Source organism: Ahaetulla prasina, chromosome 4 (assembly GCF_028640845.1).
Source record: "Ahaetulla prasina isolate Xishuangbanna chromosome 4, ASM2864084v1, whole genome shotgun sequence".
Classification (NCBI taxonomy): Eukaryota; Metazoa; Chordata; class Lepidosauria; order Squamata; family Colubridae; genus Ahaetulla; species Ahaetulla prasina.
Window position 1 is genome coordinate 71,258,506 of NC_080542.1, and position 288,358 is coordinate 71,546,863.

General features: G+C 42.1%; 2 protein-coding genes across 10 annotated transcripts; one reads left to right on the forward strand and one right to left on the reverse strand.

Moving 5' to 3' along the window:
* Nucleotides 1-27,299: 27,299 nt before the first annotated feature.
* MATCAP2 (microtubule associated tyrosine carboxypeptidase 2) lies at nucleotides 27,300-50,159 on the forward strand. Of its 2 annotated transcripts, XR_009154783.1 has the most exons (8): nucleotides 27,300-27,693; nucleotides 33,351-34,024; nucleotides 36,461-36,604; nucleotides 38,684-38,816; nucleotides 42,080-42,385; nucleotides 42,653-42,750; nucleotides 47,738-47,927; nucleotides 48,450-48,585. XR_009154783.1 is itself a non-coding variant. In XM_058179599.1 (7 exons), exons 1-7 carry the CDS (start codon nucleotides 27,669-27,671, stop codon nucleotides 48,609-48,611), a joined length of 1,542 nt encoding a protein of 513 aa, XP_058035582.1. In that variant the 5' UTR covers nucleotides 27,300-27,668; the 3' UTR covers nucleotides 48,612-50,159. The 2 variants fall into 2 exon arrangements, 1 of the variants encoding a protein (XP_058035582.1); XM_058179599.1 differs by lacking the exon at nucleotides 47,738-47,927 and having other exon boundaries at nucleotides 48,450-50,159.
* Nucleotides 50,160-52,742: 2,583 nt separating this feature from the next.
* Nucleotides 52,743-206,276, reverse strand: EEPD1 (endonuclease/exonuclease/phosphatase family domain containing 1). 8 transcript variants are annotated; one of them, XM_058179595.1, is made up of 8 exons: nucleotides 206,127-206,276; nucleotides 204,140-205,107; nucleotides 100,404-100,455; nucleotides 83,628-83,738; nucleotides 75,960-76,094; nucleotides 70,079-70,211; nucleotides 54,452-54,646; nucleotides 52,743-53,220 (listed from the first exon to the last, which is right to left on the reverse strand). In XM_058179595.1, exons 2-8 carry the CDS (start codon nucleotides 204,988-204,990, stop codon nucleotides 53,021-53,023), a joined length of 1,677 nt encoding a protein of 558 aa, XP_058035578.1. In that variant the 5' UTR covers nucleotides 204,991-205,107; nucleotides 206,127-206,276; the 3' UTR covers nucleotides 52,743-53,020. The 8 variants fall into 8 exon arrangements, 5 of the variants coding, with proteins under 5 accessions (XP_058035578.1, XP_058035580.1, XP_058035579.1 ...); XM_058179597.1 differs by lacking the exon at nucleotides 206,127-206,276 and adding an exon at nucleotides 205,679-205,878; XM_058179596.1 differs by lacking the exon at nucleotides 206,127-206,276 and adding an exon at nucleotides 205,602-205,878.
* Between the last annotated feature and the right edge of the window lie 82,082 nt (nucleotides 206,277-288,358).

Consider the following 288,358-nt stretch of genomic DNA (forward strand, 5'->3'; position numbering starts at 1 on the left):
ATAAATCCGTAACGGTCCAACTGGAACTACCTAAATCTCTCAAAAGAATTCACCCAGTTTTCCACGTTAGTTTGCTCAAACCTGAGCACACATCCCCCTTTAGACCAAATCCTACTAAGGCCCCTGTACCTATCCTCATCAACGGGGAAGAACATTTTGAAATTAAAGAAATTCTAGACTCTAGAAAACATAGAAATAAAATCCAATATCTGGTAGCATGGAAACACTTCCCTCTATCACAAGCTGAATGGGTTAACAAAGAAGATATGCAGGCCCCCAAAAAACTGGCACAATTTTATAACAAATATCCTGATAAACCCTAACTTTTCTTTTTCTTTTCCAGGACTAACGTCCTTCTTTCGAAGGAGGGCTGAATGTCAGTCTCCGCTTTAATTTAGTGTATTTCTCCTACTAGATTATCTGACTATTTTATTACCTTGTTAAAAGTTTGCTCTACTGATTGTCTTACATGCTTTATGGAGAAGGGGGGGGGGAGGTTTTCACTGTTCCCAGCGTCGGCTGACATTGTATGTGGGGGAGAGGGGAAATGCCATTTTCAAAACCAGAGGTTTGAATTGTGTTGGCGCGTGAATGTAACGGCAGCTGCTGATTCCACATTCCATTCGGAAGATTGACAGAGGGAGAATATCGGAAGTGAAACTACACGTGGCTGAGGAGAAACAAGACATTGGACTATTATTGTATGACCTCTAGTAGGGGGAGGATTCAGGAGAGAATATGACTCTGGGGATTTGATTTACTTCCAGTTCCAGCTTTGCTTTCACCGCATCCAGACTTGTATGATAAAGATTACCAAATTCTTCAACATGATGAAGTTGGGTTTTTATTTTCTCAAACACTGATCTGGGGCAGGCTGTCATGTATTCATCTTCCAGTCTGATGCCCAATAAATAGCTATACAATTTCTTCACCAATCTTTCTTCTTTTCCTGCTAATATCTTATCTAATTCTGTTAATTCTTTACAGAAACCATATGATTTAGCATCTTTCTCATATCTAGAATGTATCTGCACTTGTGAATACCATGCCATATCGATCTCTTGATGGTTCAATACTTGTTTAGTTTTGAGCTCCCCCTTTTCATTCAAAAATATCTTTATATCTAGCGATATTTCCCATGTTGATAACGTTAGGGTGAACCAGTGCTTCCATTGTTGAAAGCCAAACTGGTATCCTCAAATAATGTTGCTCTCTAATTTTCTCCCATACTAACAATAATGCATTCGTTATGTAATGTATTTGAAATTAACTCTGTATTTTCCCATACCACAAGAAGGCATGCCATCCCAGTTGTAAGTCGTGCCCCTCCAAAGTCCATATATTTCTCAATACATTCTTTCATCCATGTGAATGCTGCAGCCTGATAATACAGTTCTCAATTTGGTAATCCAAAACCTCCTCTACTCCTTGCATCCTACAACATTTTTAGGTTAATTCTTGCTTTTTTCCCTTGCCAGATATTTTAATATTATTTTATTAAATTCCTCAAAATATTTTTTCCCAGTTTATCAGAATCATTTGGATAAACTCAGCAATATATTCATTTTAATTGTAGCTATTCTTCCTATTGCTGATAGTTGCAGATTTTTCCATTTATCCAGATCTATTTTAATTTGTTGCATTCCTTTATAAAATTCTCTTCATCATGGATCAAGACTGTCGAGTCCAACCTTGCCAAATTAGGCTTCACCCCAGCTTTAATCCTCAAGATAGACTATGATTTAGCAAGACAAACCTTGTGACAAAGGGTGGAGGACATTGACAGGTAGGCACTTAGGGAAAGCTCCGCTGTTTCTAGCTCCAGATGCCATTATATGTGTTGTTGCTCCTGCCAGCTATCTTAAGTCAGTTGGAATCAGCAAACCACCGGAAAGCATTTGCACTTGCATGGTGCCATGCGCTTCCATTGGCAGTACTGTATGGCAAGTAAAAAGCATATCATTCATGAAAGAATCTGTCCCTGCGGCTCAGGAGAAGTGGAAACTGTGGGTCACATGCTCCTTAGATGTTCCTTTTATACAGAGATTAGGAAAAAACATATTCTGCCAATAACTGCTAGGTATTCTTGCTAGTCTGACTTCCTAGTTGCCAAGTTTTTTCACTCTTTTTTAAAAAGAAGTATGTATGCATATATGTATGCACTTACTTTTACAATTCAGACAATAAAAACATGCTGGACAAATTTCCCTCCCACCAGACAGAAGTCCAAGGTGTTCAGAACTTGCTGTGCCAGCCACTCCCAAATGCAATCCCAGAAAGAATCCATTTAATTGATCAGTTACAATTGTGAATGAAGCAAAGAAATAAAACTTTACAATGAATTTCTACCCTCCTCCTATAGTCTTTACAGCTGTCTTTTGAGGATTGAAAAGAGTCTTTAGTCTCTAGTTCTCCATCTCAGGGTCCTTTCTTCCATGTCTGCTGGGTGGCATTAGGCTTGGCATAGTGGTACGGGTGGTCAGTCAGGCTTGGTAAGGTGTGCTCCACTCCGGTTGCTGTGATGACTTTCAGGTGGAGGGCTGGATCCAAACCCAATTCTCTGGCTCAAATGAATGGAAAGTCTCCTCTGGAGGAAGCATCTGCATCAGTGTTATCTGCTTCCACAGGTTGCAGAGTCATCTGTGCAGGGCTGAAAGACATAGAGCAAGACCCCCTCCCCGTTTGTGGGTAATCTTCCCAGGAAAGGCATTGTAAGTGGATTAGAAATGGGGGGATGGAGGGGGGGTGGCAGATAGCTTGTAGGCAGAGTTTGAGGGGAAAAACCCATCAGCATTATAGTTATTAAACAGATTAAGCAATTATAACAAAATGGAGACATCACAGATGAGGAAGGCAGAAAAACTGGATTCATATCCTTCAGAAAAGGATGGACAGATAAAATCATTTAAACACACAGTAAATGCAAGAATGAATTTTTTCCTGTAAATGAACTTAAAATGTTCCCTCATAAACTTGGGCTGTATTTAAGAGTACACAGAGGGAAGGAAACTTCACCCTGTTCGGCCAGGCAAGCTCAGTGTGAAGGCATTACCGTTGCTTATAATAATAATAATAATAATAATAATAATAATAATAATAATAATAATAATAATAATAATAATAATAATAATAATAATAATAATAATAATAATAATAATTTAATTTGTATACTGCCCTTCTCCCGAAGGACTCAGGGCGGTGAACAGGCAGATAAAATACAAATACACACAATAATTAAAAACATCCCTTAAAAAACTAATTTAAATGCCCAAATGTTAAAATAACATACTCCCCCATAAAATCACAAAACTTTAAAAACCCATCAAATAAAGATAAAAATCAGGCTAGTCCAGCCATACGAAATAAATAAGTTTTAAGTTCATGAAAGGTCCTAAGGTCAGGTAATTGTCGAAGTCCGAGGGGAAGTTTGTTCCACAGGGTCGGAGCCCCCACAGAGAAGGCCCTCCCCCTGGGGGCCGCCAGTCGACACTGTTTGGCTCCCTGAGGAGTCCCTCTCTGTGGGAACGTACCGGCACCCTGAGGAGTCCCTCTCTGTGGGAACGTACCGGACGATGGGAGATAGAGGCCGGCAGTAGACGGTCCCGTAGATAGCCCGGTCCTAAGCCATGGAGCGCTTTAAAGGTGGTAACCAATACCTTGAAGCGCACCCGGAAAACAACAGGTAGCCAGTGCAGTCTGCGCAGGATAGGTGTTATGTGGGAGCTCCGAACCGCTCCCTCAATAACCCACGCAGCCGCGTTCTGAACTAGCTGAAGTCTCCGGGTGCTCTTCAAGGGGAGCCCCATGTAGAGAGCATTGCAGTAGTCCAGGAGAGAGGTAACGAGAGCATGAGTGACTGCATAAGGCATCCCGGTCCAGGAAGGGACGCAACTGGCGGATCAGGCGAACCTGATAAAAAGCTCTCCTGGAGACGGTCGTCAAATGGTCTTCAAAGGACAACCGACCATCAGGAGCACACCCAAGTTGCGTACCTTCTCCATCGGGGCCAATGATTCACCCCCGACAGACAGCCGCATCTGCAGCTGACTGTACCGAGGTGCCGGCATCCACAGCCACTCCATCTTGGAGGGATTAAGTTTGAGCCTGTTCCTCCCCATCCAGACCGTACGGCTTCCAGACACCGGGACAGCACTTCGACAGCTTCACTGGGGTGGCCCGGGGTGGAAAAGTACAGCTGAGTATCATCAGCGTACAGTTGGTATCTCACCCCAAAGCCACTGATGATCTCACCCAGCGGCTTCATATAGATGTTGAACAGGAGGGGTGAGAGAATCGACCCCTGCGGCACCCCACATGAGGCACCTTGAGTCGATCTCTGCCCCCTGCCAACACTGCCTGCGTCCGGTCAGAGAGGTAGGAGGAGAACCACCGATAAACGGTGCCTCCCACTCCCAACCCCTCCAACCGGCGCAGCAGGATACCATGGTCGATGGTATCAAAAGCCGCTGAGAGGTCTAATAGGACCAGGGCAGAGGAGTAACCCCTATCCCTGGCCCTCCAGAGATCATCCACCAGTGCGACCAAAGCTGTCTCAGTGCTGTATCCGGGCCGGAAGCCGGACTGGAATGGGTCTAGATAGACAGCTTCATCCAGGTACTGGGGTAGCTGACATGCCACCACACTCTCTACAACCTTCGCCGTGAAGCGAAGATTGGAGACTGGCCGGTAGTTCCCTAAAACAGCTGGGTCCAGGGAAGGCTTCTTGAGGAGGGGTCTCACCACCGCCTCTTTCAAGGCCGCGGGAAAGACCCCCTCCCGCAGAGAAGCATTTGTAATCCCCTGGAGCCAGCCTCGTGTCACCTCCTGAGTAGCCAGTACTAACCAGGAGGGGCACGGATCCAGTAAACATGTGGTGGCATTCAGCCTACCCAGCAACCTGTCCATGTCCTCGGGAGTCACGGGATCAAAGTCATCCCAAACCACCTCAACAAGACGGGCCTCAGAACCTCGCCTGGATCTACCCAATTTTGATCCAATCCGTCCCGAAGCTGAACGATTTTGTCGTATAGATAACCGTTAAACTCCTCGGCACGCCCTTGTAGGGGGTCCTCCCGCCCCTCCTGTTGAAGGAGCGAGCGGGTCACCCGAAACAGGGCGGCCGGGCGGTTATCTGCCGACGCAATGAGGGAGGAACGAGAACGCCGCAACCCTCATTGCCACTAGGTAGGTCCTACTATAGGACCTAACTAGTGTCCGGTCAGCCTCAGAGCGGCTGGATCTCCAGGCACTCTCTAGGCGTCTTCTCCGGCGCTCCATCTCCCTCAGCTCCTCGGAGAACCAAGGAGCTGGTTGAGACCGACGCCGGGTCAGAGGCCGCAAAGGCACGACACGGTCCAAAGCTCCAGCCGCGGCCCGTTCCCAGGCCGCAACTAGTTCTTCAGTCAAGTCGTGGGCCAGGTGCTCGGGAAACGGCCCAAGCTCCGTCAGGAACCTCTCCGGGTCCATCAGGCGCCTGAGACGGAACCAGCGCATTGGTTCCGTCTCCCTGCGGTGGTGGGTAGCGGTCAGAAAGTCTAGACAAAGGAGAAAATGATCTGACCATGACTAAATCATTTAAAACCAGATCATTAGATCACTGGCCAGAGATAAAAATCAGGTCTAGGGTGCCTCCCCCGACGTGGGTAGGGCCATCAATTAACTGAATCAGGTCCAAGGCCGTCGTGGAAGCCATGAACTCCTGAGCTGCCGAAGATGCTACGCCGGCTGATGGCAAATTGAAATCCCCCATGACCAACAGTCTGGGGGTTTCAACTGCCAACCCGGCCAGCAACTCCAACAACTCAGGCAGGGCTGTAGTCACGCAGCAAGGAGCCAGGTACGTGATCAACAAGCCCACCTGAGTTCTACGACCCCACTTCACGTAGAGGGATTCACACCCAGCTATCTGAGGCACAGTGGTTTCCCTCAGCTCGAGACTCTCCTTAATAATAACCGCCACCCCTCCACCCCTACCCTGGGCCCTCGGCTGATGTTATGCTCGGAAACCTGGTGGGCACATCTCCACTAGGGGGACCCCCCCTTCGGTGCCCAACCAGGTCTCCGTAATGCCCATAATGTCCGCGGTCCCTTCCTGAATAAGATCTGAAATCAGGGGGGCTTTATTAACCGCGGACCTGGCATTACATAACATCAGCCGAAGGCCCAGGTCCCGATTACTCTGGCCACTCGGGTCACGGGAAATTCCTGGGGGGCCGGAGCACGCAATCGCTTGTAAACAGCGAGGGCGAGCCCCCGAAACCTGATGTGGCCCCCCCTTCCGTCATATCTGCCTCTCCCACTTACCGTAGTAATAGCTCGACCCTGACAAACTGGAACGACACCCCTCGCCACAACCCCAGAACCTATTAAGTTACCGCCGCGAACACATGGTGGACCTAGCCCCCTCCCTGACGGGTTTTCCCCCCCACCCATCCACCCCCCCCATTAAAATTCCCATTAAAACTCCCCTTTAAAAAACGGTTAAAACAATTAATTAAAAATCCCCTAAGTCTCCTATTTTTGGCATGCCACCTCTCGGGGTTCCAAAACCCGTCCTCAAGATGGGCCCTCGATAGTGTAGGGGGCCAAACCCGCGAGAGAGGGGAATCTCGCAGGGCAAGAAGGTCAGCCGCTGTGAATGTCCGCATAATAAGAGTCCAGCAAACAAGCCCATCCTGGACCAATCAAGATGATAATTGATAATTCCGGCAATTCCGGGTAAGAACAGTTGAGAAATAGTTCTTGGGCGGTAGATGAATAACACCGCCATGATTCTGTCAGTTTCACCAACCCCTCATTCTACAGTCCTGGGGGTGGTTAAAGGAGGAAGGGGGAAGCTGTTACACTGTTAGGCCAGGGGCATCCACTAGGCCAGGCCGCTCAGCCGCTAAGCCATGTCTCTCCCAAAGTCCAGGGGGGGGGAGCAGGATCTTAAAAAGGTCCCCCCCCTGCAGGCGGTCCATAGACGTCCTTTAGGTGGTAAAGATGATAGAGGGGACATCCACTAGGCCCGAGGACAGGAGGCAGGAAGGAATTTGCTTTTTTGGTGAATGAACTTAAAAATGTCAGATTGAGTACAGATGGGATATTCCAACTGGTATAATAGTATACTATGAATGAAAGCACATAGTCTTAATACAGTTGGCAAAGCACGAGAGTTTTATGCTCTAAGCGGCACCAGAGATTCCAACAAAGCAAAGATTGACAAGAGCTGCCGTTAAACATAAAGAACAAGAGGAAAAGGCCCAACAGGCTCAACTTGCAACTACTAAGACGGAAATAGTGGAGGAGCAAGGCCCAAAGAAAAATATGATTTGCGGCTGGTGCTTCAAAAGTTGGTGATAATGGCAATAAGACTTTTATCATGGAATGTTAATGGTTTAAACTCACCACAAAAGAGAAGAAAGACATTTCATTATTTGAAGCAATTTAAAAGTGATATTGTATGAAATACAAGAAATACATATGAGAATATTAGATCAGAAATATTTGATAAATGCAAGGTTAGGAAAACATTTTGTTGCCTCTGCTACAGAAAAGAAGAATGGAATAGTTGTTTATATTAAGAGTAATTTAACTGCAACATTAATTGAGGCGGATAATCAAGGAAGATATATCGCCATTGAACTTTTATTGGAGGGAAGAAAGATACTTTTAATAGGAGTTTATGCACCAAATCAACAAGAAAAATTTTATAAGTTTTTACATAAAAGAATAACATCGTGGGACTATAAAACTCATATATTAATGAGTGATTGGAATGGAGTGATGGATATTCAGAAAGGTAAAAGAAGTCTTAGAAATATTTCCAGTCATGTTAAATTGCCAAATATTATTGAGCAATATACGTGATTTAGATCAAATAAAAGGAATTAGAATTAAAAATCAAGACTATAAGTTAAGAACGTTTGCAGATGACCTGGTTGTTACTTTATCTCAACCAATACATTCAGCCATATATCTAAAGGAGACAATTGATCAGTATAGTAAGGTATCTGGGTTTAAAGTGAATCAACAGAAGACAAAAATGATAAAAGAAAGAAGAACTAGAAAGAATAACTGGATATGAAATAGTTAAAAAGGTCAGATACCTAGGTGTATATATTACAGCATTGAATGTAAAATTATATAAAAATAACTATGAGGTATTGTGGGGAAAAGTAATTAAAGAAATGGAGAATTGGAAGAAGTTACAATTATCATTGTTGGGAAGAGTGGCAGCTATAAAAATAAATGTTTTGCCTAGATTTTTATTTTTGTTTCAAATGATTCCAATATTGAAGAAAGATGCAAATTTACAGGAATGGCAAAAAGGGATTAGTAATTTTGTATAGAAGGGTAAAAAACCGAGAATAAAGTTAAAAATAGTGCAAGATGTTAGAGAAAGAGGGGGTTTAAAAATGCCTAATTTGAAATTGTATTATGATACAGTTGCTTTATCTTTAATTTCTGATTGGATTAATTTAACAGAGGAAAGGGTTTTGAACATAGAAGGTTATGGTTTGTTATATGGTAGGCATGCATATGTATTATATGCTAAGAAAATTGATAAGATATTTAAGAATAATATGGTCAACAAGTGCCTTGTTGAGGGTTTGGAAAAAATATCAATATAAGTTAGATGGTAAGATACCAATATGGGCTATCCGCAGACATATGATAGAGAATATAAATATATTACAAAAAATGGAGGTTATTACTTACAAAGAGCTTTTGATTATGGAAAAGGGGAAATTACAATTAAAATCCAGGGAGAAATTGAGGGATGAAGGGAGAAATTATACGTGGTTCCAGTATGGACAATTGCAATCTAGATGGAAAATAAATCAGAAAATTGGTATTAGACAAAGTGATGATAACTTGGTAAAACAAATAAACGATCAAGGTCAACAGCATATAAAGAGATTATAGAACTTATTGGTAGAAATTGATTCAGAAATGGAGTTGGTTAAAGATTGTATGGTAAAATGTGCACAAAATTTTCAACAACCTATAATGTGAGAAACATGGGAAAAAAATTGGATGAGGAATGTTAAATTTACACAAGCACAAAATTTAAGAGAAAATTTTTATAAAATGTTTTATAGATGGCATTTAGATCTGAAAAAACTGTCGCATATGTATCCAAATGTGAAAGCAAAATGTTGGAGATGTGATTGTGAGGATGCTACTTATTATCATATATGGTGGATATAATCCAAGCTTTTTGGATTAAAATATGGTGGATTGTGCAGAACATTTTGAAGAAGAAGATCAAGTTTGTTCCACAGGAATAATTCCAGATTGTATTGTTATAGAGACAAAATTGATTTTGAACTTAATAACTGCTGCGAGGTTATTGATTGCACAATATTGGAAGAAAGAAGACTTACCTACAATTGGAGAATGGATTAGTAAAGAATCATATTAACAGAAATGGCAAAAATTTCTGCCTATTTGAAAGACTATTTTGGAATGGAGAAAGTGGATCGATTATATTCAAAATAAGTACCAGATTAAAAAATACCAATTAGTTTTTGAGTGAAATTAGGATTTGCTATGTATTAGAGTTTAAGAAAGAAGGGTATTTATAGTGTGAAGGTGTGAAATGATTGAGGATTATGTTTTATATTTTATTTTAGATTATGTTTGTTAGATACTATACCCTGTATTCTGTTCTGGGAGGGGGAGGGGAAATGGGGCGGAGGGGGGAAGATTAGAAATTGATTGATTGCCATTGTACAGGAATAATTGTAGAATTAAATAATTTGGAATGGTTTCCCTTTCTCCGGAAGGGAAAGGGTAGGGAGAGAGGAACAGAAAGAAGGAAGAATGTAGGGAGGGAGGGAGGTAAGAAAGAAGGGAGGGGGAAAAGAGAGTAGGAGGAGAAGAAGGAGGGGAAGAGAGAGGGTTAGAAAAGATGGAAGTGGGAAGGAGGAGAGGAAGTAGGAAAGTGAGGAGGAGGAAGGTTGGGGAAAGTAGAAGATGGTAGTGAAGGGTAGAAAGGATCGGGGAAGGGAGTGGCGGCCGAGCAGGCCTGATTGAGCATAATTTGCATATAGGATTGAATGTCGGATAAGTTATTGTACTGTACACTGGTCAAATCATTGGAATTATTATAGAAAATAAAAAAAAACTTTTTTGGAAAAATCGGTGTGCCACAGACCTCTTGACAGTTGAGAAAGGTGGTTTATGTCTATTCTTGGGAGAAGAATGTTGCTTTTACATGAACAAATCAGGAGTAGTCAGAGAAGTAGCAAAGGATTTACAAGATAGGGTATCTAGAATTGGACAAAGAGTAGAAGGTACCGATGCATAGTTCTCATGGCTACCAGGAACTGCTTGGGTCAAGCAGATATTATTCCTGTTGTTATGTGGAATTGCAGGTCTTGCCTTTATTCCTTATGTAATACCTCTGCTCAGACAAATAGTTATCAGATCTGTAAAAGAAGTAAAAATTGAGAAGGAATTAGTAGTACAGAAGGACTGATGAGAAATAAGTTTGCCCCAGATCCCCAGTTGGAACATGAAGATCCTGACGATGGAGTGTAGTACGAAGAGGAACCTGGGGATTGGAGGAAGTGCCTGACCTTACAAACTGTTTTGCTTTCTTATCTATAGCTGTCTTAAACTGACTGTAGGAAGGAAAAGGGAGGAGGCCAGTTTAAAAGTATTAGCTTTGCCATATGTTATGCTTCTCTAGGTAAATACAAACAAGCTTAAAGGTGAGACTCAATTACTGATAAATAAATCTATAAATAGTCTCAGAGGGGGGAGTATAGCAGGGTACAAATGAAGGCTATAAAAGATTGCTTTTTAGATAACCAAAATGTGTGAAGAGAATAGAAAATGTCAGACCTTGACTTCACAAGTTGTGCAAGCATTGAGATAGCCACAAGATTACCTTGAGATAGCCACAAGATTAGCTGTTGAAAATATAGGCATTTCTTGCAAGAAACCTGTAACCTCATCCTGGAGAGGAGGGGGGAGCAAGATATTTAGCTGCTTTAGCACAGCAACAGGGAGCTATAACCAATCAATGCTGATATGCTGTATTTCCGTGTTTTTTTCTATTTTTGAAAAGTATATAACGGCTTGTTTTTCCATTAAGAACTTGTTCAGATGTTGCTACGGCTAAATTGCTCTGAACCTTTGCACAAATAAATACAGCTCCTTTGATTTCGATGTCTGAGTCTCGTTATTCCTGCAACAATTTCATTCTAAATTTTGATATGATTTCTGAAAATAAGGAATGTAGAATTATAATGGCTGAGTATTTGATCCCTCGTACATCAAAAAAATACAAAGCTAAGGGATAAACAAATAAAAAACAGATTTGAAAAAAGGAAAAAGAGTAAAAGTGTAGAAAGAGAAAAAGAAAGAAAACTGAAAAAAAATGGCTTCTAACTTTCTTTGGTACAGATATAAGTAAAAAAATATATCAAACTCTTACTCTAAGACTAACATTTGTCTACATTATTATCATAATCCCATATCTAATCATCAAAGTCCAGATCAACTTTTAATTTCAGTTTCTCACAAGAAGTCCAGTAATGGTTCATATCGCTTTAATCACTATTTCTTAAGGAAACCACAACTGATTTGTTTAATTGCACCAAACTCTGCATAAAACAGGAATGAAAAATCCTAAACTCTAATCAGATAGATAGATAGATAGCTTTATGGATTAGCCTAAATGCCATATCAAAGCACAAGGTTCAAACATATCACCAATAAAATTAAAAATAAGTGTATACAAACAATTAAAAATAAGAGTAGGGTAAAATACAATAGTTATAGGATAAGATACAATATAATGTAATACATAAATATATAAAATGAAATGAAATGACATAAAATTATACTTTGGCATCACCTTTACAAGCTACCTCAATCAGTGCAAAAAATGCAGATCTCAACAGAACCATTTTGTTTAAGTACTGTGCTGTGTTAAATGTTATTTTCAAGTTCTGGCTGCACATAAAGTAAGTTTTTTCGATATGGGGATCCCAATGGATTATTTGTTTGATATATAGACCAAGCTACCTGTCTCTCACCCCCTTATACAAGCAACAATCAAATAGGATGTGAGCCAAATCTACTACCTCTGCCGCTCCGTAAATGCTGAGATGGTCATTGTAGAGTATAGAATGGAATCTCCCATATCTGACCATTGTGTCAAGCTGCTTGAATCTCGCTCATGTAACACACAAAATCATCTATTGCAATATCCTTCCTATAAAAGACTACTTCAGCTTCAATCACAATATTACAAGAGCAAAAAATAGATTCAAGCTAAATGTCAACCGCTTCAAACTCGATTGCAGAAAATATGACTTCTGTAACAGAGTTGTTAATGCTTGGAACTTATTACCTGACTTCATAGTCTCTACTCAAAATCCCCAAATCTTCAACCAAAAACTGTCTACTATTGACCTCACCCCATTCCTAAGAGGACTATAAGGGGCGTGCATAAGAGCACAAAAGTGCCTACCGTTCCTGTCCTATTGTTATATATATATTTCTTTCTTCAAGATATGATATTTTATCTATAACATTTGTTTGTGTATACTGTTGTGATAAAAAGAAATTAAAAAAAAAAATCTCCCCAAGATATTTTGGCAGTTGTAACGCAGTGGCTTAGTGGATAAGATGCTGAACTTGTTGATCAAAAGGTCGGCAGTTCAGCGGTTCGAATCCCTAGTGCCGCGTAACGGGGTGAGCTCCCGTTACTTGTCCCAGCTTCTGCCAACCTAGTAGTTTGAAAGCACGTAAAAAATTCAACTAGAAAAACAGGGACCATCTTTGGTGGGAAGGTAACAGTGTTCTGTGCGCCTTTGGCGTTGAGTCATGCCGGCCACATGACCACGGAGATGTCTTCTGACAGTGCTGGCTCTTCGTCTTTGAAACGGAGATGAACATTGCCCCCTAGAGTTGGAAATGACTAGCACATATGTGTGAGGGGAACCTTTACTTTTACCTTCAAATAGCTGTCTACTTGAAAAGTATGTTTGTATTTGCTCAGCCATTTCAAGTTACCCACCTTACTAAGGATAGCTATATCATCTTGTCCTTCTATATCCTTAATTCTTTGAGCAGCTCTTTTTTTAAACTATTCTCCTGTTATGCAAGACACAGGAAGGCCACAGCTTCTTACAAAATTTGTTAGTTTGGTGATCCAGGAGATTTGTGATTGTAATTTTATTTGCTCTAGTAGACATAACTTGGGGAGTCTATCAGTCTCCATTTCATTGACTTTGCACCAGTAAGTTATATGCTCTAATTTTGGATAATGCATGAAATGTATGAATTCCCAATTCAGTTTTAACTGCTGCAGCAGATATTCTTGGATCTACACCCAAAATAGATCTCAAATATTGGGACTGTGTTTGTTCTAGGACTATGGTTGAGTATAGACCCCAAACCTCTGCTCCATACAAGAGCATAGGGGTAACCTTAGCTTTATATACTTTAATTAATGGGGCTAAGGACCCTGGGTAATTATGGTTCTTTAGTTTAAGCAGTAAATTCAAATGGGCTTTTGCTCTAAGTGTACTCCATTGATGATGGCAAGCCAAGATCCAGTCTTGGAAAAGGTTACGCCTAAATATACAAAAGTGTTAAGCTGTTCAATTGATTCACCCTCTAATTGCCACCTACATCTCTGATGATGTTTTTCAAACATCATTATTTTCTATTTAGATTTACTAATGATTAGGGAGTTATCCGGGCAATAAGAGCTGAATCTTCTTAATAGCCTATGTAATCCTACTACCCTATTTCCCCCAAAATAAGACATCCCCTGATAATAAGCCCAATCGGGCTTTTGAGTACATGGCAATAAGGGCAAGTGCTTATTTCAGTGTTCAAAAAGATATAAGACAGGGTCTTATTTTCAGGGAAACATGGTAGTGAATATGATAATAAAATCGAATCATCAGCATAAAGCAAACCGTTACAGTAAGTATTTAGGATCATTGGCATGTGTACCATGGGATCCTTCATTAACCCTGGCAAGCCATTGATATATAAACTAAATAATAATGGGGCCAGGATACACTCTTTCCGTACCCCTTTATTTATGTGAATTCTGTTAGTCAGAGCCCCATGGTAATGGGGTTACCATTCCTCACCCTCAAACAGATAGTTGTATAAAGAACTTTAATCAAAGCCATCAGTCTAGGTTCTATTTTAAGAGATGTCAGTTTACTCCGTAGTACTTCTCTATTTACCATATCAAATGCTGCTGTAAGGTCTATAAAAACAGCAAACAGGGGTCTCCTCTTATAGGCATATTCAAGACAAAGCAGTTATCAATAGTGGATCGGCTTTGTCTAAAACCTGCTTGTACTCTGAGGATATTGTTTTCCTCTACGCAGATTTCAATTCTGTTCAATTCTAACTAACCCTAAACTCTAATCTAGACCCATGCTTCTCAACTTTGGCAACTTTTAAGGTGCATGGATTTCAATTCCCATAATTCCCAAGGCAGCATGAAGTTTGTCCATCTTAAACTTGCCAAGACTGAAAAATGCTAATCTACAGATAGGGATTTTTTCATTCCACTTTTACTGGTCCTTCCTTACTTATAAGCAATCATAATGCAAAATCCTCACTTCCACCCCATCTCAGAGCAAAGATAATGCAAATCCTCACTTCCACCCAGGGGTGAAATGCTCCTGGTTCTGACCGGATCTGGAGATCCAGTAGTGATCATGGCCGGTGGTTCAGCGATCCGGTAGCAATGGCAGAGTGCAGCTCTGCCCACCCGCCTGGGTGTCATTTCTTTCCTGGTTTTAACCAGGAAGTAATGTGTTTTTTACCTTCTGCGCATGTGCGGCATGTGCACTTCCGAAACGGTAAAGAAGGTTTCATCTCTGCTTCCACCCCGTTCCAGAGCAACCACCATTCCCTCACTAACCTGCTCTACAGCTCCATTCTCCTGTATGCAGGGCAACAAAAGAAGACCATGTGACTACCAGTTTAAAAGAAGACAGAACTTCAAACTTCTCAGGGGAAAAAAGATCTCGTAAAGTTGGAAGTTCTGACTGAACTGACTGATCAGCCTCCCAACTGATTGGCGCGGCCAGTCCATTGTCGCCTTCCAGCTGAACAGCGTAGCTCCCAAAAATGCCGCTGCAGCCTTCCCAACCTGAATGGCAACTTCGGGGGCGGTGGCAGCCAATGGTGGGATCAACTAGTTTGCTGAACTACACAAAAAATTAACAACAGGTTTGGTCAAACCACCGCAAACTACCTGAATACCACCACTGTCTGTGAGTTTCCGTTTCCTGCAGTGCTGTACTGCAGCTGGGGTTTTGTTTCCATTGCTTTAAATTGCTGTTTTTAAATGGGAAAATTTAGTTCCTGCTCAGACCTCTTGCTATCACAAGCCTTTCAATAAAAGCTCCTTTTGGAACAACTGCAGTTTCAAGAGTCCTGCTTTCTTGAGAAGATTGGAGAGGCAAGACCTTACAACCTCACAGCTAACTGCTATAATGAGGACCTGTCCCTATCAGTGACTTTCCACATAATGGTTTTATGATTTCAATGTACACAATATAAAAAAGAGCAAAGATGCTTTTATAATCAAAAAATTACTATCGGGCTTGGATGGATAGAGGAGCAGGGAGGAATCAAATGTTATTTGATTGTTATTGTCATTTAATGAAATAGATTCTTTCTAGTCAGGTAAGCCATATTCACCATGTTTGAAGAGAGAAAATGTCTACCATAAATTGAATTTGAATTTGAATCTAGACAGAATTAAAAAACAGCAAAAATGTAGTTTTTAAAAAGTTTTTGCAGTGAAAGACTTCCAAAACAGAAATACATTAAAACCAAACGTAAAATATTTTTAAAAAGCAGAGAATTTTCAACTTAATCCAGAATTTCATGAAGTCTTGAATGTCTTGGCTTACTCTCAAAGCTCTTGTAAATGTTAGGGAAATTATAATTTTTGATGTTGCCAAAGGGACCTTTATTAAATACAAAAAGAGCATTTTTGTTATTTTGAATTTAATTAAATACAGTTTTTGTCCTAGATCTCTATTTTTTTCTTGCCTTCACCTCACCTATTTTTGAAATGACCATTAGAAAGCCACTTTATTAATCTTTTTCTGATAAAGTGCTCTTGCTACAAAAGTTTAACAATACACCATGTTGCCCTGAAAATAAGACCTCCCCAGATAAGCCCTCCCCCGAAAATAAACCCTCCCCTGAAAATATTTAACTGCATGTGTAGCGGGTCCCCGCATTTCCTCTGGCTAGGGTTAGGGAGACAGAGCTGGAAATCAGGCAATAGGATCCCCGTCTTGCTCTATGTGGCCCAAAATAATAAGACGTCCCTGAAAATAAGGCCAAGCGCTTATTTTGGGGTTCAAAAAATATAAGACAGGGTCTTATTTTGGGGAAAACATGGTAGTCCTATACACTCAGAAGTCCTGTTTACTTCAGTGGATCTAACAAGTTGATTCATAAGCTGATAAACTTAAAGAAACAACATTTACATTCTCTAAGCAAATTCATTAGGGTAGATTGTTTTAAGAGATGAATGTCACTTTGTCCCTAGTCATGTATAATTTAACTAAATTTCAAAAGTGAAAGATTCAATTTGTTGCTTAATGTTACAACACAATGCTGCCATAAGTATTAGAAATTGGAAACTTAAATGTCTAGGTATAATGATGTATTAATGTGTTGACATTTAAATTTATAAGATATAGTGGAATGGAATACATAAGTTTTCTTATCTTAAACCTTAACATGAAATAACATTTCCTTATAAGGTTCATAATACTCTTAACTGTTCAATAGGAATGATAACTGCAGTTTTCAAACAACTCTAGCCTTCAGAAATGAAGAAGCCAAGCCCTCGGCTCACTATATTAACCGAGAAAAAAAACCTATAACTACTACATTTAAATGTATTTAAATGTATTTAATGTATTTATTTATTTATTTATTTATTGTTTATATTTATATACCGTCCTATCTCCCAAAGGACTCAGGGCGGTTTACAGGCATTTAAAAGCAATAAATACAATTCTAAAAACAATTAAAAAACTTATTCAAAAGCCTAATAATTAAAAATATAAAAAATTAAAACCCAAGTTAAAACCCACAAACTAAAATCTAACTCAGTCCTGCGCAGTTAAATAGGTATGTTTTAAGCTCGCGGCGGAAGGTCCGAAGGTCCGGAAGCTGACGAAGTCCTGGGGGCAGTTCATTCCAGAGGGTGGGAGCCCCCACAGAGAAGGCCCTTCCCCTGGGCGTCGCCAGACGACATTGCCTCGCTGACGGCACCCTGAGGAGTCCCTCTCTGTGAGAGCGCACGGGTCGGTGAGAGGTATTCGGTAGCAGTAGGCGGTCCCGTAAGTAACCCGGCCCTATGCCATGGAGCGCTTTAAAGGTGGTTACCAAAACCTTGAAGCGCACCCGGAAGGCCACAGGTAGCCAGTGCAGTCTGCGCAGGATAGGTGTCACACGGGAGCCACGAGGGGCTCCCTCTATCACCCGCGCAGCCGCATTCTGGACTAACTGCAGCCTCCGGATGCCCTTCAAGGGGAGCCCCATGTAGAGAGCATTGCAGTAATCCAGACAAGACGTCACGAGGGCGTGAGTGACCGTGCATAGGGCATCCCGGTCTAGAAAGGGGCGCAACTGGCGCATCAGGCGAACCTGGTAGAAAGCTCTCCTAGAGACGGCCGTCAAATGATCTTCCAAAGACAGCCGTTCATCCAGGAGGACGCCCAAGTTGCGCACCCTCTCCATCGGGGCCAATGACTCGCCCCCAACAGTCAGCCGTGGACTCAGCTGACTGTACCGGGATGCCGGCATCCACAGCCACTCTGTCTTGGAGGGATTGAGCTTGAGCCTGATTCTCCCCATCCAGACCCGTACGGCTTCCAAACACCGGGACAGCACTTCGATTAAAACAAAAAAAATCTTTATAAGCCACTATAGCTATACCATACACACTGCTATAAATATATATGTCAGTGTAACTCCAATAAAGTTTTTTGTCATTGGTATCACTAACTGAATGCCAGAAAAAGAAAATAAATCTTACCTCAAAATTTATGTTCATACATGAATTCCCATGTGTATAAGATACTTTGAGTGACAAAATTGATGTATTGTGCACCAAGCAATGTTTTTTTTTCTAACACTGAAAAACAATGATTTCAAACCTGTATCTCCTTAATAATTAGTGCTTTATTTTATTCTTTCTCAGACAGAAACAAGTTCAAAGAGACAGACCATAGTGTTGCTATGCCTATTTCTTTGCACATGATGTGTGTCAGCACATCATTATCTCAATAGTCCAAACAGGAAGGCAAACATTGGATAAAATGTTTACTTAATAGTGCTAGAAAAACTACTATAGAAGAGATATATACTCTATGAAACACAAGTTCAAAGGGTTTACCTATCCCTAGAACTCTAAACTACTTTACTAAACTTCAAAAGCTCCATAAATCATGATCTATTTGGACTATTTGCATTCTAGATGCTGTTTCTATACCTCATATTCCCTTTGCACATCTGCCTGCAACCATCTTGATGTATTTTTCTTCCACTCCTTCATCTTACCATATAAATTTTTAGGCAATTGGTAGTGACCTAATAAGGCACGCGACACCAAAATCTCCACTGAGATTTAAAAAAAAAACATTCTAAACTAATTGGTTTTATTTTAATTTTAAGTAACACTCCCAACCTAATGGAAATTAAAATGGTGGCTGGTCCATAAAACAAATGAAAGCATCACAGTTGCTCACTAATGTCTGCAGTTGTCATTCTTCCCTGAACATATTTGTGTGTGTGTGTGTGCATGCGTGAACACACAAGTAAGAGGAAGAAAGTATTCACATATACATATTACTATGCTCTAGTCCAAAATGTATTTTTTTTCATCAACTATATTCAGGGTCAATGCAATGCAAAAGCCTTGCTATAAATATGGAATTGAAGATAGGACAATTAGTGACCAAGTAGCTATTCTAAATCTTTATAGTTGACAAATGCCATATCCATATTGTTGTGACCCAGGTTCCTGGACCCGGACTCCTGGACTCGGATGATTCAGAAAGTGAGGGAGAAGACCTGGCCAACCCTACTTCTCTTGAGCCCTTTCCCTCCCTGGCACCCACTCAAAGGGAGGAGGAGGGCCGGCAAGGCCTGATTCTCTGGAGCCTTCTTCTGATTTGGCAACGCCCCAAGAACAGTTTTGGAGTGATGCAAGATTACGTAGACGTGATCGGCGTGCGCAGCAGCGGAAGAGTTGGGACAAAGCCAAGTCATAATTGTCATGCAGTGACATCTGCAGAGACTATAAATAGGAGGCGGGACTTCCTGGTTTTTTGTCTTGGACAAAGCAATGAATTGGCGCGAGCTAACTGTCTCAATGGAGGGAAGAATATATTCGTGAGTAATTCTGGCCTTATCTATAATTTCCTCGTTATCTCCAGAAACTTGGCAGGCCCGTGGGTAGACGTGGCCAGGATATGTATCTATGTAAATAAAAGGAGAAAAGAAGGCCTCTGACTGACTCTTTGCTGGGAATATTAGGGGGAGGGAAACAGAACATTTTGTCCAAGACCTGACTAAAACATCTTCCACCAAAGATGGATCAGCAGCAGGTACAGCAGCAGTTAGAGCAGCTACAAGCGGCTAATCAACAGCTCCAGCAGCAAGTGGCTCACTTGGCAGGCCAACTTGCTGCCAGGAATGTGCCTGCAGCCCCCCCCCCATCCTCCCACTCCTCCTCCTCCTCGCAAGTGCCCGATAACCGTGCCGGATAAGTTTTCTGGGCAGCCTGAGATGTTCCCAACCTTCTTGGGACAGTGGCAGCTCTACATGGCTATGAGGCCAGAGGATTTCCCAGACGACTGGGCTAAGGTGGCCTTCGTGATTAACCTTCTTTCCGGCTCGGCTGCTCGATGGGCCACGCCCCTCTTGCTCCAGGACAGCCCCCTGCTGGCGGACCAACAGCGTTTTTGGCAGCACCTGCGCACCATGTATGAGGACCCCGTTCGAATGCTGACGGCAACCAGGCACCTTAAGGAACTCCGTCAAGGGAAACGCCCCCTGCAGGAGTACATCGCCGAATTTCGTCTTTTGTGCCAGGACTCTGACTGGAATGATGCAGCGCTGGTGGACGCGTTCCAGGAGGGACTCTCAGAGGAATTGCAAGATGAGCTGGCCCGCGTGGAGGCGCCGCGGACCCTCGACAACTTGGTGCCCCTTTGTCTCCCCTCGATGCCCGTCTGCAACGGCGACCGTCCCGTCGCACCCCCCGGGATCCGCCGTCGACATCTGCACCCCCACTTCCTGCACCACCAGCACCCAGGGTCGCCCCACGTTTTGTAACCGCTGCGGAAGAGCCCATGGAGTTGGGAGCGGCCAGACCTCGCCTGACAGCCCAGGAGCGGAACCGGAGGCGCCAAGGGGGATTGTGCCTGTACTGTGGGGAGCCTGGCAACTTCGCCGCTTCTTGCCCCAGAAAGCGAAGTGGGGCACGCATGCCGGTCCCCGAATCACAGCGTGACCAATCGGGAAACGGAGCAGGCCCGACCTCGGGGAAACCCTAGGTCGGGCACGTACTAAGCCCCCACTGGACGTTGCAGAAGTAGACTCTGGGCCCCCTCGGCATCTGATTCTGGACACACGGATATGGTTGGGGAACCAGTCGGACGGGCTCCAGGCGCATGCGCTGGTGGACTCAGGGGCCACAACAAACTTTATGGACCAGGCCTTTGTGACCCAGTTTGCGGTCCCCGTGGTTCCGGTGGACCCTCCGATGCGGGTAGAGACAATTGATGGGCGAGAAATGGTATCCGGCCCCATTAAATTTGCCACCCAGCCTTTGCGCCTGGCTATTGGGGACCATGAGGAGGCGATCCAGTTTTATGTCACAGCGGACCTTCATTTTCCCTTGGGTTGGCCTGGCTTCGGACCCACGATCCTCAGGTGGCCTGGTCGCGGAACGCCATCTCTTTCCCGAGTCTGCAGTGCGTCGATCACATCCGCCACACCTGTGCCGGCCAGAACGTCCCCACCGCTGCCATCACCTTGCCTCCTGAGCTGACGAACTTCGCCAACGTGTTCAGCGAGAAGGAGGCGGACCGACTACCCCCGCATCGGCCCTACGATTGCCCCGTGGACCTTCTGCCCAATGTACCACTGCCTGTGGGACGCCTGTATTCCATGTCGGAGCCCGAGTTGGCCGCCCTCAGGGACTTCCTGGACAAAAACCTGGCCCGAGGGTTCATCCGGCCTTCAAAGTCCCCTCTCTCGGCCCCGGTCCTCTTCGTGAAGAAGAAGACAGGGGACTTGCGCCTATGCTGTGATTACCGCCAGCTAAACGCCATTACGGTGCGGAATCGCTACCCCCTGCCGCTCATCCCGGAGTTACTGGAGAGGTTGCGGGAGGCCACGATCTTCACCAAGCTCGATCTCCGGGGGCCCTACAACCTGGTGCGGATGTGAGAAGGAGACGAATGGAAGACGGCATTCGGCACCCGATACGGACACTACGAATACACTGTCATGCCATTTGGGTTGACCAACGCTCCCGCCGTTTTCCAGCACTTCATGAACGACGTGTTCCGAGACATGTTGGATCGGTTTGTGGTTATCTACCTGGTGGACATCCTGATTTACTCCTGGTCCAGGGAAAGCCACCTTCGACACGTCGGTCTGGTTCTGCAACGCTTGCGGGAGCAACAACTCAATGCGAAGCTGGAGAAATGCGTCTTCTTCCGGACTTCCATAGAATTCCTCGGGCATATCATCTCGCCGGAGGGCATAGCCATGGACCCATGTAAAGTAGGCTTTGTGTAGCTGGGAAGCCCCTTGTCGGGTGAAGGATGTTCAGCGCCTGCTGGGCTTCGCCAACTACTACCGGACCTTCATCCCGGGCTTCATCACACTGACGGCTCCACTTACCCAGCTCCTCAGGAAGAAGGTTGCGTTCCGGTGGGGTCCCCCGCAGCAAGAAGCATTCACAGCCCTCAAGAAAGCCTTCGTCACGGAACCCGTCCTGAGGCATCCCGACCCGCTCCGGCCTTTTGTGGTGGAAACGGACACGTCCAATGTGGCTCTGGGAGCGGTGCTGCTACAGGCTCCGACGAATGTCGGCACACTTTTTCCCTGCGCTTACTACTCCCGGAAACTCAATCCTTCTGAGCGCAACTACACTATCTGGGAAAAAGAGTTGCTGGCTATCAAGGCTGCATTCGAGGGTTTGGCGACACCATCTGGAGGGGGCCCGACATCAGGTGGAGGTCCGAACGGACCATCGGAATCTCGAGCACCTCACCACAGCTCGGAAGTTGAACCAACGGCAGATCCGGTGGTCGTTGTTTTTTGCCCGGTTCAACTTCCGCGTGACCTACATTCCCAGCGGTCACAACCGGAGGGCGGATGCCCTGTCCCGCAAGCCAGAGTACCTCTGCGCCAAGGACCCCCTTCCTCCACGGACAGTGCTGCCGGCAGAAGCCTTGGCCGCAGCACGGGAGCCAGTGGACTTGCGGGCCCAGGTGCGAGAGGCGCAGCGCCAGGACGCCTGGTCGCAGCAAAGGAGAGCGGAGGTGGGCCCCGCATCTCCTTGGACCTTGGAGGAGGACTTACTCAAGTTTCGGGGGCGATTATATGTGCCCACAGGACCACTCCGAGCCCTCGTCATGACCCAGTGCCACGACAACCCTGCAGCAGGACATTTTGGGTTCTTCAAGACCCACCACCTGGTGACACGGACCTTTTGGTGGCCCCGAGTGCGGCATGATATACATGCCTATGTGACATCCTGCGTACCGTGCCGGCAAGCCAAGGCGCCACGGGGGCCCCTCCCGGGCTCCTCCAGCCCTTGCCGACACCCGACAGACCCTGCGGGGCGATCTCTATGGACTTCCTGACGGACCTGCCGCCGTCCTCTGGGTTCACCACGGTGCTGGTGGTGGTGGAGGACATGCTCACCAAGATGGCACACTTCATCCCATGCCGCGGACTGCCCACAGCCGCAAAAACGGCCCGTCTCTTTCTGCAGCACATCTTCCGCCTCCATGGTCTACCGGACAGGGTGGTTTCGGACCGCGGAGTTCAGTTCACAGCCGCTTCTGGAAGAGCCTGATGGCCGCGTTGGAGGTGCAGGTGTGTCTGTCGTCATCGCACCATCCGGAGACCGACGGGGGTACAGAGAAGGTCATCGGTATACTGGAACAGTATCTCCGTTGCTTCATCAACCAGCAACAGGACAACTGGGCCGACTACCTGTCCCTGGCAGAGTTTGCTTTAACAACTCTCAGCACACCTCTACTCAGATGACCCCGTTCTTTGCCAATGTGGGGTACCATCCGCGGCTCTTCCCTCTGGCACCACCGGACTCTCCTGTTCCCGAAACGCCGACCTTCCTGACGGAATTGCATGCGGTCCAACAGTTGGTACGTCAGCAGCTGAATCGGGCAAAGGAGGACTACAAACGGTCCGCCGACCGCTCCCGACGGGCAACGCCCCCGCTGGCAGTTGGAGACCGGGTGTGGCTCTCCACCAAACACCTCCCGTCCGACCGCCCGGTAAAGAAGTTGGACCACCGATTCATCGGCCCGTTCCCTGTCGAGGCAGTCATCAACCCAGTAGCCTACCGACTGATCCTGCCACGATCCATGCGGATCCACCCCGTTTTTCACCGGTCCCTTCTGGTTCCTGAGGCCACACCGAGTCCCCTTTGGTGCCCAACAGCACCCGTCACTGTCGCCGAGGACGGATCGGAGGAATACGAAGTCCACAGCGTACGAGACTCCCGCTGGCTGAAGGGTCGTTTCCAATATTTGATCGCGTGGAAGGGATACGGGACTGATTTCTCCTGGTAGATGCCTCCGACGTTCATGCCCCTGACCTGGTGCAGGCCTTCCATGAGCAGAATCCAGCCCGACCGCATCCCGATCGTCAGCCCCAGGGGAAGGGCCCTGTGGTGAGGGATAGTGTTGTGACCCAGGTTCCTGGACCCGGACTCCTGGACTCAGATGATTCAGAAAGTGAGGGAGAAGACCTGGCCAGCCCTGGTTCTCTTGAGCCCTTTCCCTCCCTGGCACCCACTCAAAGGGAGGAGGAGGGGCCGGCAAGGCCTGATTCTCTGGAGTCTTCTTCTGATTTGGCAACGCCCCAAGAACAGTTTTGGAGTGATGCAAGATTACGTAGACGTGATCGGCGTGCGCAGCAGCGGAAGAGTTGGGACAAAGCCAAGTCATAATTGTCATGCAGTGACATCTGCAGAGACTATAAATAGGAGGCGGGACTTCCTGGTTTTTTGTCTTGGACAAAGCAATGAATTGGCGCGAGCTAACTGTCTCAATGGAGGGAAGAATATATTCGTGAGTAATTCTGGCCTTATCTATAATTTCCTCGTTATCTCCAGAAACTTGGCAGGCCCGTGGGTAGACGTGGCCAGGACATGTATCTATGTAAATAAAAGGAGAAAAGAAGGCCTCTGACTGACTCTTTGCTGGGAGTATTAGGGGGAGGGAAACAGAACACATATATTGAAGATTATCTCAACTACATTAAGATTAGTTAGCACAGTGATGGCTAACCTTTTTGCTGTCGCATGCCAAAAGTGGGGGGGGGGTCGTGTGTTGAGTGCCCACACCTATAATTCAGTGCCCCCTGCTTTTGGCATGCAACGGCAAAAATGTTACCGGTGGGCCCAGTACGCCCGTTTTTTGCCCTCCCCAGTCTCCAGAGGCTTTCTTGGAGCCTGGGGAGGGTGAAAACAACCTCCCCCCACCCCCCGAGGCCCTCTGGAGATCGGAAACAGCCCATTTCTTGACTTCTGGTGGATTCTGAAGGCCTGTTTTTCACTCTCCCCAGGCTCCAGAGCTTTCCTAGAGCCTGGGAAAGACAAAAATGGCCTCCACACCCCCAGAGGCCCTCCAAAGGCCAGAAACTGCCTGTTTCCTGACTTCCGGTGGGCCCACAAGGCTCAAAAATTAACTGGCCAGCACGTGCATGCATGCTGGAGCTGAGCTAGGGCAACATTCGTGTGCCCACAGATATGGCTCTGTGTGCCACCTCAAATATCAACCATTTACTTTCATAGAAAGAGCTTCAGCCATTTTCTTGGTTATGATACAGTAGTTACACAATATTACAAATCATAATAGACTAGACTAGACTAGACTAGAATTTTTTATTGGCCAAGTGTGATTGGACACACAAGGAATTTATCTTGGTGCATATGCTCTCAGTGTACATAAAAGAAAAGATCATCAAGAATTCTAAGGTACAACACTTAATGATAGTCATAGGGTACAAATAAGCAATCAGGAAACAATCAATATCAATATAAATCGTAAGGATATAAGCAACAAAGTTACACTCATAAAGTCATAAGTGAAATAAAAATCATAGAAAGAAATAAAAGTTAAAATGAGGTAATAATAAGGAAACCAGTCTGTAGAACTGCCAAGCCACAGGAAGTTTTGTCATGAGTATCTTTTGTATATGCAAATATTCTAATTTTGTATTTCAGATCTTCTTTGATTCCACATGTTTAAACGGTACTATTTTATACTACATTGGGCAATATGCTATCTGTTCATCTCCAAGTCAGTAAAATTTTTATAACTTTCTGGAACAAAACTACCTATGGTAGATTGTGATAATACAGTGGACTTTTAAATTTACTGATTGATGGTGAAAGAGATAGGTTTTTCTCTTTCAGTTCTGTGAATGAAGAAATCTACTTCTTCTCCTGTTACATTAATTACATCTTTTGCAACAATCTGAATATAGCTCAGTATCCGGTCAAAGCCAGATATTATACTACTTTTAAAATTCTGAATACACTAATGTATGACTATAAAAAGAACAATTAAAATTCTACTTAAAATATATATAAAATAAGTGCTAAATATAAAGTGCAGTTATCAAATTTTTATTTTTATTTATTTTATTTTATTTATTTATTTTATTTTTCGCATTTTTATACCGCCCTATCTCCCTAGGGACTCAGGGCGGTTCACAGCCAGATAAAATATACATATAAATAAAAAATAAAACATCAATTAAAAAACTTATTATATAAGGCCGAATAATTAAAAATAGCAATACAAATAATAAAACCCCATTAAAACCAAATTCAAAATTTAAAATTCTAGTCCAGTCCTGCGCAGATAAATAGATGTGTCTTTTTGGTGGACTGCAGATTATCCTTTATCTTTATCTACAATGTATTTATTGAAATTCAACAAAGTAAAAGCCCACATTTTGTGTTAAGAAAAATTGGTATATTTGACAAGAAAATGCTTTACATATATGTATAGTATGAGCCACGGTAGCACAGTGGTTAGAGTGCAGTACTGCAGGCTACATATGCTGCCTGCTGCCTGTCTGCAATGTGGCAGTTCAAATCTCACCAGGCTCAAGGTTGACTCAGCCTTCCATCCTTCTGAGGTGGGTAAAATGAGGACCCAAATTGTTGGAGGCAATATGTTGACTTTGTAAACCACTTAGAAAGGGCTGTAAAGTGATATATAAGTCTAAGTGCCATAGTTATTGCTATTTTTCCAATAATAATTAAAAAGAAGACAGCAAAGACCACAGAAATTACTTGAAACTATTCTGTTCATCATCTTTACAAGTTTATGTATTTTAGCCTTCCCAAAGCTGGTATCCTTTAGATACAATATGCTGGGACTTATCTAAAGCTCATCAGGTTGGGAAAAGTTGTTTTATAATCTGCATATGAACTAAAAGGATGTTTTAAAAACAACACTGGAAGTCCTTCTGAACTAGGCTGTAGACAGCGTATAAATTCCAAGGATTTTAATAGCTTTATAGTTTATCTATAACTAAAGTTCCCCCCCCCCCAAATATTAAACTTAGACCCAGTTCACATAATTATGCTTATCCCATTAAAGTGTTCTATCTCAAGTGTAACATATTAGCTTCCTAAATCAAATGCACTGACCAACTCCTAAAGAGCCTACGTGACTGGGTTTCGCCTTTCTCCGCAGGACAGTACCCTTCTCACCCACCGATAGGTCTTCGCAGCGAGTTACATTTCTTTTGGAATATGCAAACTCCAACCCCATAACTATCTGGAAATTTAATCAATTTTAAAAACACGTTTATGCGACCATAACGCAGTAGCTACTTGGCCCGCTGATCCAATTCTCCGTTTACGGCAACCGTAATTCTCCGTTTACGGCGACCGAAAGACTTATGTCCCTCGGCGCATTGTACACTGGGAAACGTGGTTTTCGATGAAATCCTGAACTACTAGTCGCACTGCGCATCTGCAAGGTGTCGTGGTAACATTCCCCTACGGGAGCTGTTCTGTGATTTGCGGGAAATGGGGGTGTCCTAGCAACTAGGCTAGCCAGCAGCTACTGACGATTCCAATGATCCCGTATAAAGAAACGACCGGGGAGGAACGAAAGGCAGTCTGTCCAGCCGCTGCTCGGAGCTTGGGAAAGGAAGAGAAGCGGCCTTTCGAATTGCTATTGCTGCTGTTCAGCGCCTTGTTCCAAGGTTTCAGTTTTGACAGAAGTTCGGGAACTTCTGTCCCTAGTTCTCCTTGGTCGTGCTATCCAACTGTCCCCTTGAAGCTGCCCCCGAGATTTTAGAATAGTACCCTGATAAAAAGTGAGAAGACCCTTTGCAACCCACACCTCACGCACCGAAAGATGCTTGAGTCTATTCGAGTCACTGGTGAGTAACAATGCCGCCGTCTTTTGTTTCCTCATCTGTCAGATCTTCATAGTAAGATTTCTGATAAAACGGGGGGGCGGAGTAGTGAGAGAGACTTGGATCCAGCATCAATTACTGCAATCCGAGAAAACCGGGTGAAATAGGATGCAAATTAATCCTTACCATTTGTCCTATTGGTTTTAAATAGGTCCTCTTCAAATAGATCGTTTGTGTAGCAATGTGTCATTTCTGAGAATTTAAATCCAGGGAGCAAGTAGGTCAGTACCATGAACTCTGTTGAGTAGAGTAATATGGGCTTGACTTAATTGAAAATATATCAAGTCTACATAGTAATGATTAAAAAAAGGACATAATTTCTTTCGAACTGGGAATTGTTTTCTCACATAAAATACCTAATGGAACAATATCTGTTTAAGTAAATTGCTTTACTATTTTCAAGATTGATGTGGTTTTGAGGGGTGGGGGAGATATAGAACATTATTGTAGTCTGACACAGTTTGCGCTCTCTCTCTTGCTCTCTTCCCCCTCCCTCCCTCCCTCCCTCTCTCTCTCTTATACACACACAAACACACCCATACATTTAAATCTATAGAAATAAACATTGATCTGTCTACAGAAAAAAGAGGGAATCCTTTTCTCTCTGCATTAAACCGAAAAACTCTGGGATCTACTATGGAGAAAGATTCATGGAAAGATTATTTGTTTTCCTCCTTGTACACAAACAGGTAAATTAGTAGCCATGCTCTATATAGTTGTCATTGTTTGCAACCATGTTAGGTCTATCAGTTCTAAACTTCATATATCCAGACTACAAGATGCCATCACAGCATTGTATATCTGTTTGCTGTCATCAAATGCCTATCTGGATGTTAGCAACCCTGCTGTGTAGATAAACCCATCACCTTCTTTTTTGTCCAGAGAAAAATATTTCCTTTGCTGCCAGATTGCTTTATTTTCTCTTCTGTATAGAGGGAGAAAAACTTTCCTTGAGTAGGATACGATTTCAAGAGATGAAATTTTGTGGAGTTCTCAGTTCATTTTTTGTATTAAATTACTCTGCTTTAGGAAGCCACTTTGAACAGGTTGCATGAGTTGCAAGAACTCTCTGTCTCTGTCTTCCTCTCCTATTACCGAATTTATATATTTAAATTCAGTAATATTGTAAATGTTCCAGTTGCAGCTATTCTTGTAAAACAGGGAATGCTAGTACCACATTGTCCACATTGTCCCCTCAGATACTTCAAAGAAGCCATCTTGAGGAGAGAGATCTCACCATCTGGCATCTAACTGTCCAAACATATTTATTGGCTACAAAGCACAAACCTATATAATGCCTTCTTTCAGAGGGTTGTTTTTTTTTTTTTTTGCTGTTCTAGATCAGCAGTCCCCAACCTTTTGGACACCAGGAACCGGTTCCATGGAGAGAGGTTTTTCCACAGACCAGAGGGGGCGTGGTTTTGCATACTGTCTGCATCCAATGGACAAGGCTTTGCTTATTTGTGAGGCCCAGTTTCTGGCATGCTGTGGACCAGTGCCAATCCATGGACGGGGGTTGGGGACCCCTGTTCTAGATGGACTGGCCTTCAGATTTCCTTTGGTCTTGTTATGAATAACTCTTAATTTCATTCTTTTCATTTTGGTTTCACCAGTATTCCACCAAGAGTTTTTATTCTCATCAGTGTTGCTTTCAGGATCACTGAATCTACTGAGTTTTTCTACCTCATCAGAATGTGGCAATCACAAACCAAGGAAAACATGAAATTTTAGAGTTGAAATGAGATATAAATTAGATATTTTTTTAGAAAATTAGTAGATGTACATGAACCAGAATAAACAACTTTAACTGAGGAGGTTAAATTATATTATTCAGGGCATGTGATTATAAAAGACAGTGATGGTTGCTATCGGTTCACGCTGGTTCAGGCGAACTGGTAGCAGCACCAGAAAGCTCCACCCATCTGCTCAGACATCATCAAAAATGCTCTGCGCATGCGCAGAAGCTCTTGCGCACTCACAAAGCGAGCAAGCTCACAGGTGCGCTCCCAATAGTGAACAGGTAGCGAAGAAAATTGAAACCCACTACTGTAATTGTAATTGTAATGATTCCAGAAAGGAAATAATAGTGTGTTTAAAAAAAAAAAGTGTTGGCTGTAACTATTAAAATTAGTATGTATCTAGGGAGTGTTGATATTTGTGTAAGCAATTGATACTCTCTTACTTTAAGTGTAATCTACAAGACTGAGGAATGGTATGGTAAAATAAATTGGATTAGATGTTAGGTGCATAATCCAATATTGATGTAGTACAACTAATAGGTGATTAGGATGCAAAAGTTGGAGAAATGATGGAACTTGGAATTATTGTGATTAAGAAAACACAGTAATGTTGGAGACGATTAAACTTTGGTGTGGATAATTGCTTCAAGTAATATAAACATAGTGAATATTTGGTTTTCATTGTACGGACAACATCTTAATAAAAAACATTACACATCAGGAAGCAGAATATTAAAAAAATACACCCAGCTGACAGATCTCTTCCAAGTAAGGATTGTGGAATAGATCTTAGGTTGGTGTTAAATATATGGCTTAAACTTCTAAACTTAGAAAATTAAAGGCAGCAAATATGCTGGCATGATTTGAAGTACAGGACATTGTCAGAATATAATAGCAATATTAGGAATATGTTTAATATATATAAAAGAGAACCTGAAGTGCTGTGGAAAGACCAAGAAGACATTAAGAAAACCAATACAAAAAATATTCGCAGAATGTTAAAGACAAGAAAGCTCCTAGTGGCTTTCAGAAAAAAGCTTTCTTGATAGTCAAAGAATAAGGATTAATCTGCTCCACAGAAAGAGAGGCATGATAGGCAATTTATCAGCTATCAGATAAGAAAGAATAAGGTACAGATAAATATTTAAATAAGAGCAGAAGTACTACATCTTTATGTTAACAAATATGGAAAAACAAGATTCTATAGTTTAGAGATTGGAAAATATTAGTGTAGACGCACCAACAACAGAGATTCAAGAGATTGGGTAAATTAGCAATCGATCTAATTTATAATTTTGTGAAGTTCCATTATGTGTTATGGATGTCTTTGGTAAATATATATTTGTAATTTCAAGCTCTTTCAGTAATAAGCAGCAATGGACTTATTGTGATTTATTTTCACAGTAAGCATATGTTAGTTGTTCTGAGCTCTGTGTTAGCAGATTGTGATTATTTTTACACCATAAATTCTGATTTGGCATTGCATTTGTATCAGCCCTTTCTCATGCTCCTGTTTCTGAACTCCAGCTATAACACTCTTGAGATACAGGTCCAGATGATTTTCCCTTCTGTTCTCTTTCAAGTGTATGTGTGTTCCCTTATATTAATTATCAAGGCCCTTTCCAACATTTTTAAAATTAGAATTAAAATCTAATACCAATTAGATTTTCTAGACCTTTGATTAAATGGTAGTTTTAGTTTCCTTTATACAATTTTGTAGTCATATCATTGCTGAAACTCTTGATAGAAATAGTTGTATGTTGTAATAATTTAATCTATTGGTGTTTTTTTACATTATGCTTTATATGTGTTATAATTTCTGGGTATGGTAATAAATCAATTCCATAGTTAAAATCAAGAAATTAAATAATTGAATGCATTTGCATAATACAGTAAACTATTACTTTTTTCTAATATTAAATAAGGTATGGCATTTACATGAGCAGATCACCATGTGGCTTGGGTATGATTTCAGTCATTCTGTTGTTATAGAATGAAAAGATGTCTTGTGATATCATACATTATAATCATAAATATATTTTACTAATTCTTCTGCTGAAATATTATGAATTTGAATTATGTTGAATTTTAACAATGAAATAAACAAGGATGAATCAGGGGAAAAACAAGAGAGCTAGAGTACCACTAAGTAGATCCATACAGGTAGTCCTCAACTTACAAACAAATCTTTATTGCTAAGCAAGACAGTTAAATGAGTTTTGCATCATCTTATGATACCTTGCTGCCATAGTTGTTAGTTGAATCACTGCAGTTGTTAACTTAGTAACACGGTTATTAAATGTATCTGGCTTTCCCATTGACTTTGTCGATCAGAAGATTACAAAAAGTGATCACATGATCCCTACGACTTCAACCATCATAAATAAATGTCAGTTGCCAAGCATCTGAATTTTGATCAGGTGACATGGGAATGCTGAAATGATCTTAAGTATGGAAAACAGCCATAAGTCACTTTTTCAGTGCTGCTGTAACTTCGAATGGCACTCAATGATTGGTTGTAAGTCAAGGACTACCTGTATTATATTTATCTTATCAATTATTAGTATTATCCATAATGTTTGCCCTTAATAGGATAACAATATACTACAATAGGCACTTTGTGCTAGATAGATTTATAGATAGGAACTAGAGTTAATAAGGTATGATCCAAACATGTTCTTAATGCAATACTTGCCTTGATTAAATTCAAATTTAGTAAATGGGAAAACTGTAACATACTTGTTATTGAGAAGGAAATATAACAGGATCAGTTCAATTTATTGTTCTTCAAATAACAGAAGGAGGTAGACCTTACTCATGTGTTTCAATATTGCATTCGTATTCCCACTCCTACTCTTTTTTTGCTTTTCCTGTGATAAAAACATTGTCTATAACATTCTAAAGCTGAATAAAATAGTGCCTTTAGTGTATACTTTCTCCAAGTAATTTTTCTGATATATTCTCCCTCTTCTCTCCATCTCCTTATTACAGACAGAGTTTGAACTTGGAGTGCAATGAAGAAAAATGGGCTTTTAGAACCTTTAGAACTGAAAGTCTGCTCTAGAAGTAGTTGTGTGTCAGCATGTTTTCTTTTGCATTCAAACATAGGAAAAGAAATTGGTATAAATTTAAAGGAGACTTAATGGCCATTCTAGTTGAGGAATTTTGGAAGAATGGGAGACGTATGGAGGGCATCCAGATTTGGAGAGCTTTATCTGGTCAATAGAACTTTTTCTGGTAGAGTAGTGTTTCTCAAGCTCAACTACTTTTAAGATGCATGAACTGGAATTTCTAGAATATTAAAATGGTTGAGATTGAGAAATCCTGTGCTTGAAGAATCTGCAGAATCTGACAATTTTGTCAAAATGATAAAATAAGTATCATGCCATTACAATATGTAACTTTCATTTTTCATGTGATATAAAGACATAGCACACATTTGATTTTGCTGTTCTGTCTCCCCCCCAGGTGTCTTTATTTTCCGTGTCAGTTTTTTAATGATGGAGCAAAAGAATGTTTTAAATAATTGTTTAGTGTAGTAGGCAGGACAGTTTTCCTGTTTTACAGTTCATGCACTTAAACAGGAAAGTTTAGGACAAATTCAACATATTAACATAGAGGAAAATCCTAAAATGTTTCCATATCTATATTTTTTAAAAACAGGAAATTTTTAGAAAGAGCAAAGTCAGCCTATGTACTTTTTTTTTACTGCCCTAATGTTGATAAATGTGTGTGGAAGTGCCACAATTCAAATTTCTTAGCTATGTCTATATTTTAGTATTTAAACCTTTTATATATATTTCTGTTTGCATTCACATTACATATTAAAATCTAGAAAAACCTTTTTGATTGAATTAGGCTTTTTATTTATTTTTAATTCAGAAAAGCTTCACTGGCCAGAGCAAGAACTGTCCAAGAAGTCCATCTTGAAGCCTGAAGAACAGAAATTTCTTTTCATGAATGAAACCAGAAGTATTAAGTCCTGCATCCTTAAGAACAACTTCACCACAGGGACAAGCAGCTACAATGTTTTGCTGCAGAGCAAAGAGGAAAAAAAACATCAGAAACATTCATCAGCCCACCACAAAAGACTCCGGAAGCCCACCAAACCCACTCATGGCTCACGCAGTAATGAGCGCCACAAGGTTAAGACACCACTGTTTATTCCCCCAAATGGGTGGTGCTGTTTCAAAAGGCACTCCTATTTTATTCCTAACTCACTCCGCAATGGGATTAAATTAGCACAAAGTATTTCAATAACAGGGAACAGCATAGGATTGTCAACTCCACCCAAGAACAAATCCAAAAAACATTTTACCTTTAGCCTAGGAAAGCCCAAACAGTTGCAAACATCTAAAAGCTGCTTAAAAGATGGAGATGCTACTGGTCGAAAGTTTTGTATCCTAACTGCAATCAAGCCTTCCAATGTGGAAAGGGAGAAGATAAAGTTCTTCAAATCAGCTTTTACATCTAACCCACAGTTTGAATATGCAAGTTCTGTCCTCCCCAGTGTACTTGAAAAGTACAGCCAAGCATCCAGCTTATTTCTTAAACAGGTAGAGATACTTTTGCTATACCTATTTCTCATGCATAATTCTTTTTAAATCAATTTTTCTTCTTTCCCCTGTTATTTTTTCCTTAGGTCTATTAGCCTAGAAAGGGGATAGTCTGATTAGGAGAGAACTTTTGAAAAGCAGGATGAAAGGACACAGAACACTTGTGCAACTTTCCTTTCCATTTTAAGAACTGAAAGTCTGAAGCAGGGCCTCTATTAACAATGGCCTGTGAAACAAGCAGTGGTGACATCAAAGCAATAACACATCAAGCAAATAGATGATTACATAATTTATGACAGGATGTTTCATGTAATCTTGCAGATATTCATACCTTTTGCTTAGGCTTCCATGGGAGAAGGGAGGATTCTCACACTCAGGTACAGGAGTGAGTTGCAGTCACCAATGCAGTGCACACATGTACTATAGAAACACACCGTCATGGCCACCATCTTGACTGTTTGCATATTAGGACAAAGTTTATCCATTTTTAACCCATTGTATATGAAAAAAAACCCTACTTCTTCCTACTTTGTGTTTTCTCTTTTTGTATTTTCACAAGCAGGGCTAATCCATCATCTCTTGAGGATGATACAGATCTAGATTTAATGCACTGAATAGCCTTCAACACTTTTTTTATCTCTTGGATTTTGAAAGAATAATAGTTCAAATCTAGAAAAGGCAAAATAAAGAGCTTAGTAGTACGTCAAAATGGGAAAAAGTTCAGCACCTCCTACATATACACCACTTTTACTTTATAATCAAACCTTCTATCCCTAGATATGTAAGTTCATACATTGGAATAGGGCAGATTTAAATAAATATTCTTGCTTTTGAGGACATTTCATTACCGAAACCAGGTAATATCATTAGTGCTTGTTACAACTTAATTTCATTAGAAACCAAAAAATATTAGATTACTAATACTGATTTTTTTTGGTTGTTTTTTACTTCATGGTATCTTCTTGTTCTTTGTTCTCTCTGAAAGAAATCAAAGCACAGTGAACAATTAGATCAGAAGATAACATATTAAAAGGAATAATCTGCTTAAATGAAATGATTGTTCAATGGAAATTGTAAGGTCCTACCTCTACTCCCCATTCAAGAAAGTAGAACTCTTGAAAAAGCAGCATTTCAAAAGGAACCTTTTATTGAAAAGAAGGGATTGCAGGACAAAAGCAAAGCAGGCTCTAAGATTCCCTCCCTGTTCTGTTCTGTTAGGATAAAGGAGTTAGAAACCCTTTCCCTCAGTTGATGTTGAATGAGCCAATCCACAGGTGTGAAGATGTTCCCAGAAATTGTGGATCCAGCTCAGTTATGTGTTGCTCCCAGTTCTATCCGGTTCTATAGAAGCAGTAGTAAAACCGGCCAGAGGCTCGGCCCATCTGTCCCAACATTATCAAGGGGCTTCTGCGACTAGACTAGACTAGACTATTGTAATAATATAATGTAATGTAATGTAATGTAATGTAATGTAATATAATATAATATAATATAATATAATATAATATAATATAATATAATATAATATAATATAATATAATATAATATAATATAATATAATATAGAACTTTGGATATATAGTATGTCATCTGTCATGCCACAAAAGCAGATGCATTCCCTTTAGAAAGAAAGGCTGTTATTCATGTCTCTTTACAATGGAGTTGCCCACTTCTTTTGAAATAAATGGAACAATCATTTATGTAGGGATACATCTTAATAGATTAGATTTGTCTTACTACATATGGGTGGCGCAAGGAAAATGAAGAACCATTGTTAAAATTATTGGGCCGGTTTCTGAACAACGTTAAGTGTGCATTGAAACATGATGCTGTCAGATCAGCATAGAAATTTTTGAAAAGAGATTTTGAAGATAATCATTTCACTACTGTAACTACCCAAGGAATAGTGCTCCTGGTCACCACCAAAAATGGCTAAAGAGGGACATTGCAAAGACAGGATAATATTAAAAAGATAAAGGTTCCCCTCGCACATACGTGCTAGTCGTTGCCGACTCTAGGGGGCGGTGCTCATCTCCGTTTCAAAGCCAAAGAGTCAGCGCTGTCCGAAGACGTCTCCGTGGTCATGTGGCCGGCATGACTCAACACCAAAGGCGCACGAAATGCTATTAATATAGGATAATATTATGGGCCAATAAATTAATCATTAGCATGAAACTGCTTTTTGGCTCCTTAAACTCGACTGTGTATCACTGTTTCTCCAACACCAGCCCTGAATTGGAAATACGAGGAAAAACATATATTTAATCTTGATGTGGAACTTAAAAGCATCCATCCTGTTCAAATTCATAGAGAAGAAATATTTACACAGACAACCTGGTCTTGTGATACACATAATTCCAAGGCCAAGAGCAAACACAGTCACCAATTATAACATTTATCATATTTAACATTTATGACTGCTACATTTTTGTCACAGGCTATCAGAATTATGGAACTCACTTTGCAAAAATATGGAAGTTATGAAAATTTTGAACAATCCACTGGAGGAAGCCTGTTGCCTAGGAGTCGTATCTGGAATCATGTCCGAAAATATATGGCGAAAGAAGGCTGCCTGGGCGAGGTTGGTTTTTTGCAGCATTTATTTGAAATAGAGAGTCACAGTTTATCTACATTCCTAATTGTAGTTTTATATTAGCTATCATTCCTACAGGTGACATACATACATAATTAATGGTAACCAGCTGTCTCTAAAGAGTGATGATAACCATATGATGCAGGAACTACCAATTATTTTATAGAATAAGCCATACATTCCTTTTTTTTTGTAGTAAAGTTTTTTATTTTTTACACACAAACAACAACATACAATACACCTTTTCTGAACAAAATATCGGCCAGGTACATGTTCACATCAAATTTAGTTCTTTTCCAACACTTCTTACATACTTTCATCAATATATTTTCTCTCATTTTTATTTCCCTATTTGCATTTCTCTTTATAAATCTAATCTTACCCTTCACCCCCAATTTTAATCTTTTATCATTGTCCCTATTTCCCCCCCTTTTTCTACTCCCATTTGTATTAAATCCTTATATTCCAATTTAATAATTATATTCTTTTATATCTTCTACTTATCCATCGACATCAAGCATACCTTTACATTTCAATGACAATTTATAGATTGTTAAACATAATCAAAAAAGAAAAGAAAAAACAAGAAAAAACTGAATTTTTCTTCATAATAATTTCTAAAATATCATTAATACATCCATAATAACCTTCAAACATTTTTTCTCATTTTAAATTCCAATCTCAATATTTATGTACTTCAAATTTCATTAGTATTTCAACCAGTCATTTATTTCAGTTCTCTTTTATTTTCCTCTTTTTTCCTCTTAAAATTCTTTACTCTCTTTGCTTGTCCTGTATTTCTATTCACTCTCTTTTTCCTCCCTTCCCCCATTTTTATCTTTTCTCTATTGATCCCTAAATGATCCTTTGACTTTGTATTTTTTTCTTCCCTTCTTTCTCTCGTCTCTTCCTCCCCTCCTTATTTTTATTTGCCCTTCTTGTTTGCAATATTTTTCAATTTATTCTCCTCATTCCCCTTTTAAAATTTTCTTCTTTATTACTGCCACTCCCAGTGTAATGTTCTAACTTCTTTGTGCTATTTCCCTTCTTATTTTCTCTTTCTTTATAAATCCCTTCATCTCTCCCCATAAACTCACTTAAAATTACACAATCATTTAATAATTCATCATCAATATTTTTTCCTTTGTCTTCCAATGCCCTCTCTTACTTCATAGTTTCTTTGTTTGCTATAAGTTCCGGTGCACCTCCTAATTCTTCTGGTTCCTGTTTTCCATATGGTCTTTAATTATTTCTTTTATTTTTCGCTTTAAAGTTATATACACTCCTGTATGAATACATCCACTGTTAAACAACAAGTCATGTTTCAATTTAGACACAGAAATAGGTGTCTAAGAAATGGAGGACAAAGTGCTGTGTATTCTGCTTTGAGTTTTGAAAAAAGTATAGCAATAGCAGTTAGATTGATATATTGCCCAATATTGCTTTACAGCATTCGCTGGGCAGTTTATAATATAGAAGCATTATTTGCATACAGTCGAACCTCTGGTCACGACCATAATTCGTTCCATAATTTTGGTCGTAACCTGATTTAGTCATGACCCGAGCCTAACCATAATTAATGCAGTGGCCACCAGGTCACTGTTGTTTGGCACTTACAAAAAAAATGGTACAGAAGGGGAAATCAGCCGCAGCCATGTTTGATCGCCACCCGAGTATGTGCTTGTGACCAGATTCAAAAATTTTGTGAATTTTTTGGTTGGAACCCAATTTGGTTGTGGTCAGAAACATTCATAACCAAAGGTTCTACTGTATTGCCCCCAATATTCTTCATTTTACCGATCTCAGAAGGAAGAGAGGCTAAGTCAACCCATCAGGATCGAACTTCAGGCTTTGGGCAGAGTTTGCTTGCAATACTACATTTTAATCACTGCACCATCTGGGCAAGCACACAATATAACTCTACAAAACAAAAAGAAAATTGAACTATTATCCACCACTGATAATGAATATAATAAAATAAATTTTATAGAAAAGGAGTACGCTGTTAATTGAAAAATATAAATATTAACATAGTTTTATCTTCTATGGCTTGTTTTGCTTCCTCAGATTGTGGTTCATCTTTCTGAAGATTTGCTTTCTCGGGCCTCAATGACTGTGGTGAATGGCCGTCCAACTCTTACTATCAATATTTCCACTGCAAGGGAACATTGGTTAGAAGGGATGCTCAGGCATGAAATAGGTATGTAATAATTATTCTGTTTGAGTTTTCCCCAACCCAAAGTACTCCAACTTTGAGGAAATGGCTAAGGGGAATAGCCGCTTAGTCTAGTGGTTAAGATACTAAGTTTCCACGAAAATAAGACAGGGTCTTACTTTCTTTTGACACCCCCCCCCAAATAAGGGCTTGGCCTTATTTTTGGGGAGGTGTTATTGTTTTTGAGGTGCAGGAGGCAGAAAGCCCACCGGCCCCATCCTCTCTGTCCCACCACTTGCTTGCCAAACCAGAAATTCAGAACTTCCAACTTCCCACAAAAAAAAAAAAAAATCTCGCGAAGTTGGAAGTAGTCCCACAGACTACTTTTCTTGCCCTGCATGTGGCAGTGGAGAATGGAACAGGAAAGCAGATTAGTGGAGGGATGTGGCTGCCTTGGGAGGGGTGGTGGGGTAGGGATCTGTCTCACCCACACAGCGTTTTTTTCCTCAGAACAGGGTGAGAGGCAGAAAAAAACCTCCTCCCCATTTTCAAGCCGTTTGCAAAAACGCCCTATTTGGAGCCTTCAATGTTGCAATCCTGGAATATGCTGAAGGCTCGGAATGGGGCGTTTTTTGCGAATGGCTTGAAAATAGGGGTGATTTTCCTGCCTCTCACCTTGTTCTGAAGCTCAGCATAGACTGTGAACAGGATAAGAGGCAAAATCCCCTCTCTCCATTTTCAAGCAGTTTGCAAAAACGCCCCATTCCGAGCCTTCAATGTGAATATGCAGGTGCAAAGTGACCTCCCATAAAGGCATGGAAATCCATACACCTGGGACATAAGAAGAAGTCCTGTGAGGAGACGCCGCTGCCGATGTGTAGGAAATGTGCAGGAGATTTCCTGTACATCAGCAGCGGTGTCTCCTTGCAGGGCTTCTTCCGATGTCCCAGGTGTATGGATTTTTATGCCTTCCTTTCCTGTTCCGTGGACGAAATTGCCTGCTGTGACTGTCATCTTTAGTTAAGGAGGGCGTGAGGTGTGTGGGGTGTGTAGGTTGGCCTCCAACTTCTTTTGGAGCTGCAATTGACAGCAAAAGTGGCTGTGCTTGCTGGAGGCAGGGGCCTGAGCAGCACCCGTGAATCAGCTGTTTCTTGAATGATGGCTGGAGCACCTCAGCTGATCCCATTAAGGGGCCGAGAAGCCCTGAGATGATGGGGGAAGGGAAGGGCTGTCTCCTGTGCTGGCTATGCCCACCCCTTCACTAGGGCTTATTTTGTGGGAGGGCATATATTTACGTCCACCCCAAGAATCAGGCTTGGCCTTATTTTGGGGATATGTCCTATTTTCGGGGAAACACGATAACAGGTTAGAAACCAAGAGACTGAGTTCTAGTCCCACTTTAGGCATTAAAGCAGGCTGGCTGATGACTTTGGCCTATCACTCTCTCTGAGCCCAACACACTTCACAGGGGAGTTATTGTGGGGAAAATAGGAGGAGAAAATAGTATTATGTATGTTTATCGCCTTGAGTTATTTATAAAAATAATGGCAGGATAGAAATAAATAAATAAAGTAAAATTAGTCGGCAAAGGGAAAATTAGGCACAAATTAGGAACTCTGGGAGTTGAAGTCCACAAAGCTTAAAGTTACTAAGGTTGGAGACCCCGATCTAAAAAATATAAATAAAATAAAATAATAAAATAAAATATTTGTGCAGCTTTCTGAGTTTTGGTGTGTTTCTGTAGTGTTTCACTCTAACTACACAAACACACAAAATCTCACAAAGCTGTATGTGGCATTTTGTGTGTGTGTGTGTGTGAGTCAGTTGTGTTGTGGTGTGTGTGTGTGGTGTAAAGTGTGAAAGTTGGTTTTTGAGCTTTTTGTGGCTGTGTGAGGTTCCTGCTTGTTGCAAGGGCCATTTTGGGTGAGGTGCAGCTGCTTTTACATTGTGTGTGTCAGTTGTGTTGTGTTATGGTGTGTGTGTGTGTGTAAAGTGTGAAAGTTGATTTTTGAGCTTTTTGTGGCTGTGTGAGGTTCCTACTTGCTGCAGGGGGCATTTTGAATGAAGTGCAGCTGCTTTTACATTGTGTGTGAGTCAGTTGCGTTGTGTTGTGTTGTGTGTGTGTAAAGTGTGAAAGTTGGTTTTTTTGTACCTCTTATTGTTTTGTATACTTTGTTTATTATTTTTATTATTTATTGTTATTGGCCACACCCACCCAGTCATCTGACCACCAAGCCACACCCACCAATTAAGCCACACCCACAGAACCGGTAGGGAAAATTTTTAGATTTCATCCCTGAATTTGCCCCATTTTATGATTTTTCTTGCCACAGTAGTTAAGCGAATCACTGCAATTGTTAAGTTAAGAACACAGTTAAGTGAATCTGGTTTCCCCATTGACTTTGCTTGACAGAAGCTCATAAAAGGTGATTACATAACCCAGGACACTGACATTGCAACCAACATAAATATGAGTCAGTTGCCAAGCATCCAAATTTTGATCATGTGACCATTGGAATGCTGCAATAGTTGTACGTGTGAAAAAGGTTATAAGACCTTTTTTCAATGCCATTGTAACTTTGAAATGGTGACTAAATGAACTGTTGTAAGTCAAATACTAGCTGTATATATATAAAAAGTTTTATAGGGGTATAGCAGTGGCCTAATAACTGGATGTCCAATTCAGCTACCCAGGTGATCAGCTACCAATTCAGCTACCCTCTGGCATTGCTTCATGCAAGTAATCTAGGGAACCAGAGAATGCACTCCATTGGCAATCTTGCCCAATATATTTAATAGTTTACATATCAGTACCACAATTGCAACAAGAGGAATCTTTCCATCCCACTGATACAGGGCAGAAGCACGTCTTCCAGTATCACACCTGATTCTGTTCAATTTTGACCAGACAAAGCGAGGCAGGTCAAATCCAGGTGGTTTGGTAGAGGGATTTCTGTTATTAAAAAATCATATTTGGGTACCTTTGACCATCCAGTTGTTTATTGTAATCAAAATCTGAATTAAAAGCCTTAAGGGATTTCCTGTTTCACTTAGGAAAGAGACAAACTCCCCTCTCAAAAAGGACAATGGTAGCCTCCTTTCAAAGAATGGAATAATTGTGCTAGAAAGTAGTAAGTTTTTCTTGTGGCCAGAAAAATAGACTGGGAGTGACAGATGTCCAAGAGAAAGGCAGAGTATGAACCAGATTTTATCCATTGCAGTTTTAAGTTTGGATTGATTCAATTTCTCCTTTGCTTTTCAGTAATCATCTTGATACTGCCTATATATATGTTGGTGTATTCTTACAGGAACTCATTATCTTAGGGGCATTAACAACAATAGCCAATTATGGAACAATTGGAGCGGGCGCCGGAAGCATGGGTTAAAACCCATCAACCCCACTGAGGAAGGCCTGGCCAGCATTCACAGTGTTCTGTTTCGAAAAGATCCTTTCCTTTGGCGGGCTGCCCTCCTGTATTACACTGTCTACCAAGCCAGCCAAATGTCCTTCAGAGAGCTCTTTCAGGACATTGGAAAATTTGTCACTGATCCCAATACTAGGTGGGATTATTGTGTTCGAGCCAAGAGGGGTTGGACTGATACTTCACAACCAGGTAAGCTTTATTTTATCTACCACTTGCAGATTTTGTTTGAAACTGGGACTTAAGGGGGATGCAATCTTATAGCATAATTCTTTGTATTAAAGCTATAAATCCAACTACTTAGAATAAATTTATTTCTAAGTAAGCAAGTGTGACATCATTTTATTTTTTTTAAAAAATTCTCATTCAAATTATCATTTAATGCTTCCATAGTAAATATTTTATATTTTTACAAGTTTTAAAAGTTACAATCTCCACCATGATTTTTGATTCTTTTAGGTTGCTTTAGTAAAGATCAGGTCTACTTGGATGGCATCCTGCGACTTCTGAGATACCGACATTCTATTGATTTCTACTTATTGACAGCTCTAGGAAAGGTGAGTAAATGGCTACATAAGAAAATGTCAACTTTAATATGGTTTGTTTGTTTCTAATACAAATATATTATTTAAGACTAAAAACTGACATGACAAACAGCAGGAACAAGTATCAAATAGTCAGAAGATTAGTGAACATGTTGAAAATATGATAGATAATATTTTGATTTCATAAATTGGGAGATGTTGAATTTGTTCAAGGCTCATCTAATGAATTTTAATGACTTGTTTTGTCACTCAACTGAAGACATCTGGGGCCTTAATATCCTAGTAAATGAATGGCAAACATTCCATTTACTAATTCCACATTCTCCCACTCCTCTTGCTTTTATTTATTTATTGGTTCATTCACGTATTCATTGTTAAATTTATCCTCTCGCTGAGGGGATATGTTAAGCAGCTGACAACAGAATGTAAGAAAACAGAAAGAGATGAAAAGAATGTAAACAAAACAAAATAATAGAACATTAAAATAAGCAATAAAAAATAAAAATAAATCAATACGATAACAAAAATATGAGTAGAGTGTAGAGAGCAAGGAGTGAGAGTGGGAGTCTGCCATCAATCAAGCAGCAACCTCCAGGGTGAAACTCATTATTTGGTCCCCTGCCAAATGGGAGAGCCATGTCTTCAGGCTACTGTGGAAGGATAGGAAGGTGGGGACAAATTTTACTGTAGAAGCTCAGATGTTTCAAAAGATGAACACTGCAGCAAAAAAGGTGCTTCATCTGGATAGTTGGAATTCTTTGACTGACAGGATCCATAGTAGGCCCTCTCTGCTGGAATGAATATTAAGGGCTTGTTCCAGTGGGATAACACAATTCATCAGGTAGCCTGGATGTACGCCATGGAGAGCTTTGAAGGTCATAACCAATACCCTGAACTGCACTTGAAAGCAGACTGGTAGCCAGTGAACTTCCATAGCGGAAGTATCTGGGGCCATCCTAGCAGCACCAAAGACTACTTTTGTTGCTGGACTTTGCACCATTTGAAGCTTCTAAATTGCTTTCAAGGGTAGTCCCATGTAGAGTGCATTGCAGTAATCCAAATGAGAGATGACTGTGACTTGAGTAACTGAGCGCAAGGAGTCATGATCCCGGAAAGGTCACAGCTAGTGGCACAAACGGGAGTTATGCAAATGTTCTCCTTGGTTCGTCCAAAACTAAGAATGACAAAAATTTGAATCCTGAGGCTCCATGCACCCATTCAGTCTTGCCAGGGTTCAGTCAAAGACTGTTGGTTCCCCATCCAGATCCCTACATCCTCCATGAACCATGAAAGGGCAGAGATAATATACTTGGGTAACCATGTATAGAACATATTGAGATATCTCAACCCATAGTGATGGATGATCACATGCAATGCCTTCATGTAGATATAAACAAGAGAGGAGAAGAGTACTGAACTCTGCAGGACACCACCAGTGAGCGGTTGGGAGCTGGATCTCTCACTCCCTGTTAACACCGATTGGGACCTGTCTTGAAGGGCAAAACTGTGCTGCCCAGCCCCAACTTGCATAACCAGCCCAAAGGATAATATGATCAATAGGATTGAAGGTCACTGAGAGGTTAAAGAAAGCAAGAATGGTAGCACTATCCTCATCTCATTCCTGCCCAAGATCATCCATGCGACCAAGGCTATCTCTGTCCCATAGTTGGATTTGAATCTTGAGTGAAAAGGGTCCAGGAAATCTGTTTCATCCAGGACCCCGTAGCTGCCAAGCAGCTATCTTTTCCACCACCTTTTGTAAAAAGGGAAAGTGGGAAACAGCACGAAAGTTGTCCAGGCAGGTGGCATCAACTGATGGTTTTTAAGGAATGGACAAACCAAGGCCTCCTTAAAAGGTCCTGGGAACGTCCCCTCTTGCTGTCACTGAAGAACGTACCTGGCCACCATTCTGGAGACTTTCAACCTCCAGGAGGGGCAAGAGTCTAATTGACAGATCGTTACATTAACAGTACAGAAGATCCTGTCACTTTCTTAGGTCCAACAGAGTCAAACTGTTCCCAAGTTACTGGGCAAGATTACTCCCTAGGCTTCTCATAAGGAATAGCACTATGCAAGGGTTCTAACTGGGAGTGTGTCCAAGCGATTTTATCCAACAGGTGTTCAACAAATTGTTTTGCATAGCCCTGAAGAGGATTGTCCAAGCACCTCTGGCCTAGGAGGAATTGAGTAATCTAAAACAGGATTGAAGGGTGATACATTACAGATTCAATAATGGAAAAATAGTTTTGTTTCCCTCTTTTGTTGCCCGAAATAGGCTTATAATAGCAGCTCTAAGACATGTCCAGTCAGTTATTCTTTGTTTTCCTCCAGTGACACTCTAAATGTCTCTTAATTCATTTCAGAACCCTGAGTTCCACTATGAAACATGGGGTGTAATGGGTACAAAGGATCGTGAGAGGTCACATAGGCACAATCCTGTTCAAGGTTTCAGTTGTCTTTTGGTTCCAAACTGTTGCTAAGTGTATGTCAGGCCATGCGGCAAATCCTTAAGGGATATCCCTCAGTTCCTTCTAGAACACATTTGTTTTCTGGGGAAACCACTTTAATGGGCCCAGTCTACATGCAGAGGGAAGTGGTATAACAGAGTGTTAGAGATATCAGGGCATGATCGGATTATGATGGTGGAATAGTATTACTTCACACACTGACATTGCTGCAATAAGAATATTAGTTCTGATGTGTGATCTGAAACAATCTGGGATAGTCACCCATGGCCATCATGGAGGTCAAAAAATCCTGAGCCACTTCTCAAGCCAAACACCAGGGAAGGCAGATTGAGATCACCCAGAACTATAAGTTTGTGGAACTCCACTGACAATCTTGAGACAGTTTCTGGCAGTTCAGACAGGAACGTTGCTATGGTGCAGGGAGGTCAGTAGGATAGCAACAATCCCAGCTGACTCCATGAGTCCAGTCTCAGAAACATGGCCTCACAGCCAGAGACTAGGGTAGCAAGGCTCTTTTACACAACTCCCAGGCTTTTTAGTAAAGCTTTTACAGATAATACTTAAAACTAATCCTCAACTTACTACCATTCATTTAGTGACCTTTCAAAGTTACAATGGCACTGAAAAAATGATTTATAACCATTTTTCACACTTATGACCATTGTAGCATTCCCTATGGCCACTTGATCAAATTCAGTTACTTACCAACTAGCATGTATTTATGATAATTGCAGTGTTGTGGGGTCATGTAATCACTTTTTGTGACTTTCTGATAAGCAAATTAATGGGGAAGCTAGATTCAGTTAACCCTGTTACCAGTGGGTGGGATCCAACTAATTTAACAACTGGTTCATCATAAAGACCGGGTGGGTGTGGCTGGGGGAGTCATGTGACTGAGTGGGTGTGGCCAACTCAACGTCACTCATGGCAAGGTGGAGTGGCGCAACTGGGCTGAAGTGATGGTGGCCAGAACCTTAGACTTTGTACAGCAACAGCAGTGGTGATTCTCCAATGCCTCATCTCTTGTTGAGTCTCACTGCCCGACAGACAGGATTTTTAAAAAGTTTTTTGCAGCAGGAAACAGCAAGCAACTACTTCTGGCCTTTGTTGGTGCAGCTGGGCACACAATCCCACCGTGAAACATTGACCTGCAGCGTGAGAAATCTGCACCCGCTGGTCTTTTTCAGTATGAGAAGCCTTCATCCACTGCCTCTTTTTCGGTGCAAGAAGCCTGCAGCCACCGCTCTTTGCTGGCATGAAGGTCCTGCAGCAGCTACCTCATTGCCGGCCAGAACTGAGTCGGCAGTGGTGGCCAGAGGTTTCTCGCACCGAAAAAGACTGGCAGCTGCAGGCTTCTCATGCCAGCAGGGGTGGCAGCTGCAGGCTTCTTGGTGGGGGGAGGGATACCATGAAGCTTGCCCACCTTTCAGGCCCTGCTCTGGGCTTCCACCTGCTCGACCTCTGCTCTGCCTCAGGTCCCACATCCAGCCCATGACAAGGGGACATGCTGCTTCCAGGCCAGCAAATGGGCGAGTGGGTGGCCCTCAGGGGAGGCATTTTCTCTCAAGCCTCCCACCCGGAAGGCCCCTTGGAAGCTGAACCTGGCCGGAAAGGCAGCCGAGCCGAGCCGTGTTCCCCTCACAGCTAGGTGGTCCTTCAACTGAATACAGCAAACCAGAATAGATCTTCCTTCCCCACCATCAACCTTACCTTCTAGCCCATGCGGCTCACACCTTTCTCACAGCAGCAGCCCAACATGTGGGCAGAGGGCCTGGGAAAGGCTAGACCCAGGGACTGGTGCATTCCCCGACCCGAGACAAAGGGCAAGGGGGCGGTATGTGGGTGGAAGGATGGAAAGAGCCAGGCCCAAAAGGTGGCCAAGCCTCATTGTGTCCACCCCAAGGTGGCCCTTCGGCCGAGCACCTTACTGTTGCAGGCAGCTGCGGTGAGCAGAGCAAGCGAGGCACAGAGATCAGCTGGGCTGCATGGTCTGGACAAGTGAGTGCAACTCTAGCCAGAGAGTAGCTGAGTGCAGGTGTGACTCTAGCCACCGGTCAAGGCAGGCAAGGTGGGATAGGGTGCAGCAGGGCGGCATGGGTAGGGCCAGCCAGTGGTAGGATTTTCCAGTTCACCAAACTGCACAGAAACTTAACAGCTGGTTTGCTTGAACAGGTCTAAACCAGCTGAAGCCCATCTCTGCCTGTTACTAACAAACAACTGTAGTGGTTCATCAAACAACTGTGCCAAGAAAAGTCATAAAATGGGATAAAGCTCAATTAACAATTGTCTTGCTTAGCAATGGAAATTTTTAGGCTCAGTTGTGGTCATTAGTCAAGGACTATATTTATTTTTACTGTTCTACTGAAAAGTGATTTCATGGTTACTTATAATGATGTTTATTTTAATATTGAGAGTTGATCTGAATCTTTTCCAGCTGTTTGTGATATCCCTGAATTAATGTATTCTTGTACTACTTAAAATAATTGAAAAGATAAAATTACTTTATAGGAAACCATCTCACTTTATTTCAGGAGAATGGGATACCTTCTATTTCTCCTTCCTTAGGAGAAGGAACTTGTTTGAGGAGTTTGAAAGGACAACTTGTAAATGCTAGTAAAACAGAAGAATGGAGAGAAATCTCCTCTTCCTCCAATGTTTAAGTCCAGAAGAGGTCTGCTGATCCAAGGATTTTGATTGTTGGAAGAAGGGGAAGTTGTGTTTGTAAGTGCCTGATTCTGGAGTCCCAATTTTACTTGCTCCAGAAATAGCTATGATGTAGATAAATTTGTTTTCAAAATACTGGTATAGCAGTGTTTAAGCTCCTGAAATGGATTTATATCTACTGAAAAAAAAATGATAAGATGGTTCCCCCCCTGAAAAACAGGACAGTATTTCATTGTGATCATCTTAAATTGGGATAAAATAGTCTCCTTTCAGTTGAGCTTCTTTCCCATTGACTTCCTGGACATGTATACCTATGCACACTTTTTTGACTGAATTATACAAGTAGCCTCAGTTTTAAGTACCAATAAGATTCAATACTACTTAGCTTTAAAAATCAGACCAAGTCAAACTGGGTTTTCCTGCATTGCACTTTTTTTTTGTTAAAAGGCGTTCGCTTCCAATTTTGGTTTCATGCTGAAGTACCAGGTGGGGCTACCACTAAAGATGAAAGCATGTTTAGAGAAATTAGGTGCTTTGAAATAAAATAAGCCTGAAATTATTTTTCCCCCTGATGTCTAGGTTTCATATGAGGATGTAGATCGTCTGAAGGATTTAGGAATGACGGAAAAAATGAGGGTGCCACATTTTTTGCAAGACTATTCTCGGTACATGGAGCATCTAGAAAAGATCATGGAAGTCAATGAGATATCTGACACTGAACTCCAAGCTCTTGTACCCTAAGCCAACCTATCTCTCTGTTTCACATGAGTCACTCTTACGTTTTAGCTCTGAAATAACTCATAGATTAATTGAACTTATTTTTGATTCCTGGCAAAACCCATATTTTTTAAACCTGCTTCTGTTTTTTAAGACTGAAAAACTCTAGCTACAAATTTGAAACTCATTGTCTTTCAAAGAAAGAAAGAAAATTCCAGTCCAGCCATTTTAAGTATGAAGCTATATGTAAACCAAGCAGATTAAATTGTAGCTGTAATGCAGACATATCTTTTAAGAAATTATTGTGTAGACTTATCAATAGCACATTTTCAGATTCTACTGGCTTTTGAATTGTCTCTCTAGAGTATACTATTTAATATTTGTGGGGTTTAGTTTCTTTTTATTTATTTAGCCAATTGTCTTTTGTTAAAAGGATCAATGCCCTACTGTGGCGTTTGCTATCACCACACTTACAACCTGTGCTTTAACCATTAGAATTGGAAGGATATCACTGAATGCTTGAATAAAACTGGAAACATGACTACATCTCATGACTATGGATGTATGCTATAGTCTTGTGGATTTTGCATTTACAGTGTATAATCCATTTGATCTCAGTTTGTCTCATTGTAATTCAGTAATGGGAATTACGTGAAAGAGCAGAGAAAGAAAATGATCTCCCGTCATGTTTATTAGTTTCCTAAGTGCATTCCACTGACTTGTCTTTCAGGAAATGACATTGTTTTCCTCTTTTATTTTATTTTTGATCATGTATAAATAAATTTACAAAAGAAAATTGGAAAGAAATAAAACTTGGAATTCTTTTTTTTTAATCCTTTATTTCCGACTCACACTGAAATATATTGATATGTAAACAATTCTTTCTCTGTTTGCTACTGATATAGTTATAAAAAAGCTCCATAGTGTACTGCTTGTGAGATGTTTGTTGGATTAATATAGAGTGCAAATGGTTTCATATACCTAAACAAAAATCTCCAATTTGTTTATGCATGATTGCAAAAGCACTGAAGCTTATTTGAAAAGTTTAGGCTAGCCCACCAGGTTTTGTTTTTTTTCTTTTTAAGACATTGATGCTTTTTTTGGTGGGGGGGCACATATAAATTTAGTACAGTGATGAGATGTAGAACTCTACACACATTTTAGAGTAGGTTTTCCACATCTTGGCATTATTTGATTCAGTGACAACTTATTGATGCAAAAATCTTACATAACAAGAAGACTGGAAAAATTAATAATTCATCATACTAGAATTGTGAAAATATTTTTCAATACAATGATAGACAAAGACAGATAGTATAAAGATCAAGAATATGCATTGAATTTTATGCAAATCAGTATGTCTTGTTATTATAGTCTTGTTTATGTTGGATTTATAAACTGGATCCATCAACATTGATTTCTGAACTGTGTGAATTCAATAGACGCCTGTTGATTTTAGGGATCTCTGGTGTTGCTGTTTAGGTCAAAATTTAATTAAATTAATGATCCATCATAATACTTTTTTAACCCAGTTAAACAACAGCTTATCTCCAAATAAAGTCTAAATGTTCATTGTATGTATTGCTTTAGTTTTGTTTTGAAAGCCTAGGCAATACACTGTGACTCTACCTTATATTATTTCAGAGCAGAATTGTTGTAACTATATGCTATAATTTAAATGGTCCTAATACAGCATCTTAATATAGCTAAGGGTCAGTATGTTACTGCATTTATTTCTTATCTGTCCTAAATCTATCCCATTAAATCCATTACAGTTGTAGTGAATAAATATAGGTCTAGAGAAAAACGCAATTCAGGGTTTTAGGGAGAATAAAGTAACAAATATTTACAAAAAAATGATGACTAAGTCCACGAATGAAAGAAATCATTCTTGATTGAATTGACCAACAAGTCTTGTCATGAAATGGGAGAAAGACAATACTGGCATGATGTTCTATTTATCTCTTAGGTAAAACCTAAATCCAATTAGAATGTAACTGTTGAAAATAATGAATTTCACAATAGCTTTCACAGAATTTGGTGCTTTAACAAAAATAACTTGCTTTTATCTATACTCACTTTTATCAACAAAAGTATTTAGCAGCAATAGTATTTTTATTGACCAGTTAGATCATTCCCTTGTCAGTCTCTAGCTAGATTTTACATACTGAAAGCAGTATTTTCTTACATTCTTGAAGGGTAAATTCAAACAGTTATAGACTTCACATACTGAATGTTCTAATTTTACATGCGATGTTACCATGTTCAAATTATTAGCAATGCATTTGTCATTCTGCCCTGCCAAATGTAATTTTCACAGGAATATGGAAAAATTGTGATATATGGATAATATTTGTACATGCAAAATCATTTTCCATTCACAAAGAATGCTTTAAAAATCTGGTGCAATTTACCTATTATTTTACCTTAGAATACATCAGTAATTTGACAGCTGATTTCTCCATCACAAGGACCTCCCTATCAATTCATTTTAATAATGTGTTTTTTTTCTCTTTTTATAAAATATTTTGGGATTTGTAATGATGGTTTTGTAAAGTTTTTCTGGATTTTTTGTGACAAACCTTAAGTAGTTTTAATGAAGTGGTAAAATAAAGTATATTTCTCACAGACTGTCTCATTATGGTTATATATCACCCAAATGAAGTTATTGCTAAATAAATGTATTTGAACCAACACGTACAATTCTTTTATCAATTTATCACAATTTAAAAAGTACGTTTATATTATCAGTTGAGGGATTATGAAACATACTATCTGTATGCTTGACTTTAAGCATGCTTTAAGGAATTATACCAAGTCAACTAATCCTATCTGGCTGCAATACAAAGCAACATTTCCCAATCTGTTTTCCTCAGTTATTTTGAATCACAACATGTAAAAGTTGTACAAATTCCAGATTTAAAAAATAGATTCAGAATAGTGTTTTTACTTGTATTAAAGCTGGAGATACGTCCAAAAAAGGGCAAAGGTTGAATCAACAGAATTCAGGGTACAACTCCAATTATTCCCTCTGGAATACAAGTTCAATAAAAGGAGTTGAAATATTCTCCAACATTATCCTTGCTAGACAATGCATTTCTTGATAAAAGTGGAGTAAACGTGAAACAGAAACACAAATTATTGTTTTATCATTTCCTTTCAATTGTTAGACATGGACAAATTCTTTCCAGGCTAAAGAATTCATAATCTAATGAATGGAGCAATAGATTTATTTTTCTTTAGAGAATAGGAACAAGAAATTACAGTGGGGTCATTTCAACTTAACTGATTTCAGCAACCTTTGATATGTTCACATATTTTTTCCATGCATACTATCTGATAATTAAACATCAAACAACATTGTGAAGAATGTGCAGAACTCTTAGAAAAGGTTTGTGCTTGTGCCTAGACTGTTTAGCGGGAAAAACTATTGCTCTATGAGATAACAAATTCTATAAACTTTACAATGTGGTTTACAAGCATACTTGAATGTAATGCTGTATTCCAGCATTCAAGTTTTAGGAGATACAACTGTTCATGACCAGGAATTCTGAGAACTATATTCCTACTGTAATCTGAAAGTTGGGAAAAAACACTGTATTATATAGAACTGATTCCTCATCATGTACAACCTTTTGATATAAGAACTGTTGTGTTTCTGCATATACTTTCAAACTATGATAGTTAATGAACTTATACCATTTAAATGAATGAAATGTAAATCAGCACACACTTATGGGCAGAACTGGTTAAGGGCTGTTTAGATTTCATTTAAAAGGTTTTAGGAATAAGTCCTAATAGTCATGTTAGTTGGGACTTAGGGAGTTTTAATAATTAATTAATTAATTTAGTTAGTTAGTTAGTTATTAAATTAAGTGATCTAGAAGGCACCAGATAACACTAACATAATCTGAATTGTAAAGTGATCAGCTTTTCAATGAATTTCGGAGTTGTTAGTTTTTTTACTTCAAATGATGCAGCTCATAATTCATCTCTAGATAAAGACTGGGTATTATATGCAATAGCACGAAGGATTTTTTCTACTGCTGAAGTATCTCAAGCAGATAACAGAATGCCCAAGTCTGTTTTTCCATGAGCTATTAAGTTCAATTATAGTATTTTATTAGAAGCAGAAGAAAGGAGATTGTGAACAAATACTATTAATAAGTGAATTTTATTTGCAATTATTCAGGTATATCGATCCCCCAAAACCTCCATGTCACCATAAGTCACAATCCACACAAATCTTGTCCTAAAAGATCCAAAAAGAAGTCAGAAGTGGGAATAGGAAAGGGAGATGTTAAAAGCAGAAGCATATTCATTTTTAAATGAAAACAAAATACACAGCAGTTCTTGTTCACTGTCAGACCTTGAGTGAAGCTATCTTCAAACCATCTTTTGGGGAAAGAAAAAAGTAGCTTTTCTCCTTTTCATCACCGCTCATGTTTAGAATGCACATCTGTGCATTCCACTAGCACTCCACCTCCGTTTTGAGTTAGATCCTTTCTATTCCAGTCCCTCTCAATATAAAATTCAGCTAAAACTGGACAGTGACTTGATGCTACTCCACCCCATGACCAGTTATCAGGGATCCAAGGGTTTGTAAGACCTTCTCTTATAACTGCCCAATGACCTGTGGAAACAAAATTGTGCAGGAGAAAAAGATGAGTGTCAGTATTTGGGAAGACCAAAAAAATCCTGACAAAAGAAGGTTTATTACTTTTAAATGTTAATATATGGGTTTTGTTAGAGATAGTGCATCAAACATTAAGCATCAAGTAACTTAGTACAAACCTATAGTGCTCAGAAACACCAGGGGTGGTTGGTACTTAATTTAAATTTTCTTTTGAAAGAAAATTACAGCACAAAATACAGAAAATGAAATTAAACAAACATGGGAAGTTATTATCTAAAAGAATAATTATTCTTCTGAATAATTACTATATTTCTAAATTATTAAAATTAACTTTTAGTTTACAAAGACAAAATGTTAAAGAAACTAGATATGTAACATAGTAAAGGAAACCTGAATACTCAAGGTTATCATGTCAGCTGTATACCCAAAATACAGTTGAAGGAGTAGAGTATATATTTTCATATATTTTCTGCTATTCTAAGGTAGAATCTACACCAAACTGTTCTGTAAACTTTTAAAGACATTGTATATGTAAATATGTAAATAATATAAAGCAAATACATTCAAAGTTCAGCCTCTAAACCAAGGGAATAGACGATGTATTCACTTGTAGCATTCTCACCTACTGCAGTCCTTGATTTTCCCATAAATGTTACATACAGGCCTTGGTCAACAAAACATTTGCTATTCTACTGTAAAACATCCACATATAGCAACCTTTAACCAATTAGTAGGTTTTAAATATGTTAGAAGCAACTCCCAATTACCCCAGGCAGCAAAATATCTGACTATATTGTGGAAGATGAATAGAAACTGCTAAGAGAGCCTTTGGTGAAATTCAATTTTTTTTACTACTGGTTCTGTGGGCGTGGCTTGGTGGGCATGGTGTGGTTTGGTGGGCATGGCTTGCTGAGCATGGCAGGGGAAGGATACTGCAAAATCCCCATTCCCTCCACACTCCTGGGGGAAGGATATTGCAAAATCTCCATTTCCACCCCACTCTTTGACTAGTCAGAGGTGGTATTTGCCGGTTTTCTGAACTACTCAAAATTTCCGCTACCAGTTCTCCAGAACCTGCTGGATTTCACCCCTGGACAGAGCCTGCATAAAGCTGGCACGATAATGCAAGGAACAGGCACACTTCAAAATAACATTTGCTACATTTGAAGTAGTCACTGAACAACATGATATACAATAATTGAAATTCCATTTGCAAAATGAATCTTACCAGTGAAAATCTTTTTCAAACCACGACTGATCCAGATATTGTCCAGAGATTTGGAACCTTGAGGATTCTTTGTGCTGATGTTTGTGAATGTAGTTGCAGGAACCAGATGATGGAACTTTTCCTTTCGTAACAAGTCATGGTCACTACTATCAGGGGGCTGACTAAAGTCACCCAAAATTATCACATCTTTTTCACCTAAGGTTGGAAACAGTAGTCATAAAAAGTTAGTGAAAGAATGTCAGAACTCATATCCAGATGCTATATCTTGCTTCAGCTCAGCCTGAATATCCCAGCTTTTAAAAACTGCTGCCCACTAAGGAGATTACTTCTGTGAGAATGTCTGTGATATGTCTCTTCTATCAAGTTTATTCTCAAATCTCTGTTCTAACTCTATCCAAAACCCGTTGTCATTTAAAACTGTTGATACTACAACCTATTTATTTGCTTATAAAATCGAATATGATACTACTATACAATAGTGCTAAACAAATCATTAGGCAAACATAGTGATGAGACTGACAATACATCCATACAGGTCTCTTGTATGCCTAAAATGAAATTATTGCGGATAACTCTCTTACCTAAAGAGAGTTACCTAATTTATTCTGTTTTTTCATTATTCTTAATTTAATATTATCTAGCTAATTATTTGTTTCTTTTTCATTTGGATTCTGGGAAAGAAAATCATGAATTTAACAAGATTAAAGAGATGACATTTAGGAAAACATAGATATGTATATCGTATTTAAAAAAGTACATTAAATTGTGTATAAAAGGACTAATATACACCACCTGATTACTAAACGGACAGCAAAGATATACTGAAAAGCTTCCCCCCCCAACTAAGTTACATTAATAACATGCATTGTTATTAATATTAATAATTAATATAACATTAATATACAATAATACATTTCCTATAATACAAACAGCTGCTAATAGGCTAATCTGTTGTTCAAAGGGTGTGAGAAAATGCTATGCAGGAATAAACTGCAGACAGTTTTATCCTAAATCCTCCTCTTATTATTTATACATTAAAATACTCTTCTTTTTATACTAAACAGTATGAATTTTTCAACTGAAAAATCCTCCCAAAAGAGATTTATGTCTAGGTAAGTAGGTAAAAGTTTGCAAATACAAATGATTTTCTCCTGTTTCATGTTAAGATACCCAATGATTGCTCTTATTGCTCTTTCCTAACTTTTGTATGCAGCTCCATTCCTCCCGTGGAATTATTTGTCTCAACTCTTCGATCGTTTAAATTTTAAAAATAGTATATATCCTATAGATTTATTTTAATCAAGTACTTTTAATTGGTCTCAGAATTGACAGTAGTGGTCATCTGTTTTATAAGAAATAATCTACTCTTTATCAGACTAATTCATTTTTTTCTATTTAAATAAGTATAATCTATTGATAGATTGATTCATTGATTTATGTAGTGAATAAATAAAGTAAAAAAAAAGAGTTAAAGTTAATAAGTATCCAGGAGTAACATAAAAATTATAATTATTTTGGGTTATGAAAAGCATAAGTAGTCACCAAGATTTTTAAACTATAATTTACAAGTTATTTTTATTTTTTATTTCTACTTATAATTTATTAACAAGGTAAACTTTTAACTTATTATTTATTATAAATTAATAATTTATTGATTATTTTTAAAAAGTATGTAGAGTTCATGTTCTGCTGCAGTTACATGCTACAAACTACAAACTAACCAGATGAAAGGAACTCACATTTAACACTAAATTTGTAATTCAGTGGATCAAATTAAGAAAATTTGCTATCTAACATCTGATAGCTTCAATCCTTATAAATCTCCTCTACCAAACACATTGCTTCTGGGTAGAAATTCATCCTAACTATACTTGTAAATGTGTGATCATGACATGCAAATTGTGATTTCTGTCACAGAAATAATTTGATTTTAAAGATCAAAAAGGGTTTTAGGTCCATCTATTTTCCAGTTTCAAAACTGATCCAATAGCTGTCTGTGCATGACCACCTAAAATGAGACAAGGAGAAATTAATAGTAGCTGAAAAAGCCAAACTGTTTTTAAAACTTGGCAACACCATATTGATGAGATCACAAATATGGAGCCACACAGAGGTTTAAAGAAGTAATAGAAAAACTGTTAACCTTTTTCTGCTTACAATCAACATTGAAACAAAATGGCTCTCGTTAGTTGTTGAGAAACCGAAAGTGAATGGAGGCTATCGTATCGTGCTAGACTGTAAACAGAGCAGACTGGATTTTTGCTTATTTTTAATTTCTTCTTTTTTTATTTGGATTTAAACGGACTGCTGGATTACTTCAGTTTAGGTATTTGATTTTTTTTTATAAAAAAGTTTTATTTTTACATTCAGAAGAATGGATTTCTTTCAGAAGAATGGATTCGTGACTTTATACAGGAATATAGAGAAAAAATGTATGTAATTATGCAAAAATATGAATTGATAAAAAATTGGGATGTTTTGGATGAGAGTTTGGAGGAAACTAATCAGTCCAATCAGTACTTGGAAAATGGAGTGGAGGAGATAAGTAAAAGTGGATAAAAATGAAGATATGATCGTGAATAAACAAGATGATGTAAAGAGGCTTTCTTTAAAAGATTTGGATGAAACACCTGAATTTGCGTTACAAGAGTTTGTTTCCCGAACCGATAAAATACACAGGGCTAATGCTTTACAAGAGTTTTCTTTCCAGATTGATAGAATATATGGTAGTAATTTGTGGATTGCTGAACAAAAGGAACCATTAAGAGATATTGTGATTGACTTTTTAAAAGGAGTAATGAAGGAAAGACAGAGACTAATGCATCAAAAAAAACGGCAAGAGACAAAAGTTTTATTCTTGAAAGAAGTTTTTTTTGAAATATTAACAGATAAAAATATTAGCATTCCTGCAAGACTATATGCAAGAAAGATCTGGAAGAAATGGGTTGATTATATGTTTGATATATATTATAAGACTAGATATTTGGAATTATATTGGATTTTTTTTTCTTTTCTCTTAAGCTTGTGTACTAAGAAAAATGGCGATGGTCAGAGGAGGGAGGACTAAAGTTGAATAGAGATTGTAATTTGCTGTATCGAAATTATGTAATGTGTTTTACTGAACTGTAAATAGAATACTCTCGAAATACTTTATGTAAAAAAGATTTTGGGGGAAAATGGGTTGATTAGATGGTTTATAGAAGTTACAAGGGAGATATTCTCTGAATTGGATTGGATTTTTAAGCATTATCTGGTTTTAAATACTTTAGGATTAATCTGCTGTATTGAATATATTTTATCTATATTAATTGTTATTTCTTGAAGGATTTTGGTTATGTAAGGGGGAAGTCAGAGCCAGAGAGGAAAAATTTGTATAATTGTTTTGGAATAATTTAGCTTATGTTTGTTCTTGAACTATACCTTATGGGTGTTCTGGGAAAGGGAAAATTTAGTGAATGATTGTTTTTCGAACTATACCTTTTGTTTGTTCTGGGAAGTCGGAGGGGGAGAGGAGGGTGGTTTTGGAGGGAGGGGGGAGGGGGAGGGGGAAAAAAGGGGGGTAAAAATTTTTGTAAAAACTTTTTCAATTAAAAAAAAAAAAGTAAAAGCCAAACTGTTTTAAAACTTGGCAACACCATATTGATGAGATCACAAATATGAAGCCACACAGAGGTTTAAAGAAGTAATAGAAAAACATTAAATGCATACTGTACCTCTACAATCCAGATGTATTTATTATTATTGGGAGGGGGTAGGTTCCTTGCAACAGCTACAGCTAAAACATATGTGTGCAGATTCAAGCAAACAGAACAAAACCTTTTTCAAGGTCATGCTTTGTCCTACTTTTCATATAACTGTACCCATAATTTAAAATTAAGACTTGTAACATTAGTATCTTAGTGCTGTTCCTGCAATTGGGGGAATAGGATCCTGGCAAAATATCAATTTACTTAGGCCTTGAGTTCAGTTATAGGATGAATACTGCATACCACAATACTATATCAAACCCTGTAGATAACAGGCTTGGCTCCCTATGATCTGCAGGGTTTGATATAGTTTTTTTTTTATAAAAAAGTTTTATTTTTACATTAATGTCCAATAACATATTTAATGTACAGTCGTATACAATTAATTGGGCCTGCCCGGTCACCACCCTTCCTGTGACTCTCTTCCCTTTTCTACCTTCTTCTACTTTCTACAACCTCCCTCCCCTTCTCTTATCTACATCCTCTCCTCCCTCCCCCCTACTCCTTTCTTCTCCCTCTTCTATCCCTCTTTCTTCCTTTCCTCTTTCCCCTTCCTCCTCCTTATACCCTCTTCCTCATCTTCTCTTTCCTCCTCCTTCTCTCTTCTCCTTTCTCCCTTCCCACCATTCTGAAATGGTAGCCGGGCAGCCCGGACCTTACATTAATTATACATCTTCAATCATCCCTGTACATTAACCATCAATCCATTTTCTACCTTCCTCCCCTTTGTTACCCTCCCCCTTACCCCCCTCCCCCCTAGACTTCCCAGAACAAAATGCGGGGTATCAAAACTAACAATCATAATCCAAAATAAATCTTAAATTATAATCTCTAGTCACTCCACCCATCATCACATTCTTAATTCCTCTCTCCTTTAAACATATATCTAATACAAAACAATTCCTAAATTTACTCATATGCTATTTGATATTTTTTTGTTCGATACTTATTTTGAATATACTCAATCAACATTTTCCATTCTGAAATATATTTTTCTTGTGTATAGTCTTTCAAATACGCAGATCTTTTTGCCATTTCTGCCAAATTTGATACTTGAAGTGTCCATTCTTCAATTGTAGCTATTCTTCTTTCTTCCAATATTGAGCAATCAAAAGTCTTGCGGCTGTTATTAAATTCAAGATCAATTTAGTCTCTATAGCTGTACAATCCATAATTATTCCTAATAAGAAAAACTGCAGAGTAAACTTAATCTTCTTTTTCAAAATATTCTGCATAATCCACCATACTTTAATCCAAAATGCTTTAACTTTTTTGCAAGTCCACCATATATGGTAATAAGTGGCATCTTCACAATCACATCTCCAAGGTTTGATATAGTATTGAGTGAGACATCCAGCTTGATTATAATAGATTGATCACCTAACTTCTGCTACAATTGTCAATCAAATCATCTATAATCTTTAAGCAAGACCTCACACAATTACAATTTCCAATTTTTCTGCTGGCTTCTTCATTGACCCTGCTTATCAGAATCCAGCTGTGAAACATACAAATGGCTATTATGCTGCCACCTAAAGGTACAATAATCCAGGACTTCCGGTTGGCTCCGTTGGTGATGGAGACAGTCTTTTTAGACCGCCAGCCCTGAGATCACGTTAGAGCCATCTAGACAGCGCAAATCAGTTTCTGATGGCTCAGAAACCTTTCCCTCAGGAGAAGAGGGAAAGGTGATTGTGCGGGCAGAGGTAGAGCTCCCCGGAAAGCCCCAGGAGTGATTCTAGGGCTTGAGGATGAGAGCTCCCTGTTTAAGCCCGAGAGCTCCAGATCTGGGACGAGTCTGCTTTTTAGCAGACCAAATCACCGCGACCATCTCTGCGATCAATATGATAATTTAAATTGATAAATGGCAATGCAGACAGAGCAATGTCAGGAAGGTGGATAAATGCAAGTACCAGACCTTAACTCCGTTTTTAAATAGTACTTGAGAAGAGTACTTAAGAAGAATAAGAAAATGGTGTTTCTATCTAAAAGGGCATGAAAGCGAAAGTTAAGGAAGTTCTTATTAACAAGGCTAGCGCTCTTAGTTCTGTTTAAACTTGTTGGAATTTACACTTACATGAAGATTTTATAAGGAGTGAAATAAGATATTCTTTTTTTTTTTTTGGAAAAGATTACAGACTTACTGAAATTGTTGCAAAGTATAAAAGTAAACTGAGAAATGAATCCTAAAGCTACAAAGTTTAATGTTAAGGACGGAGGAGTCTCGTCATTTCAAATACATAAGCTACAGGAAGATATGAAAAAAAATTAAAGGGACTTTTAAAGGAAGCTTTGGAGTCACAATTTTCGGTTATAGATCAAAAATTTAAGCAGATTCAAGAGGAAATCCTGGAAATTAAAGATCAGAATGAGGCTATAAGAAATGATGTGTTAGCAGCATTTAAACAACTGTGTGAATGTGTGATTCAGTTGGATGAAAGAGTAGAAGAAATCAATCAAGTTAATTTGAATTTGGAAAATAAAATAGAGGAAGGTCAGACAAAGGTGGAGAAGGTAAATGATGAATTGGTGGTATTACAATTTAAATCAATGGAGTTTGCTCTGAGAATTAGAGGACTTAAAGAAAATAAGCAAGAGAATTAAAAAGAAATTTTTGCAGAGGTGATTGGAGAGCAACCAGAAGATGTTGTAATTCAAATTGAAAAAATATATTGTGTTAATTCTAAGATTGCCAGGCATAAACAGCTACCAAGAGATATTGTGATTTATTTTACAACCAGGAGGATGAGGAATGAAATTTTACAAGTATCTTATAAAAATAAAATCCAAATATTAGGACAAGTGATATTAATTTTGAAAGAAATTCCTTTTAAAATGTTAAGAAGTAGAAAGGATTTGCTTTTTTGGTGGATGAGCTTAGAAATTGTCAGATATGGTTTAGATGGGATGTTCCACCTGGTTTAACAGTAAATTATACAGGAAGAAGGTATTGTCTTAATACAGTATCTAAAGTAAGAGATTTTTATACTAATGTATTAAAGGCTGGAAGTTCACATCAAATAGTTGGGATTAAAAATGTAAAGACAAGTGGTTATTAAATGTAAAGAACAAGGAGTAAAGAAGCAACAATTTCAAGTGAATAGAGTTTCTCTTTATGGGAAAGGTTAAATTATAATTAACTTTTGTTAACTTATATATGCTTGTAAGAATAGTTATTTGGAATTTGTAAAATTTATTTGTATCTGTTTGAATTTATAATTTAAATGTTGGAGATGTGACTGTAGTGATGTTATTTGTTTATATATGGTTGACACCCAAAGGGAGAGGACAACAGCTAAGTACATCTGCATTGGAAAGCTCTTTCCCTGGGCGATAGATCAACTGATACTTGTACGCTGCCAAGAAAATAGACCACCTAAATAGGCAAGGGGACATGATCTGAGGCGTCTGTTTGTCACCGGCTAACAACCCCAAGAGAGGTTTATGATCAGTGATCAATTGGAAAAAACGGCCATAAATGTAGTCATGAAACCGTTTAAAGGCAGCTACAATGACCAGAGCCTCCTTGTCTAGTTGACTATAATTCCGCTCTGCCGACGACTTCTCTGACATTTCATAGGCACGTGCCACATCCAAGGCAGACTGGAGGGTTATGTCCGTTCTAGATAAGAGACGGCATTGCAATCTCAAACTCCTCATGCCACACACCAGCTGCTCAAGAAGGGAGTCATCCAAGTTAGGGAACTCACATTCTATAGCAGCAGTCCGTAGAGAAGCCATATATGAGTTGATGGACTCCCCTTCTTTTTGGATCCTCTGTCGAAAGGTAAACCGTCTGGAAATGCGCGAAGGAGCCGGCGCATAATGAGCTCTCAATGTGCCCATCAAGGTGGCCCAAGGCACCGCAGAAACCGATTGAGGAGCCAACAGAGCTCTGGCCATTGCAAATATTTGTGGGCCACAGGCATTCAGGAAATGGGCGTATTTCCTATCTCCTGAGAGCTCGGTGAAATCGTTGGCTAGGAGATAACAGTCAAATCGCTCAACATACGCATCCCACGTCTCATAAGCCGGGTCATATGGAGCGAAAGATGCCTTATTTGCCATGGAGTGATGCGGATTGACAGGGACAGAGTATGAGTAAACTCCCCGGTAACTCCCCCAGCACTCTACCGTCGCCTCAGGAATCGCACCTTCGTCGCCAGTGCTTCATTCAAGGAATGAAGGAAGGAATGGAGGCTTGACGGTAAGCAATAACTCTTTATTAACGATTAACAGGCAAAAGGAACAAACGAACGGCAAGTAAAAAGGCAATATTACCAAGCAAACACACTTTCTCTCACAGCTGCTATTTATATAGCAGCAATTAACTATTGGCCAATGACGGCCGCTCATTTCTCCCGCTGGCTAAGGGGAAACGTCACAGCCAATAGGCAACGATTTTCTGTTGCCAAGAAGAGGCATGGCTGCATACCCTGCAGGGAAGAAGTGGGACTAAATGTAAATGGTATTGTTTGAATTTATAGTCTAAATGTTCGAGTGATTGTAGTAATGCTAGTTGATTATATGTAAATTTGTTAAAAATTTAATTAATTTGGATAAAAAATAAGGTAATGATAATAATAGAATAAGAAATGGAGTATTAAGGATTAGATAAAAATGATATTATTTATTATTATGTATGATTGATCTATAAATCTGGTGGACTATACAAGATATTACTTTGAAGAATAATACGGAATAAATTGATTTTAATTTTAATATCAGCAATTGGACTTTCGCTATTGAAATATTGGAAGATGGAATATTGTATACTATTGAAGATTGGATACTAAAATTAATGAACTTAAAAGAGAAAGCAGAAACTTTAGTGTACTTAAGACTGTCTACAGAAGAATATTGGAATGGAGAAGAAGAACTGAAAAGCTAAGAATGGATAGAATGTAATTGTAATAGTTTGTTCTCTCTCTCTCTCTCTTTTTTGAATAGATAAGGGGAGTTAAGGTACTAGGGAAGGGATGGAAGTTTATGGATTGTTTGCTTATTTTAGTTTATGACTGTTAGGTGACATATCCTGTATTTTGCTCTGGGAAGTCCGGGGGTGGGGGTGGGGGGATTGGGTGAAGGTGGGCGGAGGGAGGGGACAGGGTGAGGGTTGTAGGGTGGAGGGGAGAAGTATGGGTAATTTTTTGAATAAAAAAAAAGTTACAATAATCCTGCTAGCAGTGAAGCACCGAATCTTGATCATGTGACACTGCAACAGTTATTTAACTGCAAGGATCAGTTGTACAGTTACTTTTTCAACACTATTACTTTTGAATGGTGACTAAACATGGCAATCATTAAGCAAGGACTATTTGTATAAGTATTTGAAAACATGTAGCTATCTTAGATCTCAATCCTTTAGTCAGTGGGTGGTTTATTTATATTTGCCTTATGCATATATATCGTATGCATCAAAGCCTTTTTTATTTAAATTTATACTTTTGTTGTGAATATATGCTATTAATTTTCCCATTATTGCAGATTTCCCCAAGTTTAAGTTCTCAGTCAGATAACTTTAGTAATTCATTTCTCTTCCTAATTGGTACACAAGAGAGCCAATCTTGTGTAGTGGTTAAGGCCCACACTAGAAATCAAAAGTCTGTGAGTTCTAGTCCTGTTATAGACATGAAAGCCAGCTAAGTAACGGTGGTAGGCCAGTCACTCTCAGCCCAACTCACATCCCAGGATTCTTGTAGGGAAAATAAGAAGAGGAAGGAGAATTAGGTATGTTCGCTACATAAACAAACATCTTAAACTTAAAAATTAAAAATCTAAATTTATCTTATTGCCATAAAAATGTATTTTATAAATTGAGATTTTTTTGCTGATATATTTTTGCAATTTTGTCTAGAAAAAAGAAATGATTTTATTTCAAATTTAATTTCGAACAGTTTCTGAGTCATCCTGAGTATTTTTTCTAGCATTTTTAAGTATTTTTACATGTTTATCACATATGGTAAATTTTTCTTTCTATCTCATGGCATTTCCAGTAGTATTAAATTAGATTAATTGTCTATCTTGGCAATTATTGGCAAGTTTTATACCATCTCTAAAATATTTATACCAGTTTTCTTTTAAGTTACAACTAGAGTACATTTTACATATTTATTCCTCCTATTGTTGTGTTCTGACTTTTTTTTTAAAGTTTTGCATCCATTTATGATGGAACATTTTATCTGTTCTGTCTCCAGCATTCATTTCTTTCAGTTGGCTTGCATGGCTGATTCTAAAGCAGCATCCAGCTGACTCCACATCTGCCCATGTTTCCCCGAAAATAAGACCCGGTCTTATATACTTTGGGCTCCAAAATAAGCACTAGGGCTCATTTTGGGGCGATGTCTTGTTTTTTTTCCACGTACAGAAGGCAGCAAGCACAGGGGCCGACAGGAATGGGAATGCTGCTACCACATCTCTGTCCCACCATCTGCTTCCCTGTGGCTGCAACAAGCCAATCTCTCGGCACGCTCTAGCCTCCGTCTGCCCTGCCTGTTGGCCCTACTGCTGCTGGGACACTGGAGTTCAGGTTTGTTCAGGCTGCTGCTATGCTGAAGCAGATGGCTGTGTGGCATACCAGAATCAGCTGCCATCCCATGCCTTTGCCTGCTGCTGGTGCCACCATGCATCGGATTGCCTCCATTAATTTTGGAGTCAATCCATCCCACCATCTCTCAGCTTGCCTGCGGCTGCAATGAGCCAGAATGACATTGGGATCACCTCCTCCCTGTGCCTCTGCCTTGCTACTGGGCATGCTGTACCTGCTACTGCTGGCCTTGGGGGACTGTTCGCCCTCCTGACTGCACTGCCCTCGGCCTCCCTGCTGGGCTGCTCCTGTCTGGTGCTGGGCGAGTCAGCCCAGATCTATGACCTCAGGAATGACCCTCCTGCCACTGGCTTGCCAGGGCTCCTGCACTGCAGGACACTGCGATTCTCATGCCAGCTGTGCGAAGTGGGCATGGGGCTGCCCACAACCACCTTTGACCTTTACCTCACCTGTGTCTGCTCTGCTATCACCACCTCGCCTTCAATACTGTCCAGTGGGCCAGTATCACTGCCATGAAATGAGGCGAGGCAGGTGGCAGGGGTAGAGCTGCCTCTCTCCAGACACTTGCCAAAGCCATGGGCAGGGCAGAGGAGCGCAGCCTGCCAGTTTCATGGGGCAGATCCAGCAGTGGAGCAGCTGCAGGTGAGGTAGAAGCCGAAGGCAGACATGGGCAGCCCAACGCCCATGTTGCACAGCCAGCACAAGGGCTGTAATGCCCACCAGGGCTAGGGTCCAAAGAGCACCATGCTCAGCCTTAGCCCAGCGCTTGCATTACCGAGTAGTCATACAGCTGGCACTCAGCAGCCCGAAGGTGACAGCAGGCAAGGTGGCGTGGTCGGCAAGGTTCCATTGGTGACTGCCAGTGAAGGGGCCTTGGCAGACCAATAGCATGGGGAGGCATCCAGAGATCGAAGATCTGGGCCAACTTGCCCCGCACCAGGCAGCAGCAGCCCAGCAGGGCAGCTGAGAGCAGAACGGCTGAGAGCAGTGTGGCTAGGGCAAAGTGCAGGGGTGAAATGCTCCGGATTTGGACAGGCTCGTCTGATCCAGTAGCGATGGCAGCTGGTGGTTTGGAGAACCAGTAGTAAAAATCCCTGGCCCCGCCCCCTGCCCCTGCTGAGCCGCACCATCATCAGAGTTTTTTTTAAAAAAACTTTTAAAAGCATCTTTTCTTTAGCTGAAAACATGCCTTTAAAAGTAAAAAAAAAAGCCTTTGATGATCCCGTGGCTCGGCTGGGATCATTAGAACCCTTTCAACTCTTTTTTTTTTAACAACCTTTTTGGCCGAAGAGGTTGTAAAAAAAAGGTTTTAAAAAGCTCCTCTGGTGATCGCAGCTGAGTCCCTCATCACCAGAACCTTAAAAAACATGTTTTCTACAAGCTCTTCAGCTGAAGAGCTTGTTAAAACAATTATTTTAAGAGGTTCTGTGTTGCTATGAGGCAACTTCAGCTGGGATCATCAGAGGAGCTTTTAATTTTTTTTTTCTTTGGCAATCCCAGATGAGTTACCTCATCATCACAGGCTTTTAAAATCATTTTTAACAAACTCTTCCAACAGCCCCCACCCATGCCCATCCAATGCCCCGTCGCCACTTGCCTTATTGCTGTTTCTTTTGGACTTGCAAAGCCATGCTTTACATCAGTTGCATCAGCTAGCAACTGAATCTGCCTGCCTGCAATCAATTTTCTCAGTGAGCAACTCAATCTGCCGGCTTTGCTGGCTGAGGAACTCTGGTAATTGAAGTCCACAAACCTTAAAGTTACTAAGGTTGGAGACCCCTGATCTAAAAAATATAAATAAAATAAAATAATAAAATAAAATATTTGTGCATCTTTCTGAGATTTGGTGTTTCTGTAGTGTTTCACTCTAATTACACAAACACAGAAAATCTCACAAAGCTGTATATGGCATTTTGTGGGGGGGGGGGTGTGAGAGAGAGAGATCCAGTTGTGTTGTGTTGTGTGTAAGGTGTGAAAATTGGTTTTTGAGCTTTTTGTGGCTGTGTGAGGTTCCTGCTTGTTCCAGGGGCCATTTTGGGTGAAGTGCAACTGCTTTTACATTGTGTGTCAGTTGTGTTGTGTTGTGTGTGTGTAAAGTGTGAAAGTTGGTTTTTGGTACCTCTTATTGTTTTGCATTCTTTGTTTATTATTTTTATTATTTATTGTTATTGGCCTCGCCCACCCAGTCATCTGACCATCAAGCCACACCCACCAATTAAGCCATGCCCACAGAACTGGTAGGGAAAATTTTAAATTTCACCACTGGTAAAGAGCCCCTGTGAGGTCAGCAACAGCATGTTCAGCAGGCTCAGCATTGGGGCAGTGGCATAGGGGGAACACGATCCTGATGTGCTATGCAGGCTTCTGCTCTGTCGCTGTCACAGGCAAGCTGAGAGATGGTGAGATAGATTGACATTCAATTTAATGGAGGCAGGCGATTCCGATGCATGGTGGCACTGGCAGCAGGCAGAGGCATGGGCAGGGCAGGCAATCTCAATGTGCCACACGGTCTTCTCCTCATCGTAGCAGCAGCCTAAGCAAGACCCAAGCCCCCAGGCCTGGTGGAGTGCAAGCCGTGGTCGCTGCCTGCTTCAGAGCCCAAGCTACAGAAGAGAGGAGCCCTTGGCAGCATGGTTGCCTCTGTGCCATGGGCAGGGCTTGAACTGCCGAGAACTGCCGAAACACCTCCAGGTGCCAGGTGAGATGGAACAAAAGACAGTTCCCAGCCCTTGCTGGCTCAGCCGATCCACGGGGCTGAGTTGGCTCCAAGCCAAGCTCGGGGTGGAACTTTACCCACATTGCTGATCTTGCTGCTATGCCAAGTCTCACCCTGCACCCCCTCCCACACACAGGCAGCGCATGGCACTAAGGTCTGACTGCTGGAGTCATGCTGGCAGGGAGGGAAAGGGCCTAGCCATGAGGTGACCAGGAAAGGGAAGGACCTACCATGCTAAGCTCTGCCCAAGTTTGTGAGGGGATATGTGGTTGGGTGGTGGTTGTGGGCTGTTCCTGGCCCAGAGGGCGGGGGGATAAGTTTTCTTCTCTAGCTTCATCAGCCCTTCCCTGACCAGTGGGGGGGAGGTTATAACTTTGACTTAAGCCTTCAATTTATGTGGGCTTCTGAATCAGTATATCCACAATCGAGGTAGATCGTCATCCCTTTACTTACTTTTTCCCCCCTCCCGCAGTGTTTTATTTTCTGCCCTTGAGTCTGTGTTTGGGAGATTTACACATCTGTCGTGCTCTCCCATTCCATCTCACTGACTCTGTGCTTGCCTATGGCTGCTGCCAAACATCATTGGCCCCCATGCACTTGCCACCTTTTGTGCTGGCCATGACCACCACTCCCACTCCAGGCTGATGACAATCTTGACTAGGGCTTATTTTTGGGGTAGGGTTTACAAATTAGGTGCACACTTAAAAATCAGGGGTTATTTTTAGGATGGGACTTATTTTCAGGGAAACACAGGACATGCACCTCTCCGTTTTGTGGTGTCGCTCAAGATTTTTTTTTTCAGGAAAAAAAGGGAAAAATTTGGGCACATTCTGCAACCCCAGTACCTCCAAATTTATTAGATTTCAGTTCCCATAATCCCATGCAAACATAGCACTCAAACTGGGGAAGGAATGTATGCAACAAAATGACAGTAAGTGGGAATATTATAAAACATATAGTTATAGCAGCAAACTTAAAAAGTTGAAGGATTAGATGCAAAAACCAATGGGGAATCAACTCTACAGTGGCTTTGGGTTTTGGTACCATTTTTAATTAACATGAATGAATTACAGGCAAATGTTGTTTGGATGATTACAGAATTTAATGATTGTGAGTTTGTTTGCGGTGTATGAAGGAAACAAATCACTGATCTGTGCCAGAGAGGCACAGTATTAATTTATGAAGCACTGCAATACCTGACATGGCTGCAGAAGCAAACCAATGCTTACTAAAAAGCAATATATAATCCTGAAAATACTCTTGATGATGGCTTTTGAAAACAATATCTACCCATATGCTTTTTTGGGGTCACTTGTGCACAACTAATTCGGCATAACATTTTTTACCTTCATGATCAGTGTTGGCAATTCATTTTTAAGCACTGTCTTGATGTTGGTTGCTTAATGTTACATATTATATGCCCTTGTCTGAAACTGGAGCATTCTGCCACTTGATTCCAAAATTAAATTTGTTGTGGTCTATTGGCATTTCAGTAGTCCTGAGACATTTTCATATGATTCTCAACATTTACACTTTAAAATATATATCTAATACTGAATTCATTCTAAATGGATTTCATTTTCTGAATAGGTTGCAGAGTAGTATTCTCACTATTTCTTCATTTCTACACCCTACCCAACATTCATGTGATCTTGAGGGATTTTGCAGCCTAGTAATTTCAACCAAATTACTGAAGAATGTCTTCATTCCCATACCACCCAACAGCTGATCCATTTCATTCCTTTCAGAGAGACTGGGAGCCCCTTACCTTCATGTTACTAAAGACACATACCTGAAGAAAACATTCATGGAAATTAATGATGACTAAGATTTACTTAGTTCTTAGATCAGACTAGAGATGATTTTTTTTTTTTTACAACACCACCCCCGCTATTTTGCATTATGATTATCTGCATTATGGTTGAAACCATGCAGTACCAGAATATGTTCTGGTAAGTACTTTTAATAGAAGGAAATTTCCACTAACAGCCACAACCTGATATACTGGTTTTAGAACAATCACTAATTTGTTATATGGACATTTCACAGTTGTCCTGAAACTAGCTCTAAAATTCAGAAGAATGTGCCTTTCATAATTGATAGTTATAGCACCTGCTCTGCATAGATGCTAGGCTACTTCCCTCTGCCTCACCAAGTTTTTACAGACTGATCTTGTCCCTAATTAGTTTATTATAATAATACACAAAGAGACAGACACAGGCACAGCCACACAGCCACACAGAGAGAGAATATGTATGTCTTTCAGAATATATAGACTCTTTATTTTCTAAATTAAATCCATACCAAAATCTATGGGTTCTATAAACCTAATTTCTTATTCTTCCAATATCTAAGCTGTGCAATGACTGGCAATATACATTAATTTTTGATTAAAGATCAAATATGACAGTTAAATCACTCAGTAAATAATGTTTTGACATCATTTAGCATTAGCTAAAGAAAAGTTGACTTTTAAAAAGGAAGGAGGATTTTTATCCATACTTTTTAACTGAAGTCCAACGCATCTGGAAGGTGCCAAGCAAGGGAAGTCTGGTGAATACCAAAGGAGAGATGGATTCTCTTCAACATTATTTAACATTTTTATCAGCTGGTCTTACCTTTCAGTGTTTCCTGTAGAGTATGTGCAAAGATTGCTAATTTATGACTATTTTGATTCTTCACAGAATTTTCCCCAGTAGACGGCAATGGCACTAAATGCAAGTTAGCCAATATTAAATTATTCATTCCAATCTAGGAACAAGCATAGGCAGCATTAAGAGATTTTCAAGGGTCTGTTCACAAATGCATCACAAATAAAAGCAGTTCACAACTGCTCATCACTGTGCTCATCAATACAATCATTTCTGATTTGCAAAGAGACACATTCTTTTTAATAACCACAAACAGACCTTGCATTAATTTTGTATCTTTTGAAAAATAGATTACTATCAATTTTTATTACAACATATCTAAGACAAGACTATAAACCCAAGAGACAATGTTATCATTTTTAATTGCTCAATGAAATTTTAAAAAGCATGCCTGTGTTGTGACCCAGGTTCCTGGACCCAGACTCCTGGACTCGGATGATTCAGAAAATGAGGGAGAAGACCTGGCAAGCCCTGTTTCTCTTGAGCCCTCTCCCTCCCTGGCACCCACTCAAAGGGAGGGGCCGGCACGGCCTGATTCTCCCGGGCCTTCTTCTGATTTGGCAACGCCCCAAGAACAGTTTTGGAGGGACGCAAGATTACGAAGGCTTGATCGACGTGCGCAGCAGCGGAAGAGTTGGGACAAAGCCAAGTCATAATTGTCATGCAGTGACATCTGCAGAGACTATAAATAGGAGGCGGGACTTCCTGGTTTTTTGTCTCGGACAAAGCAATGAATTTGGCGCGAGCTAACTATTTCATGGAGGGAAGAATATATTCGTGAGTAATTCTGGCCTTATCTATAATTTCCTCGTTATCTCCAGAAACTTGGCAGGCCCGTGGGTAGACGTGGCCAGGACATGTATCTATGTAAAAAAAAGGAAGGCCTCTGACGGACTCTTTGCTGGGAGTATTGGGGGAAGGGAAACAGAACATTTTGTCCAAGACCTGACTAAAACATCTTCCATCAAAGATGGATCAGCAGCAGGTACACCAGCAGTTAGGGCAGCTACACGCGGCTAATCAACAGCTCCAGCAGCAAGTGGCTCACTTGGCAGGCCAACTTGCTGCCAGGAATGTGCCTGCAGCCCCCATCCTCCCACCTCCTCCTCGCCGCAAGTGCCCGATAACCGTGCCGGATAAGTTTTCTGGGCAGCCTGAGATGTTCCCGACCTTCTTGGAACAGTGCCAGCTCTACATGGCTATGAGGCCAGAGGATTTCCCAGACGACCGGGCTAAGGTGGCCTTCGTGATTAACCTTCTTTCCGGCTCGGCTGCTCGATGGGCCACGCCCTCTTGCTCCAGGACAGCCCCTGCTGGCGGACCAACAGCGTTTTGGCAGCACCTCGCACCATGTATGAGGACCCGTTCGAATGCTGACGGCAACCAGGCGCCTTAAGGAACTCCGTCAAGGAAACGCCCCTGCAGGAGTACATCGCGAATTTCGTCTTTGTGCCAGGACTCTGACTGGAATGATGCAGCGCTGGTGGGCGCGTTCAGGAGGGACTCTCAGAGGAATTGCAAGGCGAGCTGGCCCGCGTGGGCGCCGCGGACCCTCGACAACTTGGTGCCCTTTGTCTCCGCCTCGATGCCCGTCTGCAGCGGCGACCGTCCCGTCGCACCCCGGGACCCTCCGTCGACATCTGCACCCCACTTCCTGCACCACCAGCACCCAGGGTCGCCCACGTTTTGTACCCGCTGCGGAAGAGCCCATGGAGTTGGGAGCGGCCAGACCTCGCCTAACAGCCCAGGAGCGGAACCGGAGGCGCCAAGGGGGATTGTGCCTGTACTGTGGGGAGCCCGGCCACTTCGCCGCTTCTTGCCCCAGAAAGCGAAGTGGGGCACGACGCCGTCCCCGAATCACAGCGTGACCAATCGGAAGCGGAGCAGGCCCGACCTCGGGAAACCCTAGGTCGGGCACGCATTAAGCCCCCACTGGGCGTTGCGGAAGTAGACTCTGGGCCCCTCGGCATCTGATTCTGGACACACGGATATGGTTGGGGAACCAGTCGGACGGGCTCCAGGCGCATGCGCTGGTGGACTCAGGGCCACAACAAACTTTATGGACCAGGCCTTTGTGACCCAGTTTGCGGTCCCGTGGTTCCGGTGGACCCTCCGATGCGGTAGAGACAATTGATGGGCGAGAACTGGTGTCCGCCCCATTAAATTCGCCACCCAGCCTTTGCGCCTGGCTATTGGGGACCATGAGGAGGCGATCCAGTTTTATGTCACGGCGGACCTTCATTTTCCCTTGGTCCTTGGGTTGGCCTGGCTTCGGACCCACGATCCTCAGGTGGCCTGGTCGCGGAACGCCATCTCTTTCCCCAGTCTGCAGTGCGTCGGTCACCTCCGCCACACCTGTGCCGGCCAGATCGTCCCCACCGCTGCCATCACCTTGCCTCCTGAGCTGACGGACTTCGCCCGGCGTGTTCAGCGAGAAGGAGGCGGACCGACTACCCCGCGCCGGCCCTCGATTGCCCGTGGACCTTCTGCCCAACGCACCACTGCCTGTGGGACGCCTGTATTCCATGTCGGGCCGAGTTGGCCGCCTCAGGCACTTCCTGGACAAAAACCTGGCCCGAGGGTTCATCCGGCCTTCAAAGTCCCCTCTCTCGGCCCCGGTCCTCTTTGTGAAGAAGAAGACAGGGGACTTGCGCCTATGCTGTGATTACCGCCGGCTAAACGCCATTACGGTGCGGAATCGCTACCCCTGCCGCTCATCCGGAGCTACTGGAAAGGTTGCGGAGGCCACGATCTTCACCAAGCTCGATCTCCGGGGCCTACAACCTGGTGCGGATACGAGAAGGAGCCGAATGGAAGACGGCATTCGGCACCCGATACGGACACTACGAATACACTGTCATGCCATTTGGGTTGACCAATGCTCCCGCCGTTTTTCAGCACTTCATGAACGACGTGTTCCGAGACATGTTGGATCGGTTCGTGGTTATCTACCTCGACGACATCCTGATTTACTCCGGTCCAGGAAAGCCACCTTCGACACGTCAGTCTGGTTCTGCAACGCTTGCGGGAGCAACAACTCAATGCGAAGCTGGAGAAATCGTCTTCTTCCGGACTTCCATAGAATTCCTCGGGCATATCATCTCGCCCGAGGCATAGCCATGGACCCATGTAAAGTAGAAGCTTTGTGTAGCTGGGAAGCCCTCGTCGGGTGAAGGATGTTCAGCGCCTACTGGGCTTCGCCAACTACTACCGGACCTTCATCCCGGGCTTCGCCACACTGACAGCTCCACTTACCCAGCTCCTCAGGAAGAAGGTTGCATTCGGTGGGGTCCCCGCAGCAAGAAGCATTCACAGCCCTCAAGAAAGCCTTCACACGGAACCCGTCCTGAGGCATCCCGACCCGCTCCGGCCTTTTGTGGTGGAAACGGACGCGTCCAATGTGGCTCTGGGGCGGTGCTGCTACAGGCTCCGGCGAATGGTGGCACACTTTTCCCTGCGCTTACTACTCCCGGAAACTCAACCCTTCCGAGCGCAACTACACTATCTGGGAAAAGAGTTGCTGGCTATCAAGGCTGCATTCGAGGCTTGGCGACACCATCTGGAGGGCCCGACATCAGGTGGAGGTCGAGCGGACCATCGGAATCTCGAGCACCTCACCACAGCTCGGAAGTTGAACCAGCGGCAGATCCGGTGGTCGTTGTTTTGCCGGTTCAACTTCCGCGTGACCTACATTCCCAGCGGTCACAACCGGAGGCGGATGCCCTGTCCCGCAAGCCAGAGTACCTCTGCGCCAAGGACCCCTTCCTCCACGGACAGTGCTGCGGCAGAAGCCTTGGCCGCAGCACGGGAGCCAGTGGACTTGCGGGCCCAGGTGCGAGGCGCAGCGCCAGGACGCCTGGTCGCAGCAAAGGAGGCGGAGGTGGGCCCCACGTCTCCTTGGACCTTGGAGGAGGACTTACTCAAGTTTGGGCGATTATATGTGCCCACAGGACCACTCCGAGCCCTCGTCATGACCCAGTGCCACGACAACCCTGCAGCAGGACATTTTGGGTTCTTCAAGACCCTCCACCTGGTGACACGGACCTTTTGGTGGCCCAGTGCGGCATGATATACATGCCTACGTGACATCCTGCGTGCCGTGCCGGCAAGCCAAGACCGCCACGGGGCCCTCCCGGCTCCTCCAACCCTTGCCGACACCCGACAGACCCTGGGGGGCGATCTCTATGGATTTCCTGACAGACCTGCCGCCGTCCTCTGGGTTCACCACGGTGCTGGTGGTGGTGGACATGCTCACCAAGATGGCACACTTCATCCCATGCCGCGGGCTGCCCACAGCCGCAAAAACGGCCCGTCTCTTTCTGCAGCACATCTTCCGCCTCCATGGTCTACGGACAGGGTGGTTTCGGACATGAGTTCAGTTCACAGCCCGCTTCTGGAAGAGCCTGATGGCGCGTTGGAGGTGCAGGTATGTCTGTCGTCATCGCACCACCCGGAGACCGACGGGGGTACAGAGAAGGTCATCGGTATACTGGAACAGTATCTCCGTTGCTTCATCAACCAGCAACAGGACAACTGGGCCGACTACCTGTCTCTGGCGGAGTTTGCTTTTAACAACTCTCAGCACACCACTACTCAGATGACCCGTTCTTTGCCAATGTGGGTACCATCCGGCTCTTCCTCTGGCACCACGGACTCTCCTGTTCCCGAACGCAGACCTTCCTGGCCGGAATTGCATGCGGTCCAACAGTTGTACGTCAGCAGCTGAATCGGGCAAGGAGGACTACAAGCGGTCCGCTGACCGCTCCCGACGGGCAACGCCCCGCTGGCAGTTGGAGACCGGTGTGGCTCTCCACCAAACACCTCCCGTCCGACCGCCGGTAAAGAAGTTGGACCACCGATTCATCGGCCCGTTCCTGTCGAGGCAGTCATCAACCCGGTAGCCTACCGACTGACCCTGCCACGATCCATGCGGATCCACCCGTTTTCACGGTCCCTTCTGGTTCCTGAGGCCACACGAGTCCCCTTCGGTGCCCAACAGCACCCGTCACTGTCGCCGAGGGCGGGTCGGAGGAATCTGAAGTCCACAGCGTCTGAGACTCTCGCTGGCTAAAGGTCGTTTCCAATATTTGATCGCGTGGAAGGGATACGGGACTGATTTCTCCTGGGTAGATGCCTCCGGCGTTCATGCCCCTGACCTGGTGCAGGCCTTCCATGAGCAGAACCCAGCCCGACCGCATCCCGATCGTCAGCCCGGGGAAGGGCCCTGCGGTGAGGATAGTGTTGTGACCCAGGTTCCTGGACCCAGACTCCTGGACTCGGATGATTCAGAAAATGAGGAGAAGACCTGGCAAGCCCTGCTTCTCTTGAGCCCTCTCCTCCCTGGCACCCACTCAAAGGGAGGGGCCGGCAAGGCCTGATTCTCCCGGCCTTCTTCTGATTTGGCAACGCCCAAGAACAGTTTTGGAGGGACGCAAGATTACGAAGGCTTGATCGACGTGCGCAGCAGCGGAAGAGTTGGGACAAAGCCAAGTCATAATTGTCATGCAGTGACATCTGCAGAGACTATAAATAGGAGGCGGGACTTCCTGGTTTTTTGTCTCGGACAAAGCAATGAATTTGGCGCGAGCTAACTATTTCATGGAGGGAAGAATATATTCGTGAGTAATTCTGGCCTTATCTATAATTTCCTCGTTATCTCCAGAAACTTGGCAGGCCCGTGGGTAGACGTGGCCAGGACATGTATCTATGTAAATAAAAGGGAAAAAAAAAGGAAGGCCTCTGACGGACTCTTTGCTGGGAGTATTGGGGGAAGGGAAACAGAACAGCCTGTGCCATTTAATTTCCAACCCTTTCTTGAATTCTTCTAGTTGGGAAAGTCAAGTCTTACCTTGAAATGTGCAATGTAAGGATGAGGATGGACCTGTTTCCCACTGCCATTTGTGTGTGGGCCTTCAGAGAAGGTAGCTTCTTTCAGTTCTATCCCTGCAGTTGTGTCCCACAGAAAGCCAGAATATTCTATACGCTGAAAGCCAAAAGAGAAAGAATATCTAAATCAAAACAATTCATCATTAAAAAGGGCTAAATTAATTCCAATCATTAAATTTGAATCCAATCTAAATTGATCTTTTATATACCGTATTTTTAGCACTATAAGACGCTCCTGACTATAAGATGTACCTAGCTTTTGGGGAGGAAAACAAGAAAAAAAAATCTTCCTCCCAGCATTTTGCCTCCTTGCAGCAAACAGCCTGGTCAACTTCAGCACAGCCTGATTTCGCACGAGCAGCTGATTGGCAGTTGGATCAGCCTCCCAGAATACTATCAATCAGCTGTTCCAGGCTGTGGGGATCACTGCTGCCCATTGCCACCTATCACTTCCTCCGATCTTCTTCCCAGTCCCCCAAGGCCATTCCCGCATATGATTTCAGCACTCCACCCCCATGTGGATAGGATCAAGGATACTCGTACATGGCTTCCCTGCCATGCTCCACCAGGACACCCAGCCAGCGGGTCTATAAGTTGCACAGACATTTCTACCCGCTTTGGGGGGGGGGGAGGTGAGTGCGTCTTATAGACTGAAAAATACGGTAAATTGAGTGAGTAATTAGGTCCTATTTCATTTGTATGCTACTTTAGAATCTGTTGATTGGCATGGAATATAAATACTATAAAGCAAATAATACCGTTTTCCCCAAAATACAATATCCCCTGATAATAAGCCCAATTGGGCTTTTGAATCCATGGCAATAAGGACAAGCACTTATTTCAGGATTCAAAAAAATAAGACAGGGTCTTATTTTCGGGGAAACACGGTAATGTAAATACAAGCATGCACTTGATAAGGGCTATTGAACAAAAAGCTGAAGATAGGAATTTTGTTTGTATTAAGTTTGTATTGGTTAATTATAAAAATGATTACTTTTTAAATACAAAATGAAACTTCTGTCGTTCTTATTTTTGTGTGAATTCAGTATATAGATTACTATAAATCATTGCATTAAGATTTCAAGATCCAAAATGAAATACTTGCATGTAGACATAGCTAAAGTGGAATTTTAAAAATCTCTACAGCCTGACCATAGAAGGGGCGTTGGCTTACCTGAGATGCACCTTCTTGTTGAGTGGAGACAGCAGCCAGGCATGGGTTGTTCTCGTCTGTTCAGATTGGAGGACTGAGTCTGCTAGAGTTGTTAAGTCCCACCCTCGTTGCTAGGGGCTTCCAGCTTTTGGCGAAGACAAAGAAACAGACTCGACGTATTGGGAGAAAAAGAAAAGTTAGCAAGAGAGACCAGACTGACTAAGGGTGGGGCTGGCTGCTGTCTCCATTCAACAAGAAGGTGCATCTCAGGTAAGCCAATGCCCCTTCTCCATATTGGTGGAACAACAGCCAGGCATGAGACATACCAAAGACCTACTGCCCCTAACTGTGGGCGCAGTCTGGTCAGAGGACTCCCCACATTCATGCACCCTTTGCAATACTTGACGTCCAAATGCCGCCTCAGCCGAGGTATATTTGTCCAATTTATAGTGCTTAATAAATGGTGAAGGGGAAGTCCAAGTCACCACCCTGCAGATTTCCATCAATAACTTCTGTGTAGCCCACGGCGCTCATGTGACCTCACTATGAGTAGAATGCGCTGTCAAACATGGTGGCCATGCCACGGAATGTAGATCATATGCCTTAGCGATAGTCTGATGGATCCATCTGCCAATGTAGAAGAAGTCACCTTGGCACCTAAAGAAACTGGAATAAATGAGATAAACAACGACTTTGTACGTCGTAAGTTAGCAGTTCTCTTAAGGTAAATACAGAGAGCCCTCTGAACATTCAGGGAATGCCAACGAAGCTCTAAGATGTGGGTCGGGTGAGGACAAAAATCAGGTAGAATTAACTCTTGCATCTGATGAAATGGAATGTTAACTTAGGGATAAAGGACGGATCGAGGTGAAGGACCACCGATCAGTGTGAAACACACAGAGATCACTCCGCACTGAGAGAGCAGCAATCTCCAAAATACATCTGGCAGAGGTGATCGCCACTAAAAAGGCGACCTTACATGTCAAAAGACAAAGACTGGTAGTCCGCAAAGGCTTGTATGGAGCTTCTGCGAGGGAGTTCAGGACAATGGAGAGATCCCAGGTGGTATATCTATGCAGCATGGGGGGGATACAAATTAACTGCACCCTTTAGGAACCTCTGAATGGAGGGGTGTTGGGACAAAGAAGTTAATGACCCATAAGTCAGAACTGTCGACAGAGCTGCTACTTGTCTTCTAATGGTGTTTGGCGAAGAGGCTGCTATCCAATCCATCCTGAAGAAATTCCAGGATCTGAGCTATTGATGCTTGGAGAGGAGAAACATCCCCACGGGCACACCACTTACAAAAAGTTCGCCAAGTGGCAGAGTAAATGAGCTCCATAGAAGGCTTTCGAGAAGCTTGAATAGTTCTGATGACCCTGGAGGAGACGTTTTCCCCACTCAGAGTGCACTGCTCAATCACCAGGCAATCAGTTGGAGCCAATGTGGATCCGGATGCACCAACGCCCCTTGCCTGAGCGAAGCCTTGCCCAGAGGATTCTCCAGGGAGGGGCCACTGGAGATTGACAAACCAAGGACGTTGAGGCCAATGAGGCGCCATAAGGATGACCTCAGCCTGCTCCTCCAGAATCTTGCCCACCACCCTCAGAATGAAAGCCATGGGTGGAAAGGCATACAGGAGACCTGGAGGCCAACCGTTACGAACAGCGTCTACTTCTTCCACTCGAGGAACTGGGAAGCGGGCATAAAAATGAGGAATCTGAGCATTCTGCGGAGTCGCAAACAAATCCATGTCCGGAAGTCCAAAGCGATCCAGCAGACCCTTGAAATGGGAGGGATGCAGGCACCACTCCATGTGATCGATGACTGTCCGGCTCAACCAGTCCGCCTGCACATTGGACACACCTGAGAAATGTTCCGCAGTCAATGAGCATAGATGCTGCTCTTCCATCATCAGACTTTTTTTTTTTTAATTTACATTTATATCCCGCCCTTCTCCGAAGACTCAGGGCGGCTTACAGTGTATAAGGCAATAGTCTCATTCTATTTGTATATATTTACAAAGTCAACTTATTGCCCCCCCAACAATCTGGGTCCTCATTTTACCTACCTTATAAAGGATGGAAGGCTGAGTCAACCTTGGGCCTGGTGGGGCTTGAACCTGCAGTAATTGCAGGCTGCTGTGTTTTAATAACAGGCTTCTTACAGCCTGAGCCACCACAGCCCTGACTCACCAATCTGGTGCCCCCTTGATGTGGGCTTTCATGGTTTCACCAACTGATGAAAATGTCGAAGAGCCAAATACACCGCTCACAGTTCCAACCCACTAATGTTCCTCTATAGATTGCAACTTGACCACCTGCCGAGCCATTTAAGACTGAATATGTGCCCCCCAACCTAAAAGACTGGCATCTGTCGTCAACATTAGACACTGAAGCTCATGAAACAGCTGCCCATTGGAGATTGCCGGAGACCACCACCAGAAGAGGGATATGCTGACGCTGGGGGTTAACTGGACCTTGGTAGGAGAATTGCCCTTGCCCACCTTCTGAAAAGGCAAAAGAAACCATTGAAGGTCTCTGGCATGCAGCCGAGCCCATGGGGTGACATGAATGGCCGAAACCATTTTGCCTAGGAGAGTAGACAACAACGCCAAAGGAACCTTGTGTTCATCTTGAACCTTAACAACTAATTCCCTAAGGCTGGCTTGGGACAAGAAGACCTTCCCATCCAAAGAATCTATCACTGCCCCAAGATGTACTTGTTGAGGTTGAGGGATTGAATTTCCATGTTAATGGAAAAACCGTGCCCCATCAGACAAGAAATAGTTAACTGGAGATCCCTTATGGCAAGCTGCCTCAAAGAGGACTGAATTAAAATGTCATCCAAATAACATTGGACACAGACAGGGATGGCTCTAAGGTGGGTCACTAGAGCGGCTAGCACCTTAGTAAAGGTGCGATGTGCAGAAGAAAGACCAAAGGGTAATGCCCGGTACTGATAATGAGTACCTGCATAATAAAATCTCAGAAACTGACGATGAGGGGGGGAAAATGGGAATATGTAGAGGAAATCGCCCCTCCGAACACCAGCCATAATAGATTGCAAGGACTGCATGTTGAATCATTTATAAACAATGTATTGGTTCAGTCTTTTAAGGTCAAGAATCAGTCTCCACCCACCAGAGGACTTCGGAACCAGGAACAAGAGAGAGTAGAACCCTTGCCCAGCTTGGTCCTCAGGTACTTTCTGGATAGCTCTAATGTCCAGAAGATGTTGCACAGCCAAATCCATGAGAACCTTCTTGTGATAATCTTTAGAAATAGGGGAATGAATAAAAAACCTCGGGGGGTGTGTGTGGAAAAAAATTCAAGGGATAAACCAGATCTAACCGTATCCCTGACCCAAGAGTCCAACATAATTTCATCCCATCGGTCAGCAAAGAGAGCTAATCTGCCCCCAATGGGAGGATCGGATTTACGTTTAACATCGGTGGCGGAATGAATGACTTCCTCCTCCTTGAAAGGGCCACTTGCCTGTGAAAGATCTACCTTGTAACGGCCTCTCCTGAAATCCCCTCTGCCTAGATCCGAAAGAACCCTGGGAACGGGAAGGTCCTGCGCCCCAATCGGATCCCCAAAGAGACTATCTGCGGAAATGAGGAGAAAAAAGGTAATCAGCTTTACGTTGAGATGAAGGCAGAATTTTTTGTTTATCCTTCATCTTCACCAACAAAGGATCCAATGAGGATCCAACTCGTCTCCCGCAAATGGAGCCAATGCCAAATGCCACTTGTGATGGATATCTTCCTGCCTGTCGTGTCCCACTCCTCCGCTGACGGCCGGGTCAGGGAAATCCGAATCAGGCTTACCTCTGCAGCTCTGCCCAAAGTCCTAGCAAAGTCCTCAGAGCAGGCAGGAGACCAGTAAGTGACTTCAGCAAGATAAGTTCGACTTTGCCTGACTCAGAGACTGCCAGAAAGCAGATCCTTTATATAGGCCATGGGGTGTGGCTCCATGACTCAGCACTCATTAAGGCCTGCCCCTCCCTTCCTTCTGTTGCCTCCGCCTATCCAATCTTCTGATGCGAGGGCCACTCCAATCAGCTGTTGGAAGTAAACTTTCCTCAGGCTCACATGCTGTGGAGGAGGGGGAGGGGTCTAGCTGCTCCGTTTGCCTGGGCATGGAGCCAGGGCTGGGGCCGGGGGATGCTCCCTCCTCTGCAGCCTGCTTGGGCATGGAGCCAGGGCTGGGACCGGGAGGTGCCCCCTCCTCTGCAGCTTGTCTGGGCATGGAACCAGGACTGGGGCCGGGAGGCATACATTCCTCCGTGTTCGGGAGCATATAAGCAGACCCCGGCTGCGGTGAGAGCGGACAAGACACAACACTGCCAATGCCTCAGGCAGATCATGTGATGTGCCGCCACTGCCAACGCCATCGATTTCAATGCAAAGCGAGCTGAATTCAGAGTGGCATCTGCCAAAAATTGGACTGCTGTTATGATATTATTAAAATCCTGGTGAATTCTAATGTCCTCGGGTGACAATGTTTCCTGAAGTTGGCGCAACCAAAGTAAGGTTGCTCTATTGAAAAAGGATACTGTGGTAGCCAAGCAAACTTCCCAGGCCACTCCTTGGTGCACCCGTTGAAGAACCTGGTCAGCACGTCATTCTTCTGGATGCCGAATCAACAGCTGCTGCTGGCTGGGAAGGAGACAGGACCACTACCTGGACCTGATCAGACAACTCAGCACTGGCCTGAGAAACAGACAATGGAATAGGCTGCCCTCACAAGGCGGCAGTAGAAATTGACACAGGACAGTCTCTCAACGAGACTTGATCTGGAGTAACATCAGGAGGAATCTCCTGAGTTTTCGATCTGGCAGGCATGAGAGACATTCCCAGAATCCTCGAATCAGAAGTCCCTGGCTTGCTGGCCTTGTCACAGATTTTCTGCAAAGCCTGATGTTTATGCTGTTCATCACGGCTAGAAGCCTTGAAGACGCTATGGGACTTGCGCTAGGAATGGGAATTTTTACTGGCCGAACCCTCTCGTCAAGGGACTGAAGACTGAGAAGTCCAAGAAATAACATCAGCAGATGCCTTCTCTGCCAACTTGGCTGTAACCTTACGACCATGTTTGGATTTACTCAGTGCCTTAGGTATAATGCAGCGCTCAAATAATGTAACCCCTGACAAGGGAATTACCAGGGAAACAACATTCCCCTTTCAGCTCCTTTTTCTTTCTTAAAATAAATTTAGCTGATAATCAATGTCCGTATCAGGCTCTTTAATTCCAATGTCAATACAGGAATAGCTCCCGTGCCAGGAAAACAACAAGCAGGCAAGATTGAAAAATGCCTTTAAAGCTCAGTTGGCTATAGATGGATCAGACCAATATTTCTGGAGTGCGAAGCTCCTGCCGATATCGCTGCCACCTACTCAAGCGGAAAGGCTGAAAAAGGGCCATCAAATCTTTTAATAACCAACAATTGGCTGAAATGCTGTTCCCATAGTCGATTGACTAACTCACACCAAGACACAAAATTCAGAAGGCTGTATAAGCCTTTGTTTTCAACAAAATAGCTGAACTCGGAGCGCAAGACTCCTCTCAGTGGCCACATAATAATTGGCAGTATACAGAAAATGGAACACAAAGCTCCTGTCCAAATGAGCTGAAATTCGGCTTAAAATTCCCCTGGTCACAGCCGCAACACAGGAAGTGCAAGGCTGTAGCCTCTATAGCAGGCAAGCTAAATTAGAGCACGAAGCTCCTGAAATCAATTCTGTTGAGTAGCTTGTTTTCGCAAACAAAATGGCCGCCCGACCAGCCTTAAATAGAGCATGAAGCTCTTCGAAGTGCTTTTACAAAGAAACTGGCACCCAAACTGCCAGTCCCAGCCCCCAAATGGAATGCGAAGCTCCTCCACTACTCTGGAATGCCTGCTATCAATGGAGCAAATGAATAAAATAATTAAAAGAAAAATAGAGAGCTGGGACCCCCTGAGTAAGGGCAAAACAAAAAAACAAAACTTGCTGCAGCTGTAATTACCAGCCGGTAAGGCAGCTATTACTCATACACAGTTCAATGAAGAAACAAAGAAATCAGAAATGAATCCAAAGAGTAAAACAGTCAGAAATTGAAGAGAGTTGCTCCCACACGTCTGTCCAGTCTGAAGGACTGAGTCAAAAGCTGGAAGCTCCTAGCAATGAGGGCGAGACTTCTAGAAGACTCAGTCCTCCAATCTGAACAGACGAGAACAACCCATGCCTTGCTGCTGTCTCCACCAATATGGAGAACTTTCTGAAATCAATTATGGTGCACTGGAAAGAAAGTTACAAAAAGTCACTTCAAACAATTAGGAGAAATGCTATCCTTAGTTCAAATAAAACTACAGAAGCTTTAAAAAAAATAATACTCTTTTCCTTAGTTAAAAAATCTGTAAAAATAATTTTCTTGGCTAGATAAAAGCAAAACTTAATAAAAACTCCACAATTTTTTACTTGCACCAGACTACCTTCTCGGGGTGCCCTGAGAGCTTCTCTGAAATGCTTCCCTTCCAACATCCTCGAGGGCCTTTCCATTTGCGGATGTTTGGCAGAGTTGGCTGATTTAACTCCATGCAAAACTGTAAAAAGTTGGATGGGAAGAGAGGAAGTTCATTATACTGGAGTATTTCTAAGTCACTTTTGAATCCCATAGGGAAAAGTAAAGGAACAACAATTTTTTTTCTTTCAGTGAAATATTTTTAAAGAATTGCATTTTTAAAATATTATTACTCAAATGTTTATTTGCATACCCAAAGAAAACAAATCATGAAACAGTTAAATTTAAAGATGATTTAGGGCTAGATACTTTGATGACTAAGCAGAAAGGCTTTGGGTAATTCCCCTTCTATTCAGTAGGACCATAACAAATACAGAGATTTGAGAGATTGCTGCTGGAGTTTGCTACTATCTATAATTACACAGTCCCTGTAGTCCTGGTTGCCATCATTAAGCAAGAACCTTGCAGTGTTAAGCAAGGATCTCACATAGCTTTGGCTTGCTGCAATTGTAATTGTAAGCCAGGGATCAATCATTTCTGAAACTTTTGAATAATCACTGAACTAATGGTGGTAATCCAAGAACGAACTGTAGATTTCAAGAAATCCATGCAGCCTTGGAGCTGCTGAAATGGCAAAACTGACCGTTTTGATTAAAGAAAAGAACTAAGTACTTTTGTTTCCATATGGAGACCACTTCTGAACTTTGTGCTTGATGTGGAAAAGAATGAAACTCTGATTTTGGGTTTTTCTGATTAGACTGATAGATCTTTATAGAAATGGCTTGTTCATATTATTATGAAAAAGCAAAAAGCTGTGAACCGATGTTAAAGTCTTATTTTACTGTAACAGAGAGAGTTGAAAATCATTGCTTCTTTTTCTTTCTTTTTCTTATCTTTCCTCACTTATCTTTCCCCTCTCCCCCACTGTTTTTCTATTTACGTTGTATTAGATAGATAGATAGATAGATAGATAGATAGATAGATAGATAGATAGATAGATAATAGATAGATAGATATAGATAGAAAGACATCAATGCAGCATGCTTTATAGGACTCGTTTGCCATCCTTCTTTACACCTGTGCCACAGGCACTTCTATTTTGGCTACAATCTTATTAAAAGCTTAAACAGAAGAAACATTAACTAAAACCTCCAGCAAATTGTTAAACATTCCCCAAAACAACAGTCACAAGTTTGTAATTTATATTGCAGAACAGTCGATAGGAACTTGTTATCACAAGGCTTAAATTTAAGCACTAAATTAAAAATGGGCAACTGAAAGGTTGTGTAAGGATATAGTTTTATCAAGTCAGCTTGGTTTAATTAATTTCAATTTGATTCAACTTGGTAAACTAGCAAATTGCACAAACTGAAGACAATGTGTACTAATACAGTATGTTTTGGCTAGATTGTTTAACAATTAATCTTAGCTAGACAAAATAAGCAAGCCAAATGAATTACACAAAATTGAACATGATGTAAGCATCTGCAGTGTTTGCAAACTCTGAAGTTTCATCATGTCCTATGGGTTCTAGGATTTCTTATGAAACAAGGAAAGAAACAGAACAACTACTTGGATTTTTTTCTCTCAAACACAAATTAGGAATGATTCTGGAGTTAATCCAAGGTATCCAAATTAGGGATTTCATTTGAATGTTAAACAGAACTGTTAATATATATAATTCAGTAAGGCAACATAAATTTAGCATCAATTGTCTCTTCCTTGTAAAATGGAAGAGTTGGTTAACACAAGTTACAACATTTCTGATATGAGGATTAAATAATGACTTCAGTATTCAAGAGAATGGCAAAGAAACCAAATTAAATTTGGATATCTATACATATTTATCCTTAGATAATCAGGCCTTATTTCACTTCTGGTTTTAGAGGTTAGATCTTAAATCATAATCAGAAAACAATTAATGATTATAAAAATATTAAGCACTAGGTGTCAAACTTAAGGACCCCAGACCAGATTCAGCCCGCAGGGTGCTTAGATCTGGCCCATGTGGCTGCCCTGGAAACAGTGATGGTCTGGCCTGCAATGCCTCTGCCAGCAAAAACACCTTGAGGGAGCCATGCACGCCCCCCACACCATTGTTTTTGCATGGCTCCCTCAAGGTGTTTTTGCTGGCAGAGGATTGCAGGAGGCTGTCATGGCCAAAAACAAAACTTGTGAGGGCCACATGTACACCCCCCCAAACTACATTTTCACTGGCAGAGTGCTAGCAAAACAAACTACTAGCAAAAGTGGCATTTGATCACAAGGCAAGGAGGCATTGAGAAATGTTTCCCCTTTTGCATCTGAGCATCTAAAAAGGGACAGGAAAGGAGAAAGGGAAAGAGGAAAGACAAAGAAGGAAAGATGGGAAAAGAGCAAGGAAAGAAAAAGAAGGAAAGAGGAGAAGGAAGGAAGGAAAGAAGGAAAGAGGGGAAGGAAGGAAGGAAGGAAGGAAGGAAGGAAGGAAGGAAGGAAGGAAGGAAGGAAGGAAGGAAGGAAGGAAGGAAGGGAGAGGGGAAAATTATAATGAGTGAGAGGGAGGGTCTGCAGGAATTCCTGCCTTAGCACTTGGCCAGCACTTGGCAGCCCTGTTGCCCTTTCACCATCCCCTTGTCTCTTCCTGCTGACCCCTCCTGGTGGTCTTCCATCCTATCTCTGAGGATGCTTTAATTACAAAGCCAAGTCTCCTTGTGTGGAGAGGGAGTGGGCCTCCCTCTGACCCACACATTTTGCCCTCCTGTACACACCATGAGCAACCTGGCCAAGAAGAGCAAGAACAGCAGCAGCAGCCTTGAGGAGGAGGTAAGTGCAGCTGGGCACCCCCTCAGGGAAGTGGGACTGGGATGAGCTGAGCTGTGGGGTCCCGATGACCTGGTAGCTCAAGGATGTGCTAGGCACTTGCCCTCTGCTACATAGGGCTCTGGGCAGCCTGCGACTCCATCCAGGGGTCCTCTGCATGGCTTGAAAGGGACAGCAAGACTCCTCTGGAGGACAAGAGTTTGGTGCTCTCCCCAATCTTGCATTCCTCTGCTGGAGACAATGAAGCCTCCCCCCCCGGCTAGCCCAGCCAGAACACTACAGGTGCCCCTGACATGAGTGATGTCAAGCTGGCCATGCCCATCTTAGCCACACCCAACCAGCTCCCTGAGGTTGAATACAACCCTGACGCGGCCCTCAATGAAACTGAGTTTGAAGATGGTCATGACAGGGTTAGTAAATTAATATTTAATGCTACCTTTACAGTAAAAGATGTTTCTAAACACGCTGGGTACTATTTATAGAAATTGCAGAAATCTCTACAGAACTACAACATTAACACTTGTTGCCAGACATGCTTAGTTCAGTAACAGTCTAGCAAGTACATCAGATATAGCTGTGCAATCACACTCTAACATTGCCACTATTTCAAAAGTACAGTGCATTCCAGTTTAGTCAGTTTTTGTTAGGATTTTTGAACTAAACTGCCTAGACTCCAGCCCATATCTGACCAAGCAATCAGAAGCATTAAATTTAAGAAAAAAATTCAGAAGGGAACAATACGCTGAAAAATCTGCTTTTATGACTGATGATGAGAACAATTCTGGGGTTGATCACAGCAGTTATTTAAAGCAGAAAAGGTAACTATTTCTTGGTGTCTGGAAGCCATTTTCACCATTTCTTGGAAGTCTGAAAGTATAGTGGTTGTATAAACATGCAATGCCAAAAGACCTATTTTCCTGCGATTTGAGAGGAAGATGATTAGTTTAGATTAACAGATTTGGAAGGGACATTGTAGGTCATCTAGTCCAACCCCCCACCCAAGCAAGAGACCCTACACCATTTCTGACAAATGACAGTCCAGTCTCTTCTTGAAAGCTTCCAGTGATGAAGCTCCCACAACTTCCAAAGGCAAGCTGTTCCATTGGTTGATTGTTCTCACCGTCAGAAAATTTCTCCTTATTTCTAGGTTGATCTCTCCTTGATCAGTTTCCACCCATTATTCCTTGTTTGGCCTTCAGGTCTTTTGTGTTTGTGTGTATATACATCTATTTTAAAAACAATAATTGGTGCATTATTTAAATAGGTTTGTACCACTAGTGATATACTTTTTTCACCTTCTAAGATCAGGAAACAATGCTATTTAGTTATAAACAGCTGTGAATGGATTTTGAGGACTGAATAAAAAAACAACAACCAAGTAAACCTCATGAGTGATAAAGACCTATTACCTAACTCCAAATCTGCAGAGGAAAACACAGTCTCAGTCTGCTTTGAATACCATGCAAATTTAATTCTGATAAAGCAAATTATTACTCTTTTAAAACAAATGCCCTGAAACCAGAGGTGGCGTTGAATTTCCAAGACTGTCACTAAACTTCCTTCCTTTATGGAAAAATACTTAACTGAAAAGTCCAAAGAGATCTAGTTACTATAATAATAAAGCCAGAGATTATGAATCAATTTCCTTAGGGATTAATTATTGGTTCTCTTTTCCTCTTTTATTTGTGCATGCATAGGTTATGTCCATATTATAGATGTTAATAATACCTGTCATGAACATTGTATTGCTGCCACCTTTGCAGTTTAAGCCAAACCAAAGCAGGGGTTCTATTTCTAATTCAGGAGCACTTTTTTCTGTTTAACAGTCATCTCATGAGCAGGCTACTGGGCAGCGAGATTAATGCTGAATTAACAAAAATAAAATAAATTTAATCTTGATGTAATGTTGATCTGGCTGATATGTATTATGAAGCTGAATGGATTGGGAAGGAATCACTGCCAATGCATTTGCTCTCAAGACTTTAAATATTCAAAACTCAGTCTATCTAGTCAGTGCCAGATATGGAAGAAAAGGTATATTGAAACAGCAAAGCAACAAAATGAAAGAATTACACTTTTTAAACTCTTCTACCCTCCAATAAGAAGACTTGGCAAGATTTGTTTGCAGAATCCACTGGTTTGGTTTAATGCCCCTGTTTTTCACAAGGCAAAAAAATCAAGGGGCTATGAGAAAATCCAAAGAATTAAAAACAACAATTTTCCATGCAATCTCCATCTAGTGTTTTCTCTGCACCATTGCCTGGGTCATATTTCAAATTGCTTTGAAGTTCATCTCAGGATTCTTTGGATGTGAGTTTATTACATACAAGTAGTTCCCAAACTATGACCACAATGGGACCAGAACTTCCATCACTAAAGTAATGTGGCTAGCAAGTGAGCTGGGTCTGATTTTACAAGCTTTTTTGCCATGGTCATTAAGCAAATCCAGCCTTCCTCATTGACTCTGCTTATCAAAAGTTCCCTAGGAAAACCTTAAATGGTGAGTGTGTGACTGCAGAATGCTGCAACCATCATAAATATCGTATTTTTTGGAGTATAAGATGCTCCTATCTTTTTTGGGGAGGAAAACAAGAAAAAAAAATCTGCCTCTGCCTCCCAGCAATTTGCCCCCTTGCAGCAAACAGCAAACAGCCTGTTTAAGTTTCATTTCCATTTTCAGCACAGCCTGATTGGCACAAGAAAAAAAAATCTGCCTCCCAGCAATTTGCTTCCTTGCAGCAAACAGCTTGTTTTTATTTCAGCTTCAGCACAGCCTGATTAGCACAAGCAGCTGATTGTCGGTTGGATCAGCCTCCCAAAGATCAGCTGTTTCAAGCTGCAGGAATTGCTATAGCGTATTGCCACCTCTACGCGCCCCGTTTTCTGGGAGGCCGGCAGATGAGCGGGGCTACATTCAGTGTATAAGACGCACCCAAATTTTCACCCTCTTTTATGGGGAAAAAAAGTGTGTCTTATACTCCAAAAAATATGGTACATACCATTTCCCAAATGCCTAGATTTTGATCACATGACTTCAGGATGCTTTGATGGCTGTAAGTGTTTATGACTATAAGGACTAGTCATAAGCCACTTTTTTCATAACTTTGATTGATCACTAAACAAATCATCATAGCTACATGTCATACAGTCACAATGTTTAATGCAACTGATCCCCTTTAGAAACCTCCAAAATCTATTACCAAATTGTTTTTTTAATGTGCTATTAAAAAGAAATTATAAAATGAAGAATGGACATTGGTCCTACCTGAATGTCCTTTCTCAATTGGCGGGATCAGCAGCCAGGCATGGGATTGACTCAGTCTGTATCCAATGGGATCGAGTCTGCTAGTTGAAAAGCATCTCCTCTTCCTGGTGCTTCTCAGCTTTCGGACGAGGATGATGCGGCAGACTGACGCACTGAGCTGAAAAAAAAGAACTGCAAAAACAGGTTATGCCTCCCCCCGGCCACCTATGACAGCAGATCCCTTTCACCCACCAGAAGAGACCGGAACTGGGCGACCTAGGGCGGGGCTGGCTGCTGGTCCCGCCAACTGAGAAAGGACATTCAGGTAGGACCAATGTCCATTCTCCAGCAAGGCGGGACCAGCAGCCAGGCATGGGACATACCAAAGCTAAGTCCTATCGGGAGGGACCCGCCCGGTCCGGGCTCGCACTCCCCACCTGGACTTTCTGGAGAACCCTGCAGCCAAAGGCCGCCTCTGCTGACGCATAAACATCAAGTTTGTAATGTCGAATGAAAGGATTCAGTGAAGACCAAGTGGCGGCCCTGCAGATCTCCTCTAAGGGAGCCTGGGTGGCCCAAGCGACCGATGTGGCCGCACTCCTAGTGGAGTGGGCCGTAATGTGGCCTGGGATAGGTAACCCCTGAATCTGGTAGGCCTTGGCAATACAATATCTAAGCCATCTACCTATAGTAGAGGAAGACACTTTGAGGCTGATGGAAGTCGGTTGAAAGGACACAAAGAGAGCCTCCGTCCTCCTAAGAGAAGCGGTTCATTTAAGATAAATTTGAAGGGTTCTCCTGACATCGAGAGTATTCCAAGACCGTTCCAGCTGGTGTATCAGATCTGGAGAAAAATTAGGAAGGATCAGTTCCTGTGATTTATGGTACAGGGAGTTGACCTTCGGAAGGAAGGTGGGATCTAAACGGAGGACAACCCTGTCCGAGTGGAACAAACAGAGATCTGCCCTGGATGAGAGGGCAGCAAGCTCTGATATTCTTCTAGCCGAAGTGATGGCGACTAAGAAGGCTACCTTGTATGATAAAAACTGCAAACCACATTCTCTCAAAGGTTCGTAGGGGCTCTTGGTGAGGGAGAGTAGAACCTTGGTGAGGTCCCAAGTGGGGTACCTATGGATGACTGGAGGGGAAAGGTTGGTTGCACCTTTCAGCAACTGGCGAATGAGGGGACGGTGAGCTAACGAACGCCTGGAACCGCAAGACAAAATAGAGGAGAGAGCCGCTACCTGTCGTCGAAGGGTGTTAGCTGCCAGTCTCTGTTCCAGGCCATGTTGTAGGAATTTAAGAATGGTGACCGTAGAAGCGCCCGTATATCTTTATCAGAACACCACTTGCAGAAGGTACGCCAGGTGGATCCATAGATGCGAGTGGTGGAACTCCGACAAGCTGCTTGGATGGTGTTGATGACGTTAGTAGGTAGGTGTCTTTTCCTCAGGAGGCGCCGCTCAAGCGCCAGACGGTCAGATGGAACCATTGAGGGTCTGGGTGTACCAACTGACCCTGTTGTGTCTTGCCCGCTCTCACCGCAGCCGGGGTCTGCTTATCTGCTCCCGAATGCTGAAGAATGTCCTCCCGGCCCCAGCCCTGGCTCCATGCCCAGACAGGCTGAGGAGGGGGCATCTCCTGGCCCCAGCCCTGGCTCCATGCCCAAGCAGGCTGCAGAGGAGGGAGCACCCCCCGGCCCCAGCCCTGGCTCCATGCCCAGGCAAACGGAGCAGCTAGACCCCTCCCCCTCCTCCACAGCATGTGAGCCTGAGGAAAGTTTATTTCCAACAGCTGCTGATTGGAGTGACCCTCACATCAGAAGACTGGATAGGCGGAGGCAACAGAAGGAAGGGAGGGGCAGGCCTTAATGAGTGCTGAGTCATGGAGCCACACCCCATGGCCTATATAAAGGATCTGCTTTCTGGCAGTCTCTGAGTCAGGCAAAGTCGAACTTATCTTGCTGAAGTCACTTTCTGGTCTCCTGCCTGCTCTGAGGACTTTGCTAGGACTTTGGGCAGAGCTGCAGAGGCAAGCCTGATTCGGATTTCCCTGACCCGGCCGTCAGCGGAGGAGTGGGACACGACAGACCCTGGCTGAGCGACAACCTGTCCTGAGGAAGCCTCCAAGGAGGCGTTATGGAGAGAGCCACCAGGTCCGCAAACCAGGGGTGGCGAGGCCAGTGGGGAGCCAGTAGAAGAAGCTCCGCCTGTTCCTGCAACATCTTCCTGATAACCTTGGGGATTATCGGGATGGGAGGAAATGCATATAGAAGCCCGGGGGGGCCAAGGGCTGCGAAGAGCGTCTATGGCCTCTGCCCCTGGGGCTGGGTACCTGGAGAAGAAGCGTTCCAGTTGATGATTGTCCTGAGTGGCGAACAAGTCCACCTTCGGGGTCCCGAAGCGGCGTGTGATCTCGAAGAACAAGTCTGGATTCAGGTGCCACTCCCCGTGGTCGACTGAGACTCTGCTGAGCCAGTCGGCTTGTATATTCACCACCCCTGATATGTGAGAGGCCCGGATGGACCTCAAGTGAGTCTCCGCCCAGAGGCCCAATTGCATGGCCTCCTGCATCAAGGGCTGTGAATGTGTTCCCCCTAGGCGGTTCACATGGGACTTGGCGGCCACATGGTCTGTTAAAATCCTGATGTCCTGATTGAGAACTAGATCTTGAAATGACAGTAGGGCTAGATGTATGGCCCGGAGCTCTAACCAGTTTATGTTGTGGGTGAGGTCGTCTGGGGACCACTGACCTTGAGCCATGTTCGATCCCAGATGGGCACCCCAGCCGTGGAGGCTGGCGTCAGTCGTCAATATTAGGTGCTGAGGTTCCCTGAACTCTCTGCCTTTTGACAGGGCTGGGGAGACCCACCACTGCAGGGAGTCCCTGACCTGATGGGGAACCTGGACTCGTAATGAAGAAGTTGTCTTGTGGGCTTTTTGATACAGGAGGAGGAACCACTGCAGAGCCCTGCAGTGGAGGCGTGCCCAGGGTACGATGCCGATGCAGGAGACCATCTTCCCCAAGAGTTGGGAGAGAAACCGTACGGGGATAAGATGGCTTTTTCTCACCTCTAAGATCAGATCTTGTAGGCTGGAGAGGCGTTCCTGCGACAGGTAAACTCGGCCTTCGACCGTATCTATGATGGCCCCTAGATGTTGGATTCGAGTTGTTGGTTGTAGGTGGCTTTTGGCTTTGTTGATCGAGAATCCGTGGGATTCTAGAACCTGAATTGTTGTGGACAAGTCTGCTACCGCCCCGGTCTCTGTCCGTGATTGGATAAGAAGATTGTCCAGGTAGGACTGAATTCTTACAGGAATCGCACGGAGATGGGCCATGAGAGAGGCCATCAGTTTGGAGAAGACTCTGGGGGCCAAAGAGAGTCCGAACGGGAGGGCGCAATATTGATAATGAAGACCTCCGTGGCAGAAATGAAGGAATCGTCTGTGGGCTGGAAGAATTGGGAATGGAAATATGCCTCCGTCAGGTCCACCGACGTGAGGAAGTCGCCTTCCCTGATGCTCTCCGAGATGGTCTGGAGAGACTGCATCTTGAACCGCCTGTAAATGATGTGGCGGTTCAAAGCCTTGAGGTCGAGAATCGCCCTCCATCCCCCTTAGGCCTTTGGAACTATGAACAGTCGGGAATAAAACCTCTGACCGTGCTGGTCTCGTGGCACTGGCTGGATGGCCTGAATTGAGAGAAGGTGTTTTATGGCCGATGCCACGAGAAACCTTTTCGTCGGGTCATGAGATAGAGGACACCTGACGAAGTGACTCGGGGGGCTGGAGAGGAATTCCAGGGAGAGGCCCGACCTGACCGTATCCCTGACCCAAGCATCCATGGAGGAGTCCTCCCATTGGCTAGTGAAGAAAGCCAGCCTGCCCCCAATGGGAGGGACGGGCGAGCAGTCAACGTGAGCGATGGAATGGGCGACCCCTCCCGCCCCGAAAGGGCCGTTTGGAGGAGCTTCTCTGTCCCTGTCTATCCTGTCTACCCTGTCTGGGGGAGAAGGACCTTTGGGATCTGGAAGAACTGAAAATGCTGTTCTGAAGGGACGAAAATAAGGATTGGGTCTAGAGTCCGAACGACGGGACATACTAGGGAGAATTTTGCGTTTGTCCTTGGTCTCTATGAGTAAGGGATCCAAGGCTGTTCCAAATAATGAATTACCTGAATACGGGGCCGCAGCCAACCGCCATTTGTTTTTGGCATCAGCCTGCCAACGCCTAAGCCAAAGCAGGCGACGGGAAGAAACGGTGGAGCCAATTGATTTAGCTGCAAACCTAGAGGCGTTTAAGGTGGCATCGGCTGAGTATTCAAGGGCAGCGACAATTTTGTTTAGGTCCTGATGGGAATGGGTGTCAGAGGAGGGGAGTCGTTCCTGTAATTGTTTAAGCCACAGGAGGGCTGCTAGATTAAAGAAAGAGGCCGAGGAGGCGGCTCTCACGGCCCAGGCGGCAGACTGGTGAGACTTAACCAGGGTCTGTTCTGCCCTTTTGTCCTTCGGGCATAGGGTCTCCTCTGGGGGCCCTGTTACAACCGTGGGGCCCGCTAAAGCCACCACAGGAGCATCTACTGTAAGGACCTGTAACAATTTGAGAAAGTTTGGGTCCAAATTGTATAAACAGCAGTCTAGGGCATTGGGATTAGGGCCTGCAAGAGGAGTGGTCCACTGTTTGTCAACTACCTCCACAAATAGTTTGGGAGCTGGCACCTCTTCTGATTCCACCACGGGTACAGAAAACAAGTCTAAGGGCGGATCTGTTGTGTCAGAAGTAGATCCTGGAGCAGGACGTGACATTCCTAGATGGGTGGTGATCTTGGCCTTATGCAGTAGAGAACGGAACAACTGTGGGTTAAAAAAAGGAGGGTTGGTCAGGGACCAAATCCTCATCCTCAGAAAGGTCTTGCTCCCTGAATCCGCCTTCATCCGCTAATGAGAGGTGAGAGGGAGACTGATCTTGCAACTCTTCAGCCCTTTCAGGAATATGGTCCTGCACTAAATCCTGACTAGTTTGGGATTCTGCATAATCAGAGACCCATGAATGGGTCCTTGTTTGTCTAGAGGCCTCAATGCCTCTTTGGACAGCAGCAGCTATCATGTCTGCCATCTCTGCTGGGTATTGAGGAGATGGTCTAGCTTCCTGTTGGCTCACTGTCCCACTGGGGACCAGACTGGTCCTGGTAGCCTGTGTTATGGGGCCCTGCCTCAGGAGGGGCCTCAGGGATGGAATCCCTTTCAGACCCTTGGAGAGGGCGAAACAAATCAGCAACAGGTTGTGAAGGAAGTGATGTAATAGAACCCTCAGGAGATAAAGAGGGCCAATGGAGCCCTTGAAGCCTGAGGAGAAACCTGAACCTTGGATAGGCCCTGTTGTTCTTGAATTTTCTTAGTAGAATCCCTCATTCCGGTGTCGGAAGTTTGGACGAGACCGCGGCATGGACATAAGGCCGCGGGGGGGGGGTGAGCTTTGAGAACGGCGCCCCTCTCGATCCCATATACTATGCTCCTTGCTGGGTCATTGTTGCTTCGACGGGTTTTGAACTCCCCCCGCCTTGTTTGAAGAGGTGGGGGAGGGGATTCCACCCGGTCTTGTAAGAGCTGTCGGGGGTTTCCCTTTCCGGGAATTGACAGTGCCAGCGATGGTTGGGGACGATGGCGCCTCTCACCTTCTTGCCATATGGGTGTTGGCCTATTTTTGACTTTGACTTTCCATCGGACAAAGGGGCCTCCCATTGGTTGGACCAGCTATTCTTGCCTTGTCCATTCTGAGGAAATGTCTTTCTCTCGCTGTCTCTACTTTTCAACATGCGATACTCCGCACATGAACTCCTCTGCTCGAGGTGCCCCGCCGCAGGAATGGCCCTCTGCACTACCAAGGGCCGGCCCCAATGACGGGTTTTGGGACCCACAGAGGTGGCATGCGTCGAGGAAGAGCCTTTGGGGATTTTTAAATAGGGAATTTTTAAAGGGGGGGAGGGCAAGGGCGGGTGATGGGGGAAACCCGTCGGGGAGGGTATGTCCAGTCCTAGCGCCACGACATTATTTTAGCTGGTCCAAGACAGGAGGGAGGGGTTTGAACAGAGCAGAGAATATCATTCCATCTGTACGGTAAGTGGGAGGGGCAGATATGGCGGAGGCAGGGGTCAGACGTTCTTTGGGAGCACGTGGCCGATGTTTAAAGGCGATCACGTGCTCCGGCCCCCCAGTCCCTACCCGTTCCCCGGATGGTCAAGACCCCCAGAGCACGGGCCTACGGCTGATACTCTGCAATGCCCGGTCCGTGGTTAATAAGGCCCCTGATTTGCGATCTGATTCAGGGGAGTCCGGACCTTATGGGCATTACAGAGACCTGGTTGGGCACAGAAGGGGTGTACCCCTGGTAGAACTGTGCCCGCCGGGTTTCTGTGCATTCCATCAGCCGAGGGCCCAGGGTAGGGGTGGCGGGTGGCGGTTGTGATTAGGGGGAGCCTGGAGCCAAGGGAGTCCACTGTTCCTCAGATAGCTGGCTGGGGATCCTCCTTGTGAAGTGGGGCCATCGTAATCAGATGGGGTTGTTGATCACGCACCTGGCTCCTTGCTGCGTGACTACAGCCCTACCTGAGCTACTGAGGTGCTTGCTGGCGTGGCGGTTGAGATCCCCAGACTTTTGGTCTTGGGAGATTTCAACTTGCCATCGGCCGGCTTGTCATCAACAGTGGTTCAGGAGTTCCAGGCCTCCATGACGGCCTTGGACCTGATTCAAGTAACTGATGGCCCTACACACATCGGGGGAGGCACGCTAGACTTGATTTTTATCTCTGGTCAGTGGGTTAATGATCTGGAATTAGGAGATATAGTGAAAGAACCATTGTCATGGTCGGATCATTTTCTCCTTCGCCTAGACTTTCGAACCGCTGCTCACCACCGCAGGGAGACGGAGCCGATGCGTTGGTTCCGTCCCAGGCGCCTGATGGACCCGGAGAGGTTTCTGACGGAGCTTGGGCCGTTTCCTGAGGATCTTACCCACGGCACGACTGAAGAACTAGTTGCGGCTTGGGATCGGGCGGCTGGGGCTTTGGACCGTGTCGTGCCTTTGCGGCCCCTGACCCGGCGCAGATCTCAATTGGCCCCCTGGTTCTCCGGGGAGCTGAGAGAGATGAAACGCCGGAGAAGACGCCTAGAGAGTGTTTGGAGGTCCAGCAGGTCCGAGGCTGATCGGACACTAGTGAGGTCCTTTACCAGGACTTATCTAGTGGCAATGAGGGAGGCGAAACGCTCCTACGTTTCCACCCTCATTGCGTCGGCAGATAACCGCCCGGCTGCCCTGTTTGGGTGACCCGCTCCTCCTTCAACAAGAGGGGCGGGATGACCCCTGCAGGGTCGAGCCGAGGAGTTTAACGGTTATCTATACGATAAAATCGCTCAGCCGTGATGGTTTGGACCATGATTGCGATGATTCAGCTGAGGTGACAGAGACTCGCCTTGTTGAGGTTATTTGGGATGAGTTTGATTCTGTGGCTCCCGAGGACGTGGACAGGTTGCTGGGGAGGACGTGTTTACTGGACCCGTGTCCTTCCTGGTTAGTACTGGCTGCTCAGGAAGTGACACGAGGCTGGTTCCAGGGGATTATAAATGCTTCTTTAGTTGAAGGGGTTTTCCCCGCCGCCTTGAAGGAGGCGGTGGTGAGACCTCTCCTGAAGAAGCCTTCCCTGGACCCAGCTATTTTGGGAAATTATCGTCAGTCTCCAACCTTCGCTTTTAGCGAAGGTTGTAGAGAGTGGTTGCATGGCAGCTTCCCGCACCTGGAGGAAGCTGTCTATCTAGACCTGCTCCAGTCCGCTTCCGCCCGGTTATAGCACGGAGACGGCTTTGGTCGCGTTGGTGGATGACCTCTGAGGGCCAGGGACAGGGGCTGTTCCTCTGCCTTGGTCCTATTAGATCTTTCAGCGGCTTTTGATACCATCGACCATGGTATCCTGCTGCGCCGGTTGGAGGGATTGGGAGTGGAGGCACCGCTTATCGGTGGTTCTCCTCCTATCTCTCTGACCGGTCGCAGTCGGTGTTGACAGGGGGCAGAGGTCGCCTCGAGGGGCCTCACTTGTGGGTACCCCAGGGTCGATTCTCTCGCCTACCCTGTTCAACATCTACATGAAGCCGCTGGGTGAGGTCATCAGTGGGTTCGGGTGAGTTATCATCTGTACGCTGATGACACTCAGCTGTACTTTTCCACCCCGGACCACCCCAACGAAGCGGTCAAGTGCTGTCCCGGTGCCTGGAAGCCGACGGGTCTGGATGGGGAGAAACAGACTCAAGCTCAATCCTCCAAGACGGAGTGGCTGTGGATTCCGGCACTGGTACAGTCAGCTGCATCCGCAGCTGACTGTTGGGGCAGTTAGTGGCCCCAAAGGAGGTGGTTCGCAACTTGGGCGTCCTCCTGGATGGCCGGCTGTCCTTGAGGAACATCTGGCAGCCGTCACCAGGAGGGCTTTTACCAAGTTCGCTTGGTTCGCCAGTTGCGCCCTTCCTTGACCGGGATGCCTTATGCACGGTCACCACGCCTGGTTACGCCTCGGCTGGATTATTGCAATGCTCTCTACATGGGCTGCCCTTGAGGTGCACCCGGAGGCTGCAGTTAGTCCAGAATGCAGCTGCGCGAGTGGTAATGGGAGCCGCTCGAGGCTCCCACGTAACACCTCTGCTCCGTAGTTTGCACTGGCTTCCTGTGGTCTTCGGTGCGCTTCAAGATCCTGGTTACCACCTTTAAAGCGCCCATGGCTTAGGACCCGGTACTTACGAGACCGCCTGCTGTTACCGTATGCCTCCCATCGACCAGACGCTCACAGAGAGGCCTTCTCAGGGTGCCGTCCGCCAAACAATGTCGGCTGGCGGCTCCCAGGGTAGGGCCTTCTGTGGGAGCACCGACGCCTGGAACGAACTCCCCTGGCTTACGCCAAGTTCCTGATCTTCGGACCTTCCGTCGTGAGCTAAAAACATACTTATTTATTCAAGCAGGACTGGCATAAATAGTGATTTTAAATTGGGGTTTTAGAGATTTTAAACATTTGTAAATTTTTTAATTTTTAAATTATCGGCCATTTATTAATAGTTTCTTTTAATTTCTTTTAATTGTATATACTCTGTATTTTATTTCGGCTGTACACCGCCCTGAGTCCTTCGGGAGAAGGGCGGTATAAAAATCTAATAAAACTAAAACTAAAACTAAACATTGCCTTTTCAATTGCCCGATCCATCGCCTTCTGGTGTTGTAAGGCATTCTTTTCAGAAGCCTTGGATACCTTCTTATATTTGGCTACTGTGGGCTGCAAAGCCTCTGCGTTTGCAGGGGTGGGATGGCCTGAAGTGCTTGGGCCTGGCTGTGAATCAGCCTGCATAGCAGGTTGCTTCCTTTTGGTAGGCCGAGCAGGTGATATGGTGGCCATCTTGGAAGGCTGCAGCTGTAGCTAGGCCTCTAATTGCACGTGGCCAAGGCCTGCCTGTGAGAGAGAAAGGCCTCTAGAGGCCTTAGAATAAGGCCTTTTCCAATGAAAACCTAGGACAAAGTAAAATATAGTAATGAATTTCCTAAGGTTTTTTCTTTTACATTCTAAAGAAAGAAGGGAATGTGCAAACAATATTGCCACACGGTCAGCAGGGGCCGGAGGTGACTAAATAGAAAAAAATACTCACAGTCCCTTTGATGAAATTCGAGGCCCAAGGCGATCGGGACAAGCCTGGGAGCGCCGACGAAATCCCGGCTTCCAGCAGCCCAGCCACTCCGAAATCCTGAAATCCGGCTGGGAAGATTGAGGAAAGTCCGGGAGATGCCTCAGGGAGCTCGGCCAGATCTGGCTGGCCTGTTCAGAGCCCTCGTGGTGAGGCCAGGGCGATCGGGAAGAACCCAGGAGCGCCCGAACGATCCGCTCCCAGAAAATCTTGCATGAGGCTTTTCGCGTAATTCGGCAGCTGCCGAATACGCCAGCAACGGGGGAAATTAAAAAAACCTCTTCCTCGCCTCCCCGGCTGTCCGCGGCTTTGAGCTGGTCGGGGCGATCTTTGGCTGTCCCCAGCGGTATCGGGCTGAATCGCCCTTCTCGCTGGGGGGAGGGGGAGAGCTCAACCAAGCCTGGGAGCCTCAACCCCTTTGGCAGCCGTCGCGGAGGGAGCGGATTGAGTTTAACTCTTAAAAAAAAAAAACTACTATCCTTTTGCTTACTTTCTTAGTGATACTGAGAGGGAGCAGCTCAGAAGAGCGTCTGTCCCAGTCAGATCGAGTCTGAAAGCTGGGAAGCACCAGGAGGAGGAGGTGCTTTTCAACTACCAGACTCGATCCCATTGGATACAGACTGAGTCAATCCCATGCCTGGCTGCTGGTCCCGCCTTGCTGGAGAATGGAAAGAAATTACATTATGTTTAATGCTATTAAAATGAATATGCAATTAAAATGAAATCCAATTTCATTTTTATTATGGTTTGACTCTGGAGGAAAGGGGAGTTCCAAATATGCCACTGAACAGCAAATTGTAGTCCTTGCTTCAAATCTCCATTTAATTAGATTGTGAATGCAATAAAGAAAATAGTCTTCTGGGAGCTGGTTGTACACATTCACATTATATTATCTGAAGTATAAGTATATGCCTATAAAACATCAGTAGCAGTAAATAGAAACAGAAATACTAACAGAAGGATTTGTGCTGCTCTACAGAAAAAGTAAAAGATACCTTCTCAAGTGCATCTCTATCAATCAACTCCTGCACAGCCAAAAGTTTGATGCTAGAAAAGGAGAAAAGAAGAAGAAAATATATCAATCACACCAACATGGTTGTGAAAGCACAAAAACATCACTTTGCCAGCACTTTTATAAACTTTACTTCAGTAGGTCTACATCTGAATAAGCTGTTATAGAAATGCATTCTTACCTTGGCTTACAGAGGAATTTACTGCAAAAAAGTGTGTTACTTCAGGGGATATTTATTTATTTTGTCAAATAATATTAAATAATATATATATATAAGTATAAGCATGAATTGAACATATAAAATGAATACAATTAAAGGGAACAGTAGGACAGGGATGGTAGGCATGCTGGTACTCTTATGCACGCCCCTTACAGACCTCTTAGAAATGGGGTGAGGTCAACAATAGACAGTCTTAGGTTAAAGTTTTGGGGATTTGGGGATGAGACCACAGAGTCTGGTAGTGCATTCCAGGCATTAACAACTCTGTTACTGAAGTCATATTTTCTGCAATTGAGATTGGAGCGGTTCACTTTAAGTTTAAAACTATTGTGTGCTCTTGTATTGTTGTGGTTGAAGCTGAAGTAGTCATTGACAGGAAGGACATTGTAGCAGATGATTTTATGAGCTATGCTCAGGTCATACCGAAGGCGGCGGAATTCTAAATTTTCTAAACCCAGAATTTCAAGTCTGGTGGCATAAAGTATTTTGTTGCGAACAGAGGAGTGGAGGGCTCTTCTTGTGAAATATTTCTGGACGCGCTCAATTGTATTAATGTCCCATATGCAGTATAGGTTCCAGACAAATGAGCTGTATTCGAGAATTGGTCTAGCAAATGTTTTATATGCTCTGGATATCTTGTGTAGAAGATATTTACATGGTATGTCTGAAGCAGATAAAGCTTTCATCGATTTTTGTTTTCACCTGACTATACAAACTGCTAAAATTAAATTCAGAATGTAAAAGCAAGTCACATTACTCAGCTTTTAGGTTATCCATTGCCAGATCTGTTGCCTTACAATTCCTATAATCATCTTTTAACTTGGCCCAAACTGAAAGGGAGTTCCCTGAATGCTAAAATTAGAAAAATTTCACACTGAACTCACCAAGTAGTGATTCAGTTGTTGATAAGGGTCAACCACATACTTTTGGGAAGCTTAGAAGCAAGAAATGAAAGTGGAAAATAATAACACATTATTTGTTGGGTACATCATAATTGTATTGTTTTCAGATAAATATTCTATGTCAAAGCAAATTTTATTTATGTATCCCTAATCCTTTAAACTGATAATTTTTAAATAAAAAGAAATATATTATCTCCACATATTTTAATAATTAGAACAGAACAGAACAGAAGCTGGAAGGGACCGTGGAGGTCTTCTAGTCTAGCCCCGTACTCAGGGAGGTGAACCTATACCAGTGTTGGTGAATCTTTTTTGGCACTGAGTGCTGAAACGGGAGTGTGTGTGTGGGGGAGCGGCTAAAACTGGAAGAGTAGCTCCCTGGCACTCATGCATGGGAGTGCCAGAAATTGGAAGAGCAGCTCCCTGGCGCAAATGTGCTTGCTGGGAAACTGAGCTTCTGGTTTCTGGCATGCGCATGTGCGCCAGTCACCTAGTCTTCTGGTTTCTGATACGCATGCGTGCATGAAGACTAGCTGGCCAGTACACATGTGCATGTTGGAAACCAGAAGCTCAGCTTCCTGGCATGCGCATTTGCGCCAGGGAGCTGCTCTTCCTGTTTCCAATGCTCCCACTAATGCCACCTCCAATGGGGTCTTGAAGAGAAGAATCACTTGTTCCTGCAGTAGGGGTGAAAATTGGAGCCCCAGAATGGTCACCTGGACTGAGGCTGATGTGTTCGCTCTCTGAAGGGCTGTCTGTCATGAGCCCTGTCTGCCGGTTGGTTGAAGGAACGTTGAAAGGCTGGGGATTGGAACCTGGGATCCGAAGACCAAAAGGACTGCCTTTGGTAAAGAAAGGCAGACTGTCTGTCGGACCGTCTGGAGGCAAATGGGAGAACTTTTTTTCTTATCCCTACCTTCAATGAGGATTGAGTCCAGAGCCTCGCCAAAAAGTGAGCCTCCCTTGAAAGGTGCAGTGGCCAGCGCCACTTGGTCTTCATGTCCACCTGCCAATGTTGTAACCACAGAAGGCACCTAGATGTGATGTTTGATGTCAGGACTCGTGATGCAAACTTGGCAGAATTGAATGTCGCATCTGCAGAATATTCTACAGCTGCAATCAGTTTGTTTATGTCCTGGTGCAGACGAGAATCCTCAGGTGATGGTCTGGCTTGCATCTGATGGAGCCAGATAAGAGAATTTCTTGCAAAAAAAGACACAGCTGTGGCTGATTTTATCGCCTATGCAGCAGCCTGATGAGTTTTACGGGTCAAAATCTCTGCACGTCTATCCTCGGTGTGAAGACCTTCAGCTGCATCAGATAGAATGATCTGATGGAAGGATCCAACGGGAGGTCAGACTAGCCATGGGAATGTCAATGACAGGAAGTTTGAGAAGGTCCTCAAGCTCCTGATCCACAGTATATAATTTTCTATTTTCTATTAGAGATTGTGCCAGGTTGAACCCATTGGTGTTGCACTGTGTCCACAAAAAGTTTGGGTGACAGAACTGCATCCTGTTCAGTGACAGCCTCTGTAAAAAGCAAATTGTTAGCATCTTGAGGATCAAAAGAACCTTCAGGTTGTGGTTTTTTAACACTCATATTAGCAGTGGATTTAGCTTTATGCAACAAAGTTTTGAACAATTCATGATGGAAAAAGCCTGATGAATGAGGCCTCTCCAATGAAACTTCTTCCTCCCCAAACAGATTGTAATCAATGGCCTCCTCCTCATCCAACGAGCGACTGGTCACTGTGGTGAGAAGTGGAAAGGAAGCGGGTACCATGTGCAGACTCAGCATGTAAGCGAGAAGAAGCATGAGAAGCTGGCTGTGCCTAAGCAGGGGCTGTAGTTGGAGCCAGAATGCCACTTTGAGCGAGGGCTGCATCAATGCTTCTAGCCACTGTTAGTGCACTGAGACCGCACATTTCCTGTGGCATACTAGATGACTGACCTTCCTCCAGGCGGAGCCCCGCCGTGGTAGGAGTAAAGGTAGCAGATGGTGTAGAGGAGTTTGACTGTCTGGGTGACTCTGAGCTGGAGCCAGCAGCTTGGGCAAAAACCTCCCTGACCACAGCTTGGTTTTTCTGACCCTCAATGAAGACATTGGGAGACCAGGATGCTTGAGCTTGATGGACTGAAGCAGGAGGTGGAGCCACTGCAGCAGGAGAAGGGCTTTGCTGGATTCTGCCTTCTTTTGAGCTTTATCAAATTGCTTGGTTAAGGCTAAGTGTCTCCTGTGGGCATCTTTATCAACTGCAGAGGAAGTAGAGGCATCAGCAGAGGTTTTGGATCTAGCAGAATGTCTGGTTGTGGATTTGCCTCTATGCTTAGTAGGAGATCTGGATCTGTAAGAAGGGGAATGACTACGGTCGGCCATTTTGAATAGGACTGCACCAAAAATAACAGGAAGGCAGAAATATCCCTTGCAATCACTATCTGATATGCAGAATAGATGTAGCAGGGTCACAGAATAATAAGGCTAGCAGAGATGACAAAACAACTCCCAATAGCTTTTTGAAAAGGTTGTAAATGGCTAGGAGTTGGCAAAACAGCTCCAAAATGCCTAAACTTGGTCTCAAAATGGTGCGGGTCAGATGGAACAGCCCCAAACACATTAAAAAGAAATGGCCAAAGTGGCGCAGAACTGACAATACAGTTCTGCAACCACTCTAGAAAACAGCCAGGCACAGGCACAAAGCTGACAAACAGCCCTTTGTAGCCCAAAAATCAAGCCCAGGGGATCAGAGCTGACAAAAACAGCTCCTATCACTTAAGCAATGAGGGCCAGGCAAGGGAGAGCTTAGCTCCAACGAAACGGTGCTATTTTTCAATCCATGCAGCGCAAAACCGACACCACAGCTTCTCCATGCACTCTGCAGCTACTCACGACTCCAGAAATAGCAGAGATCCAAGAAAGAGTCTGAAATCCACAGCGAAGGTACAGAAATGCTAAAACTGGATTAAAGGGCCCCCCGCTAAAGCCTCGGCTCAGCTGAGCGGCGCTGGAGCGATCGCAGCACTGCCAGAAGCCTCAGAGGCTCAGAAACTCAAAATCAATCCAAAGGAAACAAAAATGAAGAAATTCACTCCAAAGAGCTACTTAGAGAATCCAAAAAGCTAGAGAAAGTAGGTCTCTTTAGTTCAGACTGAGTAAATAAACTGGAGCTAGACAGGAAGAGGAGGTGTGTTTAAGCAAATCTTTACTCAGTCTCTGACCAATCGGATGAGGATAACCCATTCAATGGACTCTCTAAGCAACACAAGGGAGAACAAGGCAGTTGTTAAGTCTAGTGTTGTTTGATAGAATAGAATAGAATAGAATAGAATAGAATAGAATAGAATAGAATAGAATAGAATAGAATAGAATAGAATTTTTTATTGGCCAAGTGTGATTGGACACACAAGGAATTTGTCTGGATGCATATGCTCTCAGTGTACATAAAAGAAAAGATACCTTCATCAAGGTACAACACAACACTTAATGATAGTCATAGATACTAATTTAACACTTAATGATACAAAACTTAATGATAGTCATAGGCTACAAATAAGCAATCAGAAAACAATCAGTATCAGTATAAATTGTAAGGATACAAGCAACAAAGTTACAGTCATACAGTCATACAGTCGTAAGTGGAAGTAGATGGGTGATTGGAATGATGAGAAGATTAATAGTAGTGCAGTATTAGTAAATAGTTTGACAGTGTTGAGGGAATTAACTGCTAAAGCAGAGTGATGGCGTTTGGAAAAAACGATTTTTGTGTCTAGTTGTTCTGGTGTGCAGTGCTCTATAGCATCATTTTGAGGATAAGAGTTGAGTTGCTAGTTGATCCAGTCCCAGATTAGTAACAGTATTGTACAGGGTTGTATGTACGGATTCAGTTGTACATTTGTTTAGGGTCCAATTAATAAGAGGTAGATTGAGGTCACAAAGAAAGATAAGAGGTGTGGGCAGGAGGCTGCCCATATTAGTAATGAAATTAGCTTGTTCGCATGTACACGGTCATAATCAGGGGCTCTGTAAAACGTGGTATTTATGGACGGCTCGCAGACGATGGTCTCAGGAAGAGTTTTTAGATTTAGAGACTTTTTATAGAAGATTGCAACACCACTCCCTCTACGGTTTTCATGATTGGACCAATAAACATGATATCACTTACTGTGGTAATAGAGTCTGGGAGGGATGCATTCAGCCACGTCTTGCAGACTAATATAATGTCAAATATAGTTGTATGTAGTAAGAGGGGGAATTTAGACATTTTGTTTGCAAGACTTGTGTTAAGTAGCTTGCATTTAAGATCTATAGTGGTGGATTTTGAGGAATTTAAGTGCATGCCTGGTTTTGATTGTTGGGGGGGTTATTGATGGGACATGGGCTGTTGGTCTTACTTTTGATGCAGTCAGCACGGTAGTCAATGTATAAGTTAGTCTTTCCTTGGTCTTGACATTTTTTGAGTTCTCAGGAGTGGGCACTCTGCAGTATGGATAGGTTGGACCGTGAGCGAAGTTTGTTATGGTTGATATTGCTTTTGGTGATTAAGTGATTAAAAGTGAACATCCAACAGCTTGAAGGAGTTGTTTGAATCATTGGTAGAGATACCTTTCTTTTTGAGTGGGTGTTTAGTCGTGGAGTGTTTGCCTGGCATGGTAGATTTGTTGTGTATGTGTGTAGTTGAGTTATCTCTTATTTGCTGGTATCCAAAGTTGAATTAATTAATCTCTTACTTGCTGGAATCCACTTGGTTAAACAGTAAATATGCTAATCAATATGCTAATCAATGTCACACTAATCAACTTATCTACTAGACAATTAATTAATTAATCAATGCTGCACTAATCACATAATCAACCAGTTAAATAATAAATCAGCAATGTCACACTAATGAATTAAACTAATCAATTAATCAACTAGACAATTAATGCTACACTAATCAATTAATTAATAAATCAATTATATTAAACAATCTATCAATTAATTAATCAATCAATGAGTAATGAAGTAAAGTAGGATATGTCAGTAATGAAAGGATTTTGTAGAATGAAAGGGTTTGGTCGTAGATTAATTTTACTTCCTCAAGCAGCTTTTGTCCGGCCGCTAGAGTGTCGTTTGATGCTATGGTTGCTCTTTGATGCTGTCCTTTGATGTTCTTGGATGCTGTGACTGGAATGATAGTTTCATTTTCTAGATGGCTACTTTCTAGCTTTGGTTTGTGATTCGGTTTTTTTCCCTAGCTTTTTAGATTTAGATTTAGATTTAGATTTCCTAGGTTTTTAGATTAGGTTACTTTCCCATCTTTGGTTTGAGATTTGGTATGTGATCCTCACCTTCGGTTTGTGATTCGGTGTGTGATTAGGCAATATGGTGATCTGGAGATTTCTCTGGAGATACTTTGCCAGGGTTAATATGCTGGATATACCTTCATCTGGATATTTCTCCAGAGATTACTTTGCCGGGTATAAGAATATGGTCCCTCACCTTCGCCGGGGAATCAGGTGTTCCGGTGATCAGGATATCAAGTGTTCCAGGTGATCAGGCGTTCAGGGCATTAAGGTAGGGATATGGTGCACTGGTGGGTTTCAAAATTTTTTGCTACTGGTTCGGTGGGCATGGCTAGGGGGGCATGTGACTAAGTGGGCATGGCCAACTTGATGTGACTCACATCCACAGACACTCAGTCACATGACCCTCCCACCTAGCCACGCCCACAGGAAAAGGTTGGGAAATTTTTGGAATTTCCACATATTTACCCCAGCCCTCCCTTTGCCAGTCACCCCCATTTGCCCTCCTTTAGCGGCCCTGGCCCTAGCCCCACGTCCTCCACCACAACCACCTCTTTGTTCGGACTACTTACCTTCCATAGCGGCTGATCCACAATCCGGAAGGCAAGTTTTGGCGGCCCCCAACCAGCTGCTGCTGCTGAAAAATGGCTGGCAAAGAAGCCTCCAAGCCGCTGCCTCTTTGAGAGCCACTTCGTGGCTGTGGCGGCTGGCTGCAGGCCATTGAAAAGTACTGGAGGTCATGGAAAAAGCTGCTGCCGTCACCGTCATGTTCTTCATGCATGTGCATCCCATTGGCAATGGGGATGTACATGTGCAAAGAACTTGGCAGCAACAAACATGGTGGGTGGGGCAAGCAAGCGGTGACCAGGGGACCGGTTCAGGGGGCATGGCCAGCCGACCATTGCTACCAGTTCAGTGACCGTGACCAAATTTCCACCAACGGTTTGCATGAACCAGTGCAAACCAGCTGAATACCACCTCTGATACAGTGGGAGCCTCAGTTTAGCTGGGGATCCGGTGAACCAGCGGGAGCGAGAACCTCACCTTCCTAGCTTGGCGCCATGATCTTTAACATCTTTCCCACCATTGTTTCTTGTCCTGCCTTGGTTTGGCAAATAATCTGACCGCCTCTTCTTTGTGGCAAATACTGGAATACTGCTATCATACCCTCAAATACTGGAATACTGCTATCATGTTACCCCTAATTCTTCTTTTCTTTAGACTAGCCAAACCCAAATCCTGCAGCTGTTCTTCATATGGATTAGTCTCCAGGCCTTTGATCACCTTAGTTGCTCTTCTCTGAATTTTTTCCAAGATCTCAATATCTTTTTTGTAGTATGGTGAATAAAATTGGCTGCAGTGTTCCAGGTGTGGCCATACTAGGGTTTTATAAAGCAATACTAATACTTCACAGGATCTTGAGTCTATGCCTGTTTATACAACCCAGGATTCTATTAGCTTTTTTGGCTGCTGCTACACACTGGCTCATATTCAAGAGATCATCCACTAGGACTCCAAGGTCCCTCTCATTTATATCTTTGATTTTTCCTTACTAACAGTAATCCTTTGCTTTTCTCCACATTAAAATTCATTTTTTTAATAGGGCCCATTGTTCAACTTTGTCAAGATCTTTTGGGATCCTGAGCTTTTCTTCTGGGTTTTGGCTATTTCTGTCAGTTTAGTGTCATTTGCAAATTTGATGAGTTCTCCTTCTATTCCCTTATCTAAGTCATTTATGAAGATATTGAAAAGTACTGGGCTTTGTGGTACCCCATTACTTACTTCTCTCTATGTGGATATAGTACCATTAAGGTAATTTGTAGCTGTTTGACAAACCATACTTAAAGAGTAGTCCATTAAGGACTATTCTTTAAGTATTGTTTGTCAACCAGCTACAAATCCATCTGGCAGTAATGTTGTCTATTCCACATTTTCCTAGTTTACCAAGAAGTAGGTTCATTTCATTTCATTTCATTTATTTGATTTTTATACCGCCCTTCTCCCGAAGGACTCAGGGCGGTGTACAGGCAAATAAAAACAGACAAGACAATAATCTATAAAATGCAAAATTAAAAAACTTATTATAATTTGCCTAAAATTTTAAAATATATAGAAATTAAAACCCCGTTTAAAATTAATAATAAAACTATACAATCCATAAAATTTAAGCCAGCCCCGCGCGAATAAAAAGATGCGTCTTCAGTTCGCGGCAAAAGGTCCGAAGGTCAGGTATTTGGCGTAAACCCGGGGGAAGTTCGTTCCAGAGTGTGGGAGCCCCCACAGAGAAGGACCTTCCCCTGGGGCCGCCACCCGACATTGCTTGGCGGACGGCACCGTGAGAAGTCCCTCTCTGTGAGAGCGTACGGGTCGGTGGGAGGCATATGGTAACAGTAGGCGGTCCCGTAAGTACCCAGGCCCTAAGCCATGGAGCGCTTTAAAGGTCATAACAAAACCTTAAAGTGCACCCAGCGACAGGCAGCCAGTGCAGTCTGCGCAGGAGGGGTGTTACGTGGGAGGTACGAGATCCTCCCTCTATCACCCGCGCAGCTGCATTCTGGACTAGCTGAAGCCTTCGGGTGCACCTTAAGGGGAGCCCCATGTAGAGAGCATTACAATAATCCAAGCGAGAGGTAACGAGTGCATGAGTGACTGTGCACAAGGCATCTCGATCAAGGAAGGGGCGCAACTGCCGAACCAGGCGGACCTGGTGGAAGGCCCCCCTGGAGACGGCCGTCAAATGGTCTTCAAACGACAGCCGATCATCCAGGAGGACACCTAAGTTGCGCACCCTATCCTTTGGGGCCAATAACTGCCTCAACAGTCAGCTGCAGCTGCAGCTGACTGAATCGAGATGCCGGCATCCACAGCCACTCCGTCTTGGAGGATTGAGCTTGAGCCTGTTTCTCCCCATCCAGACCCGTCGGCTTCCAAGCACCGGGACAGCACTTGACAACTTCATTGGGGTGACCTGGGGTGGAAGTACAGCTGAGTGTCATCAGCGTACTGATGGTACTTCACCCCAAAGCCACTGATGATCTCACCCAACGGCTTCATGTAGATGTTGAACAGAAGGGGCGAGAGAATCGACCCCTGCGGCACCCCACAAGTGAGGGCCCTCGCGGTCGACCTCTGCCCCCCTGTCAACACCGTCTGCGGCCGGTCGGAGAGATAGGAGGAGAACCACCGATAAACGGTGCCTCCCACTCCCAATCCCCCCAGCCGGCGCAGCAAGATACCATGGTCGATGGTATCAAAAGCCGCTGAGAGGTCTAATAGGACCAGGGCAGAGGAATAACCCCTGTCCCTGTCCCTCCAGAGATCATCCACCACTGCGACCAAAGCTGTCTCCGTGCTGTAACCGGGTCGGAAGCCGGACTGGAACGGGTCTAGATAGACGGATTCTTCCAGGTATTGGGGTAGCTGACGCGCCACAGCACTCTCTACAACCTTCGCCGTAAAGCGAAGATTGGAGACTGGCCGATAGTTTCCCAAAATAGCCGGGTCCAAAGAGGGCTTCTTAAGGAGGGGTCTCACCACCGCCTCTTTCAAGGTGGCAGGGAAAACCCCTTCCAACAAAGAAGCATTTATAATCCTCTGGAGCCAGCCTCGTGTCACTTCCTGAGTAGCCAGCACCAGCCAGGAAGGACACGGATCCAATAAACATGTAGTGGCGCGGAGCCTCCCCAACAACCTGTCCACGTCCTCGGGAGCCACAGGGTCAAACCCATCCCAAACAGGCTCAACAAGACGTGCCTCCTCTCCCTCGCTTGGATCATCCCAATTTCGGTCCAGACCATCCCGGAGCTGAGCGATTTTGTCGTATAGATAACCACTAAACTCCTCGGCACGTCCCTGTAACGGGTCATCCCGCACCTCCTGATGAAGGAGGCGGGTCACCAAACAGGGCGGCCGGGCGGTTATCTGCCGGCGCAATGAGGGTGGGCGTGGGCGCCTCGCCTCCCTCATTGCCACTAGGTAGGTCCTAGAATAGGACCTAACTAGTGTCCGATCAACCGAACGACTGGACCTCCAAGTGCTCTCTAGGCATCTTCTCCGGCGTTTCATCTCTCTCAGCCCCTCGGAGAACCAAGGGGCCGGTCGAGATCTGCGCCGGGTCAGAGGCTGCAAAGGCACGACACGGTCCAAGGCCCCAGCCACGGCCTGTTCCCAGGCCGAAACTAGTTCCTCAGTCGTGCCGCGGGCCAGATCCTCAGGGAATGGCCCAAGCTCCATCAGGAACCTCTCAGGGTCCATCAGGCGCCTGGGACGGAACCAACGTAGAGGCTCCGTCTCCCTGCGATGGTGGGTGGCGGTTCGGAAGTCTAGGCGAAGGAGAAAATGATCAGACCATGACATTGGTTCTGTTACTAAATTGTCTAGTATCAGATCATTTAACCACTGACCAGAGATATAAATCAGATCCAGCGTGCCTCCCCCCATGTGCGTAGGGCCATCATTTACTCGTATCAGGTCCAAGGCCGTCATGGAAGCCTGGAACTCCCGAGCTGCAGTCGATGATAAGCCAGCTGATGGCAAGTTGAAATCCCCCATAACTATAAGTCTGGGGGTCTCAACTGCCACAGTGGTCTGCTTATCCCTTACTGAGATCTAAGTATTCACAAAATTGACAAAAGTATCACTATGGATATTCTGAAACCAAGAGAAAGTAAAATTTCATCTAACTGTTCTGAAAAATCAAAGTAGCTTAGTGTGGTGTCCCATAAAAAAATCAAATTTTTATCAGCATTTAATTTTGGCATATGCTGAGAGATACTGTAAAACGTAGCAGAAAGATGAAAGGAAGAAAAATAACATCTATTTGATGTTGATTTTGATAGCTAGCTGCTTTATCTTTAACAAGATTCTTGTACTGATCAACAGAAGCATGAGAATCATAAAGTAGTATGATCAACAAGCAAAGATTTATAGGACTGCAAAAGGAAAAAGAGATTAATTTCACTAAATAGAGGATGGCAACCTGGCACCAATATCTAGTACAGACAATAAAACTGACTGGATATCCTCAATGCTTTTTACAGCTTATGGTGCACTGTTCTAAAAATAGGTGTTATTACTGGCTATTCAATATATTAGACCTCTTCAAGGACTTTAAAGGTCCTCTTTCAAAAAATGTTTTGTACAGTGATGCAGCTATGCACAGACCATGATTATCCATTAATAAGGCAAAGTATCTTCCTAAGAAAGGTCACAAGGAGCAAAAAAAAAAAAGTTACTATATTATCCAAAAACTGATCAAGCAGAAAGAGCAGCAAAGAAGCCTAATCTTTATTCTAGAATCAGAGCAAACCCAAGTAACCTCTATCAGTGCATGGTCCCAGGGACTGAATTACTGGTGCAGACTACTGCCACCTCACTCAGTATGAACTAAGTTTGAAAATAAGTGACAAAAAGATGAGTGCAATTACTCTGCTACATTTTATCAAGGCGACCACTAGCGAAGAGGCCCTGACAGGCTGGCATTAGGGGAAGATGATCCAGAGGTTGTAGTTTTTGGGCCACTTGCCCCGCGCCAGCAGGGTGGTCAAGAGCAGCACAGCCAGGAGGGAGAAGAGCCCCCACGAGATCAGCAGCAGCAGGTGCAGCAAGCCCAGCAGCCAGGTAGAGGCACCAGGGGGAGGGAGCCAATTCTGACACCCCGCACAGCCTTCTGCCTCATCATAGCAACAGTAGGGGCAGCAGGGCAGAGCAGGGGTGAAATGCTACTGGATCGGACCAGATCGGGCAAGTAGTAGCGAAGATTGGGGGTGGTTCGCTGAACCGGGAGCAATGGCTGGCTGGCCGCCACCCCCCTCCTGAACTGATCCACGGCCTGCAGTTATGTCATGCTTGCCTGCCTTCCATGCTCCCTTCCTGGCGTCATGGTGGCCAGATTGCGAAGGCAGGAAAGTGGAAGCCCCTGTGGAAGGCAGTCAAGCATGGCAGGGCTTCGGGGAAAGGAGTAAGCTGCTCCCCCCACCCCCACTGCTTTGCCATTCCATCTCTTCCTTGCCAGCAGCATCCACTTGGCCAATCTCCCTGCAAACTTGGTCAACGTTCCACAACTCTGCACACTTTCTTTCCTTCCCCCCCCCACGACTTCCCCATACCTGCGCAGCATCTGGTTCTGCAGTAAGGCAGCCGTGGGAATTGCCAACCCATCAGCAGGCACTGGGAGCCCAAGAGGGGAAAGCCGCATTTACGAGAAGGGGGACTTTGCCAGACTCTTCTCTTCTCTGCCCACTCCTAATGCCGCCAACGCCGATGCTACTGGGAAACCAGCTGGATGCAACTGAATGAATCTTGCTGTCCTACCGCACTTACTAGAAAGTGCCTACGATCCAGGCTACGGTCAGGATCACAATGGCATTAGCCCAGATCTGCCTCACTCAGGACCTCCGGGCTACCTGGGAGCTCTAAGTCAGCTGAAAAAAGGTTCAGTTCACTCTCTTTTCTTGTTTCCCCAAGAACTGAACCTTTTTTCAACTGACTCGGAGCTCTCAGGCAGCCCGGAGGTCCTGCAATGAGGCAGATCTGGGCTAATGCCATTGTTATCCTAACTATAGCCTGGATCCTAGTCAGTTTCTAGTAAGTGTGGCAGGACAGCAAGCCTCATTTGGCCATGTCCAGCCAGTTTCCCAGCAGCATCGACATTGGTGGCATTAAGAATGGGCAGAGAAGAGTCCAGCAAAGTCGAGCTCCATAAAGAAGAGAGGACCATCCCCCTTCTTGTAAGTGCGGCTTTTCCTTCTTTGGCTCCTGGTGCCCACCAATGGGTTGGCGATTCCCGTGGCTGCCTTACTGCAGAACCAGATGCTATGCAGGTGTGGGGAGGTCGTGGGGGGGAAGGAAAGGAAGCATGTGGAGGTATGGAAGTGTCGGCCGAATTTGGAGGGAGATTGGCCGAGTGGATGCTGCTGGCGAGGAGGAAGAGATTTAGTCATAAAGCAGTAGGAGGGCAGCTAACTCCCTTCCCTGAAGCCCTGCCATGCTTGACTGCCTTACACGCTGCCTTCCCAGCAGTCCCGCAGGTCCCTTGCCTTCCCCTCCATCTCTGGTCACGTTGCCTGCATCCAGCCCATGATGGGGACACTTTCTTCCTTTTCCTGCAGCAGCTGCTGCTCAGACCAGGTGTGTGTGTCTGTGTTTGTATGTGTGAGAGAGAATGAGTGAGAGAGGAGAAGAAGGAAGGAAGGAAGGAAGGAAGGAAGGAAGGAAGGAAGGAAGGAAGGAAAAGAAAGAAAGAAAGAAAGAAAGAAAGAAAGGAAGAAAGAAAGAAAGAAAGAAAGGAGTGACGTCATGTTGGCCACACCCACCCATTCACATGCCTAAGCCATGCCCACCAGGCCATGCCCACAGAACCGGTGGCAAAAAAATTAGATTTCACCCCTGGGGCAGAGGTAGGGCTGGCGGAGGCCACTGCACGCTGAGTTTGTGATGTAGCAAGTAGATGGTGGGATGGAGGGTGGGGCTGGTGGTAGCAGTGCTCCCACTCCTATTAGCCCCCCGCTCACTGCCTCCTGTAGGTGAAAAAAAAAAGACATCCCCACAAAATAAGCCCTAGTGCTTATTTTTTTAACCCAAATGAAAATAAGACCAGGTATTATTTTCAGGGAAACACCTTAGGTTGAATCACTTGCAGTTTCTCTGAACTTATTTTTTTTCCTAGTAAGGAAATTTTGCTTTGGGTGAAATATTTGTGTTCAATTTATTTTAAATACCCATGTACTGGGTGGGGGGGCGGGGGAGAATAATATTTAAACTACTAATCTAAAAATCATCAAAATCATTATTGGTTTATAATTCTATACAAATAGAACATTATTGCTTTGTAAATAAGTAAGATATTTTGCTTAGCTTCTTTTCTTTCTTTTCCTATTTCTTTCATAGAACATATTAAGATGTTTCTGAAATACCTTTCTGTGATAATAATGCAGTTATAAATTAAAAGACATGGTTTAGGGGGAATAAGGTAGAGCTGGGGTCCCCAACTCCTGGGTCGCAGTCCACTATTGGGCTGTGGGCCGTTCAGACTAGACCGCAGAAGCAACAGGTAAATGTACTCTTGCACATGCATTGGGTGGGCAATTATGCATGCAAAGCTCCATTTGTGTGAGCGGCATGTGTATATATCTACTGCTCACCCAAATAGAGCTGTGCTCATCTGTTGCTCACACAGAACTATCCCAACCCTCATCCCACTGCTCTGCAAAGCTGGAAAGGTTGGGGTTCACTGAAATAGAGACATGCATTTCTTTAAAGCAGTGGCTGGCAATTTCCCATCACATAATGTATACCTAAAGATAAAATCAAGGGATTGTAATAGAAATGCAGGGATAAGCAAGGCTTGTTTATCAGCTTCATCATCTGTACAGTTTAGCTTTGTCTGCTTATCAAACAGTTTTAAACCCTAGAACAGTGATGGCTAACCTTTTTGCCATTGCATGCCAAAAACAGAAAGAGCGGGGGTGGGTGGGTCACGCATGCACGTGCTCACACCCATAATTCAATGTGCCCCACCATCGCATGTATGCGTGACCCCCCCATGCAACTCCCGCTTTTGGCACACAATGGCACAATAGGCCCATTTTTTGCCCTCCCCAAGTTCCAGAGGCTTTCTTGGAGCCTGGTGAGGGCAAAAATGGCCTTCCCCACTCCCTGGGGGCCCTCCAGAGGCTGGAAAAAACCCATTCCTGACTTCCAGTGGGACTGGAAGGCCCATTTTTTGCCCTCCAGAGGCTTTCTGGGAGCCTGGGGAGGGCGAAAACAGCCTTCCTCACCTCCCCAGAGGCCCTCTGAAAGCCGGAAATGGTCCATTTGCTGACTTCCAATGGGCCCAGAAGGCCCGAAAATCAGCTGGCCATCGCACACATGCATGCTGGAGCTGAGCTAGGACAACGCTCACACACCCATAGATATGGCTCCATGTGCCACCTGTGGCACGTGTGAATAATCAAATACATACTTCTGGTTTGACGTCATGGTGAGATCGGATGTGAGGAGTGGGGCTCCGTGAACTTGTGTTGAATCCTCCTCATTGAAGGGGCCCCCAAGGGGCTAAAGTCACCCTATAGGGGTGACGAAGGTGGGTCACCCTGCAGGTCGTGGAGAATGGCAGCTCTCCAGCTCGACCTAGGGACTCCCTCCCATCAAATGACAAAAAGGAGAGGCAAAGCTGGAACAGGCAAAGAAACAAAGAATGTGCTGGAAAGGTGTAGACGAACAGTGATTGGAACTCGGTGAGGTGATTGTTCTTTTATCTAGAACCTAACCCCAAAGAAAAAAACTCTGGAAAAGAGACTCTTTGAAATGCTTGTCAAAATGGTGAATAATTGCAGAGAGAAAGAATATAGACCCAAAAGAAAAGGAACTAAAGGGAGAGCGCAAAATCTTTAAAATATAGAAAGATTGGATTTTTTAACTTCATTGGCAATATTTTGGCAATATAAGGCATTTTAAAATGCTGGAATTATTTGTCTGAATATTGACTATTTGCAAAAGAATGAAATAAATATTTGCAAGATTTTTTGTAATATTGAAATTAATATTGAAATGTAATATTGAAATGAAAGCACCATGTACTGGTGAATGGAATATATATTAAACCCCTACAACCTTAGGAAGTTCTGATAAGACAAAAGAAAAAAAGTGGAAATAAATAACACCTGGAGGACTGTTGTGCTATCTACTGTTTTATAGCTGTCTACTTCATGGTTATTGGAGGTTTAAGTGTGAGATTATGGAAGACATATAAAGAAAACTATTTTTAAATGCTTAGATCTATGACTGACCTTATAGAGTGGATTTAAGGAGACATTTGGAAATCTTTCTGGATTATCTAAATGGAACTAATTGACTAATTGTGGGACACAAAAAACTATAACTATTGCATTCTCCTGAGGAGCAATGCAAGGATTGAGCAAGTGGTTTCTAAACTGGCTTTCAGAAGTCATAGACAATTGACACTTTGGAGTGGTGACAGAATACAGACAGGCTATTGAGTAATATTTGCACCTATCAAAATAAGATAAGATGTTGCATCGGGGGACATGAGTGGATTTCAAAAAGAAATGGTGTTGATGCTCCAAAATACTTATGATATGTTGATAAAGAATCACATGGAGATAAAAAGACTTAATGTATGACATTGTGGGGAAATCAGAAAATATTCAACAAGGGACAATGAATAAAGATTATAAAACACAGGAAATAGAGGAGATAATAGAAAAACTAGAGGAAGAAACAGAACAGATAAATCAACAAATAAAACAAGAAAAGAAGAAGGAGAAGACAATAAAGACTTATGAATCAAATAAGGGACAATATATATTAAGAGATCAAAAAATGGGATTGGATAAAAAGAAAGATATTTCTGAAAAGATAGGGGCTTGGGCAGATCCTCCAGAGTTATGGCAGCAAAAGGTAGTAGAAATGGAAGAAATATTTGGGTTAAATAAGAAAGATGTAGACAGAGACAAAGACCCAAGGGAAGAGTTTGGGAGACAAGTCAAAAAACAAATAAGAATTGAAATACTAAAGCGGACAAGAGATTATGGTTAGAAAGGTAATGCTGTTTAATATAAGATTGGCTTTATTGAAAGCTAGAATAGAGGTAGAAACAAGATCAAAGGGGAATATCATTATACATATTTTTTATAATATACTAAAAGTAATAGGTAGATGTAAAGATTAGATGTTGAAAGATGGTATCACTATGTATGTTTAAATAATATTGTGATTGTTATTAGAATGGCGCACAAAAACACTGAACAACTAAACAAGGAACATACTCTAATAGAAATATTATAATAATACCACAATTACAATTACTATAATAATACCATCAATTAAATTTGATTAATGTAACAAATATTAATATTACTATTATTATCTGTATTTAAATGAATGATACCCAGATGCTGCACTTTCATATAATGACATTGATGTATATCCAAAAATAATAACAAAAAAATAATAATCAAATATTATTTAAAATTGCCTGAATCTCTGCTTTTGCAAAGCATCTCAGCTAAATCTATTTAGCTTTTCCAGTGAGAAAATTGCTTGTGAATTCTTTACAGTTACATGCTCCCTGACCAACTCTGGCCAACTCTAAATGAGCCATTCAGCCTTGACTGTCCTAGATCACTATCAGCTGGATCACCCATAGTATTGAAAGTTAAAGACAGCACATATCAGAATTGCTTCGCATTTCTTCAGTGAAATTATTCCCCCTCTAAGATACAATAGTGTAATGGCACAATAACAAACTTACTGTCAAGGCATTAGAGTAGAGGTGTCAAAGTTGATTTCATTGAGGGCAACGTCAGGGTTGTGTTTGACATTGGGGGTCCGGGTGGCTGTGGCCAGGGTGGGCATGGTCAGCTCAATGTCACTCATGTTGGGGGCACCTGTGATAGCCCATGTGGGGCTGGGGCGATCCATTGTCTCCAGTGGAGGAAGGCAAGAACAGGGAGAGCTCCATTTTTGACCGTGACAGCCTCCTGCAGCACTCTACCAGTGAACAGAGCGTCATTTTTGCTGTCAAAGGCACCATGGGTCGGTCCTTTGCTGCTTCCAGGGCAGCCCCCAGGCCAGATCTAAATACCCTATGGGCCAGATGCGGGCCATGGGCCTTGAGTTTGACACACTTGTATTAGAGTATGACACATTCTATAGTTCCAGTTCAGTGGTGGGATTCAGCCGGTTCGCACCACTTTGGGAGAACCGGTTGTTAACTTTCTGAGCAGTTTGGTGAACTGGTTGTTGGAAGAAATCATTAGGGCAGAGAACCGGTTGTTAAATTATTTGAATCCTACCACTGTTCCAGTTGACTGTTACTTACAAATGGATCTACAGACAAAAAATAAATATAGGGTTATCGTAAGGTCCTGCCTCTACTCCCTGTTCCAGAAAGTATGAACTCTTGAGATAGCAGCATTTCAAAAGAAATCTTTTATTGAAAGGAAGTGATTGCAAGACAAAAGCAAAGCAGGCTCTAAGGTCCCCTTAGGCAATTCCGTTAGGATAAAGGAGTTAGAAACCCCTCCCCTCAGTCCGATATTGAATAAACTAATCCACAGGTGTGAAGATGTTGTGAAGACAGTTATCCTGGGAAGGAGATAAGGGTCTGTTCCAAGGCACTTCTCTCTGGAGGCTTCAGAACTGAGACAAAACAGATGGCCCTCCTCCCTTACACATTCCCCAAAGGTAAATAAATCAAAGCACAGAGCAGATAGGTGTCAGAGCTAGGGTTATAAACTAAGGGATTACAGGATATGTAGGAAACTAGAAGAGGGTAATAAGTGAATAAATGATCCAGGCTCCCCTCCACACAGAAATGGCAGTATTACGATAGAGATCTGACAGTTATATAAACACAGAATATGATGAAAAGTTTAAAAATAATCCTTCATACATTAAATTCTCTACTTCTCCACAGTCTTGAACCCTGCACAATCTCATCCAGCAAACAGAAAATTGTAGAGAGCAGGTCTGCTTGTTTCATGTTGTCATAGCAGAACAGGAGATTATCTCTCTCTAGTTTGTTTACAAACTAGATTGGCAGTAACTAACTATTTTACTATGCAATTTATTTTGTGGTTGAACAGAGAACCATGCTGAAAGGCATTTCCTCTAAGTCAGTTCCCCAAGTAAGAGAATTTCTTAAATCATTTGAATCACTTAGTCACATAATGAGGAAAGGCAAAGTTCAAAAGGAAATGCCAGATTATCAATCAAATGATTTTTGGTGTGGTGTCACAATATGAACTAGCTTGCTTTAGCCATCAACTATTGTTCCTTTCTTTTTATGAAGATGTGGTTAGTACTATAGTACATATTAATCTTTAGATGTGAAAATAGCGACAACTTGACCAGACTTTGCCCTTTCTACTATATAGTATGCCAGTCTTGCTACCAAACTAAAGACTAAAGTTCAAGTGCTTTTGAGCTGATGAAATGGCTTTAATTCTAATTCAGAGAAATAATTCAACTTTCCATCAAAATCTTTTTTTGGAGGGGGCGGGGCGGGGCAGGGAACGTGGGTGCCTTTAAGCCATTTTTTCTTCTGGTGATTGCATAATCAAATGATATTTTCTTTCTCTGGGATGTTTCTTTTTTGACTTCCAAATCTAGAGTTGAGAATGAATAATAGGTCCAAAAGTCACCTAAGTGGCTTTTCATGTCTAACCGGCACTAGAACCTGGGTCTTCCTACTCCTTGTCCATCACTTTAACCACTACACCACAATAGCTCTTTTTCAAAGTCTGTAAGGCAGGAGGAAATGTTGCGTTCTCCTTTCTTTCAAGATTAGATTGGAACATTCAACTTTAAGGAGCCACTTCTCATTAATGATAGCAGATCAAAACTAGATGAGGCATTGGTCTTACTTGATATGCTCCTTCTCGTTAGGTAGAAATAGCATCCAGGAATGGGTTAACTTTGTCTCCTCATTGATTGGACTGAGTCTGTTTTGAGCTGTGAGGACTCATCTCCTCTACCAACAATCCCCAGCTTTTGGCGAAGGTGAAGCAACAGACTTGACGTGTCTTAACAATGGATCGTCCCCTTGGACCCAAGACTAGACAGTTTTCAGGGTAGGGCTGGATGCTATCTCCACCCAACAAGAAGGAGCATATCAGGTAAGACCAATGCCCCTTCTCCATTTTATGATAATGATACATATAATCTTCCTAATTTTTGTTTTCCAATAACTTTTGGAATCCTTTTTTTATATGTACTTCTTGCAAGCATAGCACATCTATATTTAATTTTATTAATTTTGTAAATACTTGTGTTCTCTTTTTCTGTGCATTTAAACCATTGATATTCACTGAAAATAGAGATAATGTCTCTTCCATCTCCTACTGTGTTTATTTCTCTGTGTTTTTTGTTTCCTTTTTTTCTTTTTTCCTTGCTCCTTCTCTTTCTTCTCATTGTTTTTCTTGGGTTATCCTTAACTCTTTCTCTCTTTCTAATTCCTCTTGTAAGTTGTCCTCCTGGCTTCTACTTTCTGATTCGTCCTTACTTTCTTGTTCCACCTCCAAGTAATTTTTATAAAATTCTTGAGCTTTCCTTATTGAGTCTACTTTAAACTTCTTATCTTGCCATGTGATTAAGATACCTTCAGGGATAAGCCACCTAAACATTACATTATATTTTATAAGACGTGATGTTAGGAAGTGGTACTGCTGTCTTTGCTCTCGAATTCTATGTGTGATTTGTTTTAATATTATAATTTCTTTCCCTTTACAGGTTACAGTCCCTTCTCTTGATTTTTTATAAATTTCATCTCTCATTATTTTTTTTTTTGTAAATCTTATATGCACTTCTCGCGCTAAATGGTGCCTTCTTTTATAATTATTGTGAACGCGATAAGTTTCGTCTATAGTACCTCTTATTTCTGACTTATCTCTCTGTACTATCTCTGCTATGATTTCAGCCATTTTTTCCCCCCAGGTCTTCATCTTTTTCTTCTGCAACATTCTGAAGCGTAGGAAAAATGATGCCTTCTCCATTTCCAAAAAGGCAATTGTATCCATTAAGTCTTTATTTGATTGTAATGTCTTCTGCTCCACCATTTGTACCTTAAGGTCTAGTTGGTCCACCATGGTTTTTATTTTTATAACTTTTTGCTCATTTTCTGCAACTGTATATTGCATATTTTCCATCTTTTCCTTCCTATTTTTTAAATCTTCCTTAATTCTCCTATCTCATTTTTGATTTCTTGATGGTGTTTCCTAGCCTCTTCCTGGTTATCTGCCACTTTTTCTTGGAATTTCATCAGTGTTTCTTGAATAATTTGGAGAGTATTTTGCATACTCTGCATTGTCGATTTTGTTTTATCTTTTTCTTTCTCTGACATATTTTCGTTTGGCTGATGAGTTGTGGGAGATGCTGTAGATGTTAGGTTAGAGATGAGCTTTTTTTCTGTTCTTGTCACTATTGACATTATTAAATTTCCTGTAAATTTTTTCCACAATATCATAAAAGTGTAATCTTCTAATACTTAATATTTACTTCTTACCACTAATTCCTATATATATCAATTCCTTTAAATTATTTAATTATCACCACACAGATCAAGCTTTACCTTTCAGATACTCTTTAACAGTCTCTCCCCTCCTTCCCCCCCAATCAGATTTGCTAATCAATGAATTGGTAATCAGTTAATTCAAATATTTTCACTGTAATTATTATTTTATATTATCAAATAATCAAGATATATCCTCCTCTTTAATCCTTTCAAACTTATCCAAACAATTCCTTAAAGTTAAGTTTCTGTATCTTTTATAATCTCTCCTTTTCAAATATTATCAACAAACCAAATAGTTTTTTCCCCCCTCAGATACTAATTTTTATCAATATGTATGTTAACTATAGTAAATTTCAACCAGATTTTTCTTCTTTTTTTAAAAGTTCTCTTTTTGGTTTTCTTCTCCTTCTTCTTTCCACTCCCTATTGCATCAGATTGTCCATTCAGGCTTGATCACGTTCAAGTCCAGTACATAGTCTTTATGTCCTTTCAGTCTCTCTCTTATAATTGTTTCTTTTTTATCTTTTTATCCCTGTTATTCAAGTCCACTCTTTCTTCTTCTCAGTAGATATTAGTAGATATTAACCCACAATTGTCCACGTAACTGTCTATTGATCTCTACCAAATTACCCCCTTTTCGTTCCACTAAGTCCATCTAAACCGCCAATCCGCCAGTTTAAGTATGGAAACGCCTTACTTTAAAGTTTAAATCCTCCGTTTGTTATATCTTCGCTGTTTTTCCTTCTCGTGGTACACTTAGATCCTTAACTCAAGTCCGATTTTTACAGTTTATTACTTTGTATCTTTTTTGTTAATTGCTCCTTCTGTACCTTCTGTTACTTTGTTGCCTTTGTTCAGTCGTTTCCTCCTGAGCACTCTCCTTCCCAGCCGCCGCTCTCTTTGCCCTCTGCGACCCTCTCATTCGTGGTTTATTTGGTAAAAATTCTCACTTTTACTTTCACCGATCTTTCAGGACTGCCAGTGCTGAGATTCTTTTTTGCTTCCTCACTATGCGGCCGCCATTGCTCTCGATCTGCCCTATAGACAGATTTTTTTCCTGCCGGATTTAAGAGGTTCGGCTTCTGTTCTCCTGGACGCTAGCGTCTCGTCCAAAGAACAAAGCCTTCCCCTTTAATTTCCCAAATCCTCCAGGTTTGGGAATGCCCCTAGAAGGGCTCCTTTTCAGGAATTAGTTGGGCTTTCGGGAGCCTTAAAATGCACCCTCACCCACTTTGCTCTGCGCCTCTGGAGGAAGTTGCCCCTTCTCCATTTTAGGTGGAGATAGCATCCAGGAATGGGACATATCAAAGCTGGCTGTCCTATGGGTGGGTTGCAGTCTGGTCCTCAGTCCCCGGCTCCACATGTACTCACTGGAGGACACATCTGCCGAAGGCCGCTTTGGCTGAAGTGAAGGCGTTTATCCTGTAGCCCAATGAATGGGGACAGGGAGGACCATGTTGCTGCATGACAGACCTCTTCAATCAAAGCCTGTGTTACCCACACTGCTCTGGTGGTTGCGCTCCTGGTGGAATGGGCCGTCACCCGAGAAGGTAATGGAAGAGCCTGGACCTCATAGGTGATACATGCCCGAATCCACTGACATGACTTTTCTGCTGAGTCTAGAAGGCTGGAAGGACACAAACAATGATTCTGATCTCTCAAGGGAGGAAGTCCTTTTAAGATAAATGTGGAGAGCCCTCCTTACATCTAAGGTGTGCCACTTCTTCTCCAGTGCATGGACAGGGTTCGGGCAGAAGTTTGGTAGCACCAATTCCTGGGCCCTATGGAACCAGGAATTCACTTTGGGGACAAAGGAGGGATCTAATTGCAAAACCATTCTATCAGGATGGAAAATACAGAGGTCCTTCCTCACTGAGAGGGCTGCTAGTTCCAAGATTTGTCTGACCGATGTAATGGCCACCAGGAATGCCACCTTAAGGATAAGAAAACACAGACTAGCCGATCTTAATGGCTCGAAGGGGCCCCTGGTAAGAGAATACAAGACCTTGGGTACCTGTGCACCACCGGAGGTTCTAAGTTGGTTGCACCCCTTATGAACCTGTACACCGTAGGATGTTGAGTGAGAGATTGCAGCTTCCTATATGTCAATACCGAGGAAAGTGCTGCTATTTGTTTCCTGATGGTATTGGGAGATAGGCCTTTATCCAGCCCCTCCTAGAGGAACTCCAGGCTATCGATACTTCCATGGAGTCTGCCATTGCCTTGTCACACCAGCCACAAAAGATCTTCCATGTGGCATTGTAGATGCAATTGGTGGAGGGCCTCCTAGAGGCCTATATTGTTTGAATGACCCTGGCGGAAAACTTGTCCCTTCTCAGAAGGCTCCATTCAAGCGCCAGGTGGTCAAATTTGGCCACTGTAGATCTGGATGGATCAAGGACCTTTGGCTGAGGGAGTTCTTGTTCTGAGGGATCCTCCATGTCCAGGCTATCAAGAGATTGACTAGGTTGGCAAACCATGGTCTTCTGGGTCAGTGAGGTGCTAGAAGAAGGACATCCACCGTCTCTATCGGCATCTTCCTGATCACCTTTGGAATAAGTGGAAGAGGAGGGAAGGTGTACAGCAATCCCGGAGGCCACTGACTGTGGAGGGCATCGACCTCCTCCTCACTTGGAGTCGCAAACCTTGTGAAAAACCTTGGCAGCTGGCTGCTGGCTGAAGTGGCAAACAAGTCCATGATGGGAAGGCCAAATCGTTCTGCAATTTCCCAGAACAGAGAGGGTGTAGGCACCACTCCGCTTGGTTGATGGAGGTTCTGTTGAGCCAATCCACCTGCACGTTGGCAACTCCAGAGATGTGGTCTGCTCTGATGGAGAGAAGGTGACTCTCCACCCAAAGGCCCAGCTGCTCAGCTGTCTGCATCAAAGACCTGGACTGGGTGCCCCCCTGGCGGTTGATGTGGGCCTTGGCGGCCACGTTGTCTGTCAAAACCAGAATATGCTTGCCAGAAACTGCCTTCCAGAACTGCCTGAGGGCAGTTCCAGCCAGTTTATGTTGTGTCTCTGATCCTCCTGAGTCCACTGCCCTTGAGCCATCAAGGACTGTAGGAGAGACCCCATCCGAAGAGGCTGGCATCCATTGTGATGGTTCTTTGAAGTGACAGCCCCTGGTGATGGCTAGGGACCTCCACCACCTGAAGGATTAGATCACCTTTGGGGGGAAACAAACCTTGGTTGGTGAGTTGCTCCTGCTGGACCTCTGATAAGGCAGGAGAAACCCCTGCAAGTGCCTGGTGTGCAGTCGAGCCCATGGAACAAGAGAAATACAGGACACCATCTTGCCCAGGAGCTGCGATAGAAGGACTAGTGGTACAGTCCATTCTCTCTGGATTCAAGCTATCAACTCCCTGAGACTGGTCTGCCTCTCCTGGGAGATATACCCTGCATCCCACCATGTCTATGATGGCTCCCAAATGGAGCAGATGGTTTGTTGGGAACAGGTGGCTTTGTCTCAATTTATGGAGAACCTGTGGTACTAGAGTACCTGGTGATGACCTCCAGATCCTCTTTTGCCTGGCGGCCAGAGGAGGACTGGATCAGTATGTCCTCCATGTAACATTCTATTCACACAGGAAGAGCCCAAAGGTGTGCTGCCACTGCCACCAACAGTTTCATAAACGCCCTTGGCACTAATGACAGGCTGAAAAGCAGAGTCCTGTACTGAAACTAGTGGCTAGCATAGTAGAATCGGAGATACTGACAATGAGACTTCATGATGACAGCTGAGGCTAGCTTCCATTTATGTCTGGCATCCGCCTGCCATTGTTGGAGCCATAGCAGGCATTGGATAGCCACAGATGATGCCATGGCCTTAAATGCGCGAAGCTTCAACAGCCTCAGAGCCTCTGGGTAGTGAAATGGAATCACCACATGGGCACTACCCCACGATCACCTACTTATCTGGGAGCCCATCGAACAGCCATGGTTTGAGCCCAAGCTCCACCTGCCGAAATAAGCCTGGCTGCTCTACCAGCAATCAGGAGACAGCCAAGCAATTCTTCTTTTTTCTTCAATTAGTTGAACCAATCCAGAATAATTAAAGCTGTAGAGGAAACTTTTAAAAGTCTGTCCTTGCTGAGGGACTGAGTCAAAAGCTGGGGACCGTCGGTAGGCATATCCTCACAGCTCAAAACAGACTCAGTCCAACCAGCGAGGAGACCAAGTTAACCCATTCCTGGATGCTATCTCCACCTACAATGGAGAATGACAGCAAGACAAATCTCAGCTTGCTGTTGCATTGAGATTTTAAATTTCAGTCATACACTTGGAATGCGTGAATCTTTATATTGCTTTTGCTTTCTCTCTGCATTTCAGCTTTGTTCTCTCTTTTTTACTTTTCTCTTTTTTATATTAGCTATTAATTTATGTTAGAATTTTTTATCTTGTTAGTGCAAAATAATCTAACATTTTGTTTTGGAAAAATTTACAGACTGAAAATAAAAATCATTTCCTTTTTCATACATTCATCTGTAGCAAAGAAGCCTCTAGCAAGAGTTTATTCAGCGTTGCTACTATATCAAATCTATTTCAAATCTCCTGAAAGTTAGATAATATATAACATTTATAAAAGTCTGGTGTAATATCACTACTCTCAAAGATACCATTTATGATTCATTCAATTGTTCTTTTAACTATAGTATTTATCTTTGTATTAAAGAAGAGAAAAACATTCTGTTAACTGTTTCCAAGTGTTCTGATTAGATAAACAATCAAAATGAGAACAGTAGAATAAGTGGTACATGACCCTGGACAATTCGGTGTTTTCTGGATCAATAAAATCTATTATGTGATGGCTGAAGTGTAACAGGAGACTGAAATCAGACTGAATCATTTAACACATAATAACACTGGCAATTCAGCAAGTTTCTATTCTCGTAAAGGAATCAGAACCAAACAACAGAGAAGAAAATCATAGCAACTAAAAACTACTATCTAATTTGAGATATAAAGGGAGTTTTCCATAGTAGTCTTAAGACAAGACAGTATCCCGTCTACTTCTAAGGTCCATCTCAGTTTTATTTAACCAAGTGCTAGTTTACAGTTGTGAATACAAATATCTTGGCAATGAACTTGTCCTATTTTCCTATTTCATTATGAATTTTCCTGTTTCATTGCAAAGAGGATGGAGATTGAAGTTTTGATATTCCAACCGTATGTAATGTAAAATAAAAACCATTCCAAACATAGAAAAAGAATACACATATTATCCAAAAACTTTGTGGGAATGCAATTGTTCCCTCATCATAGCATCCAGGACCCCTATCCAAATTATGATCCACAATTTCAAATGATCAAAGAAATCAAACTTTTTAAAAATAATTCTGGCAATAAAATTTACCAGTCAAAATAAAACAAAAGCTACACTTGTTGGGTCACTGTCTATAATGGACAAAAGCAGTGGAGAAATTAACATGGGATCCAGACAGAGGATTAAATGAACATTTTGTTTCCAGACCAGTCAGCATGTCAAAAGAAAATGGAATGTCAACATGCTTAGTGGAAAGGTTATTCTGTAAAAGGGAAGCAGAACAACACATTCAAATATATAACTCTAGTGACACTTTAAGTTGGAAATATTAAAATCCATGAAACCATTATTTCTTAAGACTGTTAATGTAATACATTATTGAATACATGATATGTAATTAAATGGCAGGTTGGGAAATGATGCATCCATGGAGTAACCAGTAAGATAGCAAAACATTTTTAATACCAGCTTGTCATAAGCTAATATGACTGAGTTCCTGCTTCACATGCACAATTATCAGCTTCCCATGAAAATTATGGGCTAATGTGATAAAAATGACTACATACATGCTTACACACTAATCATATGTAGATTCAGACTTTTTTTATATATTATATAACTGCTACAAACAGTTATTTATGGACTTTAATCTCACTTTCTTTACCTCATTTATGTGAGATCTTAAATCTTTGTGAAACAAACTCATGGGTTCTTCTATGAAAACCCTGTTTTCAATAATTTGATCCTGTAGCATTCCTCAGTTTCAGGGCTAAAATCTTATTTTTAGCTAAATCTACCTTCTTGGGAAAAATCATTTATTGTAAAGTCACAATGCCTGAATCTAAACTGAGATCCCCCACTAATCTAAATTTTGATTAACAAGCCTGAGAAACACTACAGACTTGAAAACAAACAAATAATAGAGTTCAATGCAACAAATGAGCCTCTTTATTCTATTTTATGTTGCCCTGCTCATGTTTTATAGTGGACTTTCTGAAGAATGTCTTATAACCAGAATGAACTTTAATGAGAGTAAGCCTTTTGAACTCAAGTAACTCAGCCATAGGCAAAAAGCCAAGCAGACATCTCAGAGGTTACTAGCATTTAATGTATAAGAATAGCAACTTGTTTGTTTTGTTTGAAATTTGAAAAAAATACAAATTGCTGAGATTAAAATTCTTCAATAAAAAACTATCTTCAGTTACTAACTGAATTGGTTCATAATAATATTTAACTTTAACATGCCTTTGACAGCAAGCTATGCTAAACAATTTATTATTCAGCATGAAACTCATTTTCTACAAACTAAGGTGGCTCTAGGAAAAGAAGGCTAGAGCTAACCACTTCTGAAAATATGGCCAAGAAAACTGCAGAACTGATTCAAAGGTGCCATAAATGTATAAAGTTAAATCACCAGGACAAAACAATGCAATAGTACTAATTTCCTTGCTATAATTTAAGAGACGTGTGATGTTTTAAAATATGGACTTAGTGATAGTGGATGAAATCAAATCCTGTTGGTGTCAAATTCTAAAACAGAAATAGCTGGTTTTGGATTTAAAGTGATGGCTATTGTTAAAAAAGAACAAACAAAAGGGAAAATGTTTTCCTGGTTACTTAGAAATTTCCTTTAGCATTTAAATCAGGATTTGTAAGTTTTGAAAACCATACTAAGAAAGGAAGATAACAATGATACAATAGCATCACATCTGAGTTATTTATTAGTATTGTTTGGATTATACTGTAAATATAATGGTTACGTCACACTCTGCAAGCTTTCTGGGTTATCAGATCAACAAGATTTTGCAAGCTGGAAATGAGGATATTCATATATAAAGCTAGCAAAATGTGTGTGTGTGTGTGTGTGTGTGTGTGTGTGTGTGTGTATTGTGTATATACAATATATACAATATATATATATATTTCAACAAGCAGGTTCTATTTGTTACTAACTTTGGATTTATGCCAAGGCTGTTGCAGCTTTCTAGTTTCTCCATCCAGAGTGAGATATGTGACAAATATAGTTAAGAACAAAAGGCTCGTTCTCTTTCTTTCTCTGGTTCCTTACGACATTTATATTTTTAATAGAGGTAGCTATTCAAAATAAACAAAATTCATCTGTCTCTCATTATTAACATCAATGTCCCTGTAGTGCCCAAAGTACAGAAAGCAGAAGGGCTAGTGTGCCTAAATATTTATTACTTCTGTTATATTGCAGTTTAAGTGTTTGATGCCAATTTAATAACCAGTCATTGTCATTACAAGAAAACGTTTTCCAAACAAACTATGTTATGCACTTTCATGAAAATTTTATTAGCATGCATTGCACCATTAAATACAGATAGATGAAAAGAGTAAGGGTTCCAGTGAAATGCATGGAAATACAGAAGCTATTAAAAATCTATCTAATATTTATACGTTATCAGAAATCATACAATTACTACAGGAGTTCCACTGAGACCACTTTATCATATGTATCAAACTAAGTAAATTGGCCAAAAAGAAGTAAGGTTAAGGCAAAAAAAATAAATAAATGGGGGGGGGGGAGGTGAGAACAATCTCAGTCCACCTAGATTTGGATTACCCTTCCATAAAGCAAATTCTGCAGATTTAATGTTGCCATTACATTATTACTTTACTGGGCTGTCTACTTCCTGCTCCTTTCCTCTGATTTTACTTCATATATTTTTTAAGGTGAGGGGCTCAGAACTTGGGGAATATGATGGCAGCTGCACAATTAGAACTAGAGGAGGGAAGGGGAAGTTGAAAGGAGCAATGTGGAACATGCCATCCTTTATTTTAACTACCTGTGCAGGAGGTATTATATCAACTAAAAGCATAGTAAAATGAATATCTTATTTAACATAACATATCTGGTTGGCTGGTGCAAAACTAGAGGATAAGCCCTTTCTTTTAACAGAGGCAAATCTCTGTAAATTAAGTCTCTGTGGAATTGGAGAAATTAGGCAAGAATCTAACCTGTATTTGGATTTAGTTAAGCGGCAATGGTTACCACCACTGGAAAACCAGAATGACCAAGTTAGTAACAGAACGTATGGGAAAAAAATCTCTGTCATCACTAAGAGTTACCATTGATTTGCTTGGATAAAATCCAGAAAGTGGTAACATCAGAATACAGTTTTGGCTTAATGAAATAAACTACATAACTTATTCAACAAACTATGATTTAAAAGTTCTTGGCCAAGTGTGATGTGGGAAGCCGACCAATTCTTATTTCCTTATTTCCTTATTTACTCTTTATCTCATGGTACGTCTGTATTAACAGCAATGACATGGAAGAACCCGGTGTAACTGTCAGCCCTACATTGTCAAGAAACTGCTGACAACTCCTAAAACAATCCCTTTTCAAAAAACAGTAGAGCAGTGATGGCAAACCTTTTAGAGACCAAGTGCCCAAACTGCAACCCAAACCCCACTTATTTATTGCAAAGTGCCAACACAGCAATTTAACCTGAATACTGAGGTTTTATTACCTCAAATAATAATAAACAAGGCAGAGTTCAGCTAATTGTTCTAAGAAAAATGTGATAAATGCACTTTTATGCCCCTTTGTTTTTTTCTGCTTTTGAAATATTACATTTAGCAACAATAAAAAAGAAAAACTTTTGAAATATCATTTCTCTTTCCCTCCCTCTCTCTCTTCCCCCCTTTCTCTCTTTCTTTTTCACTCTTTCTCTCTTTCCCTCCCCCCTCCCTTTTGCTCTCTTTCTCTCTCTTCACCCTTTCCCTCCCTCCGTCTCTCTGTCCCTCCCTCCTCTCTTTGTCTCTCTCATCCCCCCCTCTCTCTTTCCCCCCCTTTCCTTCTTTCTCACTCATTCTTTCTCTCTCTCACACACACTACCCCCGCAACACTTCCGCCATCCTTGTCCCTTTACTGGGTCAGCCAAGCCCTTCTGGCACAGGAAGGTCTCAGCATCTGTGGGAGTTCCCACTGCCACTCTCCCCTCTCCAGGCCAGACCTTTTCCGGGCACCCTGCCAAAGTCCCATAACAGCTGACCTCCATTTACTTGCTGCTGCCACTAGTGTGGGGAGCGGGGGGAGGGTAAGAAGAGGCACCAGAGCCCGGCTAGTTTTAGAAGGGAGATCAGGCGGGCTCCCGCAAGGAGACAGGGGAGTGCAGCAGGGAAGCATGGTGAGTGTGAAGGTCGCTGCAGCACAGGAGGGCTTAAAGCTAAATAATCCTCCTCTCCTTTCTATTGCTCTGGTGAGGGCTGAAAATTTGCAGGGGTTGATTTGAAAGGTTCAGACTAATCCTAATCCAGACTAATACTGGGAGGTGAGAAAGCAAGGACTTCAACAAACTTACAAAGCATGCAGACAACTCTGAATACGATTCAGGAGGTACTTCTAAAAATGCAAGAGTCGATGGGGGAAAGAATTAAAAAAAGATGTGGATGAGATGAAAGGCGATATAAGAAAATTAGATGAGAGAATGAAAGAAATACAGGAGTCAATAGAACAGAGGATAAAAGCAGTGGAAGAAAGAATGGAACAAACAGAAAAAAATTTGGAAGAGGCAGAAAAGAAATTGATGACAAAAAATTGAGAACTTGAAGAGGTAATAACATTTCTGGAAATGGACAATTCCACGTTTTATTTGCAATTTCAGAATATCCAAGAAAATAAGGAAGAAGACCTCCTGACTCTTATGGTAAAGTTGCTGGTGGGTAGTTGAGTAAGAGCGATTTGCAACACAGAATTGATGAACTGTATAGGGTGTATACTAACTATGCAGGATGGAACAAATTGCCGAGGGAGGTACATATATGGTTTATTAAGAGGACAATTAGAGATGAAATCTATAGGAGAGCCCGAGACACAACAATGACATACAAAGGAAAAGAGAGTCTGACTCTTAAACAAATAACCAGAAGGGTAAGGGAACAAAAACAGAGTTACCACTATCTCTCCTCCCAGCTTATTAGATATAAAATTATGTTTAGATGGCTGATTCCAAAGGGCTTGCTAGTGACCTGGCAAGATAAAAAAATTAGATTAGATACAATAGACAAGGCACGAGAGTTTTATGATCAGTGCTGAGCAATAAATGAAGAGAGGAAGAGTGGGGAGGAGACAGAGGGTAAGAGCCAGGAAGCAGGAAAAGAGTCAGAAACAGAGTCACAGGAGAAGGAGGAAAAAGAGGAGCAGGAAAGAATAAGGACAAGGTCAAGGACACAACAGAACCAAATTTAAGGGAAAGAAACTAGGGCCGTTAGTAGAAAGTAAATGGACGAAGAAATTAAATTAATCTTGATCAACATCAACGTCTTAAACTCTCCAGCCAAAAGAAGACAAATTCTAGATAAACTACAAAAATTTAATACAGATATCACATGGCTACAAGAAACCCACATCCAAAGACAACAAGGGCATCTATTAAGGTAAAGGTAAAGATTCCCCTCGCACATACGTGCTAGTCGTTCCCAATTCTAGGGGGCGGTGCTCATCTCCGTTTCAAAGCCGAAGAGCCAGCGCTGTCCGAAGACATCTCCATGGTCATGTGCCCAGCATGACTTAATGCCAAAGGCACACGGAACGCTGTTACCTTCTCACCAAAGGTGGTCCTTATTTTTCTACTTGCATTTTTTATGTGCTTTCAAACTGCTAGGTTGGCAGAACTGGGACAAGTAATGGGAGCTCACCCCGTTATGTGGCACTAGGGATTTGAACCGCTGAACTGCCGACCTTTGGATCCACAAACTCAGCATCTTATCCACTAAGCCACCACGTCCCTGTAAGGGCATTTATTGGAAGCTCCTAAATTAGGAAAACTTTATTAAGCTCTTGCACCACAAAAAAAGAGAGGAGTAGTTATATACATCAAGGATTGGCTACAACCGAAACAAATTTATGCAGATGAGGAAGGAAGAATTATAGTAACTGAGATAATGATAAGACAAAAAAAAGATAACATTGGCAGCTATTTATGTGCCAAATATTAGACGGGGAATTTTATTACAAATTACATAAAAAATTAGTGGAATTGGAAAGTGAAAATATTTGCTTATTGGGAGATTTTAATTCGGTTGTAGATCCAAAGCAAGATTATAGATCAGGGAAGAAAAATAAAAAACAGAGGAAGACATTACCATCAACTTTTTTTAATATGGTGCAAGAGTTGAATCTAAAAGGTATCTGGAGGAAATAGAATCCACAAAAAAAAAAAGAATATACTTTTTACTCGAACCCACATGATTCATGGTCCAGAATAGATATGATTTGGACGGATTTGGACTTAAATAAAAATATAGAGCAAGTAGAAATAACAATATGGGCAGACCATAACCCACTGACACTAAAATGGAGAGGAAGATCTAAACCAAGTGGAAGATGGACCATCAATCAAAAAGTGATAAAAGAAAAAAGGTATATTGAATGGATGAGAAAAGAACTGGATTTTTTCCTGAAGGAAAATTTAAATGAGAACACGACTCTACAGAACCTTTGGGATACAACCAAGGCTTATGTCAGAGGCCTGATGACTGAATAAGGGACAAGGAGAAATAGAGAAAAAAGAAGACAACAATTGGATTTACGAAAGAAATTGGAAGAATTAGAGTGTAAAATGCAGCCCTCCCCAGATAAGAGAATTAGAGAAGAAAGGGATCTGACTAAACATAAAATAAATTTGCTCTCCCAGGAGGAAATGGCCCAAATGCTTAAGGCAAAGAAACAGATACATTTTGAACATGCCAATAAGCCGGGAAGATTGCTGCATACAAATTAAAAAAGATTAAGGAAAAAAGAGCAATAGCATAACTGCAGGACGAGGAGGGGAATATCCACCATTGGTTAGATGAAATAAAAACAATAGCCAACAGTTATTTTGAAACACTATATACCCAGGAGATGGTAGAGGAGGAGGATATAAAGAAATACTTGAAAGAAAGAAATTTTCCGACTATCAGAGGAAATGAAGGAAATGCTGAACAATATAATTACTATGTTGCAATTGAAGGTGGCCATTCAGAAACAAAAAAATAACAAAGCACTAGGACCCGATGGCATCCCCTCTGAGTTCTATAAGGAATTACAGGGGCCACTGGAAGTACTATTGCTAAACTTATATAATGAAGCACTAGGACAATCCAAACTACCACAAACATGGAGGGAGGCACTAATATCACTCATCCCAAAAGAAGGTACAGGTACACAACAAATCAAAAACTACCGGCCAATCTCACTGCTTAATGTAGACTATAAAATTTTTGTAACTATAATAGCTGAAAGGGCCAAAAAAATTTTTTTTTAATAAAGTTTTTTTATTTTATACACATTAAAGACAAAAGACAAGACATACAACATTAACATATACATATCACTATCAGCTATTTCAAGGCGGTCCATTCCTATTATTTATACATATTTTAATTCTATCTTATTTTACTCTTATTCATCTATTGTTCTTTATTTCATCTACATTTTACTTTGTTGTTCAGTTTTCTTATCTTGCCTATTTTTTAACCATTTGTACCATTTGCACCAGATCTTATAGTAGTCTGTTTCTTCTTTCTCCTTAATTTCTTCTGTAAGTTTGTCCATCTCAGCACATTCTAGTATTTTTTTGACTAATTCTTCCTCTGTTGGTGGGTTTTCTTTTTTCCAATTTTGAGTGTAAGCTATGCGTGCTGCTGTAAGTATATGGAGTATTAAGTACTGCATATCGTTTATAGAATAGAATAGAATAGAATAGAATTTTTTTTTTAATAGAATTTTTTATTGGCCAAGTGTGATTGGACACACAAGGAATTTGTCTTGGTGCATATGCTCTCAGTGTACATAAAAGAAAAGATACGTTCATCAAGGTACAACATTTACAACACAATTGATGATCAATATATCAATATAAATCATAAGGATTGCCAGCAACAAGTTATAGTCATACAGTCATAAGTGGAAAGAGATTGGCGATGGGAACTATGAAACGATTAATAGTAGTGCAGATTCAGTAAATAGTCTGACAGTGTTGATGGAATTATTTGTTTAGCAGAGTGATGGCCTTCGGGAAAAAACTGTTCTTGTGTCTAGTTTTTCTGGTGTGCAGTGCTCTATAGCGTCGTTTTGAGGGTAGGAGTTGAAACAGTTTATGTCCAGGATGCGAGGGATCTGCAAATATTTTCACGGCCCTCTTCTTGATTCGTGCAGTATACAGGTCCTCAATGGAAGGCAGGTTAGTAGCAATTATTTTTTCTGCAGTTCTAATTATCCTCTGAAGTCTGTGTTTTTCTTCTTGGGTTGCAGAACCGAACCAGACAGGTTCGGTTATAGAGGTGCAAATGACAGACTCAATAATTCCTCTGTAGAATTGGATCAGCAGCTCCTTGGGCAGTTTGAGCTTACTGAGTTGGCGCAGAAAGAACATTCTTTGTTGTCCTTTTTTAATGATGTTTTTGATGTTAGCTGTCCATTTGAGATCTTGCGATATGATAGAACCCAGAAATTTGAAGGTTTCTACTGTTGATACTGTGTTGTCAAGTATTGTGAGAGGTGGAAGTATGGAAGGGTTTTTCCTAAAATCTACCACCATTTCTACGGTTTTGAGTGTGTTCAGTTCCAGATTGTTTTGGTTGCACCACAAGGCTAGTCGTTCGACCTCTTGTCTATATGCGGATTCGTCATTGTCTCGAATGAGACCAATCACTGTTGTGTCATCTGTGTTTATATGATTTTCTGTCGAGATCCCTAATAAAAATTGTTCTGGCTCTCCCTTTATTGGTTCCTGTATTATTTCCTGTAACCACTTTTTGATTTTGGCCCAGAATTGTTTCGCCACTGGGCAGGTCCACCAGAGATGATAATATGTTCCATAGTTACTCTTACATTTCCAACACTTTGGTGAGTTGTTGGGGAACATCGTTGCTATTCTAGCTGGTGGAAAGTGCCATCTATGGAACATTTTCATCTGGTTTTCCTTGTATGCTGTCAATATTGTCAATTTCATGTTTGTTTTCCTCATCTTTTCCCACTTCTCTAATTCTATTGTATGGTTAAAATTTCTCGCCCATTTAATAATGGTATCTTTCACTATTTCCTCTTCCATTTTATACCGTAACAAGAAATTCTATGTTTTACTAATTAGTTTTTGCTCCTTCCCATATATTATTTTATTCAGTTCATTTTGTTCCAATTGTATCTGCTTAGTCTTAGAGTCTTCTAAATATTTTGATCTAATTTGGAGATACATCCATCATTCGACTTGTCTATTCAAATCCTGTTCCAATTCTTGTTTCGTTTTTAATTTTCCTAATTCATTTAGCATATCCTTATATCTAACTATTTTAATCCCATCTATTAAATTTGGATGTGTTAGTATCTCATTGGGGGAGGCCCAAAATGGTATAATCATATAGTGTTGTTTTTTTATTTTGTTCCAAATTAATAGTAATGAATTCCTAATTATTTGTCTTTTAAAAAATACCCATGTGTTTTGTATTTTTCACCCTACAGGAATGCATGCCATCCTATCTGTAGATCATGGCCTTCTATTGTTAGGATTTTTTTGTTTCCCAGCTCCATCCATTCTTTTAACCATGTCAGGCATGCTGCTTAATAATAAATTTCCCAGCCTGGTAGGGCTACTCCTCCTCTATCCTTAGTATCCTGTAGCGTTTTTCAATCTAATCCTAGGCTTTCGTCTTTGCCATATAAATTTTGAGGTCAATCTGTTTAATGAATCAAAGAACCTTTTTTCTATTCTTATTGGTATAACCTGGAAGAGGAACAGGATTTTGAGCAAGATATTCATTTTTATTGCTGCCACTCTTCCCATCCATGAAATATGTAAGTTTTTCCAATTTTCCAAATTTTTCTCAATTTCCCAAATCTTTCCTAATTTATCATAATTATCTTTCTTAATTGAGGAGCCTCTTGCTGTTAACCAAATCCCTATATATTTTTTTGTTATCTGAATGTTATCTGAATATTTTTCTAATTCTATCTCCTGTTTTTTGTAAGATTTTTTGTTAATAATTTAGATTTCTTCCTATTAATTTTTAAGCCTGCTACTATGCCAAATTCTTCTATTTTTTTGATCAATTTGGGACCTGATTTTAAGGGTTCCTCAATAATAAAAACCATATCATCAGCAAAGACTTGCAATTTGTACTCATTTTTTATTCTCAATCCTTTTATCTCCCGATCTTCCCTAATTTTTTTTAAGAGTGGCTCCAATGATAGTATAAAGAGAAGTGGGGAGAGTGGACACCCCTGTCTTACACCTTTTGTTATTTCAAATTTATCTGTTGTGTCTTGGTTAATAGTTACCCTTGCAGTTTGCTTTGAATATATTTTTTCAATCATTTTTTCAAATTTGGACCTTAAACCAAAGTATATGTAAAGAGAAAGAATATAAGAAATTCCTGGAAAAAGAGCTAGAGATTTTCCTACGTGTAAATAAAAAAGAAGATACGTCAATTCAAAATCTCTGGGACACATTAAAAGCATTTGCTTGAGGGGTGACAACTGCATATATGACAAAAAAAGGAAAGAGAAAAGGTCCCAACAAAATAAACTACAAAAAGAGCTTTAAAAAGCAGAAGAAGACCTGCCAAAAAAAACCCAAAATAAAAAAATAAAAGAGGAAAGGAGAATAATTAAACATAAATTAAATCTGATAACTCAAGAGGAAATGGCAATGAAAATAAAGATGAAAAAAATCTCAAAAGATTTTGAGCATGCAAACAAAGTGAGCAGATGGTTAGCCTATAAATTAAAAAAAGAAAAAGAGAAAAGAATGATCCAACAATTGAAAGATGAGGAAGGGAAAATCCAAAGCAAAAGAGAAGATAAGAAACTAATAGTACATACTTTCTTTTCGAAACTATACACACAGGAAGAAATGACAGAAGCAGAAATCCAAAAATACTTTGAGGAAACAAATGCATGCAAACTGACAAAAGAAGAGAAAGAAATATTAAACCGACCAATCTCTGAAACAGAATTCGGAATTGCAATAAAAAGACAAAAAAGCAATAAAACTCCGGGCCCAGATGGAATACCAGTGGAATTATATAGGAGTATCCAAGAACAAATAGGAGAATTAATGTTGAAAATATTTAACGAAGCATTACAGAATACAAACATACCCCAAACATGGACAGAAGCTTTAATTACACTTATACCTAAGGAGGATTCAGACCAGCAATCACTACAAAACTATAGGCCCATCTCTTTATTGAATTCTGACTATAAAATATACATGTCAATTATTGCGGAAAGGTTAAAAACAATTTTAGATAAGTATATACACCCGGATCAAAATGGTTTCCTCCCTGGTCGACAAATTAAAAACAATACCCAGACCATAATCGATATTTATTTATTTATTTATTTATTTATTTATTTATTTATTTATTTATTTATTTATTTATTTATTTATTTATTTATTTATTTATTTATTTATTTGTCATAACAATATAACAATATATATATACAAGCATTGCATAAAGGGTTATATAATATATGAACGTATATATGAGGAGAAACGAGGTACTAAAAACATATATATACATAGGGGAAGAAACAGTAGGACAGGAACGGTAGGCACGTTTGTGCTCTTATGCACGCCCCTTAGAGTCCTCTTAGGAAAGTGGTGAGGTCAACCGTGGACAGTTTTTGAGTAAAGCCTTTGGGGTTATGAGAAGAAACCACAGAGTCAGGTAATGCATTCCAAGTATATACAATTCTGTTACAGAAATCGTGTTTTCTGCAATCTAAACTGGAGCGGTTGACATTGAGTTTAAATCTGTTGGTAGCTCTTGTGATATTGTTATTGAAACTAAAAGAGTCATTGACAGGAAGGACATTACAACGGATGATTTTAAATGCTAAACCCAGATCTTGTCGAAGGCGAAGTTCCAAGTTTTCTAGACCCAAGGTATCAAGTCTGGTGGAATAAGGTATTTTATTAGTTTCGGAGGAGTGGAGAATTCTTCTCGTAAAATACCTTTGGACACGCTCAACTGTGTTGATGTCAGATATATGGTATGGGTTCCAGACAGGAGAGCAGTAATCAAGAATTGGCCTAACAAATGTTTTATATGCTCTGGTCAGTAGCGTGGTGTTTTTGGAAAAGAAGCTACGTAAAATTAAGTTAACAACTCTTAGAGCCTTCTTAGCTATATAGTTGCAGTGGGCTTTGGAACTTAAATCGTTAGATATAAAAACTCCAAGGTCTTTGACAGGGTGCAGGTCATCTGCGAGGCAATGTCCATCAAGCATGTACTTTGTGATTGGGTTCTTTCTTCCAATATGCAAGACTGAGCATTTACTGGTTGAGATTTGTAGTTGCCAAATTTTAGACCAAGCAGTTAGATGATCAAGGTCCTTTTGAATTGTGGATGTATTGTCAGTGGTGTTGAAAAGTTTGACATCATCAGCAAAGAGAACACAGTTACTTGAGATATGATTACAAAGATCATTTATGTATATTATAAAGAGAGTAGGTCCAAGAACGCTGCCTTGAGGAACACCACTCTTGACAGGAACAGGATTTGATAGAGCATTACCAATTTTAACTATTTGTTGTCTGTTTGACAGAAAAGCAGATATCCAGTTGTGTAAGGGTCCTGAAATGCCATAGGATTTTAATTTTAGGAGAAGTTTATCATGTACTACTGAGTCAAAAGCTTTACAGAAGTCTATGTATATTGCATCTATTGATTTTCCTAGGTCAAGATTTGTAGTCCATAGGTTTTTACAGTGGAGAAGTTGTAAATTGCAAGATAATTTTTTCCTGAAGCCAAATTGTTTATTTGAGAGAAGGTTGTGTATTTCTAAGTGTAAGGTAATGGATTGGTTGATGATGGATTCCATAACCTTGCAGGCGACGCAACATAGGGAGATTGGTCTATAATTATCAACTAAGCTGGGGTTGCCTTTTTTGAAAACTGGAATGACTGTGGCTAGTGACCAGAGACTGGGAAGGGAACTGGTAGTAAAAGCTATATTAAAGATTATACTTAGGGGTTCAGCTAGATTACTAGAGAGTTTTTTTTAAAAGTAAGCACAAAGTCCATCAGGTCCAATGGATAGAGATGGCTTCAATTTACTTAGAGCTTTACCAACATTTTCTTCTGTAAAATCAACATTAGTTAAGTTGTCATGCTCACTGCTTGTACAATTAGGAAATGTGGGATGAGTGCCATCACTGTTGACAAAAACTGATGCAAAAAATTTGTTAAAGAGGTTTGCTCTAGTTACTTCATCATTGTATATATTGCCATCAGAATCTTTTAGTGGTGGCATGCATCTAGAGTTTTTAAGCTTGTTGTTGACAAAATTATAGAAGGCACGACTGGAATTAGTGCGCAGAAGATCCTCTTCTTGCTTGGTGCGGTAATTTGTGCATTCAGTTTTTATTTGGTTGCATATAGTTCTGTAGCGATTTTTAAAATTAGCTACATAGCCCTTTTTGTTTCTTTTCCAAAGGGATCTTTTTTTAGATTGAAGCTTTTTTATTGATATGGGTAGTTTGCTCTTCCTGATCTTGGTGGTAGTTTGTGGTACGTATAGTTCGATGACTCTGTTGATTTCGAATAGGAAAACTCTATAGTGGTCTTCAGCAGTTATACAGGTTGAGAACAGATTTTGCCAGTCCAGAAATGAAAGATCATTGTTTATAAGGTCATAATTGGCTTTTTTGAAGTTGTAGATATATTGGAGTATTATGAAGTACACCCAGAGAAACAAGTTTCACTGGTTTTCCTTGACGCACAAAAAGCTTTCAATAATTTGAATTGGAGATTTATGATACAACAAATTTAAAAAATGGGCCAAAAATTTTTTAGATGAAATTATTGATTTGGACCAAAATGGATTTTTGCCAAACAGACATATAAGAAACAACACACGGATGATCATGGACATATTAGAATACTATGAGGCCCATTCGGACAAGCAGCTGGCATTAATGTTTGTGGGTGCTCAGAAAGCGTTTGACAATCTAAACTGGAACTTTCTTATCAACCAATTGGAAATTATGAATTTGGGGGAGAAATTTACAGACTTAATTAAAACAATTTATTCGAAACAATCAGCTAGAATAATAATGAACAGTGAAACAATGGAGAAGATTTATATAACTAAAGGGATAAGACAGGGATATCCCCTGTCACCCTTACTATTTATATTGTCTTTAGAGATATTATTAATACAAATTAGGGAAAATCAAACAATAAAGGGTTTGAAAGTCAAAAAGGAAGAATATAAGGTCCAAGCATTTGCAGATGATCTAGTTTTTATCATGGAAGATCCTTTGGAGATGGGAACCATCTTGATAAACGAAGTTGAAGAATTTGGTAAAGTAGCTTAAAGGCTTAAAATAAGGAAAAAACCAAAATGTTAACAAAGAATTGTATAAAAAGACAACAGGATGAATTGGAAAGGAAATTGGGGATTCAAACTGTTAAAAGAGTGAAATATCTAGGAATATGGCTTACGGCAAAATGTTCCACAATAAAAGAAGATAATTATGACAAATTAACACAACAAATACAAAAAGATTTAGATATCTGAGCTAAATTACAGCTATCTTTAATAGGTAGAATAGCCATAATAAAGATGAATATATTACAACAACAACAACAACAACAACAACAACAATAATATTTTAATTTGTATACTGCCCTTCTCCCAAAAGACTCAGGGTGGTTAACAGCCAAGATAAAAACAGTAAAGACAAATACAATACTAAAAACATACATTAAAAAACTTATTAAATTTGGCCTGATTTTTTAAAAAATACAATCAATCCCAATAAAAATTAATAAAATTAAAACCCATAAAATCAACTAAACAAATTAAAATTCAAGCCAGTCCAGCAAGATGGAATAGATAAGTCTTAAGTTCGGGGTGAAAAGTCTGAAGGTCAGGTAGTTGTCGAACTCCAGGGGGAAGTTCATTCCATAGGGTAGGAGTTCCCACAGAAAAGGCCCTTCCCCTGGGGGCCGACATTGTTTGGTTGACGGCACCCTAAGGAGTCCCTCTCTGTGAGAACGCACAGGTCGGTGGGAGGTACCAGATGGCGGTAGGCGGTCCCGTAAATATCCCGGTCCTAAGCCATGTTATATCTATTTCATTGTTATATCTATTTCAATCGATACCAATTAGGCTAGGGAAACAGTTTTTTGAATATTTAAATAGAATGATGGGTAAATTTATTTGGCAGGGGAAAAAAGCCCAAATAAAATGTAAACTTCTGCAGGACTCCAGAACCAAAGGTGGTTTCAGCCTACCAGATTGGGAATTATATTATCAGGCAGCCGCAATAACTTGGTTATAAGATTAGATTCAATTGAGAAATAAGAGAATTTTAATACTTGAAGGCCATGACCTCCAATTGGGATGGCATATGTTACTCTGGGAGGGGAAAAGTAAGATGCATACATACCTCCAAAGACATCTAGTGCAAAATGCTTTGATAAATATTTGGAATGTTATAAAGAAAAATCACTTTATGAAAGTTCCAGTTTGGATATCAACAGTGGAGGACATAATCTATCCCAATGTATTGGACTTAAATAAAATAGTAAAATACTCGGATCTATTAGATGAAATTGGAAACTTAAAAGTCAGAACAGGATCTAAGAAAACAAGGAATAAAAATAGATTGGTGGCCATACTTACAGATCAGAACAAAATATAAAAAAGATAAGGAACAATTTGGCATATACAAAGAACAATTAGAACTTGATAAGATATTACTAAGATCCAGGGGGGAAATGATTACCAAAATGTATAACTTTTTGTTAAAATTAAAAATGAAAGAAGAAACCGTAAAAGAAACAATGATCAGTTGGGCAAGAAATTTTGGACATATTTTTCTTGATCAATGGGATAGATTATGGGAGAGAAATTATAAACTAACAATGTCAGCTATTTATAAAGAAAATCTGTACAAAATGTTTTATAGATGGCATTTGCCACCAGGCAGATTGGCCAGGATGTTTCCAAATAGGTCCCCGAATTGTTGGAGATGTGGTCACAAACAAGGGACGTTCTACCACATGTGGTGGACCTGCCCTAAGATTAAGAAATTTTGGGAGAAGATAAAAATCTGGCTGGATGAAATAACAGGGCTGAAAATAGAAAAAAAAACCCGGAACTATTCCTATTGTGCATTCTGGAAGGGAAAATGGAAAGAAATATACAATATATCATATTACACATATTGAGGGTATGTAGAATTGTGATAGCACAGAATTGGAAACATCTGGATATTCCACCGGATCAAATTATAATAAAAAAAATATGAATGTGCAGAAATGGACAGATTATCAATGGAAATGAAGGAGAGGGAAGACACTATCGAATATGGAATAGATGGTATTCCTGGCTGGAGAGTAAGCATAAAACAAGAGAGATTTTTGTCATGAGACTGAATTCTGAATAGAGATTAAAATAATTTAATCTTTAACCTCATAAGAATGATAGTTTATAGAGATACTTATAAATAGAATCTGTATATAGAGGTTAAACAGGATAAGAGATACCGATGTAGGAAAAGCTGTTATGAGTAACGTAATTTTGACACATTTGTCTTTGTGTGTTTTATATTTTTTGTTTTTGTTTTTGTGAATGTTTGTGTTCTTTTTTTTGTATTGTGTATTTTAACTTTTGGAAATTCAATAAAAAATATTCTATAATATATATATATATATATATATATATATATATATATATATATATATATATATATATATATATATATATATATATATATATATATATATAATGTCAATCAGGCTAATCAGAATGGCAATCAAGCCTTGCTGCCAGGTCCGGCTGCAATCAGGCTATTAAGAATGTCAATCAAGCCTTGCTGCCAGAACCAGCCGCTATCAGACTAATCAGAATGCCAATCAAGCCTTGCTGCCAAGCTATCCCAGTCTACTTAATGACTATCTCAATAGTCCTCTTCACCTCGGAAGCCAAAGTGGGCTCAGGCCCAGGACCCTTTACGCTGCCCTCCAAGGACTTTATGCTGTGCTGGATGGCTGAGAACTGAGCCCTATGACAGCTTTTTCCTTCCGTGTCTCTCAGAATACAACAAAATGGCTGCCACAAATTTCTGATGCCAAATTACATTGCTCTGCCTACAGGCATTGTGCTGCTAATGCCACCCTCCACCTTACTCACAATCCCTGGAGAGGTGGACTGCTGCAGGCTGAGGCTTCTTGAAAAGCAGGCTCCAGGCCTCCTCGCCGCGCTGCTTTACTGCTCCAAGCGGCCGGCTCGATCTTCAATGGCGACTGCCTTCCCAGCTGCCTACAGCTGACAAACAGCCACCACACATCGGATAGCCAAAGAAACGCTGGCAGCCAGGACATGGAGGTAGAAAAGGTTCCTCAGAAGACCTTCCCAATGCTTCACGGCCGGCACGCACGCACTCCAATGGCAGCCCTGCCAAACGCCGCAAACGCCACCACTCCGTTGTAAAAGAAGCCCTTGGAGATGAAATTCTTTACAAAAAAAAAATTGCAAACTGCCTAAACTCCAATCCCGCTGTACAAAAATGTGCTAACAAACTCTAAAAAACTGCTACAATAGGACTTTAAGAACAACCCAGACAATGTCCTAACAAGCTCAGGACTGAGTTAAAACTGGGGAGCATCTGCAAAGGGGGCATCTCTTCAAGTTTGAAACCAGTCCATAGAGCCAGAAGACAGAGTGATACCCATGTCTGGAGTCACGACTTCTCTAGCAGGAAAATATAAACTGACAGCACACTGCACTCCTTACTAGCACTGATGATTTTACCTAGTTTGGATAATAAATGTCTGCAAGAAAGCTCAGAGAGCAAGAAAGCTCAGAGAGCACCAAAGACCCCTCATGTTAGCCCTGAGCTACAAATATTATCCTTTATAATTTTCATTATTTGTGTGATGCTATAATGCCATCAAACTCTTTCCTAGTAGTTTAGATGTATCCATAACATGAAAACATTGGATGTATCCATAAGATGAAAACATTGTGTTGTGACACAATGATGTCAAGGCAAATTAATATTAATGATAGTTATCCCTCCTCTATGGAAATAGTTAAATAGGGTTAATTAACCCATGGAAAAGCAGCTTCAGAGAACTAGGCAGTTTACCTTACACTGAGCAATTCTTCTAATACTTAGCCAACAATATCAGAAATCTTTTGACTGATCTAATAAAGTCACTATATTTTGGTTAACACAGTACCAATATGACACTATATTATATTGTTGAATATTAAAACAGCAAATGCTAGTTCCGGGAATATGCCATATGACAGTAGTGTATCCAGAGAAAAAGAAGAAAAGCCTCTGAAAAGGAGAGGGAGCGCCATAGATTTTCTACATTGTTCCCAACAAAGCTTGCTGATGTAGTTTGATCATAGTAGCAGCTTGTGAAGCCAGCTACCAAAACAAGTTAGATGCCTTGTACTCATTTGAATAACACAAGAAGTCATGTTTGTTAAATACTGTTTTTCTCAATTACCTTCAGCAATCTGTTATAATTTTGTATAATACTGTATAATATTGTTTAATAATAGACCCCTGGGGATTCCCAAAGGCAGCTAATTTTATAAAATAAATATATAGACACATTATTATTATAGTTGGTTGCATAGTCAGCCAGATGTTTAGGCTAGATTTTGCATTTTTATCCACCTATTAAGTGCTTCCCAAGGACCCATGATAGGCAGATATTGTGGTTTGATTATCTTTAAGGTAAAGCTGCCTTATGAAACTGACTAATGGAGATTGTCAATGCCAATGGTATTCAAGACATGCTCCACATGTTGTGAGATTACACTCAAAGTGCCCAATTGATTTCTCCAGTACTCAATAAGCCTTCATTGTGTACTAGTTTCATTACATCATTTTCACTCTCTTTCAAAAATTCTTCCAATGCCCTTTTTTCTTCAGCCATCTGATATACTTTCAACATTCAACATCACATATGCTCCTTAGTATGTAGAGCCTGTCAACACTGCTGCATGAATGAAGAGCATGATTCATTGTCATTATTCTTCTGGTTTTCCTATCCATAGTTTTCAGTTCTACCTAAGCCCAGTCCATTTTTCAAGCTGTGAATCCAATGACTTGAATTGCTCAGGTGTTAATTGCTTTGGCATTTCCTCTGAGTTTGTATTTTAAGACATTTTTCACTCTTATGACTTCTGACTATGCTTGATGTTGTTAGCTCAAAGGAAGCACACAAATATTTTCTTTATCTAAATTCTTGATGTTATTTCCATAGGGGATCTTGATTCCTTCAGTATTCAATATTTTACCTCGGTTTATGATAACAATGGCACATTTGTCCAGTCCAAGCTCCATTACAATATCTTATCTGTATATATGGACAGTGTTGAGCAGTTACTCTATTTCAGATGGTGTTTTTCTATACAACTTCAGACTGACATGCAAGTGTCAGTCTGAACCTGGCAGATTTTTTTTGTTGTTGTTGATCCACGGTTTGATTTGTTTAGGATTGTTGACAGAGGAATTGGTGCATTGACAAACAATAATGATAATGGTGAGTCTCCTTGAAAGATTTCTCCCTTAATATTAATCTTTCCTATTCTATCCTTGACTGGCAATTGTATCTTTCATTGTGCTGTTCATTTTTGCACAAAGTTCCTGATCTTTATCACTGACTCCTGATATTTCTAAGCACTTGATTATCCATTCACTTAGCAAGGAGTTGAATCCCTTCTTATAATCAATCTAAACCAGTGGTCACCAACTGGTGGTCCTTGGACCACTGGGGGTCCGTGAGAAAATGATGGTGGTCCCCAGAAAAATTATTTGCATTTTTTATATTACAGTAAATCAGGGGTCCTGAAACTACAGCCTACAGCCTCTGAGACAGATATGTGTAATGAATGTTTGTGTTGCTGCAGAGAATCTCCCCTTTCAATGACTTTTTGTGTGGGTTGGAGGGGGGCAGAAATTCCGACTTGGGGTCTACTTCAGCCTCCTGGTGTGGGGCTTTGGGCGAAGGCTGGGGGGAAGAGCCACTGGTGGTGAAGAACCAGAGGGCCTTGTTCCAGTGGGACTGCATCATGGCCTGGAACTGGCTGATCATCTTAGCCTGCTGAGCCTCCAGGCGCCAGTACCTGGCTTTGCACTCCCACAAGTCTTATCTCTACTTGGAAAGCCTATGCTCATAGTCCTCAGTGAAATGCTTCTGCTGAGCCTCCTTCTCGGTCAGATCCAATTTGAACTGAGCCAGCTGTTTTGCCAACTCTTTCTCGTGGTGGCTGCTTAACTCCAGCAACTGCTTCCCGTTGGGGCTCTAAAGAGCCTGGGCGGGCAGATGAGGAGTAGCGAGTAGAGGCTGGCAAGGCACCGCTCGACATGAGTGACATCGAGTTGGCCACACCCACCTAGTCACATGACCACCTTGCCACACCCACTCAACATTAGACAGATCATATTAGTGGTCCATGGGATTTAAAATTATGAATTTAGTGGTACCTGAGGTCCAAAAGGTTGGTGACCCCTGATCTAAACTATCTTCAAGTTCATCTTTACTCTCTTAAATTTCTTTATTCTCTTTAATCTCTTGTGTTTTTCACAATCTTGTCAGTTACAAGCTGATCTTTTGTTCCTCTGTTTGGGCAGTTTCCTTTCTGCTCAAATGAACTTTTGAACTAGATGCTGTTGGACTGCATCAGGTACAACACTAGACAGCAATTTGAAAATTGTTGATAAGCAGGTAATCCTGTCCAAGTCCACAAGCACAAACTCATGGGGAGCTTTAAAGCATTTGTTGAGACATCACAAGCCTCTTGCAGTATTCCCCAGTTACATCAACTGAGTTCAAGTCTGCTTAGCCTAGACACAGAGTTGTAAAGTCCACAGGCAAAGGCACAAGTCTGCAAACACACACACACACACAATCTGAAATCCAAGCACAGTTCAGAGTCCACACATATTAAATTCAAGCCAAGGTACAAGTCTAAAGTCCAAAACATGAGGTCACATGAAGCACAACCCCAAAGTCACGAGAACAAGGAGTCACAGAGTTGGAACACATGCACAGCAGAGAAAACGGGCAGTTGTTTCCAACATTACATTGCTCCATGCATCAGGTTAAGGAGGTATGTGCCAGTGTAGCTCATTAATAGGGTGAGGCTACTTCCTCACAATAGCCTCACCGACCTCCATTGCACCTCCTTCCATTCAGCCCTACATATCCTGGGATCCTGTGGAAAAGGCAGCTCCTCCTCATCCCTGCTGACTGGCTGCAGCTGTGATCCTTCTCCACCCTGCATTTCTGACTAGGTCTGTAAGCCTCCAGCTTTTGCTGTGACTCTCCCCTTTCCTCTCCAGCCAGATGCTCATCTGATCATCATTTCCCTGAAGGCCCCTCCAAGTTCCCAGCCTCACCTCTTACTCCAGGCCCTCCACTCCTGGCTTGGAGACCTCAGCATCTTCCTGATGCTCCTCATCACCCCACTCCAAAGTCCCCAGAATTAGCCCCTCCTCCATCCAAGCTGGAGTCCAGGGAAGCCATCACATAATTGGCCTACAGTTGCCTGGCACTGCACCTTTTTTTGGTTTTTTTTCATTATCTCATACTTTTGCCTAATATTAATCAATCTTCCATTTCTGCTCTTTGCAGTATGTTAAACTGCTTGGTAATGTAGTTACAGTATGTAGATCCTTCAGATGTTTTAACCCAAAACTATGCACTTCTTCTGGTGCTAGTAAATTCTTGAATTCCTTGCCCTTTTCTCTAACATTTCTGCTATTATTACTAGTTCTTTCATTTTATCTTATTTTTTATTCTTATCCGCCTCCTCTATCCAAGCTGAATTTTTGTTAAATTCTTCTGGTTGCCCCATAACTGTGCCCAGAACTGCATTTTCTTCCTTGCTAGGTTCACTACAATCTCTCTATTGATTGATTGGTAGAAATGCTTCTAATCCAACTGAAATTGGAAATTCTGCTTACAGAGTGCAATTTGAGCTTCATATCTATTGATCTTCTTGAACAGAGATACTATAACCAACAAATGCTCTGTCTTACACATTGAAAAAAAGAATCAGAACACCAAATACAAGCTTGATGGACATGACCTTGTAGATGACCCTCACTCCGTCAAAGACCTTGGAGTTTTCATATCAAATGATCTAAGTGCCAAAGCCCACTGCAACTACATCGCCAAAAAGGCTTTAACAGTTGTAAACCTAATCTTGCGTAGCTCCTTCTCCGGAAAGATTACACTACTAACCAGAGCAAAACATTTGCTAGACCAATTCTCGATTACAGCTTGCCTGTCTGGAACCCACATTTCATTTCGGACATTAATACAATTGAGCATGTCCAGAAATATTTTACAAGAAGAATTCTCCACTCCTGTGATCACAACAAAATACCTTATGCCACCAGACTTGAAATCCTGGGTTTAGAAAATTTAGAACTCCGTCGCTTTCGGCATGACCTGAGTATAACTCATAAAATCATCTGCTACAATGTCCTTCCTGTCAAAGACTACTTCAGCTTCAACCACAACAATACACGAGCACACAATAGATTTAAACTTAAAGTAAACCGCTCCAATCTTGATTGTAGAAAATATGACTTCAGTAACAGAGTTGTTAATGCCTGGAATGCATTACCTGACTCTGTGATCTCATCCCAAAATCCCCAAAGCTTTAACCAAAGACTATCTACTGTTGACCTCACCCCATTTCTAAGAGGTCTGTAACGGGCGTGCTTAAGGGCACCAGCGTGCCTACCGTCCCTGTCCTAATGTTCTCTTTGGTTGTATTCCATTTGTATGGTTATTTCACGCTTATATATATTGTTGTATTTGACAAAATAAATAAAATAAAATAAAATAAAATAAATATTTGCTGCTTTATTATTTCCTGGGCTTCCCCGATATTCCTTGTTTCTAGGTAATATTTCTTGATCAAGTATTCTTTGGTCAAGTATTCTTGTTCTTTAGCTTCATTTCTTTCATCTGTTCTAGCTAGCTTGCATCTGATTTTAGTTATGCTTGACCTTATTTTCCAACCTGATTTTTTATTTTGGTAATACACTGTTTATTATTAATGTAAAATGTAAAATCACAGTGCCAGTTTTTTAGCATAGAGTTCTTCTCAATTACTTATAATGTTTTAATGTATCAGTGAAATATAAGTGCGGATGTAAGCAGTGTGGTATTTTGTATTTGTCAGATGTAATTTTTGTCAACCGACAAATTTTTCAAATCCCATCAAAAAAAAATTGGATGGTACCCAGTATTTATTTTATTTATTTATTTATTTATTTGATTTTTATACCGCCCTTCTCCGAAGGACTCAGGGCGGTTTACAGCCAACATAAGAACAATTTGATAAATAGATTTAAAAACATTTTAAAAATCTTATTCAATTTGGCTAACCCCATTTAAAATTATAATAGAAAAATGATAAAAAAAACCCAATTAAAAACCGAAGTGTATTAGGCCAGCCCTGCATGGTGAAACAGAAAGGTCTTGAGTTCACAGTGAAAGGTCCGGAGGTCGGGGAGTAATCGTGAGGAAGCTCATTCCAGAGGGTGGGTGCTCCCACAGAGAAGGCTCTCCTCCTGGGGGTCGCCAGCCGACATTATTTGGCTGACAGCACCCTGAGGAGACCCTCCCTGTGTGAACGCACAGGTCGATGGGAGGTTATCGGTGGCAGCAGGCGGTCCCGTAAATAGCCCGGTTCCATGCCATGGAGCACTTTAAAGGTGGTAACCAACACCTTGAATTGCACCCGGAAGACCAGTGCAGCTTGCGCAGGAGAGGTGCTATGTGAGAGCCACGAGTAGCTCCCTCTATCACCCGTACAGCCGCATTCTGGACCAGTTGGAGCCTCTGGGTGCTCTTCAAGGGGAGCTCCATGTAGACAGCATTACAGTAGTCCAGGCGGGAAGTGACGAGGACATGAGTGACCGTGCATAGGGAATCCCGGTCTATGAAGGGGTGCAACTGGCGTATCAGACGCACCTGATAAAAAGCTCCCCTGGCAATGGCCGTCATGTGTTCTTCTAACGACAGCCGAGCATCCAGGAGAACGCCCAAGTTGTGAACCCTCTCCATAGGGGCCAATGACTCGGATCCAACAGTCAGCGATGGAACTAGCTGGCTGTACCAGGATGCCGGCATCCACAGCCACTCAGTCTTGGAGGGATTGAGCCAAAGCCTGTTCCTCCCCATCCAGACCCACACGGCCTCCAGACACCGGGACATCACTTCAACGGCCTCGTTGGGGTGGTCAGGGGTGGAAATGTACAGCTGAGTATCATTAGCATACTGATGATATTGCACCCCAAAACCACGGATGATCTCACCCAGCGGCTTCATATAGATGTTGAACAGGAGAGGCGAGAGAACCGACCCCTGCGGCACCCCACACGTGAGGCGCCTCACGGCTGATCTATGCCCCCCTGCCAACACCGTCTGCATCCGGTCACAGAGATAGGAGGAGAACCACCGAAAAACGGTGCCCCCAACTCCCAATCCCTCCAGCCGTCGCAGCAGGATACCATGGTCGATGGTATCAAAAGCCGCTGAAAGATCTAAGAGGACCAGGACAGAAGAACAACCCCTATCCTGAGCCCTCCAGAGATCATCCACCAACGCGACCAAGGCTGTCTCCGTGCTGTACCCAGGTCGGAAAACGGACTGGAACAGGTCTAGATAGACGGTTTCATCCAGGTACTGGGGAATGCCACCACACTCTCAACAATCTTCGCCACAAAACGAAGGTTGGAGACAGGACGATAGTTCGATAAAATAGCTGGATCCAGGGAAGGCTTCTTGAGAAGGGGCCTCACACCGCCTCTTTCAAGGCGGACGGGAAGACACCCTCCATCAAAGAAGTGTTAACGATTCCCTGTAGCCAGCCTCGTGTAACCTCCTGTGTGGCCAGTACCAACCAGGAGGGACACGGGTCCAAAAAACATGTGGTCACATTTAGCCTCCCCAGTATCCTGTCCATGTCCTCGGGAGTCACAGGATCAAACTCATCCCAGATAACCTCACCAAGAACAGCCTCCGTCATCCCACCTGAATCTACCCAATTGGAGTAGAGCCCATCCCGAATCTGAGCGATTTTATCGTGCAGATATTGTCCAAAATCCTCAGCACGACCCTGCAAGGGGTCATCCCGAGCTCTCTGATGAAGTAGGGAGCAGGTCACCCTAAACAGGATGGCTGGGCGATTATCTGCCGATGTAATAAGAGTGGAAAAATACTCACCTTTTGCCACTCTTATCGCCACTAGATAGGTCTGAATATGAGACCTAATTAGTGTTTGATCAGATTCAGAATGGCTGGCCCTCCAATCACTCTCTAGGTGTCTTTTCTGGTGTTTCATCTCTCTCAGCTCCTCGGAATACCAAGGAGCTGGTCAGGATCGATGCCGGGTCAGAGGCTGCAAAGGCACGACTCGGTCCAGAGCCCCCGTCGCCGCCCTTTCCCAGGCGGCGACTAGTTCTTCCGCCGAGCTGTGAGCTAGGTCCTCAGGAAGTGGCCCAAGCTCCGTCAGAAACCTCTCCGGGTCCATCAGGCGCCTGGAACGGAACCAACGAATCGATTCCGTCTCCCTGCGGTGTGGGTTGGCGGTTCTGAAGTCAAGTCGAAGGAGTGAATGATCTGACCATGACAGGGGATTGATGACTAAATCCCTTAATTCTAGATCATTCAGCCACTGTCCAGAGACAAAAATCAGATCCAGTGTGTTTCTCCCGTTGTGAGTGGGACCATTAACTAACTGGGTCAGGTCCAAGGCCTTCATGGAAGCCATGAACTCCCGAGCTACCGCCGATGACTCACCGACTGACAGCAGGTTGAAATCCCCCATAACCATAAGTCTGGGGGTATCAACCGCCGTCCTCGCTATCACCTCCAGCAGCTCGGGCAGGGCTGCTGCCACGCAGCAAGGAGCCAGGTACGTGATCAGCACGCCCACCTGTAACCCCTGACCCCACTTCAAAAAAAGAGACTCACATCCGGCTGTTTGCAAGACAGTGACCTCCCTTGGTTCCAAACCTTCATTAATAATAACCGCCACCCCCCCACCCCTACCTTGGGCCCTCGGCTGATGAAATGCACTGAAGCCTGGTGGGCACATCTCAACAAGGGGGACCCCCCCTCTGTGCCCAACCAGGTCTCCAAAATACCCATCAAGTCCGCACCCCCCTCCTGTATAAGATCACAAATGAGGGGGGCTTTATTTAACATGGACCTGGCATTGCACAACATCAGCCGAAGGTCCAGGCTCTGAGGATTCTGGCTACACGGGGTACGGGAAAAGTCCGAGGGACCGGAGTGCGCGAGCATGCACTTCCCGAACATGATGTGGTTCCCCCGCTTCCGCCATATCTGCCCCTCCCAATTACTGTGCCAATGGAATAACCCTCATGGGGTCAACCCCCAGCTTCCTCCTCAACCCCCGAACCTATAACCTCTGTGCCGCAAACTCTCGCAGGGCCCAGCCGTATCCCCGATGGATTTCCCCCATAACCATAAGTCTGGGGGTATCAACCGCCATCCCGGCTATCACCTCCAGCAGCTCGGGCAGGGCTGCTGCCACGCAGCAAGGAGCCAGGTACATGATCAGCACGCCCACCTGTAACCCCTGACCCCACTTCACAAAAAGAGACTCACATCCGGCTGTCTGTGGGACAATGACCTCCTTCGGTTCCAAACCTTCATTAATAATAACCGCCACCCCCCTACCCCTACCTTGGGCCCTCGGCTTATGAAATGCATGGAAGCCTGGTGGGCACATCTCAACAAGGGGGACCCCTCCCTCTGTGCCCAACCAGGTCTCCGAAATACCCATCAGGTCTGCACCCCCCTCCTGTATAAGATCACAAATGAGGGGGGCTTTATTTAACCTGGCATTGCACAATATCAGCTGAAGGTCCAGGCTCTGAGGATTCCAGTTACACAGGATACGGGAAAAGTCCGAGAGACCGGAGTGCGCGATCGCTCACAAACAGCGAGCACGCACTCCCCGAACATGATGTGGTCCCCCGCTTCCGCCATATCTTCCCCTCCCAATTACTGTGCCGATAGGATAACCCTCATGGGGTCGAGCCTGGCTTCCTCCTCAACCCCCGAACCTATAACCTCTGTGCTGCAAACTCTCGCAGGGCCCAGCCATATCCCCGATGGATTTCCCCCATAACCCATCTTAACCCTCCCTCCCCTTAAAAACCCATTAGAAAATTATATTAAAAAATTCCTAAGACTCTTCTTTGTCGCATGCCATCTCTCAGGATTCCAAAATCCATCATCGAAGTAGGCCCTCGATAAAGTGGAGGGCCACTTCTGCGAGAGGGGGGAATCTCGCAGATCAAGAAGTTCTGCTGGAGAGTATTTCATAATTTTGGTAAAAGGCAATTTCATCCTGGTCAGACAAATGATGACATAGCAAGGTCACTGATAGAAACGGGACTAGATGACCAAAGTCCAGCTGGAAAACTGAAGGAAGACTGAAGGCAGGATGACCGATCCTCTGGGGTAGGAATCCTCTCACGTACAGTTGAAATACGATACTGCCACCGTTGTTTTCACCCCCTCACTTCACTCCGACTCTCAGAGGGGGGTCGGGGCAGGGTCAAATCGGGTCCAGATCGGGTCAGATCAGCCCAGGAAAATCACCAGGGCCAATAATCAATTTTCATGCGTCACCCATGTATCATGATAGATTGATGCCTTTCAACTTTGATTTTCAGATCTTGATATTTTGAATGTTCTCCAATTATTTGTCTTCTATTCTGCTATCCCCTGGTTTTGTAACATTATTTATCCACATTTTATTTTTTTCAACTATACTCGAAAATTTATTTTTATTTATTATCATCTTTATTCATTAAACACGAAACTCAGTCAACTGAACATTCAAAAAGTCATCACAAATACCATTGACTGGTGCTAATGGTTGATACGGGTTGCTGCCAGCGTCCTAGGTATCAACCAAGTACCTTCTTACGATGTATGATGTATGATAAGAGATCTGCAAGGGGCGTGCATAAGAGCATAAGCGTGCCTACTGTTCCTGTCCTAATGTTCCCTTTAGCTGTATTCAATTTGTGTGGTTATTTCATGCTTATACTTAGATATATTGTTGTGCTTGACAAAATAAATAAATTAAAAAAAATGTTCCAAGCAGTGCAGTTTTTTGCAGTTCTGCTGGTGTTATTGCAGGAAGCTGCAATTTGATGTTTTTTTAATTTTTTTTTTATTATTATTATTATTATTATTATTATTATTATTATTATTATTATTATTATTATTATTATTATTATCATCATCATCATCTATCCACAACAACATGGTGTGAAGTCACATCTAATAGTTCTTTACCAATACTGGCCTTCATACAAGCCAAGTTCTTCTCAAAAACCTAGGAGGTCACATTATATCAGTGAAGTATATGTGCAGATCCAAGCAATATGGCATTATTATTAAAGTTTGTTGCACAGTATTTTATTTTTCTTTTTAAGTCCTTTTCAACTAAGTTGCTCTCCTCTGATTTACTCTGGCCTGTCAGCATTTGCAGTATTTTAGTATGCAGCATGCAATATTTTATATATATACTTTGACCATGGTAAAATAGAAACAATGACTTATCTTCATTGTGATGCTATACTTCAGTTGACTGCATTTTTCAACTGAAGATAATTTTGCAGCTGCTGCACACTGTTTATTCATGCTAAATTTATGATCCACTAAAATATCTTGATCCTTTTTATGTATACTGCATGCTCCTCCCTTATCCATTGTACCAACATTCTTTTGATATTTTTGCATGGAAAAATAGGGCTTTGTATCTCTTCATCTTGAAATATTATGGAAGCCTTTGTTGAATTCTTTGTTGAAGTCAAGGTAGTGTCCTCTGTTTTCTAATGGTCAATTAAATTGATCACAGCATCAAAAATAGAGTCCAGATTGGTTTGGCACAATCTATTCTGGATAAATATTTACAGGGTTTTGTCAAGGAATGCATTTTTTTAAATGCTGCCAAATTAATGGCTTAATAATCTATTCCAGAGGTTTTTTCCATTATTAATGCAAATTCAGATTAAGATGTGGAAGCTTACCAATTTTTCAGAACTTTTCAACAAGCAAGTAGTTAGAGGGGATAAGGCAGAAGCAAGATAAGCTCCAAAATAAGTTAGATGTTTTAAATAAGAAAGAATCCTCTCACCCAGTTCCAGACACTGTTCACTAGCTCTGCTCCAGCACCAGTCTTAGATGTTCCTCAGCTGCCCCAGCTTCATGGCAGGCATCTTTAGGCTGCCTCTTCTCCTCATCATGGCTAAGCGGGAAAGAAATCCTGGGTCCAGCAGAAGAGTTGCAATTCTCCGTGGTCTCACAGGGCACCCCTCTTTGCTTCACCACCCCTACAGGATGGCTTTGGCTCAGGGGTGAAATGCTCCCGGTTCAGACCCTTTCGCGCGATCCAGTAGCGATGGCGGCTGCTGGTTCGGAGGACCAGTAGCAAAAATCCCTGGCCCCGCCTCCCCTGCCTCTGCTGAGCCACACCATCAGCAGGGTTTTTTTTTTTTTACTTTTAAAAGCAGGTTTTTCTTCAGCCGGAACATGCCTTTAAAAGTAAAAAAAAGCTTTTGAGGATCCCGCCCCTCAGCTGAGATTGGCAGAGCCTTTAAACTTAAAAAAAATTTTTTTTAAGGCTCCTCTGGCGATGACACCTGAGTTCCTCATCAGCAGAACCTTAAAAAACATGTTTTCTGTAGAAAACATGTAGAAAACCTCCTTTTAAGAGATTCTAAGGCACTTACCTGATTACTGATCGACCACATGGCTTTTTTCGCAGCCCGAAAGCCACAGTTTCACTTTCAGCACCAGACAGAACTAATCTAAACTTAGGTAATCTATTTCATCACTGAGCAACTAATACTGGCTGGCTTTGCTGGCTGAGGAACTCTGGGAATTGAAATCCACAAACCTTAATAATAAAATAAAATATTTGTGCAGCTTTCTGAGATTTGGTATGTTTCTGTAGTGTTTCACTCTAACTACACAAACACATAAAATCTCAGAAAGCTGTATGTGGTATTTTGGGTGTGTGTGTGTAAAGTGTAAAGTTGGTTTTGAGCTTTTGTGGCTGTGTGAAGTGTGCAGTGCAGCTGCTTTTACATTATGTGTGAGCCAGTTGTGTTGTGTGTGTAAAGTGTGAAAGTTGGTTTTGAGCTTTTGTGGCTGTGTGAAGTGTGCAGTGCAGCTGCTTTTACATTATGTGTGTGTCAGTTGTGTGTGTGTAAAGTGTGAAAGTTGGTTTTTGAGTTTTTTGTGGCTGTGTGAAGTGTGCAGTGCAGCTGCTTTTACATTATGTGTGAGCCAGTTGTGTTGTGTTGTGTGTGTGTAAAGTGTAAAAGTTGGTTTTTGGTACCTCTTATTGTTTTTTTATACTTTGTTTATTATTTTTATTATTTATTGTTATTGGCCACACCCACTCAGTCATCTGACCACCAAGCCATGCCCACCAATTAAGCCACGCCCACAGAACCGGTAGGGAAAATTTTTAGATTTCAATGTTAACCAGTTATAGTCAAATAATAAGTCAAAATATAGAAACAAAGTTAGTTTTTAGGTAAATAGTTCCAGTATTTTTAAATGCTGCCAAATTAATGGCTTAATAATCTATTCCAGAGGTTTTTTCCATTATTAATGCAAATTCAGATTAAGATGTGGAAGCTTACCAATTTTTCAGAACTTTTCAACAAGCAAGTAGTTAGAGGGGATAAGGCAGAAGCAAGATAAGCTCCAAAATAAGTTAGATGTTTTAAATCATAAAAATTAAAATCAACTTCAAGATAAAATACATGAGATAATGCAGACTGTTAAGTGTTGTTGATATTCACCCTATTATTGAAGAAGCTTCTATGAAATTGCAAATATCATAGTCCCAGTTTACCCCTTGCTATGATTCACATGCAGGCATGTTTGTTCAGTGGAGACCAAAAAACAATTTTCAATAATTACATTTGCTAATAATACCTTTTAGGTTGAAAATGACTTTTCACTGACTCTTGCATCCACCTCAGTTCTAGCAATAATTACTGATACATTGCAATTAAAGTTCAGTATCTTTAATATTGCTTCAAAACTGATTCAGGCATTAAACATAAATATCTTATCTAAGAGGATCCAACAGTCACTGGAGCCTTTACAATTCAATTACTGAACTTAAATATTCAGTTGAGACCATTCTGAAAAGCATATTGAGAAACAATGTCCAAAGGAAGGTTCAATCATGCTTGCCTAAATGTAAGCAGGAATTTCTACATGATCAAGGATCCTGAATGTTGCCATATTTCATAATCGGATATTTCCTTGGTATCAGCATCTGTTTACTGGCACATTCATCCTCATCACTATTGTTTTCCAAGACTAAATACTAGTTCTGAAATAGTTCTTGAGATGTGCCATGAGAACCCCTGATTTAAATTAAAGAAAGAAACCAGGACTTAGAACACTTGGGACTCAGGAGAGAAGGAGAATCCTGTTTGCTCTACTAACTCAACTTTTCTATCTTTGATCTGAATCCTGTCAAATTCAGGAGTAAAGGTTGAGATATGTCAGAATATTCTGACAGCAGTATTTAAACCAGTGGTGTCAAACTTTATTTCATTGATGGCTGCATCAAGTTATTTGACCTTGAACTTCCGGTGGCTCCACCTCTTCGCTGAGCCCCTAATTAAAGGGGCTCCGCACTGAACATCGTAAAAGCCAGGAAAGCCGGCTTTAATCTTTTTCCCTGGATGAAAGGGAAAAGATAAGAGCAGCAGGGAAATGTTGGTAGACCTCCCCAGAGGCTTTGTTTTAATTAAGCAGAGCCCCGAAGGGTCGATGGGTCCCATAAATATTCCTGCCATGCTCCGACTTCAGTGTGTGCCTGCAAAAGCAGGAAAAGAAGAAAGTGTCCATCTCTGCTAATTGTCTTATCTTCATGGATTTCTTTAAGCAGACGGAATGAGTGCCAGCGGACAATTATTGGATTGCAAGTATTTTTGATTTCCTGACTTCTACCTTTTAAAAAAGAGAAATTTTTTTTTCTTTTGTTTTAATTGACTCTTAAAGATGGCGCCTGAACGGGAGCGAAAGTGACGAATGGAATTTCAAACAGTCTGTGCAACTAAGAAGATAAGAAATGTTATGTGTGGATTTTAATGAAGTGAACTGAGCTCTCCTATACTTAAAGGGAAAAGATGTTTCTAGACTTATATTTTGTGAATTTTAAAAACTGAAATGGCTACTAAACCACCTAAGACTGGGGGCAGAAGGGGTTCTGAACCAGCTTTAGAAGATCTGATTAAAGAGCAAGGGAAAGTGTCTGAAGAAAGGTTTAAGGAGATTATGGATAATAATGAGAAAATAAGAGAAGAAATAAAACATGCAAAGCTCAAGGTTTCTTCAGGAAGAAAGAACAATTTGGTATTTTCTCACACAAAACACTGATGGGCATCTCATTTATTTCACTGACACTTAATACCACTTAAAAGCTTCACTGTGTTCTTTAGAATCACAGTATATTGTGCAATGAAATTGGGAGCACAACTCAAAGCTCATTCTTAATTTGTTAGTCATATAAATTCTTAGTGATAAAACAGCGACATCTAGTGCCTTATATCTGCATTTTTTAAAAAATATTCTTTGCAAATAAAATATAAAAGTATCCTGGAAATAGTTCAAGAATACCATTATGGATGCTTTTGATAATAATTGTATTGAGGTTTTAATAAAGATAGTGTTGGAAGAAATGTCCATCTGGGTTCAGTTCCAAGTGGGGAAAAAGACACTGGAAACATGGAGGCTGTTTTGAAAGATTGTTTAATGGTGGACAGGACCACATGGGTATTTTGGGTCCTGGGCAAAATGAGCGCATGGGGGAGAGATAGATAGAGATTTATACCCTCTCTTGGGCCCCACCTTGGAGCTTCCTGTTCCTGTGTAAGGGCAAGTATCCTGATTGTTGTCAGACTCCCTTGGGGCCATGCAGGGGTAATTTTGTAGGTTGTCTTGAGTCCCAAGCTTGGTTGACTCTTGCTGGGTGATGAGGTAATGAAGCTAATACTATCATGTCCTGACGGTGAAGGTCTTAATTCCATCACCCTGGAGCTGAAGTGGGGGGCAGGGAGGTGCAGGGAGCTGCTTTGTCTTTAAAAACATGTTTCTCTTTTTCTCATTTGGGGAAATATAATATTCTGCCTTTTTAAAATTTCCTAGAATATTTCATTCTTGTAGAAGAGGGGTGGTAACTTTCTATAATAGTAAAAACTAAACCAGAAGAAAAAGGAAAAAGTTCAGAAGATCAAAAGAAGAAAAGAAAAAAGCAACAAGGACAGTAATAAAGAAGAGGTTTCCAACATTCATCACACCGAACATAAACTAATTTTCTAACTTTTCACCCTCTTTTACAATTACAAATAAAAAAACCTCTTCTTCCCATAGTCTTTTACCTATACACAATCCAGAAATCATCTTCTTTATCCTAGTTCTGCAAAAAGTCAATTAGGAGTTACCAGAAATATGAAACAAACAGTTTATTTTTGGTCAAATAGTCCAACATTATATTCCTTCTTCCACAATCCTGACCGTTAAATCATTCTTTTCACAGCTCACTTTGTAAATCTCAGAGGAATTGTCCAGAATTTCTTGTAACCATTCCATCCAGAACCATTTTTTAATTGGTCTTTTGTATTCATATTTTGGTAATCTCAGTTTTGAGTTAGTTATTAATATTTCAGTTCCTATTTCAAAAATCTCTTTAAGAGAGAAAAAGTAAGAGGTGGCTTAGCCTGGACCTTTAATTTCCTATGGTGTTTATTTGCAACCTTCATCAATCCACATTTACTAATATAGATTTAGTTCTATTTCACTAATTTCCCATAAGAATACTATGTTTATATTTTACAGCAAAAATAACCAATATTCCACATTTAGACCGTGTCGTGCCTTTGCGGCCTCTGACCCGGCGCAGGTCCCAACCGGCTCCTTGGTTCTCCGAGGAGCTGAGGGGGATGAAGCGCCAGAGAAGACGCCTAGAGAGTTCCTGGAGGTCTAGCCGTTCAGAGGCTGATCGGACACTAGTGAAGTCCTATAATAGGACTTACCTAGTGGCATTGAGGAATTGCTCGCCTCCTCCCTCATTGCGTCGGCAGATAACCGCCCAGCCGCCCTGTTTGGGTGACTCGTTCCCTCCTTCACCAGGGGCGGGATGACCCGTTACAGGGACGTGCTGAGGAGTTTAACGGTTATCTATCGATAAAATCGTTCAACCGGGATGGTTTGGACCAAACTTGCGGTGACTCAGGTGAGACATCTGAGGGTGGTCTTGGTGACATTGTTTGGGATGAGTTTGACCCTGTGGCTCCCGAGGACATGGACAGGTTGTTGGGTAGGTTGAATGCCACCACGTGTTTACTGGACCCGTGCCCTCCTGGTTGGTGCTGGCCACTCAGGAGGTGACACGAGGCTGGCTCCAGGCAATACAAAATTCTCATTTTTAGGTGTCTTTTTTGTAAGTTGCACAGAGCAGCAGATTTCTTTAAAGAATTATTCTTCTGGTATGAAAAAAGGTAATTTTTCCCTGCAAGTTCATAGGAGAAAGAGAAATAAAACATGCAAAGCTCAAGGTTTCTTCAGGAAGAAAGAACAATTTGGTATTTTCTCACACAAAACACTGATGGGCATCTCATTTATTTCACTGACACTTAATACCACTTAAAAGCTTCACTGTGTTCTTTAGAATCACAGTATATTGTGCAATGAAATTGGGAGCACAACTCAAAGCTCATTCTTAATTTGTTAGTCATATAAATTCTTAGTGATAAAACAGCGACATCTAGTGCCTTATATCTGCATTTTTTAAAAAATATTCTTTGCAAATAAAATATAAAAGTATCCTGGAAATAGTTCAAGAATACCATTATGGATGCTTTTGATAATAATTGTATTGAGGTTTTTAATAAAGATAGTGTTGGAAGAAATGTCCATCTGGGTTCAGTTCCAAGTGGGGAAAAAGACACTGGAAACATGGAGGCTGTTTTGAAAGATTGTTTAATGGTGGACAGGACCACATGGGTATTTTGGGTCCTGGGCAAAATGAGCGCATGGGGGAGAGATAGATAGATAGAGATTTATACCCTCTCTTGGGCCCCACCTTGGAGCTTCCTGTTCCTGTGTAAGGGCAAGTATCCTGATTGTTGTCAGACTCCCTTGGGGCCATGCAGGGGTAATTTTGTAGGTTGTCTTGAGTCCCAAGCTTGGTTGACTCTTGCTGGGTGATGAGGTAATGAAGCTAATACTATCATGTCCTGACGGTGAAGGTCTTAATTCCATCACCCTGGAGCTGAAGTGGGGGGCAGGGAGGTGCAGGGAGCTGCTTTGTCTTTAAAAACATGTTTCTCTTTTTCTCATTTGGGGAAATATAATATTCTGCCTTTTTAAAATTTCCTAGAATATTTCATTCTTGTAGAAGAGGGGTGGTAACTTTCTATAATAGTAAAAACTAAACCAGAAGAAAAAGGAAAAAGTTCAGAAGATCAAAAGAAGAAAAGAAAAACCAGCCAAGTTAATAGAGGCAGATATTCACGGAAGATATATTGCTATTGAACTTACAATAGAAACAAAAGGACTCTCTTGCTTGGTATATATGCACCCAATCAGCAACAAGAAAATTTTATAGAATGTTATATGATAAGTTGATTCTATGGGATTATAAATCGTGCATTATATTGGGAGATTGGAATGGAGTAATAGATACACGAAGGACAAGAGAATTTCTTCCAAGAAGATACCTGCACATGCAAAGCTGCCTAAATCCTTTTTGATATGATAGAAGATTTTGAGTTAAGAGATGTATGGAGACTGCGAATTTGGAGGAAAGAGACTATACTTTTTCTCTGATAGGCATCAATCCTTCTCACGTATTGATTTTATTTTAATTTCTAATGATTTGCTTTTTAGGGTGAAGAAAACTAAGATATTTCCAAGATGTTTGTCTGATCATAGTCCTGTTTGGATGGAATTGCAATATGGAAAAGAGGGTAGAAGAACTTGGAGATTAAATGAAAATTTGTTTAGATATCAGGATAATGTAAATCAATGTAAAAAGCAGATGAAAGAATTTTTTGATTATAATTTGAATAATGAAACATCGATAGAAATGGTTTGGGACTCCAGTAAAGCTTTTATGAGAGGTGTATTAATATATCTTAATAATAGACAGAGAAATAAGCAACAAAGACAGCGTAGGTATTTAGAAGAGGAAATTTATAAGAAACAACAATTATTAATACATAATCCACATGATCAAAAACTTAAAGATGCAATAAAGTTACTACAGAATCAATTTAATATGATAATGGCTGATCAGGTGGCAACAAATATACAATATGCCAAACATAATACTTTTGTAATGCAAATAGACCTGGTAGGTGGTTAGCATACACTTTAAGGAAAAGACAAAACAACGTACTATAGAAAAAATAGAATATAAAGGTAAAGAGAGATATCAACAGGATAAAATTAAAAAAGCTTTTTTAGAATATTATACAAATTTATATCTTAAAGATAATATATTGAATAGGGATATTGATAATTATTTGAAGGAATATAAGGTTAAAAATATAACTTTAGAACAAATGGATGAACTGAATCGGCCTATAACCTCGGAAGAAATTATTTTGGTAATTAAACAATTAAAATGGGAAAACTCCTGGTACGGATGGGCTCACAGTTAGTTATTATAGGAATTTACAGGATGAGATGTTAGGTCCACTTAAGGAATTATTTAATCAGATACAACTAGGAGAATTCCCCTCATGGAGACCCTCTTTTATTTCATTGATACCAAAAGAGGAACAGGATTGTTCTAAACCTGGGAATTATAGGCCAATCTCACTTTTAAATAATGATTATAAGATTTTTGTTAAAATAATAGCTAATAGATTAATGTTGATTCTGCAGCGAAGAATTCATAATGATCAATCTGGATTTATAAAAGGGAGACAGATGAGGAATAATGTTAGGCAGATTGTTAATTTACTGGAGTACTTAGAAAAGAAAAATTTTATTCCAGCAGCATTTATTTTTCTCGATGCAGAGAAAGCTTTTGATCGATTGCATTGGGATTTTTTATTTAAGAGATGTATGGAGACTGGAATTTGGAGGAAAGAGACTATACTTTTTCTCTGATAGGCATCAATCCTTCTCACGTATTGATTTTATTTTAATTTGTATTTATATGTTTTTACTTGCCTGTGAACCGCCCTGAGTCCTTTGGGAGATAGGGCGGTATATAAATGTGATTAATAAATAAATAAATAAATAAAATAAATTTCTCTAATCTGCCAGTCACTTTAAAACTTGCTTAAATCAATATCCCTTTTCTTTCTGTTGCTTTTTGCCAACTGTATATTATTTTAAATTCTTTAGGCTGTTTAAAATTTAAATCCAAAGGTTAAAAATATAACTTTAGAACAAATGGATGAACTGAATCGGCCTATAACCTCGGAAGAAATTATTTTGGTAATTAAACAATTAAAATGGGAAAACTCCTGGTACGGATGGGCTCACAGTTAGTTATTATAGGAATTTACAGGATGAGATGTTAGGTCCACTTAAGGAATTATTTAATCAGATACAGCTAGGAGAATTCCCCTCATGGAGAACCTCTTTATTTCATTGATACCAAAAGAGGAACAGGATTGTTCTAAACCTGGGAATTATAGGCCAATCTCACTTTTAAATAATGATTATAAGATTTTGTTAAAATAATAGCTAATAGATTAATGTTGATTCTGCAGCGAAGAATTCATAATGATCAATCTGGATTTATAAAAGGGAGACAGATGAGGAATAATGTTAGGCAGATTGTTAATTTACTGGAGTACTTAGAAAAGAAAATTTTTATTCCAGCAGCATTTATTTTTCTCGATGCAGAGAAAGCTTTTGATCGATTGCATTGGGATTTTTTATTTAAATTAATAGAAAAGATGCAATTTGGAGATGGTTTTTTAAGAATAATTAGGGCAATTTATGGAGAGCAAACAGCACAGATTATAATCAATGGTAGCTTAACAGAACCTTTTAAGATTGCGAAAGGAACAAGACAGGGATGTCCTTTATCACCATTATTGTTTATTTTAACTCTAGAACCATTATTGGATAAAATACGAGAAGTAAAGGAGATAGAGGGAATTAGAGTTAGACAATATGAATATAAGATAAGAGCTTTTGCAGATGATTTGGTGATTACTTTAACAAACCCTATAAATTCTAGTAAATCTTTGTTGGAAATAATTGATCAATATGGGAATGTCTCAGGGTTTAAGGTAAATCAGAAAAAGACAAAAGTGATAATAAAAAATATGGCCAGACAACAGAAAGAAAAACTAGAGGAAGGATTTGAAATTGTAAAGAAGGTTAAGTACTTAGGGGTTTATATTACGTCGTCAAATGTGAAATTGTATAAGAATAACTATGAGGTTTTATGGCAAAAAGTTCAGAAGGAGTTGATTGTTTGGGAAAAAATTGCAATTATCTTTGCTGGGGAGAATTGCTGCTATTAAAATGAATGTTTTACCTAGATTTTTATTCCTCTTTCAGATGATACCAATAATTAAGAAAGATAAGAATCTTGAGGAATGGCAGAAGGGAATTAACAAATTTATATGGGAAGGTAAAAAAGCTAGGGTTAAAATGAAAATAATTCAAGATTCTCGGGAAAGGGGAGGTTTAAAAATGCCTAATTTTAAATTATATTATGAAGCAGCTGCTCTCTCTGCAATAAGTGATGGGTTTAATTTAACAGAGGACAGAATTTTGAATATAGAAGGTTATGATTTGCTATATGGATGGCATGCATATTTAATTTATGACAAAAAAGTGGATAAGGCCTTTAAAAATCATGTGCTAAGAAATGCCCTTCATGTGTTTGGAAAAATACTCTTATAAACTAAATTATAAGGTTCCTATATGGGCAAGTCCTAGACATACAATAGAAAATATAAACATAGAACAGAATCAGGAAATGATTACATATAAAGATCTTTTGTATACTGAAAGAGGTAATTTGCAGTTAAAATCTCTGCAAGTATTAAGAGAGGAAGGGAAAAATTATACTTGGTTTCAATATGAGCAACTACGTGCTAGATGGAAGGGAGATCAGAAAATTGGTATAGAGCAGAACGAGGGAAATTTGGTAAAGCAAATTAGAAATCAGTCTCAGGAGCATATAAAGAGATTGTATAATGTGTTACTTGAAATAGATTCTGAAAGGGACTTGGTAAAGGACTGTATGATAAAGTGGGCACAAAATTTTCAGGAGCCAATATTATTGGAAACGTGGGAAAAAATTTGGGTTAGAAATGTTAAATTCACGCAGGCACAGAATCTGAGGGAAAATTTTTATAAAATGTTTTATAGATGGCATCTAGATCCTAAAAATTATCGTATGTATCCAGATATGCAAGCAAAATGTTGGAGATGTAATTGTGATGACGCTACATATTTTCACATTTGGTGGACTTGTAAGGACATAAAGGCCTTTTGGATAAAAATTTGGTGGATTTTACAAAATGTTTTGAAAAAGAAGATAAAATTCCTGCCGCAATTTTTCTTGTTGGGAATTATTACGGATTGTACAGTAATTGACAGTAAATTGATTTTAAATCTAATAACTGCAGCAAGATTACTAATAGGACAATATTGGAAGAAAAAAGAAGTACCAACAATAGAAGAATGGATATTGAAAGTTGCCAATTTGGCTGAGATGGCGAAGATATCAGCCTTTTTGAAAGACAATACGCAAGAAAGATACTTAAAGGAATGGAAAAAATGGATTGACTATATTCAACGTAGATATCAGACTAAGAGTTATCAGACTGTTTTTGAATGATTATGATGTATTATTTTTGATTGCTGTCGGGGGAAGTTAGGAATTGATGATTGTAGGGGTATAATTAAGTTGGGACGAAATTTTTTTAGCATATGTTTGTTTTATTTTTAACTATACCTTGTGCTCGTTCCGGGAAGTCGGGGGGGGAGGGGGGTTGCGAAGGGAGGGGGGAGGAGGGGGGGAAAGGGGGAAAAAAATTTTTGTAAAACTTTTTGAATAAAAAAAAAAAAGTTATTTGACCTTGAGGGCCCAGATAGGCATGGCCAGGATGGGTGTGGCCAGCTCAACGTCACATATTGGGGGCACTTGAAGTGGCCTGTGTGAGACTGGGGGGATCCATTGTCTCCAGCAGAGGATGGCAAGACCAGGGAAAGCACCAAACCCTTGTCCTCCAGAGGAACCTTGCCATCCCTCTTAGGCAATGCAGAAGACCCCCAGAGGGCGGTGCACACTGTCCAGAGCCTTAGGCAGTGGAGGGCAAGTGCCCAGTCCAGCGATCAAGCTCCCTGAAGGATGCCCAGCTGCGCTTACCTCCTCCTTGAGGCTGCTTCTGCTGTATTCACTTTCCTTGGCCAGGTTGCTCATGGTGTGTGGGGGAGGGGGAGTGTTTGGGTCAGAGGGAAGCCCACTCCCTCTGCATGCAAAGAGACCTGGTTTTGTAACCAAAGCATCCTCAGGTCAGAAGGAGGAAACTAGGGGAGGGCCTCTGGTGGCTCAGCAGACTAAGTGTCTGTTATTAACACAGCTGCTTGCAATCACTGCAAGTTCAAGTCCCACCAGGCCCAAGGTTGACTCAGCCTTCCATCCTTTATAAGGTAGGTAAAATGAGGATCCAGATTGTTGGGGGCAATAAAAGTTGACTTTGTATATAATATACAAATGGATGAAGACTATTGCTTAACACTGTGTAAGCCGCCCTGAGTCTTCGGAGAAGGGCGGGATATATATTCAAATAATAATTAAAAAAAGGACAGCAGGACTGCTGATGGCCAAGTGCTAAGGCAGGACTTCCCTCAGACCGTTCCTCCCACTCATTATAACCTGCCTTCCTTTCTTCCTTCCTTCCTTCCTCCCTCTTTCCTTCTTTTTCCTTCCTTGCTCTCTTCCCATCTTCCCATCTTTTTTGGGGGGGGGGTCTTTCCTCTTTCCCTTTCTCCTTCACTGTCCCTTCTGGGTTGTTTTTTTTCCCCCTCAAATGCAAAAAAGGAAAAAAATTTTGATGCCTCCTTGCCTTGTAATCAAATGCCACTTTTGCTAGTAATTTGTTTTGCTAGCACTCTGCCAGTAAAAATGAAGCCCAGGAGGGCCACACCCGGGCCTCCTGGGTTCTGTTTTTGGTCACAATGCCCTACTGCAGCCTCTGCCAGCAAAAATGGAGCTTGGGAGACCTGCATGCAGCCTTTCCAGGCTCTATTTTTGGCCACAACGGCATCAAGCATCCCTCTGCTTGCAGGCCTTGAATTTGATACACCTGATTAAGACTAAGCCAGTTATAAGCATATACCGTGTACCCCCCAAAATAACACCCAGTCTTATATTATAGTGCTTAAATAAGCACTAGGGTTTTTTTTCAGGGAAACAAGATTTCAGGGTGATCAACCCAGCTGGGCGCTCCATCGCCCCAGCATGCACACAAAATGAAGCGAGCACAGAGGGGCCAATATTGTGCAGCTGCAGCCCGCTAGCCCCTTGGTTGGAACACTTTGGAACTGCACAGCGCAGGTGATTTGATTACCTGTCCAAGCAGCAGATGGCAGGAGAGGTCCATGGGGAAGACACACAATCCGGACACGCTGCATGGGCCTTGGGAAAGCTGGAGCAGGTGGGCAGCTGCAGGAGGCTTGTCTTCACTTAGAGGCACTGATAGGAGACTGAGGCAGAGGTGCAGGGGGGAGGCATGCAATCCGGATGTGCGGTGAGGGTTGCAGGCAAGCCAAGTGATTATGGGATGGAGTGGCTGGCTGGCTGAGGGAGGCTCTTCTTCGCATCTCTCATCTTGCCTGCATCCCACACAGAGCATCAGGATTGCCTGCCTTGCCACTCCCCCACCCCTCTGCCGCCGCCTGCTGCCAGTGTCACCACACAAAGATGAGTCTCCCATGGTCGGCCACCTGCTGCAGCCTTCTGACTCTCAGCTTTCCTGTGGCCCACACAGTTCAGCCAGATCACCTGCCTCTGCCTGCTGCTTGGACAGGTAATCAACTTACTTGTGCTGCAAAGGCTGCGGCTTCTGCCAGACACCATTATCCCCCACACCCTTTCCACCTCCAGTGCTGGCAACACCATTCACCCCCTGATCTAATGATGATCTTCACTAGGGCTTTTTGGGGTAGGACTTATTTTGAGGGAAACACAGTAATAATCAAGGATACTCAACAAAAGATGTTTTTCCCTCTCTCATTCCTTCTCATTCCCACCTTTTCTCTTTCACATACACATATTCTCTCATTTTCATTTTTATGTATGCTATTTTCTGTTGCCTTTTTTTGGTATTTGCTTTTTTAAAACCAGTCTGTTGTCTTATAAAAAGTAAGACTGTCTTGATCATAACAAAAGATACTTTTATTTTATTTATTTATTTGTCCAACACAACAGTACATATATAAGTATAAGCATGAAATAATCATACAAATTGGATATAATCAAAGGGAACATTAGGACAGGGACGGTAGGCACACTGGTGCTCTTATGCACGCCCCTTACAGACCTCTTAGGAATGGGGTGAGGACAATAGTAGATAGTCTTTGGTTGAAGCTTTGGGGATTTTGGGAAGAGACCACAGAGTCTGGTAGTGCATTCCAGGAATTAACAACTCTGTTACTGAAGTCATATTTTCTACAATCAAGATTGGAGAGGTTCACGCAAAAAGTTCAGAAGGAGTTGATTGTTTGGAAAAAATTGCAATTATCCTTGCTGGGGAGAATAGCTGCTATTAAAATGAATGTTTTACCTAGATTTTTATTCCTCTTTCAGATGATACCAATAATTAAGAAAGATAAGAATCTTGAGGAATGGCAGAAGGGAATTAATAAATTTATATGGGAAGGTAAAAAAGCTAGGGTTAAAATGAAAATAATTCAAGATTCCCGGGAAAGGGGAGGTTTAAAAATGCCCAATTTTAAATTATACTATGAAGCAGCTGCTCTCTCTGTAATAAGTGATTGGTTTAATTTAACGGAGGAAAGAATTTTGAATATAGAAGGTTATGACTTGCTATATGGATGGCATGCATATTTAATTTATGACAAAAAAGTCGATAAGGCCTTTAAAAATCATGTGTTAAGATCTGCTCTTCTGCGTGTTTGGAAAAAATATTCTTACAAACTAAATTATAAGGTTCCTATATGGGCAAGTCCTAGACATACAATAGAGAATATAAATATAGAACAGAATCAGGAAATGATTACATATAAAGATCTTTTGTATACTGAAAGAGGTAATTTGCAATTAAAATCTCTGCACGCATTACTAAAGAAGAAGGGAAAAATTATACTTGGTTTCAATATGAGCAACTATGTGCTAGATGGAAGGAAGATCAGAAAATTGGTATAGAGCAGAACGAGGGAAATTTGGTAAAGCAAATTAGAAATCAGTCTCAGGAGCATATAAAGAGATTGTATAATGTGTTACTTGAAATAGATTCTGAAAGGGACTTGGTAAAGGACTGTATGATAAAGTGGGCACAAAATTTTCAGGAGCCAATATTATTGGAAACTTGGGAAAAAATTTGGGTTAGAAATGTTAAATTCACGCAGGCACAGAATCTGAGGGAAAATTTTTATAAAATGTTTTATAGATGGCACTTAGATCCTAAGAAATTATCGTGTATGTACCCAGATATGCAAGCAAAATGTTGGAGATGCAATTGTGATGATGCTACATATTTTCATATTTGGTGGACTTGTAAGGATATAAAGGCCTTTTGGATAAAAATTTGGTGGATTTTACAAAATGTTTTGAAAAAGAAGATAAAGTTCCTGCCGCAATTTTTTTTGTTGGGAATTATTACGGACTGTACAGTAATTGAGACTAAATTGATTTTAAATCTAATAACAGCAGCATGATTACTAATAGGACAATACTGGAAGAAAAGGAGGCTCCAGTGACGTCACCCTCCTGCTGGGTGCTCAAACAGAGCACTCCGTGTTAGAAGATTGTAAAAGTCAGTGAAACAGAAAATAAATCACTGTTCACTGAGCTTAGCATAATCTCTGGGTGAAAGAGGTTATCAGAATTGTGGAAGAGTGGCAGGTCTGACAGGGGGTTTGCTCTCAAGAGCGAATTTTCCTGGATTTATGACCCCACCGAATTCCACTCCTTCCAACTTCAGCACGCCCCTGTTTTTATCAGGGAAAAGGAGAGGAATGTCGCTTCTGCTCCAGAGGACTTATTAAATTGATTGATATTCCAAGCAGACGGGAATTTCACAAGCGTTCAATCTTTGATGCAGAATCAGCATGGCAAGTACCGACTCCCTTTTTGAAATTTGAAACCTTTCTTTGTCTTTGATTAATTGACTTTTAAAATGGCGTCTAAAAGTGAAAGTAAAATTTTTTTAGTACGATGAAGCAATTGAAGGATTGGAAGTGGAAATGCAACAGATCTCTCAGTCAAATAAGTATTTAGAAGACGAAATGAAAGGTGTTCAGAAAAAAGTGGATCAAAATGAAGATCAGGTTGTGATATTACAATATAAACTTATGGAAGGAGCTCTTAGAATTCGTGGTATGCGAGAAGAGCGTGGAGAAGACTTAAGAAAAATTATATCAGAAGCATTGGCTGAATTTATTGAAGCGGACCCCCAAGAGGTAGCTTACCAAATTGATAAAATATATAGAGTTAATTCTTGGATTGCAAGACAGAGAAAGCTTCCTCGGGACATTGTGGTTTATTTTGTGAAAAGGACTATGAGAAATCAAATTCTGCAAGTTTCATATCAGACAACTTTAAAAATTGGAGAACAGGAGTTGAAGGTGTTGAAAGAGATTCCTTCAAAGATGTTAAGAGACAGGAAGGAATTTGCTTTTTTTACACAAGAACTTAATATTCTAACATTAGAACAGAGGGAGGAGCTGAACCGGCCGATAGTTACTGGAGAAATAGTGGAGGCAATTAAACAATTAAAAATGGGGAAAACCCCTGGTACAGATGGTCTTACAGCAACTTATTATAAAAAAACACAGGATGAAATATTAGGCCCACTTAAAGAATTATTTAATCAGATACAATTAGGAGTGGGAATACCCCCGTCATGGAAAACATCTTTTATTTCACTGATACCGAAAGAGGAGCAAGACTGCTCTAAACCTGGTAACTATAGGCCGATTTCACTTTTAAATAATGATTATAAGATTTTTGTAAAAATAATAGCAAATAGATTAATGTTAGTTTTACAACAAAGAATTCATACTGATCAATCTGGTTTTATAAAAGGGAGGCAGATGAGGAATAATGTTAGACAGATTATTAATATATTGGAATATTTGGAAAAGAAGAATACTTCAGCGGCACTTATTTTTTGGATGCAGAGAAAGCCTTTGATCGATTGCATTGGGATTTTTATTTAAATTAATAGAAAATGCAATTTGGAGACTGTTTTATTAGAATAATTAAAGCGATTTATGGAGAGCAAACAGCACAGATTATAGTAAATGGTAGTTTGACAGAAGTTATTAAGATTGCGAAGGAACAAGACAGGGATGTCCCTTATCACCATTATTGTTTGTTTTGACTCTGGAACCATTATTAGATAAAATACGAGAATTAATGAAAATAGAGGAATTAAGATTAGACAATATGAGTACAAAGTTAGAGCTTTTGCAGATGATGTAGTGGTTACGTTAACGAATCCTATAAATTCAAGTAGATTTTTGTTGGAAGTAATTGATAAATATGGAAAGGTATCAGGATTTAAAATAAATCAGAATAAAACAAAAGTGATAATTAAAAATATGTCTATACAACAGAAACAAAAACTAGAGGAAATGACAGGATTTGAGGTAGTAAAAAAGGTTAAATATTTAGGGTCTATATTAGCTCATCGAACAAGAAACTTTATAAGAATAATTATGACTTGCTATGGCAAAAAGTTCAGAATGATATGAGTGGCTGGAAGAAATTGCAGTTATCCCTATTGGGAAGGATTGCGGCTATTAAAATGAATGTGTTACCTAGATTTTTGTTTCTGTTCCAGATGATACCTATAATTAAAAAGGATAAAAATTTGGAAGATTGGCAGAGTGGGATTAATAAATTTATATGGCAGGGTAAAAAGGCGAGGTTAAAATGAAAATAATACAGGATTCACGGGAAAGAGGTGGTTTAAGAATGCCTAACTTTAAACTATATTATGAAGCAGTAACCCTTTCAGTAATAAGTGACTGGTTTAACTTAACAGAGGAAAGAATTTTGAATATAGAAGGTTATGACTTGTTATATGGATGGCATGCGTACTTATTTTATGGAAAAAAGTGGATAGGGCTTTTAAGAATCATGTGTTGAGAAGTGCTCTTTTGGTCTGGAATAAATATTCCTATAAATTAGATTACAAGATTCCTATATGGGCGAGCCCTAGACATGCAATAGAGAATATAAATATAGAACAGAAACAGGAAATGATTACATATAAAGAACTTTTGTATGCTGAAGGAGGTAGATTGCAATTAAAATCATTACAGGTATTAAATGAAGAAGGGAGGAATTATACTTGGTTTCAATATGGGCAAATAAGTGCTAGATGGAAAGAAGATCAAAAAATTGGTATAATGCAAAGGGAGGAAAATTTAATAAAGCAAATTAGAAATCAGACCCAGGAGCATATAAAGAGATTGTATAATGTGTTGCTTGAAATAGATTCGGAAAAGGATTTGGTAAAGGATTGTATGATAAAATGGGCACAGAATATTCAGGAACCAATAATGTTGGAAACATGGGAGAAAATCTGGGTTAGAAATGTTAAGTTTACACAAGCACAGAATTTAAGGAAAATTTTTATAAGATGTTTTATAGATGGCATTTAGATCCCAAAAAATTATCATGTATGTATCCTAATATCCAAGCGAAATGTTGGAGGTGTGATTGTGATGATGCTACATATTTTCATATTTGGTGGACTTGCAAGAAAATTAAGGTCTTTTGGATAAGAATTTGGTGGATTATTCAAAATGTACTGAAGAAGAAGATAAAGTTCCTGCCACAATTTTTCCTTTTGGGAATTATAATGGATTGTACAGGGATTGAGACTAAATTGATTTTGAACTTAATAACAGCAGCAAGACTGTTGATTGGACAATACTGGAAGAAGAAGAGATACCTACAATAGAAGAATGGATATTGAAAGTTATTAATTTGGCTGAGATGGCTAAAATCTCAGCGTTTTAAAAGACAATACGCAGGAAAGATATTTAATTGAATGGAAAAAATGGATTGATTATCTACAAAACAGATATCAGATTAAGAAATATCAGATTGCCTTTGAATAATTAGAAAGTTATTTTATGTAATGGGGAGGGGGTTGGGAGACGAAAAGCTTTGGATGTGGTTATTTGGATTGGACTTTACCTTGTGATTGACCGGGAAGCCGGGGTGGGGAGGAGGGGGTGTTGTTTTTTTTTGGGAGGGAGGGGGAAAAAAGGGGGAAAAATGTTTTTTTTTTTTTTAAAACTCTTTCAATAAAAAAAAAAATACTGGAAGAAAAAAGAACTACCTACAATAGAAGAATGGATATTGAAAGTTGTCAATTTGGCTGAGATGGCGAAGATATCAGCCTTTTTGAAAGACAATACGCAAGAAAGATACTTAAAGGAATGGAAAAAATGGATTGACTATATTCAAAGTAGATATCAGACTAAGAGTTATCAGATTGTTTTTGAATGATTATGATGTATTATTCTTGTTTGTTTTGGGCTGAAGTTAGGAATTGATGATTGTAGAGGTATAATTAAGTTGGGACGAAAAAATTTTTAGCATATGTTTGTTTTATTTTTAACTATACCTTGTGCTCGTTCCGGGAAGTCGGGGGGGAGGGGGGTTGTGAAGGGAGGGGGGAGGGGAGGTGGGGAGAAAGGGGGGGGAAATTTCTGTAAAACTTTTTAAATAAAAAAAAAAGATTGGAGAGGTTCACATTAGGTTTAAATCTATTGTGTGCTCGTGTATTGTTGCGATTGAAGCTGAAGTAGTCTTTGACAGGAAGGACATTGTAGCAGATGATTTTATGAGTTATATTCAGGTCATGCCGAGGGCGATGGAATTCTAAATTTTCTAAACCCAGGATTTCAAGTCTGGTGGCATAAGATATTTTGTTGTGATCAGAGGAGTGGAGAATTCTTGTAAAATATTTCTGGACACGCTCAATTGTATTAATATCCAAAATGGTGTATTAATATCCAAAAGGTGTGGGTTCCAGACAGGCTATTTGTCAGCCTCCGCTTATTACTTTTAGTGTTGATTTACTTAGTAGAGTGTGTAACTGTTTTATCACTTCGTTAACTGTTTTATTGCTATTTGTTGTCATGCATTCGGCTGCCATTCGAGAGGAGGAGGGAAGAAGATTTCAAACAGACAGACGTGCGCAGATTTAACGAACACTGCATGCCAGGCATACCAACCAGAAGACAGACAGAGGAATAACATCGGAAGCAAAGTACTACGTGGCCAAAGGGGAGAAGGACAATGGATTAGAACTGTTTGACCTTTGGAGGGAGGAGGGCTAAAAAGGGGGAAATGTATCTGTAAGCCATATCTATTTCCAGTTCTAGCTATACTTCTATTGCAATCAGACATGCTCAGTAAAAGTTACCTTTCTCTATAATCAAATGGAGTCAGGGTTATTCTTTCTTGAGTATTGATCGGAGGCAATCTGACATTTAGCTAGAACTCGCAAACTATGTCAGCCAACAGGAAAACACCAAGGGGGCTGATAAAAAGTCTGTATCGGGCAAGAAGACAACCTTTGAATGCAAACTGGAGGAGGAGGAAAAGACGGTTACAGTATCGCTCCCTTCAAAACTTGAAGAAGTTTCTTCAGAATGGCTGGGGAAACTGCAATTAGAGGAGAAACGATATAAAGCCAAATGGTCGGTCAGTGTTGGCAGACTTCCAGAGTCAGGAGAGCTTCCATCTGGAGTTACAAGACGGAAGAAAAAAGAAAAACTTTCTAACTAGCAACAGGAGCAAAAAATCAGAGACAAGCTTCAAATTGCCGAAGCAGTGAGACTGTACCAGGATGTAATTGAGAGACAAGAGGCTCATGACAGGTATGAACTCCCACTCTGAACCCCTGGGGGGAGGGGGAAGAAGAAGGAACAACATTGGGAGCCACCAGAAGGGCACCCTATAGCTGCGAGGCTTTGGAGGAACGAGAGCTACAAACATGTTCTCCTGGGCCCACAGATTCCGATGGAGGTCAGGGCCCCCCTGCTGGTCAGATGCTGCAACGCAGGAAGAAAAAAAACAAAATTTCCCCCAATCCCTGGGAAATTTGATGGCGATCCTAAAGAACTGGGTTTATTCCTGGCGTTGGTGAGCAACCACGTGGACGACTGGGGCGGTGATTACTGGTCCGAGGCAGCTCGAGTGAGAAGCATGAACCAGGTCTTGGGTGGAAGGGCCGCCGTCTTGTTTGTGTCCCTGCATAATGAGGACTCCCTCCTCCTGAAGAACTACAACCATTTCATGGCCACCTTAAGAATGAGATTTGAGGACCTTCTGGCAGAACAGAAGGCCAAGATTTGGATGAGGTCCATTAGACATGGGAGGAGACCAGTGTCCGACTATACTCAAGAGTTCCGAGATTTGGTGCCCCTCATAAAGGGGTGGTCGGAAGTGGCTCTTTTGGACATATATAAAGATGACTTAAATGGGGATCTATACACGCTGTGCAGGGCGCGGGCTTCCCCTACAAACCTGTATGGCTGGTTTACCCTGGCAGTGGAGAGGGAGATCGAACTGGCCAAGGATCGGAACCGGAGTGAGCGCACCTGGAAGCAGACCCCAATCCAATTCCAAAAGGGCCCCCCAAGGGGTCCTGCCACAACAGAAGGCGGGAGGCAGAGATCCACCGCATGCGTGGTAAGGAAGGCCACAGAACTGCTGACTGCTGGGTCAAGTTGGCACCAAAGACGACCCCTGGTGGCGGAAAGAAAGCAGGCAAGCTGGCACCCACGATGCAAGAGGCCGCAAAGAAGGGAGCGGATATTGTCAAACGTGCTCCTCCCACCCAGGAAGAGTTGGGGACTCCAACCACTTCCGATGACAGCGAGTCTACTTCCGAATCCAATGAAGATCTTCTGGTGAGTTGGAAAGGGGGGTCCCTAATGATCCCAATTAAATTGCATGTCCCGACCTCAGGAGCACAGGGGAAAATGTTAGCCCTCTTAGACTCAGGGTGTACCAGGTGTGTCATCAGCCCCGAAGTGGTGGAGAAGATGGAATTGAAATTAAAAACCTTGAGTAGCCCATCGCCTTTTGCCAATTAGATGGGTCGGTGGCGGGGGCCCCCACCCATTTTATAATGGAACCAATAGAGATGATCATAGGAGACCACTGAGAGACCCAGAACTTTATTGTGACACCGGGGATGGACCAATTGGTTTTGCTGGGACTGTCTTGGCTCCGGAAGTGGAACCCACGAATAAACTGCAAGACAGGGGTCCTGCGGTCCCACTCCAAGTCACAGAAGGCAGGGAAGAGAGCTGCCAAAGTAGTAAAACCTGCATCTGCAAAATCACTGGGCTCTGTGACGGAGCGACTAGAGGGGGCAGGAAAAGATTCCAAAAGAGTACTGGGACCTGTGGGGGGGTTTTAGCGAGAAGGCCTCAGACGTGCTGCCCCCCCATAGGCCTACAGACTGTGCCATAGAAATCCTTCCAGGAGTAAAGCTCCGAAAACCTAAATCCCATGACACAAAAGGAACTAGGAGAGTTGCAAAATTTTATAGACAAGAATTTGGAACGGGGATTCATTCAACCAGCCCGACCTCGAGTAGTGGCTCCGGTGATGTTCCGGGAGAAGAAAGATGGCACCTATCTTCTTATAGTGGACTATAGAAATTTAAACGGTGTGTAGAAAACATGTACCCCATGCCACTAATGAAGGATATGTTGTCCCATTTGGCAAAGAGGAAGTTCTTCACAAAATTGGACTTACGAGAAGCTTACTACAGAGTGCACATAAAGGAAGGGGACGAGTGGAAAACTGCTTTCAATTGTCCCCTTGGCTGTTTCCAATTTTGGGTGCTCCCTTTTGGACTGCAAGGGACCCCTACGGTGTTCATGCAATTGATAAATGAAGTGCTCCATAACATCCATTTAATGGGATTCTGGTTTATCTTGATGACATCCTTATTTACACAGAGACAATGGACGAACATGTGAAACTAGTAAGAACAGTACTCAAAAAATTCCTGGCCGCAGAATTTTATGCAAAACTGTTTAAATGTGAATTTCATCAAATGAAAATAAATTACTTGGGATACTGTATATCCTCTGAGGGTTTGGAAATGGATTCTGTGAAAGTCCAAGCAGTACTAGAGTGGGCACCCCCTCGCACCCGCAAACAGTTGCAGAGTTACTTGGGTTTTTCTAATTTATATCACCTTTTCATTCCCTCATTTGCGAATATTTCCCTGCCAATCACCAATCTCCTGAAAACAAAAGGAAACGCAAAGCCCAAACCATCCTTACCACTAGAATGGTCAATGAAATTCAAGCAGCTTTTGAAAAGTTGAAACGACTATTTGCAGCCGAACCTATCCTCAAGCAGCCTGACATGGAGTCCCCATTCATGGTTCAAGCTGATGCTAGTGATGTAGCAGTGAGGCCGTTCTACTCCAAAACAATGCTAAAGGAGAAATTCAACCTTGTGCGTACACATCTCGGAAACTCACTGAAACAGAGAGGAGGTGGGCCATTTGGGAGAAGAAGCATTTGCGGTTCAATGGGCTCTTCAAACATGGAGAGAATTCTTGGAGGGAGCTAAACACCCTTTTGAGGTCTGGACTGATCATAAAAACTTAAGAGGCCATGAAAACACCCAGAAAACTATTGCCAAAGCAAGCTCAATGGGCCCAATACTTTAATCGTTTCAACTTCTCCTTGCAATACATTCTGGGGGGGCAAGATATTCTGGTAGATGCCCTTTCCCATTTGCCTCAATACAATAGTGCTCACACAGAAGTGGCGCATCCGAGACTCCCAGTTCAACAACTAGCTGCCCCAGCCATTACCCGAGCCCAAGCACAAACCGATGCAGCGCTACCAGATGATCTCACCAAGTTGCTGAAGGAAGCCTTGGACACAGACAACTGGTTCTTATTCCATTTTCATGAATGTATCCTCCATGATGGGTTGGCATGGTGGGGGTGAAACTCTATGTTCCTGCATCAGCAAGGGAGACCATACTTCAGCGCTGCCATGATGCTAAAATGGCTGGACACTTTGGGTTCGTAAAAACTTTGCACCTTCTGAAAAGACAATTCTGGTGGCCAGGGCTTAAAAAGGACATTGAATTGTACATAGCAAGTTGTACTGTGTGTACAGCAGCAAAAAGACCACCAGGAAAACCACCAGGATTGTTACAAACAATTGCTCACCCAGGAGCCCCATGGAAAGAAATATCCATGGACTTCATAGTGGAATTGCCTGAGAGTGGGGGCAATACAGTAATGTATTATAGGGACGGACTTGTTTTCCAAATAAGTGCATTTCATCCCGTGTCCTAAAATTCCCTCAGCCAAAACCTTGGCGAAATTGTTTGTACAGCACATCTACAGGTTACATCGGGTCCCTGAATGGATTACCTCAGACCGGGGAGTGCAATTCACTTCCCAATTCTGGAAAGAGTTTTTACAACTCCTTGGCTCTGCCCAGGGGTTAAGCTCCACCCAGGGGTTAATCTCTGCCCACCATCCTCAAACTAATGGATCTTGTGAATGCTCGAACTCAGTACTGGAACAATATCTCAGATGTTACATTAATTACCAACAAGATAATTGGGCAGATCTACTACCTTTTGCCAAAGTGGCTTACAATAATTCAGTTCATAGTAGCATGGGCTTCACTCCATTCAAGGTGGCTTCGGGTCAAGAGTTTGTCCCCATCCCAGAACTTCCAGCAGAGAGGCCTTCTAGTCCATCACTGGCTGAATGGATAGAACAGATGCAAAGTACTTGGAAAATAACTCGCAAAGCTATTGATGACGCACACTGCTTACACAAGAAACAAGCTGATAAAAAAAGGGCTCCTGAAAAGAAGTGCCAAGTAGGAGATAAAGTTTACCTGTCCACCAAGTATTTACAAACAACGCAAAAATCAAAGAAACTGGGTCCTAAATATGTGGGACCCTTCCCCATTGTGAGAATTATTAATCCAGTGACTGTCCAACTAGAACTGCCAAAAACCTTGAGAAGAATTCACCCTGTTTTCCATGTTAGTTTACTGAAACCTGAACACACTTCCCCTATTAGAGCTAAACCTACTAACCTTCCAGTACCTATCCTCATAGAAGGAGAACAAGATTTTGAGGTTAAGGAGATCCTGGACTCTAGAAGACATAGAAATAAAGTCCAATATTTAGTAGCTTGGAAACATTTTCCCTTATCCCAGGCAGAATGGGTAAACAAGGACGATGTTTGCACCCCCAAAAAGCTAGCACAATTTTATGAAAAATATCCTGATAAACCTTAACATTTCTTTTCTTCTTTTCTAAGACTAACGTCTTTGTTGCAGGAGGGCTGAATGTCAGCCTCCGCTTATTACTTTTAGTGTTGATTTACTTAGTAGAGTGTGTAACTGTTTTATCACTTCGTTAACTGTTTTATTGTTATTTGTTGTCATGCGTTCAGCTGCCGTTTGAGAGGAGGAGGGAAGAAGATTTCAAACAGACAGACGTGCGCAGATTTAACGAACACTGCATGCCAGGCATACCAACCAGAAGACAGACAAAGGAATAACATTGGAAGCAAAGTACCATGTGGCCAAAGGGGAGATGGACAATGGATTAGAACTGTTTGATCTTTGGAGGGAGGAGGGCTAAAAAGGGGAAAATGTATCTGTAAGCCATATCTATTTCCAGTTCGAGCTTTACTTCTATTGCAATCAGACATGTCCAGTAAAAGTTACCTTTCTCTATAATCAAATGGAGTCAGGGTTATTCTTTCTTGAGTATTGATCAGAGGCAATCTGACACTATTTGCTTATGAGCTCTCCCATTATAAGAAAATAGTTTTAGGAAGGAAAAAAAGGGTTGAATATTGTAAAAAAACAAAAGGGAGACCTTTTTTGATAATTCGCAACCACATGATTTCTGTATCATGTGCAACACAATGTAATACACAAGCACTACTAAATTAAAGTCATTCAGGCAAATATAGTTGCATCATGTCTATTGTATGTCTGTAAGTATATCAATATTTTAATCACTATGCAAGCATGAATGATTAGCATTTGCATGGAATGCAATCTGATAGGGACTAACATTACATGCTAAATAACTAAGTATTTGGTCTATATGTGATTATGCCCATATTTTAAATCTAATTCAAAAAACACCCCTATGAATGAATCTGAAATAAAAGTTATTGATTGCAGTAGCATGTGACCAGAAAATATTCCTCAGTAGTCCTAGCCTAGTTTTCAAATATTTTGACTAATAGGCATCTTGTAAAAACATATGGTTTTTTAAATATACTTCAGGCTAAAATTAATTTTCCCTCTCTTTTAGACTTATTTTTTAGCAAAATGCACTTGGAATACATTTTTTAGAACTGGAAGGGGTTCTATATACTGGTTTTAATATTAGGTGATGGTGAAAATAAGAATTATTTATAGCATACTTTTTGTGCTCACCATCTTTGCGTATACCCATATTAAGTCTGTGTTTTTTCCTGCTCTTTTATTACAGTTTGTTTTGGATGTATTCCAGTGTATTATTACAATAGGTACAAGAAAATACACACAGAGATAAAGGAAAAGATAAAGACAAAACAGACACACCTTATTGCTCTGCCGTTTAAGCATGTAAAAATAAATCAGCTAAAGGACTGAATATTTGCTAAAGTAATTCTGGCATAGCAGCAAAGTTACAATAGGCATATGGCTTGAAAGTCATTCTAGCACCACTGAAGAAAAGATGGGGAAAGTATGCTTCTTTCTATGGGTTTAGAATATTAACTTTCTAATGTTTACCACAGGAAAAAAAATCCATATTTCCAGATATGTTTGCAAAGGACAGTCTGGAATGTAAGAGCAAACTATTTAAGTTTTTCTTCTATTCTCAGATACAGTTAGCTCTGACTTTTCTGAAAACATTTTCTTGAAGGATAATGCGAATAATGTAATTTTAATTTTAGTCTTTTAAAAACAATGTTAAACCACTTTATTATGGTATGTGAAGACATAGCTCTTTGGAGAAGGTTCTAATGCTAGGAAAGGTAAAAGGAAAGGTAAAAAGAAAAGAAAGATGAGGATGGCCAACAGCAAGATGGACAGACATGGTTAAAGTAGCTATGGATATACCATTGAAGACATGAAATACCTAGTTAGGGATAAATCGTCAAGGAGAAAAATCTACCTATTTAATCACTAAGATCAACATTGATTTGATAGCACATCATCAGGCAATTAAACCACCTTACTGTATAGAATCTAAAAGTAAAGTGACTTTAAACAAGGGCAACTGGCAGCATTCCCTGAAAATTTATAAGATGTTCCTTTACAATAATGTTTTCCAGAACAGAACTGGGCCATCTAACTTCGTCTTATTCCCATTTGTACATCTTAGGATCACTGAAGAGATACAACTAAGACCTAATTCTTGAAAATGTTTGTAATAACAACGATACACCTAATAAGAAAAGTACTGTTGGTATATAAACAATTCTTCCACTATGAGATATTGGGATAAAGTACCATATAGGTCTGTATGAAATTCATGTCTTATTAAATCTACAAAGTACAAAACTCCAAATAATCACATATAAATAGAAAGGTAATAAAAATTAATTTGGCTGAGTATTTACTAACAATATTAATTCTTACTTTTGATTTTTTTTAAGCCAAACTGCATTAGCTTTTTGAATATGAGATCAAGTTTTAAATAATATGGAAACACATAGTACATTTCAAAATATTAGAACACAGGTTCCAAGTGATTATCATATTCGGTGTTTATAGGCATTTCACAGAACATGCAAGAACTTTCAAGTACCTAGATTCTGAATTTCAGCAAAGAGAGACCGGATACAAAGAAAAAGGAGGAGGAAAGACTAGTAACAAGGGATTTAAAAAAGTGTATGTTCCTGGGTTTAATTCTAGGTGAAAGTAAACAGATAAAAACATTTTTCTACCTGTGTAAGATATGTTCATGTTGCTATAGATAGGGTACAAAAATCCAGACATGTAGGTGATAGAAGTACAGAGATAAAGCTCTAACTCTGCTACCATTTAATGATCATTCTGATTTGCAATATTAATATGGTAGGTTAAAGCAGCAGAATAAAACTGTATAATAAATTAAATACTGCAAATATTTTCAAAATTATATAATAGTTAACATTTGCAAAACCTGAAATTTCATTTTAAATGAAACATTTGCAAAATAAGTTCCAGATTTTATATGGCCTTGCATAGATTATATATAATGTATGTAACATGTTGGAGTCCTTATCTAAAGTAATTTGACAACTGCCATCCCAAGAAGTCTATAAGAATATGGCATCACACTGGGATCTTAATCACCAGGCATTCTTATTTTATGCCTATAAAATGCAATTTATGAACAAGCAGGAACATCATGCTCTTCACAATGAGCGTAGCTTCTTCTCCAGAAACACTACACTACTAACCAGAGCATATAAAACATTTGCTAGACCAATTCTTGAATACAGCTCGCCTGTCTGGAACCCACATTTCATTTCAGACATTAATACAATTGAGCATGTCCAGAAATATTTTACAAGAAGAGTCCTCCACTCCTCTGATCACAACAAAATACCTTATGCCACCAGACTTGAAATCCTGGGTTTAGAAAATTTAGAACTCCATCGCCTTCGGCATGACCTGAGTATAACTCATAAAATCATCTGCTAAAATGTCCTTCCTGTCAAAGACTACTTCAGCTTCAACCGCAACAATACACGAGCACACAATAGATTTAAACTTAAAGTGAACCACTCCAATCTTGATTGTAGAAAATATGACTTCAGTAACAGAGTTGTTAATGCCTGGAATGCACTACCAGACTCTGTGATCTCTTCCCAAAGTCCCCAAAGCTTTAACCAAAAACTATCTACTATTGACCTCATCCCTTTCCTAAGAGAAAGGGGCGTGCATAAGAGCACCAACGTGCCTACCGTTCCTGTCCTAATGTTCCCTTTGATTGTATCCAATTTCATATAGTTATTTATTTATTTATTTATTTATTGTTTATATTTATATACCGCCCTATCTCCCAAAGGACTCAGGGCGGTTTACAGGCATTTAAAAGCAAGAAATACAATAAATACAATTCTAAAAACAATTAAAAAACTTATTCAAAAGCCTTAATTAAAAATATAAAATTAAAACCCAAGATAAAACCCATAAACTAAAATCTAACTCAGTCCTGCGCAATTAAATAGATATGTTTTAAGCTCGCGGAAGGTCCGAAGGTCCGGAAGCTGGCGAAGTCCTGGGGGCAATTCGTTCCAAAGGGAGGGTGCCCCCACAGAGAAGGCCTTCCTGGGCGTCGCCAGGCAACATTGCCTCGCTGACGGCACCCTGAGGAGTCCCTCTCTGTGAGGCGCACGGGTCGGTGAGAGGTATTCGGTAGCAGCAGGCGGTCCCGTAGATAACCCGGCCCTATGCCATGGAGCGCTTTAAAGGTGGTCACCAAAACCTTGAAGCGCACCCGAAGGCCACAGGCAGCCAGTGCAGTCTGCGCAGGATAGGTGTTATGGGGCCACGAGGCTCCTCTATCACCCGCGCGGCCGCATTCTGCACTAACTGCAGCCTCCGGATGCTCTTCAAGGGGAGCCCCATGTAGAGAGCATTGCAGTAATCCAGGCGACGTCACGAGTGCGTGGGTGACTGTGCACAGGGCATCCCGGTCCAGAAAGGCTTACTTATGACTATAAATATGCTTATATATCGTATAGTTATTCCATGCTTATGCTTATATATAGTTATTCCATGCTTATGCTTATATATACTGTTGTGAAAAATAAAATAAAATAAAAATAAATAAAATAAAATAAAAATAAAATAAATTCCCCAAAAGACAGAAGGGATTTCAGTGCTTGATTACAGCTCGCCTGTCTGGAACCCACACTTCATTTCGGACATTAATACAATTGAGCATATCCAGAAATATTTTACAAGAAGAGTCCTCCACTCCTCTGATCACAACAAAATATCTTATGCCACCAGACTTGAAATCCTGTATTTAGAAAATTTAGAACTACGCCGCCTTCGGCATGACCTGAGTATAACTCATAAAATCATTTGCTACAATATCCTTCCTGTCAAAGACTACTTCAGCTTCAACCACAACAATACACGATCACACAATAGATTTAAACTTAAAGTGAACCACTCCAATCTTGATTGTAGAAAATATGACTTCAGTAACAGAGTTGTTAATGCCTGGAATGCACTACCAGACTCTGTGATCTCTTCCCAAAGTCCCCAAAGCTTTAACCAAAAACTATCTACTATTGACCTCATCCCTTTCCTAAGAGAAAGGGGCGTGCATAAGAGCACCAACGTGCCTACCGTTCCTGTCCTAATGTTCCCTTTGATTGTATCCAATTTCATATAGTTATTTATTTATTTATTTATTTATTGTTTATATTTATATACCGCCCTATCTCCCAAAGGACTCAGGGCGGTTTACAGGCATTTAAAAGCAAGAAATACAATAAATACAATTCTAAAAACAATTAAAAAACTTATTCAAAAGCCTTAATTAAAAATATAAAAATTAAAACCCAAGATAAAACCCATAAACTAAAATCTAACTCAGTCCTGCGCAATTAAATAGATATGTTTTAAGCTCGCGGCGGAAGGTCCGAAGGTCCGGAAGCTGACGAAGTCCTGGGGGCAGTTCATTCCAGAGGGTGGGAGCCCCCACAGAGAAGGCCCTTCCCCTGGGCGTCGCCAGACGACATTGCCTCGCTGACGGCACCCTGAGGAGTCCCTCTCTGTGAGAGCGCACGGGTCGGTGAGAGGTATTCGGTAGCAGCAGGCGGTCCCGTAGATAACCCGGCCCTATGCCATGGAGCGCTTTAAAGGTGGTCACCAAAACCTTGAAGCGCACCCGGAAGGCCACAGGCAGCCAGTGCAGTCTGCGCAGGATAGGTGTTATACGGGAGCCACGAGGGGCTCCCTCTATCACCCGCGCAGCCGCATTCTGGACTAACTGCAGCCTCCGGATGCCCTTCAAGGGGAGCCCCATGTAGAGAGCATTGCAGTAATCCAGGCGAGACGTCACGAGTGCGTGGGTGACTGTGCACAGGGCATCCCGGTCCAGAAAGGCTTACTTATGACTATAAATATGCTTATATATCGTATAGTTATTCCATGCTTATGCTTATATATAGTTATTCCATGCTTATGCTTATATATACTGTTGTGAAAAATAAAAAAATAAAATAAAAAAATAAAAATAAAAAATAAATAAATTCCCCAAAAGACAGAAGGGATTTCAGTGCTTTAATAATTGCCTTGATGAAATCCAAATGCAAGTTTTCCAGTCATAATTTGTATGGCATGTATACAATACAAACATTTAAAATACAGCTTCAAGTCAGTTTTATTGTCATGGATGGTATAGGACTGGAAATTATTACCTGTCTCCATCTTATTTGCCTGCCTATGGTAACTATGATTTTGTCACGTGGCTAAATGTATGATGTTCTAAAGTATAAATGATTTATACAGGTTGATAGGCTAAAATATAGTATGTGAACTTTGGGTTTACTATGCTCTAAAAAAAGATATTTCATAGAGTAAACAATGCATAGGTAAAGGTAAAGGTTCCCCTCGCACATACGTGCTAGTCGTTCCCGACTCTAGGGGGCGGGGCTCATCTCCATTTCAAAGCCGAAGAGCCAGCACTGTCCAAAGATGTCTCCATGGTCTTGTGGCCAGCATGACTCAATACCAAAGGTGCATGGAACACTGTTACCTTCCCACCAAATGTGGTCCCTATTTTTTCAACTTGCATTTTTTATATGCTTTCAAACTACTAGGTTGGCAGAAGCTGGGACAAGTAATGGGAGCTCACCCTGTTACATGGCAGCACTAGGGATTCGAACCACTGAACTGCCGACCTTTCGATCGACAAGCTCAGCATCCTAGCCCGAGCTACCGCGTCCCTGTAAACAATGCATAAAACACCACCAATATGATCTGCCTAATGACTGGCTGGGTGGGCGTGACTAGGTGGTCATGTGACTGAGTTGCTGTGGTCAACTCGATGTCACTCATGTTGATGGTCACCTCACTGGCCTCTACTCGCCACTCCCCTCCCAGTCCCTCTCGCCTGCCCGCCCAGGCTCCTTAGTGCCCCAACAGGAAGCAGTTGTTGGAGCTAAGCAGCCACTACGAGAAAGAGTTGGCAAAACAACTCAGATCAAATTGGATCTGACTGAGAAGGAGGTTCAGCAGAAGCACCTCACTGGGGACTAGGAGCATAGGCTTTCCAAGCTAGAGGGAAGACCTACAGGAGTGCAAGACCAGGTACCAGTGCCTGGAGGCTCAGCAGGTTGAGATAGTCAGCCAGTTCCAGGCCATAATGCAATCCCACTGGAATGAGACCCTCCGGCTCTTCGCCACCAGCGGCACTTCCTTCCAGCCTTTGCCCAAAGCCGCGCACCAGGAGGCTGAAGCAGACCCCAAGTTGGAATTTCTGCCCCCTCCAACCTGCACAAAAAGACCCCAAAGGAGGAGATTCTCTGCAGCAACACAAACATTCATTGCACATATCCAGCTCAGGGGCATAATTTGAGGACCCCTGATTTAGTGCAATATAAATAATGCAAATAATTTTTCTGCAGACCACCAAAATTTTCTCATAGACCACCAGTATATAGAGACTGTATATATATAGAGAGAGACTGCTGGTCTAATGGATGTAAAAATTTACATTGTAAAGTGATATTAGGATATGCCCTTTAGTAAGGTACTATAGGAACAGGAGGGAACAGAAGGCAGCTAGGACAACCTTGATTTTCTCAACTTGAGATGAAGGCTTCAAACCAGTTCATCAACAGAAAATTTTAGAAATGGAATAAATGTTTGAAAGTTAGTTTTCTGTACCAAAGCACAAATGCACAAACTTGCACTATCAAGTATCAGCTGTTACAGAAGAAACAGAAAGACAGAAATTTGAATATATCATGCATTAAATGCAATGATTTCTTTCATTAGGATTTGCAGAAATGCTTAATACTGGGACAAAGAAATCAAATCCTATATGTCTGACATCTTGAAAACAAATTAAAAGTGTGATTGGCCATAATGTCTTTAGATGTTTATCTTTGAACTTTGAATAGTCAAGAATGGAAGCCCTTCTGGAGTACACTCAAGGATCTGAACCAAGTTTCTACAATTATCATTTGAAATTTATCGCAACAGAATGATTGGGATTTTTTTTATTGCCTTTTAATGCTGTTTCACAATGTTAAAATTCCTTTGTGGAACTCCTTTGATCATTTGCTCCCAGACTGGAAAAGAAGTCAATCTTAACAAATGTCTTTACCTCATGATACTATAAAAAGGAAAAGACTCAGTAATCAACCCTAATTACTGCAAGAGGCACAATGAACTCTCCCCCACTCCACCCCAGAATTTAGGATTGGAATGAAGAATATTCTTTCTAAGTAATAATGAGACACAGGGTTGTATTTTTTCTAGGTTTATGCAAGTTTCGGTCTTCATTTACAAAAAAAAGCTTCTTCCAACATATTAAAAGCAAGAAAAAAGTCAAGGAAGCAATTGGTCCACTGGTGGGAGAAAGTATCAAGATGGTGACAAGCAACAGGGAGAAAGCAGAACTACTTAACTCATTTTTTGCTTCTGTCTTTACACGAAGGGAAAAAACAGTGCAACCTATCAAAAACAGCATCACAAAAAAGAGATTAGGATCACAAGACAAAATAGGGGAAAAAATGGTAAGTGAGCACCTGTCCACCCTAGATAAGTTCAAATAGCCAGGACCAGATGGATTACACCCCAAAGGTTCTGAAGGAACTGGCAGACATGACCTCAGAACCACTGAACTATATCTTTCAAAGATCCTGGAGCACAGGAGAACTGCCAGAGGACTGGAAAAGAGCTGATGTAGTTCCCATCTTCAAAAAAGGAAAAAAAAACAGATCCAGGAAACTACAGACCTATCAGCCTGACCTCAATACCAGGGAAGATTCTGGAAAAAATAATCAAGCAATGAATCACCAAACACCTAGAAGCAAACAAAGTAATAAGCAAAAGCCAATATGTGTTTCTCAAAAACACATCATGCCAGACAAATCTTATTGCATTCTTTGGCAAAGTGACAAAATTAATAGACCAAAAGAATGCTGTCAACATAATTTACTTGGACTTCAGTAAGATTTTTGATAAAATAGACTATAACCTCACATCCCTCACATCCTGGACATAAACTGTTTCAATTCCTACCCTCAAAACAACGCTATAGAACACTGCACACTAGAACAACTAGACACAAGAACAGTTTTTTCCCGAAGGCCATCACTCTGCTAAACAAATAATTCCCTCAACACTGTCAAACTATGTACTGAATCTGCACTACTATTAATCTTCTCATCGTTCCCATCACCAATCTCTTTCCACTTATGAATGTATGACTGTAACTTTGTTGCTGGTAATCCTTATGATTTATATTGATAGTGATTGTTCCTGATTGCTTATTTGTACCCTATGCTTATAATTAAGTATTGTATCATTAAGTGTTAAATTGTACCCTATGACCATCATTGGTGCTGTAAATGTTGTACCTTGATGAAAGTATCTTTTCCTTTATGTACACTGAGAGCATATGCACCAAGACAAATTCCTTGTGTGTCCAATCACACTTGGCCAATAAAAATTCTATTCTATTCTATTCTAACCTACTACTTAATAAGATAGAAAAATGTGGGTTAGACAGCATAATCACCAGATGGATTTGTAACTTGCTGACCAACTGCACTCAACGTGTAGTCCTCGAGGGAACTGCATCTACATGGAGGGAAGTATGCAGTGGGGGTAGCCCAAGGTTCTGTTTTAAGCCCAGTCTTTTCAACATTTTCATCAATGATTTGGCGAGGGGATAGATGGGGAACTCATCAAATCTGCAGATGACACCAAACTAGCAGAAGATTGGCTTAAGATACAGAAGGATCTTGACAGACTTGAACATTGGGCGGTATCTAACAAAATGAAATTCAACGATGAAAAAAGTAAGGTTCTACATTTAGGCAAGAAAAACAAACACACAGATACAGTATATGTGGTACCTAAGAATATCTAAGAATCTAAGAATAGAATTTATTGGCCAAGTGTGATTGGACACACAAGGAATTTGTTTTGGTACATATGCTCTCAGTGTACATAAAAGAAAAGAAAAAAAAAGAAAGAAAAAAATATACCTTCATCAAAAGTACGACATTTACAACACAAATGATGGTCATAGGTTGTAGTTTAACCAGTGGTGGGATTCAGCCAGTTCACACCACTTCGGGAGAACTGGTTGTTAACTTTCTGAGCAGTTTGGCAAACTGGTTGTTGGAAGAAATCATTAGGGCAGAGAACCAGTTGTTAAATTACTTCGAATCCCACCACTGAATTTAACCCTTAGTAATAACAACAAAAAGTTACAGTCATACAGTCATAAGTGGAAAGAGATTGGTGATGAAATTGATGAGAAGATTAATAGTAGATTTAGTAAATAGTTTGACATTGGTTTTTTTATTGAAAAAGTTTTACAAAGTTTTCCCCCCCTTTCTCCCCTCCCCCCACCCCTCCTCCCTCCCTTCACAAACCACCCTCCCCCCCCAACTTTTCAGAACAAACACAAGGTATAGTTAAAAATAAAATAAACATACACAAAAAAAATTTCCCTCCTAACTCAATTATACTCCTACAATTCTCATCAAATCCTAACCTCTCCCAAAACATTGAGAAATAATACATCCTAATCATTCAAAGGCAGTCTGATAACTCTTAGTCTGATATCTGGTTTAAATATAGTCAATCCATTTTTTCCATTCATTTAAATATCTTTCTTGTGTATTGTCTTTCAAAAAGGCTGAGATTTTTGCCATCTCAGCCAAATTGGCAACTTTCAATATCCATTCTTTATTTATTTATTTATTAATTAGATTTCTAGACCGCCCTTCTCCCGAAGGACTCAGGGCGGTGTACAGCCTTATTAAAACACATAGGTACACAATAAATTTAAAATACATTTAAAATGAAATATTTAACCGGCCAATTTAAAACTAAAACGGTCAAACGACCGATATAAAACCCTAAACTATAAAATCACCATTAAAAACCCATAACTTAAAAAACTAACCCAGTCCAGCGCAGATAAATAAGTAAGTTTTGAGCTCGCGGCGAAAGGTTCGGAGGTCCGGAAGTTGACGAAGTCCTGGGGGGAGCTCGTTCCAGAGGGCGGGAGCCCCCACAGAGAAGGCCCTTCCCCTGGGTGTCGCCAGACGACACTGTCGCGCCGACGGCACCCTGAGGAGTCCCTCTGTGAGAGCGCACGGTCGGTGAGAGGTATTCGGTAGCAGCAGGCGGTCCCGTAAGTAACCCGGCCCTATGCCATGGGCGCTTTAAAGGCGTTCACCAACACCTTGAAGCGCACCGGAAGGCCACAGGTAGCCAGTGCAGCCTGCGCAGGATAGGTGTCACTTGGGAGCCACGAGGGCTCCCTCTATCACCAGCAGCTGCATTCTGGACCAACTGCAGCCTCCGGATGCCCTTCAAGGGAGCCCCATGTAGAGAGCATTGCAGTAGTCCAGACGAGACGTCACAAGGGCGTGAGTGACTGTGCACAAGGCATCCCGGTCTAGAAAGGGGCGCAACTGGCGCACCAGGCGGACCTGGTGGAAAGCTCTCCTGGAGACGGCCGTCAAATGATCTTCAAAAGACAGCCGTGCATCCAGGAGAACGCCCAAATTACGCACCCTTTCCATCGGGGCCAATGACTCGCTCCCGACAGTCAGCCGCAGACTCAGCTGACTGTACCGGGATGCCGGCATCCACAGCCACTCCGTCTTGGAGGGATTGAGCTTGAGCCTGTTTCTCCCCATCCAGACCCGTACGGCTTCCAGACACCGGGACAGCACTTCGATAGCTTCATTGGGGTGGCCCGGTGTGGAAAAGTACAGCTGGGTGTCATCAGCGTACAGCTGGTACCTCACACCGAAGCCACTGATGATCTCACCCAGCGGCTTCATATAGATGTTGAACAGAAGGGGCGAGAGAATCGACCCCTGCGGCACCCCACAATCTTCTATTCTTCTATTCTATTCTTCTATTGTGGGTACTTCTTTTTTCTTCCAATATTGTCCTATCAGTAATCTTGCTGCTGTTATTAGATTTAAAATCAATTTAGTCTCAATTACTGTAAAGTCTGTAATAATTCCCAGCAAAAAAAATTGCGGCAGGAACTTTATCTTCTTTTTCAAAACATTTTGTAAAATCCACCAAATTTTTATCCAAAAAGCCTTAATATTCTTACAAGTCCACCAAATATGGAAATATGTAGCATCATCACAATTACATCTCCAACATTTTGCTTGCATATCTGGATACATACATGATAATTTCTTAGGATCTAAATGCCAAATAGTTTGACGAGGGAATTATTTGTTTAGCAGAATGATGGCTTTCGGGAAAAAGCTGTTCTTGTGTCTAGTTGTTCTGGTGTGCAATGCTCTATAGCGTCGTTTTGATGGTAGGAGCTGAAATGTTTTATGTCCAGGATGTGATATGTGATAGGGATCTTGGAGTCCTAGTGGACAATAATTTAGATCTGAGCCAGCAGTGTGCAACAGCTGCCAAAAAAGCCAACACAGTTCTGGGCTGCATAAAAAAAGGGATAGAATCAAGATCACGTGAAGTGTTAATACCACTGTATAATGCCTTGGTAAGGTCATACTCAGAATACTGCCTTTAGTTTTGGTCGCCACAATGTAAAAAAGACGTTGACATTCTAGAAAGAGTGCAGAGAAGAGCAACAAAGATGATTAGTGAACTGGAGGCTTAAACATATAAAGAATAGTTGGTGGATTTGGGTATGTCTAGTTTAATGAAAAGAAGGACTAGGGGAGACATGATACCAGTGTTCCAATATCTAAGGGGCTGCCACAAAGAAGAGGGAGTCAAGATATTCTCCAAAGCACCTGACGGCAGGACAAGAAGCAATGGGTGGAAACTAATCAAGGAAAGAAACAACTTAGAACTAAGGAGAAGTTTCCTGACAGTTAGAACAATTAATCAATGGAACAACTTGCCTCCAGAAGTTGTAAATGCTCCAACACTGGAATTTTTAAGAAGAAATTGGATAAACATTTGTCTGAAATGGTATAGGGCAGTGATGGCTAATCTTTTTGTCATTGTGTACCAAAAGCGAGGGGCGCACAGGGGGTTGTACGTGCACGCGTGTGCCCACATCCATAATTCAATGTGCCCTGCGCCCCCCACTTTTGGCATGTGATGGCACGGTGGGCCTGGTAGGCCCTTTTTTTGCCCTCCCCAGGCTCCAGAGGCTTTCTAGGAGCCTGGGGAGGGCGAAAACGGCCTTCCCCATGCCCCCTGGAAGCCAGAAATGGCCTGTTTCCCGACTTCTGATGGGCCCAGAAGGCCCAAAAATCAGCTGGCTGGCATGCGCATGTGCGCTGGAGCTGAGCTAGGGCAACGCTTGTATGCCCACAGATATGGCTCCGCATGCCATCTTTGGTACCTGTACCATAGGTTCGCCATCACAGGTATAGGGTTTCCTGCCTAAGCAAGGGGTTGGACCAGAAGACCTCCCTTCGAACTTTGTTATTCTATTCTATTCTATTTAAATAGAGCAACTTTCGTTGTAATCTAAATAACAGAGTGGAATTTATTTATTTAAATTTAATTTCTATAACCACCCATTTCAGGTGACTGGGTGACAATCAATCAAATTTTCTTGCATCCTGTCTTGTACCCACCTTATCACTTAACATTTCAAATATATTTTCAATATTCCCAATTTTCCTGTCTAGAGAAACATGAAACGGAGAACCCTTTTCAAATTTGCATTCCTCCCAATATATAATCTTGCAGATAGAAATGTTTTTGATGTTATGGAAGAACTTGGGTGTCATAAAGGAAAGAGTGCAAGTTTTCTTCTGGTACTGGAAGAAAAGGAGGCTACTATGAAAGGGTATATAGTGTTTTGACTAGGACAGGGAAACTAAGCATGAAGCCTCCAATACATTCTGATCAATGGTGGGATTCAATTTTTTTTTACACTAGTTCTGTGGGTGTGGCTTGGTGGCCATGGCTTGGTGATCATGTGACTGGGTGGGCATGGGTGGGTGGGTGGGTGGCATGGCCAACCCAACATCACTCATATCAAGGGGCACCTCGCTTGGACACTCCCCTCCCAGCCACTCCTTGTCACACCCGGCCTCAACGTATCTATAGTTCTGTAAAAATGTTGTTCACCTTTTTTCCACTTTATTATCTGCATCTACATACTATAGATGTACTTTCATGGACCACTGAAAGAAAGAAATAGCTCACATGCTTTGCCAAGAGTGTGATAGGCAGGTCACAAAACAGGCTTATGAGGGGCTGCCACAAAGGAGGGGTAATGTATTTTCCAAAGAAGCAGAAGGCAAAACAAGAATCAATAGATGGAAACTGAACAAAGAGAGAAGCAACCTAAAACTAAGGAAAAACTTCCTGACAGTAAGAACAATTAACTAGTGGAACTGCTTGTCTCCAGACATTCTGGGTGCTCGATCACTGGAAGTTTTTAAGAAAAGACTGGACAGCCATTTCTTTGAAATGGTATAAGGTCCCCCAAAGTTCCTTCTAAGTATTATTCTGTTATTCTGACATCTTTCCCAGGCCTTCCACTCAGATTTTGGCATCCTCAGTTTTCCTGCCTGAGCAGGGGGTTGGACCTCAAGACCTCCAAAGACCCTTTCAACTGTTATTCCTGAGCTAAATAGCTAAGACCCTCATTGGGATCCTATCTCTTTTGCTCCCTCTGGATTAATGAGTTAAAGAGCTGCCTCTTTAAAGCTAAAGAGATATTTAGAAACCTGCAGTTGAAAGTTCTTCATCCCTCCTTACCCTGAAGACCCAATTTCATTTGGAATTTAATCCCAAACTGATTGCCCTTTTAGCATTTCTCGTGATACTTCTCCAAAATGCACATCTCTCTCTCTCTCTCTCTCTCTCTCTCTCTCTCTCTCTCTCTCTCTCACACACACACACACACACACACACACACACACACACACACACACACACAAAATTTAAGCAAATTCCCTTATTTTGGAGACCTTAGAATCAGAAGTTACTTTGGAGGTCTTAGAGTTCAACTTTCTGTTCAAGACAGAAGACCTCATATGTACGCAAGTTTGCAGACATCTTGGCTTTGGCTGCAAGAACTGCAGGCAGCCTTCCCCACCACACACTTCCTCCTCCCGCTACCCCATGCAAGGCGGTAGGCCCAAGAGAAAGCACCCCAGACAGCCGTCCATGATGGAGCCCTTCCAGGGGAGCAAAGCAAGAACTTACTGATCTATCCCGAAGGCAAGGTGCAGGGTGGTGGCGGCAGCAGCGGCAGAAGGAGAGTTCCAGAGTAGCAACAACAGCACTCCAGGAGGGCAGCCCTCAGGGCCCTGGGAAAGTGTCTGGCATAGCACAGCAAAATTTACCGTATTTTTTGTAATATAAGACACACTTCCCCCCCACCCCAAAAGAGGGTGAAAATTTGGGTGAGTCTTATACATCGAACATAGCCTCGCCCACCCATCAGTCCCCATTCTTTTGGAGCTTTTGGAGGCTGCATTTGCAAACCAAACAGAGAGCTTCTCAAACAGCCTCCAAAATGTCCGTTTGAGAGGCTCCCTTTGCAAAGAGAAGCTTTTGGAGATTTGGAGGCTGCAAACGCAGCTTCTCAAACGGAGAGCTTCTCAAGTCAAATTTTTTTTTGCTAATTTTCCTCCCCCAAAAATAAGGTGCGCCTTATACTCCAGAGCATCTTATACTCCAAAAAGTATGGTAGCAGCCATGAGCTGCCGCTTACCTCTAAATCTCATCCAAAAGTTGTGCAGAGAGAAGCAGCCAGGTTGAATGCTGTTTCTCTCTGCCACCCACAGTGCTTTCTGCTGGGACTTATAGGACCCAAAGTGGCAACTTGCAGTTGCTAAATTTTGCTGTGCTGTGCCAGATGCTTTTCCAGCAAAAGCAGCAAAGGGGAGAAACAGCTGCTGACCTGGAGAGCACATGGAGCTGCTCCATGTGCTCTCCAGGTCAGTGGCTGCTTCTCTCCACTGCTGCTCTTGCTGGGAAAGCGTATTGCCAGCCAGAACCAAGCTGGCAGCAGTGCTGGTGGCTTCTTCTTTCAGTGAAAAGTACCAGCAGCTGGAGGCTTCTCATGCCAAAAACTACTGGTGGCTGGAGATTTTTTGTGAAAGGTGGCCAAGCCTTGCCGTGTCTCTCTCCCATCTTCGGAAGGTGAGCGAGGTGGACAGCAAGCAGGGGGCATGAGGCGGAGGCCCCAGGGAAGGTCTGATCCAAGGACTGGTGTGTACCCTGCCCCGAGGTGGAGGGTGAGAAGGCAGCATGTGGGCGTAGGCCACAGGGAAGGCCAGAGCAGGGATGAAATCCTAACAGTTCGGACCGGTTCAGGCGAACCGCTAGGAATTATGGGCATCAATTCACCAAACCAGTAGTAATTACCCTTCCTTGGCCCCACCCACGCCCGACCGGTTGCCAGTCACCTCTTCTGGCCGCTTGATATTCCACAGAATTCAATGTTAAATGCAGCAGAGAGAATGCTAACTTTTCTCCCTTCATTCAAAACGGAGCTGCTGCAGCCTGTCTCTTTAAGGTAGTCCCCAGGAGGGCGGGGGCCAGGAGGAAACTATAAGGGAGCAGCAGCTCCATTGTGAATGGAGGGAGAAAAATTAGCATTCCCTCTACCACAGAATTCAATGTTAAATGCAGCAGAGAGAATGCTAACTTTTCTCCCTCCATTCACAATGGAGCTGCTGCAGCCTGTCCCTTTTAAGGGAGTCCACAGGAGGGAGGGGGATGAGGGGAAGCAGCTCGAATGGAGCAGTTTTTGTGAAAGGCAGAAAATGGGGAACTGGATTTTCCTGCCTGTCATCCATTCCTCAATCTCAGCACAGACTGAGGGAAGGATGGTAGGTAGGAATATTCCCCTCCTTATTTTCCTGCCATTTGCAACAAGGAATGGTCAGGAGGGGAGGGACCGATGAGGACCCCCTCGATGTGAGTAATGTCAAGTAATGTCGAGTTGGCCACGGCCACCCAGTCACATGACCTTCCCCCAACAAGCCACACCCAAAGAACCAGTAAGGGAATTTTTTTAATTTCATCCCTGGCCCAGAGCCAGGGACTGTGCATCCGACCCAAGGTGGAGGGTGAGTGGTTGGCATGCCAGCGGAAGCCTCAGGGAAGGCCTGATCCAGGAGTGGTGCATCCCCGACCCAAGGTGGAGGTTGAGTGGGCAGCCTGAAGGCAGAGGCTCTAGGGAAGACCTGAGCCAGGAACTGGCATGTTCCCTGACCTGAGGCAGAGGGCAAGCAGGCAGGTGCATGCAAGTGGAAGGATGGCAAGAGCCAGGTCTGAAAGGTGGACAAATCTTACCATGTCCACCCACCTAGACCGGCTTGGGAGTAGGCACTCGACCAGGGCTTGCAGAGGCAGTTAGGCTGGGCCAAGAGTCAACTTGACCAGAGCTTGCTTGCAGGCTCATTCACCCAGGGAGATGAGGGATGCGATGGAAGGCAGGCTAGCAATGACAGGCGGGTAAGATAAGGAGTGACTGGGCATGGCAGGGTGGGGCAGGCGGGCAGGGTAGGGTGGGGCAGGCGGGCAGGGTAGGGCAGGGCAAGTGGGTGGGGGCGAGTGGCGATAGGGGATGGGGCCGGCCACAGGTGCTATTTGCCAGTTGTCTGAACTACTTAAAATTTTCACTACTGGTTCGCTCAAACTGGTCTGAATCAGCTGAATATCACCTCTGATCCTCATTCTCATTAGTGACTGTTACCTCTTTCATGGGTTTGCTTTACAAAACTATTATGAGAATAAGTAGAAAACACCATGTTTATTCTTTGAGCTCACTGGGGGAAAGACAGGATATAAATTATATAAGTAAAAATAGCCTAACTTCCTTTGTTACTCATATTTGGAATAATAAAATAATTAGAACTGTTGTAAGCGTAGATATGTTGAAACCTGGAAGTTGTTTGCAACTAGAGTCCCTCTGTTGCCTCAATAATATAGATAGCAATTATTCACAACTGGTGTGGGTGGGAGAGGTGAAAGGAATGCTTGAATGATGGGGATAACTAGGGGGCTGGATTATCATAGAAGTGTTGGTGGTGGCTGAAGAGTGAGTGCTGAACTGTGGAAAGATACTGTAACTGCTGCCAATTTTACCTTTTGCCTTATTAGTTTCCTCTCTAGGATCTGAATGCCATATTCTGGAAGAAAACATTAACACCAGTCTTTGGCCAGGGTCAGAACAGTACCTAATCCTACTAACTCCTTCACTATTAACATTGGCAAGGGTGGAACACTGATTAAAAGAGACTACTCTAAGTCCCTAATTGTTTCCAGAAGGCACTTGAGAATCTTCCAAGCAACCATTTCTCTGAACTGAATAGGAGAGCTAGTAGATGGTCTGCCAAGTAAGTGCCTAAAGCCTGTAAAGATCTGGATGGGAAACATATACAAGCAAAACTGAGTATTTGTTTGCTGCAAATCCTAAAAGGTTCTTTGCCCTTAACACACCCACAGCCGCCAGCACCACTGTGCAACAGGCTACTTTCTACTTAGAAGAAATAAGCCTGCAAATTGAGGGCCTTATAGACTTATAGCTCTTATTAAAAGGAAGTGACGTCCATGGCTAGGAGGATCTTTACCGATTATAGGTAAGTAAGCCATCCAGGGAGTAAGTCTAGCAAGTCACCCATGCTCATTACAATGGGCAAAATGGGACACTATTGCAACACACTCCACTCAGAGTTGACCATAAAAACAACTTAGAAACTTTAAATACTGCAAACCTAATACTTCTATCACTTCATAGATCAACTAAATTTTATTAACTTTGCTCCACCCCTCCTTATTGGAATGATAATGATAATGATGATTCTGTTGCTTTGCATGTACACTGAGTGTTTCTGCACCAGAGACAAATTCCTTGTGTCTAATCATACTTGGACAAATAAAGTTTAGTTCTGTTTCTGTTTCTGTTCTATTCTGTTTCTGTTGTTATAACAGTAATTGACCATTAAAGATAATGCATAAGCATCATTATGTCAAAGGTTTTGAATGTTGTTGCTATTATTGCCATTATTGTTAATGTTACAGGTTTTAAAATTTGATTTTAGTTTCTCAGCATCTTTGGAATAGAATAGAATAGAATGAATGAATGAATATGAAGTATATAAATGCAAAAACAAATGAACTCACTACTAAGATAGATCAGCAACAGTAGGGCAGCCTTCGTCGGATATGAGATGGACAACAAATAAATTTCCTAAATAAATAATTTTGCTTCTATGAAAATTCACAAAGCTATGTATGCATCCTGTGAAATGCAGTTTTTGCTTACATATTAAATGATGTTGCAAAACAGAATTGCAGCAAAAGCTTCAGCTCCGAAAGCACTAATTGCTCAACCCAGTTTGATTGTTCCATCATACTTGGAATTTGTAATAATTTTTTTAAAACCTTGCAATATGGTACACTAAAGGCAGTTCAATCTCTGCACTACCAATATGTGAATAAAAACTATTTGCCAGCTTCATGTTACAGCACAAGTATAACCACAGCAAGTATACTTTATACATAATATCCAAACTATTGGTCCATTAAAGAATACTGCTACTCATATATTCCATAAAACTCTTTATACATATTTTTTCCAGATGAAAACTGGAACAATAAACTACAACAAGCTTGCATTTTTTTGCAGCATCGAATCTGATAAATACTTTTAAGGACAAATTATTTTAACATTGTTAATAATCATACCAATGCCTGTCAGACTTGTTTCCCTTCCTGCACATCATATTTTATTTAGCAATATTGATCATTCAAACTCTCAATTTTTGTCCTAAAACATGAACTAGAATATGGCTAAGTGGATTTAAATTCTATTTGTGTAGATACATCCTTAAAACTGACTTAAGCATGAATATGTATGCAGAAGACCCTCATCATTGTTTTCCCTGCCGCCTTGAAAGAGGCGGTGGTGAGGCCCCTCCTCAAGAAGCCTTCCCTTGACCCAGCTAGTTTAGCAAATTATCGTCCGGTCTCCAACCTTCGCTTTTTGGCAAAGGTTGTCGAGAGTGTGGTTGCACGACAGTTGCCCCAGTACCTGGATGAAACTGTCTATCTTGATCCATTCCAGTCCGGTTTCCGGCCTGGTCACAGCACGGAAACAGCCTTGGTCGCGCTGGTTGATGATCTCTTGAGAGCTCGGGACAGAGGTTGTTCCTCTGTCTTGGTCCTATTAGATCTCCCAGCGGCTTTTGATACCATCGATCATGGTATCCTGCTGCGCCGACTCGAGGGACTTGGAGTGAGTGGCACTGTTCATCGGTGGTTCTCCTCCTACCTCTCCGACCGTCGCAGACGGTGTTGACGGGGACAGAGATCGACCCCAAGGCGCCTCTTATGTGGGGTGCCGCAAGGGTCGGTTCTCTCGCCTCTTCTGTTCAACATCTATATGAAGCCGCTGGGTGAGATCATCCGTGGTCTTGGGGTGAGTTGTCATCTATCGCTGATGATACTCAGCTCTATATTTCCACCTAACCACCCCAACGAGGCTGTTGAGTGATGTCCCAGTGCCTGGAGGCCGTGCGGGTCTGGATGGGAGGAACAGACTCAGACTCAATCCCACCAAGACCGAGTGGCTGTGGATGCGGCGGCCCGGTACAGTCAGCTAATTCCATCACTGACCATTGGGGCGAACTATTGGCCCCCACGGAAAGGGCTCGTAATCTGGGCGTCCTCCTGGATGCACGGCTGTCTTTAGAAGATCATACGATAGCTGTCACCAGGGAGCCTTTCATCAGGTTCGCCTGATCGCCAGTTCGCCTTTCTGGATCGGGCTTCCTTATGCACGGTCGCTCATGCCCTTGTAACATCCCGCCTGGACTACTGTAATGCTCTCTACATGGGGCTCCCCTTGAAGTGTGCCCGGAGACTCCAACTGGTCCAGAATGCAGCTGCGCGGGCTCCCATGTAACACCCCTCCTGCGTAACCTGCACTGGCTCCCAGTGGTCTTCCGGGTTCACTTTAAGGTACTTGTCATCACCTTTAAAACGCTCCATGGCCTAGGGCCGGGATATTTACGGGACCGCCTACTGCCACCATTAGCCTCTCACCGACCAGTGCGCTCCCACAGAGAGGGACTCCTCCGGATACCGTCAGCTAAACAATGTCGGCTGGCGACCTCTAGGGGGAGGGCCTTCTCTGTGGGGGCCCCTACCCTCTGGAACGAGCTCCCTCTGGGGCTTCGTCAACTCCCCGATCTCAAGTCCTTCCGCCGCGAGCTGAAGACGTTGCTGTTTCGAAGAGCAGGACTAGCCTGAATGTAGTTTTTTAAATTGGGATTTTTAAAAAAGGGGTTTAAATGAGGTTTTAAATTTGTATTCAAAAGTTAGAGCATCAATTGAATTCAACTATCTATTCTTTAGCTGTTTTTAATCTATTATATGTTTTCTGTTGTTTTTTGTCTGTGAACCGCCCTGAGTCCTTCGGGAGAAGGGCGGTATACAAATATAATAAATAAATAAATAAAAATAAATAAATAAATCTGTGCTATAGACATCGGCGTAAACTGGCATTACAAGCAAATGTAGTTATGTGTATAGTTTTTACACTAGCAAAGTCACCTGAGTATTGAGTACTAATATGCAAACAAAAATGCTATTGCCTAAGGTTTTTTATCTATATCCAGAGATCATAAATACCTAAATGAGTGAATTCTTTAGAGGTTTTTCATGGAGATTATCATATTAAGTCCATCCTTAAATGTATCAAGATGAAGAAGCCTCTACACTTTGCACTCCAAAATACATTTGTTATGTCATAACCTCTAATAACTCATACTCAAGTAGACTTTAGAACAGTGTGCTCCAGTCACATTAAAAGCCATAACCCATATCAAGGGCTAAGGTGTGATAGAATTTCAACCTCCTCCCACCTCCTCAAATGCTATTGATCCAACTATGCCTCCTTGCAATAATAAAAGAAAAATAATACAGAAAACTGAACTTTCAGGGACACTACGGTATCCTTTAAACTGACATTACCACACTTTGCTATTGCATGCTACTAGGACTGAACTTCCAGGGACACTACAGTATTCTTTAAATGGACATTACCACATTTTGTTATTGCATGCTACTAGGACAAAGTCATGCTGAGTCAACTTGATTAATCTCAAAAAGTTAAACTGAGTCAGATTTGGCAAATATTTGATGGACTCTATCAGAAAATACCAGGCGTGTAAATAGATTGCAATAGGAAGGAAGGAAGGAAGGAAGGAAGGAAGGAAGGAAGGAAGGAAGGAAGGAAGGAAGGAAGGATGGAAGGAAGGAAGGACCCCACTTCCATATTGTTGCAAGAACAACTGCATGAATATATCTATAAAAATGTCATAATATGAGAGTTTTTGATTACCAATTAAAATCAATATATATCAAAATCAGCCAGCTTTAAGTTTGTGGTGCTCTGTTTCAAACTGCAATCTACAGATCAAAAATAAATAAAAGCTAAAACATCAAGAAAGATAATCTGGAAAAGAGCCATTAAAAGGGAAGAATATATAGAAATGTGAAATACAATACTCCAAATATCATATTAAACTATCTACAATTACCCTGGAACGCCAGGAACAATTAAAAATGTCATTAAAGAAACCTCCTGTAAAGTGCACAAAGAAATGATCCTATTTATCTACATACAACATTGCATTAGTGGGATATAGGTCCATTAAACAATTCACTGAATAGAATCTTGCATATTTCCACAATTGTTTACATTATACCAACAAGTTGAAAGCCTTGGCTGCATTATAAATTAACAAAGTTAATGTCTTGCTTTATGGAGTAAGCCAAAACAAACATTTTCTGCTTAGAAAAAATTATTAATGTAGACAAAATGTCCTAAAGCAACTGTTCAGCAGCGTTGTACATGACATAATGGCTCTTTTAAACTTGAAACATTTTTATGTGGTTTACAGATTAAAAGGGATTGCATTCATCTCCTCAGTTATATTTTGTTTGTTAATCCAAGAGTAGGCCACCTGAGCTGAATGTCCCCTGCAGAGCCATGTTGGATCACAATTGTTGAAAGCTGACAGTATGATTTCCTGTCATTTTGTAACCAAAACAATAAAACTGTAGTACCAGCCCTAAAAACATCACCCTAAAAATATAATGACTTGGTAAATTCATAAGTAAGCTATGAATCATCACACTGATTTTTCTTTTTTTGCCATTCGATCATATCTGATTCATGAAATATACCTGACAAGTCCCTGAAATTTCTTGGCAAAGGTTTTCAGAAGTGGTTTGCTATTGCCTCCTTTCTACGATTCAGAGAAAGTGACCAGCCCAAGATTATTCAACTTGTTTTGTGCCTAAAGAGGGATTAGAATTCATGGTCTCCCAATTTCTAACTTGATGCCAAACTGGCTCTCAAACACAATGAATAATTATATATCAATACCAGTAAAATGTTGGGCATTCTCTTACTATTAGGATGGACATGCAGGATCTAAGGAAGCAGCAGAAAAGAAACAAACAAACAAAAAATCAATATTCCTCGATCTTGCACCATACCTGTTCTCCAGCAAAGTCATGCACACAACCTCTCGCACACCAGGATTGTTGGCTTTTTCAACAGAGCAGTTTTGCAGATTCCAAGTGGCCACTCTCAGCACAGGTCGCCCATCACGCACCCCACCAAACATTTCTACTGCGGGTCGTGTGGAGATCATCTGTGTTGGCCCTCCAGGAGGAAAATCCAAATCCTCACTCTGGAGGCTTAGGGATGTGGGGCTTGGATGAGGCTTGACAGTGAAATTAAGGCCACCATTAGTATTTGTGGAAGGGGGTCTTGACCGTTCTGCAAAGATCTGATGTCGGATTTTGTCCAAGAATGAAGAGTTGATACAGTCCATCTTGACCAAGTCCTCAATACTTTTGAAGGGCCCATGCTCTCTGCGGTATTCTACAATGCTGTTGGCAATCTTTTCTGTGATACCACGGATGCTCATGAGCTGAGCAGGTGTAGCTGTGTTAATGTTGATTTTAGTAGCTGAAAGGTGATCCAGATTCTGGTCTTTTCTTAAAGAGTTGGGTGAATGCTGTGCAGAATTTCCTTTGCTGCTCACACAGATCTCAAATTTCACCTGCTCCAGCTTGGCAGCTCCAACTCCACTCACCAAGGCCAAGTCTTCAACTTTCTTGAAACCACCAATATACTCACGATATTCCACAATGTTTTGGGCTACCATCCTGGTGACCCCAGGAAGAGTCATGAGCTCCTCTTCTGTGGCTGTGTTAATATTTAGCCTTTCCTGGTTCACAAGGATATTGCTGAAATTGCATGCAGCGCTGAATTTACGGCTATGGCAAAGATCTGAAGGGTCTCTGGGTATGGAGCGGTGGCAGCCAAGATTACCACCCATGTTTCTTCTTTTATCTTGCAATAATCAAAGTGGATTGTTTTCAAGCTCAAACAGGACAAGCAACTTCCAGGCAGAGATGGCTTGGCCCTCAGGTTGAGAGAAGTCTGCAGAGAAGTTCTGAAAAAAGAAGACAAACGGCAAAGCGCCTTTCAGAAAACCCTGGTAACATCAGGGGAGAGTGAGACAGTAAACACTGTTTAAAATCAGAGTTGCGAGGCTGGAGTAAACGCTGGCTTCCGAAGGTACTTCAGCAGCCAAGTGGTGAGGAAAGTTAAAAATACGCTAAACACACGCACGCAGCCACGCTCGCAGGATGAAAGACCAAAAATAAAAGCCGCGCGGGTCAACAAGCCAGCCTCCTTTTTCTCTCCCTCTCTCTCTTCCCTTGAACGGAAGAGAGCCTTTCTCGTCCCTCTTGTTTCGATCAGGCTGAGGAAGCTTCCAGTTGCCCAAGACTATCCAGAGCCTCTGCAGCGCTGCGGTCCCAAGCAAAAAGCCCTTCCTACAGTAGCATCTCGCCGGGGAGCATCCTAGCTCCGGGAGGCAACGCAGTTCCTTTTCTAGTAGTTCGTCGCCACCCCCACCCCCACGTGGGGCTTTTCCTTTCCGACCTCCGCCAGTGGATTTCTCAACCTCGCTGCCTTTTGCAAAGCCAAGTAGGCGGGGAGAAGAGGAAGAGACCCAACACCTCGCCCGCCTTGGGTTTTCGCAGTGCTCTTTCCCCACAAGGTCGCCGAGCGTTTCTGCTTTCCTCCACTCTCGCTCCGGCAACGGCCTTCTTCGCGATCGCCCTTGGAGGGCTCCAAAACGTCTCCCGCTTGCGGACGACTGTACCCCAGACAACCAGCCTCCAGGGCCAGCAGCTACGACACAGCTCGACTTGTTACATGAGCGAGCTGTTGAACTTAGGGGCGGCGCGGAGAGCAATAGCCGGGACTGCCTCAAAGCACAGCAGAGGCGGGGCCTGTGCTCTCGCGCTGGGGTTGTCCGGACTGTTGCCGCTGGGCTAACCGGTTGCCAATCAGCCAAAGCCGCCTGCCAAGGCTAAGAGTTGCGTTTATGCCGAACTTTGGAGGGTCAGTTGCCCCCTTCCCACTTAATCACCCCCCTTCCCGTCCTCGCATACATACACCAACCTTTGGCCTTGTGAGTCCAGGCTGCATCTGACTGACGGTCCCCCAAGAGTACTTCATCCCTCTGGCCTCTGCACACGGCGTGACTTGCACGTTAAGTGCCTCTGTATGCTAGGTATGTGAGCGCTTCCGTGCGCTCGTGGGTGGAGGAGGATTTGCCTGGCGGAGTCTAGGTTTCTAGGGATGACGGGAGATAGGGACTGCTACAGGTCAGACATAGATAGAAACAGGAGGTTATCACGTGCTTTTTCAGCAAATGAGTCCAAGAGCTTTTGGCATTTGGCAGGTTACTGAAGCTCTTTGGACTTGAAGAGTTTTCCGATGGTTAATCAGTTAATGCTTTTGCACTTTTTTGCCGAAAAGTGCAAAAAAGTCTAGAAATATATCTCCTGGGCTAAACAAATGGGTCGTCACTGCTAGGTAATAGGCTGCTGATACTGCAGAAAGTTCCGGGGTTCTTCCGGAGGAGGTTTTATGAGGAGATTAGTCAAAAAAAGGCAACTGTGTGTGGAGGGGAAACGTTCAGATGTTTTCACCTTTCCTTTGTGAAGCCTGGGAAAAATAGGGGAGGGGGGACTTATGAAAGTAAGTGACTTTTCTTTACCGGTTGTATGGCACTTGGGAAACTGCAGAGGTATCAAATAAGCATGAAGCACGGAATAGTGATTATATTAAGTTTGTATACTGGTCGACTCCCAACCATTTTAGGGGATCACAACAATCCAACAAAGCTATTATAATGAGCCGCGGTGAGGTAGTGGTTCGGGTGCAGTATTGCAGGCTACTCCTCCTCACTGCCAACTGTGTAATTTGGCCGTTCAAATCTCACCAGGCTCAAGGTTGACTCAGCCTTCCATCCTTCCAAGGTGGGTAAAATGAGGACCCAGATTGTTGGGGGCAATATGCTGATTCTGTAAACAGCTGAGAGAGGGATGTAAACAGAGGTGGTATTCAGCAGTTTCTGACCAGTTCTAGAGAACTGGTAGCAGAAATTTTGAGTAGTTCGGAGAACCAATAAATACCACCCCTGACTGGCTCACCCCCATCTATTCTCTGCTTCCCGAGTCCCAGCTGATCTTGAGGAAATGGGGATTTTGCAGTAAACCTTCCTGTAGGGCGGGGTGAGAATGGAGATTTTACAGTATCCTTCCCCTGCCATGCCCACTAAGCCATACCCACAAAGCCATGCCACACTCACAAAGCCACGCCCACAGAACTGGTAGTAAAAAAATTTGAAACCCACCACTGGATATAAAGCACTGTAAAGTGGCATATAAATCTAAGTGCTATTGCTATTGCTATAATAAAATCAGTAACAAAGATAAAAGGTGGTGGATTCCATGACGCAGAAATCTCATTCTCACCCATTTTTTCTTTCTCCTCCCACACCAACTACATAAAAACAATTGCAAGCCTACCCAAGGAAGGTTTCACTAGGAACTGATCACTAATATTAAAGCCAACTCTAACTTGGGTTCATGAGGAAACCTTCCTTAAATGACACAAAATGTTAATGGCAGTGTGGTGTGGTTGGTGTGGTGAGGTGAGGTGAGGTATAGTATGGTAATATTATTGTAATATATGGAGATACTTATAGCGTTACGGGTACACGCTTGTGCCCCCACCTCTAACTTCACTAGGATGATGGAGAAGATTGAAAGAGCTGTTGGGTGGCCAAAAAAAAAATTTTAAGGATTTTTTTAAAAAAATTCAGATCTTTCTTTATAATATTGAAGGCAACAGCCAATCAGTGTCATATTTTTTCTCAAGCAGACGGTAGATTTAATCAACTTTTTTTCAGAGCTAAAAATGCCTGAAAAGAAAAGATCAATTTCAGTTATCAAAATGAGGCAATTTAATAGTGGAAAGCCATTCCTGAATTCAAATTTTTGTTCAGTTCTGAAGCTCACTTAATATAACTCAAGGACTGACTTCATGGAAAGCCAGAATAGAATAGAATAGAATAGAATTTTTTTATTGGCCAAGTGTGATTGGACATACAACGAATTTGTCTGGGTGCATATGCTCTCAGTGTACATAAAAGAAAAGATATCTTCATCAAGGGTACAACATTTACAACACCAATGATGGTCATAGGGTACAATTTAACACTTAATTATACAACACTTAATTATAAGCATAGGGTACAAATAAGCAATCAGGAACAATCAATATCAATATAAATCATAAGGATTACCAGCAACAAAGTTACAGTCATACATTCATAAGTGGAAAGAGATTGGTGATGGGAACGATGATAAGATTTAATAGTAGTGCAGATTTAGTAAATAGTTTGACAGTGTTGAGGGAATTATTTGTTTAGCAGCGTGATGGCCTTTGGGAAAAAACTGTTCTTGTGTCTAGTTGTTCTGGTGTGCAGTGCTCTATAGCGTCGTTTTGAGGGTAGGAGTTGAAACAATTTATGTCCAGGATGTGAGGGGTCTGTAAATATTTTCACGGCCCTCTTCTTGATTCATGCAGTATACAGGTCCTCAATGGAAGGCAAGTTGGTAGCAATTATTTTTTCTGCAGTTCTAATTATCCTCTGAAGTCTGTGTTTTTCTTGTTGGGTTGCAGAACCGAACCAGACAGTTATAGAGGTGCAAATGACAGACTCAATAATTCCTCTGTAGAACTGGATCAGCAGCTCCTTGGTCAGTTTAAGCTTACTGAGTTGGCGCAGAAAGAACATTCTTTGTTGTCCTTTTTTGATGATGTTTTTGATGTTAGCTGTCCATTTTAGATCTTGTGATATGATAGAACCTAGAAATTTAAAGGTTTCTACTGTTGATACTGTGTTGTCAAGTATTGTGAAAAGTGGAAGTATGGAAGGGTTTCTCCTAAAGTCTACCACCATTTCTATGGTTTTGAGTGTGTTCAGTTCCAGATTGTTTCGGCCGCACCACAAGGCTAGTTGTTCGACCTCTCGTCTATATGTGGATTCATCATTGTCTCGAATGAGACAATGTTGTGTCATCTGCGAACTTCAGTAGTTTAACAGATGGATCGTATACAGAGAGAAGTGGGGAGAGCACACAGCCTTGGGGGGGCCCTGTACTAATTGTACAGGTATCTGATGTGATCTTCCTTAGCTTCGCCTGCTGCTTCCTGTTTGGTATGAAGCTTGTGATTCACTTACAAGTCTGTTCAGGTACCTGTAGCTGGTTTAGCTTAGTTAGAAGAATGTCTGGAATGATGGTATTGAATGCTGAACTAAAGTCTACAAAGAGGACCCTTGCATAGGTCTTTGGAGACTCAAGATGTTGTAGGATGCAGAGCCATATTAACAGCATTATGTGTTGATCTATTTCCTCAGTATGCAAATTGCAAGGGGTCTAACAGCAGATCCATGATGGTTTTCAAGTAGGAAAGCACTAGCCTTTCAATTATAATATAATATATGATAATTAAATTATCATAATTTAATTATACAGTAGTTTACTAAATAAAACTACTGTATGAGTTATGAGTTGAGAGCTCACTAGATATTAATTCAAAAGATACTATTTAGAATAGAATAGAATAGAATAGAATTTTTATTGGCCAAGTGTGATTGGACACACAAGGAATTTGTCTTGGTGCATATGCTCTCAGTGTACATAAAAGAAAAGATATCTTCATCAAGGGTACAACATTTACAACACCAATGATGGTCATAGGGTACAATTTAACACTTAATTATACAACACTTAATTATAAGCATAGGGTACAAATAAGCAATCAGGAACAATCAATATCAATATAAATCATAAGGATTACCAGCAACAAAGTTACAGTCATACATTCATAAGTGGAAAGAGATTGGTGATGGGAACGATGATAAGATTTAATAGTAGTGCAGATTTAGTAAATAGTTTGACAGTGTTGAGGGAATTATTTGTTTAGCAGCGTGATGGCCTTTGGGAAAAAACTGTTCTTGTGTCTAGTTGTTCTGGTGTGCAGTGCTCTATAGCGTCGTTTTGAGGGTAGGAGTTGACACTGTTTATATCCAGGATGTGAGGGTCTGTAAATATTTTCACGGCCCTCTTCTTGATTCATGCAGTATACAGGTCCTCAATGGAAGGCAAGTTGGTAGCAATTATTTTTTCTGCAGTTCTAATTATCCTCTGAAGTCTGTGTTTTTCTTGTTGGGTTGCAGAACCGAACCAGACAGTTATAGAGGTGCAAATGACAGACTCAATAATTCCTCTGTAGAACTGGATCAGCAGCTCCTTGGTCAGTTTAAGCTTACTGAGTTGGCGCAGAAAGAACATTCTTTGTTGTCCTTTTTTGATGATGTTTTTGATGTTAGCTGTCCATTTTAGATCTTGTGATATGATAGAACCTAGAAATTTAAAGGTTTCTACTGTTGATACTGTGTTGTCAAGTATTGTGAAAAGTGGAAGTATGGAAGGGTTTCTCCTAAAGTCTACCACCATTTCTATGGTTTTGAGTGTGTTCAGTTCCAGATTGTTTCGGCCGCACCACAAGGCTAGTTGTTCGACCTCTCGTCTATATGTGGATTCATCATTGTCTCGAATGAGACAATGTTGTGTCATCTGCGAACTTCAGTAGTTTAACAGATGGATCGTATACAGAGAGAAGTGGGGAGAGCACACAGCCTTGGGGGGGCCCTGTACTAATTGTACAGGTATCTGATGTGATCTTCCTTAGCTTCGCCTGCTGCTTCCTGTTTGTTATGAAGCTTGTGATTCACTTACAAGTCTGTTCAGGTACCTGTAGCTTGTTTAGCTTAGTTAGAAGAGTGTCTGGAATGATGGTATTGAATGCTGAACTAAAGTCTACAAAGAGGACCCTTGCATAGGTCTTTGGAGACTCAAGATGTTGTAGGATGCAGAGCCATATTAACAGCATTATGTGTTGATCTATTTCCTCAGTATGCAAATTGCAAGGGGTCTAACAGCAGATCCATGATGGTTTTCAAGTAGGAAAGCACTAGCCTTTCAATTATAATATAATATATGATAATTAAATTATCATAATTTAATTATACAGTAGTTTACTAAATAAAACTACTGTATGAGTTATGAGTTGAGAGCTCACTAGATATTAATTCAAAAGATACTATTTAGAATAGAATAGAATAGAATAGAATTTTTATTGGCCAAGTGTGATTGGACACACAAGGAATTTGTCTTGGTGCATATGCTCTCAGTGTACATAAAAGAAAAGATACGTTCATCAAGGTACAACATTTACAACACAATTGATGATCAATATATCAATATAAATCATAAGGATTGCCAGCAACAAGTTATAGTCATACAGTCATAAGTGGAAAGAGATCAGTGATGGGAACTATGAAACGATTAATAGTAGTGCAGATTCAGTAAATAGTCTGACAGTGTTGAGGGAATTATTTGTTTAGCAGAGTGATGGCCTTCGGGAAAAAACTGTTCTTGTGTCTAGTTGTTCTGGTGTGCAGTGCTCTATAGCGTCGTTTTGAGGGTAGGAGTTGAAACAGTTTATGTCCAGGATGTGAGGGATCTGTAAATATTTTCACGGCCCTCTTCTTGATTCGTGCAGTATACAGGTCCTCAATGGAAGGCAAGTTGGTAGCAATTATTTTTTCTGCAGTTCTAATTATCCTCTGAAGTCTGTGTTTTTCTTGTTGGGTTGCAGAACCGAACCAGACAGTTATAGAGGTGCAAATGACAGACTCAATAATTCCTCTGTAGAATTGGATCAGCAGCTCCTTGGGCAGTTTGAGCTTACTGAGTTGGCGCAGAAAGAACATTCTTTGTTGTCCTTTTTTAATGATGTTTTTGATGTTAGCTGTCCATTTGAGATCTTGCGATATGATAGAACCCAGAAATTTGAAGGTTTCTACTGTTGATACTGTGTTGTCAAGTATTGTGAGAGGTGGAAGTATGGAAGGGTTTTTCCTAAAGTCTACCACCATTTCTACGGTTTTGAGTGTGTTCAGTTCCAGATTGTTTTGGTTGCACCACAAGGCTAGTCGTTCGACCTCTCGTCTATATGCGGATTCGTCATTATCTCGAATGAGACCAATCACTGTTGTGTCATCTGCGAACTTTAAATTAGCATGTTGTGTGAACCAAGCTTAAATCTCAACCTACCCCTAATAGGGTACATAGCATAAATTACTTGTGAGAAGGGGATGGGAGATTCTCAGGAATGATGTCATAGGGCAGGAGCCCTATAGTGAAATATACTGAGGATTAGCAGAGACATGATTAGGATGAGAACTAATCATGTCGTTGCTTCAGATAAGCATCCAATTGGGTGAAGTCATCCAGGGTGAGGATTTTTTTTTCTTTAATAATTTATTTGAACACTGGGTTAATTGTGAATTGAATTGAACACTGGAATGCAACACTTTCCATTCCTTGCAACAAAAAAAGATAAAATTGCAACCTGTGAATTTGTACTTAGAAGGGAATGTCAGGCAGTGAGATATCCAGAATCATTCCAAATTTTAGTTATTTGGAGGTGATTGCTGTTTCTTCTCAGAATACTTAAAAGTTGAAGAAGACAAGTTTTTTGTAAAACTCCTGTTCAGATCTTTGCCAAGACAAAATAAAAATAGCTATCACTTAACTTTATGAGTGAAGCTACAAAGTAAAAAAAAAAACATGAGCAGGTAAATGAATTAAAAGAATTTATTTAATTCTTTATTTAATATGAATTAATATTTATTTCATACCATCTTGCTTTTGCAAGATAATGCTAGCTGAATTTTTGCATGAAGAAATTGGAGGGCAGTTCATTTTTAAATTCTGACAGTTAACCAGTAAATTTGCATCCATCTATACTTGATTTGATAGTTTAGACCAAATTTCAAATTTGATATTTTCTCAATTCAGTTGCTAAAACATTGGTCCAAATCTCATTAATTATGCCTCTATTCCTTACATTTATACCCAATTTATACAGCATATGCATCATATTATGCTGGATGCTGTTCTCTGACATCATACAGGAACACAATCAAAAGTCACTAGATGACAGAAAAATCAAGTGTGAAAATATTGCAGTGCTATTTATCAGGGTGACTGTTTACCTAAGATAGCTGAATGACTAAGTCCCAGCTGTTCTAATTATAGTCTAAATCATGTTAGATAACTAACTTTACCAGGATATGCTCTGTTAGCCTTAGGGAGAAATAGTTGCTCAGTTGTGATAACATTGCCTTATTTTGGGAAGAGGGTTTTTGCAATCATATTGAGGCTATAGAACTTTGTTCAACAATTTGGATGGGGAGAGGTTGTATAAATGACATCCGGAAGATCCCCATTTTACACCTTCAAAATGTTCTGTAGAGTACTATAGAGTTGCTCATTGTTTACATTTCTGTTGTTTCTGAAAAGTTACATTCAGTGCAGAGGTGGGTTTCAGCAGATTCTGACCAGTTCTGGAGAATCGGTAGTGGAAATTTTGAGTAGTTCGGAGAACTGGTAGTAAAAATTCTGACTGGCCCTGCCCCCATCTATTCTCCATTTCCCAAGTCCTAGCTAATCAGGAGGAAATGGGGATTTTGCAGTAACCTTCCCCTGGATTACAAGAAGAGTTCTCCATTCCTCTGAAAACAACAAAATATCTTATCCCACCAGACTCGAAATCCTAGGCTTAGAAAACTTGGAACTCCGCCGCCTTCGACAAGACCTAAGTTTAACTCATAGAATCATCTATTGTAATGTCCTTCCTGTTAAAGACCACTTCAGCTTTAATTGCAATAATACAAGAGCAACCAATAGATTTAAACTTAATGTTAACCGCTTTAATCTAGATTGCAGAAAATATGACTTCTGCAACAGAATCATCGGTGCTTGGAACACTTTACCTGATTTTGTGGTCTCTTCCCATAATCCCAAAAGCTTTAACCAAAAACTTTCTAATATTGACCTCACCCCATTCCTAAGAGGACCATAAGGGGTGTGCATAAGAGCACAAACGTGCCTACCATTCCTGTCCTATTGTTTTTTTTTCTTTTTTATATATATATATATATATATATATATATATATATATATATATATATATATATATATATATATATATATATATATATATATATATATATATATATATATATATATAGTATAAGCCGAGTTTTCAGCACGTTTTTGTGCTGAAAACGCCCCTCGCTTATACTCGAGTATATACGGCTTATACTCGAGTTTTTTTTTTTAAGCCTCGGCTTATACTCGAGTATATACGGCTTATACTCGAGTTTTTTTCTTTTTCACATTTTACGGACGGAAGCCCTGCGGTGCAGTGAGAGGCGGGCGGGAGCCGCCAGCCTTCTCAGCTGAGGAGGAGGCTTTCCCCAACCGGTAGGTGCCTCATTTCCCACCCTCGGCTTATACTCGAGTCCCCAGTTTACCCCAGTTTTTGGGGTAAAATTGGGGACCTCGGCTTATACTCGGATCGGCTTATATTCGAGTATATACGGTATATGTTTTCTGAGGTTTTCACGGGTGTTTGTATATAGGTCTTTGGTTGTTCGGGTTTTCTCCCGTGTAACGTGTAACAACCAAAGTGTAACAACCCGTGTAACAACCAAAGACATATATATATATATATATATATATATATATATATATATATATATATATATATATATATATATATATATATGCTTATACCTCCTAATATTTACTTATATATATGTTTATATACTATATAATCTTTTGTATGATACCTATATATATTGTTGTGACAAAATAAATAAATAAATAAATAAATAAATAAATAAATAAATTAAAAAAATAGAGTGGGGACGGAATGGAAATTGTAAAGTATCCTTCCCTGGCATGGGGTGGGAATGAAGATTTTACAGTATCCTTCCCCTGCCACGCCCACCAAGCCACATCCACTAAGTCACACCCACAGAACCAGTAGTAAAATTTTTGAAACCCACCACTGATTCAGTGGCTATATTTGGGCAAGCCCCTCCAATTCATACCAACTTAAAGAAAAAGGTGAAATTTGAAAGCAGTTGTATATTTCTGCTGAGGCTGGAGAATTAAAGAGGGTTTGGACTTATTTCTTTATTCATTGATGTACAGTGGTCCTAAGAGCTAGATTGCAATTGGTGTAGGTTGATGAGGGCTGGTTTTTCAGCTTAGGTAAAGACAAATTAGAAGTAAGGATACCTGACTATAAAAACAGGAACCCAGTCAGCTACCTCAAGTCTATGTAGCAGACTGCTGCTTTACCTCTGAACATACAATTGTTGGCAAAATGTCAGGAAATCTAGTGTTCAAGGTCACTAAACCCTAAAGCCCAATGCTGCCCAACAGCTAAGGGATGTGAAAGCCCCAGTAAATTAATGTTTTAGTTGTCTATATTAATAAAATCTTGCAACAATTTATCATAAGAGATTGTGAAGTAGAGATACAGTGAGGAGGAAGATTTCGGAAAAGACCTTGTCCAGCTAAACAGTAGAACATGTTTTAATAGGGAAAGCAACTGATAGTAGTAGTTTTTGCATGTTTTATATTCTGTTTAAATTACTTGCATCCTTGTCATTTTTATTCAATTGTTTAGCTCTGAGAAAATATATGAGTATATAAGGAGGGAAGATTTTTAATATGTTTCCCCTACATTGTCGGGGGAAGAAGGAATAACTAACTGGCATACAGCATTTGAAATCAAATAAATGAGCGAGTTCAGTCCAGTGTTAAGGCACCGTGATAGAAAACTGGAGACAGTGTGTTCAAGTTTTTCCTTAGCCACGGAGACCAATTTGGTGGTTTTAAGCCAGTCACCCCCCTCTCAGCCCAACTCACCTCACCAGATTGTTGTTATGGAGAAAATAACAATGACTGTATATTGGATATGTTTGTCACCTTATTTGTAAAAATAATAAAGGTGGAATATACATAAATAAATCAATATAAACTGCCTACATCTGGACATTGATCATCTGGCATTTTAGAGGGGGTTGGGGATGGATTAGGATAGATAAACAGCTTGATCTGTTCCATGCTCCTGAATGCATGCTATACAATTAGTCTGCAAGCTTGAGAAAACATTGCCATATAGACATAGTACTTACATGGGATCACACAGTTTTCACATAATTAGGCATTACACTGCTTCTCCTTAAACCTTTACTTGTTTTGCTTCTTAATTTGACTAGCTGACTTTGTAGCAATCATCCTGGGGGGAAAATGTGCAAATTATACTGTACAACACTCACCTTCACTAGTTACTGATGGATGTCCTATTATTCAGACAGGATTCAAACTGTGATCATTGTTTATATACACATAGTGTCTCTAAGTACCATTTCTATAACTTCATCTGACCCATACTGATGACTTCTGGATATACGGACTCCTGGAATCCCCCAGCCTATTGCCACAAATAGGACCAGGGGATTTTGAAAGTTGACTTCCAACACATCTGTAGAGCACCAAATAGGGGAAAGCTGATTAAGTTCATTGTTGTTTTCTATTGGGATATGTTTCACAGCCATGTCGTTGATCTGCTTGCTAACTTGGTGATATCTCCACCCTGTTTCTTATCTCTACCGTTTGGAGAAAGTATGCATGAGAAAAACAAATGAATATTAGCCAAACCCACTGCATCAGACAAGTAGCAAATACATCGTGTGGACATTGGAAATTGTCTCAAGTTTAATTGTGTTTAATGAGGAAGATGGGCATTTTCCATTTGCTTAGAAAAACTATGCCTCACATGAGATTTTTTAACCTAAAAAAAAGTTCTGCAAAATTATCTAAACCTGAACAGAGGACCATAATAGGAACAAATACTGTCAAAAGGAACAAATTCTGACAAACTAATTATTACTGGCAAATACCTTCTTTTTTGGAATCTAGGCCAAACTCCTTTTAAATCAAAAGAATATTCATAATGACATATGACAGATAACAGCCAGGAGCCCTGGACTGCAAAACTGATAGAAATTCTGGTTATTCTTTTATGAGATATCAATCTGACTTTCATACTGCTGATACCAACTTTTCTCTTACGAAAAGGTAAAGAAACATTTCATCATAGATGTTAAAGGAGTAATGCCTATTAGGGACAGACTGTTTTGATAATTGATAATTATCAATTGATCATATTCATAAGGCCATATATTCTACAATAAATGCAGTCATAGCCACATTCATCTGAAACCAATTAAGTCCTCTGGATGATCTTGCCCTTTTCTTATGAAGTTTCTGTCCATTGTCAGAGAAGGGCCCACAAAGATAGCTTAAAATTTAAATGTCTTGTGTGAAAACATTCAAAGATAATGGTATCAGATTTTTAAAAAGTTCAGATCAGGGGTGAAATCTAAAAATTTTCCCTACCGATTCTGTGGGTGTGGCTTAATTGGTGGGCGTGGCTTGGTCGTTAAATGACTGGGTGGGTGTTTATTATTATAAAAATAATAAAATATAAAAAACAATAAGAGGTGTCAAAAACCAACTTTCATAGTTTACATACACACAACACAACACAACACAACTGACTCACACACAATGTAAAAGCAGCTGCACTTCACACTTCACACAGCCACAAAAAGCTCAAAAACCAACTTTCACACTTCACACACACACAACTCACACACACACACACAAAATGCCACATACAGCTTTCTGAGATTTTGTGTGTTTGTGTAGTTAGAGTGAAACACTACAGAAACACACCAAATCTCAGAAAGCTGCACAAATATTTTATTTTATTATTTAATGTTATTTTATTGTGGACTTCAAATCCCAGAGTTCCTCAGCCAGCAAAGCAGGAAGTCAAAGAAGCTTTTTTTTTCTTCAGTAGCTGAAGAAAGCATGGCATTGCCAGCCCGAAAGAGCAGTAATTATAGGTAAGTGAGGAGGGGGAATTGGCTGGGCATGGGTGGGGGCTCTTGTAAGTGGGGGCTGTTAAAAAGTGAGTTTAAAAGCCTGTGAGGATCAGGAAACTCCTCTGCAATCGCCAGAGGAGGTTTTTAAAACCTCGGGGTTTTTTCTTTTTTCTTTTCCCTTCATCTGAAGAGGGTTTTTAAAAAAAAACTTTTAAAGTTTTTTAGTTTAAAGTTTAAAGGATTTTGATGATCTCTGCTCAGCCCCATGATCATCAGAGGGTGTTTTTTTTTACTTTTAAAGGCATGTTTCGGCTGAAGAAAAACTTTTAAAAGTAAAAAAAAAACTTCTGCTGAGGGATTTTTGCTACCGGTCCTCCAAACCAGCAGCTGCCATCGCTATCTAATCGGGCGAGCCAGTGCGAACCAGGAGCATTTCACCCCTGGTTCAGATCCATATTTAAGCTCAGTGTGCAATTGGAATCCATCCTGTACTGTTTATCATACATCTCAGGTTTGTCCTTTTCCCTCTTTCCCATTTTCATCTGTTTCCTATCCCTCTCATATTTTTGTTTCCTTCTCTTGCAGTCTCTTCTATCTAAGGCTGAGCTATTTTCTATGAATTAAAGACTAAATAATAAGCCACTTAAGGAAAATATTTAACTTTCTACAGCAGTAAGTTAAATATTTTGTTTAAGTAGCTCATTATTTATGAAAAATTCCACAGGCCATCTGCTTTTGTTGGAGTCAAGCGGAAGCTTTTAGATCTTGAAAACTTCTAAATCTTGAAACATTCGTTTATGTGCTGAAGAGAGCCAGTTCCACTAACAATATTACTGGGTATTGACTGGATACTTTGATGAAATCTCTGGAACTGTTCTTGGAAAATGGGTCCTGGTTAGATAGCTTTATGTAGGTTGTGACATTTCAAACAGGTTGTGACATTTTAGTAAACAGAAAATGTAAGGCTACCATAATTTTCAAGGTGGTGAACAGGATTTCAGAAACCTCTATCGCAATTTATGTTACCTAAGTACCGGGCATGCTTTAATTAATTGTACACATGTACCACAGTTATGAGAGCTGAAACTTGTTTTACAGGTAGTCCTCAACTTATGATCACAATTAAGCCAAAAATTTATGTTGTTAAGTGAGAAATTTGTTAAGTGAGTTTTACCTAATATTACAACATTTTTTGCCACAGTTCTTAAGCGAATCACTGCAGTCGATAAGTTTTTAAGTGAATCTGGCTTCCCCATTGACTTTGCTCGTCAGAAGGTTGCAATAGGGGATCACATGACCTCAGGACACTGCAACCATCATAAATATGAACCAGTTGCCCAGTGTCCGATTTTTGATCAGGTGATCACGGGAATGCTGCAAAGATTGTAACTATGAAAAAAGATCATAATTTGCTTTTTTCATTCCGTTATAACTTTGAACAGTAATTAAATGAACTGTTGTAAGTTGAGGACTACCTGTATTTATTGCTGTTGTTTCCTTATACAATTTAAACTATAATGAAAAATTTAATTTGGATATGGATTTTTTTTAACAAATACAATGAAACGCGCATTTAAAACTGAGCATGAGGATGATGTAAACTGAGGATCCTTCCCCCAAAAAGATAAAATTTGGTATATGTATGCATGGGCATATGTGAGCATACATGCATAACTGATTCAATTATTATTATTTTTAGTTTTTCATGCTTTGCAATAACAAATCTGGCAGTTAACAGCATGAACTGAACATTCTTCACCTGTTGTATCAGTTTATCTGCTTTATGAACTATGGATAATTTACCAGCTACAGGATTAATTGGGAGAGGTGGTTGGGTGATTGTTTTTTACAATGTCTTTTGTATTTCTAAAAACATTGACCAAACAAAATCTATATGTAATGATTAAGGTACTGGCCTAGAAAGCAGTAGGTTGTGAATTCTAGGCTTCCCATAAGCATAAAAGCTGGCTAGGTGAATTTGGGCTGGTCACTTTCTCAGCAACCCACCTCACAGGGTTGTTGTTATGGAGTTTTGCTGGTAATTTGCAAGTATAATTTATATTTATTTATTTTATTTATTTATTTAATCACATTTTTATACCGCCCTATCTCCCGAGGGACTCAGGGCGGTTTACAGCCTATTAAAAACACAAATACACAAATATAAATAAAAGATAAAACACTAATTAAAAAACTTATTGAATAAGGCTGAATTTAAAATTATAATTAAAATAATAAAACCCCATTAAAAACTAAATTAAAATTAAAATCCTAGCCCAGTCCTGCGCAAATAAATAGATGTGTCTTAAGCTCGCTGCAAAAGGTTCGAAGATCAGGAAGTTGACGGAGTCCCGGGGGAAGTTCGTTCCAGAGGGTGGGAGCCCCCACAGAGAAGGCCCTTCCCCTGGGTGTCACCAGTCGGCACTGCCTGGCGGATGGCACCCCAAGGAGTCCCTCCCTGTGAGAGCGCACGGGTCGGTGGGATATAGATGTAATAGGCTTTGTTGATTTCTCTGAAATAACTTAGCTACTAAGTGCACTGCAGGAAAAAAAGGGTATGAACTTGATGGTGTTTTTTTTTTAAAGAAGTCTGAGATGTGTTGTAAAATATTTTCCAAATTGTTAAGAACATTATTTGAAAGGGATTGGAGAAACATTATGGTGTAGTGGATAAGGCACTAGGCAAGAATCCAGGCAACTGTGAGTACTAGTACTGCTTTAGGCATGAAAGCTGGCTGGGTAACTTTAGGCCAGTCACTGTCTCAGCCCATGACATGAGGCAAAAAGCCTGTTGTTCAATTTCTGTCAATTTTTTTTAATTAATTTATTTATTTTGTCACAACAGTATATATAAGCATAAGCATGAAATAGCTATACAATATATAAGCATATATATAAGCATAAGTGTAAGTCCTCAGACTTACGACGCCAGCTCGAGCCTTGCCAACAGCAGACAGCTGCTGATTGGCTAAGGCGCGAGCTGGCTAAAAAGCGGGAAATCCGAGGCGCGGCTATTGGAGCTGCCTTCTGACAACAGCTTATTTAAGAGCTGTCAGAGTTCTCTCAGCCAGTTCTCCATTCAGCTGTTGATGTTCTCGTTGCTCTCGTTCAGCGCCTGTTGCGCTAGTTAATAAAGTCTGTTGTTTTGATGCCTGTCTGCCTCATCTCTGCCCACTCCTCACAGTATTTAATACTGGCAATGAAAGATGGGATGTGGAGGTTTTGAGGTTCGACAACAGTAAAGTACAGATTACGTCAGCTAAATTCAATCGCTTGAATGGGAATGGCAACCCAACCTTCTTTTGGCCCATTTGAGCCAGCCGCTGAAACTTGGGACATTTTCCTCGAGCGCTTTGAGTGTTTCTTGCAGGCTAACGATTACACGGAAATGTCCAACCTGCAAAAGAAGGGGTATTTCCTTAGCCTGTGTGGCCGAGAAATGTTTAAAACAGCTAAAACCCTAGCTGCTCCACAAATGCTATGTGAAGTTCCTTGGGATGTCCTGCTGGACAAGTTAAAAAATCATTATGTCCCTGCTCCATCACGAATAGCCCGAAGACATGCTTTTCGCCGGCGGTTTCAGAAAAATGGGGAATCCGTGGCTGATTACGTAGCCGCTCTCAGGTCAGCAGCATCACAATGTGATTTCCGTGACCTGGACGATGCCCTGGTAGAGCAGCTGGTCAGCGGAGTGCACGGCATGAAACTCCAACAGCAATTATTGGCTCGCAAAGAACTGTCACTAGCAGCCGCTATTGATGAAGCCCAGGCGACTGAAATGTCCAAGAGATCAGCAACTGAATTACAGAGTTTCCACACTCCAAGGGGGACCCAATCAGGGGGATCTGCAGTCAATCAGGCAGTCTCGGACTGCACTGAATCATCTGATGAGTGTGATAGTGTGAGTTGCCACAGAACCGCGCCAAAAAAGAATCGGCCTCAAGCGGCTAGACCTTTCATTCTCAAGTACGCGGGCTGCGGAGAAAATCACAACAGGGCAACCTGTCGTTTCAAAACCTCGATCTGCCTGCGGTGTGGAAAAAAAGGCCACCTGGCGAAGGTCTGCCGGGCTGTTTTGCTGGCCGCTGATGCCTGGCCAGGAGCAAAAAATCACAACAGAAGCCTTTTAATCGCCCTGACGAATGCTATGACATTAACCATGCCACCACGACAAAGCCCAGCAATTTACCTCACGGTAAATCTTGAAGGGGCACCCTGTAAAATGGAAGTGGACATAGGGTCCTCTAAGTCCTTGATCTCCTGGACCACCCTGAAACGCCTGCTGCCGAAGTTATCGAAGAATCACCTCAAGCGGTGCACCGTTCGCCTGAGGGACTATCAGGGTCACCCCATTCCTGTTGTGGGGCGCGACCTGTTCAAAGTCAGCCAAGGTTGTTTCACGGGACGTCTTCCCTTGATTGTAGTGAGAGGGAGTTTGCCTAGCCTTCTTGGGCTTGATTGGTTTGAGGTGTTCGGCTTCAATGTGTTAGGGATCCATTCAACTGCGGCAGACCCCTTTGATGACGTCCTCCAGGAGTTTTCTGATGTCTTTGATGGCCAATTAGGTGAATATAAGGGGATGCCCATCTCTTTTAATTTGGACCCTCAAATTGCCCCCATTCGCTTGAAGGCTAGAAGGGTACCCTTTGCATTGCGACACAAAGTCGATCAGGAGATTGATAGACTCATTTCCCAGGGGATCCTGGAACAGGTGGATCATTCCCCTTGGGAAACTCCTATCGTTGTTCCTATTAAGCGGGACGGATCCATATGGATCTGTGCTGATTACAAAGGGACCATTAATAGGTCTTTACAAGCGAACCTGTACCCGGTCCCGTGGTGCAACACCTGTTGCACTCACTGGGACAGGGTTCCCTTTTCACCAAACTAGACTTAGTGCAGGCCTACCAACAGTTGCTGGTCGACGAAGTGACGGCCATGGCACAAACCATTGTCACTCACCGGGGAGCTTTTAAGTGCAAACGCCTCCAATTCGGCGTTTGCGTTGCCCCCGGGTTGTTTCAGAGCTTCATGGAGCGTTTGCTTCATGGGCTTGAGGGTGTCATCCTTTACTTTGATGACATCCTCGTCTCTGCCACTAACCAAATTGACCTGTGCGCTAAACTTCGAGCAGTCCTATTGAGAATCAGGACGGCGGGGCTTAAACTAAAACATAAAAAATGTTTATTGGGGGTGCCCAAGGTGGAGTTCCTGGGATTCCTTGTGGACTCCCAGGGCATCCACCCCACACCCTCCAAGATAGAGGCCATCCGGGACACACCCACTCCAGCCAATAAAGCCAAACTGCAGGCCTGGGGGTTACTTATTTTTTATGCCATTTTTTTGCCCCATAAGGCATCCGTAGCGGAGCCACTGCACAGGCTCCTGGATGCCAAATCCACATGGCGTTGGGGGCTGACGCTGAAGCCCTACACCCTCCAAGATAGAGGCCATCCGGGACGTACCCACTCTGGCCAATAAAGCTGTTGTGTCTCGCTTGCTCCCCCTGCCGCAGCCAGGCCCCTCTTATCTCCTGCCGGATGCTGATAGTTCAGAAGAATGTCCTGGCATGCCTCCAGCCCCCAGCCCTGGCACCATGCCCAGACAGGCCGAGCAAGACGAAGGCCCTGACGTGCCTTCAGCCCCCAGTCCTGGCACCATGCCCAGGCAAACGGAGCAACTAAACCCCTCCCCCACAGCATGTGAGCCTGAAGAATGTGAGGCCAGTCATGAGCTCAGATTACCAACAGCTGGAGGCTGGAGAGATCCTCGCTTCCGGAGAATTGAGAGGCAACGTCAGCAAAAAGAAGGGAGGGGCAGGCCTGGATAAGTGCTGAGTCATGGAGCCATACCCCATGGCCTATATAAAGGATCTGCTTTCTGGCATTCTCTGAGTCAGGCAAAGTTTAACTTGGATTGCTGAAGTCATTTCCTGGTCTCCTGCCTGCCTTGAGAACTCTGATAGGACTTTGGCAGAGCTGCAGAGGCATGCTTGATACGGACTTCCCCGACCCGGCCGTCAGCGGAGGAGTGGGACATGACAAAAGCTGAACTGCAGGCTTTCCTGGGGTTACTTATTTTTTACGCCATTTTTTTGCCCCATAAGGCATCCATAGCGGAGCTTTCGGGCTGTGCTTTCCGGGCTGTGAAATCCTTGCTCATATCATCATCTGTTTTGGTTCAGTATGATCCCCTGCAGCCTCTCTCTCTTTCCTGTGACGCGTCTCCCTACGGGATTGGCGCCGTATTAAGCCACATCCTACCCAATGGCTCCAAGGCTCCAATTGCCTATTATTCCAGGATGCTATCTGCGCCCAAATGGAATTATAGCCAATTGGACAAGGAGGCATTGGCAGCTGTGGCAAGAGATTCCATGAGATCCATGATTATGTTTACGGGCGTTTCTTCCTTTTGGTCACCGACCACAAGCCCCTTTTGGGCTTGTTGGCGGGCGACTGCCAAACGCCTCCCATTCTTTCGCCCCGCATGTCCCGATGGACCGAGTTCTTGGTGGCATACAATTACCGGCTTGTATACCGTCCGGGCCGGGCACTAGGCCACGCGGACGCCCTTAGCCGCTGCCCGCTTCCCGCAGCCGTGGTGGACCCGGCTCCCGTTTCTATGGTGTTGCTCATTGATGAGTGGCAGGGGCCGATATCGGCCTCTGACATCGCCAGAGACACATCCTCGGACCCTACCCTGTCCCATGTTCTGGACTGGGTACGCAGGGGGTGGCCGTCCTCGGCCATGTCTCCTGAATTCCTGCCCTTCCAGTGCAGAGAGCATGAGCTGTCTGCACTGAAGGGATGTCTCTTGTGGGGAAACAGGGTGGTGGCGCCCGCGGCGCTAAGGGCGCCAATTTTAAACAGCCTTCATGATGCCCATCCCGGCATTGCACGTATGAAGGCCCTGGCCCGCAGCTATGTGTGGTGGCCCAAACTGGACCGCAACATAGAGCTGTGGGTAGGAAGATGCCAGCACTGCCAATCGTCTAGACCGGCTCCTGCAGCAGCCCCAGCCAGGGACTGGGATGTCCCCAGGTCGCCTTGGTCCCGGGTCCATTTGGACTTCGCGGGACCATACCAGGGTCAAACCTTCTTAGTTCTGGTCGATGCCTACTCCTGCTGGGTGGAGTTGGCACGTATGCAATCCACCACAGCGGAGGCGACCATTCGGGTTTTGGAACAAATTTTTGCCACCATGGGTTGCCCGAGATCATAGTGTCGGACAACAGTCCCCAGTTTGCAGCGACACCCTTTCAGACCTTCCTGGCCAAGCATGGCATTCGCCATGCACCCACGGCGCCATTCCACCCGGCCGCCAACGGCCAGGCAGAACGGACCGTGAGATCAGCCAAAGAAGCATTGGACCATTTAGGGCCTGCAAATTGGCATACCAAAATCTGCCAGTACCTTCTGGCACAGCACGCTACTCCCTGCCCACTCATGAACCAGACCCCTTCTAAATTATTGATGGGGCGCCGGATCAGAACCAATCTGGATCGGCTTCATCCCTCCTACTGCCCAGAACAGTGCACTGACTGGGGGGTTGGCACAAGGTCCTTCGCATTGGGGGATCCAGCCTTTGCACAAAACTATGGTTCGCCTCCCAAGTGGGTGGCCGGCCGCATAGTAAGCTTAACCGGACCCTGTTCTTACAGGGTCCGATTGGAAGATGGACGAGAATGGCAGCAGCATATAAATCAACTTCGCAGGTGGCTATCAATGCCCCCGGATGCAGACCAACAACAACATCAACACCCCGCGCCCAACAGAGACCATTACCAGGCCTCCGACTCACTACCTCCCAAGCCCGTCGACGACCAGGCCCCTGCTGTACCACAAGCTGTTCTGGAGGGACACCAACCCTCAAAACCCGGAGCGTTCTCGGCGGAGGACTTACCAGAGGCACCGGGTTCCAAGGCGGCAACTGGTCCTCCGTTGACAGCAAGGGCGGCTTCCCTGGCGAGGCCCGACAAAGCCTCCACAACTCCTCCTCTGCTGGGTGCCGCCCCTGTACTCAGGAGATCTGGACGGAGCTGACATTGGCCAGCGTATTTGTCTGACTACGCATGCGCTAACTGGGAGGAAAGGAGTGTAGAGTCCTTTGGAGTTACGACGCCGGCTCAAGCCTTGCCAACAGCAGACGGCTGCTGATTGGCTAAGGTGCGAGCTGGCTAAAAAGCGGGAAATCTGAGGTGCGGCTAGTGGAGCTGCCTTCTGACAGCAGCCTATTTAAGAGCTGTCAGAGTTGTCTCAGCCAGTTCTCCGTTCGGCTGTTGATGTTCTCGTTGCTCTCGTTCAGTGCCTGTTGCGCTGGTTAATAAAGTCTGGTGTTTTGATGCCTGTCTGCCTCATCTCTGCCCACTCCTCACAGTATTTAATAATAAGTATGTAATAACTATATTAATTACAATAGGACAGGACAGGATAATAGGACAGGAACGGTAGGCACGCTTGTGCTCTTATGCATAACTGATGGATCAACATTGGTTGTTGTAAGGGAGAAAAAAAAATAATGTTGTACATGCAAAAAAACAAACAAACCCAAACAAACTAGGAAGAACAAAACTTACTTGAAAGGCATTTAAATTAAGGATTTTCCTATAGAGTCCCCTACTTTCTTTTTGATGATTAAATTTCCATAAAGCTTACAGGAAGCCCTTATTCCATATAATATTGTGCACTCCTGTTAGATTTGGTGGATCAGTCTGCTATTTTGATGACATTGTCCCAACATGTATGCTTGCGCATAGGAGTTGTATGTGCAGGTCTGTCTAGGACCATAATCTTGTTAGGTCTGAATCACTGCTATTTTGTTCAAAAGAACAGTTGATTGGTATATGATCTATAATATCTATTTTTATATCAGTTTTTCCTGCTATGAAGACAATCTTGAATTTAAGTAAATTTTCACCAAAAGAGGAATAGGAATACCTACCTAAATACATACCTATTCCTATCTATTTCTCTTTTGAATGGGGTGTGTGCCTGTGTATGTGTGTGTTTCTCAAAGTGTATAAAAATTACAAGGATATCTAAAAGTTACAGACAAAAGTCCCTCCTTCCTTATCTTTCAAGTTAGGTCTACCAAGTGCAGCTGAAACCAGTCCTAGAAATTTGTCACACCCTAGTAAATAAGTCTACCTGTCCCACTAGTGTGTGTGCATATATGTATGCATCTCTGTGCAACTATACTCCAAATAAAGAAATGACAGAGTGGAAAAACCGGAATAAATAACTCCTGATTAAAATAAGCTGCCTACAAATAAAGTGTCATTTACAAATCTGATCCTCAAGGGAAGATAATGCTGAATGGGGTTTGTGGGCAAAACTCAGATGAACGCGAGGAAATAGGGAACTGGCCAGGTAGGGAGGAAAAGAGGGAGAGAGAAAGAGAGACTGTTTTGATAAAACCAATAAGGCAGAGGTGGTATTCAGCAGGTTCTGACCAGTTCTGGAGAACCAGTAGTGGAAATTTTGAGTAGTTTGGAGAACCGGTAAATACCACCTCTAACTGAAGGCAAATATATGGGTCCCAGGATAATGCTGCCAGAATGAATCTGGGTTGGTCTCTGGGACCATTACACAGACAAAAGTGTTGGCTGTGCTTACTCTTCCGAGCTTTCGGACTCATGCCGGTGCCAGGGATGAAATCCAGCCGGCTCTATCCAGCTCGGACAAACCAGAGTCTCCGCCCACCCATGTGGACGTCATGACATCACTTTTTTGTGACATTTTAAGCTTCTGCGCGTGCGCAGGCTTTGCGCATGTGCAGACGATGCACGCACATCGGTGAACCAGTAGGGAAGGTAAGTAAATTTCACCCCTGGCTGAAGCCCATCTTCAATTCCCCCCCCTTCTTTACTTATCAATAGTGATAATGGTTACAAATGGTGGAGAATTATTTGGATAGTGAAATCTTTCTTTCATTGTTATGTAAAAGGTATGAAATATGTGATAGTCAGTCTGGGTTAATGGTTAAAGAAGCTGGACTAGAAACTGGGAGGCTGTAAGTTCTAGTCCTACCTGAAGCATGAAACCAGTTGGGTGACCTAGAGTAAGTCCTTCTCTCTCAGTCCTAGGAAGCAGGCAACAGCAAATCACTTCTGAAATCTTACCAAGAAAGCTTCAGGGGCTTATCTAGACACTCACCAAGGATCAACATTACCCTTATACCTAATATTACACACATATGCACAATATGTATATAATTATACATACAGACACACATGTAAAAATTTGGTTTTGTTGAACCTGGGGGGGGGGAGTCAAGCAGCCAGTCAGGGAGGGGGAAGGGAGGGAAGGGAAGGGAAGAAAGGAAAGGGAAGGAAAGAAAGGAAAGGAAAGGATTACTTGTTCACTTGGATTTATTTCAACTCATTTGTATTTCTTATCTGTTTAATTTTTTTGCTACCCAATTTGCTTGAAAAGTGTTAATTGGATGCTAAAAATTACACCAGTTTTTTCTGATACTCATTAAACACCTCGCCTACAAATTCTGCAACACATTTGTGAACGAAATGTCACGTTTTCAAATAAAGAACAGAAAACTATGTGGCATTTATTTACCGTGTTTCCCTGAAAATAAGACCCTGTCTTATATTTTTTTTTGAAAATTTTTATTTATTTTTAGACAGAGAAAAAAAAAACCCTCATCAAATCAATTCCATTACAACGTGCTGCATGGGTGTTAACATATCTTCCTGTGCATTCACAAAATAAACATCTCTTTCATACATATACTCATTTTTCCTAGCATATCTTTCCATTTAACCAATTGTAGAATAAGTCACATATTTTATAGTATTGCTTATCTTCTTGTTCTCTAATTACAAATGTTAACTTACTCATCTCTGCACATTCCTACATTTTTCTAATTATTTCATCTTGCGAAGGTAATTTTTCATTTTTCCATTTTTGCAAATACAATCCTAGCTGCTGTAATAATATTCACAATCATAATATTCACAATCAAAAATTTTATATCTCTAGTATATATCTCCAGTATAATTCTAAACAGAAAGACTTCTGGCTTAAAGTCAATATGCTTTTTAATCATTTTTTCCAACCACATGTGTATTTTAGTCCAGTATCTTTTAGCTTCAATGCATGTCCATCACATGTGGTAATATGATCCAGGTATTTGATGACATTTCCAGCATTTTTCAGATTTATCCATAGACATTCTGGCAATTCTTGTCAGGGATAAATGCCACCTGTAAAACATCTTATACAAATTCTCTTTGAATGCTGTAGACAGCGTCATTTTATAATTATACATCCACAATTTCTGCCAATCCTCTAAGTCTATCCCATAACCAAAATTCCTCCCCCAAGCAATCATTTTCTTTTTAACTTGTTCTTCCTCTAATTTCACCATACAATTTCTTTATCAGGTTTTCATCTGAACCTGTTAAGATTTCATCAAAACTCGTTAAGTTATTATAAAAGCCTTCTGTTTTAACATCATTATCATATCTGGATTATATTTGCAAATATGCAGACCAATTCTAGTTTAGATTTTAACTCAACCTTTTCATTCAACAATTCATTATATCTAACAATATGTTCCTTTTTAAATGTTATTGAGTGAGAGAATGCCTCAATAGGTGAAACCGGCATTGGAATTTTTAAGAAGTGACTTTTCTTAATCTTTTCCCAATTTAACAACAACGTTTCTCTGGCTATATGTCTTCTAAAATAGCCCTGTAATTTAGCTTGTCCATACAAGGTTGTCCAAAAAGGCGTGCCATCTCAACAATAAATCATGGCCTTCCAAAGTCAATATTCTATTGTTTTTTAGGGTTATCCATTCTTTAATCCACATCAAATTTGCTACTTGATAATATAATTCCCAATTAGGTAGCCCAAAATCTCCTCTAACTCTCTTGTCTTATAATAGTTTTATTTTTATCCTTGCTTTTTTCCCTTGCCAAATATACTTCAGCATCGCTTTATTCAATTCCTCAAAGTACCCTCTGGTCAATTGAATAGGTATAGTCTGAAACAAATACAAAATTCAAGGTAATATATTCATCTTAATTGTAAATATTCTTCCCAACAAAGACAATTGTAGGTGTTCCCACTTAGTCAAATCTGCCACAATCTGCTGTTTGAGTTTACCATAGTTAGTTTCTTTTAAAGTGCCACACCTTGGGGTGAGATATATCCCCAAATATTTAACTTTATTTGCAATCTGCATCCCAGAATGTTCTACCAACTCATTTTTTTTGCTTCATCAACATATTTTTATCAAAATTTTCATTTTGTTTCTATTAATTTTTAAGCCTGCCACTTTCCCATATTCATCAATTCTTTCTATCAAACAAGTTATAGATTCTAAAGGATCCTTAATAATAAAAAACCAGATCGTTGGCAAAAGCTTGAAGTTTATATTTATATTCTTCCTTCTGGATTTTCATGCCTTTTATTTCCCTTTCCTCTCTAATATTTCTATTCAATACTTCCAAGGTCAACACAAACAGCAGCGGTGACAGTGGGCAACCTTGTCTTGTACCTTTTTCAATTCGAATCGCATCAGTCAATTCACCATTTATCATTATCTTAGCTGACTGTTTATAGTATATGGTTTCTATTGCTTTAATAAATCTTTCACCAAAGCCCATTTGCTTCAATTGTAGGAAGATAAAATGCCAATTAATGTTATCAAATGCTTTTTGTGCATCTAAAAAGATCAACGCCATCTGTTTTTCGGGATGAGCCTCATAATATTCTAAGGTATCCAAGACTATTCTCATATTGTTCCTAATTTGTCTTTTAGGCAGAAATCCATTTTGATCCGAATGTATAAATTCATTCAAATATCTTTTAAGATGTTCTGCAAGTATTGGAGCAAAGATTTTATAGTCTGAGTTCAACAGGGATATAGGTCTATAGTTTTTAACTTGATTTAAGTCTGAGTCCTCTTTCGGAATCAGAGTCTCTATCCAGATCTCGGGTATTTTCCCTTTCTGCATCACTTCATTCATAACCTCTAGAAATGGGAGACCCAGTTGTTCTTGAAAGGTCACGTAATATTCAACTGGCAATCCATCTGGGCCTGGAGCTTTTCTTTTTTTGTTTTTTGTTTTTTCAGCGCTTGCATTAATTCCATCATTGTTATATTTCTCTCCAACATAACTTCAATATTTTAGGAATCTGGGGTAAATTTGCTTTATTCAAATATTGTTGCACATTTTCCTTATCGATTCCCTCTTTTTTATATAATTGCATATAAAAATTCTGAACAATTCTTTTCTTCTCTTAATTGATGAATTGAATCTGCTGTTATGGTCTTCTAATTGTAGAATTCTATGCTTTTCTTTCTCTTTTTTAAGTTTGTAAGCTAGCCATCTACCTGGTTTGTTAGTTTTTTCAAAATAATTCTGTTTTGCCCCTTTAATTTTGTTGTCTTATATTTTTTTGAACCCCAAAATAAGAGCTTGGCTTTATTATCAGGGAGGTCTTATTATTTTGGGGAGGCAGGAGGTGCATAAATTGTAATTACATATACTTGTACAGTATCTTATTTCTCCCCCTTTATTTAAATTCTGTTTCCTGCATGCCTCTTTGAAAATTTTTTATGTAGGACCAGTCCAGGGCATAGAAATAGATAAAATAAATTTCCACCTCTTGTTAGAATGCAATGTAAGTCAAGCCTTTGCTTTCTAAGTCAGGTATCAATATCTGAAGAAAATTCAAAACTAATAATAATAAGTGAGCTGTCAGTATATTTATGGCTGATGTAGATTAGAATGAAGAATTTATTGCTTATTATATGCTAAATCAGCTTCAAACTATTGCATATATAATTTTAAGTTATTATTTGGATTTGTGACAATTTCCCAAAGAATAGGAGACCTAAGAGCTTTAAACTTAACTAACAGTCTGATTTTCAAGATTATATAATATTTATTTAACTTTTATGTAACCACAGCAGGAATTACATTCATATGAGTAACTATGAAAACCATTCATTTTATCTAACGAGTGAAAAAAGAAAATTATACTTGCCTAGTATGTTCTTGATCCAAAAATTGTATGCTACTTGTACAACAAGAACACAGATAACTTTTCCTAAGTTAACATAGTAGTTCTTAAATAGAACTATATGTTGACTTTGATGTATTGAGCTGTGAACTGATGATGCATAAGCAAATTAGTAGAAACATTGAATTAATCAATTACTAAATTAATATGGAAGCAAGTTCTATATAATTTCAGTGGGATATTCCTATACTCCAGTATTCTTGAGAAAGGCCAACTGGAGTAACCAAAGAAAGTGAGGCATGCTGCAATATTCAGATTAAATTAATTTTCTCATTAAATGTTACTTTTCTTGAAGCCCAATAATATGAACAGGAGTCGGCTTGGTGTAGTGGTTAAGGCACTAAACTGGAAACTGAATGCTAGTCCTGCTTTAGGCACAACACCTGCTGGGTGACTTTGGACCAGTTAGTCTCTCTCAGCCCTAGGAAAAAGCAATGGCAATGGCAAGCCACTTCCAAAATCTTGAAAAGAAAATTTCAGAGACTAATCCAGGAGTCAATAATGATTTGAAGGCGATACACAGATGTGTAAAAATTAAAATGAAAATTTAACAGGAAGTAGATTCCACTGAATTCAATTGGATTGCAACAGGTGAAATGAGAGAGAGAGAGAGAGAGAGAGAATACAAATATTTTTAATCAAATCAGTGGTACCAAGGGATGATTTTTAGAGACATATTTCCATGAACCATTTCTTCACATTAAGTAATTTCAAAATAAAAAATCAAGAACCTCCTAAAAGCCTCAGTAATTGGCAGAAAAAATAATCATGTTTCCAGAAGTTGCTTGCTGCTCAAGAGAGAATCACATATGCTATTGCTGTATTTATATTCTAATTGTCCTACTACTATTATTCTGTTACTATAATTAAGTAAAATACAGTTGACTGCCTCTTTTGCAGAAAAGGAAAGGAGGCATATTTTCTCCTTTAGCACTGTTGTTTCTGTTAACAGTGCCAGAAGAGTCTTGCAGTTTCTTTAAAATAAAAAAAAGGAATTTAATAGAATTTAAACTTAAAACAACAACTTAAAACAACAATTGAGAAGAAAGCCCATAATAGGAAATATGAAACTTTATACTGGCTGTTGTAAATTTTGAAATCTCACAATACATTAATGATCTAAAATTAGATTAGAGGCGTATTCATGCCTACAGGTATGATAGCATTATGTAACGTTAGCAGGGTGGTATAACATTGTTTGGGCCTTGGGTATTTATATAGCAATTGTTAAATAAGAGTAGTGCAAATGTCTCTATAGCGTAGGTCCTGGAGAAGTACATGTTATGTTGTTCCTACATGCCCAGAGTCACAAGGGCATTGTCTCTCTGACTAAGGAAACTTCTTCAAGAACAGCTGGGGGGAGGTGTGACAACATGCCAAAAAAATACCCTTTGATGATTAGATACTTTAAGATTGTTGAATTTGCCATAGAAAAGACTGTACTGTTGGATTCACTGGTGATAAAAGTTGGGAACTTGGCTACATTCAATTGACACTCTTTGTCCACTATGCCCAGTTTAATAAGAGCATTGGCCTGATCATATCTAATGCTAAGTAGAAGATCTGGAGAGAATTCTAAGGATGAGATGGTAGTTGTCACTGTCTTTTTCCATGTGACTGAAAATCATCCCTCATACTAGTAGGACAAGGCCAAGAGGATAAAATAATTGTTTAGAATATTGTGCAAAAGTTCATTTATTTCAGTAATGCAACTTAAAAGGTGAAACTAATATATGAGATAGACTCATTACATGCAAAGTGAGTTCAAGCCTTGATTTATCATAATTTTGATGATTATGGCTTACAGCTCATGAAAACCCCAAATTCACAATCTCAGAAAATTAGAATATTACATGAAATCAATAAAACAAGGATTGTACATAGAACAATATCGGACCTCTGAAAAGTATAAGCATGCATATGTACTCAATCCTTGGTTTGGGCCCCTTTTGATGGGCATTACTGAGACCTGGTTGGGCACAGAAGGGGGTGTTCCCCTCGTCGAGATGTGCCCACCGGGTTTCCGCGCATTTCATCAGCCGAGGGTTCAAAGCAGGGGTGGGGGGGTTGCGGTTATTATAAATGAAAGTTTGGATCCGAGGGAGGTCTCTGTCCCGCAGACAGCTGGCTGTGAGTCTCTCTTTGTGCGGTGGGGCCATGGGGTACAGATGGGTTTACTGGTCACGTACCTGGCTCCCTGCCACGTGACAGCAGCCCTGCCCGAGCTGCTCGATGTGATAGCCGAGGCGGCAGTTGATACCCCCAGGCTTATGGTCATGGGGGATTTCAATCTGCCGTCAGTAGGTGAGTCATCGTCGTCAGCTCGGGAGTTCATGGCCTCCATGGCAGCCTTGGACCTGACCCAGTTAGTGAATGGTCCCACACACACTGGGGGACACACGCTGGACTTGATTTTTGTCTCGGGACAGTGGCTGAATGATCTGGATGTGGGGGATTTAGTCATTACTCCCCTGCCATGGACAGATCATTCTCTCCTTCGCCTGGACTTTTGGACCGCAGACCCTCACCGCAGGGAGATGGAGCCAGTTTGCTGGTTCTGTCCCAGGCGCCTGATGGACCCGAGTAGGTTCCTGACGGAGCTTGGGCCATTTCCTGAGGAGCTGGCCCACGGCTCGGCTGAGGAACTCGCCGCCGCCTGGGAAAGGGCGGCGGCAGGGGCTTTGGATCGCGTCGTGCCGATGCGGCCTCTGACCCGGCGCTGCTCTCGACCAGCTCCTTGGTTTACTGAGGAGCTGAGAGAGATGAAGCGCCGGAGAAGATGCCTAGAGAGCACCTGGAGGGCCAGCCGCTCCGAATCTGACCGAAAACTAGTACGGTCACACATTCAGACCTATCTAGTGGCAATAAGGACGGCAAAGCAAGTATACTTGGCTGCCCTTATAGCATCGGCAGATAACCGCCCAGCCGCCTTGTTTAGAGCGACCCGCTCCCTTTTGTTTCAGGGGGCTCGGGAGGACCCCTTGCAAGGTCGGGCTGAGGAATTTGGAAGTTATCTGCACAATAAAATCGCTCAGATCCGGGATGGGTTGGACACGGATTGGGTAGATCTGGACGGGATGATGCGGGCACGTCTTGAGAACATTGTTTGAGCTGAGTTTGATCCTGTGACTCCCGATGACATGGACAGGATACTGGGGAGGTTGAATGCCACCACATGTTTATTGGACCCGTGTCCCTCCTGATTAGTACTGGCTACCCAGGAGGTTACACGAGGCTGGCTCCAGGGAATTATCAGCGCTTCTCTGAGGGAGGGAGTCTTCCCAGCCTCCTTGAAAGAGGCGGTGGTGAGGCCCCTCCTTAAGAAGCCTTCCCTGGACCCAGCTATTTTAGTTAATTATCATCCAGTCTCCAACCTTCGCTTTCTGGCGAAGGTTGTAGAGAGTGTGGTGGCTTGGCAACTCCCCCAGTACCTGGAGGAAACTGTTTATCTAGACCCGTATCAGTCTGGTTTTGGTTGCGTTGGTTGATGATCTCTGGAGGGCACGTGACAGAGGTTGTTCCTCTGTTCTTGTCCTGTTAGATCTATCAGCGGCGTTTGATACCATCGACCATGGTATCTTGCTGCGGCGGTTGGAGGGTTTGGGGGTGGGAGGCACCGTTTTACGGTGGTTCTCCTCCTACCGCTCCGACCGCTCGCAGATGGTGTTGACAGGGGGGCAGAGATCAACCCCTAGGCAACTCACTTGTGGGGTGCCGCAGGGGTCGATTCTCTCGCCCCTCTTATTCAACATCTATATGAAGCCGCTGGGAGAGATCATCCATGGTTTCGGGGTGAGCTGTCAGCTTTATGCTGATGACACTTAATTGTACATCTCCACCCCAAACCACCCCAACGAAGCCGTCGATGTGATGACTCAGTGTCTTGAAGCTGTTCGGGTCTGGATGGGGATGAACAGGCTCCGACTCAACCCATCCAAGACGGAGTGGCTGTGGATGCCGGCGTCCCGGCACAGTCAGCTTACTCCATTGCTGACTGTGGGGGGCGAATCATTAGCCCCCAGGGAATCGGTGTGCAATTTAGGTGTTCTCCTGGATGCACGGCTGTCATTTGACAGCTGTTGCCAGGGGAGCTTTTCATCAGGTTCGCCTGATTCGCCAATTGCGCTCTTTCCTGGACCGGGACACGTTATGCATGGTCACTCATGCCCTCGTCATTTCCCGTCTGGATTACTGCAATGCTCTCTACATGGGGCTCCCCTTGAGGAGCACCCAGAGGCTCCAACTGGTGCAGAATGCAGCTGCGTGGGGGATTGAGGGAGCTCCTCGTAGCTCCCATGTAACACCTCTCCTGCGTAGGCTGCATTGGTTGCCGGTGGTCTTCCGGGTGCACTTCAAGGTGTTGGTTATCACCTTTAAAGCGCTCCATGGCATTGGACCGGGATATTTACGGGACCGCCTGCTGCCGACAGTTACCTCCCATTGTCCGATACGTCCAGTGCGCGCCCACAGGGAGGGTCTTCTTAGGGTGCCGTCGGCTAGTCAATGTCGGCTGGCGGCTCCCAGGGGAAGGGCGTTCTCTGTGGGGGCCCCGGCTTTATGGAATGAGCTGCTGGTGGGACTCCGTCTCCTCCCTGATCTCCGGACCTTTAAGCGCGAGCTCAAGACTTTCTTTTTTTCACCAAGCGGGGCTGGCCTGATTGATTTTAGTATGGGGATTTTAGTGGGTTTTTTATAGGGTTTTACCTAGGTTTTAGTTTAGGTAAATTTTAGCTAATATTTTAATGTTTCAGCGATTGAATCAGTTTTTTAAATTTGATAGTGTATTTTAAATTTTGGGGGATTTTTGTTGTTTTATTGGCTGTACACCGCCCTGAGTCTTCGGAGAAGGGCGGTATAAAAATATGAATAAATAAATAAATAAAATAAATAAATTACTGCCTCAATGTGGCGTGGCGTAGATGCTATCAGCCTGTGGCACTGTTGAGGTGTTATGGAAAACCTGGATGCTTCAATAGCGGCCTTCAGCTCTTCTGCATTATTCAGTCTCATGTCTCTTATCTTTCTCTTGGCAATGCCCCATAGATTCTCTATGGGGTTCAGGTCAGGCAAGTTTGCTGGCCAATCAAGCACAGTAATCCCATGGGCATTGAACCAGGTTTTGGTACTTTTGGCAGTGTGGGCAGGTGCCAAGTCCTGCTGGAAAATGAAGTCAGAACCCCCATAAAGCTTGTCTGTGGAAGGAAGCATGAAGTGCTCCAAAATCTCCTGGTAGACAGCTACGTTGACCCTGGACTTAATGAAGCACAGTGGACCAACACCAGCAGATGACATGGCTCCCCAAATCAACACAGACTGTGGAAACTTCACACTGGACTTCAAACATCTTACAGCGTGTGCCTCTCCATTCTTCTTCCAAACTCTGGGTCCTTGGTTTCCAAATGAGATGCAAAAGTTGCTCTCATCAGAAAAGAGGACTTTGGACCACTGAGCAACAGACCAGTTCTTTTTTTCTTTAGCCCAGGTAAGACACTTCTGATGTTGTTTGTTGTTTGAGCAGCTTGACAAGAGGAGCAGCTTGACAAGAGGAATACGACATTTGAAGCCAATGTCCAGGATCAGTCTGTGTGTGGTGGCTCTTGATGCACTGACTCCAGCCTCAGTCCACTCCTTGTGAAAATCCCCAACACTTTTGAATGGCCTTTTCCTGACAATCCTCTCCAGGCTGCAGTCATCCCTGCTGCTTGTGCACCTTTTTCTTTCACACTTTTCCCTTGCACATGACTTTCTATTAATGTACTTTGATACAGCACTTCGGGAACATCCAACTTCTTTTGCAATTACCTTTTGAGGCTTTCCCTCCTTATGGAGGGTGTCAATGGGTATAAATTCAAATTTTAAAAAATGGTGGTTTTTTGCACAACTGTCAGGTCAGCAGGCTTTCCCATGATTGTGATTCCTACTGAACCAGACTGGGAGACCGTTTAAAGCAGTGGTTCTCAACCTTTATAGTGCTGCGACCCCTTTAATACAATTCCCCACGATGTGGCGACCCCAACCGTAAAATTATTTTCATTTTGAATTTATCGTGCCTGAAGCCGTATTGGCTAGCGATCTGAACTGCTTGCGATTGCCTTGAGGACAGAGGCATTAAAGTGGAGACTCCTCCCCTATTACGTTTATCGCGCCTGAAGCCAGATTAGGCTAGCTAATTGGGAGTGATTGCAGCTGGCTTGAGAGGGAGACATTAGAGCAAAGATTTCTCTCTTTTTTAATTCATCGCGCCTGAAGCCGAATTCGGCTAGCGAATTTTTTTTATTTTATTTTGTCACAACATAAACAATAACCCAACACAATCATCAACATAAACAATAACCCATCATGAGAGAAAAAGTATATATAAGTAAAAGTATAAGTAAAAGTATGCATATAATACTATAATGAAGGGAACAATAGGACAGGAACGGTAGGCACTTTTGTGCTCTTATGCACGCCCCTTAAATTTGAAATTTAAGTTTAAATTTGAAATTTAAGTTTAAATTTGAAATTTAAATTTAAATTTAAATTTGAAGAGCCTGCAGCTGGTTTGTGGAGTCAACCATTGGAGCACGATTCTTCGACTCGTAAGTATACTTCCCATATTTCCGATGGTCTTAGGCGACCCCTGGCAAATCGTCATTCGACTCCCAACGGGGTCCTGACCCACAGGTTGAGAACCGCTGGTTTAAAGGCTCAGGAACCCTTTGCAAGTGTTATGGCTTAATTAGCTGATTAGGATGGGACACTTTGAGCCTAGAATATTTTCACAATATTCTAATTTTCTGAGATTGTGAATTTGGGATTTTCATGAGCTGTAAGCCATAATCATCAAAATTATGACAAATCAAGGCTTGAACTATCTCACTTTGCATGTAATGAGTCTACAACTTTGTGGAAATTATAAATTAGGTGGATGGAACAATTCTGGATTAATATTTTTTTGTTCTTTAATTGCTTGATTTTTTTTTCAGCAAGCAAGATAATTTTAGTATACTACAATATTAACAACAGCAAGTCGTTACTGCTGTTTTTAATTCCAGTACCTAAACTTTGTTAATTGCTTATGGAATTTTTAAGTGAATTATTGTCAGCTTGCACTGATAAATTTTGTTTTAGTTATTTATATCCTGCCTTTGTTATTTTTATAAATAACTCAATGAGTTGAACATTCTTACTACTCCCTGTCCTCCTATTTCCTTTTGTGTTAGTTATGATTTTTAAGCCACTATGAAAATCTTCTTAAAGAATAGGAGGAACATATATTTTATATCACCTCTTGAACTCTGAATTTTTCTTCTTCTTTTGCACATATGTGTATCTCTATGGGATATGCTTTAAAAGTGATTTTTTTAGCCACACATATAGGCCAATCCAAGGCACTTTTTTGACCACAATAGAATTTACTTGGATGTAAAACCATACTTTGGACATACTTTCAATGACAGCACATAAATAATATGGCCAAACAATTCTATGAAAAAGACATCATTAGAAATATATAGACATACAGGTTGGAATCAGATGCGTCAAGGGGCCAAGAACGACTCTGGATTATTTTTAAAAAATTTTGTCAAGTACATATTAGATAATATATATAAGTATAAGCATGAATTGAATACATAAAGTGAATACAATTAAAGGGAACATTAGGACAGGGACAGTAGGCACGCTGGTGCTCTTATACACGCCCCTTATAGACCTCTTATGAATGGGGTGAGGCCAACAGTAGACAGTCTTAGGTTAAAGTTTAACCTAAATAATTATTTAACTATTTAATTATTTAAATTACTATTTAATTTAATTATTTAACCTAAATAACCTAAATTATTTAAAATAATAACATCATCTATAAGTAGCAGATACCAACTACCTAAGCAGTCACATTGTTTTTGCATAATAGTATGCAGTAAGATGTTTTACTATTACAAAACATCCCCCACCCCCAAATCTTAGAAGTTTTTAGGATTTCTTACCTGTAAAGATTTCTTTCAAGTGACTGTGAAAAATATTAATACATTTATTAGTTTCCTGTTTTTAACAGTGCTGTTTTTAGAATAATTTTGATGTAATATCATATTTTAAATGGCATCTTTTCAATTCTTTTCAGTTAGGCCACCTTGAAATATATTAATGAGTGAATAAATTGATATCAGATTTTTATTATTATAGTATTGTAATAATACTAGCACAGTCAGTTTCTCACAAAAAGGTGAGATATGCTATATTTTTGTTAACATTGTTTTAAACATATTTATACATATAAACTCAAACAAATCTTGGTTAAAGTTATGTCTTGTTTTGTTTCTTTTTTTAATAATCCAAAAATAGACAGTCTACGTGCAACATACAGTAATTCCTGCAAGTCAAAGTGGGAGTCATAGTGGTATGAAGGTACATGTGCACATCTAAATATCTTTTATTCCCTGCTTTTGTGTTGAATATAAATAGATTAATATTTAAGGAATGGGAGAAAGGAATTGCATGAAGGAAATAGCTAATGACATCAACTATTAATAAAGCAAAATGGGAAACAGTAAGAGCGAGAAATGCTTATTGGGTCACATTAATCAAGAATATACTCTGTTTATAAATTACTTTTGCATGTTGTAGTTAGTTTCAAAGTTGTACCCAACCCATCGTAATCCCATGGACAACGTTCCTCCAGGCCTTCCTGTCCTCTACCATCCTCTGGAGTCCATTTAAGCTCATGCCTACTGCTTCAGTGACTCCATCCAGCCACCTCGTTCTCTGTCGTCCCCTTCTTCTTTTGCCCTCAATCTTTCCCAGCATGGAAAGAAATTATAAATTTACAATGGGAACAGCTTATAAAGAAAATCTGTATAAGATGTTTTATAGATAGCATATGCCGCCTGAAAGTTAGATAAGATGTTTAAAGATAAATCAGTTAAGTGTTGGAAATGTCACCAATTGCCGTGATCATACTATCATATGTGGTAAATCATACTATCACATGTAAAGAAGCAAAGTATTATTGGGTTAAAATACAGACATGGTTAAAGGGAATCCTGCAACAACATATAGAGTTAAGACCAGAGGTATTTCTACTGGGAATATTACCAGAGAAATATAGTAAAGAAGATATATATTTGATTATTCATATAATAACAGCAGCCAGAATTGTATTTGCACAGAACTGGAAAGCAGATAAAATCCCGCCAGAAGGAGAAATTATAAAGAACATTTTAGAATGCACAGAAATGAACAGATTAACATTAAGAATAAAAGATAAAGAAGACTCAATGTATTTCAAGATATGGGGAAAATTTTATGATTGGTTAGAAAAGAAATATCAATAAAGATATGGAGATAAAATAGACAGGGAAAAGATGAATAAGAGAAAAAATAATTAGAAGAATAGACACCCATACAGGTATTTCTCCTTCCCCCCCTTCCCCCTAGGTAAAAGGAAAAGGGAAGGAGAAACGTATGACTATTATAAAAGTGTACACAAATGATGGAATAGATGTAATTACTAATCAAATAAGAAACTTATTTGAAATGAAGAGAGATGTAAATAGAAAATCAGGGCTGCTCCAATACCATTCTAGATTGAATTGAAAAGGGAAATGTAATGTATCTTTAAAAGTTTTGGCGGGAATTAGCACGATGCTGATTGGTTGAGGCCACCGGCCGAACTGTATATAAAGAGAGGTTTGCCTCAGTACTGGTTGCTGGGTTCACTGTATATTAAAGAGCTGTTGTCACTACCCTGGTCTCCTGCCTCGTTATTGCCCAAACTTAACACTGGCGACGAAGGTGGGATTCCGAGGCTAAAAGCACCAGGAAGAGCTGAACGCACGACAAGGACCGAACCCAGCAAATTCAGGGCGGAAACGCAGCAATGGCCGGCTACACACCGCCCGCGCCGTTTGACCCATCCAAGGAGAAATGGGGGACATACATGACCCGTTTCGAGAGCTTCCTCGAGGCGAACGAACTGCAAGGAGTTCCAGACAACAGAAAAAGGGCATATTTCCTGAGCCACTGCGGTCCCGAGGTCATCGACATCGCAGAAGCCCTGGCAGAGCCAACGCCGGTACAATCGGTATCGTGGCAAACTCTGCAGAACCTATTGAAGAACCATTTCGCCAACACCGCCCAAATACGTGCAACGCTTTGAATTTGGAGAGCGAGACAGCAAGAGGCGAGTCCATCAGCGAATACATGGCCGCCCTAAGGAAAGCCTCTAAATATTGTGGGTACCGAGATTTGGATGAGGAACTGTTGGAGCAACTCATCCGTGGGGTCAGGGACATTCGTTTGCGGAGGCGACTGCTATCCAAGAGCAACCTAACGCTGGCAAACGCTCTGGACGAAGCCAGAGCTCATGAGATGTCCACCCAAGCAGCGGAAACCCTACAAAAGCCGCTCACACCAATGGCGAGCGCGAAATCAACTCCGGTACACAACGAGGAAATCCAGACCGAATCAGACGGCGAGGATGAGGAAGGAGTTTTCCACACCGGGAGACTGAGAAAAGAAGACCGGGATGACTGCGGAAGTTGCGGAGGGCAACACCAGCGTCAACAATGCAAGTTTAAGGACGCTACATGTCGGCAGTGCGAGAAGAAGGGGCACCTGGCTCAAGTCTGTCGAGCACCCCAACCTTCCCGCCGAAAATTCAAACCAACCAATCAGAGCGCGGGATCGGCAAGGCGACCCGTGATTGGTCAGAACAAAAAGGGCGCGAAGTCAAATAGAACGACCGTGATAGTGGGTCGTGCAGCGACCCGGGTAGAGAAGAAAATCTTCACAAAACCAAAAATCGAAGGAGTGCCGTGCCGACTGGAGGTGGACACAGGGTCAGCGATCACAATCATGTCCTGGGACAGTTTTGCGAAAGCTTTGCCGAACATCGCCAAGCGCAATCTGCGAACACAGCGGCTGAAAGTTCAAGACTACCAAGGGAATCGCATCCCTGTTCGAGGGACAACATCCGTCCGTGTCGAGTACGGACCACACAAGAAAACCCTGCCCATCACGATAGTCGAGGGGACCCTGCCAAGCTTGTTGGGACTAGACTGGTTTCGAGCATTGGGCATGGGAGTGACTGGCATCTACAGAAACGACTTTAACCTAAAGGACGCCCTCATGGAAGAATTCGAAGATGTTTTCAAAGACTGCCTGGGCAAGTACAAGGGGACCCCTATTTCTTTCAACTTAGATCCTCAGGTAGCCCCCATACGGTTAAAAGCGAGGAGGGTTCCTTTCGCCCTTAAGCCCAAGATTGACCGGGAAATAGACAAACTAGTCAGTCAAGGGATACTAGTACCAGTCGACCATGCGAAATGGGAGACGCCAATCGTCACCCCAGTAAAACCAGATGGGTCAGTTCGAATTTGCGCTGACTACAAGGCGACCTTAAACAAAGCCTTGCAAAAAAGCGCTTACCCGGTTCCAGTGGTGCAACACTTGCTGCACTTGCTGGGGCAAGGGCACATTTTTGCCAAATTAGATTTGGCCCAAGCCTATCAACAGCTGCCCGTAGATGCCAACACAGCCGAAGCCCAGACAATTGTAACACACAGAGGTGCCTTTAAATGTACCAGATTACAGTTTGGAGTAAGTGTGGCACCTGGCCTTTTTCAAAATTTAATGGAGCGACTTCTGCAAGGGCTCCCGGGGGTGGTACCATATTTTGATGATGTGTTGGTATCCGCCGAGAATTTGGAAGAACTAGGAGAGCGTTTGAGAAAAGTTTTGGGCATTTTCCGGTCAGCCGGTCTAAAAGCCAAAATGAACAAATGCCAAATAGGGGTAGAATCCGTAGATTTCTTGGGTTACCGAATAGACAAGGAAGGAATTCACCCCACAGAGAGCAAAATCAAGGCAATAAAAAAGGCCCCAGCCCCCAAAAACAAAACAGAGCTACAGGCGTTTTTGGGTCTATTGAACTTTTACGCGGTCTTTTTAAAAAATAAGGCAACTGTTGCCGAGCCGCTACATAAGTTACTGGGAAAGAATGCTGTTTGGTCTTGGGGAAAGGCAGAAGCTAGAGCATTCGAGGCAGTAAAAAACCTACTATCGAACGATAGTTTACTGATCCAGTACAATAGCACAATGCCAGTGGTGTTAGTTTGCGACGCATCCCCCTATGGGGTGGGGGCTGTGCTCAGCCATAGACTCCCGAATGGCACAGAAGCCCCAATAGCCTTCTACTCCAGAACGATGTCCTCGGCAGAGAGGAACTATAGTCAGTTGGATAGGGAAGCCCTAGCCATAGTTTCAGGAGTGAAAAAATTTCACGAATACGTTTTTGGTCGAGACTTTGAAATTATTACAGACCATAGACCACTATTAGGGTTGCTGGCTGGCGACCGGCCAACACCCGTGGCACTCTCGCCCCGATGGACTATCTTTCTAGCTGCCTACTCCTATAAACTGCGGCATCGGCCAGGAAAGGAGTTGGGGCATGCGGACGCATTAAGCAGATGCCCACTGCCAGGGGCGATCGAGGACCCCACTCCGGGGACACCCATACTGTTAATTGACTCTCTGGACTCTGGCCCAGTCACGTCTAAGGAGGTGGCTCGGGCTTCATACCGGGACATTACTTTGAGAACTGTAATTGGTTGGGTTCAAAGAGGGTGGCCCGCTGCGCCGGGCGAACGTTTCAAAGAATTTGTTAAGAAAAGCGGGGAATTATCAGTGCAACGGGGTTGCCTGCTCTGGGGAGATAGGGTGGTTGTTCCAGAGAAACTGAGGGGAAAAGTTCTGGGACTTCTGCACGAAGGTCACCCTGGGATCGTGAGAATGAAGGGTTTAGCTAGGAGCTATGTGTGGTGGCCCCTAATGGACAAAGAGATTAGCGACAAGGTTGGCAGATGCCAAGTGTGCCAGGAGTCCAGACCACTACCACCTACGGCCCCAATTCGGGAGTGGGAGAAACCCCAAGGCCCATGGTCCCGTATACATATAGACTTCGCCGGCCCCTTCCACGGCCAAACGTTTCTAATAGTGGTGGATGCATTCTCCAAATGGTTGGAGATCATCCTAATGAAATCCACAACCGCTGAAGCTGTCATTTCAGCACTAAGGCACCTTTTCGCAACACACGGGTTGCCGGACACTCTAGTGTCAGACAATGAGCCACAGTTCACTGCGACACTTTTTGAGGGGTACTTGGCCGAAGAGGGCATCCGACATGCCCTCTCGGCGCCTTTCCACCCTGCGACGAACGGCCTTGCTGAACGTTTCGTCCGGAGCGCGAAAGAGGCATTGTCCAGAAGTGGCCCGGGCGATTGGCAATCACACATTGATGCATTCCTAACGGTACAACACAGAACCCCTTGTGTGGCCACTGGCCACAGCCCAGCAGAACTACTGATGGGACGAAAACTAAGATGCCCATTAGACCGTTTAAACCCGAATTACACGCCAGACGGGTACAAAACAACACCAGGCAAAACAAGAGAACTGGCCATAGGAAGCTATGTATGGGCACACAATTACGGTGATGGCCCAAACTGGCTAAAGGGAACAATCATAGACACCACGGGCCCCAAGTCATACCTCGTGGAGATAGAGGACGGCCGGGTGTGGAGACGCCACATAGATCAGCTAAGAAATAGAATTAACACTAGACCAGAGATAGATGTGACGGGCCCTGACTACTCATTGATTGAACCCGCAGCTGACTCAAGCCGAGAAAAAACGGGGGACTTATCTGGCTCAGACGAGGTCCAGCGACACCATCCGATCCTTCCTGAGGACAGCGGGCACGACTCGGCAAGTAATCCAAGGCCGGATGGCCCGGAGGAGGAGCTGAGAGGAACGAGCAGTCCCTCCCGTCAGCTCGACTCACTCCCAGAAAATGAACTGCGCAGGTCCGGGAGAGTTAGGAAACGCCCAGCGTACCTGTGCGATTACGTAGAGAAATAATATGCTAAATGTATGCAAATATGAGTAAAGTGTTTTCTGGGAGGGAAGGAGTGTAATGTATCTTTAAAAGTTTTGGCGGGAATTAGCACGATGCTGATTGGTTGAGGCCACCGGCCGAACTATATATAAAGAGAGGTTTGCCTCAGTACTGGTTGCTGGGTTCACTGTATATTAAAGAGCTGTTGTCACTACCCTGGTCTCCTGCCTCGTTATTGCCCAAACTTAACAGGAAAAAACAAGAGAGAGGGAAAAGAAGAGTAGAGAGAGAGAGAGAGAGAGAGAGAGAGAGAGAGAGAGAGAGAGAGAGAGAGAGAGAGAGAGAGAGAGAGAGAGAGAGAGAGAGAGAGAGAGAGAGAGAGAGAGAGAGAGGAGGAGAAGGGAAGGGGAAGTAGAAAAGGGAAGGAGAGGAGGAATGAAGAAAGTAGGAAGAGATGGAATAAGGAAGAAAAGGGAGAAGAGGAAAGGTTGCGGGAAAATAAAGGAGGGTAAATGGTAAAAGAGCAGCCCCGAACAAGGAAAAATGAAAATAAAAAGATAAGGATGAATGGAAAATGATGAGTAAGATACTGTACATTCAAAAGGCTCTGCGCATGCGCAAGATGGCTGCTTAACCGGAGAACAGAGACGACGATGACTATGTGAGGAGGGAGATGGCGACGCCCAGGCGGCCTGCCAAGCAGTCTGCGCCCCCCGGTTAGGCGTACCATCTCTCGAGCAGCCGTGAGAGGGGTCTTTGGACCTCCTTGGACTCACGGCTGCCGAGACCGAGGCTGGGGAAGGGCGAGCTGCGAGCGGCGGCCATTTTACCATTCGGCCGGGCGGGAGCCGAAGATGGAAACAACTGGACGATGGAGGAAAGGACGCCGGTACCCAGGTGGCCTGCCAAGGCGGTTTTCGCCCCCCGGTCAGGTATATCATCTTTCGGGCAGCCGGGGGAGAGGTCTGCAGGCCTCGCTGGACTCCCGGCTGCCGGGAACGAGACCGGGGGATGGGCGAGCTGCGGATGGTTGCCACTGGGCTACGGATGAGGCCGCGGCTTGGATTTGGCTGTTGGGAAGCCGCGGCTGGGTCTCTCTCCCCGTTCTTTAGACATCTGGCTTTCGGATTATGTCGGGGCTTTCCAACTCTTCTTGGTTTCCCCGGGTCTGCCTTTGGATTTGGTGGATTTGGTGGAGTTGGTGGATGGGCCTGGGGTGAAGGGCTGTGAAGGATCCCCCTTGTGGCCCCTGCTGGAGGCGTCCTGGCCTAGTTTGGCCTGGTCTGGCCTAGCTGGGCCTGCTTCTTCCCGGACTAGGAAGTTACATGGTCATCTGTAACATGGGTCATCTGCATTCGTCATCTTGCACTTTATATGGCCGGCTGGAGTTTTTGGGTTATGGCCATTTTTTGGAACTTTCCGGGAAGATGATTGGAGACCGACTGGTGCATTGGGGCCCTGTGCTGGAACATCTACTGCGGAAACATCTATTTTGGAAATATCTGCGACGCCATGGACGGGGGGAGATGAGTACCACCTCTATTGGGTTATGGATTTCAGGACTGAGCTTTGTGCAGAGTAACAATAACTTTTTACCATCAGACTGCATCTGCCTATTATACCATCTTGTGTCAGCTTTAAGCCAGCCACCATCTGAAGATATTCTGGAAGATGGGTATCCACTTGGACTTGGCATTACATCTTGCCACCCCAGACATTACATTACTACCTCGCATCGTCTTCTTTCTCCTGTTTATGCTCTTAATTTATTTATGCGATATTCTGCTTTAGAACTCTTGCGCCTGCGAGGTGCCCCCGCCTCGCAGGAATGGCCCGCCGCATTATCAAGGGCCGGCCTCAATGACGGGTCTTGGGACCCACAGAGATGGCATGCGAAAAAAAAGAGCCTTTGGGGGTTTTTAGATAGGGTTTTTTTAAGGGGTGGGAGGGTTAGGGCGGGCGTTGGGGGTAGCCCGTCGGGTGGGGGGCCAGTCCTCGCGTGTGCTCGTGACGGTTCTTTAATGGGTTCGGAGGCTAGGGGGGGAGATTGCGTTCCTGTTGATGAGGGTGGTCTGATTTGCACGGTAAGTGGGAGGGGCAGATATGGCGGAAGGGGGGGACCATATCGTTCTGAGGGGGCGCGCGTTCGATGTTTGCAGGCGATCGTGCGCCCCGATCCCTCGTCCTTTTCCCGTTCCCCGGATGGTCAAGACCCTCAGAGCCTGGGCCTTCGGCTCATGTTATGCAACGCACGGTCCGTAGTTAATAAGGCCCCCCTAATATACGACCTTATTCAGGGGGGCGCCGCGGACCTTATAGGCGTTACGGAAACCTGGCTGGGCACGGAAGGGGGCGTGCCCCTTGTTGAGATGTGCCCGCCGGGTTTCCGTGCATTCCATCAGCCGAGGGCTCAGGGTAGGGGTGGGGGGTGGCGGTTGTGATTAGAGAGAGCCTAGAGCCGAGGGAGACCACTGTACCTCAGATTGCCGGGTGCGAATCCCTCTTTGTGAGATGGGGTCATAGGTGTCAGATGGGTTTGCTGATCACGTATCTGGCTCCTTGCTGCGTGACAGCTGCCCTGCCCGAGCTCCTGGAGGTGCTGGCTGGGGTGGCAGTTGAGACCCCCAGACTTTTAGTCATGGGGGACTTTAACTTGCCATCTTCCGGCTCATCATCGACGGCAGCTCAGGAGTTCACGGCCTCCATGACGGCCTTGGACCTGACCCAAGTAGTTGATGGCCCTACTCACATTGGGGGTGGCACTCTGGATCTGATTTTTGTCTCTGGTCAGTGGTTGAGAGATCTGGACTTGAAGGAAATAGTCATTGAACCTTTGTCATGGTCAGATCACTCTCTTCTTCGCCTGGACTTTCTGACCGCCATTCACCACCGCAGGGAGACGGAGCCGATACGTTGGTTCCGTCCCAGGCGCCTGATGGACCCGGAGGGGTTCCGGACGGAGCTTGGGCCATTTCCTGAGGGTCTGGCTCGCGGCTTGGCTGAGGAACTTGTTGCGGCCTGGGAACGGGCCGTGGCGGGGGCCTTGGACCGTGTCGTGCCTTTGCGGCCTCTGACCCAGCGCAGGTCCCAACCGGCTCCTTGGTTCTCCGAGGAGCTGAGAGGGATGAAACGCCGGAGAAGACGCCTAGAGAGTTCCTGGAGGTCTAGCCGTTCGGAAGCTGATCGGACACTAGTGAAGTCCTATACTAGGGCTTACCTAGTGGCATTGAGGGAAGCGAGGCGTAGCTACACCTCCTCCCTCATTGCATCGGCAGATAACCGCCCAGCCGCCCTGTTTCGGGTGACTCGCTCCCTCCTACACCAGGGGGAGCGGGATGACCCGTTGCAGGGACGTGCTGAGGAGTTTAACGGTTATCTATACGATAAAATCATTCAGCTTCGGGATGGTCTGGACCAAAATTGCGGTTACGCGGGTGAGACGGCTGAGGGTGGTCTTGGTGACATTTTATGGGATGAGTTTGACCCTGTGGCTCCCGAGGACATGGACAGGTTGTTGGGTAGGTTGAATGCCACCACGTGTTTACTGGACCCGTGCCCCTCCTGGTTGGTGCTGGCCACTCAGGAGGTGACACGAGGCTGGCTCCAGGCAATTACGAGCGCTTCCTTGGTGGAGGGAGTCTTCCCGGCCGCCTTGAAAGAGGCGGTGGTGAGACCCCTCCTCAAGAAGCCTTCCCTGGACCCGGCTGTTTTAGGTAATTATCGTCCGGTCTCCAACCTTCGCTTTGCGGCGAAGGTTGTAGAGAGTATGGTGGCATATCAGTTTCCCCTACACCTGGATGAAACTGTCTATCTAGACCCGTTCCAGTCCGGCTTCCGGCCCGGTTACAGCACTGAGACGGCTTTGGTCGCGTTGGTGGATGATCTCTGGAGGGCCAGGGATAGGGGATGTTCCTCTGCCCTGGTCCTATTAGACCTCTCAGCGGCTTTCGATACCATCGACCATGGTATCCTGCTGCGCCGGTTGGGGGGATTGGGAGTGGGAGGCACCGTTTATCGGTGGTTCTCCTCCTATCTCTCCGATCGGTCGCAGACGGTGTTGACAGGGGGGCAGAGGTCGGCTCCGAGGCGCCTCACTTGTGGTGCCGCAGGGTCGATCCTCTCGCCCCTTCTGTTCAACATCTATATGAAGCCGCTGGGTGAGATCATCAGTGGCTTCGGTGTGAGGTACCAGCTGTACGCTGATGACACCCAGCTGTACTTTTCCACACCGGGCCACCCCAACGAAGCTATCGAAGTGTTGTCCCGGTGCTTGGAGGCCGTACGGGTCTGGATGGGGAGAAACAGGCTCAAGCTCAATCCCTCCAAGACAGAGTGGCTGTGGATGCCGGCATCCCGGTACAGTCAGCTGAGTCCTCGGCTGACTGTTGGGGGCGAGTCATTGGCCCCGATGGAAGGGGTGCGCAACTTGGGCGTTCTCCTGGATGAACGGCTGTCTTTTGAAGACCATTTGACGGCCGTCTCCAGGAGAGCTTTTTACCAGGTCCGCCTGGTGCGCCAGTTGCGCCTTTCTAGACCGGGATGCCTATGCACGGTCACCACGCCTCGTGACGCCTCGCCTGGATTACTGCAATGCTCTCTACATGGGGCTCCTTGAAGGGCATCCGGAGGCTGCAGTTAGTTCAGAATGCGCTGCGGGTTATAGAGGGAGCCCCTCGTGGCTCCCGTATGACACCAATCCTGCGCAGACTGCACTGGCTACCTGTGGCCTTCCGGGTGCGCTTCAAGGTTTTGGTAACCACCTTCAAAGCACTCCATGGCATAGGGCCGGGTTATCTACGGGACTGCCTGCTGCTACCGAATACCTCTCACCGACCCGTGCGCTCTCACAGAGAGGGACTCCTCAGGGTGCCGTCAGCTAGGCAGTGTCGTCTGGCGACGCCCAGGGGAAGGGCCTTCTCTGTGGGGGCTCCCACCCTCTGGAACGAACTCCCCCCAGGACTCCGTCAACTTCCGGACCTCCGAACCTTCCGTCGCGAGCTCAAGACACATTTATTCATCTGTGCAGGACTGGCCTAGATTTTAAATTTATAGGGGTTTTTAATTGGTTTTAATATTTATATTTATATTTTAAAATTTGGCATTAGAATAAGTTTTTTAATGGTTATCTTAATTTGTATATAGATGTTTTATTTGCCTGTGAACCGCCCTGAGTCCTTCGGGAGATAGGGCGGTATACAAATATGAATAATAAATAAATAAATAAAATAAAATATGTTTATGAGAAATAAAAATAAAAACTTTATTTAAAAAAATCTTTCCCAGCATTAAATCCTTCCCCAGTGTGTCCTTCCTTCTCATTAGGTGGCCAAAGTATTTCAGTTTCATCTTCAGGATGTGGTCTTCTAAAGAGTAGTCAGGGTTGATCTCCCCTCGGACTGACCAGTTTGATCGCCTTGCAATCTAATGGACTCGCAGGAGTCTTCTCCAGCACCAGAGTTCAAAGGCCTCAATTCTTTGGAGCTCAGCCTTTCTTATGGTCCAAATTTCACAGCCATACATTGCAACTGGAAAAACCATAGCCTTGACTATACGCATTTGGTCCAGAATGCAGCTGCACGGGTGATAGAGGGAGCTCCACGTAGCTCCCATGTAACACCTCTCCTGCGCAGACTGCACTGGCTACCTGTTGCCTTTCGGGTGCATTTCAAGGTTCTGGTTACCACCTTTAAAGCGCTCCATGGCTTGGGGCCTGGGTACTTACGGGACCGCCTGCTGTTACCTCATGCCTCCCACCGACCCGTACGCTCACACAGAGAGGGACTTCTCAGGGTGCCGTCCGCCAAACAATGTCGGCTGGCGGCCCCCAGGGGAAGATCCTTCTCTCTGGGGGCTCCTACTCTCTGGAATGAACTTCCCCCCGGTTTACGCCAAATATCTGACCTTCGGACCTTTCGCTGCGAACTGAAAACATATTTGTTTGTTCGCGCGGGGCTTTCTTAAATTGTTTAGATTTTAAATTTAATTGCTATTTAGTTTTTAAATTGGGGTTTTTTAGATTTTATATATTTTAATTTATCAGCCTAACTGTATAATAAGTTTTTAAATTTATTTTTAATTGTACATTGTTTATTTTTATCTTGGCTGTACACTGCCCTGAGTCCTTCGGGAGAAGGGCGGTCCAGAAATCTAATAAAATAAATAATAATAAATAAATAATTTTTGTTGGCAGGGTGATATCTCTGCTTTTTAGCATGCTGTCTAGATTTGCCATAGCTTTCCTCCCCAGGAACAAGTGTCTTTTAATTTCTTGGCTGCAATCCCCATTTGCGGTGACCTTGGAGCCCAGGAAAATAAAATCTGTCACTACCTCCATTTCTTCCCCATCTATTTGCCAGGAATTGAGAGGGCCAGATGCCATGATCTTAGTTTTCTTAATGTTGAATTTCAAGCCAACTTTTGCACTCTCCTTCTTCACCCGCATCAAGAGGCCCTTTAGTTCATCTTCACTTTCTGCCGTTAAAGTGGTATCATTTTCATATCTGAGGTTGTTGATATTTTCCTGGCAATCTTAATTCCAACTTTTGATTCATCTAGCTCCACCTTTCTCATGATGTGCGCTGCATATAAATTAAATAGGCAGGGTGACAGTATACAACCTTGCTAGACTCCTTTCCCAATTTTGAACCAAACAGTGGTTCCCTGTCCAGTTCTCACTGTTGCTTCTTGACCCGCATATAGGTTTCTCTTTTGATTAGATATCTGCAATAAAATATAGAAAGAGCAGACTAGGAGGAATAATGTTTCATAAGATTGACACAGGAGACTGGTAAAATTAGATCCTCAATGAGTAACTTTCTTCTTTTAACTTGGCAATTCACTCCTAAAAATAGACTGTTTAATCCCGCTTTTTCAAACATGTTGTTGCAATTCAGCCTGGCAATATATCATTTTCTAACAGCAGCACATTCCATAGGGTGTGAATCTAGCACTGCTGAAAATTCTTGAATTACAAAACTATATCTCCAACTGAATTGCTGCTAAAATTAAAATTAGCTTTCAAAGGACATCCAGTTCGGCATGGGTTAATGTTTGTGCTACTGATCTAAGCATAGATAAGGACCCTACTGATAAGGTTTCATTCTGTGGATGGTAATACTGCTTATATAATGCAACTAACTCAGCCTGCTAAGATTTCACCTAGGAGAATTTTTACAGATTAACAGAGTTGGAAGAGACCTTGTAGGTCATCTAGTCCAACTCCCCGCCCAAGCAGGAGACACTACACCCGTGATGGCAAACCTATGGCACACATGCCACAGGTGGATTTGAGTTGTAGTCTTGGGTCCTTCTGAAATTCCCATTATAAACCTGCTTAAACAGAATATATTTATTTATCATTAAACTAGATACTTCATGAAATAAAGTAACTTGTGAACCTAAGGCATAGCTTTTATAGGGTACCATGTGAAAATAATTTATATAGAAATTAATCTTAAATTCAGTGCAATTAATATAATAAACACCGTGATTTTGCATGTTTTTGGCAAAAATCTTATAGTTGCCATTTTGCAAAAAGGGGAGACATGTTGGACCATCTCTGCCTTATGCCTCTTTACAAAATATAGGTTTAGATTACTGATTATCCTCTAGAACAGGGATGTCAATTTCATTGAGGGCTGCATCAGGGTTGTGTTTGATCTTGGAGGGCCAGGGGCATGGCTGGGGGGCATGGCTGGGTGGGCTTGACAACATTCAGCTTCTTGAATGACCACCATCAAGGAACTGAATGACTATAGATCAGTTGTTCTAACATCTGTAGTCATGAAAACCTTTGAAAGGCTAGTGCTGTCCCACTTGAAAACCATCACGGATCTGCTCTTAGACCTCTTGCAATTTGCATACCGAGCAAATAAATCAACAGCTGATGCTGTTAATATGGCTCTGCAGTACATCCTACAACATCTTGAAACTCCAAAGACCTATGCAAGGGTCTTTTTTGTAGACTTTAGGTCAGCATTCAATACCATCACTCCAGACACTCTTCTAACTAAGCTAAACCAGCTATAGGTATTTGAACACACTTGTAAGTGGATCATAAGCTTCCTAACAAACAGGAAGCAGCAGTTGAAGCTAAGCAGAATCACATCAGATACCTGTACAATTAACACAGCCCCCCCCCAAGACTGTGTACTTTCCCCACTTCTTTCTGTATACCAATGACTGCATCTCTAACAATCCATCTGTTAAACTACTGAAGTTCACAGATGACACAACAGTGATTAGTCTCATTTGAGACACTGATGAATCTGTATATAGACAGGAGGTTGAATAACTAAGCACCAGCATGCCTATCGTCCCTGTCCTAATGTTCCCTTTAATTGTATTCACTTTATGTATTCAATTCATGCTTATACTTATATATATTATCTAATATGTACTAAATAAAATTAAAAAATTAAAAAAATTAAAAAAAACTAGCCTCGTGGTGCAACCGGAACAATCTGGAACTGAACACACACAAAACCATAGAAATGGTGGTAGACTTTAAGAGAAACCCTTCCATATTTCCACTTCTCACAATACTAGACAACACAGTATCAACAGTAGAGACCTTCAAATTTGTAGGTTCTACCATATTTCAAGATCTAAAATGGACAGCTAACTTCAAAAAGTCATCAAAAAAGCACAACAAAGAATGTTCTTTTTGCACCAACTCAGAAAGCTCAAACTGTCCAAGGAGCTGCTGATCCAGTTCTACAGAGGAATTATTGAGTCTGTCATTTGCATCTCTATAACTGTCTGGTTTGGTTCTGCAACCCAACAAGACAGACACAGACTTCAGAGAATAATTAGAACTGCAGAAAAAATAATTGCTACCAACCTGCCTTCCATTGAGGATCTGTATACTGCACGAATCAAGAAGAGGGCTGTGAAAATATTTACAGATCCCTCACATCCTGGATATAAACTGTTTCAACTCCTCCCCTCAAAACGACGTTACAGAGCACTGCACACCGGAACAACTAGACACAAAAAGAGTTTTTTCCCAAACTCTGCTAAACAAATAATTCCCTCGACACTGTCAAACTATTTACTAAATCTGCACTACTATTAATCTTCTCATCGTTCCCATCACCAATCTCTTTCCACTTATGACTGTATGACTGTAACTTCGTTGCTAGTATCCTTATGATTTATTGCTTATTTGTACCCTATGACTGTCATTAAGTGTTGTATCATTAAGTGATAAATTTGTACCCTGTGACTATCATTAAGTGTTTTAAGTGTTGTACCTTTTTTTTATGTACACTGAGAGCATATGCACCAAGACAAATTCCTTGCATGTCCAATCACACTTGGCCAATAAAATTCTATTCTATTCTATTCTATTCTATTCTATTCTAGACCCATGCATCTCAACTTTGGCAACTTAATAACAACAACAACAACAACAACAACAACAGAGTTGGAAGGGACCTTGGAGGCCTTCTAGTCGAACCCTACACCATCTTAGACAGATGGTTATCCAACATTTTCTTAAAAATTTCCAGTGTTGGAGCATTCACAACTTTGAGGTGCATAGACTTCAATTCCCAGAATTCCCCAGGCAGCATGAAATTTGCCATCTTAAACTTGCCAAGTCTGAAAAATGCTGATCTACAGATAGGGATTTTCCATTTCTCTTTTACTGATTCTTACTTAAAGTTTGTGATTCTCTCCAAAATGGAGTGCCTCCCCTGCATGGCCTGTTTTGACCTGCAAAACCCTCACTCTCACCCCATCCCAGAGCAATCATAATGCTAAATCCTCACTCCCACTCCCTTCCAGAGCAATCATAAGGTAAAACCCTCACTCCCACCTCACCCCAGAGCAATCATAATGCAAAATCCTCACTCCCACTTCACCCTAGAGCAATCATAATGCAAAATCCTCACTCCCACCCCAACCAAGAGCAATCATAATGCAAAATCCTCACTCCCACCCCATCCCAGAGCAATCATAATGCAAAACCCTCATTCCCACCCCAACCAAGAGCAATCATAATGCAAAATCCTCACTCCCACCCCATCCCAGAACAATCATAATGCAAAACCCTCCCTCCCACCCCAACCAAGAGCAATCATAATGCAAAACCCTCACTCTCACCCCAACCAAGAGCAATCATAATGCAAAATCCTCACTCCCACCCCATCCCAGAGCAATCATAATGCAAAATCCTCACTTCCACCCCATCCCAGTGCAATCATAATGCAAAATCCTCACTTCCACCCCATCCCAGAGCAATCATAATGCAAAATCAATCATAATGCAAAATCCTCACTCCCACTTCACCCTAGAGCAATCATAATGCAAAATCCTCACTCCCACCCCATCCCAGAGCAATCATAATGCAAAACCCTCACTCCCACCCCAACCAAGAGCAATCATAATGCAAAACCCTCACTCCCACTCCAACCAAGAGCAATCATAATGCAAAATCCTCACTCCCACCCCATCGCAGAGCAACCATAATGCAGAATCCTCACTCCCACCCCATCCCAGAGCAATCATAATGCAAAATCAATCATAATGCAAAATCCTTACTCACACTTCACCCTAGAGCAATCATAATGCAAAATCCTCACTCCCACCCCACCCGACCCCAGAGCAATTGTAATGCCAAACTCTCACTCCCACCCCAACCAAGAGCAATCATAATGCAAAATCCTCACTCCCACCCCATCCCAGAGCAATCATAATGCAAAATCCTCACTCCCACCCCATCCCAGAGCAATCATAATGCAAAATCCTCACTTCTACCCTGCAGCGTCTGCAGCCACGCCTCTTTTTGGCAACAGAGAATCGTTGCCTACTGGCTGTGACATTTCCCCTTAGCCGGCGGGAGAAATGAACGGCTGTCATTGGCCAATAGTTGACTGCTGCTATATAAATAGCAGCTGTGAGAGAAAGTTGCGTACTCTTGGTAATACTGCCTTTTTTACTAGTCGTTCGTTTGTTCCTTTTGCCTGTTAGTCGTTAATAAAGAGTTATTGCTTTACTGTCAAACCTCCATTCCTTCCTTCATTCCTTGAATGAAGCACTGGCAACGAAGGTGAGATTCCGGAGGCGACGGTACAGCGCTGGTCACGGTAGGGGAATTTACTCATACTCTGTTCCTGTCAATCCGCATCGTTCCATGGCTAATAAGGCATCTTTCGCTCCATATGAACCGGTCTACAACACATGGGACGTGTATGTCGAGCGATCTGACTGTTATCTCCAAGCCAATGATTTCACTAAGCTCTCAGGAGATACGAAACGTGCCCATTTTCTGAATGCCTGTGGCCCACAAATATTTGCAATGGCCAGAGCTCTGTTGGCTCCTCAATCGGTTTCTGCGGTGCCTTGGGCCACCTTGATGGACACAGGCTCCTCTAAATCTATTATTGCCTGGAACACTTTACAAAAGATAGCTCTAAACTTCACTAAAAGTCAATTGAATGCCTGCACCATCAGGCTGAAGGACTATCAAGGGAACAACATTCCCATTCTTGGGGGTGCCCACTTCCGGGTGGAGAAAGGTATTTTCTCTGGTCACCTCCCACTGCTTGTAGTTAAGGGTAACTTACCCAGCTTATTGGGATTGGATTGGTTCTCGGCACTGGGCCTCAACATCACAGGCATTCATTCTACCACCACACCAATCAGGGTTTGAGGCCCTGATTTCTGAGTTTGCTGAGGTATTTGATGATTCCCTGGGTCAATATAAGGGCAACCCTATCTCCTTGAACCTTGATCCCCAGGTGTCCCCTATCAGGCTTAAGCCTCGATGGGTGCCTTTTGCGCTACGTCCAAAGATGGACAAGGAACTGGATAAGTTGATTGCGCAAGGGGTGCTGGAGCCCACCGACCACTCTAAGTGGGAGACTCCTGTCATCACTCCCATTAAGCCGATGGTTCAGTACACATCTGCGGTGATTTCAAATGCACATTGAACCGTGCTTTGCAGGCACACCCTTATCCAGTTCCTGTATCCAACACCTTCTCCACTCTTTGGGCCAGGGGTCTATCTTTGCTAAGTTAGATAGGGAACAAGCATATCAGCAGCTTCCTGTGGATGATGCCACGGTGGCTGCCCAAACCATTGTCACTCACAGGGATGCTTTTAAATGCTGCCGCCTGCAGTTTGGGATTAGTGTGGCCCCTGGGTTCTTTCAGAGCCTTATGGAGCGGCTCTTGCAGGGCATACCTGGAGTTGTTCCATATTTTGATGATGTGTTGGTCTTTGCCACAATCCAGGCTGCCCTCATTAGCCGCCTGCAACAGGTTCTTGCCCGTTTCCAAAAAATGGGCCTTAAGCTTAAAAAGTCTAAGTGTAAATTCGTGGTGCCTAGGGTTGAATTCCTGGGGTTCCTAATTGATGCTGATGTGTTGCATCCCAATTATACCTCTGATACCCCATTGGACTCGACCAGCAGTATCAGGACCTTTACTGAGGGGGAACGGATTTTTGTCCAGAACCATGGGGATAATCCCTTGTGGTTACCAGGCCGAATTGTCCAAGTAACGGGGCCCTGTTCTTACAGGGTGGAGCTCGAGGATGGGCAGATTTGGCGGCATCATGTGGACCAGATCCGGGGATGTAAATTCACTGCCCCTGTAATACCCCGAGATTCGCCGGGCAGGACTCCTGATGGATTACCTTCGGTTCCTACTCTTCAGCCAGTCGAGCCTCCATTCCTTCCTTTATTCCTTGAATGAAGCACACCCCATCCCAGAGCAACCATAATTTCCTCACTAACTTGCTTTCCAGCTCTATTCTCCTGCATGCAGAGAAACAAAAGACCATGGGACTACTAGTTTAAAAAAAAGTGCAATCAGACCTTCCAATTTATTGGGGAAAAAAGATCTTGCAAAGTTAGAAGGTCTGGTTGAACTTTTTTAAAACTGGTACTCACATGATCAATGATTCTCACATGAGCAGAGAATCCAAAGCATGAGACATATCAAAGCTGGATTGTACTAAGGGTGGGTCACGATCTGGTCCCAAGTCTCCAGGTCTGAGTGTACCTTTTGGAGAACCTGTCTGCCAAAGGCTGGTTCAGCCAAAGTGTACATCGATTTGTTGGTCTTTATCAAGAAAGACTTTTACAAAGTATCATCAAAAATTTGCAGAAATGACTGATGGACTGTGAGCATTTAAAAATTGGGAACCAACTGCAAGACACCACAAATAAACTACAGTTTCTACAGTTTTTGGTGCCAGAGTACTGGGATTTTGAGGAAATAGGGCAGCAGCTGAAGCACATTTAGTGACATTTTCAACTACCAAAATTGATATCAATGACTACAGAGAATTTGTAGAGAATGTCTTGAAAGATTCAAAGAGGTATGCAATTCCTGACAGTATCAAAAAAAGCAAAAGATATTGTCAGAACAATTGCAGTGAGTTCTGCAGAAGTGAAAAGATTTTTTTCTAAAATGAACCTGATATGTTCAGAGAGCAGAAGTCTCCTAGCCGTTTCCAATCTAATGAACCTCATGACCATCAGCGTTACTGGACTACCTCTTCCAAAATGGGACCTACTCCTACAGTGAAAAAATGGTTCAGAGAACACCATCGCTCAGCCAATGATCACATCAAGTGCAAGAAAAGTGGAAGTGAGGAGAGTGCCACTGAAATAGCTATGTGGAAACATTTCAAAGCTAAAGACGACTAACAGTTTTATGTAAGTATTTAAGTACCTCTTTTATTGTTTTTTTACTGTTTTCTGTACCTCTGTTATTCTTATTTACGTATTAAATGGCTAAATTTGTCTATCATGTTATATCTCCTTGCAGGTTGTTATTATCCTTGGTGCAAGAAGCGTCATTGAAGACAGCACTTTTATTGCTCTTCTGTTAGTATTTGTGTACCTCTTACTGTTTTGTGTACCTCGTTGATTATTTAACTATTGATGGCATGAAATAATTGGTATGTTTTCTTTTTGTAGCTCAAAAAAGGGCAAAGAAATGATGTCGACTTGGCCATGTCCACCAGTCACCTGACCACCAAGCCACGCCCACCCAGTCATCAAGCCACGCCCACCAATTAAGCCACACCCACAGAACCAGTAGCAAAAAAAAATAGATTTCACCCCTGTTTCACACTAGTAAAGTTATGCTCAAAATCCTACAAGCTAGGCTCCAACAGTATGTGAATTGAGAACTACCAGAAGTACAGGCAGGATTTCAAACAGGTAGAGGAACTAGAGATCAAATTGCCAACATACACTGGATCATGGAAAAAGCTAAGGAGTTCCAGAAAAACATTACTTTTGCTTCATTGACTATGCTAAAGCCTTTTTGTTGCATGGATCACAACAAATTGTGGCAAGTTCTTAAAGAGATGGGGGTACCAGACCATCTTATCTGTCTCTTGAGAAACCTATATGTGGGTCAAGAAGCAACAGTGAGAACTGGACACAGAATCACTGATTGGTTCAAAATTGGGAAAGGAGTCTGGCAAGGCTGTATACTGCTGCCCTGCCTATTTAACTTATATGCAGAGCACATCATGAGAAAGGCGGGACTAGATGAATCAAAAGTTGGAATTAAGATTGCCAGGAAAATATCAACAACCTCAGATATGAAAATGATACCACTTTAACGGCAGAAAGTGAAGATGAACTAAAGGGCCTCTTGATACGGGTGAAGGAGAGTGCAAAAGTTGGCTTAAAACTCAACATTAAGAAAACTAAGATCATGGCATCCAGCCCTCTCAATTCCTGGCAAATAGATGGGAAAGAAATGGAGGTAGTGACAGATTTTATTTTCCTGGGCACCAAGGTCACTGTGGATGGGGACTGCAGCCAAGAAATTAAAAGATGTTTGCTCCTGAGGAGGAAAGCTATGGCAAATCTAGAGAGAATACTAAAAAGCAGAGACATCACCCTGCCAACAAAAGTGTGTTTAATCAAGGCTATGGTTTTCCCAGTTGCAATGTATGGCTGTGAAAGTTGGACCATAAGAAAGGTTGAGCACCAAAGAATTGAGGCCTTTTAACAATGGTGCTGGAGAAGACTCCTGCGAGTCTCTTGGACTGCAAGCTTTTTTTTTCTTCTTCAGTAGCTGAAGAAAACATGCCGTTGCCAGCCCGAAAAAGCAGTAATTATAGGTAAGTAAGGAGGGGGAATTGGCTGGACTTGGGTGGGGGCTCTTGTAAGTGGGAGCTGTTAAAAAGTGAGTTTAAAAGCCCGTGATGATCAGGAAACTCCTCTGGGATCGCCAAAGGAGGCTTTTAAAACCTCCGGTTTTTTTCTTTTTTTTCCCTTCGGCTGAAGGGTTTTTTTAAAAAAAAACTTTTAAAGTGTTCTGATGAGCTCTGCTCAGCCCCGCGATCATCAGAGGTTTTTTTTTTAACTTTTCAAGGCATGTTTCAGCTGAAGAAAAACTTTTAAAAGTTAAAAAAAAAAACCTCTGCTGATGATGCGGCTCAGCAGAGGCAGAGGGGTGGGGCCAGGGATTTTTGCTACCGGTCCTCCGAACCTGCAGCTGCCATCGCTACCTAATCGGCAGAGCCGGTGCAAACCGGGAGCATTTCAGCCCTGATATACACCTTGTTATCCCAAATAAAATATTAACCATAAGAAAAAGCCTTAGAAATATTAGCCATAAGGAAAAGCCTCAGAAAAGCCAAAAAGACCAAGACGCTAATAAAAACCTGCCTGAAGCCCATTCCGCATTCCAGCCAGATGCCTAAAGAAAACATTGTAACAAGAAGCTAACTGTGGATGGATGCCAGCACTTAAGGAGATAAAGAGCTTATTCAAAGAGGAAGCCAACTATCTAGATGGCTCCATTCATAAGCAAGCAAATACTGCTGGCAGAATTCCATTCAAGAAAGGATATTTCGAAACACTTTGCAGCAATTTTGACAACTAACGAAAGCAGACTGATAGGATTAGAACAGGCAGCCCGTCACCCAAAAATCTAACACAGGACATAGCAATCAGCCACAATAAAATTACTTAACATCCTTTTAGAACACAAAGCCCATATTGGAGAAATCCCAAACTTCAAAGTTACAGAACCATAGAAGAGCCCTTGCACTTACCCAGTTAGTTGTTCAGCTGATCCAGAACCAAACTGTTGAATGTCACTTTGTTTCTACAAATAAAAGCCTCTTTCTGAGCATCTGGCTTTGGCTCTTCAATTTCAAACAATGGCATCTTGTTTTCCCCCCTTTTCTTCTCTGAGCAATCCCCCAGCTGGAAAATGAGTTGCAACCTTTTTCTTCTGACAATTCTTGCAACCACAAAGGGACTCCCAGCTAACCCAGCCACTGGACCAGGTCCAGAAAGCCATTGCGCTGCCGGCAACAGGTTCTTTTACCTGTGGGTAAGCTCTGCAGACCCTGCCCAGGCGGCACAGGGGTAGTAAAGGGAGGCTTAAGGCTTGTGCACTTGATGGCTGCTCAAAAGGAGGTAAATACCCTAGAAATTTTCTGATTCATTTTAGAAGCCCAGGAGTTGAGTTTATGTGTGAGTATGTGAATACATATGAGGAAAAATTCATTCTCTGCCACAGCTGATCCTGTTCTCTCTGTGCTTTTTCTAGCCACAGATTCACTGCTAGTCCCACTGCTAGTGACCAGTGAATTCTGGAGAGCAAGATGGTTGAGCCAGATCTTCTATAAAGAAAGGGAGAGAGTATGTGGGAAATTATTGAAGAAAGGGAAAGTGAGAGGTTCACTCCTGGGCAACTAGTTAGGAATCACTAAGCAGTGCCCTGTTTTGGAAAGGAGGTACACTGTAAGCCACCCTGAGTCTTCGGAGAAGGGCGGGGTATAAATGTAAACAAAAAAAAAAATGCTGATTAATTTTGACAAACAGAATCCTCCCAGGCCGTTTGTCTGAAAACTGAGGGGTAGACCACAGATTGAAAGGTAACTTCACCTGTTGGGGCTGTTAGGAAATTGTTATTTGTCTAATTAGTTGGTCAGGCAATATATAAACCAACTATGTATATTTGCAGTAAGAAAGGTATTATATTGCTTTAAGACTGTATTGCATCATCATACATCCTGATTGGCTGAGAGGGAGAGCCCCTCCTCTGAGGTCCCTGAGAATGATGAAGAGTGAGAGGAGGAAGAGGCAGTGAACCAAATATACACGGAAAGAAGAGTAAGCCAAAGAGACAATTATTTTAAACAACCATTGCCCAGGTGCATGGATTTCCTTGCTAGATCAGTTTGTCAGTTCAAAGATGCCATATGACACTGGTGCCAGCAGAAGGGCCACATAGCAAGACCTGCAGGGCCACCCAGCCTATACCATATCAACCCAGATCCCAGGCTGGTCAGGGGAGGCAAGGACACATGAGACCAGGGCCTCAAAGAAACAAGTGCAAGGAAGAACCTACCCAGAAGCAAGAGGAATAAATCAAACAACTGTGAGCCATTCAAATGCATGTGATGCTTATAAATACCATGTCGCCATTCCTATAGAGCATGGAAGTAGACACGGGGTCCTTTTTCACCATCGTGTCATGGCAGACACTAAAGAACCTCATCCTGACAATTAAGGAAAAACAGCTCAAACCGCAAAATATCATCTTAAATGATTTCCAGAGAAATAACATCCCCATGCTAGGAAGAGCATCAGTGCAAATCAGGTTCAATGACTTCAGTGGACAGCTGCCCTAACCGTCATCAACAATGACAGACGAACTCTACTGGGCCTGGAGTGGTTCAAAATTTAGGATTAAGGGTCACTGGCATCAACAAAATCAGTGGGTGTGAACTAGATCAGGTGCTGGTAAAGTTTGGGGATGTTTTCAACAGGAGCCTAGGTAAGTATACCAAAAAACCTATATCTTTTAACCTAGACTCTAGTGTTACCCTAATCAGGTTAAAACCCCACAGGGTTCCATTTGCACTTCAGCCCAAGATAGATGAGCAATTAGATAAGCTAACTGCCCAGGGGGTTCTGGAGCCAACTGACCATGCCACGTGGGAGACCCCCATAGTCATCTCGATTAAATCAGGTGGGTTGGTGCACATCTGTGGGGACTTTAAATGCACATTGAATAAAGCATTACAACAGAGTGTGTACCCCATGCCAGTAGTGCAACATCTGCTACATTTGCTGGGAAATGGAAAAATATTTGCCAAATTAGATTTAGCCCAAGCATACCAACAATTGCCAGTAGATGGCGCAACCGTGGAAGCCCAAACCATTGTGACACACCATGGGACATTTAAATGCAACCGATTGCAGTTTGGGGTAAGCGTGGCCCCAGGCCTATTCCAAAGCATGATGGAATGCCTTCTACAGGGCATCCCAAGAGTAGTCTCCTATTTTGATGATGTCTTTGTGTTGGGAGAACAAAGAACAATTGATCAACCATTTAGAAGAGACATTGGCCAGATTTCAAAAGATGGGACTGAAAGTCAAAAAGGAAAAATGCCTGATTTGTTTTTCAGAGTGAAGAATACAAAAATTTGTTCTAGAACTTTGTCTGATCATAGCCCAGTTTGGATTGAGCTAGATCGGGAAAAGGAGGCCAGGAGGTCGTGGAGAATGAATGAGAATTTGTTTAAATATGAACAAAATGTAAATGAATGTAAAACTCAAATGAAGGAATTTTTTTCTTTGAATATGGATAAGGGGACACCTATAGAGATAGTTTGGGATTCCAGCAAGGCTTATATGAGGGGAATTTTATTGGATATGAATAATAAATATAGAAATAGATTGCAGAAAAAGCGAAAAGAATTAGAAGAGGAAATTAAAAGGAAGGAGCAGTTATTGGTATGTAATCCAGGAGATAGTAAATAAAAGAGTCAATAAATATATTAAGAGGTCAATTTAATATGTTAATGGCAGATCAGGTGGCAACTAATTTACAATATGCAAAGCATAATTTGTTTAATAATACTAATAAACCTGGAAGGTGGTTAGCATATTTATTAAGAAAGAAACAGAAACGACATATAATTGATAAAATAGAATATAGAGGTAAGGAACTATATCAGCAAAACTTGATTAAAAAAGCTTTTTTAGAATATTATACTAAGTTATATTCTAGAGATGTGATTAATGATAAAGATATAGATAGATATTTACAGGACCATGGTATCTTAGAAATTATAGTAGATCAAAGGGAAGAGGTGAATCAATTAATTTTTTCAGAGGAAATAGTGTTTGCAATTAAGCAGCTTACAGCGAATAAAGCACCAGGTACAGATGGTTTGACAACTACTTATTATAAAAATTTACAAAATGAGATGATTGTACCACTTAAGGAGTTATTTAACAGAATACAAAGGGGAGGAGAAATTCCTCCCTCATGGAGGACAGCTTTTATTTCATTAATACCTAAAGAAGATCGAGATGGTGTTAAACCAGAGAATTATAGGCCAATATCGCTTTTAAATACTGATTATAAGATATTTGCTAAGATACTAGCGAATAGATTGATGCCACTGATGACTCAATTAATACATAATGATCAAACAGGATTTATCAAGGGGAGACAGATGAGATATAATATGAGACAAATTGTAAATTTACTTGAATATTTGGAAAGAAACAGCCAGGTCTTAGCAGCACTCTTCTTTTTGGATGCGGAAAAAGCTTTTGATAGATTGGATTGGCAGTTTTTATTTAAAGTAATAGAAAAAATGCAATTTGGGGATTATTTTATTCAAGCAATTAAGGCTATATATCGAAAGCAAACAGCTCAAATAATAGTAAATGGTGGATTAACAGAATCCTTCAAGATTGAGAAAGGGACTAGACAAGGATGTCCCTTGTCACCATTATTATTATTATTCTAACTTTGGAAATATTATTGAGTAATATATGGTTCAGATCGAATAAAAGGAATTAGAATTAAAAATCAAGATTATAAGTTAAGAGCGTTTGCAGATGATCTGGTTGTTACTTTATCTCAACCAATACATCTAAAGGAGACAATTGATCAGTATAGTAAGGTATCTGGGTTTAAAGTGAATCAACAGAAGACAAAAACAATAATTAAAAACATGAATATACACCAGAGAGAAGAACTAGAAACAATAACTGGATATGAAGTAGTTAAAAAGGTTAAATACTTAGGAGTATACATTACAGCATCGAATGTAAAATTATATAAAAACAATTATGAGGTATTGTGGGGAAAAGTAATTAAAGAAATGGAGAAATGGAAGAAGTTACAATTATCATTGTTGGGAAGAGTGGCAGCTATAAAAATGAATGTTTTGCCTAGATTTTTATTTTTGTTTCAAATGATTCCAATTTTGAAGAAAGATGCAAATTTACAAGAATGGCAAAAAGGGATTAATAAATTTGTATGGAAGGGTAAAAAACCGAGGATAAAGTTAAAAATAATGCAAGACGTTAGGGAAAGAGGGGGTTTAAAAATGCCTAATTTGAAATTGTACTATGATGCAGTTGTTTTAACTTTAATTTCTGATTGGATTAATTTAACAGAGGAAAGGATTTTGAATATAGAAGGTTATGGTTTGTTATATGGTTGGCACGCATATGTAATATATGACAAGAAAATTGATAAGACATTTAAGAATAATATGGTCAGAAGTGCGTTGTTGAGGATTTGGAAAAAATATCAATATAAGTTAGATGGAAAGATACCAATATGGACCATCCCCAGACATATGATAGAGAATATAAATATATTACAAAAAATGGAAGTTATCACTTACAAAGAGCTTTTGACTATGGAAAAAGGGGAATTACAGTTGAAATCTAGGGAGAAATTGAGGGATGAAGGAAGAAATTATACATGGTTCCAGTATGGACAATTGCAATCTAGATGGAAAATAGATCAGAAAATTGGTATAAGGCAAAGTGATGATAATCTGGTAAAACAAATAAAAGATCAAGGTCAACAGCATATAAAGAGATTATATAATGTATTGGTTGAAATTGATTCAGAAATGGAGTTGGTTAAAGATTGTATGGTAAAATGGGCACAAAATTTTCAACAACCTATAATGTTAGAAACATGGGGAAAAATTTGGGTGAGGAATGTTAAATTTACGCAAGCACAAAATTTAAGAGAAAATTTTTATAAAATGTTTTATAGATGGCATTTAGATCCTAAAAAACTGTCATGTATGTATCCAAATGTGAAAGCAAAATGTTGGAGATGTGATTGTGAGGATGCTACCTATTATCATATATGGTGGACTTGCAAAAAAGTTAAAGCCTTTTGGATTAAAATATGGTGGATTATGCAGAACATTTTGAAAAAGATCAAGTTTGTTCCACAGTTCTTTTTATTAGGAATAATCTCAGATTGCACTGTTATAGAGACAAAACTGATTCTGAATTTAATAACTGCTGCAAGATTATTGATTGCACAATATTGGAAGAAAGAAGACTTACCTACAATTGGAGAATGGATTAGTAAAGTATCAAATTTAGCAGAAATGGCAAAAATTTCTGCCTACTTGAAAGACTGTACACAAGAAAAATATATATTGGAATGGAGGAAGTGGATTGATTATATTCAAAATAAGTATCAGATTAAAAAATATCAATTAGTTTTTGAGTGAAGTTAGGAATTGCTATGTATTAGTTTAAGAAAGAAGGGAATTGATAGTGTGATGGTGTGAAATGGAATATGTTTTATGTTATATTTTAGATTATGTTTGTTAGTTACAATACCCTGTATTCTGTTCTGGGAAGTCTGGGCGGGGGAAGGAGGGGGAAGGAAGGAAGATTATAAATTGATTGGTTGCCATTGTACAGGAATAATGGTAGAATTAAACAAGTTGGAATGGTGTATGGTCGGACTGCTCGGTAACCACTCCGAAGGAAAGGTAAGGAAAGAGGAGTAAAGAAGGAAGAAAGTAGGTAGGTAGGTGGGTAGGAGGAAAGAAGGAGGAGAAGAAAGGATAGGAGGAGAAGAAGGAGAGGAAGATAGAGGTTAGAAAGGATGGTAGTGAGAAGTGGGAAAGAGGAGGAAGTAGGAAATGAGGAGAAGGATGGTGGGGAAGTTTAAGAAGGATGAGAAGGAAGAAAGGATTAAGGAAGGGAGTGGCAGTGAGCAGGCCTGATTGAGCATAATCTGAGTATAGGATTGATTGTTGGATAAGTGATTGTATTGTACACTGGTTAAATTGTAGGAATTATTATGGAAAATAAAATTTTTTGCAAAAAAAAAAAAAAGGAAAAATGCCATATTGGGGTGAAGAAAGTCAAATTCCTGGGATATTTAATTGATGATTTAGGATCCATCCCACAGATAGTAAAATCAAGACAACTAAAGATGCGCCAATCCCAAAGAACAAAACTGAACTCCAGGTATTTCTTGGGCCGTTAAAGTTTCATAATATTTTCTTAAAATAGAAAGGCATCATTGCTGAGCCATTACACAGACTACTAGAAAAGACGGCCATGTGGACCTAGGGAAGGAAGGAAGCCCACATATCTGCAGCTGTTAAAGACTTGTTATCTTCAGACAGTGTTCTTGTTCAATACAATGAAACTCTTCCTCTCATAGTGACTTGCAATGCTTCTCCTTTTGGGGTGGGAGCAGTCATCAGCCATAGGCTTCCAGATGGCATAGAAGCCCCAATTGCGTTTTACTCAAAAACATCACCCGCCAAAAGGTATTACAGCCAATTAGACAGGGAAGCCCTGGCTGCAGTGGCGGGTATTAAACAGTTCCATGAATGTTATGGGAGGAAATTTGAACTCATAATCGACCATAAGCCGCTGTTGGGTCTTATTGCTAGGGACCAACAAACACAGAACTGCATGCCCCCCAGGATAGCCCAATGGGCAATTTTCCTGTGGGGTATGACTACAAGCTGGTGCACAGACCGGGGAAGAACATTGCCGATGCCCTCAGTAGGTGCCCCCTACCGGAGCATGTAAAGGACCCAACTCCAGCCACACATGTACTACTTATAGACATTGGATTAAACAGCCTAGTCACCTCCAACAGAATAGCAGAGTATACAAGGAAGGATAAATTGTCGTCCAAAGTTTTAAACTGGGTGATGAGGGGATGGCCGCAAGAGAAACTGAGTGAAGAGTTCAGAACATTCCATACTAAACAATTAGAATTGGCAACACTAAAAGGATGCCTGTTATGGGGGGAGAGAGTGATTGTGCCATAAGGGTTAAGAAAACAAGTCCTGGAAACATTACACCTGGTTACCCGGGGATTTTACAAATGAAGGTACAGAATTATATTTGGTGGACAAACTTGGACAGAGACAATGCAGAATAGGAGGCAACATGCTTGCCATGGCAGGAAACCCAGCCAGCTCCACCCCGGGCACCCATCAGGGAGTGGGAAACCCCTAAGAGTCTATGGTGATGGATACATATTGACTTTGCTGGGCCGATAGGGGGACAAGCATTTCTAATTGTCATTGACATGTATTTAAAATGGCTAGAGGTAGTGATAATGCCCAGTCTGACCATAGAAGCAATGATAAAGGCATGAAGGAAATTGTTTGCAACCCATGGGTTACTGGACGTCCTTGTTTCTGACAATGGGCTACAGTTAACTGCAAAGGCAATCAAGTCATTTCTAGCAGAGCAAGGAATCAGACATGCCCTGGTTGCCCCATTTAATCCGGCTAGTAATAGTCAGGCAGAACAAGTGGTGAGACTGACCAAAAAAACACTCACCAGAATGGGCCCAGATAACTGGCAGGAAAAGGTAGACAAATTTCTCTTAGTCCAACATATCACTCCCAATGCCACCACTAATAAAAGTCTGGCTGAGCAATTAATGGGTCAGAGACTAAGGTCACCATTGGACCAGTTGCACCTCCATTACCACCCAGAAATACCCCTGGACTCAACCCAACAACTCAGGGGATTTGAAGAAGGGGATTTGGTGTTTGTCATAATTATACAGGTTACCCCACGTGTACAAGCAAGGGTAGTAGCCATAATGGGGCCTAAGTCATACCAGATGGAACTTGAGGATGGCAGGGTATAGAGGAGGCATATTGACCAACTCCGAAATAGACTAGGGGAGACCTGGTTAAGACAACGCAAAAAATCCGCCATCCAACAAGACCAGAATCCTGAGAGTCTGCTAAGTGAGCCTCTGCCCCAAGAAGCTTACAAAACAACAAGTGGGAACCAGCACAATAAAAAAAAACCCTGTCCCTAGCTTCAAACTACACAGAGACCCTAGACTCACACCCAAGGAAGGCCACAAACATCATAGTCCCCAGATTTGAAGTATCAAGTGCCCTGAACATGGACAGAGGAACCCAAGTTATCACCTATGTCGTCCAGGCCTTGGGGACCTCTCAGAAACTTCATACCTTTCACATCCTTGCTCATCTGGGGGGTGGGGTGGAGAGAGAAAACAAACATCTTAGGACTTGACCCCAGAAAGACTTAGGCATTTCCCCTTTTGAGCTCCTGTTTGGTTGTTCACCAGACACCCTATAAGGCTTGGACCCTCAATCCCTTAGTCCAGAGAGGGGGGAGGTGATTTTATCATCATATCTTTCAGCCTTGCAACAACAGCTCCACAGATTTTGGAGACAGAGTGCCCTGACCCAGATCCTGTCACATGAAGAAAACTTCCATCCCTTCAAGCCTGGAGACTAGATCTGAATCAAATCCTTCACCAGGAAATCACCACTGCTACCCAAGTGGAATGGATCTTTCCAGATCCTTCTCACAACCACACCACTGTAAAGGTAGCTGAGAAAAATGCCTGGATACATTGGATTCACAGCAGTCTTCGATTACAGCACAGACCCAGCCTCAACACAGAAGGTCCCATCCCTGCAGTTACACAAAGACCCAGAGGCTGATAAGTGGGCAATAAAGACTCTATTTTGCAATGAAGATTATTGTCATTCCACCACCACTAGGAACGCTTTTGGCCGTGAAAGGGCCAGCAAAGTCAATGTGGATTCTTGACCAAGGCCCTTGGGGCTTTTCCCATTCTCTGACTGGGGCTGTTGGGGTAGCGGTCTGGACTCTTGGCAAGCTTGGCATTTCCCTACCCTCTCAGCAATCTCTGTCCATGAGTGGCCACCATACATAGCTTCTAGCTAACCCCTTCATCCTTACGATGCCTGGGTGACCCTCGTGGAGGAGGTCCAATACCTGCCCTTAACTTAACAGGAATTATTACACGATCACCCCATAACAGGCACCCCCTTGAGCCGAGAGCTCATCACGTTTCTTAACAAATTCTTTGAACTGCTCGCCGCGCGGCACACCTCTCTGTACCCAACCGAGTACAGTCCTTAACACAATGTCCCGGTATGATGCCCGAGCCACTTCCTTTGATGTGACTGGGCCAGAGTCCAACGAGTCAATAAGGAGGATGGGCGTCCCGGAGTGGGGTCTTCGGTCGCCCTGGCAGTGGGCATCGGCTCAACGCGCCTGCATGCCCCACTTCTTTCCCGGTCGATGCTGCAGCTTGTATGAGTAAGCGGCTAAAAATATAGTCCATCGGTCAAGCGTGGCGAAAGTGCCACAGGCGTTGGCGGTCGCCAGCCAGTAATCCCAGTAACGGTCTGTGGTCAGTCACGATTTCAAAATTCCGCCCAAAGACATACTCATGGAATTTTTGACCCTGATACAATGGCTAGTGCTTTGTCTAATTGGCTGTAGTTCCTCTCTGGGAGGACATCGCTCTAGAGTAGAACGCTATAGGGGCTTCTGTGCCGCTTGGAAGTCTATGGCTGAGTACAGCCCCACCCCATAAGGAGGATCGCAAACCAGCACTAGGGTAGTGAGTCGTGATATTGGATGAGCAGGCTATCACTTGAGAGCAGGTTCTTTACTGCTTCAAAAGCCCTATTTTCTGACTTTCCCAAGACCAAACAGTATTTTTCCTAAGAGCCTATGCAGCGGTTCCAACGGTTGCTTTGTTCTTTAAAAGACCGCGAAAAATTAACCAATCCCAGGAATGCCTGCAGCTCTGCTTTGTTTTTGGGCGCTGGAGCCTTCCTAATTGCCTTAACCTTGCTCTCAGTAGGGTGAATTCTTTCTTGTCTATCCGTAGCCCAAGAAATCAGATTCGACCCCTATCTGGCATTTATTTGTCTTGACTTTTAATCCGCTGTCCGGAAAATGCTCAAGACCTTTCTTAACCGCCTCCCCCAATTCCTCCATGTTTTCCCTGAAATTAGGACATCATCAAGTAGGGAACTACCCTGGGAGCCCTTGCAGTAGTCGCTCCATCAGGTTTTGAACAGCCCTGGTGCCACACTAACCCCAAATTGCAATCGGTGCACTTGAATGCCCCCTGTGCGACAATCGCTTTGGGCTTCGGCTGTGCGGGCGCTCACTGGCAGTTGTTGGTAGGCTTGGCCAAGTCTAACTTTGCAAAGACTTGCCTTGCCCCAAGGAGTGCAATAAGTGTTGCACCACGGAACCGGGTACGCGCTTTTCTGTAAGGCTTTGTTGCCGCCGCCTTGTAGTCAGCGCAAATTCTAATTGACCCGTCCGACTTTGATTGGGTGACGATTGGCGCCTCCCACTTTGCGTGATCGACTGGCACCAAAACCCCTGATTTATGAGCTTGTCCAGCTCCTTATCAATTTTTGGTTTTAGGGCAAAGGACTCTCCTCGCCTTAAGCCTAATGGGGCTACCTGGGGTCTAAGTTGAAGGAAATAGGGGTCCCTTGTACTTGCCCAGGCAGTCCTTGAAGACATCTTCGAACTCGTTAAAGAGAATGTCTTTCAAATTGCAGTCACTTGTAGATGCCAGTCACCCCATGCCCAGGGCACGAAACCAGTCTAGTCCCAACAGACTGGGCAGAGTTCCTTCGACGATCGTGATGGGCAGGGTCTTTTGTGAGGGCCGACTCGACTCGGACGGAGGTGGTCCTCGAACAGGGATGCGATTCTGGTAGTCGTGGCACTCGAGTCGCTTGTGCTTGCAGATGGCGCCGCGACGGACGGCAGCGATTTCGCCAGGGTGTCCCAGGACATGATGGTGATCGCTGATCCCGTGTCCACTTCAAGCCTGCACCGTACTCTCGATCTTGGGCTTTGTGAAAATCTTCTTCCACTTTGGTTGAGGCGCCGCCTATAATGACAGTCGCTTGGTTAGACTTCGCGCCTTTCTTGTTTGAACCAATCGCGGGCCGCCTTCCGGTTCCGCTTTTGATTGGCCGATTTGAATTTTCGGCGGAAGGTTGGGCCGCCTGCAAACCTGAGCTAAGTGTCCTTTCTTCCCACACCGTGTTATGCGCCTTAAACCTGCAGCGTTACGCTGATGTTGCCCTCCGCAGCTTCCGTGACTGCCACGGTCCTCAGTGTCGCCGGTCCGCAGACCCTTCTCATCTCGCCTCACCTTCGGATTCGACTGAATCTCCTCCTGGTGTACTGGCTGGCTTTGGCGCCGCCTTGGATTGAAGAGGCTTTGCAGAGTCTCTGCTGCTTTAGTAGATTTCGTGCTCTGGCCTCGCCCAGAGCGGTGGCTAGTGTCAGGTTGCTCCTGGCTAGCAGTCGCCGCCAGAGGCGGATGTCCTTGACCCTCGGATGAGTTGCTCGAGTAGCACTGCCTAAGTCTCGGTATCCGCAGTCCTTGGACGCCTTAAAGCGCCATGTAGTCACCGGCGGACTCGCCTCCATCTGTCTACGCTTCTCCGAATTCAAACCGCTGCACGATTTGGACGCGGCCGGTGCGAAATGGTTCTTCAGCAAAGTCTGCAGAGTCGGCCACGATACCGATTGTATCGGCGTTGGCTCTGCCAGGGCTTCCGCAATCTGACACCTCCGCCCGCAATGGCTTAGGAAGTAAGCTGCTATGTTATCAGGGATCCCCTGTAGTTCGTTGGCTTCTAGAAAGTCAAACGGGTCATATATGTTCCCCATTTCTCCTGCCCGGGTTGTACGGGTGCGGGTGGCGGTTTGCCATTTCCGCTTTTCTGCCCTGAGTTTGCTGGGTTCGGGACCAGCGTGTTTTCAGCTCGGTTCTGGTTCTCCTTAGCCTCGAGATCCCACCTTCGCCGCCAATGTTAAGTTCGGAAGCAACGAGGCTGGAGACCAGGGTAGTGACAACAGCTCTTAATATAGGGTGAACCCAGCAACAGGCTGGGGCAAAACCTCTTTATACAGTTCTGTTGGAGGTTTTCATTCCCAATCAGCAACGTGCTGATTTCCCGCTCAAATATTTAAAGGCACAACTGTTAATACATAACAAGCACAATAAAAAAAAACCCTGTCCCTAGCTTCAAACTACACAGAGACCCTAGACTCACACCCAAGGAAGGCCACAAACATCATAGTCCCCAGATTTGAAGTATCAAGTGCCCTGAACATGGACAGAGGAACCCAAGTTATCACCTATGTCGTCCAGGCCTTGGGGACCTCTCAGAAACTTCATACCTTTCACATCCTTGCTCATCTGGGGGGTGGGGTGGAGAGAGAAAACAAACATCTTAGGACTTGACCCCAGAAAGACTTAGGCATTTCCCCTTTTGAGCTCCTGTTTGGTTGTTCACCAGACACCCTATAAGGCTTGGACCCTCAATCCCTTAGTCCAGAGAGGGGGGAGGTGATTTTATCATCATATCTTTCAGCCTTGCAACAACAGCTCCACAGATTTTGGAGACAGAGTGCCCTGACCCAGATCCTGTCACATGAAGAAAACTTCCATCCCTTCAAGCCTGGAGACTAGATCTGAATCAAATCCTTCACCAGGAAATCACCACTGCTACCCAAGTGGAATGGATCTTTCCAGATCCTTCTCACAACCCACACCACTGTAAAGGTAGCTGAGAAAAATGCCTGGATACATTGGATTCACAGCAGTCTTCGATTACAGCACAGACCCAGCCTCAACACAGAAGGTCCCATCCCTGCAGTTACACAAAGACCCAGAGGCTGATAAGTGGGCAATAAAGACTCTATTTTGCAATGAAGATTATTGTCATTCCACCACCACCCTTTTCTTTTCTGATGATCTCCCAGCTGGAAAGAGAGCTCCGACCTTTTTCTTCCGACAGTGGTGAGCTGCCCATAGATCTTCCCATGTTGAATTCACCATAGACCATATTGTCTGAACAGGGATTTTATTATTGGTAAAAAGCAATTTGGCAAAAAGCCTTTAAGCCAGCTATCAAAAATACAAGAATTGAAAAATTAATAAATAAGGCCTAGAAACCTGAACAGAAGTAAGAATGCATAAGTGATTTTAAGGCATGTGGCATAACTCCTGGCATTAGGAAAATATCAATTATACTGGATTGAGATAGAAAAACAACAGCAAACTGAGCTCTACCTCGGTCATGGTGGCCCCCAGAGATCCATGTGGCTCCCACACTAATAGTGCCCCAGAAATCTTTAAAAGTTTGCTTATTTCCTGACCTTGGAGTAAGGAGGCCTTTAGGGTTTTGTTTTCTTTTTGGTACTATACAGAGTTCGTTCAAAAAATATAAAAAAGTTTAGTATCAAGTATCAGAAAAAAAGAATCTAATGCTTCATATTACTCTTCTGAAGCATTTTTCTTTCATGAAACATAAACCATTGGAATGAATAATCCTACATGTAAGCAATCCATGCCTTTCTTAACTCAGGGCAAATTCTTTTCTTTTACTGAGAACATCTGGGAAGAGGTTTAGGGAAAGCGTGCTTGAATGCTTTAAATTCCAGCAATTTTAAAACTTTCACAGTATGTTTTTATTTCAGAATACTAAGTTAACTTAATAAGAATGGATCTTGGTTGTTATAGAGGTGTGGTTTTGAACAAAATGTTATTATGCCTTCAGAATCTTTGTCAATGATCTTCAGAATGGATATGCAGTGTTAATTCAGGGAATTGATAAATAAATCTACAGTTTCATCATTCTTAGACTCACAAAATGTAGTGTTTTATCTGTAATTGAGTTTTCTAAATACTGATGTTCTGATTGCAAATCTGCAATTGTTTCTCACAGAGTCAGAAGGTACAACAAAAATGCAAAGAAGAAGGCTCAGGAAAGCTATTTGTTCTGCTTTTACCTTTTTTTTTTTTTTTTGAGAAATTGTCTATCTGCTCTTCCCAAGATTTTAAATTTTTTAAATAAGTTTCCAGAAGAAACACTTTATGACACAACATATTTTTAGGGTGGAGATCACAACTGGGTGGTTTATATCCACATGTAGATGAGAAAAGGGTTTGCAGAAGAATTTAAAAATCTTTGGTTTTTAATGCCCTCACATTAGTTGCTGTAGGTTGCGTTATTCAAAATGTCATATAGTTTGCTTTTAGCAGGCAGTGATCAAAGGGTGGCTCTAAAGCTACAAGGAGGAAGTCTAAGGCTCATAGACCTGGTTGCCAATCCATACTTTAAATTGCTTGTTCCTTAACTTTCCCATTGTTTAAGAGTTTTGGAGTAGAAAGAGCTATATTCACAGAATTAGCAGGATAATCTGCTACAGAAGGCAAAGAGATATCCCTTGAGGGAAGGTTACTTTTCACTTCTTCCTGTCATGGAACTGTGTGACACTAAATCTGAGAAAATAGTATTTCCTGTAAGAGGAAAAGTAATGCGAATAGAAAAGAATGCTCGAGACTTATTCATCTTGATTGAATATTAGCTTATGAATCTAACAACAGTTTAGATCAGTTGATTTGTTATGAAAAGAGAATTAGTGTATGAAATTAAAACAAGATATTGTTACTTCAGCAAGGATGGCTAATTTCAAATATTGCTCCATATTAGAAAATAGGAGTCAATCATTCTAAATATTTTATCAAAGCTTTTCGATGCTTTTGATTTCTGAACTAGTTTGCACACATGAGATGGAGCTGTTCCTTCTAAAACTGATGGTCTTAATTATAATGACAAATAAGCTGATATATAGGGAAGGAGATGTATTCCCCAAAGAGTAGATGCATGCAGATTATTCTGATTTGAATTCCTGAGCTATTAAAATGATCAGGTAAATCAAATGCAAGAGAATGCCTCTTCCTGAGATCCTGGAAATCATTGCCTGTCAAAATAAGATCCTGAAATAGACAGACACATGTTTTCATCCTGAATGTCAGCTTTGCTGTGCTATATTGGAGCAAAGACTAAGGAACTCCTTTATATCTTGAAGACTTCTTAATTTTCCCAGAAAAACCAACCATTGCCTTCCAGCTCTCTCAAAACACAGCATGCAAGAAATGATGGACAGAAGGAAGAGACAAAATCATATGGCAAGGGACCACATTCTAAGATCTCCTGGCCACACATGTAGCCTTCATAAGCCATGGATGAAATACGAGGAAGTTCTCAAAATTGTCACTGAATTGTAATTTTCAATGTATTCAAAAAAGACATTTTATTAGAGCTATGGAAAGATTATCTGACTGAATAATTCTAGTGAAACAAATCTGCAAAGACTTGGCACTGATCAGTGGTGGGTTTCTACAGGTTTGCACCAGTTCGAACGAACAGGTAGTGGTAATTTGGCCTGGGTCACCGAACCGGTAGTGACCACTGGCTGGCCACACTCTGAACCGATAGCCCGGTCACCACTTGCTTGCCCTGCCTATCCGCACAACTGCTGGGAAACAGCTGGCAAAGAAGCAGCGGCTGGGAGGCATCTTGCAGTCGTATTGAAAAATAAAAAGCCTCCCAGCCGCTGCCTCTTTGAGAGCTGCTTTGTGGCTGCGGCACTTGGCTGCCAGCTGCCGAAAACTACTGGAGATTGCTGAAAAAGCCGCTACCATTGCATCCCATTGCCTGCTGTGTCACGCTTGGACTGAGGCATTCCATTGCCTGCTGCGTCAATCCAAGCACGATGCATCCGGTATGAAGAATAGGGTGGCAATGGCAGTGGCTTTTTTGGTGAATTCCGGTAGTTTTCAGCAGCCTTTTCTTTTTCTTTTTTGATGCAACTGCGAGAAGCCTCCCAGCCACTGCCTCTTTGCCAGCCACTTCCTGGCAGCAGCGGCTGGCTGGAGGCCACCAAAAATTATCGGAGGTCAGTTTGCCTTCCAGATTCCAGACCAGTCACTGTAGGAGGAAGGTAAGCAGCCCGAAGAAAGAGGCGGTGGTGGGGAAGGAAGCGGGGTTAGGGCCAGAGCCGCTGAAGGAGGGGAAACAGATGACAGGCGAAGGGAGGGTGGAGCAGCATGTAGGACAGTGGTTCCCAACCAGTGTGCCGCGGCACTAAGGGGTGCCGTGAGATCTTTTGAGGGTGCCGGGAACTTTTGAGCTACGGAGATTTTAAATATCTATTTCCTTATAAGGGTGCCGGGAACTTTTGAAAGGCTTTCCAAGGGTGCCTCAAACAAGAAAAGGTTGTGCCTCAAACAAGAAAAGGTTGGGAACCACTGATGTAGGAGGAGGTCTTTGATAGATTAGGCCAGGCCTGGGCAGAAAATAAGTAGATAGGTAGGAATTTTTTTTGAATTTCTTTTTCTGTATGGCTAGATGGGGTGGTCATGTGACTGAGTGACCATGGCCGCGAGTGATGTCATGTTGGCCATGCCCACTCAGTCACATGCCACCAAGCCATGTCCACCAAGCAAGCCACGTCCACAGAACCAGTAGTAAAAAATTTTTTTAAACCCACCACTGGCACTGATGCTTATCAATTTGCACCTGTCATGCCATTTTATCTTGGTCCCCTTCAGTGTTTCCTATACATGTAGAGAACTATTTGAAATGATGCTGCCAGTCAAGAGAGATTAATTCTGGCTTTTAGAGTTTGCAAAATACATCATGTCACATCCAGCATTTAACTTTGACTCTGTGATAGAAATCATTGTTTCTAGTGCTTTAAACAAAGTACCAAGGTGGAGTGTGTCCAAGTTAATGCAGGCCTAAATGTTAAATATAGAACAATAATAGTACCATTCATATAAGTGAATTTTAATTTAGGATTCATTTTAATTTTATTTATTTATTTATTTATTTATTATTTTGATTTTTATACCGCCCTTCTCCCGAAGGACTCAGGGCGGTGTACAGGCAAAAATAAAACAGGCAATACAATGTACAATTTAAAATGCAAATTAAAAAACTTATTTTATAATTAGCCTAAAAAGTTTAAAATATATAATAAACTAAAACCCCATTTAAAATTATTAATAAAAAATTTTTGTCCCAATTTGTTCCTTTTTGGAATGCAATATTTAGCATGTCACTGAAAATCACTCCTAACTCAGGTTGAAGAAAATTGTAGAGTTTTAGCACATGGTATGCACTTTTTATATTAGACCTAAAGCGGGGACAGGTTATTTTATGTGTTGGAAGCACCGAAGTGCTTCCATGGTCAGACAATTTGCTGGTGATCTTACTGTTGCCCAGAGGATGCCCAGTTTTGAGGGGGGGTCCTTTTGTGTCCTCATTTGTCCCCAAACTCAAACTTTTAGATTTAAAATAATAGAATGATGGTGCTACAAATAGTATGTGGCTAAGCTGAACAAAATCATATCCTTGAATACTTAGGAATCATCTGGGCTATTTTCAAGTCATAGGTTTTTCTTCTAAACTATCAATCACTGATCTAGTTTTAGTTCTAGCAGTAAGGACATTTGATTTATTAGGGTGTAGGAGAATTAGTTAATGCTTAGCCCTTATTCAGGAAATGAAATGAGAAATATGCAATACTTAAACTTGTGAGGTTCCTTGTCTAAGGAAAGTATAGGCTGTAACAACCACCATACACACTAGTCTGTTTTGCTGGGTGAAAGATCAGGTTATAGGCTGCAAACAGAGCTTAGCATTTCAGAGATGTCTCAATGATGTTTGTACATTCTTTTATTTTGTGTATGTGTCCAACATTCATATCCAGTCTAACAAGTTTTGCAAAATTTCAAAATGCTATACAGCCTTCAAAGCCTGTATACAGAGATAATAGAAAAATGAATGTGCACAGACAATACCACTGAGATTTTATTGGGAGTGACCTATCATATGTACTGCCATAGTGCTGTTAATGAGATCTGCTCTGAGATAAGTACAGGCTCTAGTTTTTCAGTCGGAGATAAATTTAAGGCAAGTTAAGCCTCAGAAGTCCTGCAACTGAGATTGGAATGAAAGGGGATGTATTTCTGTCTGGATGGAAGTACACACAAAATGAACAGCTGATAACTTCAGTCCAATACCCAGCAAGTCCTGTGACTTATTTTCATTATTGTTTGCCGTTGAATAATACAGGAAATTGGTGAACATTTCAAAATTTTCATCTTTTGATACCAATATTTATAGATATGAACAACAAGAAAAAAGGAGATCTGTAGTTGGTGGGAACCCATAAGATATTGTTATTTTACTGTTCATTGAATTTTCCCTCAACTGCTATTATAGATTTTATAAATATATTTCATTGTATATTTTTGAATTGTATTTTTATCTGATGTTCACCATCCAAAGTTGCGACAGTGAGGTGAGTAGCAATATCAATCATATTAATAAATAAAATATGAATATAAACCAGATATGGGGATAACATTTCTTTAGAGCAGACTTTGGGTGGGATGTGTTATTATTGTATATACAACAATGTGAAATCACAACTGCCATCTCTAACTGGTGTGGGCCTTCATATGCATTGAGTTCTTCAAAAGAACCAAGCATGTTATTGGTACATTACACAGTATATATAGATCTAAGCAGCGTGTCTTTTTGTAACTGACAGTGCAAATTTTGTCAATTCACAGACTTCCAAATGCTATTTTTGTTCTGGTTGATAATTGGGATCACAATGTCCAGTTTATGCCACAATCTTTCAATTTCAGTTTTCAGACCTTGATACTTTGTGATATTCTTCAATTCTTTATCTTCTATTCTACTATTCCCTGATATTACTCATCAATTATTCATATTTTCTTCTTATCAACCAAAGTTAAATCTGGTGTATTATGAGCCAATATTTTATTAACTTGTCTTCAGAAATTCCACAATATTGAAGTTTCTCATCAGTTTTTCATTACTGACACATGATAAAATTTAAAGATATTCTAGTGGATCATTTGGCAATTGCATTATGTTTGTTATTTATAATCAGTTTATACAGTCATCTTGCACAACCTGAAAATATGATGTACTGTTTCTTCTGCCTCTTTGTATAATCTTCACTTTGACTCATTTACCAATTTTTCAGTTCTGGTCTTCATTACATTAGTTTGAATTGCTTGCTCTCAAGCAGTCATAATTAAAACTTAATTTTTTGTAGCACTACCCCTGGCTGGCTACTTCAGATTCCTAAAGACCCTGCATTTAACTACGAGACAGTTCTCGGTGTCAAAGATGAAAGCTGATGTGGAGAATTATGTTAGATGTTGCGCCATGTGTGCAACCATGAAAATGACACCAGGGAAGCCCCTTGGGATCCTTCAACCAGTGGTGAATCCCTGCTGACCCCGGAAGGAAGTTGCCATGGACTTCATAATCAAGCTCCCGGAGAGTGGAGGCAACACAGTCATTTGGACCATGATTGACTATTCTCGAAGCAAGCCCACTTCACTGCCTGTTCAGGGTTGCCCTCAGCTGGAAAACTGGATGGAATTGCTAAAGCTGGGTTGGGAGGAATATGAAGCGAGTTCTAGAAGAAGTGGAAAAATCATATAAAAAGCAGGCAAACAAGTGTCACCCCCCCCCAGCCTTTCTTCTGGGTGGGAGACCGTGTATACTGTCAAGAAAGTATCTCAAACTAAGATGGGTATATGCTTCAAATGTTTGTCATAGAAATCCTTTTACATTAACATTACTTGCACACCTGAGTCCAAGAGACCCCTCATGTAGATGCCTTCCACTTGTACCAGCACCATTGGAGAAGGGCCCATCAACTGTTTAGGAATCTTGGTGGTAAGAGATAAAGCATCTGGTCTGACAGTCCATGCTTGTGTGATTCTTTGAGTCTCCGAAGGCTGTTGCCAGAGCCTCATCACTTTGACCTTGGTAGGCCCAAGAGAGATGCTCCCATCACTCCTGCCACTGAGAGCCCTTTGTAATTTCTCAACTGCACCAGACTTTATGGTTTGTGAGGCTTTGTACAAGTACTGATGTAATGCCCTGCACCCCAACAGTTATAACAGATCACCGGCCATGCTGACTACTCAACTGAAGCGTAAGAACAGATCCTCCCATTGATTGTCCCAATTAGGCTTCCCTTCACAGGCAAATTTTCCATTGTCATCCATGAGGTCATCATCTCTGTTAGATGGGATATTTTGACTTCCATAGTGGTGAACTAGATATTGTCACCTCCAGTTTTCCTCACTCCTGCACCTAAACTTGGCTCTATCTCACAGTTCTGGTTCTCACACTTCTTAGTGACAGCAGTGGAGTCCATTTGGCTCATGTCTCTGGATAGGACATGCACACCATCATGGAGAAAGACCAGAAGAAAATCCTGGATGAGCCTCCACTTGTAGTGCTACCCCCAAAAGAGCTGCTGGAATCCAGGTTCTCCTGGCCCTCTTGGTATGGCTGCCGGTCCACCCTGGTCTCACAGAAGCCTCTCTTATCCTATCCCCCTTCTCTCTCTCAGGTTTGCCCCAAAGAAACCTCTCCTATCCTCCCTATTGCATCCACTCCCTTTCCCCAGGCTTCTTTCTCCAATTCCCTCTTAAGCCTCTTTTCCTAGTCTCTCAGGCCTCCTTTTCCCCAGGCATCCCTTACTATCCTTACCTCCCAGCTTCCCCCCATCCTCCAAGATCAAAAAGCCCTCCTTCCTCCTTTCACACTCCATCCTCCTCCTATTCTCTTCTCTCCCTCCACTACATTTTTTCCTAGTTTTCCAGGTTTTGTAAGCCATTGGCAGGTTTTTGTTTATCCGCTTTCCCCTCGAAAGGGGAAACTTTCTTTTCTTGTTTGTATTGCATTATTTCAATATTCATGTTTTGTTTCCTGAACATTCGGTACATTCCGATTTCTAACTTGCAACAATGTTTGTTCTTGGCTATCTTTTAGGTAATTAGCCAGTATATGTTTTTCTTCTTTAATAATTGTTTGTTAGAATAGAATAGAATAGAATAGAATAGAACAGAACAGAACAGAACAGAACAGAACAGAACAGAACAGAATAGAATAGAATAGAATAGAATAGAATAGAATAGAACAGAATAGAATTTTTTATTGGCCAAGTGTGATTGGATACACAAGGGATTTGTCTTGGTGCATATGCTCTCAGTGTACATAAAAGAAAAGATATGTTCATCAAGAATTCTAAGGTACAACACTTAATGATAGTCATAGAGTACAAATAAGTAATCAGGAAACTATCAATATAAATCGTAAGGATACAAGCAGCAAAGTTATAGAGATACAGTCATAAGTGGAAGGAGATGGGTGATAGGAACGATGAGAAGATTAATAGTAGCGCAGATTTAGTAATAATTTGACAGTGTTGAGGGAATTACTTGTTTAGTGGAGTGATGGCGTTCGGGAAGAAACTGTCCTTTGTCTAATTGTTCTGGTGTGCAGTGCTCTGTAGCATCATTTTGAGGGTAGGAGTTGAGATAGTTTGTTTATTTATTTATTTGTCAAACACAACAGTATATATAAGTATAAGCATGAAATAAACATACGAATTGGATACAATCAAAGGGAACACGCTGGTAAACACGCTGGTGCTCTTATGCACGCTGGTGCTCTTATGCACCCCCTTCTTAGGAATGGGGTGAGGTCAATAGTAGATAGTCTTTGGTTAAAGCTTTGGGGATTTTGGGAAGAGACCACAGAGTCAGGTAGTGCATTCCAGGCATTAAAAACTCTGTTACTGAATATTTTCTACAATCAAGATTGGAGCAGTTCACATTAAGTTTAAATCTATTGTATGCTCGTGTATTGTTGCAATTGAAGCTGAAGTAATCTTTGACAGGAAGGACATTGTAGCAGATGATTTTATGAGTTATACTCAGTTCATGCCGAAGGCAGCGGAGTTCTAAATTTTCTAAACCCAGGATTTCAAGTCTGGTGGCATAAGGTATTTTGTTGTGATCAGAGGAGTGGAGAACTCTTCTTGTAAAATATTTCTGGACACGCTCAATTGTATTAATGTCTGAAATGAGGTGTGGGTTCCAGACAGGTGAGCTGTATTCGAGAATTGGTCTAGCAAATGTTTTGTGTGCTCTGGTTAGTAGTGTAATCTTTCTGGAGAAGAAGCTATGCAAGATTAAGTTTACAACTCTAAAAGCATATTCTATCCCCCTCGCCTAAGTCCGGGAGACACGAGCGATGACTTAATTAGCCGGCAGCTATCAGCTCTGGCAGCAAACTAGAGAGCGTCTGCCAAGTGTCTCTGTTATCTCTCTTGATGCTGATGAGTCAGCCAGGAAACAAGGAACAAACAGGACTTCAGCTCTAGTTCTCTCCCTCTAAGCAGTTGGTTTGCTCGCCACGAAGTGGTATAGCAGCCCTTGCTGCTTTTATATCTTGTGGGGTGTGGCTCCATGACTCCACACTTCCTAGGCCTGCCCCACCCCTGCTTCTGTTGTTCCCGCCTCTCCTGCCTACAAAACCTAGGGTCCAGCCAGGCCTGATTGCCATCAGCTGGGTCTGGAGGCATGGCCTGGGGGGGGAAGAGTCAGGGGATGGAGGCCTAATTATTTCCTCCACCTGGCCTGCCTCTGGCACCTGGAGCTGAGCCAGGGAAGCCAGTGCTCCAGAGGTAAGTCCTGATGGCCCTTCCCCCTCACTTTCCAAGTCACTTTCTGGCAGGGGGCTCAGCTTGGGGGGCGCAGACACAGCAAAGACTTTTTGGCGATGTAATTTGGCTTTGGCACTTAGATCATTTGATATGAAAACTCCAAGGTCTTTGATGGGGTGAGGGTCATTGTTGTGACTCCAGCCCCCAAACCTGGCCCCATGCTGGAAAGTGACTCCGAGAGTGAGGGGGAAGGGCCGGTAAGGCTTACCTGGGGAGCACCAATTCCTTTGGCCCGGCTCCAGGAGCCAAAACCAGACCAGTCGGAGGACGTAATGAGGCCGTCATCCCCTGATTCCTCCCTTCCCCCGGCTACGCCTTCAGACCCAGTGACAATAATAATAATCAAGCTTAGATCGACCCGCGCTTCAGAAGATTAGAGAGGCAGCGTCATCAAAGGGAAGGGTGGGGCAGGAGCCCCACCCCACAGGATATATAAGGAGCTTTGGGACTGCTCTTATTTTATGGGAAGCAAAAATTAGCTGAACCGTTTCAAAGAGAGCTGAAAATCTTACTCTGTGAGTCATTTGTTTGAACTTTGGCAGACAGCTGTGATTTCTCTGCAAGGACTGATAAGAGCCGTGAATCCACTGGCTGAAGGCCAGCTCATTGCTCCGAAGTGGGGAAGGAGACAGAACAGTCATCTACAAGGTAATGTCCATCAAGCTTGTATTTAGTGTTCTGATTCTTTTTTCCAATGTGTAAGACAGAGCATTTGCTGATTGAGATTTGGAGTTGCCAAATTTTTGACCATTCCGACACAAAGTCAAGGTCTTTTTGAAGGGTAGCCGCATTGTTGGTACTGTTAAATGGTTTAACTTCATTGGTGAAGAGAACACAATTACTTATAATATGGTCACAGAGGTCGTTAATGTATAATATGAAGAGTGTTGGTCCTAGAACACTGCCTTGGGGGACACCACTATTGACAGGAGCGGGATTTGATAGGGCACTGCCTATTTTGACCACTTTTTGTCTGTTTGACAGGAACGCTGTTATCCAATTATGGAGGGGTCTTGGGATGCCATAGTATTTTAGTTTTAGAAGAAGTTTGTCATGTACCACTGAGTCAAAACCTTTACAGAAGTCTATGTAAATTGCATCTATTGCTTTGCCCTGATAAAGATTTGTAGTCCATTTGTTTTTGCAGTGTAGAAGTTATAAATTACAGGATAATATTTTTTTTTGTAACTAAATTGTTTATTAGAGAGTAGATTGATTGTTTCTAGGTGGAGAGTAATGGATTGATTGATGATTGATTCAATTACTTTGCAGGTGACGCAGCATAAAGAAATTGGTCTGTAATTTTCAGACCTAGACCCCTAGGCTGGGATCTCCTTTTTCGAAGACAGGGATGACCTTGGCTAGTGATCATAGTTTGGGAAGGGAGCTGGTCCTGAAAGAGTTTTCAAAGATTATGCTTAGGGGTTTTGCTATAACAGTGGAAAGCTTTTTTAAGAAGTATGCACATAGACAATCAGGTCCAATAGATAGAGATGGTTTCAGTCTGCAAAGGACATTTTCAACATTATCTTCTATGAAATCTATTTGTGTTAGATCGTTGTAATCATTGTTGGTATGATTGGGAAATTTTGGGTATGAGCCATTACTGTTAACAAAGACTGAGCCGAAGAATGTGTTAAAGAGGTTTGCTTAACTGTTTCATCATTACATTCTTTACCGTTAGATCCTTTTAGGGATGGGATAGATCTTGAGTCTTTAAGTTTGTTGTTTACAAAATTATAAAAAGCGCAATTGGATTTTGTGCGCAGAAGGTCTTCTTGTTTGATGTGGTAATTGGTGCATTCAGTCTTTATTTGGTGGCATATATTTTTGTGGCAGTTTTTAAAGTTGGCTACATATTCAGTTTTGTTTTTTCGCGAGAGGAATTTTTTTTTTTTGGATTGAAGCTTTTTTATTGAAATGGGTAATTTGTTTTTCCTGATTTTGGTGGTGGTTTGTGGTACGTATAGTTTAATGACTCTATTGACTTCAAGTAGGAAAACTCTATAGTGGTCTTCAGCAGTGATACACTTAGAGAACAGAATTTGCCAGTCAAGAGATGAGAGGTCGGTGTCTGTAAGATCATAGTTGGCTTTTTTGAAATTGTAGTTTGGTATACCATTATTATGGAGATTATTGTAAGGGTGTATATTGAGACAAAAGTCTATCATGCTGTGGTCACTATTGGAAAAGGGTTCTTTTATTTGTAGTCCATAAATTGAGTTTGCATTGTTGCAGAAGATGAGGTCAAGGTAGTTGTTGAGTCTTGTATTGTTAGTTACTAGCTGATCAAGACCTAGATTTGTAACAGCATTGTATGGGGTAGTATGGATGGGTTCCGTTGTACATTTGTTTGTTATCCAATTAATAAGAGATAGGTTGAGGTCACCCAGAAAGATGAGAGCATAAAGGCAAGAGGTAGCCCATTTTAGTAGTGTGGTTAACATGTTCGCATGTGCAATGTTGTAGTCGGGGGCTCTGTAGCATAGCAAGAAGCAAAGTGTGATGTTAAGGGACAGTTCACAGATAACAGTTTCTGAAAGAGGGAGTTTATGTGCAACTTGAATATTTTTTAGATTCAGTGACTTTTTGTAAAAGATAGCCACTCTACCTCCTCTGAGGGTTTCACGATTGGACCAGAAAACATGATATTCTCTGTCTGAAATGATGGAGTCTGGGAGGGATGAGTTCAGCCATGTTTTGCATACAAATATAATGTCAAATGTACTAGTATTTAACAAGAGGAGAAATTCAGGCATTTTGTTTACAATGCTTCTTGCATTTATCAGTTTGCATTTAAGTTCTGTAGTGGTCGGTATAGAGGAAATAAGGGGCATGCGTACCTAATTTTGGATGATGGCTGGTTGAAAGTTCTGTAAGACGGATGGTTGGATGTTTTGGGTGATGGGGGGTTGGATGTTGGGCAATTGATTGTAGGTTTTTCTTTTAATGCAGTCAGCACGGTAGTCAATGTATAAGTTGGATTTGCCTTCGTCTTGCCATCGTTTGAGTTTTGTGTGGAGTTTGCAGGAGTGGATCCATTGCAGAAATGATAGATCAGGCCGTGATCTAAGTTTGCTGTGGATGGGGTTGGTTCTGGCAATTGAGTTTATAGCATAAATGAACTTTCATTTGCTGGTCTCATTTATGCTGATGACTCAACAGAATTTAGGCGCCACTGAGCCATCACTGTTTTTCTGTTCTGGTCCATCTCTGGAGGCTTTGATTATTTTATCAGGGGAAATGGTGGGTGAATTATAATTTTTAATGATGTTACGAACCTTAGTGATATCTGGTTCACTGGTGTTATCTAATCCAAATAATATAGCATTTTGACATTTTTGTTCTCTCTCGATGGTATCTTTTACGAGTATGGCTACATTTTTTGTTTGGTTGGCAGATATTTGTGGTTTAGGTTGTGGATTAGGTAGTGTTTGTTAGATTGGGAAAAGATTTTGATCTGCTGAGTTTTCATTTTTTTGTGTTGTAATTTTTTTTCAAGATTTGTGAAACGTGGTTCAAAACATGCTAGTATTCTTTTTTCTAAGCTTAGTTCAATGGAGTCAATGATAGTTTGTTGTGACTTTATAGTTGTTTCCAAGGTATGGACCCTATCAGACATGGCAATTATGTGGTCGAATTTTGGGAAACAAGATGGACATATATGAATAAATGTAGGATCTGATTGTAGGAAATTGGCTATCGATTTATTTATTTTCAGGCAGGTGTGGTGGGCATAATTGGTACATAATCGGCATTTCTTGAATTCATCACATTCATCTATGGATTCGTTACATTTATAGCATATTCTGGAGTCGTTTGGGTCATTGTAGTGAAAACTTTTTTTTTTTTTTTTGGGTAATAGGTAGTAAAAAAATGCTTTAAAAAGTAAAAAAAAAAGTTCTGTGGCATAGCTAATTGTCACAGCTGATCGTTGGAACCTTTTTTTTTTACTTTTTTAAAGCATTTTTTTTTATTGAAAGAGTTTTAAAAAA

Bases quoted from the DNA above. Each gene is read 5' to 3' on its own strand.
- EEPD1 (XM_058179595.1), bottom strand. From the start codon at position 204,990: ATGGGTGGTAATCTTGGCTGCCACCGCTCCATACCCAGAGACCCTTCA. The intron at 100,456-204,139 runs GTATGGTGCAAG...CTCCTTTTCTAG, and splicing joins ATGACTTTGCTGGAGAACAG to CATCAAACTTTTGGCTGTGC. The intron at 76,095-83,627 runs GTAGTCTGGTGC...TTTGGCTTTCAG, and splicing joins TCTCAGGGCACCCCGAGAAG to CGTATAGAATATTCTGGCTT.
- MATCAP2 (XM_058179599.1), top strand. From the start codon at position 27,669: ATGCTTGAGTCTATTCGAGTCACTG. The intron at 27,694-33,350 runs GTGAGTAACAAT...TTTTTAATTCAG, and splicing joins TGAGTCTATTCGAGTCACTG to AAAAGCTTCACTGGCCAGAG. The intron at 42,386-42,652 runs GTAAGCTTTATT...TGATTCTTTTAG, and splicing joins GACTGATACTTCACAACCAG to GTTGCTTTAGTAAAGATCAG.